Source organism: Pleuronectes platessa, chromosome 12 (assembly GCF_947347685.1).
Source record: "Pleuronectes platessa chromosome 12, fPlePla1.1, whole genome shotgun sequence".
NCBI lineage: Eukaryota > Metazoa > Chordata > Actinopteri > Pleuronectiformes > Pleuronectidae > Pleuronectes > Pleuronectes platessa.
Genome location: NC_070637.1, coordinates 8383404 through 8627196, shown reverse-complemented (window position 1 = coordinate 8627196; position 243793 = coordinate 8383404). Strand labels below are relative to the sequence as shown.

Here is a 243793-nt window from a genome sequence, read left to right as displayed (position 1 = left end):
AACCTGCCGCGGCGGATCCCATCTGTGGTGAAAGGCAGCTGCCTTTAATCGCCTTACGCGCTGCCGCTGCCACGATATGCACCTTACTGGCTTTTGTAATGTCGTGAAATGTTGTTTTCCTTTTAGAAAGGAAAATAGCGCCTCAGAGCGGCTGAGCAGCGGCACTGCAAGTGTGACTACAATAACAAATATGACTCTTATTATTTATACCTGAGAAAAATTTCCTTTTATTCTGGAAAATTTGTTTTTATTCTTCAAGTTATTGCAGCAGTTTAACCATAAAAGGCAGAAATAATTTCTTTTACTAATTAATTGATAGACTCCACTATTCAAAAACCATGTTACGCAAAAATAATTCCAGAAGTTTCACCACTGTGTGATAAACCTGTCACACAAGATACGTCTCGCTTCCTAATCTCATCTAGCCTGAAAACTGAGGCTGGCGTCTTCCTAAGAACATGAACCCTTCCTGAACTCATTAACCTCTGTCTGCTCAGGGTCCTGAACCAGGTAGAAAACATATGTATAATTATCATATTTGTCTTCTGGGTTTTTCTCCTCTCCTTTTCCTTTATTGTGTCTGGTGCTTGTCTCTGTGTAAAGGAAAGTTCTAAATTATTAAAGAAATTAAACAATTAAAAAGACCCATCAATTTATTCTAAGCTGTTGTGGGTTGTTTATGTGGACTTCATGACATCACAATAATAATGAAATACGATAACGCTTAACGGTAACTGTTTTTCTCCAGATTTGTAACAGTTGTGTCCAGATCTGCTGGATGTCAACCTCTCAAATGGAAAGTCTCCTCACAAATAGGTTTTTATAAAACATATAATTTTATAGCTGAACATGAGCCTAATGTTAGATTTCTTTGGATATCGTCATCCATTCATAGAAAAGGTACATGGGTTATTTTTTATCCACTAAAAGCTACTAATGAAAGCAAAGTTCATCATTGTAAACAAGCGATCAGAAGAAAGAAAAACATTGTGTCTTAGTTGAGGGGGGTGAAAGGGGGCGACTTGCAGCCACATCCCCATTCGTGCTTTAAATCTTCAATCTTTACAAAAAGACAAACTGTCTCCAGAGGACAGCTATTCCACTGTAATTGGTGTACACTGTGTTCAAAAGCTGAGGTGAGAGCTACAATGCGATGCCCGTGAAAGGAAACTCCAAAGCACATTAAAAGTGAATTACTTCTTGTTATAAGTGTGCTCGGGGTCATTCTGGTCACGACGCGCGCACCTCTCCAAAAGCGCACACGTCTCCAAAGGCGCACTCCATACTTTCTAAAAGCCAGTCACATTGTTGAGGGGTTTCACAAGAGGTGTACATATGGCATCCGGGTTGCAATTAAATGTTTTAAGATGTTTTTCCTTTCTTGAAGAAGTTTCCTTTTTCTTTTTTCTCTCCTCCCCCGGCAGCTCTTTGCCAGAAGGAACAAGAGGAGGGGGGCGCATTGAAAGGCTGCGCTGCGAGTTGGGGATGACAACAATCTGGTCAGCGAGTTGTTGGACTTTGATTGCCCCCTCAAAACGTCCTTCAAACAAAAAGCTGAAGGCGAAAATAAAGCCCCACCTGGTACTTGTGTTTGCTAAAATAATAATAAATAGATTTCGTTTAATAAATAAGCAAAGGGGACTGTAAAGTGAAGTAGTAGAGGAAGCATTAATCAGGAGAGGCGGGCAGGTATCACCTGCTCTCTGGAGCTTACTCAGTTTATTGTTAAATATTGTTAAATCACTTTTCATAGCAAGTGTGCTCCGATATCTGCGATTTCCACAGCAACTGGGAGGCGTGTGTTTGCCTACACTTTGCATAACAAGCAGGACACTACAGCACACTGATAAAAAATCAAGGAGAGACACTGGCAACTTCAAACCCACACCTGTCCACGATATCCCAGTATGGATTTGGCATCAATGGTTATTTGTGAAGTGGTCATATTTAGTTTACTTTAGAATTTTCCTGCCTTTTATAACAGCAAGGCACCGTCTCCTATCTCACTGGTGTATTTGTCCAGTTTATTGAAAGCATATGGTTATCAGATTGTTCCCAAAACACATATTTAGACAGAAAGTTAAGGAGAGCTTTTTGTGATCCTTTGTTGGCAAATGTAAACCATGTTCGAGCTCTGTGTCACTCCCCCACCTTCCCCTCACCACAGCTCACACGTGTCTCCATGTTGCGGAAACATTTTATTCTTCTTTAACCTCCTAACTAAAGTTATATGATTAAATTGTTGTGCGTAATTCAGTTGTGCCAATTATGGACATGTTTTTGGACATGTCGTGACGCACAGATGTAGGCTCACATTTCGAGAGAAATCGAGCTTTAATTGTTGTCACACACAACGAGACCCTTTGTACTATCAGTCCACACAACCCGTTTCACGCTGTCAAGTCCCCTTTGTTGTGTGGCTCCATGCGTAATAGTCTAGGTCCAAATAGCGCAGCTTTGCGCCCTAACGCAGTGAGCAAACCTTTGTCCAAACACACGTAGCATTAAAAACGAACTTTTTCTTTGATATAAATTGGATTTCATTCCCTAAAACAGAGACGAGATGTTCTTTCTGCAACCCTCAAATATGAAACTTTTACAAAAGTTGAAATTTATTTAATTCCAAACTCTACGCACGCCATATACGCACAATAAAAATACGCCACAGCAAACGTAAATATGAAAATATTTGATTATAATCGTAGAAATACAGTTTTCTACGCATTTCCTCAGAGTTTGTTTTGAACTTGAATGTGATTTAAGGACTCAGTCCTCCAAATTGTCGTAAACCCTGTGTGCCATGCACGTCATGTGCCAATATTCTGAGTGCGTAAAAGGTGCCAATTACCCATCAGGGAGTGAGATTTAATAACATCTGGTAAGCAGTAAAAGCCCCTTTTACTTCCAAATATTTTGATATGATCCAATTTTTTTATTTTGCATTAAAATGATACAGACTCAGGCTATTCAGCTTCCAGTAGAACTGGAGACGCATCATCTGCAATCTGTCTGGTTTGGATGGATCATTTTTATATTTAAAAATAACTTTTTGTGTTTGTCTACAGGATTAACGTCCGTTTAGTATTTGCTCGTGAGCTTTTCATAAAGTGAGTGGGATAAGTCATGATTACATTACATTACATTACATTTCATTTAGCTGACGCTTTTATCCAAAGCGACTTACAATAAGTGCATTCAACTCCGAGGCTACAGACCCAGAACAACAAGAATCAAGAAAGTACAATTTCTTCAAAATAAAACAAAACTACAATGATAATAACTGAATAATATTCTCATCCTGCCTGATTTAAAAATATTGGATCAAGTATCTCACATCACCTTAAGATTTCTCCAGATTTGGGTTTGATATTAAATTCCAACAGGAAAAACAAATCAAAAATATAAATATAAGATATAATCATATTAATCATCTTTTGAGCTAAATGTATTTAAATGAAAATGAAGGAACACACAAAGACATTAGAGTGAGGAGAGAGGGAGAGAGAGGAGGAGAGGAGGTGGAGAGGAGGAGGAGAGGGTGCAGGACGCGCACCCTGGAAGCTGATTGGCCACTTGACAGGCGCTGTTGATTCAGGAGTCCGCCACAGAGAGATAAGATAAAGGCCATATAAAGTGACAGGGATGCGCATCCATCCCTCACCGTCAGCTGCCTCCAGCGACAGGAGAGGATTAACGAGGACGACTGTCTGCCCCTGTATCCAGGCTTCACCTGCCTGAGCACACAAGTAAGTGTAAACACTAGATCCAGCTCAAGTTGGATGTTTTTAGTCTATTTGAACCTTTCCAGTTGGATTTTCTAGATAAAAGTGCAGTTATAGGTTTAATCTGCCCTCCCTCCGTCTCTCATCACTTACAGAGATTGAAACTTGACCTGGAAACAATCATCTCTGCACACGTGGCTGATTTGTTAATACGTTGGAAGTTTGAGGAGAAAATGTGGCGATGTTGCTTTAGACAGTGTGAAGTTTAAAAATGAAAAAGACACGGAACATTTTACATTAGAATATTTGTCTTTTTTAAATTTAGAATTGTCAAATTAATATTTCAGTTTTAATGTAGCCTGGTTTGAAATTAAATTTAATAATAATGCCGCTCATCTTGACAAGGACAGATATTCTAGCTCACTGGGACCTTCATAAATATAAAATTAATTATATGTGTTTTTGTTTTGTTCAGGATGTCTCCTACAGTCCACTGCGTCCCCGGTGATTTATGCACACCAAGAGACTCGGCCGCGCGCAGCAGGTTGTCTCCGACGCTCCGCAGCCCCGCAGATGAAGCTGGTGACGCTGCAGAAAACTCTGTTCTCCACAAACTGCCCTCAGTCTTCGGAGCAGCAGCGACCTCCAAACCCCCGCAGCACAGAACCAGACAGCGGGGCAGGCGCAGGGTGAAGGCCAACGACAGGGAGCGTCACCGCATGCACAACCTGAACTCGGCCCTGGACGCGCTGCGGAGCATCTTACCGGCGCTGCCCGAAGACGCCAAGATGACCAAGATCGAGACTCTGCGGTTTGCGCACAACTACATCTGGGCCCTGACTGAGACCCTGCGCATGGCGGACCAGCACGGGCACACGGCGGGCTACCTTCCGGTGGTGTCGGAGCTCCGGAGCCCGTCCAGCGTCCTCTCCGCAGACTCTGGTTACACGGGCTTGGATGAGCTTGACACAAGAGGCTCTTACACATCAGTCAATGAGAGGAACTGTAGAATCTTTGCAAGAGGAGAAAACTTTTATTTCACTTCTGTATGTGGTGAAAGTTATCTGAGAAACACTTTGCACTTGCTTTGATACTTTATCAGGTCCATTTTCCTGTAGGGAACAGTAACTGGATAAAACACACGAGTGACATACATCCCCATTTACAGGTGTAGGTTATTCTTTGAAGGCAGAGTCAACTTCACAATCAGTTTCTAAACAAAGTCTGTTCAGTTATTGTTAAAACGTATTTTCCACACTGAGCTCTAACTGTCCCCTGAGCCAGCTCCTGTGCTGGAAAGTGTTTTAATGATCCGGTTGCTCTCTTCATTCTTAAACTTATTATCACCCAACGACCATGAAGCACAATCAGTGATGGAGGAAGACAAGAGAAGTGGTTTAAGCTAAAAATATTTATTTGGCAATGATAATCTTAATGTATGTATGAGATATTTTTCTGCATAAAAGTGGGTTTATTTATTTAATAAAAGTGTAGAAAAAGTCTCTTGTGTGAAAAATTATTTGATTTTTCATTGTTTCTACGGTTTAAAAGAACATGAAGTATGTGTACAAGACAAACATGTCCACAAGACAGTAACTGTCATTACAGATGGAGTTTTTCTGGGAGAAAAAAAAAAGGAGATAATTTCATAGTATTCATTAATGTTTCTTTTGTAGAAGTCAAAGTTAATGTGCAAATCAACATGTTCAAACATGTACTTTCTGACTGTCCTGCCCACCAGTGACTGTTCTGAAGCAGAATGCGAGAGAAGACACTTTTACGTCTCAGAGGAGTAGCATGAGCTAAATACCGGAATGTCTTGGATTATTTTGTGTGTCCTACAGTGGTGTGTAGTCGGAGGCCGAGCTCAGCGAGCGCTCTACTTGGGGAAGACTGTAACCACGTCGTAGCCCTCGGGTGGAGTCACCCGCTCTCGTGCGTGCGTCTCACAATAAATCTGCTCCTCCACAAAGAAATGTCCCTTCTGTTTTAGGTTGATGTTGCAGTCTGTGCAGGTGTAGCACTCGGGGTGACGGAACTTGTCTCTCAGCTTCACCACAAGCCCCCTGAAATGTAGATGTAGACATCATGTTAAGCTTGGTAAACAAACAATTTCCTGTTGCTCATAGGTGCAGTGTTAAAAGGTTTGGAGCTATACTCCATGGCTAAATCTACTTGACACCTCAGCATTACACCGATGAGGCATTGTTGAACATCGTCTCTCTAAAAGCTTGGACATGAACCTGTTGCAACAACAGTGTCCACTCCTCTGAACCTGACTGCAGAGATTTGATCTTGTTCAACCACAACTTCTTTACAAGACGATATTTGTCAGCTCAATATCTTCTTCACTCCTCTAAGCTTCTTAAAAATGTCAGATTCATGAAGCGAATAGAATAGAATAGAAAGTTGTGCACACCATACAGTCTATGGTGCGCACAGAGAAATCACAGAAACTTAAAGGACATTAAAGTATCCAGGAATGATTAACAGAACATCTAAAGACAGTGCTGCACTGGACTCAACCTGTTAAAAACGTGTTATATTGTGTAGTGTCAGCAGTGGAAAAAAAAATACCAGAAAAGTCTGTTGTAAAAAACATCTATGTCAAATAAAAGCGTATTGAATCTAAAGAGGAAGAGTCCACTCAAATAAAAAAAATTGAGTTTCTGAAAATATTTCTGGTGAAAATGAACTAATTCAGAAAAACTTCTGGATTGAAGTTCATCTAGTGGTTGTTACAATATTCCGCCACAGGGAGGAGACAAACTCCACAAACGCAACTACTCTTGGGCTCTTTGTGTTGCATCACTGCCTTTTAGTGACAATGTCTTCCAAATGTCAAAAACACAAAGTAAGATAAACAACATAATCAAAAATAACTCAATCTTATGAAGGAGGAGGTGAACACAGATCTGAGCCAATGAAATGGAAGATCTGGATCCTGATGGAGCTATAAATGATTCATCTCGTTCCTTTGTGTACTGCAATTAAAACACACCCCCAGTAACCACAGTACTGAGGAATCATAAAATACTTACACAATCCCAGATCCACATTTGTCACAGGAGGGCAACTTCTCTGCATTCCCCAGGGACGAGCCGATCTTTGTCCTCGGTGCTTTCACACTCCTGAACCCTGATGGTTTATCAGGGTCACCTACAAACATCACAGAGGTTGAAAATTGGTTTTGTGTTACCGATAATGTTTTTCTTTTCACTCGAACTTTGTCATTTTAAACAAGAAATCTATTCTTTGATTTAAAGTGACAGTTTATGGAGGCTGTGAATATTAAGCAGGGTCGGTACCTGTCTCGAGAATCTCCTGAAGCACCATGAACGAAGCTGACTGCCGAGGAGGTTCATCAGACTCTTGGTTCTCCTGGAGCATCTTGTAGACCTCTGAATCGGCGTCCACAGGCGGCCTAATGCTGGTCTTTGATGGTTCTGAAGAAGCTCTGCAAAACAAGTGTGCTCATATCAGTATGAAGGTAGGCGTCCCATGACTCGCATGTCAAAAAATTCTGGAGAGGCAACGATTTACCTTTTCTCCCCCCCCTTGCCATGATGATGAAAACATCTGAGCAAAGCTGTGCCAAACACTGTTTAGAACATCTTCTTACAGGCTGCATTCATTTAATTTGACTACAGTTGAGTGATCTCTTCATCCTCAGCCATCATATACACTTGATCTGTAAAGCCATGTTATGAATCACCTAGCCTTTCTTAGAAACTCACAATTTGCTGAGAAATCTTAAAGATAAATCCACTACAATGAATTTATTCCAGCAGTCAGGAGCCAACCTTTTTCAAAAATGAAATTTGTTGGTGGGCCTTCACAGGAAACCCCACTCTTAATATTTTGGCCAATAAGGTTATGTTCGTTTAGTTTGCCTGTCTGAAAGTCAGCAGGTATACGCAAAAAATACTGGATATGAGTCAGGGAAGAATTTCCCTCTACTCGAACAATAAAGTAATAAACTGAGATAAATAACTAGGCACCAATACATTTGATTTAAATTGCAAACTCAATATAAATCATGGACATACAAACTGGAGATCGACAGGAATAATTCAGACATTTTGTACCACTGTGAATTTAAATATACCAGGAGATTCCCTGAGACAATGCAAAGACATACAATCTAGACTAAGTCAAGATGACCCTCGACCCAATCAAAGAACTTTACAACAAATATTTGCTTTGGGGTCTTAATCTCCAGCATGTCTTCACTTGGACTGGACTTGCGTGATGTCATTTCAGGTTTTTCTTACTTGTCGTTGGGCTCGTTGGGCTCAGTGGCTGTAGCCATGGCCTTCACTTCATCCACTGCGGAGTTGAAGTTCTCGATGTTCTCTGAAGAGTAAAGACCAGAGGGGCTGTTGTACTGGTTGGTCACAACTTTTGGGCCAAAACCAGCGAACGGCAGCGCACTCCTGTTGTGGGTGGAGCCTATGAGCTTCACCTCCTGTCAAAATGAAAATAAAAAAATGTTCTGTTGATCATTTTGTGAGTAGCAATGTAAAAAAAAGTGTAGAGTATCAGTGCGGTATTTGATATTCATTAAAATATCTGAAACATGCAACACACACTGGGTGCAAACTTGAAGTGAGGGTTGTTTTAACCCCTTCAGATGAACTCTGGATGTCACACATGTACCAACGTGCAGTCTATGAATATTGCTTCACATTTGTGAACACACAACCATCAGTTATTTCAGCAGAACACTCAACAATGTTTAAACTTTGGAAATAGTCAACAGAAGATGTTTTATTTTCTTCTCAAACTGCTGCTTCCAACTTAACACAAAGTCCTGCATCATTAATCTGGATAATAAACGACAACAGGCTTTAATTGTAGCTAACCAGTTAATGTTCTTTTAAAGACAAACATGTCATGACACTGGTATGCTACCAAAGTGGGCACATAAATACCAACAAATGTAGCTCATGCTTCACAGTGGAAACACGGAAAAACCTCCCAATATAGCTCATGCTTCAAGTGTCTGACATCTAAATTACAGAATGCCCCAGAGTCTCTTCAAGCAAGTGAACGCAGACGAAGAAACAATGCAGTGGTTTAAAAATGTTAAAAAAAAAACGTGGCATCAAAGTGACAGAATCCATACAAGCACTTGAGACACATGTGTTATTGCGTGTGTGTGAGAAAATATGCAACATCTGTGACTTGTGAAACACAAATACACACACACACACACACACTGGGAGACGTCACACCGTTTCCTACATGAATTCATGCTTTGACCTCAACTTTCCACTCAGCGGGCAGGAACTGAGGCTTGCGTCAGACCTTGGCTGATAAACTATCATCTCCTAGGAAACCGCCTGTTGGGAAGTAAACAATGACTTCATCATTGGCAATGTATTAAAAAAAAAAAAAAAAAAAAAAAAAAAAAGAAGCCCCACAAGGCATTGTGGGCGTGGTGGGAAAGGAGTGTGCAGGCTTCCAGAAACTATATGACTACCTGTAGCTGGGAATGATTCCAGTTGAATCTAAATTACAGAGTTGGGGGAGACATTTTAAAAGCTCTACATCCAGGTTTAATGTTGACACACACCCGCGGCTCTGATGCAAGATTCATCTTGTATGGATGTGCCTTCCCCTCCTCCGATGAAAGTGGCGACCACAGTTTGGTTTCTGACCTGAGGAGCACAGGAAGAAGAACAAGACTTGAAAGATCCTATAATCCCATCATAATTCTAAATTAGGGGGTTTGTACATAACTTGCCTGAATTATTTTTGATTTCACTGTGATTTCCTGTGATTTCCTGTGTACCTGAACATGATGCATTTGTGTCTTTGAATGCAACACCTCTTGTACTTTTGCTAAGCAGGTAACACCACCTTACACCCAAAAGATTCCTTCTTAATTTCAACATCTTCTTTAACCTGCCGGTCAAAACCGCTTTTAACTTCCATGTTGCTTGATCTGCCGTCACAAAGATATGATGTAATGCGCTGACCTGACACAGCATTTCGGCAGAGCTTACCGCACACAGGCTTCTCAAACTAACCATTTAAGTTAAACAAAAGGCCGACTCGCCCTTTCAAGAGCATGAATAACCATCACGTCACTCTCTCTGAACACCACGATTGTGGCTGAGTGTCTCGTATTACTCAGGTTTTTCAGGCCCGCGGCTATGCTCATCAGAATGGTGCATGTTGCTACATCTTACCTGTCTACGGAGAGCACCATTTCCTCTATGCACCCCTTGATCTTGTTCTGAGCCTCCAAGTGAGTCATGTTCTCCGTGTGCTCTCCATCGATAGCCAAGATGATGTCTCCAATCGAGAGGTTGGCCTGCGCTGCTTTACTCCCAGGGGTGACCTAAAAGACAGGAGTTGACACTAAATCAACACATTTAGGTGCTGTGTGTGTGTGTGTGTGACCTTTGTCTTCTTAGATTAAACTTCTGAGACACATTATGTTTTCATCAGCATTTCTATGTTATCAGGGTTAAGCAAGAATGACCAAAGTAATCCATTACATTTTGTGTGGGGTGGAGCATGAACTGAGGAAGCCAATTCAACTGAGCCATTACATTTTTAGAGCAGAACTGGATAAATTTGCAGATCCAGGAATTTTCTTTCTCACTTTCTTTAACATTGAGAGGTTGGAGCTATATTTTCACACATTTCCCATAGAATAATTCATGGATCATGAAGATTAGGCATATAAGTGTATTTGAATTTGCTGCAGCTTGACTGAATTTTAGGCTATTTGTCCTTAGCAGGGGAATGCACCATTCTAGTTATATGTGTTTTCATGCTCTTTTGAAATAGAATAGAATTACAATAGAGCCTTATTGTGCCCTTAAGTGGAAACTTGTTTTCGGGTCACCAATAAACAAGCGACTACATGAGAACAAAAAAAACAACAAACAAACAAGAAAGACAAACAGTCATAAAACAAGTGATCCCATAAAACAACATAAAATCAACGACAGGCATTAGTAAAACAGACATGTATACACAGGGTTGTATTAGAAAGAGGTTTTGTCATAGCCTTCCTGTGGACTGGGGGTCACTTTGTGGAGTTAGGAATACTTATGGCACTTGGAATAAAGGACGTTTTGAACACACTCTTAGTTGCCCGAGGGACTGGAAGCTGAAACTGGATGGATGGGAGCTATCTGCCAGGATACAGATGGCGTTCTTATTATTTCATTCATCGACCAAAGAAAACTATTTAGATGCAAACACAAAATCTCATAGCCTGAAAAGGAGCAGTAAGTAGAAGAATATTAACAGAGCAAATAATAAACTGTCTTCCTTGTCCTTACAGCAAAGAGTTGGCACAAAGGCTTTTAGGGTTTGCTTACCATTTAGTCCTGACAAATAAACATCATGTGAGCATAACAACTCGCAATGTTAACTTTTTGAAGACAAGAGACACAATTTTGATTTTAAGTCATATTCCGCCCACTTCCACACATTCTTTGTCGAAGCTTCTCACCCAACCAGAACCCAGTGCTACCACAACCTGACTCCACTTCGTTTACAGTCAACACAGTGGCAGAGAGGTGTGTTCAGTCAGTGTCTCGTAGGGCGGCCTCTCTGTCCTAAACAAGCAGAGATAAGACCCTGGAAAAATGTAAAGCAGGTCCACACGGCACGTTACACTGGACAGGTCATTAACACCAGTAATTAGATGCTGACGGTACAGCAGCTAACGTTAGCTCCATCAAAATGACACCAGGTTAGCTTCACTGCGAAGTAACGGTAGCTCTTTTAACCTGAGCTAACTTCAACCAGGCCAACTGCTGTTCTCAGTGACACCGACAGAGGAGAAAGTTGGCCCGGGACAAGGAGCCTCAGGTGTGGTCCCACTTCAACAAAGCAGCGGCAGCAGCTAACGAGCCGCGGCACCAACTTACCCGGGAAATAGCCAGCGGCTGCTCGAAGTCCTTTCCCCCGACCAGCCGGAACCCCCAGGGCCCGGGACCCTTCATCACCACCCGGACAGGCATCACTCTCCCTCTGGCGTGTATCTGTGGTTAAAGCGGAGCTGAGTGCGGTTAGCCGGAGGTTCTACGAGCTGTCTGACTCCAGTGGTCTTCTCCGAGCAGTGAACGACATGTGCAGCGGTGTGTGAGGAGGGAGGACCCACAGGTTCGAGTCCGACACACTTTAAAACTTCCTCACTGATAACATACAGGGGGCACAGATCGTGTTCTGTGAGGATGCATCACTCCGCAGTGTTTATGTTCACGAGGAAGTGAGAGCACAGGTGAGAACACGAGTCACGTGACCACATGGTTGGTCTCAGGAGAAACCTAGCTCCATGTTATTTTTTATTGTTAACAAATCCAATGAAAAGACAAAGAGCCACACTGAACAGATCTTATTTTCCAATGAACCTTATTCACCTACACAAAACAACTCAAAAACATTTTTAAATAGTTCATGTCTTGTTTTTTTTTACTCTTTTCTCATCTGTACCATTTGTAAACATGTATTTGTTTTCTGTTGCTGTGTTTTCGATTTTTAGCCTTCAATTCTTCATTTTCAATCTGTAAAGCACCTTGAAAAATAGGTATTATACAAAATTTATTATTACCATTATCAAAGAGCTACATCATTACACAGTCACATGTTACACAAAAAAACACCCGCGCCCAAAAAATACACAATATATATTCTTTCTCCTGTATGAGTAATGTATAATACAGATAACAATTATCTACTGTTTACCATTTATATCTTGCCCGTGTGCTGATTGTAAAGATTGGGAAGTAGGGCTGAAGGCCGCAGACCGGGTCGCCGTAAGGAATTCAGACACAGATTTATTACTTTGTTAGTTTGGAGTCAGACTTTACTTTTAAATTGAGATAAACAATTCTTAAAAGTTATATTCACAAACATCTTTACCCTATAGGTTATCTACCACTAGTTTCATATTAGGACACATGCGTGTCATTACTTATTTAAAAATACAACTCCAATCTAATTATAGTAAAATTGTTGACATTCAAGATCTGGTTAAAATCAAGGTACAGAAAGTCATGTGGCACAAGTTGAATGAGAAAGAAAACATATATGCATAGTTTGTTTTTGTGTAAATCACAAATTGATTTACTTTGACAGATTATGTCATGTAAAATAGATGTAACACCCCTTTTAAAAACAAATTTTTACTTTGTATGAGGTTAAACATTGAATAAAGTTTTACTTTTAATAGTTAGAATACTAATGGGACGGGGGACGGGGGGTGGGGGGCAAGTGGTGCAGCTGACTTGTAACAATCTTCCCACGTGATGAGAATCGTCTGAAAACCGAGCAGAGTGATTCCTCTCCGTTTTTCTGCTGCTCTCAGATGAGCTCCACTGTTTGTTTTAGGGATGTCGGCCTGGCTACGTCACCGTGTTACATGCGAGCTTACCATTTATGGTAGAGCTAAATCCCAGGATGTGGAATGTGCCGCTCCCAGACCTTGAATTCCTGCCAGAGGATCTTTGCTCAAAGTACAGAGCGAGAGAGAGAGAGAAAGCTCCTGGCAGCCAGACTCAATGAGACACGTCCTTTCTTGTGTGGATGCACATGCAACAGGCCCTCCCACAGAGACACAGTGAAGGAGTCCTTGGAGTAGTTTGTTTAACACTGAGGCCCTTATGATGTGTTTCAAAGTGTCTGCTACAGACATTGAAAACATTTCTGTCAACATCAGCTCCCTAATGGGATTCTACCTTTATCCTGCTGACACGTTTGGGAAGCTCAGAGCAGCCAGAATACAGGAAGTGAACCCCTGCTATCAGTCAGAAATGTACACACACACACACACATCCACTGGTTTAAATGGTTTATTAAATATTGCATAATACCGAAGTCACAGCAGTGTAATAGGATCTTAATTTTAATATTGTCAATGTAACAGCACTGCAAATAGAAGCAAACAAACCAAACCTGTTGCAGGTTGTGCGTCTCATTAAACTATAATCCATCCTTATGACTATTAACCATTAGGTTGAAGCATGGTGTCACACCTCTCGGTACTTGCACAGTAACCGACGAGTTCTTAGTACATGTGCTCCTGTCGCAGAGAGCAGGACCAATGGGAAACGCCATGGTTACATTAAATATGTCATGGATACATTTCAGTGATTCTCCCAAGAAAAACAAAAACAAACCTTAAATGAAAATGAGGCACAATTTTGCATCTAGACATATAAGGCATTATGATGCTCACAAATGGCAGCGCAATGTTTGTTTGAGTCAAAGCTCCTGTGCTCAGTGATGCTCCACTCTGTGCTTTGCCAGAAACCCTTCAGGTAAGTAAACCACCGCGAGTGACCCGAGAGATCGCTCCCGTCGCTCGCAGTCTATTTTCTTTATCTTACATATTTACAGTCCTACTTGTGCCGTGCTGCTCAACAGTCTGTTGTGTTCATTCAAGATGAAAAGTCCGACATTTTAGATTTTTTTTTACAGATGAACGGCACATTCATATAATTATACATTCATACATCCTGCGATGTGTTTTGTGTATCACAGAGACAACCTATGGTGAGTTGTGTTGTGGTTGGACGAGTGGAAAAAAAAAAAAGTTTAGCCAGCAGATGCTTTTGTGGTGTAACAAAATACCTGAACATTATATCAGTGCTATACAAGCAAACCCACAATGCAGTGTGTCACACTATGTGTGTTATCTTGTTGAGACAATATCCCCTCTGCTACTGTTGGCAATGTTGTCAGTGGTGATCTGCACAGGAAGACACGCCCGGTTTTGTCTCAACATGGAGGACGAAACATTGACCGCTACTGAATTTAGTTAAATTAATCTACTTCATCAGTTATTAGAGCTTCACTTAACACGTACGCCTCAGCCACATACAGCTACAGACCATGTTCCAGTCAGGTCACTGGAGAACTGTTTGCACATTCAGATGCAAACAAACAAGGATATAGTAAATGGGATCTAGTGAGCGTTTCTATACTTCACATTGTGTGCACACAGGCAGTCACACAGAGCTTTACTGAAACTGATCGTCTGGCACCATTCGATTAGAAATGTGTGGACTAAGAAAAGGATCCGATTGCAGCTACTTGTCTCTACTGGTCTCCACTAATCTGAATAAAAAGTTTTTTTTTGGAGCAGTTGCTCTACAAGCTGCACCCATCTGCAGCTCAGAGCAGGCCCCGACAAGCACCGAGAACTACTGGGGAGAGCTGTCCTGCGCAGGATTGATGAGCACGTCGCAGCAGCTGATGACAACGAGGAATTCAGTGAAAACACGAGCCGCGAAAAAAACATGACCCGTGCATGCAGAGGGCGTATCATTCTCACTGTGTGTGTTAGGGGATGTGATGGTGTGGCAGCTCTGTTCTCTGCAGGAGGATGTCTCTGATACTCTGATAGCAGAATTGAAACCAGTCTCTTCCTTCAGGGAGCTACTGAAGCTCAAAGACTCCTCACCCTGTCTGTTTTCTTTAAGCTGAATGCAAATACAGAGGCCTTAGCTGATAATGTTTCATGCTCCGACTTGATTTGTCAGTCTCTTATTGATTTTACAGTGCATGCTGTCCTAATGCTGACCTTATTATTTGAATCATTCCATTAACTGTAATACCCAACCTGTAGTCACGACATATGAAAATATCTAGCCACATTAGGAAGGCCTCTTAAACTTCTCTGTACACATTTACATGGCTAAAACATACTAACTTGTCAGTAAGGGCAAGGTTAGGATCTCAAAACGCATTCAAAAATCAATACGATTATTTTTTCTAAGACACCTCGCTGGTTTGCTCAGCTTTGTTGTCTATTATCTTGTTATAGTTGGGCTCTGCCTAAACATCTAAACAGGAAATTAAGTGCTACCACGCCTGTGCTGTGGTCGAGCTGGAACCGGGTGTCACCCAGCAGCTACCTTACAGGTGTCAGGCATCAGCTTATACTTCAAGAGGTCTACTTTAAAATAAAACGACAAATAAATAGTTTATAGGATGCGCATAGAGGCAGCTTCTCTTCACTGCTACGTGACATGCAGCACAACACCGGGATTCTGTGTTTGATGTGGGAACAGAGAAAAAGAGAAGCACGCTCCGTTGTCGTCATGCACTTGAAGCCAATACTGAACCGGTATCTAACATTTCTCAGGTTGAACTGAGTTGTGAATGCTGCATTGTTCTTGAAAGAGAACCAACACTGACTTTATGGTGATATGCAGAACACGTGAAAGAAAGCAGAACAGATATGTCAGACCAGTTTCTGAAAGGATTTGAGTATTTAAACTCAAGAGGATACGACACTTTCTTTCCTACAGGAATGAGTCCAAGAGTGAAGCATCACATTAAAACTCCACACACGTGTACGATAAGTTGATCCAAACACTGACGGTTTTCTCTCTGGAAGTTGAATCAATTTTTTTCTTAACTAATCACACCTGTCCTGAAAGGTAGCTCATGAAAATCAGCTCTGACCCCACGAAAACACACAAAAATACATTTTGACTCCTCCAAAGACCAGTTCAGGTAATACGATCCTCTCCTTGATCCATAAACTCTGCTCCGCTGCCTGCCTCCACACTGAGGTGCTACGTAAACATGTATACTGTTGGGTTACAAGGACAAAATGGAAGCAGTTATCTGTCCAATGAAAGCTAGTTTGCAGGGGGGTTTTCTTCCACATGTGGTGATGGACGTATCCTGTTGGGAGGTGTGTGAAGTGGAGGGCAGGGTGTACAACAAGCTGAGGTCTGGGCAGAGAGCCGTCCCCGTCCTCGCCTCGTGCAGTTTTGACATACCTCAGGCCGAACCGATCACTTCCTCGCAGACAAACCGGATTTGGCTGGCTAAATGACTATTCTATCCAACAGCCATGCGTGATAGTAATGACTTCCCAAGCTCGACAGGCAACCGTGTGTTACAGCCTGATTAGATATCTTTACACTTTCGCCTCCTTCACGTAATTCCCAGGGAAAGTCCCAAACTGTTTTGTCCTCTTTGAGGTACCTGTGGAGAAAGAGGAGGAAAAATACATTTAAAGGACTCTCGTAATAGCTACGGTTTGAGCAGCAGTATATTTGAAATGTATTGCAAGCCCTGAGCATGTCCCTTGCACTCAATCACCCACTGTCATGCTTTAGAAACTCTATATGGAACTATGTGACTCAGTGAAGATGACTCTACGTCTCCAGGAGACCTGAGCGTGCACATTGCATGCATGCATGTAGCCCTCTAGCTGTCATGCTGTAGAAAGCCTATTTGGATTGATGTGAGAAGGTGAGTGTGACTGCATGTCTGAGGAATCTATCCCGAGGCACATACCAACAAACCAGCCGTCGTCGCACTTTTCCATGACGCTGACGAGATCTCCTTCTCGCAGCTCCAGCTCGTCCTCGTTCTGCGGCAGGTAAGTGTACAAAGCCTGGAAACTGGAGCGGGACACAAAGAGGAAATGGTCAACTTGCAATGCACAGTAGACACATTCAAATTTGGCAGCAAAACCGAAGAACAGATCCTACTCACACTCCACAATTAAGACGACCGGGCTCCGGACTGCTGCTGTGTGACTGGGGTTGCTGGGAAATGATGAGAAATTGTTTACTGGGGTGGGGGTACAGTCTATGGACAGAGTCATGAGGGCGGTGGGCTAGGTTGCTGCAGTACCTCACCGAGGTCTCAGCTATATTTAAGATCTCATTACACACTGCATCCTAGTAGTAGTGGTAGTAGGAGTGGGTGAAGTCGTCAGTGAAAGACAGACAGCGGGCCCCACCGAGAGTCCCGGAGGAGGCCGAGGTGAAGTTGAGGAGGGAGATGAGGAGTTAGAGAGGGAGCAGGGGGCGAAGGGCGAGACAGGAAGTGAGGTCCAGTAAGTAGTAAGGGAGAAAAGGAAGTGATCCGTTAAAAGCCGGGAGAGAAAGCGGAGGAGATGTTGGTGGAGCCCGGTAGGAGAACCATGAAAAGGCGAGACACCAGAGTGAGAGCATGTAGACAGGAAACATGAAATATTAGTTCACCTCTTACAAGATATTTTTCAGAATGAACATGCAGTGTTAAAGGAAGCTGACAGGTTCAGCTTAAAGGAATACTTTGACATTGTGGGTCAAAACTCTTCTATTTCCTGTTGAGTGCTCACAAGAAAAGGAATTCCTCTCTTATCACACAGGAGATTACGTTTTCACCACATTCCGTTTGTTTGTTTCGTTTGTCAGCAGGATTAAACAAAAACTACTGAACAGTTTTCCAGGAAACATAGAGGAAGGATACAACTCAATCCCTTTAGGCCCATATCTGGACAAAGTGGTGGATTCCGGGATAATTTGTTTCACTTTCTTTAACATTGCAAGGTTTTTTATTCCAAGTAAGTGTGAAAATGGAGAGACAGAATGAGGGAGCATAGGGCTGGGTCGGAATCGAATCCACGACCACTGGAAGGGGACTTAAGCCTCTGGATCCAGGACACCCCCGGGTTTTGACATTTTCACAAATTTCCCAGTGAACAATTCATGGATCTTGATGAAAAAAATCATATCCAGGGAACTGATATCTGTAAATTCGTTTAGTATTGTAGTTTAACATGAAGGTGAAACCAGCAGCTGGTTGGCTCAGCTTAGCATGAATACCAGGGAAAACAATGTTAAAGCCAAGATGACCAGTTTAAACAACTTAGTGACGTATCGCTATATTTGGCGATTTTTAAGATAGAGTCTCCAATTAACCTAACTCCAATTTGCATGTCTTTGGACTGTGGAGGGGAGCCGCAGAACCTGGAGAAAACATGCAAACTCCACACAGAGAGACCGGGGTTCTAGCTGGGGATCTTCTTGCTGTGAGGCAACAGTGCTCAGCACCCCCCCAGCCTGACTACCTATTTTAAACCTTGTATATATATAAACGGTTAATCTATGATGTCACACATATGCAAATTAGCACCTGACATAATTATATTTCCCGAAAATGTCAAAGTATTCCTTTAATGAAAAGATTGTCCTAATATTTCACATGAGACACAAATGCAGAAGACATAATGAGGGTTAAAGATGATGTGAGTCACATGGACCTTTGAAGGAGAGGATGTTATGAAGTTAAACATAAAATGAGGCCACTAAACAACCTTCACATTGTTTTTGTGAATCTTCAGTGGAGCTCCAAAGGAAACTCTCTACCGTCTTACCGTGAATGAGTTCACGTTGTTGTTGTCCTGGACGTCAAACAGCATCACAGGGCTTCTGGAGCTCCGCCCGTGATGGTCGGCCTCGTTCTTCATGAACTGCAACACAACAATGTCCCGTCAGCGCGGATATTTCAAAATAAAAGCCCCAGGCGATCGCACCTCGTATCCACCTGCTGTAAATGATTGTCATACTTCAGAGGCAGTCAGGTTTCACTTCCTTATAGGAATTTAGGAAATTTCAACCTTGCAGCAGGTTTTGAAACAGAGGCCAACACGTGAAAGTTATATATATTCACTAGTAAATACTGCATGTCACTGTCACCTCTGAATAGAACAACAACATGCAACCATATGCTGAACTTTGTGCGGACAAGGTAACTCAGGCTCTCAAATCAATCCTCATATTGTTCTCAACAGTTAGGAAATCTGAAACTGAACTCCATTCCCACTGACACACTGTGAGCGGTTTGCGTGTTAGTAGAGCACAACAACATGCAGACTTGCAGCTGTAGGTTTAATGAGGTCAGTGTGATGAGGTTTAACTTACTCTGCCTTAACTAAACCAGCAGATTAACCTATTAAACGGCTAAAATCAACTTCAGGTCAAATCAACAAGTTAGTCACGTCTTCAGTGCTTCATCACACTTTGTTTTAGGGAATCAAACGGAGGCCAAAAGCCTGTTTTCAGGAGTGAGCCTGAGATGCAACACTGCACACCATGCTGAAGATACCTCTGCAGGGCTATTTTGCCTGCTGCCCGGGGCTGCGAGGCCCCTGTCCCCCTCTGTGCCTTCCCCCTCTGTCAAATCCTTATCCCCCCTCAGCCAGCCCTCCAGCACTGGCCCGCCGCCGCAGGGACTCATGCTTCGTGACAGATTTGGGGAAGGAGGGAAGAGCAGGAAGTCCTCCCCGGTAGGTGGGGTGAACATGAGGAAGGGCGTAGTGGAGTTGGGTCTGGGCGGGTACGGTGGGGGCAGGGGTGAGGCAGATGGGGAGGCTGTGGGGGAGACGTAGTATGGACTGCCGGTTATGAGGGGCACGGGACTGACGGAGAAGGGCGGGGGCAGGTACTCGCCACAGCGGTAGGACACGGAAGGCAGTGGCGGCAGGGGAGGGGTAGGGGCGGTGGGAGGACTCCCTCCTCCCACCGTCAGGGAGATCCACTCGGAGGAGATAGCGTGGACCTCGGGGGACACGGAGCGGCAGGGGGGGCGAGGGAGGGGCAGGGGGGAGGTGGTCAGGCGGTTACGATACAGCTTTTTTTTTTACAATAGGATGAAGAAAGGGGGATGAGAGAAAGAAAAGGAAATGAGAAATAAAACAAGTTCATGTGACAAATAAATTAAAGGTGGGTGGTTTTTTTCCTGGATTCAGAGACAAAGCATTGATGGAAAACAAATCTGGGTCAGCACCATGGATGAATCCCAGGATGGACCCAGAGGTTTGGCTCAGAGTCCTCACCTGTGGAGAGGCGTTGGTGCTGCGCTGTGGCGACTGGCTGATGGGAGGGTCTTGATACTCCAACCCATTTTTGACACGGGGTCTTCTGTGCACTTCCACGTAGGTGACGGGGAAGATGCCTTGGCGGTTGGTCCCTGCGATCTTGCCTTCATACCAGTTCTCGTCAACTCTGCGAATAAGTGTGATCCTCTCTGCCTGCACACGAACAGAACACAAGAATACATATTGTTAAAAGTGTCTTCTTTTGGAAAAACAATTGAAGTGAAGTATCACTATCTAGAAATACAAGTGGTACAAAATGTTCTTCACACCTTCCTGAAGGACATTTCCACCACTGTGTCCCCGTTGAAGTTGAAGCGGGCGATGGCCTCTCCGTATTCCAGCACCTGTACTGGGGCACTTTTCTTTGGCTGGGCTTTCTCTGTGGGGGGAAGGAGCTGCACAACAAAGACAAATAAAAAAACAGAATTATGAAAAAAAACTAAAAACAAGAATAGGACTCAAATTGAATTGACTGTTTAAAAATAACAATATACTGAAAATGGTTTAAACTGTTTCTACTGCAAGAATCTTTATTTTGGGTTAAAGAAAGGCAGAGAGCACCCATTTACCTCGACGTAGCTTCGGGGGAAAATGCCAACTCTTCCGTGGTGCTCTCCTTCGAACCAGTTTTGATCCACCTGTCGAATGATGTACACGATGTCTCCCTTTTGAAACGGCAGTTCCCTGGAAAGGTTTCAAACAGACAGATGCTCACAATAAATGGAGGAAAAAACTGTTTTACAATATGACAATTAAGCAGACCATGGACCAGTGGCACAGTTTTATCTGCTTCATGTGGTCACACTCTGGTAGCAGTTAAGTTGTAAATGTTTTACGGTTATTCAACTGTACTGTTTCCTCATCAACCCCACCTATCAGATACTCATAGGTCAGAGTTAGTCAAATCAATGTCTACCCTGCTTAAGTAAAAAAAACGCAGGGTCGAAGCAGTTACACATTATCACTGTTGTATTGAATTGATTAAAATTGTCAAGTCAAAGTTAATATATAGCCATATTATATGTAATATGTGACAAAAGTACTAAAAAACTAATGAAAATAGCTGACATACTTTTGCTAAGATCTTGGGATAAAGAGTTTTTCTTCTTCAAACATCTTGACATACAGATTCTGTTCCTTTACTTACTTTAGAGTTTCTGCTCTGAAGTCAAAGCGAGCCATGGCTGGAGTCCTCTGTGGAGATAAACAAAGAAACTTGGGTGACTCTCATCTATGTAAATATAATTCTTCATATTATTGTTAATGAAAGTTTTCATAAAGAATAAATACTCCTATGCATGTACTTTCATCCATGTCATTGTTTGGCTACGGCCATTCTCTCTGTCCGCTTTGTCATTCATGTATATAAAGAAAGGACCTCTGTGATTTCTGTGAACTGTAAATCTCCCTGAGTTGTCTTCCTCTGCACGTAAATATTCTAGCAATGACATGAATGATGTGCTTGGGACTGACTGGGTTACTTGTCCTCTGGAGCATGCTCAGTTAGAAACAACTGTGGGTTGTTTGCAGTCACACGGGCCTGCCAGAGGAGCAGGGACAACTAATACCCGTGTCATTACAGCTAGATATACATTACAGTGTATGTTGTGGGAGTGAATGCTTAATGGAAATATTCTGTCATAAACTCCACGACTCATTCTCTCCACTCTACTGCTGCTCTCCCCCTCTCTCCTCGGGGGAGAGAGCCATCTGTGTGTACAGAAATCCTGCTGACAGGCCCCTCACCTCCCCGACAGCCTGAGTCAAACACAAACTGACGAAGCATCTGTCGTCTCTTTTCCTGCTTACATAAGGATAAGACGCAGCCCTGCATTGTACCTCTACGCCCGATTTCCTCTTCTCTGTGTTATCTGTGATGTTGAGCAAGTCTCCGAAGCGCTCGTTGGTGATGAACTGGTGGCGCGTCGGGACAATGCCCGTGTGTCGCCTCGACGCCGTGTCAGCCTCTTCCTGTTCCCGCTTCAGCCGTCGCTGCTCCTCCAAGATTTTCTGCCAGGAAACCAGATGGATATGTTTGTCCCCTCCAGATATGGGTCTCTTGTACTCCTTTATTCATGCGACACATTTTTTTTTTTTGCAATGCATAATATATGGTTTCCTCATTCATAACACAGCTCTCTTTACTTAAGCACTATCACGACTCACGGAGATTTAAAATATGAAGGTTTGGTGTAACTGAGGAGTAAATTCACCTCTTTGTCCCCGTGGCGCCTTCGCAACACTTCATCCTGGTTCTCCTCGTGAGCTGGGGACGAGTCTGGAACAGAGACAGAAGGAGCGTTACGCCATGAAGCAATTTTATCGCCAACCTCAAACCTATGTTATAGAAACCAAACTTTTAAATAATAAGATGATGACATTACAGTGAACTCCTCCTTCTCCTTCAAGTAAACGGAATCGTCAAAATATACAATAACTACAGTACAAACATGCATGCTTTGTATCTCTCCAACACTTAAGACACACAAACACTCATCAAAAAAAGCCAAATGTAATCCTGCATGCACAGAGGAATGAACACAGAATGACCGTATGTGTGTTCATGAAGAATCAAATAAACACAGGAGGGAAAATATGAAACCTGCTGGATCTTTGCCAAAGGAAAATAAACATGAAGTCATGTTTTTTACTAATCAACCAACCAGCATCCATTAGTTTAGTAAAGTTTCTTATTAGCTAATTAACTATTACTTTATGTACTTCTCACAGCACCATAGATGTTTAATTGTGTCCCAGTGAGGGACACGGGAAACAACTATCTAGTTTGAGTACCGGGTTATGTCAAAGAAATCAAAAGAGTAAACTTCCTGTCTGGATAAAACAAACTTGTCATGATGGGGGAATGAAAGACGGCTGATGTGTGATGTGAACACTTCCCAAAAAGCAGAAACAAATAAATAGATATATAAAATAAAATAAAATAGATATACAGACATGGTGAGGCATCAATTTGAGAGAGTGTATGCAATGTTATACCACAATATCCTGCATAAACATTACAGATGAATGCTGGGATTGTAGTTTAAGTGACGTCATCGCCAATGTAAGAGTTTATATCTCATTGTGAATATAACAAAAGTTAAAATGATCTTTACGAATTTATCCTGGGCTGTATTTAACACAGAGCACAATCTGATTCAATGTCATGCTTATGCAGACTCCAGCACTATTGCATACACATCAAATATGATGTCACAGGGAGTTATATACATTACCAAAAGCTGCTTGAACCTCCTACAGTGAAGTGTTTTGGATGCATTTGTGAAGACGATACATATTCACAGGAAAAATGGAGGAGCACCAAACAGCACACTCAGAATGAAATGGAAGGCGTCCCTGTCACTTTGTAAACACAGCACACAGACTAGAGATGGAGGGTGGCGGCGTCGCTTTGGGGTGAGAGAGGGACACGGGGTGAAGAAAGAGTCGAGATAAATGAGTGACCACAGAGGGAGGGGAGAGGAGGAGGTGACAGTGGTGAGGGGGATGGAGATAGCCACCTCTGAGGTGAGCTGCCAGCGGCTGCAGGAGGTTCCCGTTGGCGTCCAGGCCCTGCCCGTTACTCAGGTGGTCAGTGTCGCCCCCGTCTCCGTTACTCAGCCTCTCCAAGACCTCCAGGGAGGAGAGGCGCTGAGGGATCAGAGGTCTGGGCTCAGGGGACAGGCTGCAGGGCCTCTGGGTAACCTTGGTGGCTAACAGGGTTCTCCGAGTCTGGTTGGACGGCAGGTTCCTCCGGGGTCTGAAGGGAGCAGGGCCCATGAGGAAGAGATTCCCAGGCAGCGTGGTCTTCTTCTCTGCAGGTGGCTGCCTCTCCTGTTGGGTGGTGGCCTGCTGCCTCTCATGTCGGAGGATGGTGGTAAAGCGTGTGTAGGAAGCTGGGCAGGAGCCTTTGCATTTGCTGGGCTTGAGGTGGAGCTGGTGGTTCAGGTGGTGCAGGAGGTGGTGGTGGTGGTGCAGATGGTTGTGTTGCGGAGGGGATGCTGGAAGCAGCTGTAAGGGACTCTTTGAGGCACTGACCGTTTGGTGGTTCAGATCTGGTGAACTCTTACTGAAGATCTGCTCGACCTCCGCCTCAGTGCTACAAGGGGACTCAGTCCTGTTGTTGTGTCCATTATCTGAGAAGGAATCAGCCTCCTCTACCGTAACACCGTTGGGCGGCAAGGCCTCCTGCTCAGAACTCTTGCCCTCTGGCTCCACAGGGGAGCAGGCGTCCGTCTGGGTGGCGTCAGCCACCAAAAGGGACTCCGCTGACACCGCAGACGTCATGTAGAGGTGGGAGGGGATGTGGTCGGGGCTTTGGCTATGGCTAGAGTGCAGGGTGGGCATGGAGGAGGAGCGGCTGGGCGCTGGGGTGGACCGCTGGATGATCATTTCAAACTCGCTGACCCGTGACAACACCGCATCCCGAGGAATGTTACCCCCGTCATCCGCCTCTGACCTCTCACCCCCATCGGCCTTAGCCTTCTCAAAGAGGGAGGCCAGGCTCCGGACGCTGCCATGGGGGCTGCAGCCGGCTGAGCTGGGCCGCTGGATGTGATGCATGGTCCTGTACAGGCTGGAAAACTCATATGCGCTCCTCCTAATTGCAGGGGAACCATTTCCGAGGCCATCCGCGCACTCGCTGCCACAGCTGTACTTAGAGTCTGAATATTGCCCACTCTTTCTTTCCCCTGCTCCAGCAAAGTCTGTGTCACATGGCCCTGTGTACAGATCCTCACAGCTGTGGGCCTTCGGGTGCCTGAAAGTTTTAGTCCTGCTCTCCTGACTGTCACCACTGGGCGGCAGCAGCTTGGGCTTGAACTTAGAAGGCAGGATTTGAGGTATGCAGGCTTTGGCAGCAGAAAGAGGCATCTTACTCTTACACTGGTTCCCTATTGAATTACTGGCAAGAACTGATCGACTATTTACAGAGGAGCAGGGTGAAATTATATAGCCATTCCCACCTTTATAATCCACTGGTAAGCATGCAGGACAACAGAATAAACAACATATTAGATTACAATGGTTCACAGGTTCACACACATACACACTAAAACAGAGTCAGGCACATTTCTACAGTAAAGAATCCAAATTCCATCAAAAGGAGATGAATTTGTAAAATGGAAAAAGGGGGAATTTACTGTCTAACAGATGCCTGCATTAGTATCACTGTAAACAGCAACATAACAAGTGAAACATAAAGTATTAACACAGTAATATGCCATGAAATGTTATGTGATGTTGGACATATTATTGGAATTCTGAGCACTGACTAAAGTAGCTACTCAAATTTAGAGGAGAGGAAAAATATAAATGTATTTTTTCTGTGTCTCCCACATAACTGCTGCACAGCTTGAACCTCCTCCTCTACTTTTAGCAGTTTGACAGGCAGCTGCAGTGATGAATGGCCCTTAGCACTGCTGTTAATCCACACACTGCTCCCCTACAGAGTTGTAAAAATCAAAATGCATCCTGACCCCACCTGACCAGTAAAACCTCTGAGAGATACTCGTGGTCCGTTCCTGGCTGTATAGTGTGTTTGTGATAGCACTACAGATGGGAGGGCGGGAAATGACTTTCACATGCTGCGAAACACTGTAGCATCTGTCACATTCGTGTCTGCCAGAAAAACAGACACTGAAGAAATCAACTCGATAATCTAGCCATGTGGCGAGTAAGGAGTTATCAATCTGGCCACTAAACAGCCCCCACGGAGGCTTGTTTCTTTTTAAAGGCACAAAGATTAATACAATTATTGTTTCATTGCATGAGCACAAGACAGAAACACATGATGAAGTGTTTGGTTTCAGCACTTGGTTGTTTCTCTGCGCTTTTCCACACTTCATCTTGTGTGTGGTGAACAGTGAGCGACTCTAATGATCACGATGGTGCCTCTGGCAGGAGGCTAATGAAAGAGCGTGCTAGTCAGTTGACTGGAGACTGGAGAGTAACGGCCCTTTGCTGCATCCATCCACAGTGCGACTGGGTCAAATTCTACACATTTGTCTTGATATACTGTCTTTCCAGGTGTAATGTAAGGGGTCACACTGTCCCTTCCTTTCTCTTCCTTCGATCCCTTCCTCTCCTCCTCCAGTGTTTCTCTCCAGGGCCATGTGCTCAGACATTCCATCCCCTGACCTCACACTGACAGCTGACTTCCTCATGCCAGCCCACCCCCTGTGTCCCCTCTTGTTTATCTCACCCGTGTGTGGCCGCGTTGTGAAGAGCCGAGCACACTTTATCTCGCCCGGCCCCTCTCATCCCTCCCTGTTCTGGCCCTCTCCGCTCCCTGGCACTGGAGAGCTCTGGAGACCTGCCCTAAGCCTGCCTAGTGACTGGTGGCTCACAACTGGAGCAAGAGGGGGAAAATCCCCAAGGTTAGCTTCCATAGACTTAGCAAGACAACCTCACTCCCTCCATGAGTTTTCCGAAGCAGATGGCCAGTACACGTTCGGTGAATAACACCAATGGCATCAATAAATCAAAAGCTGTTGAAGGAATGAATGCTGCGAGGTGATTGGCCAATACTGTGAAGTCTGGGATAAAATAAAATGTGTGGATTCCAACAGAAATGTAAACGGAAACACATGTAGCCCAGGCTGACACCTTGAGCGGTCCAATACCAGTGTCTGTAACGTATTGGTTCTGTCTCAGCAGGAGAGGCCTTTAATGGCCTCCTGTCTATCCCCACATACACAAACATACACACACCTTCCTTTTTACAGGGCCACATACGTACAGTGGCTGCTACCTACCTTTAGAGGAGGAAGTGCTGCCCTGGCGCTTGTTTAGGGCCCGTAGACCCTGTAAGGGAATATCGCCGCCCTCCAGGACACTCTTGTAAACATGGCGGTCGCATTCTGGAGCCCCAGGCTCGCTTGTGGATGATCCACCGTCCGTCTCCACCTCGCTGTGTCCAGACTTGCTCGAGCAGCTAGACAGGGGTGAGAGGAACACAGACACTTAATTAAACACAGTTGGATTCAGTTAGTGGAGTTGCGTTACAAGTTTTTTTTATGTTAAACAGAGGCTCCCAAAATTGGGTAATGAGCTGTCATATGGTTCTTATTTAGTATATCTCGAGGTAATTCCTGTCTTCTCAGACTTGTGGGAGACAAAATAATGAGAGACAGAAAAAAGCCAAACAGCAGAATTTGGGGGATGATGTTGGGAGAAGGCTTTGACTTCCACACATATCTTCACCTCATAGAGAGGACAACAGGACTTATCTCTATAAATATTCTCTGAACAATCCCACATGGTGCATCAGCCCCTGCCATGCACCTGTACAACTCTCAGGTTCACTCTCTTTCCCCCTGCTCATGTGCTACTCACGCTGCTCCTTCTGTTTCCACAGGCAAACATGGTCATTAAACTGACAGAGGCTCCTATATCATATAGGGGGACATGTAACCCTACACAAACCTGTTTCACTATGATAGGAGGAAGAGGAATGTATTTTCCAAAATGTGTTTTACATCTGCAGCGTGTTTTACAAGCTGGCACAAATCTATGTATACATTAGTCGTCTTGTTCCCCTTCCTCAACAAGAAGCTCTTTCATTGCTGTAACAAAAACAACATGGGCACTCCTGATTGCAGCGAACCATTAAAATCATGTTGATTCAGGGTTTCTTAGGAGAATTCACATAAAATCTACCAGGAAATGTACAGTACAGGAGTGATTCAAGATCTAAGACAGTCTCTTATGGAAGTTCGGGCTGAAATTAGGGGTCAGGATGCTGCATGATTAGGGGTCAGTGACAGTAACGTGCTTATAGCAGGTTAACTATAAGGGTGATTATCATGGAAGATGATCCGTCCTTTAAACAGCTTCTATTGAGAGGCTAAATATCAATTTTCCTCCATATACTTTAGCTTTTCTGGTATTTTTCTATGAGAATCACTTTCATGCACAAGCAGTGGATGTATACTCCACATGTACTTCATTCATTCATCTACTGACACGACACAAGCACATATGGTTTTGCATTTAAAAAATATTGTACGTCCTTCAAAATGTCTCCAATTTCCAACAGACCCCAGAGGAGAACAACATCCTGCCCTCACCATATGGGCTTCTGAAGGAAGTCAGTGAAAGACTGACTATGGGAGTGAACTTCCACCAGGAACCTTTCTCCTTTAAAAATTAACAGCAAATCAAGTGGGGGAAAAAAACTGGATTAGAAGCCTCTTTTCAAATCCTTGGCCATGGTGACATAACGATTGCAGCAGATGGAAAAGTCGGAGCAGAAGTGGAGGGAGAACTTTATTTCCTCTGGACCGTGGCGCGAAACAGTTTTGGCTCGGTCCTAAATTCCTTAAATTTTACTGCGCAAACAAAAATAGAAGATGTGAATCTCAACAGACAAACACAAAAGTGATCAAGAGCTTGGTAAGCTTGGTCTTTGTCTTAAGCATGATCCGTCATAATCCAGCTGCTGGTCATAGATCTTTACACACACATACACACCCATTCAGAAGGAGATAACGGTTTTTGAGTTATGCAGCAGCTGGGCGAGTTCCCTCTATCCCAGTGACATCCAGGTTGCTGTCTTTAAATACATCCCCACATAGCAGCCATGTGTCCACACTACAACCACCCGAGCCCCTAAAAAGCACCATCAACCACACAGAGGACACACAGCTCTGGTAGCTTTTCGCCTTATTAACAGGATCTCCTCAAGAAGCAGGAGTCCCCAAGCTGTAGGCGGGCAAGCTCCACGGGGTGGAGAAATCTCTCACTGACATTTCTCCTCATAACCAGCCTTAAATAATCATCCACATTGTAGAAGAAGGAGGCAAAGGTTTAAAGCACAAGTATCAAAATAAGAGGAAGGACAGACTTACTATTGCTGCAGGTCGGAGGCTGTTTCCAGGGGGCTGAAAGAGGGGGCACTCTGCAACAAACCAAACAAAGAAGTCATTGATAGATCCACAGGGAGGTCTCCTCCAGCTAGAACAGAGGCATTAGCTACGGCCAGATTCTCTCCTCTCTTCCTCTCTATCTTTCACCCGCCGCTCTGGGTTTCTGTCTCGAGCACCCGGGGTTCTTAGAGTCTCTGGACTGGGCTTGGCATGGAGGAGTAAAGCGTGTGTTTTGGCCTGCATGCAAGTTGGAGAAAACAAGCGGCAGTGAGGAGAGTGGCGGGGGTGGGTGGGGGAGTGGGCGTGCATCGGTCAGGGGGCGCCCATGCGGGGAGGGGGCTGTCACAGAGGCAGCCAATGGGCTGCGGTCTCCCACTGAAGCCGTCTCTTTTGTCTGGTATTGAGTCACTCTCATTACCACTGGACCAGACCGGGGGACAATTAACCAGCTGGTGGTGCAGGCAGGCCAAATTACACACACATGTACACACACATACACACACACATGTACACACACACACACACACACACACACACACACACACACACACACACACACACACACAAACACACATACTCTCTCTCTCTCTCTATCTCACACACTCAAGAGAGTCAAAAAGAGACACAAATGGTAAAAGTAAAGAGAAACATTTATAACAATGTTATAAAGAAACAGATAGAAATAAATGAACTGTGAGCACCAAGTGAGTGAACAGACATTTAAAGGTATAGGAGAAAAGGTAGTTATTCAGTTATTAAGGTGCAGATATTATCGTCAAAACACAGGGGTGGTCCTTCGGTGTGGCAGCACACACTAGCATTTTGAATGGTTTCGAGCCGACTAAATTTAGCACACTGTTTCTGTTGCTTCCCTGTGTTCGGACGTCACAGCAGGTAAAAATAACAGACGTGACACCGGCACTATGAATAAGAGAGCAAGTGTTGTTTGCAAATACGATTGCACAATCCTCGCCCGAGCCAGGCCGGCCCTGCAGTTAATACCACATCCACTTCCCCCCCCCAAGCCTCCGCTTCCCACACCAGTGACCAGACAAGGAGCATTCTCAACAGTCCATCGGCCACAACATGCTTTTCCACTTAGTTGCTGGGGCAGGACTATCATTAATAACCTTTCAGAATAAATGCCAATCTTTATAAGAGCAGAACATCAGGCTCGCAAGTCTGAGCTATTTATAAAGGTGAATGTTCCATGTCAACTCAGAGAACACGCCAGTGTCAGTGAATAATCTGCAGCTCTTCCTTGGGCTCTATAGGTCCTGTATCCTGATGTCAGGGGGTAGAGGATATTGTCCTCTGGCAACCCTGGGGGAACTGGGCTTACACACAGACACAAACAGAGCAGAGTGCAAAGTAAACAGGAAACAGCCATGGGAGGCTTATCTGAAGAAAAGAAAAGGAATCTAAATCTGGTTATTTACAAGATGCCTAATTAGTGTCAGTATATGTGACGGAGTCTTTATGTAAAAGGTTAAGCTTGTCACTTTCACACGCTGACATCACTTAACATCACAGTGCTCTGAGATGGTCGCATAACTTTCTTTTATCCAGCTAATGAATTTGAGGGGTCAAACTGAAGATAGAGGCAGAGAGATGCTGTAACAGATTTGACTGATAAGGACACACTTGGAGCATGAAACTGCTTCCTCGAGGCAGTGACAGTGAGAAATGTCTGAATATGGACATGAGCGAAGGCCTCGGTGAGTCAGTGGAACACCGATGACAACGTTTCTGCAGAATTTCATGTGCGTGTTTCCTAACAGGTGTCCCCGGGCCAGTCAGAGCTCCGGCTCCTGTGCGCCGCTTTCATATTCAAAATAGCGATCATGAGTAGGTCATGGTAACACGATTACCATTCTTTCCAGCACCTTATTTGTGTTGATATGTTCTCATGAAAACAAACAGCTAGACTGGTGTGAAGGGCCGGTTATAGCCGCGGGCGCCCCTCATCTCAGCCCTGCTAAATGCTTAAAGGTAAAGGTTAAGTGTATAACAGAGGTTAAATATGAAAGCACAATGAGCTGGTGGGCTTACAGAGTTTCCTCCTTTAGAATATGTCAGGTGGTAGGGGGCCGGCTCTATGTAACTCAGCGCTGAGACAGTGTGGCAGCAGCCCTCTTGTCAGCATATGCTCGACAGATGGAGTCACTCTGTCGGTCGCAGGGGGCTGAAGCGCTCTTCCTGACCATAGCTATGTGAGGAATTCCAGCTCGTGTATATCGATGAGCCGGCGTTCTGACCGTAACTGTCACTGGATGTGTTTTCAGACTCCCCCTAAAGGGAGAACTTGTTAATATTAATCAAGAGGAGCATTATTGTGATTACATAGAGGTGTCACTCTTACTCAGGGGCTATTAGGTGACTATCCGGGGATGAGTCATGATGATTTGACAGGAAACCGTAAAGAAGAAGAAGAAGAAAAACTGCCGTGCAGGATTAACAAATGGATTATTTACAGTAAGCCTGCTCTTTAGAGGTATTTGCTTGACAACTGGCTAATTTGCAGTGGGAAACCACAAGATGACTGTGGTTCAAATACACTTTCTATACTGTCAAGACGTTCCCTCTCATTACAACACTAGTTCATTAGAAGAGGTGGATCTCCTCAGCACTGCTCCGGTTATAAATAAGAGCAAGAGCGAACTGGACGAGAGCCACAGAGGCCAAGCTCCTCACTTAACGTCCAGCCATATCTCACCTTCCGGTAACACAGAGTGAGTAGCTGATATGTCAATCAAACCCCAATGAGCCAGTGTGTCTGGCCGAGCCTTGAGGTCAAATACTGCACATACCAGGTGCAGCTTTAGAAGTGACTTTGACATTAAACAGGAGCCAGTCATCGGTTCCAGCTCATCTGGCAAAACTCCAGGCTTCTGTGAGACAGAGTCGGGCCGCCTTCACAGCTAAACCTCCTCCACATATACACTAACCTGCAACGGGAGACTCGACCCCTGTGTCTGGCCGCTGCTGCTAAGACATGATCTCATGATGTAGTCAGCGTTGCCACCTCGAATGATCCTGGGTGTGGTTCTGACCTGACAGGGTGCGCGCTGGGGGAAACCAACATCTGTTTGCGGGCAGCCGGTGCCACAGTTTGTCTGGTGCCACCTAAGACCCGAGGCACGGATTTGTCATGACACCGTATACTGCTTCGACATGCCAGCACCACTTTGGATATTTCGGTAAATCTACTAGATAGCAGACGGGCAGCAATTATTATTTCAAGGGCCTGGGATTATCCTGGAGCCCAGGACTCGCCCATGACTGCAGGCTCTCCAAGTGAGGAGTGACTTCTGGATGAATCACCCGGTCTAGGCCTCCAGCTTATGGTATGAATTCTCGTCGGCAGGGTGCATATCAAAAAGAACAAAACAAAGTGTTGCTCTTGAGTGTTGAGTTGATGGCATGGAAGAACAGGGTTGATGCCAGGGCTGGTAAGGGTTTCTGTTTTCCAAGCTGATTGTGCTCAGGCTCACAGATACAAATACATGCTTGATACTTTTAAAATATGAATATTTAAGTAACTACCCAGGGACAAAATCGTTTCAAATGTATAAAGCAGTGATGCGGAGGGACAGCAGCTTTATCAAGTGCTTTGAAAAACTTTTTCTGTTGATGGGATCTGATGAACATCCGAGAAAAATGGTAAAAATTATAAAAGATGATGAAAAAATAGGGAATGTAAAGATTGATCAGCAGTTGGCCTCATCAAGCCGAGTGGAATGAGACACATGGTAGTAAATTAAGTTCAAGAAGAAACAAAGTTTCTTCTTACACATGCTGTCACATACATTTTATGTGCAGAATCAATTAAAAAGAAAATTATTCAGGGTAATATTGCAAGTGATAGTGTAGGAAACTGGAGTAGACCTTATAGACAGGCACGGTTTGTTTAGGGCATTATTTGAACATGGATGTTATCACATGCAATGAAATACAATATACTGTCACTTTAAAGACAGTGACCACTTACCGCTTTGTCAAACTCCATCTCTGAAAAGAATTTATACCAAGGTTCATTCTCTAAATCTACATCTTCTGGACTTACATCCTGAGTCTATGGGGGCATGGCAACGAGAAGAGGAGGAGAAAGACAAAGAGAAGACAGTTCAGACAGCACAGAAAATACACAGCCCAGCAAATGAGCCGAGCAGACATTGTTGAATGAGCCAATGTGTCTGTCCAACACCACAAACTAACTGTGAGAACACAGTGGGCGTCCTTGTAAAAGACGATACCTGCTGATTTCTTTAAAACGAGTAAATTAAAGGGTAGGTCTCAATACCTCTGCCAAGGAGGTTATGTTTCACCCCTGTTTCTTTGTTTGATTGAAATCAAGATTAAACCAAAACTAAAGGACAGAACACAGCCAAAGTGGATGGAAGGATGTGGTATGGGTCGGGGAAGAACGCATCAAATTGTGGTGCAGATTTGCATTTTCCTCAAACATGGTGAGATCGGGCGTTTTTACGATATTATAGAGAATAATTAATGAATCATCTTCAAGGGGTTGATATTTCTGAGCATGAGCAAGTCAGTGCAGAAGCAAATAAAGATCGGGATGTAGTGAAATTAAAGAAGGGTACGGATGGGCCTTGGCAGAGGTATGCACTCAATTCTAGTGCCATTCTAGTTTTTAAAGGTGTGGTTTGACTTGTTTTCTTGCAGAGAGTAAGATGAGAAGTTTGATTCTACTGTTGTATCAATAATCCATATAGACAGCAGCTAGTTAGCTTAGCACAAAGACTGGGAACAAGGGGAAACAGTTAGCCTGGCTCTGTCAAACCAAATCCACCAACAAGCACATCGAAAGCTAACATGGATCATCTTGTAGGTTTAATCTACAGGAAAAACCTCCAGGGCTCATCCCTGCACCTACATAATAGCCTATGTACACATAACTCAAACTGCTCTTTTTACACTTCTGTTTATGTTTGAAACAAAACAAAACGTGTCAGTTATTGAGTTTTAGAGGCTCTGGCACTCGGATGTTGTTTCCCCCTGTTCCCAATCAAGTGCCAAGCTATGCCAAGTGGCTGCTGGCTCTCGCTCCTGTGTATGAGGGTGGTTTCAATCACCTCATCCAACTTTCCACAAGAAAAAAACATACTCCCCTGAATGCTATTCTTTTTATACTTTACTACTTTTACACAATACTCACAGACATGAATGTACATACAAAACCTATAAAGTGCTGTAATTGTTTCTCCTCCTCATACCGTTAATATCCCAGCAATGTGCGACGAAATACAAACTGGGGTTTTTAAGGCTATGAAGATTTTAACTTTGAAAGATACACAATTGATTTGACCGCTAAAGCTTTAATATTAACTTAACTAATATTAAATATTAGCTTTAAGTGGAAAAGCTAATTTGTCTCTATGGTCAGCATGAAGAGGAGGAGCAATTACAGGCACCGGAAACTCCTTTAGTGTACACATGGGCAGGAGCGATGCAAAATACACTTGAGAATCCTTTAACCAACTCCTTTAAATGGGAAGAGCTGTTACTTCATTTAAGATATATATTATATTATATTTTATTCTGTCTAATCAACAGATAAACTATGACAATGACCGAAAATATATGCCAATTCATTTTGTAGGACAGATATTTTTGATGATCTAAAGTAGGTGAGGGACGACACAACTTCATTCACCAAGAGAGAAAACATAAAGGACCTGACATGACCAGCGACAGCCACAAGGGCACTGACCCATAATAACTGAGCTTGTAATTGAAAAACAACAGTTCATTATATGTCAGTGGTCCCAGGATGAACTGGAACCAACTAGAATGAATGCGTTTGCTCTCACTGGGATCAGGCCAGATGGCTAACAACATCTACGAGCCGAATGGAACTGAGTATCTGAGAAGCATTGATTACACCATGAACAAACTACTAAATCACAATACTGATTATCCCCATGTCCTCCAATTTGTAAGAGAGAATAAAAAACAGCAACTATGAAATCTCAATGCAAAGTATATGTGCTCCGGTTTTTTAGGTAAATGTTAAGCTGTACATCTAAGCAGCAGCTTCCAGTTCACCAGTATATCCTCAAAAGACAGCCCTCAAGGACATTGAATAATGCTGCAGCATGTGATTCACAAAGTGTGAAGGCTGAAGACAAAAGTAAGAATACACACATGATCCCTGTTTTGTGTCTGCGGCGGGATCCCCTCACACCCAGCCGATTCAGCCCAATAACCTTAAATTGAAAATGGGAAGACAATGGCTATCCTTGCAAGCGATACTCCCCCACTGCCAAACAGGATCATCTGTCGCCGCAACAGGACACCCTTCAGTAATGTGGTGCACATGGCGAAGCAGGATACACATACATACATACGTCGCCCCTGTTGGTGAAACTGCCACCCGGGAGCTTGGATACAGAGGTGGGTGGGTGGGAGGGTGGGAGGGTGTGTGGAGTCAGGGGGGACAGCTCACACGACATGCACGCAGAAAGAGGGGGGGAGAGAGAGAGAGAGAGAGAGAGAGAGAGAGCGAGAGGAACAGGCGGGTAGCATACCGTTCTCTCCAGCTTCAGCACCGACGATTTCCCCGGCTCGTACTCAAAGATGCTCTTCGGCTCTGCGCGGTACTTCCTGGTGTCTACCTTCTTATCCGGGGGCTCCCACTCGTTCCTGTGGCGAGGCGGGTGACGGGGAGGGGTGGGGTGTGGGATGGGAGAGAGCCAATCCTTATCATGTAGTCTCCATGGCAACCAGTATAGGCTAAGATGTTTTATTTTATTTTGTTATGCAAACATGACGTCTGTCCTCATTATCCCTGTTTACGCTCTGCTGGTGCCTTTCCTCCTCTAATGATGATATGACAGAAAATCCGATTCACTGCTGAGCCAAATCAGTAATTAGATCAGGTAAACTAGATTGAAGCCAGTGACAAAAGACAGAGCACGTCATCATTTCCTGAGAGGATTTATCAGCGTACACAGACAACACTAAAATCACTGTTCCTGAAAGGAGGGAAATTAGACTCTTGGATAAGAAGAATATAACCTTTCACTTATTCCCACTATATAAAAAAAACCTTTAAATAAATGAAATTCTTTGTGGCTGTCGAGAACATTCAGCAGCATCACACCACGACACACATAGCCACTGAGGAAAGAGAAAGGTCAGTCCTCGACATGTCATTTACCGCTCTAATGGGAAACAGCTTATCCTCCATCACCTGTCCTCCTTCATCACGCTATCACTCAGAGCAGAGCACGCTGTCTCAGTGCTGAGATACTGTATGTCTGTGTCTGTGTTTGTGTGTGTGTTTGTGTTTGTGTGTGTATGTCTGTGTCTGTGTTTGTGTAGGACAGCAGCCACTGGGGATAAAATAAGCTCAGATCGGCAGAGTCAGGAACAAGGAATATGCTTTTATGCTTTCCTGGCAGTGTCGTTGAAGTCGAACTGAGGGAACACATTATGAACACTGATCTACCATTACAGTAATGATATAATGGGAACTCTGCCTGTAAAATAAACAGGATTTTTCTGGTCACAATATCATTAAATAAGAAATTTCTTTCGATCCTGCCGTTAGATGTATTCTGAATTGTAAACAGCTCCTCATCCGAGTGAGCATCATAGGTAGGGTTGAAGCAGATGGACGTCACTGACCTTTTGGCTGAGGGTTTGAGTGAAGAGGAGCGTGTTGGCACCGGCATCGACCGGCCTCTGGAATCGAACTCTGCATCGCTTTTTGAGCGCGGGACCCCTCTCACTGAAAACAGGCAGATAAATATTGACAGGATGAATCCTCGGATGCATTAATGAACCCGCAGAAATGTTACCTGTGGTGAAGTGTGAGAAAAGGCTGCTAATGGGTGAACGTTGTCTTAGAAATACTGACAATGGATTTTCCGGCTTTAAAATCCATTTCCACAACTCACCATCTTCCAAGTAACCAAGTGGGCTGGGGCCATCTTCTGTAGGAGGGGCCGGAAACAATACAAAGTAATTTATTATCATTTTCACTATGCCTACTTCTGTTGTTTGAAAAGAAATGAATATAGCACAATACTAAATTATTCAAAACCCTCTTTTCCTGCTTCACACCTTCCATTATGCCACGGAAATCAAAGTCTGTCGAATCAAAGCATTCTACAGGAAGCATTACTGAGCTAAAAAGGGACGTGAGCATCGACCAGCATCAAGGCTCTGAATAAGTAATGCACTGTGAAGCAAGAACACTGTTGTCACAACATGCACAGTGATCTCAGTATAATGTATGTGTTATAACCTGTGATAATAATAACAGAGTTGTTTACAGACATGTGGAAGTTGTGTGGAGCTAGGACTGAGAAATAAGATTTATAAAAGTCTCAGTCTGATATTAAAGTACAAATCACGCCTCCTCTCACTGAAATTAGAAGATCCAAAACCATAAACCAAAACCACACCCCAACCAAAACCATACCCAAAGCCATCCAGAAATTCAAACACTAATTGGTGAAGCTGATTATGAACAACAAACCCAGGGAAGGTTATGTTCAGTCTGCACCGGCCACAGCCTCAATGCAGGACTGCAGCAGCACCTAGTGGCGTTAACCCTACACTACATCCCAGGTTCACAAGTATACAGAGCTCTCTCATGAAATTGACTCAACACAGTCTGAAATATTTGAGAATAACTAAACTGGCAGACGGTATTAATATTAGATGGTTAACAGGAGAAATGGAAAGGCCATTAATAAGCTGTTATAGAGGAGGGGGTGGGGCTGATTGGTTGCTTTATTTCAGCCTGCTCTTGCTAGCTCTTCCTAAATTACCAACCCCTGTTTTAAGAGGGACTGCTGTGTAATGCTATGTCTTAATATAACTAACTACACTATAACTACCTTAAACTGTATTTGTGCCACCAGAAAATATGAAATCCATACAACAGCTGCATCTTTAAAAATGTGCCCGACATGTTAAAGACCAACTAGGTTAGATTCAAAGTTTGAGGTTACAAGAGGATGAGCACACGACTTGTAATGTACTTGAAACTGATGGGAGTGGTTGCTCCCTGCGATGAGTGAAAAGGAAAAAAAGATTAGTTAATACTTTCAAATACTTTGGACATCCTCAAGGTGTGTGTTTTTTTTTTACTTTACGTGTAAGCTTTGTGAAAGATTAGACACAGCTGAAGTATTTGAAAGGGCCCAGGATGGCTGCAGATTAGTAAATCTGACAAGAGCGGAGTTACTGCCTTCGGATACCTTTTGATCTCATGTGAATGTCAAAGTTCTCGGGGAAAATATAGGTGGGGCGGTAAGGGTTTTCCTCGATAGGCTCTGAGCACGGTGGTGGAGAGACAGAACACAGTGTGACTTCACACACAAAACAAGCTGTGCACAGCAACAGAGAAACACGACAGAACTGATCAAACACACAAGGAGTGGAGACGATGGTGATGACAAACTCTCTTACCTGGTATTCTGTGTATCTGTTTGAACATTGTCTTATACCAGTCTTTGGATTTTTCAGTGTTCTGAAATAAAGATGTGGACATTTTGAATCAATAAAAAAATCAGAAAAAATATTTTGATTTCAAGCAGCAGTAAAGCCACACACATGTTCAGGGTCATGGTTTGATCAAAACATTTTGAATGATAGTAAAGTATTTACTTTAACATTGGCTGCAGTCCATTAAGAATAAGTCCTAATTAATGTTATCAGTTACACACATGCTTTTCATATTATGATTTATAAAATACAATTACAAAATTACTCTCAAATCTACTAGTCATAATATTAATATCAATTTTTTTTTTTTAATAACAGCAAGGATAGCCTGTGCTGGTTGGAGTTCCATTTCTTCTGGAACCAACATTTTGAACAATTGTGAAATTATGAAACCTCCTCCAATATCAAACATTAACTAACTAGTCGATCAATACCAAACATTTCCTCCACCACAAAAGAGACAATTCTTCAGCATGGCATAAATGCATAAATGAACGTCATAATACAATAATAATGCTAATATTATATGTACTAGCTTGTTTACTGTGACATCAGAGACCTTTGTATTGTATGAACACCCATTAAACTTGAACAGTCACATGATGAAGTCTTTATTCGACAGTAGACTGTGTCTCTCACCCGTACAGGCACAGTGGGATTGTTGAGAGGACTGAAGAGCGGGGAGTTCAGTGACAGTCGCAGCCTCTTCCCGTCCATATCAGGGAGCGGACTGACTGACTCTCTGCCAGGGTCGGGACTTTTGTCCCTCTCTGGGGTTGGGTCTGCAAAAAAACAATAAGTTAATGTGTGAGCACTAAACACATTTTAGTCAAATCTTTTTCTCTTGGTACTGTCGACAATACTGCTCATGTTGGATATAAATAATAATAATATTAACAATAATTATACTGTTTTATTGTATAAATATAGCACTTTTAACAATGCTCAGAGACATACTTTACATAGATTCAATAAAAGAAAATTTAAATATAAAATACACATTGTAATCACACAACTCACTACTCTTTGGTGCTACATGAAGACAACTGACTTGACCCTTTTTTAGCTACTCTCCATTAAAAGTAGTTTAAACATATCCTGTTTCACACATTGACCATCGTCAAGACGCACACTACAGGTTTAAACACATCTTTGTTTCAGTTTTTGTTATAAAGGAAGCTTGTTTACTTTGGTGGTGGGTTTCAAAAAAAGGGAGAGGAAAAGTAGAGTAGGAGGATGAGTCATGTACTACTAATAAACTGATACAAACAAAAACTCCTCTAGGGTTAGAACCCTAATTAGAAATATCTGTTAGTCGTCACCATGACCCCAGTGCAGAGTGCATACCTTCCAAATGAGAAAGATGCTTTTGCTGCTCTGTTGTGAGAGAAACAAAGACAAGGACAGGACAGTGTAATGTGACTAAGCAGTGAAGCAAACTTGTGACAGCACTGATTACGTGATACAAAGAGCAAGACCAGGCTAATGGATCACAGACAAGACACAGTAGCAGTCGGACGTACGGCACACTCAAGCATATCACACACGCAGTATAACATTTTGTTCATGACACACTTGCAAGCTTTAGAAAACTCTTGGTTACACCATCATCCCCAGCTTACAGACTGTTGTGCTCACCTCTGTTGTGTTGCAGCAGGACGATGGTGGGGTTAACTATGCTAGTGCAGGGATAAACAGAGCTGGAGGACGGCGTGATATAGTTGTGAATGTCAGTGGAGGATGGAGTCTGATTTATGCTTTCTGTTGAATTGGCCTGAAAGTAAAAAAAAAAAAAAAAACAGTGTAAAGAAATGTTCAAATTTCCCCCGGAATGTTCTTAAAATCCCAATACAGAGATGGCATAGTTCTCATAATTGCAAAAAGCACAAAGAGCCAAACAAAGATCGTGTGTTAAATGGAGTGGAAGTGAACGTACCTGGCACCGAGTGTTGTTTACAGGAGGTAAATCAGCTGTGATGTTGCTGCCTCCCTCGGCCAGTCCCGCTTTAGAGCTGTCTCCATTAATCTGGTTTGTCCAGCCACCTAAAAACAGTCCAGAACTCTCTCAGTTAGGCAGTGAAGGCAGCCAGAATGAAAACACTGAACACATAAGTACAGTATTTCAATGAAATTATAACGGTAAACCAGAACACCATAAGAGATAATTGCTGATCAAATAAATCTCCATTACAAATTCTGCAGCGTGTGAATGCTTTCTGTGGTTTTCAAGCACAGAGTTGTTAATATCCCCCAGGAAAGGAAAAAAAAAAAAGATTCTCCCACAATCTCTGAACTTTGTCATCAGAACAAAGCGTCTATTCAGTCGACTGCAATGGCCGTTTGTTCCACTGGCCTTTATATCCAGGCTCTACAACAATTAAAGCATCTCCCAACAAGCCTTGGCCAGCCTCCAGTCTGTTTCCAATGTGCTCTATGCGCAACAAACAAGCCCACAGTCCAGGCCCCCTGCTCCAAAGTGCGGTGTGGGCAGGACGCAACAAAAGACCTCTTTGACGCCATAGCGAAAATCAGAGCAATCGCCCTTTAATCACGACGGGGACGTGTGTGCGCCCTGTGACTGAGCAGAGATTTCAAAACGTGATGAGTTACATAATCCTCACTTGAAAACAGATCTGTGAAAGGCATGCGAGGAATTTTTCATAACAAAAAAGGAGATGATGAAATGTTCTTTAAGTCCTGCAACATTCACATGCACTGTATACATTCTCCAGTGATGAGTCCTTTTTTCACACAGCTACGCAGCTATTGCCGTCCTCTACGCATGTTTTCATCAGCTGTGGCATTCGCTCGGACTTACTTGGCGCCGTGATGACATTCGGCTCCTCATCGCCTTCATCATCGATGTGGACGAGGGTGGCCCTGAGAGTCACGACCCCTTTCCCTTTGCACACTCTGCTCGGGTCCAGGTCTGAAAACGTTTAAATAATTAGAGTCTCACTTCCACAGCTCCTCATTGTTCAAGACATAGGAGTCTTATGCGGTGTATAACACTCTTGTGCACTCCTGCTTCAGGGGAGCAGCTGGGAATCCAAGTCATCACCACCTCGTGGCCCAAATTACTAAAATAGAACAGTAACATAAAAATCAGGACATCAAATTAATATCCGGTAGGGCCGTAAAACTAATTATCTATGATCGCACTGTCGGGGCTGGAAGTAGAGCAGCTGAAGCTGGTCCTGTATATCATTTTTCATCAACCTGCAAGTTGTTAACCTGACACCACATTGTGGACAAATGAGTTTTAAAAGCATCCTTCTAAGTTTTCTTAGAGAGTATGAGGTGTCCCACGGCTGTAGGTGCTGAAAGATTCATGAGGCGGAGGGACACGTCACCTGCGGCAGGAATCAGGTCAGGAGAGCCTTTCATGGTTGTTAGAGGCGTGATCCTAACAGCGCAGACTGTACGAGGACCTGAGGGGGCTATACGCACACACACACACACAAACACACACACACACACACACACACACACACACACACGAACACACACACACACACACACACACACACACACACACACACACACACACACACACACACAGACACACACACACACACACATTTCATAATTAGAAAGGTAATATTGTATGCATATATCTTTTTTCTGCTTCTTTTCAAATGGTGTACATGTATAGGGTACATTATAGTTACTTGCAAATGAGGAATTTCCTATTTTAGTCTAGTTTTTAGTTTATTCTTTTATATGTTTACATTGTATTTCTATTTTTACTTGGGAACTGCTCATCTCTTACTCCTCCTTACTGTCTTGACATTTGTACTTTACACTTTTATAATATTTATTTGTCCATGTAAGTTTGGAGCAAGATCTGGCACAAGAGTTTTCTTTTGGGATTAATAAAATTCTGTCTTGTGTTATCTAATCGTACTTACTGAGAGATGCTCTCGGTCTTACTCTGCCCTCTGCTGGACAGCTCTGGGGAAGAAACACAAGGAAGACGTGACACTTTAAAACATTGAAGGAGGAAAGGAAAGAACTGGATATCCACAAGATGAATGTAGATTGGTGTGAGTCATCAGCCTGCAGACATACACAAAATATGCACTTCAGTGAAATGCAGCAAAGATAATCCCAAATTAAAATTATGTATTTTTTCTTACACTTGAGGGATTAACCGAATGGAAAAAAAAGATGGGATTGAACTATTAAAACCTGAAATTTAATAAAAAAGCAATAACCTATATAGTGTCTCATATAACAAAATCTGATATCTATTATGATGTTTTCTTGGTTCCGTGTTACAAAATAAATATAGTTTGACTAATATTAAAAGTCGCAGCTGGTTGGATCAGATGCCTGGTTCAGAATGATCAGCTGTCCTGAAAATCCAATATCACTGTTATTCATGTGGAATATGAAAGTGATAAATATGAAGCCAAAGAAAACAAATATCTCATCTGGTTTGTCAAAAGCTGCAACATGTAAAATGACTCAAAACACATAAAGAGGGTGATACTAGCTAGTTAAAGTTAAGCTAATACTCAGTTAACGCTGCAGGTTAAGTGGCCATCCCACTCATTAAGATATTACTCTGATGATGTCACGTTGGTCTTAGCAGGAAGTTTGGTCTGCACTGGACCATTGAAATGAATTGAACCTGTATTCTGTGTTCTCCCTTAAGGACGAGAGGGGAGAACCAACATACTGCATGTTAATCTGAGCTGCATCAGCGGAGCATGCAGAGGCGACACCAGGACCACCAGAAGAGTAGCTGTAAAACACTTCCCACTGCTCCGCTGGGCCTCCCATTGTGCCCGGCCTGCACCACTAATTTAGGAGACATCCCCATTTAAAATGCCAAGAGAGGGGCTGATTGAGTCAGGACACAAACACACATACACACACACACACACACACACACACACACACACACACACACACACACACACACACACACACGCACACACACACAAAAGCTCTCCAACAATCACTCATGCCTGCACACAAACACATTTCGTAGTTTCCTTCGTAGGCTTTGGGGGATTGTAATAGAAATCCATTTATAATTTAGGTTCAGTCAGTCTAAAGCCATAGCAGAGTTTGTGTGGAACTTTGTGCGCACTGTGTTTACGCATAGCAGTAAATAAGCCAACCTGCGGAACACGCAAGGGAATGATGTTCCAGCTGGAAACCTCCACAAACAGGCCTAAATGGATGAGGGAAAATGGGAGCTATTCCAAACAGGTCCCGTGGGGACACGCAGCAAAAAAACCTTTAAAACCTCTACTGGGCTCGGTGCAGAGCTGTCCCACAGCTTCAGAAACTGGGTATTTATTTGCCTTCTCTCATCAGCAACATCCGCTCGCCTCCTGACCCCCGAGACGATGAATCCATGATCTAATTTCCAAAACCATTAAAGGACATGCCTGTGAGGAGTTCACTTGCCTCTGTATCCTCAGATGAACCCCAACATGGTGAGTTACAGTAGAAAGGGTGACGTGGGCGTATTTGAGCCTCTCACATATAATGGATAATGTGAAGATGACAACTTGCAGTGTTCAGTTCGCTGTATAAACACAGAAGAGCTGAGATCTCCCACTGGCCTTTTTAGGAAGAGATGCCACGGAGCAGAGCCGGGCAAAGAACACCATCCATCCAGTGTGTGACAAAGCAGTGAGGGGCTCTGTGGCAGCCCGCAGTTTTCATGCCAAGAAAATAGGGGACATTAGAAGAAACATTATCAGCCAAACTCCTGTAATACTGCAATTTACATAAATGCACCATTACTCCTTATAATCTGGGGACATTTCAGATGTCTATGTCTCTAAAATTACATTTCATTTAGCTGACACTTTTATCCAAAGCGACTTACAATAAGTACATTCAACCATGAGGGTACAACAAGAATCAAGTAAGTACAATTTTCTTCAAGGAAGCCAAACTACAAAGTGCTATATGTAAGTGCCATCTAAGTGCTACTAAATATAAACATTTTTTTTTTTTTATCCAAGGTATAGTCTGAAGAGATGTGTCTTGAGTTTGCGACGGAAGAGGTTTTGACTTTCTGCTGTCCTTTTGTCACTGGGGAGCTTGTTCCACCATTTAGGAGCCAGGACAACAAGAGTCGTGATTTTGTTAGTTGAGTGGTTAGCTCGCAGTGAGGGAGCAGCAAGCCGATTGGCAGAGTCAGAGCGGAGTGGACGGGCCGTGGTGTAACGTTTGACCATGTCCTGGAGTACTACTGTTTTAAAAGGGATGGGAGCAGCCACTGGTAACCAGTGAAGGGAGCGGAGGAGCGGAGTGGTGTGAGCGCACTTAGGTAGGTTAAAGACCAGTCGAGGTGCTGCAGAGGTCGGATGGCACTAGCAGGTAGACCAGCCAGGAGGGAGTTACATTAGTCCTGAGATGACCAGAGCCTGGACCAGAACCTGCGATACGATCTACAGGAGCGGCTTGTTGCAGTAATGAGAGTTGACTGTCGAGTGTCACTTATATACAAACTCATCCGCAGAAAGCAAATGCACATGAAGCTGAAGGGGGGGGGTTCAAAGTTCAGGTGGTAGTGAGATAAAGTCAGAGGCTTTCAGCTCACATTCTCCACCAGCGTCCCTCAACAGAGATCAGGCTGTGCTAGTTTCGAGCAGCAGTTTCTTATCAGTAAGAATGTTTGGATGTTTCTTTAAAAGTGAAGAAGAGCAGTCCTGACTGTCCTCCTGAGCGCGGACGTCTTCTGATCATCTGCAGAGGCAGCGAATCCTCAGAGCTGACAGACCTTGGAACAGCGCAGGTGTTATTTATGCATTAAAATCATCAGTCAAGGCAACGGCCATAAAACACGCTGTCAGCTCAGACCTGTGTGATGAGCTAAAAGCAGGAACACGCAGCAAAGGCCAGACGATTCATCTCATTTTTATGACACACATAAATCTTCAAATAAATAATCTTGCGGGGCTTGTAGCAAAAATATCTTTCCAAAACAATCAACTCCCAAAAGACTATGAACGTCTGCGAGCATCACAGTGGATCTAGAGAGATGCATTACCTACTCGATGATGTGTGCACCGTCGGTCCTAAAGTCCTGGTCCCTCTGAAGCCCCCTGAGACGTCTGGCTGAGCTTTCAGGGTCTCATCTGGGAGGGACGGCCCTAGCTGTGACCTTGACCCTCACTATGTAGGGGGTCTGTTTGTTTTTGACAACAGGCGTGCCCCGATGGACCTGTCACCACATGCCACCTGGGAATGTGGCACCCACTCAACAACTGTACAGGCTACCATATAAAATCCTCCCCCCCCCTTCCAAATGTCCCCGGCGGAGCCAGGAGACGAGGACCAGACGGACCAGTGGAGGACGGCTGGAATTCGCTACTGGATGACTCAGCTGCCCAAAAGGTTTTAATACCTCAGTCAACACGATGGCTGCATGCTAATGTGTGGTAACATATATGGGGCTGTCACTTAAGGTTCCATACATGATGAATTAATATTATCAGCTGATTAATAAATGTTGCCCTTTGTGGAAAAATAAAACTTTAAACTAGCTTTTTGCGGAACATCAGTTTATAAGCCAGATGATACAATGATTACAATGACATATCAAGTTAAGTGTAAGTTAAGTTTTGTAAAATATGTTTATTGGCTTTTTTGGAGGATCAGTTTTGTTTCCAAACTTATTGCAAATATATCTCGCAATGTTGTCAAGTCATAAACATTTTATGGATCTGCCCTGTTATCTGGATCCACACCAAAAATGCCATTGCTTCTTCCCTGACCTATACCGCATTACATAAGCTTTCTTGGAATTCTGTTCAGTTGCTTTTGTGTAATCTTGCTTGAAACAAACAAACCAACAAAAAAACAGGTGAAAACCTCCATATTAACACATGCGTGGACAATTAACTGGATGGTATCCATCAAATTCCTCTAACCGTACTAGATAGAGTATTTTTGTGGGAATAGAATTTTCCCTGACTCGATTTATGAGTTCAATATCTTACCCGGTGAACCACAGTATTCTCTGCTGGCAGCAACAGTCACTTTATCTGAATCAGGCCCCAGATTCTCTCTGTCTGTCCCATCTGAACTCTAAACAAAGCCGGGGAGGGTGGCACCAAGTTGAACTATGACGTGCTTCACGCAGGGGGGTCTCTGCCATGTTAACACAAAAGAGCTCTCACCACACGCTCAGCTGTACTGTGGCTGCAGAGAAAGGGCCGTTACATAACAGCCTTTGACTTCTGCTTTGTCAACAAATGGCCGAGAGGGGAGAAGCCTGTCCAGCGCCGCGCGTGAATCCCACCAAACAGCTCCAAACATGGCTCGAAAGGGCCGCTCCGGAGCAGCGGCTTATCCCCCTAATTGAGAGGAGACCCCCACCTACCCCTGCACCCTCCCGACTCTCTTCCATAAACAGCTTCCACACCGGACTGCGGCCTGGGATTCTACACATTCCTCGGCCCAGCTATTTGAAGTTCATTTCAAACAACTGCAGCATAAAAGGAAATGTATGTAACTTACACACCGCGGCCATTATGGGCCTTGGAGCAGGATTATGCATTCATGTTGATAATGGATGGAGCTTAAGCCGAGACTATACACTGCTTCTATGCCTTTGAATTCTTTAAGCCTTGCCTAATGACAAGACTGAGACCTAACAAGTTTGTAGTTATCTTACAGTGTCGCTGTCATTGTGAGGGCTTGTTTCGACCGTAGGAATAGAACTCGAATAAGAAATAAAACGATTTTAAGGTTGAAACAAAAAGCCGGATTAACACCAAGCCACCGAAAGATGTGTCCCTGCTTGGAGAGGCCTGCAGCCTGCCAGCGTGTCCTTGAGAAGCCCTGACAGTTGCTGGACGTGAACATGGCCAGATCCCTGCGCCGCGACAGGGAACACTTGGCCGGCACATGTGAGGGTCCTGAGGAAGGCAGCGGCGCCTGTTACCGACAGACCGGGTTGGAGAGCCAGGCTGCTCACAACGTGCCTGCTAGGCTTCTAGAGCCAATGTAATAAGAATGTCAGTGAGCCGACAGTTTACCCAGGGTGCTACATCTTCACAGCGAGGGCTTCGGGCTTCACTCCAGGAGTGAGTGCGCTTGGCTCACAGGGCCCGGGTAAGGATAAACATTAAACTGAATATTCGAGCAGCTCTGCAGCATCTCTCACTGAGGTTATTTTAGTTAGCTGTGTGAAAAGTTAAAAGTGAGAAAAGCTTATGGGCAAACAAGGACATAATAACAACTAACAGGAATAACAGAAATATCCCCAACAACCACATTGTTGAGATGATATAGGGCCATTTAATTTGGGAATATGAATATGACACACGCATGACCTGCATTTAATGTCACTAGATAATGAGCTCAGCTGTGCACCCGAGATTCCTCCTGGCTTAGATAACAGGGCGCTCCACACACGAGGTGAGCTGCAGGGAGGAATCAGATCATTGTCTGAGAGGGTGCTGAAAGTGATTCCACATCTCTACTGGACATTTTGACCCCCAACGTGGATTGGAGGCTCTGAGTGTGTTCCCTAATATAACTCAGCGAGCGCCTGGGTGACACGACTACTTGATAATTGAGTCATAGGATATGGCGGCTAAACGTGAATATAAACGGCGATGTGATAATCCAGCAATTTTAAGTGCTATGAAGGTATCCTCGTGTGAAATGAGCGTGCAGCGGGTCTCCAGCGACTCCCCCCATCATGTGTCTATTTCAGGAATGCCGAGCCCAGTCTGACTCGCCCCGTCACACCCAGACACAAACACAACAGGCATCGGTAACAGCCTGACTGCACAGGCGACAAAACGCATTTCATATTTTCGTGGCTGTTTTCTTACATATTGCAGTAGTTATATAAACATGCAAAGCGCGAGTGTGACTTGGTAAATCCTGTTTTGGTTTGATGTATACGAACATCCTGATTCTTATTAAATCATCTGCCCACGACGGCCATTATGCTGTTGTTTTCCATCATCTGTCTCTGACATGCAACGCCGGGGAGAGAGGTGGAGCTGTGCTGCTGGTGGTGGAGGGTGGGGGGGGGGAGTGCGGCTTAAATCCATCACCAAAGCATAAATTGTCTTTTCACTGCCTTGTTTACATGCGTCCATGATCAGGGGACTTCTTTGTGTCACGGACCCTGAAAAGCCAAAGCATAACACTTCACTTCACCAGCCACTTCAGCCAATGGCGGCAGATGGAGAAAGTCGACCGAGGGGAGAGTGGAGGGGGTTGCTAGGCAACCTGTTGTAACATTAACATAGAGTGAAAACAGAAACCTGGTGTCTGGCGGAAGCATCCGGCCCGATCCCAAGCTATGTGTTATTCAGTAAAGACAAGGTTGCGTGTCACTACAAAGGTTTTTGTCATTGCGAATATCCAGCTTCACGACCCAGCTGTCACACGTGAACTCAGACCAATGAATGCAGTAGATTTGAATAAATAAGTTATATGTCTCAGGAAAGAGAGGAATTAATTTAAATGACATGCGGCTAATGTCAAGGCTAATTCTGTATTAAATCTAATGACACTGATAATGCAGTATTTGTATTTCCCCAGAAAAAAACACATATCTCCACAGTCCATTATTTTGGTTTTATGAGTCATATTTCCAACCTTCTGTTTCAGACTTGAAACTTCATTTTCTGTTTTCAAATCATATCTCAAAACCTACATTTACTAAGTAGCTTTTACTGAATGATTTTAGCTATTAATTGCTTCCTTTATCATATTATTTGCCACTACTTTTAAAAGATGTATTATTTTTTATGTATTTATTGTCTTATATAATTTGCTGCCTTTGATTTTAAATGTTATTGTATTGTTTCGCTTGTTGCCTCTGATGTCTTGTATTCTTGATTTAATTTATCACTCTTTTTTTGAAAAGGGCAATATAAATAAAAATTATGAAACAGAACTGAGATCATCTTCTAAAAAACGACGACTAGGTGATCTGGAGAACATCTGTCTTTCGCAAATCTTTGAAATGTCTTTGTGAGATTTATGTTTCTGAGGTTCACTCCTCTCAAATCTGGGGGACCTGTGTAACGTGACTCTGAACAGTCCTTATAAAATATTAACCATGCTGGGTCCGTACCAACAGGTCACATCTTTACTCTGCAGGTTATCAGTCTTAAAATGCAACACTTTGACCACGATCTATTCTGTCTATGAAAAATAAAGCTCTCGATGTTACAGGCTTATAAAAGCAAGAGACATGTAGTGTTGTTGTCACTGTTATGGAAAAGTGTTATAGTTCAGAGAAGAAACCGCCCTTGAAAACGTCATATTCTTTCCAGATGATTTCATCTCAAATAAAGAAGTTCTCTAAAAAACTCAACTGTGCTACTGGAACCAGGGTGGTACATACATGTTACGTATAATTACTTCTTACTTAAGTTCGTATGCTCATATTTTACTTTAATCAACAATATGAGGGAAAAGGTCACAAGAGTTTGACTGCTCTGTGAGTGACTGAGTGAGGAAATGGCTCACGGCTGAGCTGCTGGGTTGACTGATGTATCCTTTCCATTTACACATCATGCACACCTATCACTATCTCTGTGTAAACACGTACAACTCCTCTGCTCACAAGCTGTAAACCAGGAGGCTGCTCCACGTAATGCTCCACTGCAGCTGAGTCAATACTCCTGTGAGCCTGAAAAACTTGTCTTCCACAGGCAGCAGTGAGCACAAGCTCTGCCTTCGGGGAGATGGAAATATCTCGGTGACAAAACTCTTCAAGGAAACACAACAGAAACTCTTTGAGGCTTGTTCAAACATACACAAAGTCCTTTGACATGTAGTGAGCCAATGGATGTCCTCTGTTCTTTCTGAGCAAACACCAGATACAGTATCTCGAAAACAACTGCGTCCAGAAAGAAAACATGATTAGAGTACGACACTCTGTGTTGTCCCTGTGACAAAACACTTAGAAACAAGTAGTTCTTAAAATCAGTCCGACTGCTTCGTCTCTGTCCTCGAAGCCGTTTGATTAATTATTTGTGTTGGGGTTAATATTTTATCGAGCTGGATTAGCGTCATGTTACACAGATCCTTTGGAGTAGGGAAAAAAAAGAAATGATCATTGAAGTGAAATTGGGAATGAAAACACAGGCAGAGATGAATGCATCTGCAGAGGTTTAGAGGATGATGACATAGCTACCTGATTGGGGAGCAACTCATTTTTGTAAGGAGAGTGTTGATTTAAATGTATAATATGTAACTTTGGCTGCAGGGGGTCTCTCAGTCAACACAGCAAAAGACCTCACCTGTGTCTCAATTCACGGGCTGCATCCTTCGGGGGCTGCAATGGAACATAGATTGCGTCACAACTGCACAACTAGGTTGTCTCATTTCGAACGCTACTTCAACTGTAGGAGACAAATGCCATGAGAAACAAAGGCTCCAGCAGGTGGAACCTTCCCGGCCCAACCGGTCCCAGGCTTCACTGATGGACCGTTTATTAAAAGAGGTAATGACGCCAGGAAGTGACCAGAGATCCGACGCTTGAGTATCACACTTCAACTCAATCAAACAGCAAACGTTATGGGGCATTAAAACTTTCTACTCATGTAAACTTCAGCTCGCCAACAGCCATCAGTACGGAACAAGCTGGGGATGCCAATCACAAAACGTTTCAGTAGACCAGACTCATTTTGCTTTGGCCTTCGTGGTCTATGCTGCCCTCTCAGGAGGCGGTCTTCACGAGCCGGGTAGACCACGTCCTCCAAATGAGACAGTCTCAAGCTCCGGCTTGATGACATCGCGACGTACCGTGAAATTCATGGATGAGGTAATGCAAAATGTTATTCATGTGACACACCAAACGGCAATGAATAACTGTGATCCACTACCAGTGACCAATATAAAATATGGAAGGGGAAAACTGTTCACTGACTAACAGGTTAGCAAAGTAATTTTCCATCATGTTGTTTGCCCCAAGCAGATATGATGCAATTAAATGGGAATCAAACTGGGGTTTTCTCTGGTTTTGAACATTGTTGGAAACTTTTTGGATCATGTAAATACACAATATATAACATAGGTCTAGTAGTTTTTTAAACCTTTAAATGAAGAACTGTTACATATTATATATTGAATTCCCTTTCTTTTTTACGGGGAATTAATAGCGATAATAAACTGACAGAGTTAAAGTTAAAGGAGAGATTCTGACAAAGGGATATGTTAGGATATGAAAACATGGAACTTCAGAACAGCTCTCACTTCGAGTGCTTTATCTTGGTGGGAATTTATCTGGTTTGGTTTCAGTATATATATGTTACTCATATCTCATATAAATTACGTCACTTGTTACATATAACTTTGGACATTGTTAAACAATCTATACTGACCTCTTAGAAGAACCAAAATATATGAACCAGAGGCAAGTATGTATATATTGTGTGTGTCTGTATGACTCCACACTCGTGCTGTGAGCCAGTTGTTCATGTCACATGCTGTTCATTATTTGGACTCAGCCAGTCCTGTTTGTCAGACTCGAACACGAAGTTTAACATTCACGTCCACGACTTCTACTGCAGTTACACAACAGCTCCATCAGTCACGCACACACACACAATACGCCACTGGGATGAATAGGAAATCAGATAAATCCCTCGGAATAAAACATCACAACTTGTTTTATTACTTCATAACAATGAATCCCTGTTTTGTTTTTTCTTGAACTGCAGCTTTAATTACTTCTACATTAACTGCATTTTCACTGTCTGGATGAATCTGTCAAATAAATGCTACAGTGTAACGTGACAACACAGTGATACAATGACAGTGAAACACTATTCAATCAACTCTTCCCAGCACCTCCATGCCGCATAACATGCATTCCATTAAGAGCATGGTGTTGATGTCACAGGCTTATTGTATGCATGTGGAGTAGCTCTGCTCTCTGTGACTCACAACGACAACCGCTCACAGTGACACAGCCACCGATGCCTGACAAGTTAAAACGGACAAGCCCACCAGAAATTATCCGTTTTTTGAAATGATAGCAGGCAGTGGGTAAAGTGAGGCAGCTTTTAATTCCCTGACTTGAGTGTGTGGGGGGGTTTCTCCTGGGTATTCAGGACCTCAGAGTGCGGCGCCCATGGCGGGTCGCATTCCCACTGTATCTATGGATCTGTGTTTGCTGCAGTAAGTGTCCCAAAGCCAGAGCCAGGGAGCCTGACCCCAACTGCTCAGATGCCAAATCACAAAAATACAAAAATCGACCGATTCATAAAGAGGCACTTTCTATTGGATGGAAGCTGCTGACTTGACATCAACAGGACTGGGTGATTGATGAGAAATGTATTAAGTGCTGCGAAAATAAAATAAAAGTCAGCTGGAAAGGGGAAATAAAGAAATGGGAATGGGATAACATGACTAATGAAGATACAATAAGAAACTCCTTGAAAAGGCAGTGCAGGAGCCGCATGCTGCAGTGATGGGGCGCGTGCTTACCTCGGTGTGATGGTAATCCAGTGTCGCTGCTGCAGAGCTGCACACCTCACTGAGCCGTGTGCGCGCTCAGCTCCTCTCCAGCAGCAGCAGCGTCCCGTCACAGCTCCACGCGCACCAGCCTCCACGGCCCCGGCTGCGTCAACCCCGCCGAGCACCTTCACAATAAAAGCACAAGACCATGGACCCGTTGACTCCAGCTGCAGTTGTCGTGGCCACATTCACATATTCTGACTTAAAGCAAGAGACTGTTAATATATAACTGGGTACTTGGGGCAACTAAGCAGGTCGTGAACACAACTCAGGCATATCATTACCTTGTGAAGTTAATGGGTAATGTTTTAGTTCACTTTGGACAAACAGGGGTCAGGGGTATCGTAAACATTTAGACTCTAAGACTAAGAAGTCATGGTCCGGTCAACTTGGTGCTATAAAAAAGGGATAGTTCACCCCAAAATGAAAATCCCCTCATTATCTACTCACCACTATGCAGGTGGTGGGGCTGGGTGAAGTGTTTGAGTGTTTCGTGGACTGAAACATTTCACCCATTCCCTCCATCGGCATTTTGGTAAATAGATAGATTAAAATATAGAGTAAATTTTCATTTTTTGGTGAACTATCCCTTTAAGTCCAATGTTCACTCTCCTTTTAGCTCCATTTCAGTCTCCACCAACTGCTGAGAATAGCCTGAATTCTGGCTTTTAAGCAGATCAATGTTCTGTGTTCACTTGTTTGTTAATAACGTTGACTTTAGTTTGGACCTAAGGAGTTGGCGTGGCCAACAGTGGGTTTTAATTTATGTTTATTTTTGTTTAAATCTGACAGGAATAGTGAGAATGACCAAAGTCAGTAAAGTTGTGTCCTTATAATTAATATAATGAGCTGAAACATGTTAAAATGCTCCATAAGTGAAACTGCTGTAACAGCTGTACTGAAATGTCTACCATGACAAATCTGACATTTTGGAGGATCCATAACTAAAGCATTGCAATTTAGTCTAACTAATAAATCTAAATGTAATTTAATTCAGTGCATGTCTAAAACATATTTTTCCCCTCATGATTATAATATCTTCACCTATCTTCACCCTCACTGACTCACAGACAACAATAAAGGTATTAAAATATTTATATTATTTAATAACTTTGACGTGTAGGGCCTAACAGTAATGATTTTACTTTGAAGGTTTTGACCAGAAGTTCTAGCTGGCAACACTCTCTCACACTCTGTACACGACTTTCCTCAGAGGACTTATAAACAGTGGACAGTTTTACACTCATTCATTTTTATCAATAAAATAACAAGTAATTTGCTATTTAATAAGAAAACTGCTGCAAACCTAATGAGATAAAACCACTGGGAAAACATACATGGAAGAATATGTCAGTCCATCTTTACAGGACAGACAATAGCGAGCACCACCAAGTGGCCAAACTTCATATTGCACGACAAAGAAATCAATACTGGTAACAAACGAGCCACTTAAAATAGTGATGAATTCAAGACTACATGAGGAATATACAATATCATATTTCATTGTTAAATTCAGTACTTACACGAAGACACAACTAAACAGACCTCCTACAAGAACTTCTAAAAGGTGGCCATTTAAAATGTATAATGGTGACGGCATTTAATGAAAAATAGATGGAATATAATTGAATGTAAGTGCTACCATACAAAATATACATTTATTTTTCAAAGCGAACTACATTAATATCCCTGGCCATGATTAAATACAAATAATACTTCAAATACAACAAGTGATTTGTATTTCATTACAATCCACATCCCCATAAACGTCCATCAGTTTTATTATAGCACACCGATGAAGAAAAAAACAAAACACAAGATTTACATGCTAAGTATCATTCACTTCTCCATAGTAATTACGGGAATTGAATTATTTTATAAGGTAAACTGATACATCAAATGAATACAAGAAAAAGCAATCAAACAACTGGGTCTGTGTGGATTCTTCTCATTAAATTGTGGTTATCTACAGAAGAAATATCTATTCAAGACATATTTCCTTCTTGCGAGAAAACAACCTGCAGCTATAAAGACAAAACCCATTGCAAATCAGTATTAGTCGACTAATCACCGCAGGCGACGAGGTACAGGAGGTGCTATCATTTCTCTGGGAGGCGGTCTTTGAGGAAGCGCTCGAGTAGGGCAGCTTATGTAGCGCTCATGCAACATGTTCTCTGGAACCCTGCGACAAAGAAAACACGGTGAGGCCGCTGCAATGATGACATATAAACCCCCACTGCAAGTTGGGTTTAAAATGATACACCTAATAGCCTACGATCTGTTTCTCATAGATGTTAAAACTTACCAGTTGGGTAACCTACACTTAATACTATGTAACAATAATAATAGTAATATAAAGAATTATATTTGTGGAAGACCTTTTTTATAGAGAGATTGCTGTTCTTACTGAGAACAGCAGGGAGAAGTTACTACAGAAGAGGTGATGTTAAGATCAGACGTTTTTGGGGCAGGAAAGCAAACTGTGCAGCGGATAAAAGCTTGTGATGTTTTTTCAAACTTTTCTCTTCTGATAATCTTATGCACAGAAATCACTTTTCTGAAACACGGAACCTTCAAACACATATAGCCCTTTGGGTGTGGACATTCATGGTATGAACGAGAGAACAAACAGTTTCTATAAACAAAATGTGATCTCTCTGCTCTCCTTCAGATAAGAATGCTGTATCAGCTTTCTTATCCCACACAACTGTTTAAATAACACTTGTACTGACATAAATGCAACAAATTAAATTACATTTGAATGTCCGATTAGGTAAGAAAAGGTCATTTAACTATAACAATATAAACACTTTGCATTAGAGTTAAAAGCTATAGTTATAGATATAGTGGTCCCTGCTGCTCTGCTCAACCAGTTAGATATAGATTCATATATTAAACCTAAAGTTCTGATCTTCACTGCAAGCTGCTTTTCTGAAACATATTTGTTGTTTCTGTTATATCTTAATTATAATTTAACATGGTTTACTTTTAAAACATAAAGAAATAATTATGTCTGTAGTTCTGACGGTTTAGAACACTATCATGAATGATGATCAAACTGCAGAGCGTCTCAAAGTTACAGGAATTGGTCAAGGCTGTTGTTCACATTGAGACCATTTCCAGAGTCACTTTAATTTGGACTTTTATTGTAAAGTATATTTAATATGTACATTGTCAGATCTGTGTAAGGGAGGTGTTTATTGTTTACACACTGCATAAACATTAATGCCTTCACGACTTCGGCTTCCTTCCTATAGCACAGCTGTGAACCACTGGTGTGTGAACATTTCCTCTTTCTCATCTGGTCACACTCATGACAACCTGCAGAATGTCTATTAGTCTCAACATCTTATGATCGCTATATGATATACACTAAATTGTCAGTTAGGCTGGTACATCTCACTAAAACGAAGGCAACCTAATACAAAAGCCCTGCAGTAAATCCCCCCCCTCATGAAGATCATCATTATTGGTCTTGACTGAAACCCTGTAAGCTGTGTTGATTCAACTGTATCATAGTTCTTTGGAAGATATCTTGTATCTTGAACTGCATTGCATTATGTTCTTTCATATGTTGTCCATCTGAATCCATAACGTTATTATCAGTTTGTGATGGGATCTCTCCTGCGTGACGCGTGTCAACAGGGTGAAGTTCTGACCAATACGACCGTGTGTTTGAATCTCAAGTGCACACCTAGACAAGTTCTGTGACTGTTTCTTGTACAGTTGCGATTCTATTGCAGTGACAGACACCTGCCGAAGTAGTAGTAGAACCTCCTACTGTAGTTGTTCTGATTGGTGGCCAGTGGCCGGTGGCTTCAGACTGACCTTTCTGGGATCCGCGGAGGAATCCTGGGTGGAGGCATGACGGGTGCAGCATCAGATGGCCTCAGAGGTCGGAGATTTTCTAATGTGTCCTTTAACAAAAAAGATTAAACATCTACTGTGATTGCTTGTAAAACTTGCAAATAAAACATTATGACAAATCCAACAATAATCTGTTGTGACTTTACAGCTCAAATTGATTAGTGGATCAAAACAAATTAAACTACAACATTATGATGATTAATTAATGGTTTAAGGCAATTTTAAAACAGAAAATACACAAACGCTTGACTCCCTAATCCTCTTGTCTTGAAAATGTAGGACAGTAGATTTGAAATTCTTTGGGTATGACACTGCTTTAAATCCAAAACAAGTAATCTGAAGACATTACCATAATCAATTAAAAAAGACAGATTTATCAATATGGAAAGTAATTGGTTAAAGATCCATCTGCCTTTGCCTTTTATAGACATGCAGTAACACCCTTATAATAGTCACTTCGGATTATAGTCTGACAAGTAAATTCTGCGAAAGTATTGAGCAGTGTATGCCCAGATTCAAATATTTCGCAAGAGCAAAATGTGAGTCTTGTCGCAGGATATAGGTTCTTCTGTACTATCAGTATATAAAGTGTTTCAGGATCTGAAGAACTGATGAATCCAGTGACATCTTCTCAGCTGCACATTTAGTTACGTTCAGAACAAAAGGCCAGATGTGGCCCCACCAGAAAAAAAGTAAAGGTGCAGTTTGGTTTGGCTGTAGCACTTTCTATTTTAAAATGATGTAAGTTTGAACTGACGACTCAAAGGCTTCTTATGTTTATTGTGGACTCACCTCAACCTCAGGCTCTGTGCTACCACTGCTGCAACTTTGAATGCTGAGTCTGTTGCTTTCATTACCTGAGGTAAAGAGCAAACAGGTTAATGTGGCGAGAAAACACGTGATTTCAAGAGCGTGAGTTTAGAGCATGTGGTGAGCTCAGTTGTGAGACGTTATAGTCTACACGTCTGCAGGAGGGATTAGACCGAGATTAACCAAAAAACAACAGAGAGACAATATATGAGAAACACGAAGCTGTCAATATTAACCTGAATGCTGAGAGTTTGACTTTTTTATTATTTGTGTGCACATTTTGGATATATCTACACAACATTTATAAAATATAGTTATTTTTCACATAAATAAATCCTAGGTCATACCAATGCTCCTTGTATTCTAAGCCAGCTAGCTTAAAAACAACATAAATATAAAATATGTAGAGAAATGAACCCTGACGGAACAAATAATATAACTTAAACAAACAGCGTTTAAGTCTCTGACAAAACCCTTTTAGTTCTTATCAAAAGTCTTGAACAAAGAACCTGTAATTTGTGGGAAATTCACGTTCTGCTGGAAATTCGATTATTTTTCTTTTAGCTTAACGGTAATCAAAGTTATTCACACACATTTTAATATCTCAGACCAGTTTTCGAAGGCCAAAGAACTGAATCAGTTTTACTTACTGAAGAGTTCTAAGGTAATCTGTTGTGTCATTGAATCAACAGAACAAGTATGAATCTCCTCAAACCCCCAAAGAACAGCAGGGATCTTTGGGGGTTTGAGGAGATTCATACTTGTTCTGAAAATTCAGAGGGAGTGCTAAAGTAGTGTTAAAATCAGAAGGGGAAGTCTGTTTTCGAAATGACTTGTGTGGGTGAAGTTGTGTGCTTAACAGGAAATTCAAAACATTTCGGTTGATCAAAATTATCAACACTGGGAGAAATCACAAGCAAATCAGTTTGGTTGTCATAAGGCATTTTCAAGCAATTTATGGAAGAAATGACAGAGTTCCGTAGCCTGCTGTAAAATTTAAGTTTGTTTCTATCTACCTGATGTATTCAGCATCTTACAGTAATTAAACAGAATGAAGAAGCTATGGTAACCGGAGGGGCTAAAAGTTATATTTGAATAAATCAGAAGAAATGTATCTATTAAGGCAGATTGAAGAAGAAGCTGGAAGTTGAATATGCACCCCTCCTCTCACATTGGCAAATACTGGTGCTTCTTAGGTCACCACTGCCACTATAACATGTGAGTATCTACCCCCTGTTCAAGATCTGCACCTAAATGTAATGGTCTTTTGCTTGACCCATGCCACACTCTTTCAAGTTCTGTTGAAATCCATCCAGTAGTTTTCATGCAATCTTGTTTACAAAGAAACAAACAGGGGTGAAAACAGTTCCAGTTGTAACCTCACAGAATCATGAAGAAGGAAAAGGATTAAGACTTACTTGATGTGCTAGACGTGCTACCTGTCTTCCAGCTTCCTCTCTGGATAGTATTAGGAGCAGGAGGGGGCGGGGCCTCCATTCTGGGCACAGGCTCATACACTGCACACTCTAATGCCGCACTGGAGCCCCAGCATAAGTTCCTCTGCAGTGGAGCGCTTATTTCGTATTCTAAGAGAAGAGAGACCTCGTCAAACATGAGCTTCTCTTAAAAATGATATAACAGTTACACCCCATTGTTAAGATATATGTATCCCAAATAATAACATTGAGATCCAAAATATAAATTACCAAGGTCTTTTCCTGTCTTCTCTCTCTCTTTGTGACGCCTGGTGATGCTGTCGCGCAATTTCTTCAGATTTTCCTTAAAAAACAGCACACACACACAACACACATTAGATCTTTTTCGTTGACGACACCAAACAGACCATAAAGTCAGTATAGTCAACACACCTGCTGATAGCGTATGGAATTCGCCCTCCGCTCATGGTCAAACTGCCAGGACTTGAACTCCTGGACGGCCTCATCCACAGTAATTTGTCCCACTTTCACCCTCTCCTGCAGAGATATGAGCTGCCTCTGTCCAGGGGTCTTCATCCCAGCGTAGGGGTCATACACTGGTAATGGGGCCTCCGACACAGGCCGAACTGCATGGATGGAAAAATCAAACTTACATTTTACAACTGTTATTTTCCACAATGCATTATTTCCTGCCCAAGGAGAACATAGGATGGCAATGCTTGGTTTTTCTAGTATGTTGGTAAGGAGGCTGTCTCTTGTTTTGTTTGTTTTTTGCAGAGAGGGGCAAGTTATCTCTGTATTTAGTAGTAGTTACAGGAACAGCTGATCCGCCTATAGGGACTTTTCATCCACCTCCTTGAAAAGTCTAAATGAAAATGTACAACTGCTTTGTACTCAGAAACTGAAACAACTGAGGGTTACCACAGGTTCTCTTTCATGTCTCGAAGGGAGGGGCGAGGTGACAACATATAAATTCACCACTAGATGTCACTAAATTCTACACACTGAACCTTTAAAGCCTGTGTCTCTGTCATCACTGAGGTTGTTTATCTAATTGGTCTTATAAACTGTAAATACATACGATGCAATACGTTTTCAGCTGTGTTTTACCTGCAGAATATCCCATGTCCAGTGTTTTACTCTGGGATGTCCCTTTATCTGAAAACACTGTCAAAAAATATCAATGTCATCATTTTTGCCAGGCGAGCAGTTTTAAGAATTCTGATGTGTAAAAAGAACATTGTGGGTGACATGAAAACAAAAAATACCTCTAGTGATGTAGTTCATGGTTTCTTCAGGCTCAGGCTCGGCCTCCGATCTGGGGACGGGTGCTGGTGGACGGTTCTGGATTAATGGGATAAGGATGCTATTTGAATCCACAATATCGTAGATGTCCTCTGGGAAAAGGTCGTAGGGATCCTCCTCTTCTTCTTCAGTTAGGTCTAAGTCATACGGATTGTCTTTGGGCTCAAGTTCACATTGAGGCTGCTCTTTGTCGTCCTGGCTTACAATGTCGTGAGGTTTTGCTGGAGGATAAAGTGTCATCACATGAGTCAAACTATATTCTATATTCACAATATATTTCTATTTAATATCATTACTTTGAAAGTTGTTTAAACGTCTACCTTGGAAAAACTTCCTAAGCATAGCTTCTTCAGGGCTCTCATTGGCTACCGTCATGTCCTCATCTGATGAAAACAGCACAGTGATCATCAGTAACATTTTAACCCACAACATTTACAATTTCAATAAAAAAAAAAAAGATAAATAAAATCATGTTCATCTTACATAGGTCGTCTGCACATTCAGGGTCGATCCCCAGCATTGACTCATAAATGTCTTCTGAACAACCTGAAAACTTCATCATGATTTCCCGAGATGTAGTGTTCATGGGTTCATACACCTCTGCAGCCTCCTCCTGGTCCTCAAAGTGCGACTTGACCATATCGGCTGTCACCTACATTTGTTTGAACAGAGGAAACAGGCAGACAATGACTAAATAGATATGAAAACCTGAGGATGAATCCAAATTTCTCTGCAGTCACAGACTTAAGAGGATGCAAATATTGTATTTGTATGAACATTTTATACCTTTATTTGACAGGGACATTGGAGATAGACAGGAAATGGCGGGTGTGAAAAAAGAGGATTTAAATGCAGCAAACAGTCCGGCCAGACTCGCTGCTCAAATGATATATTATTAGAATAAAAATACATTGAACTGAGTTGAAGTGTAACAAATGTCAGTTCATGTCCACAAAAGAGAATTAGGCCCTATATTCCCGTATCATAGAGCATTTCTTGCCTTGGCCGTGCAGCATCCTTGCACTTTACAAGTCGGTAAGATGCACATTTGGATTCATCGTGACTGTCAGAGGAAAATATCCAAAACATTGTTCGATACTACATAGAAAAGACGAAAAGGTTTCCATCGTCTGACTTACAACAAATTCGTCCATGAACTGTCTGAGATCCAGGAAGCCACTCTTCTCTGCCAGGTTGTTCGGGTAGTCTCCGTGCTTGTTCATCACGCTGTAAGCCTGCAGCGCCCCGGGACACTGAAGGAGAAGGGTGGTCAGCTTCTTCAGGCCGTACTTAGCAGCAAAGTGGAGCAGCGTGGGAAGCTCCTCATTACGCTGATCTGTGGAAACAGCAACAAAAAGTAATGAGATATAATGTATGACTTTATGTTGACTCCTAAAATATGCTTTTACTTTCTGTGGTTTCATTTTTAAAGATCAAACTGCAGCAATGCAACATCTTATAGTTGTTGTGCAGCAACAGCAGATCTTTCGCTAACTAACAGAACTAATTGAGAGTGCTGTGCTCACATGCCGCCATATTGTCTACTTCAATCTGTCGGATTCCAAAGAGCTGAAAACCAGTTGCAGGCATTCTGGATTTGAATGAGTCAGTCAGCATGTCGTCCAGTGACTGTGTTGCATTCGACGTCAAGTTGAAGGCCTGAAAGGGATACAAAAAAAAAGAAAAAGTGACACAACTACATGAGATACTAAACTAACAAAATAATCCTGTCAAATACGATGCTCCATGTCTCACCTGGCAGATGAAGCCAACAGGATCAACGGCCTTTTCCAGAAACCGACTGACTTCTCCCATACTGGTGTAATAAGTAACAGGCTTCAAGCTGACGCGAGCACCGTCGATGAGCATGGCGAGTGAGACCACTCCAGCAGCCATAGCTGATGAAAAGAAGACAACACAGAGATTCACATTTTGCTTTTCGTAAACATGAATTGAATGTGTGATCACAGTTTACGGTCACATGACTTCCTGTAAATACTTGCCAGGTGCAGCAACACTTATGGTGTATTCATTCTCCACTAAACCCGTGAGGCTTTTTGCAGCTTCACTTTCAGATGAGAACTCCACCACTGGGGTCAACTGGGGATCTAGTTTCTGCGAGAAAATGATGAACAGCATCTCCTGTTGCTTAAACGAGAAGGGAAATCAGAATGAACAAAACTCTCATGTCATTATTTTACAAAGGACTTTATAAGTTCTCATTTGGAAAATAAGTATTAGTATAGGTACTGTCTTTCTCACAGTATTAAACTAAGAAAAACTGGAAATTAATGTATGTTACAAAAAGTATCACCTGGTTTTAATAGTCTTACCCCACAGAGAACTCTGCTTGGTTGAACGGTGACACAGGTGAGCTGCGACGGTGCACTAACTTCCTCACCGGGTGAATTCCTCGTGCTCGCAGGTTCTTCTTCATCCTTCAGGACAGTTTCTTTTCGCTCCTCTGACACCACTTCCTCCTTTTCGGTGGGAATTTCAGACGACGAAGCTGCTGCGACTTGTAACTCTGGTGCAGCTGCAGTTTCGCTCTCATGCGCAGCCTCCACATGTCTGCCTAAGAATCAGAAGATTGTTATGAAACATCTATAGCTTTTATAGCTATTTAAATAATGAAAATAAAATAAAGCTGTTTTTTATTTAGCCTTTAATTATCCAGCAAGGGCTTAAGGCCACATTGTCACACATCCCTGAAGATAGTTTTGGTTTCACCAAGTAGGTTATGTTTTCACGCCTGTGCATTTGTTTTGTTGGTTGGTTGGTTGGTTTGTTAGTTAGCAGGATTAAATCTACTGGAGATATTACCATGAAACTTGTTGGAATGATGTGTATGTGTCAGGGAAGATCCCATTCAATTTGACGAGTTTATGTCTTTTTCAATTTGGCTGAAATTCCCCTTTAAGAGATTAATATATATATATTAATACCATTAATATTAAATGGGTTAGGGTTAACCCTAACCCTAACCCTAACCCTAACCCAGATATATAATTATACTGATAAAATAAAAAAGAATGAAGTGTAATTATATGTTGCCTACTCTCAGTGACGGCCTCCAAAATGGTGGACACGTAGACATCAGAGTCATCTTCAGAACAGATTTTTCTCCAGCTGTGCCAGGCGTCAAATCTCTCTGTCTCTATGTGTTCCTCTGCGATGCCGCACAGCAGCACGACCACTCTGTGTGGCGGGTGAAGGAGTCTGTGAAGGGCAACCTGCAGGTCGGCTTCACAGAGCATGTCCAGGAACTCCACCGTGAGGACCAGCACGACCGACTTGCAACTGTGGAAGTGTTCAAAGTCATATCCGTGGAGCTGATCTGTCGGGCCGACCGTGTACAGCAAAATAGACCTTTTGCTGAGTTTTCCAGAAGATTTCAAGATCTGCCGCAAATACGCCGCCCATTCCTGAGCTTCAGCTGTGTGCAGGATCACCACCTCGTATGCTGAGGGGGATTTGGAATTTGCTGAAAAAGCAAACAAACCAAGAAAAATCTGTTTGTGTCCAGTAAATACATTCAAACAGCCTCATTTCCAAAACATTAAATTGAAAAATATTGGGCATTAACTACTCTAAATGACTCACTGATCACCAACATGAAGCATGAATCACAATCCTGTAATCAGCTCCAACATTACACTAATGACTCTGGTGAAATTATGTGTTGGTTTCCACGTCGCAGCAGGTAAGTGTTTGCCGTGGAAAGGCTCCACAACCCGGCAGCTGTCCGGCTGTGGAATGTCAAGGTGACTGTGGTTGGAGAATGAATGTCCGATTTGTTTGATATTCCAGCGCAGAGTCAACAAGTAGCTGTGCAAACATGGCGCTGTGTCAACACCGGTCAGAGTAATTTAGTTTGACTCATTACAGTGTTTAATCAGGTCAAGTTCACCTCTGTACTGGCTAACTGGGGGAGAAACCCAACGCCAGTATTCACCTTCATCACAGTTCCCACTGACAGCGTGGCACAGGGACTTGCCATCTGTTTATTAAATGATCGATAGCATGACTGACTTAAATTCAGACATAGAGGAAAACACAAAATAATCTATGAATGTAACAGAACAGCAAAGCTAAGCTGCTAGCTTCCTCTTTTTTTTTTAAGCTGGAGGAATAATGTTTAATTCAAGTTTTGGTTAAAAACGTTTTTTAACCTGTCATATTTCAAAAGAGATTATATAAATGACTTAATAAAAGTAATAACGTTAAAGTGCTGTCTTTAGGTAGTTACAGCATGTTTGTTTGTTATATACACCAACTGAAACTAACTTGACAGAAAGTTATATATTTCATATTTACCTAATTCAATACATGAGACGGTTTCTTCCATGGCCGTGAAGGAGTCGTTAAGTGCCCAGAGTCACCGAACCAGAAGCATCATTTGCCCAAATATGTCCTCTCAGCTTGTCAAGTTTACTGGAACTCCTTTCCTCTTCAACCGAGACTACAACAGCTTTCACCAGCAGTACGCTTTTTTTCTCAGCTGTATTAATAGCAACAACTCAGTTTCCTGATTTTGGTGACACTGGCCCACTTCCTGAAACAGATGAAGAAGTGAGACAAATGCACCACTGTCGTGTCAGAATGTGCAACATCTCTGCGTTTACACTGGCGGCAGTTGTTGATTAGTGAGGGCTACAGGAGCGCTCAGTTCAGAGGGACTGTTGAGTTTAGAGACATGCGTGTATGGACAAATAATTCATAATAATAATAATTGACAATAAGTATTTATATATTTTTTTAGATAAGAAATACAATTGATGCCCTTTTGCTATGTTCTCAAAATAACTGCAAACACACACACACACACACACACACGCATGATCAATTCACCTGTTGCTTGAGTGACTTGCCTCTTCTTGTTTTCACTTCCGTAACAAAGTGTTTCCCAGTAAGGATACTGATACTGTGAGACTAACTATACCTCAAATCAATCAAATACAAACGTTTATGTCTAAACAGTCCAACAATGATAACTTTAACCCAAATGTAACACTCTAGTAGGTGCTGATGTCAGAGTTATTTCTAAACTAGACTATCTGGTGCACTATTAATGGAAATACAAGACCCCACAAACACTTGTTTTATATGTCCTTACGGATCCAGCCTGGATTAAAAAAACACTATTATGTTGGGTTGGAAGATTATTGTTAGAGAGCGGAAATCTGTTGATTTACCTTCAAGACGTTCTGGGTTCTCTCAGCTTGGAGCCGTCACAGCCTATGAGAAACTGTCTTTTAGAATTATTTATCATGTGGATAGATATAGTTTGAAATGGAACAAGTACCTAAGTCACCATAGAAAAGCCTTTGAAACGTGTCACAATCTGGTAACAGACCTTTTGTAAGTAAATAACCTGTAATTGTAATGTATCAAATATGCTCTATACTGCTGTGACTCTGAACCCCTTTGCTGACATTGTAATTTAGATTAATTATAATGCTTTTATTCTTTTTAATCGTGATGTATTTCAATTGGTGTATACATGAATATGTGTGTATAACATATATATATATATATATATATACTCACATTGTGGGTGTTATTGTATGAAAACCGATAAAGCGTTCACAATAGGCATCAACATAAAAGAATGAAACTTCTAATTTGATTATGTCTGTTCATTATTATGATTATATTTAGAATCAAGTGAAGTTAATTGTGTGGTCAAATACTGATGGATGATCACATGTACACAACGTACGCCCACAGGGACACACAATGAATTTTCTGACGAACTGCATGAATGAGCATGTGAGCTGAATGAATCATCTGAGTGTGGAAATTATTTCTCAGTATGTGAACTTCCAGAATCCGTAAAACTCACAACAGCTGATTGCAACAACGCTAGGCACCACACTCCAATGTCCACTAGAGGGCAGCAGACAATCACTTACATTGAAGAGCACAAAGTCCCCATCACTGGGGACAGAGCAGACAACAAACAGAAGAAGTTGGTGGTCAGTACAGCAGAGGGACTCACTAACCGTTATACAGTTGTGGTAAGACATTTAAACATAACTTTTCCACGTTACATTGGGTTTTATTGGACTTTTTTGGGCCACAGCGGCTGAACAACACACCGCAGTTTATATAACCACAGGGATCTGGCTTGTTTGTCTGTACGTGGAAGTAACACAACTGGGAAAAAAAGCTATTTCTAACACCACCTCTCTCTCATTTGTGTAAGATAATATTAGTGTGGAAGACTCAACCAAAGAAAACAGGACCATGCCACATCAGAGGAGGGGAACTGTTTGTGCTACGGCAGGCCGGCAGGATGACTGCACCCTTCTGGAAGGACACACAGGTCTTCTGTGGTAATGTGGACGCACACTGCTTCACTTTGAAAAGATTGACTTACATTGACGTGGAAAGATGGCAACTTCACGACATTTATGGAGTTTTGACCTTTGGATTCAGGGGGGGGGGGGTTGGATTTCTATGCTTGTGTAATGTGTAATGCACTGTACTATATTTACCAACTGACAATTTATCTAATTCAATCATGCTACATTTCGAAAAGTATTGAAGGCAACACTTGAGGTGCATTTCCCTGACACAGCTCAAAATAATAACAATTAATAATAATCACAATAAATGTCAGATTATTATTTCTCAAGTTTAACGACAGATGTTCAATTTTTAGCGAAGTTTGAGGTTTAAAAACTTTTTTGGGGCGGCACAACATTATACAAATCTGAGGTTAATGAATTAAGTGTTAATCCTCCTCACTGTGCTTACACGTTGCATAAGCATTAAATCTGAATTTATTAGAATTTTGTTATATTGCTATTGATGAAAATTATATGGCTATAAGTATTGATTTAGTTTTATTCCACAGCCCTAGCTGAGACCCATTGAGCCAATTATAGGTAGTGTGATAAATACTAATAAACACTCAAGCAATCATGAGTGATCATTTTATCATCATCATCATTATTGTATGAGAACTGATGAACCTGATCTCAGCATCTGCAACCGATTTTTCACACTGCCGTCAACAGAGCACCAGAGCATCACATGTCTTACATTCCAAACTCTTGTTGAATCAGTCGAGAAGCCGTTCTTGGTGGTTTCGTTTTTGTTGGGTTTTGTTTTATTTTGGCAACAACAGTGTGTAGGTTCGTCCTGCCCTCAGTCCTCAGGCTCTGTAAACACAGTTAGAAAATCACCAAGCGTATAGTTGCTTGTCCAACCACTAATTTCTGCCCCAAAATCAATTTGTACAGCTTTGCTTTTCTCCAATAATACAATTTGTTTTGTTTCAGCTTTGACCTCTTTCAACAATGTGGACCTTTTTAATGGCAGCAGCAAAAGTTCACCCTCTGACTTCTGAAGCTGCCTGTGAAGAGCAGGGTGATCCATGACCCGTCTTTAAGTACAATTTCCTGTAGAAAGAGAATCCCCTAATTTCTCCTAACTCTGCCATTAGCTACCATAAGCATGACCGGCCCGTTACCTTTTGTTTGGGATCCCTTGAAACCACTATCTTTTAGGTGGCTCAGATCAAATCCCTGCAGCCTGAGTTTAATAAGAGAATATTTTTGCCCCTATATTTTAACCTTGTTATCCAATATCCTGTCTTTTTAGTCCGCAGTGTGTTTTCAGCACACAGAGCATCGGTGCCAGAGAGTGTGCGTCAGTTCACAACAGAGGCCTGACATCCTGTCTGCTGGAGCACAAGAGTTCACGTGTGGACTAACAGATTTGTGAGAATCTGCTCTACTGGCATCGGATTAGTCGAATTAAAAGTTTACGACCGACTGAGCCTTTATTTTTAGTTTGACTCTACCTGAGCCATGGATAGATGTTTGTTGCTTTGGTCGATGGATAGACTCGATATGAGACTATTCAATTATGTTTGATAGATTTTACGAGGAAATGCACTTTTAATGCTTTAAGATAAACAATTAAACCTGAGTAGAAAGGATTGTGCGACTTCTCTGAACTAACTCATTGTTCCTCAGAGTCCTGAAATCTCTTTTGTAGCTGTCAGACACATGATTGCTGTAACACAGGGATTGCATTTGTCCACATAATGGGCCTCCCAGGTGAAAACAGAAGAAACACAGGCATGTTTGAAATGGATGGCAGTGGGTTTTTGCACGCTGAAACACTTTCATGAGCTCATGAAATTCACTGAGTTCACAGTGAAGCGTGTAATTCCACAATGACAGAGGAAGATTGAAAATATCAAAACTGAAGTTGCTAAGCACCAAGCACTCCAAGGCAGGAGGCTGCGACAGGGGGGGGGGGGGGGGGGGGGCAGAGTTCTGTACATCTAATATTGCCGACATAATGGTCATGTTACCGTCTCATTTACTGTACTTCCCCATTAAGGAGAAAGCTCTACCTTATATCTGCACCGCCTCTGAGGCTGTTTTTGGAGACTTAAAGTGGAGGAAACCAGAAACAAAGGCACAGTCCGAGGACATGGAGTGCAATCTTGAAATGGAAAACTGAAATGGGGAAACGGTCTCTCGCTGAAATGTTATTTGGACGGCAGCCTGCATAAGAAAAGAACTGTGTTTGGTTTCTCATTGAGAGTCACCAGCAGGGCTCATTGTGATAAGAAAATAAGTCTAATGTTACCTGATCTGGTATAATGTGGACCAATTACCACTCCATTGCACTTCATTACAGGACTGTAATAGGGCCGGGGGTCAGTGCTCGAGATGGAGTAGCAGAGTGAGTCGCCATTGATAATATGATAAAAACTGACAGTGAGAGGCCCCTCCGACAAATTATTGAAATTTACAGTTGATAGGGAAACACTATAACCTCATTTGGTAAGCAGCCGGCAAGCAGTTGTACAAAGCAGGTCCTCTAACACAATGAGAGGCTTATGGAGAGAGGGAAATCCAAAACCATCACAGAATAGTTTTAGACTCCCGCTCATTGGCTTCTGGCACTCAGTGTATGTATTCGCTTTTTAGAAATATCTAAAGTCACACAGATCACTCCAGTGGACGGTTTGTTTCCATCCTGCAGGTGGATTGTGGATTCATTCTGTGGAACGGCAAAACCCATCATTATACGTCGCAACAAAAATACGCTGACAATTTTTTTTTTTGCTGGAACAGACAAATCAAATCCGAATACCGTTATTTTTATTCCTAGTGTGTCTCCAGAGTGCGACAGAGAGAGGCGAATAAAATATAAACTAACCACTGCGCTGCTGGAAAATGGTATAGCAACCATTTGTTTGCCTCGGTTAAAGTGCCTCCATTTGAGGCGCCTTGAATAAATACATCAAATAAACTGCCATCAGACATACATTTTCAATCCATCAAGGTAATCAGATTCTGTTTACCTGAATGGGAACTATTGTAAAATGTTATTAAAAAACTTAAATGGAGTTTAGGTGTAGAATAGCTAGGCAGAGGAAATGAAGAGCAAACAGCGGGATAAGATTCCAATTACTATTAAACAAGCATTGCATTGACTAGTAAAGAGGAAAATAGCTTTGACATTTTCCACAGCTGGAACTCCCACCTGACGGGCTTTGTCATACGAGAGCACGGCAAATTCAATTCAGAGGCTTTTAGACATAAGGTTGTCAAAGCATTGGTCTGAAATACACTGCTGCATTTTCAATTATTCAACCTGCGGTAAACCTCTCTATGGGTGGTTCAAAAATATGTTATTGTGTAATTTTATTTATAAACAATGAATCCTATGTAGTTTGATTAAATAACTGGAATAAATATATTAATCAAATATGTTATCATGTTTGAAAAACTGAATCCAACAGAAAAGACATAAGGCACTACATGTTCAAAATGTGTGTCTTCCAGCTCTTACCAATGTAACTGAAGCACATCCCAGTATTAAGAATTCAACAAGGCCATGAAGTCATTACCTTGTACTGAGGGAAATATAATTTATGAATCATTTGGAAGCCCAGTTAAGTTTATCTCATATATCTAAATAGGCAATATATTGAATGCATGCTTCGTTGATCAAAACTGTTGTGGAACAACTTATCAAGCAGCCATCTTTAACTACTATTTAAAGATCATTTTTTTCCTTTCATCTACCGTCTTCACTCGGCTGGAATCACTTCGACTTGATAAGACAGTCAATTTGGATGTCAGCTCTGGCTACAGTAATCACACTGGCCACTAGATAAGTGCAACTTTATTTATTTATATTGAGCCCCGTGCGTGTCTAGTTGAAGATAATAGTTTCATTTTCCAGAGAAAGTTTGCCAGCTGCCCTCATTGTGGAGTAAATGTGACAGATTCCTGCTTCATTAGGATTCATTGGGCTGACAGAGATGGATTCACGCGATGAATGAACAATAGGAAACGCAATACGCAGGATTCCATAAATCTCCCTATTTACGTAGCACTGGCTTGAATACGTGCTTTACTGCGTCTAGATTTACAGATCGCATGTGACAGCAAGAGGCTGAAGATGAATGTTCACACTCTAAAAAGTATTTGTTGAAGAGAAGCACCGCCAATGTATCAAATGGGCCAACGACTTCAAGTTTTTTTAAGGAATTTTCTCTTCAAATTCAGGAAATGTTCTTTAATTTTCTTTCTGTAATTTTATGATAATGGAAAAGTCTTCCTAGTTTGAAAAAAACACTGCATTTAAATGCCTTAAGAAAAAGTGTCTGTGGAATTCTTTTGTTTCAATTTGATAGTATTAATTACTAGTATGATAATAATGTTCATAACATCACAAGCTTCTTTAATGTCAACAAAAATAGGCTTTTATATCCATTTACAAAGGTTTGAGTGAATTATTTTAAGGTCCAGTGTGAAGGATTTAAAGGCATGTACTGGTGAGGTTGCAGATTGCAACCAACTTAACATCCCCCCCACAGCCCTCTCTTTCCAAATGTGTAGGAGGAACTTTGGCGGCCTTCAGAAAGTAAAAAAGCAGAAGGCCCTCTCTAGAGGTGAAACATGCCGGGTTCTATGAAAGAGGGGCTGGCTACTCCCTCGGTATAGATTCATTGAAAGGTGAAAGTTTAAAGTGACGACACACTTACACAAATGTAGTTATGAATACTATAGGCCTATTCCACTTCTGCTAATCTAAACCCCTGAATCCTACATCCAGTCCTTTGACATTATATAGCAATGATTGCTAAAGACTCACACTCATTAGACTGTGTTGCTGCTATTATATAGAACTAACTTCAAGTCTTATATTATATTTATGTATTTTCTTCATTCTTTATGGATACTTTGTATTAAATGGCAATAGTTTTCAAACTTTAGCAAGCTATGTTTTTTTCATAAACACATAAAGGACCCACAGTGCTGTGGCTGTTTTGTAGCTAGACATTGACAGTAAAGTATCAATAACACTGGTCAGCTGATTGTGGTCAATGTCATGCAAAGTAAACCAGCTCCATTTTCCACATGAGCTTGAAATTAAATAAAGCTCCATTAAACAGATTTCTTGAGTTTCATCAGTTATCAACAGATGGTAAGGTCAGCTGACAGTCTCCTTGTGGTCTGAGGGTAACACCCCTGTGCATTAGTGCCTCAGCTTATCTTCTACTACATTTGTAATCTTGAAGCATGCCGGAGTGGATTTTCGATGAAGTGGTTTGTTTCCAAAAGTTATCTATATGGCCTCTGAGAGACTATCAGTGACAGACTCCCATTGTTTTGCAAGTCGGCACGATGCCAGGAGGTACTGCTTGTCGGAGTCAGCGACACTGAGGAGTGGAACGTAGCAAATGGTCACTTATCCTGCTGCTTCACTACTTATGACATGAGTTTAAGCAATGATGCTGAAGGATTATGAAATAGATAATGGCATTTTTGTTTTAACTTTGAGAAATGACAAGACAAAGACGAGGAGGTTAAACAGCAAAGAGCCATGGGGAAAAATAGGCAACATTAGACGTACGTTAATCAAAAGCCCTGATGATGTCATTGACTCATTGACGGAATTTGTTCTATTACAATAGAAGTCTGAATCAACCAGCTCTGGTGTCTCCTTTCAGAAACCATTAAGGGTTCCTTCACATATCCAGTTTGTAGGATCGATAAATGGATCCTTGTAGAACATTTCTTGATATGGAAAATCACCCTAGGGGTTTAATAAGTATTACATAAGGTGGATCAATAAAAGAGGCCTGTAAGAAGGTTTACTATTTAAAATGAAAGGGCATACTTACACTGATAGATATTACAGAGCTTATTACCACCAGTGTAGCAGGAGGATTTTGCACTTCCACAATAAGGCACAAGAGGTCAGAGCTTCACTACAAATAGTCTGAAATCCCTTGGTGTCTGGTCCTGAGAGTGTGCGCCATGCAAGCCATATTCATCGTTATCATTAAGGGCAATGCCTGAAAGATGTCTATTAAAATAAGTTTGCTTAAAACATCATTACAAATCCAATTAATAGTGTCATTAAACCAGATAGAAAGGAACGACAACATTGTGTGATTTGAAATTCTTTTAAATAATAGAAAGCCCAGCGCTGCATAGCAGGTAGAAATATTATCAGTGATGTTTAAATGTAAATGTTATTATGGAAGGAAACCTTATAACCTCTCATGACTGGCTGCACTGTTATGTTACATTTACTGTTGAAAAAAAATTATCATTAATTTATCAAACTGGGTTCTGTTGCCAAAATTAGTTTGTTACAATTTATCAATTCTATAAACTATAAATATTGCATTTTACAAGTAAGCTGTTTTTTTTTTAAGGCTGTTTGATACAATTTCCCCACAATCCATGTCATGCACTGTATGTATATATATTAGTAACCTATTCTATTTCTAGTCTCCTTCTACTAACAATCCATTTCTTGCACATAAAGATAACAAACCATCATTCTTGCCATGAGAGGATGAACTGTGCCAAACTAACTGGCGAAATGGAATTTACCAGCTGATCAGTAAAATGTTGTTTGTAAAAGGCTCCTGTTAAAGTTCCTTCAGTATTGTTCAAGTTAATGATGAAAATGGATTAAAGACCTTATCTAATACACAGGTTTAGAAACTAATTGTAGCAAGTAGCGACAATTTTTTTTTTTTATATGTAGCATTTTGCTGTATTTACTTGTAATTATTTAGTTTATTTATTTCATGTAAAATGTCTTTAAATTTCCATGAAATGTCATATTCTGTTTAGTGTATAACATAATACTTATTTGTTGCAACCTTTTAATTTATGTTTCCTGTGACATGATATGAACAATTTACCACAACGTGTTAAGGTTAAATAAAACAGACCTAGAGACTATTGTGTGAAAGTACTTCTGCATATGTCGGGGGGGGTGGGAGGGGGTAGCTACGTAGGAAGACAAAGCAGATGTGAAATCCTCTCTGAGACAAAGTCGTGTAAAATCATAAAATTGCAGTTTCCGTCTCGTGAAACGTTTAAAACCCAAGATAGAAAACCTCATGCACGGACAGCGGAGCAAAGTTAAGATTTCTTGAATTAGCAAAGAGAGCTAATTCTCTTTGTTAGCTAAAACACCTCAAAGGTCAGCTGAACAAATCCTGTTCATTCCATTGAAAAAAAATGAGGTTACATTGTCATGTTGTAACAATTCAACTGGTTTTACTGGAGGCGTGATGTGCATGACAGAATTCTGTGTACCAACACTTTAAAACAGCTTCTCCATCAGCTGATCCATCGACATTTTAAAAAGCGCTTTCAAGGAAATGATTCGGGTCTACTTGTAGATTGAATGCCACATGCTCGAACCCCAAAGGAGCGCATGAATATCCCATTAAAGCTAATCTGTTGTCTCGCTTTGCCGTCAGAAAACGTCCTCCACCCGGCACACCGATCCCATTTTCTCCTCCACCGTTGACGACATTGACACTGAGAGGATTACAAGAAAAATCAATAAACATCGCCAACTTCATGAATTAGCACCAGTCTCTGTGAGCTGATACCCTCACACCAGGTTAGGTCTATTTACCTGCGATACCAATCCACAGTGGGATTCTCTGTAGTTAAGATGATAAGATGTCGGATCATGTCCCCATGCTTAACAATGAGAAGACACCTCACTGCTCTACAGCGCAAATCCACATGGTGTTGGTCCATCATGACGTGAACACCAGCCCAGTGCTGAAGCAGGGGGGAAATATGGAACTACCCAGACATCAATGTTAACGTTAAATAACACCAAAGACCCTCGGTTATCCTCTTCATCCTTTCTCTCTTTAATACGCTCAGTATCGTCACATGTATCTTAGTTAGGAGACACAAAGTGCTCATAGACTATAAATAAATGTCTTCAGCAAGATAGTCTCCACTTCCTGCAACTTTAGCAACTTCGTATTTCCATTTGCAGTTGGAAAGTAGATCTGTAACTTTCAGCAAATGGCATGGGACAAGAAGAGGCAAGACTGCCGACCAGACAGACGAGCGTTCCACTCTCCAGCTCTTAACAAGCATAGTAATACATCAGTCAAAAGCAATAATTTTACCATTAATGAAATTCCAATTTGCCTTCAGTGCATTTCACGTTGACATTTTCCACATTGCAACAGTGCTTTGATAAAGTTTTTAAAATGCAAAAACGCATCTAAGAGGCTAAAGACCAGCCCGGGTGTCAGCGTGCCTGGCAGAGGACTATGGTACTTAATTTTTATCGCCGCGCGCCCGGGGCATTGGAAGCCTGAATGTTAACATTGGCTCCATTTTCATTATCATCGTATGATTATGGATTTTACTGCATTTAGCTGATAATACAACTAGGAGCTCACCTTAAAAGAAGTTGCTCGAAGGTTTCATTTCTGCCCAAATGAAATTTTCATTTGACAAACAAGTATAATTAGGCTGCACTTCTTGTTCAGTGTCAGTCTGTTTTCTGATTGAACTTAGACCAATTTACTGCCACTAAATGAGTTTGAATAATTTCCATTCTGAATGTCTTGGGGACATTAGCTTTAGGAGTGCTAAGTGGCAGCATGCTTTTTGAAGTTGCTGATTATTCGATGCCACCCCTGTCTACCTATACATTTTCCAGCTTACTTCAAAGTTAACAAGGGGGGGGGGGAAACTGCACATCACCTACCTCGCAGAACAATGAGAATTTGAAAGTGTTTTTTTGGCCAGGTCTGGGAGGCAAAGTGAAAATTACTTTAATAAGTGTGTAATAAACTTCGTCAGCTTCAATGCTCTTTGCTTCCCCACCTTATTTCTTTCATGTGGCCACTTTTATTGTACTGAATGAGTGGATTTGTTTCTCTTGAAACTGTACACCTAATAACTAATATTGCAGTATCAGTTTCATTAAAACCGCTAATTACAAATTAATACATTATGGATTATGAGAACGGCTGTTATTAAAGTAATATAACACAGTTATGTTTAGTATCTATCAGGGAACAAGCAGAGAAGCTGGCCACTGACTTGTAGGCAGTTATAGCCTTATCCACATGAAGTGTTATTTTCCATAACACAATAACTATAAATATATAAGCAAATAAAATTGTTGCAGATTACCTACTATTAATAGCACGGTAAGCCTCTGCAGCCACAAGCTGAGCCACAGCAGACCACTGTGAATGGCAGAGGAAAGTGGGGTTATTTGTATATTCTCCCCTAATGGATTTGGTAGATAACCTAAAATCGGAGTAACAGCTATTTCAGTAGGGGTAATCCAGTCATCCTTAAAAAAAAATAATAAATGAAATAAATAAATAAAAAATAAACACCAATGTGGAGCGAAACAGAACTAGAGAAATGGAGTGAATAAAATTGGTGAGGGCAGAAGAAAGAGAGGATCACAAATAAAGCTCAATGTGTGGGATTGATGAGAGGAAATGGGGATTTTGACAATGTGATTAAGTAATGGTCTGAAAATATGGAGGCAATGGCAAAAAAGAGAATAATTTACTCAAATGTAAGAGAACTGCATGTCAATGAAGGGCGGAATTACATTTCATTAACATAAATAAGGAGAACCAAACTGTGGCTTAGTTATGAGGAGTTTAGAAGCTGGTGAGCAAAAGACTCAACCTCAGATCCTCTAACACAGCTCTGAATGTCTCCTCCAGATTTTCTTTTCTTGGTAGATTTTGGTTATTAACACTAAACTGTTTAACAATAACAAACATTTAAAATCATTTTGGGCTACTTGAATATGTAATCATATATCTAGATTGAACATGGTATTTTCAAAACAAAACAAAATGTATCTGAACCTGAATTTCCAATGCTCTGTGCACAAAAATCCAAGCTCAAGCCCTGTCCCGTTTCCAGAAGTGGCACTAAAGCTACACACAGAGCACTGGTGGTCTGCAGTGCAGAGGTCTATTGAGCTGACATGACAAAGGGCTCAGAGACCACTACAAAGTGGAGATAATGCTGTGGGATCGACTCAAAAGACAGAATTACTATGGATGCAAAAGGATTGCAGCACATCTGCAAACCGTTTGCATTGTGCTCATTTTTCCAAGGAATGAAACGACTCCAAACGAGCACAACAAGCTGACTCACAAATAGATGCACAGTGGCTTTGTCAGTCCTCAAATCAATTGCTCAATGAATGCATGAGAGTAAAAACATCTTAAATGAAATGTCAACAACAAGTAATAGTTTATCTGGATTGGACTTTGAATAACATCAGAGTTTTTCTAATGTTGAGTTTAAACACAGTTTGAACACTGAAAGACATTGGAAATCTACTTGCACAATTCCTTTTAGGGGTATTTCGTACTCTACTTTCTGTTCTAACTAGATGTAAAATAATTGTGTGGAACTGTATAAGATAAGTACTTGTGGGTATTTGGTTTCTTTCAAACTTCTTCATTTGCATTTACATCTTTATAACATATATCTTACTGAGTCATTGATAATGTAAAAGCACAAAATATTTGTTAGGTAAGAATGTTCCATAAAACAGTGACATATTACTAAAGGGACATTTCTTTGCTGTTAATGAGGCGTCAAACTAGTATTCAGGTATATAGTTTACAATATTGTTGCTCTGTTTTTTGTATGTCCATTCATTAGCTTAATTCCTACAAACTGAGACAGGATGGGATGATAATTATAAATTCTAAGTCAAAAGCTGGGGAAAACACCTGACAGCACAGATTATTAAGTGACATGTTGATATTGCATGCATGATTCTCTGTCTCATATAGTACTTTGTCAGAAAGTGTTGACTTTTGCTGCTTTTACATCTGCCATAATAATTACCAAGAGCCTCAGTGCATTGTGGAGACAGGCAGATTGCTGCCGTGTGTTCACTACCTGGTCTTGAGATGATGATGTGTGCCATGAGGATAAATTAAAAAAAAAGGGTAAAATATACTTGAATGCCATCTCTGACAAATCACAGAAGTGAAATTATACATTCAGTAAATATTAAACCTCTTTAAATAATGACAGATGGGTGGGCGGTCATCATTATAAAGCTTCCACTACATTGTACTGTGTAAATAATGTGTGCTTTGGAAGAAAAGCATTCGAACATTTGATAAGTTACTTGTTACTTAACTAACATCAAACAAATGCTCTGGTTTTACTCTTACGGGGTCATGTTATTTAAAGGGCACCTATCACGCTCATTTACAGCTCTATGCTTTTATTTTTGGACTCCACTGGAGAAGCTTTGCAGTTAAAAAAAAGAAGGAATTATTTACCTCAAACTGCCTGTTATGCATCCACTCAGAAGAGTCTCCTAGAAACAGGCCTCCTCAAAAGCCCCTTCAGAAGAAAGTCTGGAGCAACATCTGACAACATCTGTCAGTCGAAGGGCATCACAACAAGTGTGGTTAACAAAGCAAACACAAAAAAGCATCTTTTCAAATCGTGCCTGATTTTAATTCGGGCGTATGAGAGTGAACGGCACAACCCTCCGCAGAAACGAAGTTCACAGAAGGACGTCTCATTTGGTAAATATTAGATCCATTAGCAGCATGTGTGACATAAAGGTGGATTTAGTCTTTCGTTCTCAATCCACATATAAACATGTTTCTGTTAATAGTAACATACGTGTAGAATACACATCGGAAATGGGCTCAACATACAAAAGCTAACACCGCTAGTAAAATGTTATTCTGCTTTTGCCAAACAACTATATGCTAAATGTGCACCATCAGTAATTTGTGTGCTAGAATAAAAAGCCACTATATAATACCAGTCAACTAGACTTGTCTGAGAAGAGCAGACTCCACTTCACAACGTTGGAAACTGGTGTTCAGAGCAGTTTGACATGAGATCTCATCTCATAAGGAATTACTTTTACAATTTGGCCACCTTTAATATGGATATCCAACAATATAACATTATCTATGTGATAGGATCAGCAGAAAAATGTATTTGTGAATATGCAGCACATATTTCACATTTGCGACATTCATATATTGACATACAGATGACTCGACAGGGACTGTTGGGCATGTGTCTGGCAATTAAACTGTCCATGGCACGCCCAGGTATAAGGACTACATTACACATCATCTCACCTCAGTTTGCTGATTGTAGCGCATACAAAAAGTTTTAGAATTAATTAGAACAAGTCTGGTTTGTCGTCTCCCCTGGTAAGGATTTCCGAATATTAAATCTCTCTTAACCCAGTCCACAAACAGCGATAAAGCCTAAATCTGATTTCAGTATCTCCGGCCCACAGTTTGCATCCCCATCCATAAGAAAGCTGCTTAGCCTTGGCAGCTAGCACATATGTGAATTGATCCAGTGGTAACAGAGAGTGCAAGAAATCTCTGACCCGAGCCGTTAAGAGCCCAACGATTAAATGGAAACAAACAATGCAAATAATTGACTGAGCGCCTCAGGATCCAATAGTTTAAGTGGCCTTCTTATCATTAAACGCAGAGTCGATGACGTTGATCACATGCTGCTGCTGGTGGGAGTTTACCCAGCTTCAATAACCACCAGCACTCTCCCTCTATTCAGATCTATGGCCTAATCCCAGGTGAGTGGCAGGTGCCAGCTACAGGGCTGTTAGGAGAGAGCGTTTGTTGATATAACCATGTTTTCCTCTCTTTGAGCGACTGATCTGCAAAGGTACACATAAAGGCCCTCCTTCAACAATGTACACAGAGAGCACTTCGAAAGGAGTACATAAAAATGCATCTCCCCTCTCCCAGCGACATTAAACAGCGTGTGAGGGTTGGGGGTGGCGGCTGGGGGGGATGCGGGGGGAGGCATTTGTTGGGGTGCAGGGACTGGGGTGGGGGGTGTGGGGGATTGGCTGAGGGACTCAAACAAACGCCGGAGAGTGGCAAGTTTGCATTTGCCCATACCAACAAGCTCCTATCTCATTAACAAACCGCTGAAATAAAAGAGTGCTTTTTTGGCTCACAGCTATAAAAAAAATTATCATAGTGATGATGTTCCTCAGCCGTCAACAGAGCTGTGATAACGTTGTTTGATGATGACTTTCCCATGAATGTTAAGCAGCCGCCGCGGCAGAGGAAAGGAGCTTATCAGCGCCTAATGCCCATCTCTAATTCCTGCCCTTCTTGAACTAGCCATTTTCTAACAGCGTTAACTGTCAAATTTACATCCCGTCTTAATGCCACTAAAGAGTACGGGGGATGAAGAGTAAATGACAGCAGTGTAATGAGGAAGGCAAGGCATTCCTTCTCCCACTTTCTCTCCCCCTCTCTTTCTCTCAGGAGAAGGAGATTTCCGTTATATGGGGGCTTTTTTTCCTCCTCCGGTGCCATGATGCCGTGATGGAGAGCTTACCTGTGAACCTACTGTGCTGAAGGTGCACATGAGCTTAATTAGCAGCAGGTTCTATTGTGAAGTAGGTAAAATAGATTTTTTTTTTTCTTGAAGCACTGCAAATAAATACAGATTATAAAAAAAAAAATCCCCACAATGAAGCACACAGGGAGACATTTAAGAAAGGACCATTGTGATCTATCTACAGGTAACAAGCGTTTGCTGCAGAAAATGATGGCAATGGGATCAACCTGAGCTGCTGACATAGCCATCATTTTATAATAATAAATAGAGGTCAGGGTGGTGCATTTATAGTACAGCATGGCGAGCAATCACTATACATGTTTATGCTTCTGCATGTTTACGTTTAACCAAGTAAAAATGGATGGCTTTCCATTATTTTTAGCATACTCCATTTTAATCATGAAAAGATAAAACTGTATAAAACACTGTAATCTTTTCACATGTCATCTAGCATACCTCTTTCACGTGTATTCATAATCACTGTAGTCTGGTGCTCATTATAAAAGCAATGATTCGGTACAACTAAACGTTTGTCATCTGGGAACTAACCATTGAAATCTTTTAATTTGGCATTTTGTGCATTAAAACAATTAAAAATGAACAACTGAACTACTGCATCACAAAGTGAAAATTACCAGAGGTTCACAGGTTTACCGGGAAAACCAATTCAGTTGATAGGATATTGATATTATTTTATTTATATACAACAATATCAATGATTATTTAATAATCTATAGCAATATACCAAAGATTCAACACATTGAATCATACAGTGGAGGTATAACATAAACATGATCTTACTCGCATATGTAAAATGTTTTGATGTTTATCAAGTGTTTGCCTTTCTTTGCTCACAATGAAGAATTTAAAATCACAACGTGTACTCAGGAGCAAAAATGTGTCTTAACACTTAATTAAAAAAAACATTATAGGAAAATACTTTGCACAAAAGGCCTTTGTATTCATGCAGACTTCTGCTCCTTTTATGCAAATGAAACAAGCTGAAAGTTTCTGCATGTAATTTAAGATGGCATTTAAGCCTCCTAACCTAGATACTATCATCATAATTAATTCATCAGGTAATATTTCTCATTATTCTAAGGCATTTTATGTCATGCTAGGTAATGAATAGCTACGAGGGCACAAGCGCTAGTTAGCCAGAAAAAATACACCACAGTCTTCAGTGTTAATTATATTTTGTAGTAATAAAAGTAGACTGCGTAAAATTATAGAAAAGGGAATATTTCGAATTAAGAAATCACCTGATGGATAAAATATGGAATAAGTTGTGTAAAAGCATATTTGATTTCCTAATAGTTTCACTTGGCCTGGTGAAAGATGAGCACCACATCGTTTGTGGATATCTAGATTTTGACTCAATCATTGGTGGGGGGTTCATTTTCAATATTCATTTTCTTACAGAGAAATTAGAATGAAGATAAACAGAAGAAAGGTTTTACCTTCCATCTATGCTGGCATAATCAAGCATGCAAGTGAACCTATGAATATGTAGTCCATTTCATCTTAGGGGTCGGACTCTGGTAGGGCAGGCCAGCCAAGATTATATCTCAGCTCATCTGATTGGACCATATAAAGATTCAAACAGAGCTAATTTCATGGTGATCTGGTTGCCTCCAGTGAAACTATCCAAAAGGCAAGAGACTGTAATGATTTGGAAAGGAAGGAGACAACAGATAAATGGAGAAATGAAGTTGAAGGGCCTTCTTACCTTTGAGAAGAAATATTTCAATTTAAATGTATTACTTTATCAGGATAAGGTCCTCGAGCTCGGGAGCTCTAAGATTACACCAATTAAACATCAAATATGATGAACTAACTGCAAATGAACAAATGCCATGTGTGCCCCTGTTTGAAGGCTGGTATTCCACTATTGTTCAGAGATACCAAGTTACAACTACACTCAGTTAAATGTGCTGCATATAGATTTAACACCAGCAATAAACACATATATAGCCCCTGAAATAATTAGTTTATTGAATGGATAAACCAGCGAGGATAAAAGTATTTGATTCGCTCTCTGTGAAGTAACATTTTCAATAATAACAATTGTCACCGTCAAATCCAAGAATGAAGTATATATATATTTATATTCATGAAAAGCCATTTCTTTATTGTATGCAGACTTACATGTAAAACATTAACTTCAGTGTTCACTGTAACAACACTGTAACAGCCGCATATGGACAGTTTTTTGTCCAGCTCTTACCAGTACTATGTGTATAAAATCCATACCTTTGTTTATATATTTCTTTTATATATTTTTTGCTGTATGACTCTATGTTATCTGTGCCCTGTCCGCTGTCTTTCCTTTGTGTGTTGTGTGTTTTATATCCATGTCTTTGTATAGCATGTCCAGGTACACAGGGTCAGGGGGAGAACGGGTAAGAATGTGAGGGCTGCTATTCCTACTGTGGTTTGTGATAACATAAGGTCACAGCTGTGACCCAACTCTCCTGTACCTTAATAGAAAAACAATAAATCCATTGTTCATAAAAAGGAAATTGATAACTAATTTAGCAATTCTTCATATTATTCACACATTATATAGTCCGTCTTTTATTTAATTTTTTGAGTATTCAAAAATTAAGTGATGAACCAATAATGAAAATGTTATTAAGGCCAGTTTGACATGCTCTTCCAAAGGAAAAAGGCTAAATCGACATAAACCTATAATGTTCAGCTACAAGATTACCTGACTCTATCTGCGTAAACCAGGAAACATCCAGAAGACATGGTGTGTCTCCAACCCTTCCCTCGCTCTGCACTTCGCTGCTGCTGAGCTCTGCCTGTGGGCACAACAGATTTGACACAAGAGTGCTGATGAATCTCATCAGTTTAATGTGTTTATGCTTGCTAAGCCCTAAAAGCTTATTGCTGTTCAATGGAGTGCTACAAAGTTACCTAATTTCCCCCCTGGTCGTCTCTCCACACGCAGCCTCTCTCCCCGGGTCTACACTGGCAACGCAGAATCCCAACAACACGCCGTACTGCGCAACCTGTGGAAGCCAGAATCCACGCTGTGTCTCAATGATTTGTGTTATCAAACGGAAGAAAAGACCTTGACAAAAATACAGTGAGAAAAGATATTATGGTTTTTTTCCACCTTAAATGAAACCCATGACTGTCTCTCTCCCCCCACATTGATCCCTTTTACCGCCTTTTCACACAGTAAGTGCTTTAGTCTTATCGCCGCTGCCCCCACCTCGCCTGTCTCCTATTCCAACCAATGAGGCAGGCTGCCTATATGACAGCTAACACCCAGTATTAATTAAAATGTCATGCCTCCAAATCAATATTGTAAAACAGTTCAAACACAACCCCATCGCCACTGCTGTGATAAGTGCTTTTGGGTGACAGGTGAGTCCAGGGAAAGTGATGCAGGAGAATGGTATGACGGAATTATCCGGTGAGAACATGCAACATTAAAATTTATGACCCCCCTATGTGTTACTTCATCGCTCACAATTGCAAATTATCCACACTGTCACGAAGTGTGCTGCGCTAAACTGACAGATCCATAAGTCAGCAGCAACAGGCCAGGAGGCGAGAACTCTTTAGCTTCAGACGTCTGACTGCATCGGTTAAAAGTGACTAATGTGGGAACGAGGCTCTGAGAGGGGGATTTATCAGTGCGACTAAAATAGCTGCAATCCATCTGATCGCGTTTATGTTGACTCCGACAAGAAATAATGTAGATTAGTACTCAACTACTTTAAATGGACTGCTGTTAGCCAAGGTATAAGTAAAGTTTCCATGAATAAAGTCAATAAAACTGAGAACTCCTGAAATTTTTTCACAATTTTCCAACTATTGTGAGGGACAAATGGGTTTGATTCAAAACTTTGGCTGAGGCCGTGCGCGTTCACACACACTCAGGGAAAGATACCGTTCAAAAGGGATACGGATAGAATGTGACAAATTCTGTCAGAGTAAATATAGTTTAATAAATGAATTAGCTTCATAAATAATGGCTGTAATGACATTTTAGGGGACAATAAGCCTAAGCGTTGTCAGGAAATAGTTGATGTATGAGTTTCATGCCTCAGCGGTTCCTCAAAATGAATAGGCTTGGGAAGATAGCAGGGGCCTGCAACCAGCCTATTTCCTCGAATTATCTACTTGTTGTCAATTTGCACAGTGGAATTACACATGCAAATTGAACTGCCTGCACAAACACCACTTGGAGATGATAAAAACAAATTAACAAAGGCTATAGAAGGAGGATTTATTTCACTGGCTAACCCAGGTCAAGCAATACATGTATTTTACGATTGTGTGTACCCAATTTTGGTGTAATTATATCTGCAAATTATTCTTTGTAATCTTATTATTTTTTCCTCAACCTTCTCCTTACACACATAATTAACTTCTTTCACGTCCTCACACACAGGGAAGAGCCCAGCTTGCCTCTGTATCAGAGTAGCACAGTTCAATCTGATGTGGGCGTTCGCTCTTGTCACCTTCCTGCAGCTTAAATCCCAAGGAAGGTGAGAGGTCGACAGTTTAGTGACACAGTTTAATGTAAGTGTTTGGTAACGCGGTAGACAAATCTACGTAGCCGAAGTCACAATGTTAAAATATATATAATCACCTCTTAACATCATCCCTCATATTGGGAAGGAAATTAAGTGTCCCCGGACCTCCACGTTTGCTATTAGATATCTCATTTACTTTGTACACACAGTGCTAATCTGCACTAATGAATTCTGCCACACCAAGCCAGATCGAGATGACTTAAAATTATTACCACTTGCAAGATATGCCTTTCCTCATTTGAGGCTCAATTTGGCTGGCTCGCAAAAACAGTCTGTCACAGTAAGATACTAATAATTAGGGTTTTAAGATGATTAGTTTATCTCTGTGCTCCTACAGTCCTGCCTCTTATCCACCATGGCCAAAACTTAATAAGAGGCTCTAAGTTTTAAACAGCCAACTCCAAATTACCAAGAAATGACAGAAATAATGAACTGGAGCGCATGCCAGGGAGAGAGAGAGAGAGAGAGAGAGAGAGAGAGAGAGAGAGAGAGAGAGAGAGAGAGAGAGAGAGAGAGAGAGAGAGAGAGAAGAGAAAGAGAGAGAGAGAGAGAGAGAGAAAGAGAAAGAGAAAGAGATGGATGGTGGGAAAGCTGAGAGACATTAATTCAAGTGTGAAATAGAACACAAAGTCTGGTAATCAATAAGGAAATGATTCAGACCTGTAATGCCAAAATTGTTTAGTATTAACAGGACTTTGTGACTCTCATTTACCTTCAGACGCCGCCGTGCTCAACTTGTCACACATGTAATTAAAGTCACGATAATGCTGAGTGAGTGATACCAGTTAATGGTTGCATATTTTTGAGGATGAGATCGAGATTTTACATGTTCCAGATGACATTCAATATAGCATAAGCCTTATCAGCCCAGTTTAATATGCAGAGCATTTAGCAAAGCTGGACAGAGTAAATCCCTCATCCTAGGGTACAGGAAGTTCAAGGGGAGTGCAAGGTCTCCAGGTTTCATTTGTTTTACATTTGTGTCACGAGACAGGGCAGGCTATGGAATCTCAATACTTTGTTATAAACGAGGAAAAAATGTGTGTATCCCAAGCTGGCACCACTTGTCTGATGGACATTCTGGGCGGCTATTTGTGAAACCTATTTATATACAGTATCTCTAAGAAAGAAATACAAGCATTACCAAAGATTGCAATATTTGGGTAAGGACCTAGGGAAGCTTCACTCTCTCTTGCTCAAGCTGATGCAATGGCCTTTTCCTCACTAACAGCAAGCAGGCTTATATTGTTTAATCTAATAAAACTCCACCACGTTCCCATGGGGTAGAGAGTGTTATGGCATAACTTAAGCAGGAAAAATAGAAATAGGCTACAAGAGGAAGGAAGTATGACTCTCTGAGTACGCCCCTTCTAGTTTTTTTTAAAATATATATATATGCATCTGTTTCTTTTAGAATTTTTGTTTTAACATTTTCTTTCATTGTTATTATTATTATGACTGTCATTCTTCCTACATTATTATCTACATATTTGTATGAGGTGTTGTATATATTATGTTGTGTGCGTTGTCTGTGTGTTCAGAATGTCTTTTGGTATGCCACCACCATGTCTGTAGTTTTTTAAACATTTCAGACAAAAGATTTTAATAATAAAAAGAGTATATGGAATATTTACATCGATTAACATACTTCATTAAAATATCTAATTGGCTCAAGCAACAGTCTGAAACTCAAAATAAATTGGATTTAAAATGAATTACGGTTAAAAAAAAATATTTACATTAAGAGCAGAGGAGTAAAGGTTCAAACTGAAGAATATGTTATTCAATAAATTGAAACCTTAAGTGATTACTCAATTATCAAAATTGGGTCAATAACTTATGAGTGATTATCAATCCATGGATCAATTAATTGGACAGTCATTCCAGGATTGTCCAATTAATTTAGCCTAGTTTAGACTGTAGTTTTATTATGGTAGACTTAAATAAGTAAGCTACCGAAAATATAAAGGAACTGGATTGTTCTGTGATTATCAAGGACTTGCAGACAGCTGCCAGCCCTGTACAGCACAACACCGCTGGTTTCCCTAAAACACTGTCCCTCTCTCACATAGTGTTCAGCCAATCTAAACCTATTGACCTTTAATATGTACATTGGTGTTACAGGTCTCAGTCGACATTCACATGGCAGACAAAATACAGGCCATAATTTATGTAGATTGTTGGGCTTTGCAATAAGATGCAACCGAATGAAAGCCTGATGTGAATGAGTGTGAAAGAGCAATTTAAGGGTAGATGTTCCTGTGCCAGTGCCAGCGGCTATACAAGATTTGCATGCTAATCATTCTGATAATAATGTAATGCCCACAGCACTTTGAGCAAATTGCGAATCATTGGTCACAGAGGGAAGCTTATCTCGCCTCAAATTCAGGCTAACATTTGAATGAATCCTGGTCATTCTGGGACCTGTCAGTTGCCTGGCTCACCTCAATTAGAAATGCTCTTCACTGGACTTCACGGCAAAACGAGCTACCACTGCTGCGGCTCTTTAAATAGTTGATATCATCAGGTGTGACTCTAAACATGAGCGGAGGGTTGACACGAGAGAGGCGCAGTGTTAGCTTAAGAAAAGTCAAACTACACTTACCCGTTAGAAGTTCCTCTTACCATTAAACAGCCAATCAGAGCTCTGGTTTTGTACTGTACTTGGAACCCCAGTTCTGATTGGATGGTGTGTTCAACGTGCTCGTGCTCAGCCTATCGGTGCCTTCGTTGTGAGAAGCGTCACTGTGTTTACCCGGAAATGAGAGCGAGCAACAACAGCTGACAAATAACCGATTTCTATCCGCCTATTTAGTTTATTAAAATGATAAATTAACCTTTAATTTGAGTGAAATCTGCTGAGTCAGAATGTACAGCGGACTTCTGCCAAAAGGTTTGACGGAGGACGACCTCAGTGACGACGAGCAGGAGGAAGCTGTTGAAGAGAAGAGGACGATGGAGGAGAAGTGTGAGAGCTCAGTGATTCGGGACGCACCACTGACTCACACTGTCAGTGGGTCCCCGACAAGCAGTTTGCCCGGTGTGTCCCAGGAAATGTGGCAAGTATGTCGTCGTGTTGTGTAGCGAGCTACTGGGAGCTTAGCATCCAGAGATACACGCTAGCTGTGGTGTTGTGGCAAATGAGGGCTAACACATTATTCACTTTAGTATAGTTATTGCATATCTAGTTGTGTTGAATCCCCAGCCCTGCATACCAGAATGTTAAATATGTTTATGAGTGTGTTGTGTGTGTGTTGTGTGTGTTGTGTGTGTGCGTGTGCGTGTGCGTGCGTGTGCGTGTGTGTGTGTGTGTGTGTGTGTATCATGACAATACATATCCCTCAGAAGTAGATAATCTGGGGTTGTGGTGCATTGTGAATTCAGGTTGTACGTCTCTGTTAAAGAAATTTCAGGACCTGCGGAAGAAGAGTGATGAAATTAAGACAATGAAGGTTCAGAGAAAACGAAAAAGACGACGACACAAGAAAGGTGTCAGTCAACACACAATTCATTTTCTGTGTCAATGGCTGCCACTGTTATTATGTATTCTGTTCTTATGTATGACAAGAGACATACCCATATTAGAGCTTTAGGCCACCATTACAGCATATAATATAAAGACCTTTTAGCTGATGTTGATTTATATGAAACTATCCTAACAACCTTGAACTGTGTTTCTTGGATCATTCAGCGGGAACAGAGAGTGCAGAGCCGACAGATACAAGGTACAAAAAATGATACAGTGTCAACTCTGGGAAGTGAATACAACAAAATAACTGTCTATAAATAAGCAAGAAATGTTTAAGTCAAAAGATTGAAAACACTAAACACTGTTTGGCAAGTGTTGGACCGTCACAACTCATTGAGAACACAACAAGCATCACATTCTTCAAATGTGTTGACATATCCTACTACACTATTTCACATCATTAAAATAATTCAAATAAAGCATACAGCTGATTACAGTAATATACCAGTCTGCAAGTCTTTGTGTCCAGTGGCTGCCTGATCCAGTCTAGTCTCGCCTAGTGTAGCATAGTATTGCATTGTACTAGACTAAACTAGTCTGGTCTATAACATAGTATAGTAAAGTACTGATATGCTTTTTTAAATGGTTGTTTATAATGTGTTTCATCGTAAAGATGCAAAAGCTATTTATCTTTAGTGATTATTTGTGAAATCATCATCATCATCAGTATCAACTTGTGTAAAATCGCATTGTATACACACTGAAGACATGGCTTAAGCAAACCAAACATGCGACCATGTGTAGTTATTCCACTTAATCCACTGTGGCTTTGTATTGTATTTGCATTGTATTGTTTGAGTTTTAAAATGTATTTTAATCATGGGTTATTCGCTTGTTTTTATTGGTTGTATTGTATAAGCACATCCAGATCTCATTTCAGCGTAGAAGATAGATAGTATATAGATAGATAGAAGTAGTGATGGTCTTATCTCAACACTGGTTTACATGTAATGAACATAAACGCACGTTCTCCCTGTCAGCAGAGTGTGTCAGGAGGAACGGGAGCAGCACTGGGATGGGCTTAAGCAGTATTTTGGTGTAAATGATCGATTTGATCCCCCTGCATGTTCCAACCCCCATCCGAAGGTAATAAAGACTCCTGCCTTCCAACTTATCTGCAAAAGGTTTTAATACTGCGTCTGTCGTAGCTGTTCGCATCAACTTCACATCTTTTATGTTTCTGTGCCACAGTACGCTCTCATTGTTTTACTTGACATGACATATGGATTAGAAGAATCCTTATGGTAACTCAGCCTGACACTGAGACGAATAATAAGGATTATGTTTGGCTACATTTAGTGATAAGATTAGGATAAATCTCCTTTCTTGTAGAGTTGTGATTAACATGAGATGTAGGTTATTCTCTGCAAGAAAAAAATGAAACTCTAAAATAGCGTTCTGGCACCTGACACAGCTTCTGTGACTGCAGCTGGAGCATTTAAATTAATGTTTGGATGATAGATGGTCAGGGCCTAGAAGTTCTTTAGCATTCATAATTAAAAATAAAATGAAGCATAAGGATTCTTCCCTCCACATGCATTTCTGCATTTGAAGATGATTGAACATTCAATTCAAAGGCATCTAAATTGCTAACGAGACAAAATATTTGCAAGCTTGATAAACATTATAGCTGACCCAGTGAATGGGAGCTGTTCTCATTTCAATTTGAAATCCTTTAAATGATTATTTTGGAGTATTTTGTGCTTAATTTATCAGAGCAGCATAAAATTGAGTTTTTGCTGATTTGTGAGCCTCATTCTGAATAGGGCAACTATGAAAGGATAAAAAGAAACGATGAACAAGCTGAATGAAACAGAACTTGTCACATCAACATAATGACGGATCCCTTCATCCCGCAAATGCAGTTCCTTGTAATTAATATGTCTTTCTTTATTATTTCTGCCAAGTCTTTCACAAAGTCATATTAGGAGAAAAAAAAAACTGTTAAAGCAGTCAGATGTAATTAATTCATCTGCTTACAGTGCTTCTTCAGTGACCTTCAAACACATTTAATGATACACTGAATGACGGTCTGTCAATTAGAGTTTTGTTTATGATTTACAGTGAGTGATAATTGGGATCACTAGAGGCATCAGTGTCAATATGAATGAAAATACTATATTAAGCTAAATGAAGATTAAACAACCAATTTTTGTTTGACTAATTCAGAGTTTTTAAGCCTGATGGTACTCTCCTTGTACTTTTACTGTGGAGTTAAGGTCCTCAAACAATACATGAGAGCAGACACATTAATAATTATACCCTCTTACCAGGGTATTTTTTAGCATGATGAAGTTTTGGGGGGCTGTAGAAATCTGGTGCCCGGCTCCCTCAGATAGGCTCAGAACTGCCTTACCATCAGTAACCGGGGGCTTCTCTGCACACCCCCTCCTCAGCAGCGGCCTGTAATGGAAATGTGTAATTAAAGAGTCACATTTATGTTTGGTAATCTCCTGTAGCATTTCTAAGATTTCCCCACTAATATCCAATCAAAAAGGTTTTCATTTGTGAAGGGAAATCTACATATTTGTAGTAATGGCAATCATATTAAAAATAAGGCCCTGGGGACTTTTAAAGTTACTCTTTGATTTTTTTTTTTTCTCTCTCTGCCTCTCTCTACCCTTATTTCAAAAAAAGAGCCTGATTTTTTTTTTTCTCTCCCCCCTCTTCTGCAGTCCGGCCTAGAAACGAGCATAGAAAAGGCCATAGCTGAAGGGGACATTGCAAAAGCAGAGGAGATGAGCGACAGACTCGCCACTCGAGAGGTACGTTGTGCTGATAAGAGATCTTTGGGGTGCTCCCGCTGTGACAAATCAGACTAATGGATCCATGGCCATTTCTGCGGCAAAGACATAGAGGAACAAAAACACACGCAGACACCCACCATTCAGTCCTGCAGCCTTTTTCCATTGAGTTAATGGAAAGCCCTCCCCTTAGTTTTGAAGTGCTGCAGCGTCTAAAAGACTTTTGGCTCTGCTTTTTAATGAAGGGTACATTGCTTTCAAGCCGACTGTTAAATCATTCTCCAGGTAAGAGTTTCATACCTTTGAAGTGTACATGTCCCTAAATGCGGTGCCTGAAGTTTTGTAACTAACCGCCTTGGCAGTGGTTGGAAACTAATTTAGCATAAAATGTAGCCCACACACACATATAATTGTGGTTAAAAAGACATACAACTGCAGTGTTACTTCTCCACTGGGGGTTTTGCCGTACTTGGAGCATCAAAGTTTAACTTCTTTGTTTCATGATGCATGTTGCTTACAGCATTCAATAAGCTTTTTCATTTAATGATAGTCATAACACATACATGGAACATATTGTGGGCTCAGATTTCTTTGTTGGTCGGTTGTGGATTGCAACAGAGTTGCAAAGAAGACTCAAGAAACATTATTCCTTATATGAATTGGAATTTCAATATTTTTAATGATATTCTCTGTGTTCCACAATATAGAAACATCGTAGTCTTCAATAAATGTATCATGTTTGTTAATGAAATATAAAATTTGTCAAACTACTGCCTGTAGCCAGTTAACTTAGCTTTGCACAAAGACTGCAAATATGGGATTCAGCTACCATAGAACTGAAGGAACGTAACACAATCTGCATACCAGCTACTCTACAAGTAACATCTTTTATTTATTTAGCTGTACAGAAAGTGTGCATAGGTGTAAAAGCAAAATGGTGTTTTACATAGGGTTATTTGGTAGACAATATTTTGGTGGGGACTAGTAACGTTTTGTCATTTCTGCTGGTTAGATATTTCCAACACAGCTTTTGCCTTTTTGCAAAATGCTCAAAAAATGTCACATAACATTTTCTGTCTAAAACAACAGGAAACTAATAATACAGGAAGATAATATGAATTTCAGATTACATTCATCAACTAAAAAGATGGTCCACCCATTATGCATCCATTTTCATCAAACATCTTTCTTGAGGACCTTACCTGCTTGAAATAAATAAATCGGCTCTAAAAACCTGGTTCTGTGTTTAACACTGAAAGAAATCAGTTGTAATGTTCATTGAATTGGCATTACATGTGTGGCTCTGTTGTCTCCAGTGTGTAATAGACATGACTGTGCAGCATCCCTTCGTATTCCCGTCGTACCTGCGAGCAGAGTGGTCAAATTTGGGAGAGTTAAATGAAAGCTCTTGTGAGTGGCACCTGCACCGTACTCGGAGAAAGCCTCTTAGAGCGGTGGTGGATTGGTTTTAGCCTGAGCCGAGGTTCCCCCCTCTGTGGCACCCGCCTCTCGTCTTGCCAGAGCCTTGATGGGACGTGACAGCAGTCTGGCAACCACAAGTCATTGTTTAGCTGTGATAACTTCATTTCACAAAGAGTAGTGAATTGACCATTTTGAAATCCCTGAAACCTAGGTGACGTTAAGTTGTACACCGTTAACTTTCAGATACAAAGAATAGCAGCTCTGAATATTTGGAGGATATAAAGGGGCGGATAAAAGCCAAAAAGTTTGAAGGATTCTGATTCACAGAGGATTATGGTATGGTCTTTTTTGATGCCGCCTGTAATGCAGATAGCAGGAGGCATTTAGCATTAAGACCAACGTGTTTGTTTACAACACTCCAGTTCACTTTTGACAGGAGCTCTGTGACAAACATTTAGAGGATCAATAATCCCCGCTGTGGCCAGAATCAATTTCAAGGTTATAATTGAGTGGCTCATTTGGTACGGAATGGCTTAGATGTTTAATTTGTTTACGGTCATAACACTTAGACATGATTGTGGCAGGCTTTTCACTGGAAGAATGGGAACAGGTTTTCTCTGCAAAAAAATGCAAAAGCATTCCGACAGCTGTGAAGAACTAAAGAGGCCTGTTTGTCCCTCTAGGCATTGTTTTGTAAAGAAAACGCTCGTATATGTTGGATGACAATGTTTTCATCCACAATCTAGCGGTTTCCCACTTATCTCCTCAAAGCAAAGAGAAATGGAAGGAAGAGTGCTTGCTGTCAGAATTTTCCTTTCTATAAAACCAAACTGTTTGTTTCTGCTGTTTGGAGCTCCCTCAAATCAATTAATGATTTCCATTTGCTCTACTTTCTTCTTTTTAATCACAACATTAAAGCAATTTGGTAAAAACCTGTCTTGAAGGCTTCTTATACAGAGATAAATGCTCTTTCATCTGTCAAACTTCTGAGACGCGCTGCTTGGATATTGCAGGTTGAGGTTTTTTATTCTCATTACAGTTTTTAAACACTTCCTAGGGCTATAAGTCTTTTGTTTTAGATGAATTCATGAAGACAGCCACTGTTGTTTTTGAGTGAAAGTACTGAACCAGATAGAAAGAAGAAGAAATCACATCCCCTTTTAGGACACAAAATATTATTTATGTCTACATGCTTAGACAAAGCTCCCTAATGTGTTCTTTTAAAATATGCCGATAGGGTTTCTTTTCTCATAAAGATGTCTGTTGATCTTCTAGAGCACGTCTAGATTTCTAAGTCTAAGAAGACTCAAAATCATGTAAAAAGCTTCTTGCATCATCGTCGGCCTATAGTTTAGCAGATAAACTGTGCTCCAGTTAAGAAGACTGGGTCTCCATACTTTGATTAGCGCGCCTTATTTTTACAGTCCTGCAAGTTACACAACTATAAGTTGAGTGACACACACTGTTTAAAGGTTTCTATCACCTGTAAATGTTCAGGCGTTGGCCTTTGACACATTTATTGAGCTGGAATAAACTAATTTGGTTCATCAAGTTTGTTATTTGAGGCTTATATAGTAGTTAAAGTTCCACCCAGGTAGTAAAATCTGCTTTGAACTGACAAAGATACATTCTCAACACATATACTTATACTTACATATAGTAGGAAAAGCAAGGGCCCTAGGATTGAGCCCAGTGGAACTCCAACTCTTACACTTCTGAATCTGATATGGAACTATTAATAGCTATACACTGAATTCAGTCACTTAGGTATCTTTTAAACCAGCCACTAGATTATCATACCCATTTGCCCCAAATTCAATGCAATAGATAAAATATAAAAATGAATTTGAAGGTCGATTACAAACACAGGAATCTATGAAACAGATTGGTATTGCTTCAAAAATCTTCCTACCCATATAGTGATCACTTGCATGACCTTTTGATAAAGAAGTTTTATTTTATTTAATTCTTCATTCAGTATTAGAGCATAACGCAGAATGATCAAAATCAACTCAGCAAGGCAAAAGCTGCTTTGTGTACTCTACTATATAGTGCTTCCTTTGTCACACTAATCCACCATCCACAATAAATAATTACTCTTGTACTCATTTTCTCTTTATAAAACCGAGCCACTGAGGTCTTTTGACAATAGGCAGGAGCTGTACTTCATATAGTGTAAGTGGCTATATTTCACCACAAAAGACCGTCACACCATGTTAGAGCTTACAGTTTCCCCATAGCACTCATCACAGCTATTAGAGCGGCATTACCACTTCAAAACAGAAACTCTTTATAGTCTGTCACAATAGTGTGTGTCAAGTCCATCTCATGACTTCCAGGAGCTTAAGAATTTGAAACATTAGAAGTAGTTGTACGACTGCTGGCCTCACCTGAACCACATGGTAATGGCACAACGCACAAAGAAGCATGGCTATATGATGTAGAAAGCAATTTTTGACAGGGCAAAAGAGCTAGGTACTGTAGAGGATGAGTGTATTTAAGATATACCTTAGGTTGAGCTATCATTGTCATATCTAGTAAAGCAATGTTTGCCAGACTGTCATCACTGCAAAGTGCCAACCATGCTAAAGCAGACTGAAGACAGCTGACACCAGTTATTCACTATTACTATTTGATAAAATGTTTAAAGGTGAAGTGGCTACATTTACATCCTTAAAAGGAGTATATATTATCCAGTTAATACATTATTATTATTATTATTATCATTATTAATAATTGATTACACTGGAACAGTTTTTTCCAGCTTGTCATTGCCATCCAATAATGCAGTGCCGATGAGAGTTTGAATACACAGCAAAAACAAATATAGTAATATTTCTGCATGAATATAAGCTTATGCTGACCCAGTTAATTTGTTTACATGCAATAAGGTTATTTTAGTAATTGACTTAAGGACACTATTGATTGTGTGTATATATAGTGGTGCATTTAAGGGCAGTAAAATTATGCTTCGATTCTTGGACCTAAAACCGTGTGAAAATGCAAAATTGCTGCAAACACATGCTCTTGTGTATGTTAGATATGTTAGACAATTTTGAATGAACATATTTTGTACAAATATCATTACTTATAATTATGTTTCACTGAATGAAATCATGAATATGTTAATAGAATAGTATGTTACAGTATATATATATATATATATATATATATTTTTTTATTTTCATGTCCTGCATACTACTATTTGATACTCTTTGACCCATCAAAGTTGATGTTACCCTGATCTTGTGTCGTGGATTCCTGTTCTCTGGATGGCCTTTGGGTGGTGCACCTCTCTTTAGACTCCGTCATGGACATGATTAACCTCATCATTATAAATAGTTTAAATTGTGGGGCCTTCTAATAGTTCGATCACTTAATATGCAATAATTAACCATATGAATATGTATTAACTGGAGCCATTTATGGTTCAGCGTTTGAACATACGGACGGTTATAATTTCCCTCATTATATTCCGGCTCGTATTTCAATAGAGGCAGCAGCTGAAAGGAAAAGCCCCACTGTCCTTGAAATCTACCCTTTGGAAAGCCTCGCTAAAACGCTGTGAAACAAAGGTGGCGCAGCATTTTGTCAGAGGAGACATGGTGGCTTAGTTAAAACAAAGAGCTGAACTAAGAGTGTTTCATGATATTTATGTTATTTAACACCTTTTTTCTTCTCATCACCTTCTCCCCGCCGTGCCCCGTGTTTGTAATCAGCAATTTCATGAGGCGCGCCTTTGTGAAACGTGGGCGTTATCAGATTTTGACTTTCTCCCGCCCCACATCAGAGGAGGCTCACTCTCTCTCTCTTCCAGCAAGCCCCCCCCAGGCCACCTCGCAGAGTTTAGGGAAACTCTCCTCTTTGTTCATTTTTCCTTCAGCGTAAGCAATTTATCACTGAATGAACTTTTATTGTATCTCCGGATGACTCACATTAAATTTTCGCCCATTAATTTTGAAATGGATTTTGAAATGGGTACTAAGCTTTTATCAAATGCCTGGGAATCTCATTTGGATTATTGTATTTCATTAATTACTTGATAGACAAAGCATACTTTTCAATGTAGATTTGTGTGCTGTTTAATTAATTAGCATGTTTTCTCTTTTAATTAAAGCCATTTTTTTAAATTAGAGCCCACAGCAAAACACATATATAATTTGTTTGTAATTAGGCCTTAATTGGTGGTAGTGGAAGCTTAGCACCATCAGTTTCTTTTTTTCGTGATTGCCATTTTATTGCAGTCAGTCATTAATTAAACTGTTTTTTCTAATTAGCTTATAAAACTGTTGATGGCATATTATTGTAAGTGTGAGTTCAAAGCTTGCTAATAAGCCTACCCTACTCAGAAGAGGCGAGATAATGGAATGTGCACAAAGCAGGCCAACTTTTAGAGATTTTTTTTTTGTCCTCTCCCTGAAGATGACATGTCATGTGTATCTAGCATCAGATTACTGGAAGAGAAAATTGTGACATGGCTGTTCAGCTGTGGCTTCCCCAGAGTGACTTTCTTTTTAGCGTGCCATGTAATTCTGTTTGTCAAAGTGCAGGCAAGATTACAAAAAGCTCTTATGAGGCTGCCCCATGAAGGACTGATAAACTTTGGTTTGGAACAGTGTGAGAATATACCACTGTACTAACCCATACAATAAGAATCTATTAGATGTTGCGTCTGTTTGTTCCTTTAGAATACAAGTTGAACATTGATTTTCATGTTTTTAATAGTGAAGCAGTCATCATTGAACTAATTCAGAGAGATATATTATATATTTAAGTCCTAAACAGCAATTACTCTAGCTTGAAGCTTTTTTTAAAGCTCATGTACTGTGCATAAGTAAAACTTTCAGGCACTTTACTAAACTTTAACTATATTCATTAGCAACTTATACATCATCAATTACAATATTATATATATTTTTTTAACTTTTTATTTATTCCACACAGACAAAATACATAATGATATGTATATGTATACATCACAATAGTAGGAGAGCCTGCCCAGATCATAAAACAATACTCACACATAAGATTCATCATAATTTATAAGCAATCCCATTACAGATTCTATAACAGAATATTAACATTACTGTATTTCTAAAGTACAATTTATCTAAATTAAATATAGGATGAGTCAATAAAATGTGATACATTGGTACAACACTATTAAACCAATCGCCACTATGAAATACAAAAAATGATATGATCACTCAAAACAAACAGAAACTAACATGAAGATTGATAATCAATTTACTGTTAATTGGAAAATTATTAAACAGTTTACGGTTCAATCTTAAATGTTGTAATTTCCTGCTTTTTATTGTCTCAGATTTCCATAGAGCGAATAATGTGTGGGTGTAGGGACGATAGGTTGCACAAAACAAGCTTTTAAAAGACTCAACTTTGGCTTTTTTCTTCAAGAAAAAGATCCCCTAATCTATTTACAAGTCCCTACTTCTCAATAGTTGGTCTGCTTTCCTTTGTCTCCTTTGATACTAACTTAAATATTTGAACTGTTGTACTCTTTGTCTCTACTCTATTACTTTTACTTCAGAGGTTTCAAAATAGACCAACTGAATGAAACTTTGTATTTCTTCCTTTTTAATGCGATCCGGGTGGTATTGATTGACCTCTTGATCTTTTGGCCCTCCCTGTGTTGCTGAAACTCATTTTCCTTCCCCCCCCTCTGCCTCAGTTCTAAGAAATTATGCTGAAATAACACACGAGCTGCCTAATCTGATATTCATTCCTTTCTTATATAGCCCTGCTTTCCAAAGTTGACTAAGGCCACATTATTTAGGCATTAAGGTAGTGTGATAAGAGAATTAGGCTGGTCATTAATCGTTTACACGTCAAATGCAGCAGAGCAGCTTGGGGAGGTGATTTAGCGAGGCAAAGCCATATAGCCCTTGTTAATCCACCTCTCACACGTTTTAATTGGAAGAGGCTTCCTGGATTGGAAATTTATGAATGGGTTTAAGGCCATTTCTTCCTTGAAGCCATCATTTATTTCATATTGTTAATAAGAGCTTGAACACTTTATTATGGAAACGCATTTTTCTCATCTTTCATTCAGCTATTGTCTTTTTCCACTTGCTGTTTAATTGCCACAGTCTTTTTTTTCGAACCCTGGGCTGCTCAGACTTCTTAATTCTGGCTTCAGTCTTCTTCCATTCATCAATCACCTCCAAAATGATGCAAGAGAGCAGACACAGGCATGACACTGTTATTAAGATAGACTAGGTTTATCTTGTATATGTCTTACACAGCAGCAATGCTCTTATTATGTATTTTTGTATTGAGGCCCCGTGTTTGGGTCCCCATTTGAATCTCCATGACGACCCAAACATGAATGAACAGCAAACGGTACTATTGACTTAACCCTCCTAGTGGCCTTAAGCTGCTGCTGCTGCTGCTGCTGCTGCTGCTGCTGCTGCAGTGCCAACATTGTGCAAGATGAATGTATTTTGCCTTCAAATCTTCCAAAGGTCAGAGTATTAATCCTCTGAATAAACCCAGTTTTTAACAGAGCTGTGCACAGGCCACATAAGAGAGAGGCATGGAAACATGCCCGTGATGGACACTTAATTGTACATTAGTATGTGGTGGAGTGGGAAGAATTGCCTTTTAGCATCCAGATAAACAAAGAACGCAGGAGGTTTCCTGTCTCCTGCCTTTATTTCAGCTTTGTAGTCTCATTCTTATTTTTCGCCAGCCTCTGATGTGAAAGGATTTGGCACTATGATGCACGCAAGGGGAGGGGGAAAAACCCTGAAAAGTGGATCAAAAAAGTAAATGAAAAATAATGTCATATTACTGAAAATATGAGAGGCTAATTTGTGCCGACTTTTTGCTAATTTTGTTCTCGCCACAGAAAGAGGAGCCGTCACCTGCTCAGCGCCATAGCGCTGACAGTGCCAGTGATCCATGAAATAAGCTGCCGCTGGCTTTGTTCAGATAAGAATGAACAAATCTGCACAATGTACTGCTCTCGGAATCTCATTTTCATACTTGCATGCAGGCTAAAAGAAATAAGCTGTTTGCAGGCTTGATTAATCAGACATTTGAGGTTTTTTTTGTCTCTTTGATCTGTTCTGTCTCCTAGGTAACTTGGTTGACATTAATGTTGAGCCCCACCAGAGACCATCAGGGATTGAAGACTACACTGATTTAAAAAAAGGAAAAAAATTAAAGACCATTAATGTTTTTAAATATAGTAAATACTATAGAAAAAAATGATAGATCTCTGTGTGTAAATCTCTAAATGAAACCACTAAGGATCAGACAGTTTCATGTGATTTCCTTCCAGAATAAGCTAATGTGGGTTTTTTTCCACAAACACAGAAACCAGGAGCTGTTCTCGGATTCATCAACAATTGAATGAACGCCTCATTTATAATCTCAGCGAGCATCGGAGCCACTCTAAAGAATTTAGCACCTACACCTCTCCAACACGGAGCAGGGAACACCCTGGTGTGGTTTTATCTGCTCGCAAATCTCCTGCAAATGTAAGAGCAGTCTGCTATAACTCTCTTCAAGAGGAGAAAATGTGATTTGAGGAATTTAAAACCTATAAAATGGCAAAGAACTGGAGAACTGTCATAGTATGAACGCTCCAGGTTATGCAGACGCTTTCACAAATCTTCCAGTGACTGTATAGATGAATGCCTTGAGGGCCCTGCCGGAGCCCAGTACTTGCAGCCAGCCGGAGCCCTTATCTTAAATCCAAGCAAAGTACCATTAATCTTTTTGAAAGACCTTTATGGCTTTTAATGTATCCCAAATTAGAACATTTTACACCCTTGGTTCCTGAAATATGGTGATAAAAAGCCTTTAGAGTTTAATTTTTCCTGCCTGCTCGCTCTGACCTGCTTAATCCCAGCATGCATTAGGAGATATTTTAGTTTCAGTCTTTCTAATAAAGTTTATCCCACTTAATTATAATTGAAACATTTTTTTCCAGCAGGTCTTTTTTTTTTTTTTTTTTTTCAAGTGGCGCAGTGGTGGCACATTTCTTCATTACCTTAAGACTCCCTCTCCCCCCTGATTGTGCTCTGAATATTACAGAGAATTACCCAAAGGTTTGGTGAAATTGTTCCAAGTTGTTTATCAAAGTTTGCCTTTGCTTGAATAATAAACCTATCTCAGGAGTGACAGAGGAGGCAGGATTTTTCCCTTTGTTTCCCGTGCTTCTGTGTGACTGGGGTTATTGGGATTATTCTGCTTCACAATACGCACATGTCTTCCCTGGGATTTGAATGTTTGCCTCTTGCAGTCACGGTCATTCTCTTCACTTCTGATTTCAGGGACTGCCTGCAGTACTCCCTCGAACACTTACACACTGGTGATGGGTGAAAAATGCCTTTGCTACGTTTTTTTGAGATGGAGGAGGTGGGAGGGGAAAAATAAGAGACAAAATGCTGAACATTGTTTATTTATTCGGCTATTTCATTTGCACATTAAACAAGAAAAAAAAGAAGCAATCAAAGAGAAACAATGTGCAGGAGACACTATGAGCCAGGAGCTGAAAAATATGAGTTCCTCTGAAAGACCTCAAACAAAAGGCAAAAGAAGATTACAGCGATATTAACAAAACAATGCTGTTGTAATTTATAGAGCTATGGGGAAATTCAACCCCACATTAAACACACATATATTCACTTACATTATTGAGCACTGCTGTGTATGTAGCTACTGTAATGTGTTTATAATTATTGGCTATAATACTATAAAGATATTTCCTATATTTTTGCTCTAGCATATTTTAGGGTTGGATTTTAAAAAAATAAAACACAAAGCGCCGGAGCAAAGTCTTTTTCAGCAATAAATCTGCCAATGACGTCATTGTTTGATTGCTAAATGTTAGGAATCAGTGACAATACCCAACATGTTCTTTTCCAGAGCCCAAATAACAACAATTCAAAACCCAACGACAAAAACATTAAATAATTGAATTATGTTTCCACTTTACCCTGGTCAGGGTTTAATTGGACGAATCGGTTAATTGATGAATTGTTCAGGTTTAATGTCTGTTTCAGAAAAACCAAACTTAATATTGACAATCGATTATTTTAATGTTTTTATCACCTGTATATTATAAGAAATATACTAAACATAAAATAAAACCCTTAATGCATTGAAGGTATTAGCTCATATGTTCCTTACACATGTACAAATGCCCCCTTTCAAACCCTTGTTCTTTGATTTGTGTGCAGCTGCTTCATCTTGTTGTCTCATGCAAGTTGTAACTTGTTACTTTTGGTTGATATGATGCATATTTCTCTGCTGTGGGAGAGTTCATCTCTGCAGCACACTGTGTGTCACTGGATCACCCCTCCTAATGCCTGATGTAAAACAGTATTAGAATCGTAGGGCAACATTTCTGTGTGGTTCAGCTCAGTAACAGCTGCACTGTGGTTTGGAGGAGGCAGCACCGGCTGCAGAGACACTGACGAGACGCCCCCCCGATACATCAGTTTGAACGCTTGAGCTTTGCCACAGACTGATTTCCATTCCCTAATGGCTCTCTCCTCTGTCTGCCTCCATCTAGCTGGCTGTGAAAATCGCTCAAGCCGCTGATTGCCGTGACTTTGTGGAGCACAAACAGGAAGAGGAAGCTTTGAAAGCAGCGCAGAAGAGAAAGAAGGATATAGTCTGGGGGTACGACATGTCTCTGTGTGCTGATGTTTACGTTTGCCATCATATCCACCTCTCTTGGTTCAAGTACTGCCTGCATTAGCTGCTCGTTGATTTTGTCATGCACAGATTGAAACTGACAGTTGAAACCTATTCATTCAGTAATTTCCATGTTTCTATTTTTCTGTGTTGCAGGTTTGAGGCGAAACAACGATGGGAAAGCAAAAGCAACATGGGCTTCATGTGACAAACAGCAGAAACACTCTACAGTCCTTTTCTTTTAGATCATTTGATAAAAATGGTGTTTTTTAATGAGAGGCCGATCAAGTTTCCTTGTATATTTCGAGGACTTCACAGTAGCACAGTGTGAGGGGGCAGAAGTCACACATTGGCTGAGAAAAAAAACCAATCCACATAGAACGAGAGAGAGAGAGTGAGAGAAAATTATAGAGCATTCAAATTAATTCCTAAGGCGCCCATTGGTGTCTGCATTGTGTTATTTTTCATTACATTTCAGTGATTTGAGCGTTCTGGCCTTTTTTTTTCTTTTTTTCTCCCCCCTTCAAATTAAATCTGGTGTACATTACTGGATGATGCGTTTATTTATTGCTGTAAAGTGGGTTAATCATGAAGGCGCTCCTTTCTTCTTCTGAGGAAAAGAAAAGGAAGATTAAGGCCCTAATGCAATGTACAGGATAATGTGCGATAGGATTTGGGAGTAGAAAATGAAATTTGGCTGCTGTAAACTGCTGTGAGCGGTCGTAAACTAGAAGTTGAGCTAGCAATCGAGGGAGGAGGAGGAGGGGGGGGGGGGCTTTTCTGTTGGCCCTCACCCATGCTGGGAGACGCTGCTATTGTTTCTCTGCCCGAAACAAGAGGCGGGTGCTGTTTTCTCGAAGCCGACACTGCGCGTTGAGCTCTCCAGCATCTGTAAACTCCTCTAAACCCGCCGTTCGTCTCGCTCTCACTTTGATCTTCTTCTGATCTGCGTGCGTTTGCCTCCGCAGCTACTCCAGACTTCAGAAAATGCTCGTTCAGATTCCTGCGAGTGTTAATTGCAAACAGCGCGCGAAGGAAAGCGCACAAAAAAACGATAATTACTTTTATTCATAATGCTTGCTTATATTTTTTTCAATCATAGAAAATGATTGCTTCGCTTCAAGGTAATGAGAATTAAAATAAATCCACCTTGTTTGCATTGCACATATTTGGTTCACTTGGCCCCCCTGGTGAGGTGCAGTGTTTCCACGGCTCTGCTGTGTCGGCCGAATCGGCGCGAAAATTAGCAAAACATCAGCAATAAAAGTTTGTCTGCAATTATGACACAAAACACCTGAGCTAAAGAAACCGAGATATGACGCCAGCATGGAGACAGAATTTAGAAAAACACCGCTTTTTGTATCATTTGACATTAAAGTGAGTCTGAGATGCTGTCACATGGGCAGAATAGCTGCTAATTAAACTATTAATTATCTCTGTAATGAGATGCGAGTTAAAACTGTGTTAAGTACATCAAAGTCCAACATGGGATTTCTTCACTTTGATGACTGCTATGAAAACTATATCTTGACGGAGGAGTGAGGAAACATCACAGATGATTTTCATTAATGGGACAAAAGAAGGCAGAATTGTGGGGTCTTTGAAAGTTTTGGATAAGAGCAACGTTAATAGTTTCATAGTCTCTTTTATTTACAGAGAAATGCTGGATGCAGGTATAATGATCCCGACTTCACAGAGACAAGTTTTAAAAATTTTTTTCAATAAAGTTGTATTATGTTTGAGCTGTTCTCGGATCCCATTCATCATCAGTGGAGCAGCCCGCAAGAATCAAAAGCCAAAAGGCACGTGTGAGTATGTGTTTCCACATGTAGAAGCCATGTAGTCCTTTTTCAAAGCTAGTAGTTGTCGGTGAACATGACCAGCGCTGATCCGAGAGCGGCGCGGTGCTGTATCAATTGCATCTCACATAATTAATCTCTTTGAACGCAGGGTAAGGCCTTGAGCAGAGATGATTCTGCTTTTAAACTGGAAAATCCACTTTCCCCCCCCTCGTCATGTCGAGGAGCTGTTTTCAATAGTCTATCACTGCAGGCCAATCTTAGCCCCTGACCTAGGCTGGTTTGTTGTGAGAGGCGGAGGCAAATTCCTTGGGCACATGTCGAACCACTTCTAGGAAAAGTGTTTGTTGTGTTGGGGGGGAGAAAAAAAACAACAACAATCCCATTAAATGGTTGGAAAGCTGCTGCTATTGTATGAAAGGGAACATGTGTTGCTGGTAACAAGACATCAGTGCTATCACTTGCTGCTATCAGCCGCGAGAAGAGGATTAACTCCGAGCGAAGATCTCCGAGATGCAGCTGATAAACGCGAGCGATGTTCAAAACACCTCACACACCTCAGAGAAACACAGCTTCATATAGTGCTCATTTTTTATTTTAGCTGCACTGTTGTTTTGTTGTCTAAATACAAGTTATTGAAAATATATATTTTATAAAATCCTTCTTAAAAGAGCTTTGTGTCATGACGTCTCCCCTGTATAAGTTTCCATTATCTACAGAACAGAAAGGGGTTGTATATTTTAAAGCAGATACCTTGTTGCACATGAGAAATTTCACTTCTCACATTTGGAAAACTGGTGTACGTACGGTGGCCCTGAGGGGCGAAACTGAAATCATTTTAGGAAAACAGTTTAGAAAAGCTTTCAGAAAAAAAATGACAAAATAATTGAATGTTTCATGTCGGTCGATCATTAACATTTCTTAACTAATATAATCATCACATTATACTTCTTTTACACCAATATTAGCGGGTTTGAGCAGGTTTTCTTGTTCTTTCTGTTTTATTTCCCCCCATGAGTCATGTTCAATGTGACGAAATCAGAGTTTGAGATGTTTGATGAACTGTGATGACACTTCTCAATGCCAGACGAAAACATGAAAAAAAGAAAACATATCTGGTATCTAAACATATCTATTGTCATGCACATAAAAGTCGCCGACAGAGATCTCAAGGGAGTTTTTGGTGAAAAGAGCCGACGACTGTCGATTTGTTGTAAATAAAATGTCGTGATCTCTGCAGCAGAATTAATACGTTACTTCTTGCCTGCTGCACCTGCGTTGAGCATGTGTGAAGGAAAACTGTGGATAGAGTCTGGACCCAATTCTTCTGACTTTATCCGTAGGTCGTGTCTGAAAACGGATTTTTCTGTGCAGAGAAGGTGCAGCTTCAGCAGCTGGACTTCCAAAATAAAGAAGAAGAAATTAGTGCTTTCACCAGGGTGTCATGTTTTCATCAATGCCGATCGGAGCTGATAAGATTAAGATGCATTTATTTGTCCCAAACACATGCACAGACATGCATAGGCACACTCATGCAGGTAGGGAAATTTAACCTCTGCTTTTGACCCATCTGGTGAAGGACACACAGAGCAGTGAGCGACCATGTACGGCGCCCGGGGAGCAGATGTTGGGGGAGTAAGGTGCCTTGCTCAGGGGCACTAGACAGGGTAGGTAGAATCCTCTTGGATTTTTGGGCAGATCAATTCAGGTTCGTCTTTTTGTTGTTTCTCCGTGGAGTCGAACCAGAGACCTTTTCTGCCCATAGTCCAAGTTTCTGCCACTAGTCCACCGCCTCTCTCCAATCTGTGTCAACTGCACATGTTTAGTGTAATTTAACCCGGCAGTGAATGCCAGTTCTATCAATTCCGATTGCAGACAAGAGTCAGATGTTAGTGGGTTTTTTGCCAGTGGGAGATGATATTCAGGGATATTGTCATGTTTTCAATTTGGTTTGTGTTTGGCCTGTGTTGTGTTTGGCACTTCCAGGCCACTGTATGAAAAAACATGTACTTTATCACATCATGTAAATGATGAGCACATGCACACACAAGCTATATTTGTTCCCTTCTCCTCGAAGTAACAGGAGCGACAGTCACTGTGGATGTTGACATATTCCTCCACTGATTTAATGACCTGTTTAATTCTGGCACGTCGGCGGCCCTCTCAGATGGTTTGCAGTTTTAATTAGTATAATCACCGCTCTTGAAAAAAGGCCACAGGGTTGTTTAATGGGTCATGTTTGTCAAGATGCACAGAATTATAACACAAAAGAGCGGCCATTTATTCAGTGCAACAGTCGTCGGGCGATTATGGGCGTCGCAATTGATAATTAGAGGAGGAATTGATTCATCTGAAAGCCAAAATGAACCTCTGTGGTGTGAGGAAATTAGTTTGACAGTGTTTGGATGAGCGGTGTTTACACTGCTGTGTGGCGGTGTGGGAACACTTTACCACTCCAGTGTTAACTGAAGCAACGTGCGTACACTTACTGCTGCTGCTGGATGGAGGCGTCAGGGGACTTTTGATGTGACATCTGGAGCAGCAACTGGATATTTTCCGTAATGACAAAACTTCGTATGAAATTATGAATACACTGCTTCACTCTGCGGGCTTCTGCCGCACGATAAGTGGAGGTTATGGTTCAAATTTTCAGACAGCACAGTACAAAGTGCTGTACGCAGTTTCCTCAAACTGTGGGAATTAGGTCAAGCTAACATTTACAATTTGATAAAGTCTGTTAAAATGCACTTCTTCCATAATTAAAAACCCACAGTGAATGTGAGCTACATATACATCCTGTTAATTGTTTCACAGTCAGAAACTGCTTGGAAAGCATCTATTTTATCATTGAGCATAACTTATAGAACAAAAAAATGAAAATTAACTTTCAATTAATTTTCTTCTTTTGCTATCGTGAAATAAAAACCTTCCCACATGCACAAATATGCTGAGCGTGCACTCATTATGTATTCATCTTCACTCTGCAAACCACACACTGCATTTTATCTGAATGAATTATTAACCAAGTTAATGAATATTTCATTTTTCTTTATGGAACCATTTAACAGTCCCAACAGAGGTAATGACATCTTGAGAAGCACCAAGTACCTGGAAAAAAAGAGGATCATTCCCAACCTGGTTAATGTGTGCGACACATAAGGATGTATAGAGATGTTCCAGCCTTTATTGTTGTCGGTTAATTTAAAGCTCCCCTTTCATCGTGGTGTATAAAAAGTCCTTTCACTGACCACGTTTTCTTTCCACACGCACTCACACTGACCTGAAATCCCTTTGTATCTGAGGAAAGGACACAGCATGATCTGGAGCAGCCGGGGGGGATTTACACAGAGCAAATGAATTTAAAGGTGTAATTAACATTACCTTGATTTGCACCAGGAAAAGACCGCAGTGTAAGTCCAGCCTGTGTGGTAATTTATGGCTGAGTTCCTATATGAAGAACACTCACCGACTGTAGAGCAGGTAATTACAAACACTGGCTTGATTAAGGGGTGGTGGTGCTGGTGGAGGGGGGGGGGGGGGAGAGACTGCTGTAGACTTGTCATTGATCAATTAATACTGGTAATACTGAAGTTATACTGCAACAAGACGGTGACAGGGAAAAGAGCATTAACACTCAGATGTTAAGGTAATTTAAACCAATGTTAATGTGAACCTATAAGTTTCCATAAGTGGGTAAATGTGGCCTATGTTATAATTATTTGTAATCCACATTTTTGTTGTAATGTCTGGGTTTAACCCAAAGACCATATTTAAAGATGCACTACATGACTGCTTCCAAAAAGTGAAGCCAACGCATCTCTATCACCTCCTGGTGGCTGGCTGCAGAATGCCTTTATGTTATTGGATGGGAGATGGAACAAACTAAAAGTCAAAGTACACGTCAAATATCTTTACTCAAAGGTGGTCCCTTTCATTTTAATTCCAGTGGGTTTGGTTTTAATTGGTATTTGATGACTTAAAATGTCATAATTGATAGCTAAGCTAATGGTGGAGCTTCGATATCACGGCTCCATCCCTCAGGTGCTCCTGCACTGACTCTGGCTCCTAATGATGCCATCAGCCGAAGGTGGCAGTTTACTATCTATGGTTTAATCCCATCACAGATCCAACAGCATCCAGCTAAGAGAATGTTTTAATACATTAATATACAGTGTAGACCTCACTGTACACAACTGTAAAATAACATGTTATACAATACAATTGTCAAAAAATCTCCAATACCCTATAATTAGCTGATAACAGCTATGCTACAGTAACATTAGTTATATGTTAATAGAAGATATATAGAAGATACTCCTTAATATAAATGTGATCAATATGTAAGACAGCCAAACATTGTTTCAAATATAAAAATTGTCTTCCTGTGTAAAATAATGTAGCTGAGTAGTGATGAAGGACAGATGAGGAGTAGTTCCCAGTAAATACTGTTTGTAACAGACAGAAATGACTGATATGGGTGAAAAGTCAATATCCAAATGAAATGTCATTTTTGAGTGAATGATTATTTTCTGAAAATATACAATAGGCAAATAAAAGAAAATCACTTCAGTAGATATGCATCTATACAGAGTATTTATATTGGTATTGTGAATTACAGCTTCATCCAAACATCACTTCCCATCATCCTCTAGGTTACACACTGTCACACACATGTTGACTCTCCGTCCTGCTGTCAGAGCAGTGCTGTCCTTTGTAAGCAGCAGTGTTGCCTTGTGGCAGGCTCGTCTCCCAGTCAGACCAGCCCCAATGAGCAGGGAACCAATTTGTGTCCAAACCCCAAGGAACTCCGAACTCTCCCAAGTAATTCCCTCCATCTCCTCAGAAACCTGGTCTCCACACAAACAATAGCAACGCTTTGTAAAAGTGACTCTAAAACCTCTGCCAAGCATAATTTGTCATTTGAATGACAATGGACCACTTAGCACTGCTTAAATTATTTCTGTGCTCTATCTGCTACTTGACTGTCTTTGTGTTGTAACAGCGGGCGATCATTAACGCCACGGGGTGATGTGGCGCTCTCTTATCTCGGGCCCGGTCCTCAGAGTTTACTTTAGATGGAAACTGTTGGGCCACGACAGCGACAACTTGTTTCTTTGACTCCGAGGCCGCGCTGCGTCTGGACTTATTGGATTTCAGTGTGAGTGAACAATGGAGGAAGTAAAGTTATGGACTAATGGAGGATTTGTCATGGGAGAGGCTTCACATGATTCATTTATCTCAAACACTTTTAAATGGGCAGGCGGTAAATACCAGTGTTAATCATAACAGTGGTCAGGAAAATGACTTACAGAGGTTAAACATTAGTTGGAGAAGAAAATGTCTTAAACACTATTGATATACGTTTAAATCTGAGAGGGTTCAGTGTTGTGGCCAATGAGCTGCTGGACAGGAGCAAGTGGAGTTTACATAATGGTTCAAATGTTGCTCAGTTAATGACAATGTGCTGGGCGAACTATAATCTTCAAGACTTACATGGAAGCAGGAAGTGACTGTACCTAGTTCTTTAGCCGCCCAACAGGAAGCAAATCAAGAGTCATGTGACAAGTGTCTGTGAAATCACATATTTCTGATAAAGTTTATGTTTGGAAAAGACATTAGAAGCTTCTGATGGAGGTTCATTAAGAAAATGTGAAAACAAGATGAACACAATACCTTATTTTGCCATATGTGGAAGGAATTTAGCAATTAAACATATTGCATTGTTAAATAGTTAAATCTGAAAAAAAAAAAATCTCATTTGTATACATTTTTCTAATATCTTATGTTTTCCATAATGACATTTAAGATTATGGGAGTAAGCATCAGGAGCAAGAGTCAGTAGAAGCTGTTAGGAGTTCCTCCACAGCTCCTCTTCAACTGCTTGTCCTTTAAATGTCAGCCCTTATTATTTCTATGACAATATCTCCTCTACAGTAAACTGTGTAATGTATGTGTGTCTGTGATGTTGAGGACAAGATACAAAACAAGAAGTCTTTGTATTGATTAGTTAATTTAAAGAAAATCCATCTGCAGTATAACTGATTAATTTAGTTTCTCAGTCAGACAAAGCACGACACTTGGAAACTGTTAAAAACTGTTAATCGATGCTGAAAAATCGATGTAGGCTGTAGACTTAATTTAAACCAAGATGTAATGTGGCAGTCTTTGGGAAATCTGTTTCTTTCCTTTCTTCCTGAGGGTTAGATGAGAAGATCGATACCTCTCTAGCATCTGTACATTAAATACGAGGCTGGAGTCTTTACCCTTAGCTTAGCACAAAGACTGGAAACAGGGGGAACAGCTAGCCTGGCTCTGTGAGATGCTAACAAAATCCTTGACCTCTTTAACTAGCTTCTTACATCGTGTCCATAAAGCAAAGTGTAAAAATGATAAGTTACTATTTTAAGAGAGCTGCAGGTGAGAACAGTATCAATCTGCTCATCTAGCATGTTTAAAACTGTCCAACTTTCACCTTAAGAGGACAATTTCACCTGAAGAGATAATATTGCAAGTATAAAGCTGTAAAACTACAAGAATAAAGTCCTAATATCACAGGAATAAAGTCGTAATTTTATGCTACATGTAATTTTAGAGGAGAAATATCTGACCATCAGCCTGTTGACTATGTTTAAATGAGGAATGTGGAATATACTGTAGAATTATGCTTTAGTATAAGTTTCACAACTTTTGAAATACTGAAATTGAGATTTAATGTTTTTCAATTAAATGGCCCAATTACTTTACCCCTCACTCAATAACATGTTTTATAGAGAAAAGTGAGACTTTAAAGATAGAATGGATTGTACTGTAACACTAAATGATTTTGGGGCGATCATCTGAAGGAAACGTCACCACATTCTCATCCCGTTGTGACCTGACAGTGAGTATCATGTTCCCGAGCAGACAGGTACCAAATTCCTGCACCGTGCGGCTTTGTGGCCCATCACTCCCGTCTTGTTCTCCATACACTGATAACTGCCATAATGAGATTTGCCATTAAGAAAGAAAAGAATGAAAAAGGACCCCGACCATCTGTATAGCTCGCCATGGTTAAAGGCTGAATGCTATCAAGCCATGAATTCAATCGCTGAATTAAACCCTCTTTGTGTGTGCGTGGGGCTAGTGAGCACCTCGCGCTATATTCATTTCAAAAAGGCCTCAATTTAATTAGTTCTCATATGTTGAAAAATTCATGAATTTGTCTGCAATTCCCGCTGCCATTGTTGGGCGGTGACTTAAGCGGTGGTGTTAAGGCTTTCAGGCGGTTTGGAGGAGAAAGTAGCCCCCCACAAAAAAGAAACAACTGTTTATGTAAATAGACACTGCGTGTTTACTTGGTGGAAGAAAGCGAGGGCCCTGAACAGAGTGCTAAGCTTAGCGTGGCTCTGCCAAAGGGGACCTCTCACCATCAACTTCAGTCTTATTAAACTGATTACCAACTCCAGCTAATTAATCAGAGACAGTGCCCTTTCTTGTCATGCAGGGAGGGAGCTCTGTGTGTCTCGCAGAGTTCCTCGCTCGCCGCCTCCCCCTCCCATCTGCTCGCCTCTGTTCCCCCCGTTCTCCCTTTTCTTTTTCCCGCTTTGATTGAAGTAGGGGCATGGTAATTTTCATGCATCATCTGGGCCGGCAGGATGGGAGGACAAGTAGTAATTACCTTAAACAAACAAGGCCGAGATTGCTTGAGAAGCTACCTCTTTATTCAAGCTCGCTAAAATAAGAAAACAGACTGAGAGCATGAAGGTTTCAAAACACATTCTACGGGCATTTTGTCCACTGTGTTTTCATCGTAGATAAGGAGACGAGCAAAAAATGTTAAGGAACGACGTGGAAGGTGTTTAGCAGGAGTTCAGGTGTTGCTGCGTTTAAGGTTCGGCTCTTTTTAAATGTGGAATATTTCACTGTCCATGGTAGAGGGCATGTGGATGTGCAGAGAAGCGGCCACTGTTCACACACACAATCCAGCTGCTACTTTTTTGGGAGACATAATATATAAATGGGACATATAAATAAGTAAATAACACATGTGTGTTATAATTACCAGGTCAAGATAGGACTCTTTAGGTCTAGATGCTGGTTGAATTTGTAAAAACAGATAGTTCTGTGTGTGTTTGTGTGTGTGTGTGTGTGTGTGTGTGTGTGTGTGTGTGTGTGTGTGTGTGTGTGTGTGTGTGTGTCTTTGTCTGTCTGTGTGTTTTGTTTTGACACTGTTCTTCTAAATATGCCATGGTTACCAATATGTAAACATCATTAAATAGCAGAGTTTAAGGGACAACGACATGATTTGGGTATTTTCTGTTGCTGTTGTCTTTGCTAACAACTGTTGTGCAGTTAAACTGAGTATTTTTACAATCATACAACTGCTGACATGCATATGAGACGGGCTATGTAGCACGAGCCTGCCCAGTGTATGTTAGTGAATGAGGATTAAAACTGATGCAGAGCCAAAATGCTCATGTGGACAGAGATGTTTTTCTCCAATGCAAACATAGTTGTATGAGCATTAAACAAAGGCCTTGTGAAGGTGAATAGGAACGTGACGTATAACATCAGTGTGGATTGTGAAAAGATGTCAAAATAAAACAGCTGTGAAGTATAATTCAGACCAGGGGGCAGTGAGCATGAATATCCATTCTGGTTTGTCGGTGAAAACATGTGCATTGTGGGTAGGGGGCTTGAGAAGCTCAGATCCCCCCTCTCCCAACTCACACTTCCTGCTGTTCTGTCTGCTTGTGTTGTCTTTTGTCTGAGCCTGATGTGCCCGCCTCCTCCTCTGGAGAGACTAATGCAGGCCCCCTTCTTTTTTTTTCCTCCTGCAATCTCACCAAATGCCAAGTGTAACTGGTGCCCCTATTGCTCCTAATTAATGTGTGATTAAAGAGTGAAATAAGGGATTCTACCAGTGATTTGTTTTTTTTCCAAGGAGTGAGAAATTAATCCCCTTTGGATCTCGCAGAATCATTTAAGGATTCTCCTTGTTCTGTTTATCAAATAAACCAAGTAATTAGAGACTTTAGATAAGTAGGCTAAATTGATGCCCGCCCTATGTCTTCCCGAGCTAGTGTTCGCTGATAGAAACAGCTGTGTTGCTCTGGTAATGTGTGGCATTATACTTGTCCAATAACAATGCCCTTTGTGTTTGGTAGTCGGTAATTACGCCGGGGAGCCTCTTTGACCTTGGTAAGCACATCTATCTCACTTGTGGATCAGTGTATTTCATTTCTCAAACCACAAAGATACATCACAGGGGAGTTTACTGACATCGCCCATGAATGTAATTCAGAGTGCGGACTGCGTTACTGGGAATGTGCGATTGTACAATATGCAATAGTGCAGTTATCCAGGCTGATGATACACGCACAGCCTCGAGCTGTTTAACAGCGTAATCCTCTGCTAACTTACAGTAGCTCTACTGTATCTGCCGTGAGTTTTTATTACAGGGGCTGCAGCTTATCTCCCCACTTGGTTTTATGCAGCTCGGTTTCGAAAGAGGTCTTCAAATGTTGGAAATTTGAATTTAGGCTGCGCGTCTCACCAGGGAGACACATGAGGTGAGTCCACAGTGCCCTTCATCCCTGTAATGGAAGGTGTGGACCATTTCTGCTGTTGCATCAGTGTTTCCAATACGGCACCTGCAGCAAGCGTCCAGCCCCAGACCTCAGACAGACACTTTGAAGCCGAGCAGCAGGGTCGGGCCGTTTAAATGACATCCTCTTGACCGGATGAAAGAGAAAATGTGGAGTTTCTTCATCACAAACACAGATTGAGGATGGGTCGGCCATTTCCTCTCCTGTGCCGCAGCTTGGCTCTTATTGTGAGCTACTGCTGTTTGAGTAATAGTCTGCAGAGCATTTGGAGCCGAGACAGAAATTATAAATTATTACTTTTGAATTTCTCTTCTATGGGCATGATTAGGAATTTGTGCTTTTAATGTCATGTTAGTATTAAAGTAGTTACTGGGGTTACAGATTGTTGCAGTAGCAGCAGGCTAGCACTTTGCCCAAGATGACCTGCATACAAATACTAAGTTAAGGAAGTTCCTTCATATTAATATTACTAGGCTTTTATTGCATTTGTTACATTTGTCCTCGTTTCTATTGTGTTTTAGGAACAAAGTTCAGGTTTTGTGTATTCAGTTGTTCAAACTTCAAAGTATTTTGAAATGCAAACTCTCTTGTTTTACATTGTTTTGTAAGTTTGAATAAACTATTGATTTATAAACACCAGTCAAATGTGCCCTTCAGTTTGCTGCATAACTTAAGGTTTGCATTTTGTGTCACTCTTTTCTTCTCTGTGTGAATGTTTCGGAAAAAAAAGACTGGGAGCTACTTTTGAAGACATGGATGCATCGAGTGTTTTAAATGCATAAATATCGAATTCATGTACCCAAATTACGAGAGTGTATGATATATTCCTGACTACACACCTTTTTAAACATTCAAAGAAAATGTTAACGTCTTGTAAGTCCAGAGGATAGATGGATGATGTGTCTCCACTTCCTACCACCATCCAGAAAAGGTTAAAACCCTTCCACAGCCAGTCTGTGCAGTAGTGATCAGGGGATGGAGCCGTGGTAGTGATGTCCTGCTGATACATACACACAACCAATCGTCTCACCTGTTATTGTTTCATTCCATTTTGATAGCATGGGCAGAGTGTTTAGCACCACTGTAAATGACAGAAACCATCTATGACACAAATGGATATGATGTGTACCTTTAGCTTGGTCCATGTCCCAGCCACTAACATGGAGTAGGCAGGATTTATCACCTATACTGCAGCCAGCCACCAGGTGGCGATCAAGACATTATCGCTTCACTTTGGGGAGCGGTCATGTCGTCCATCTTTATATACAGTCTGTGTATTAGTCTTTACTGAAATGTTTTGCTGATTATTTTTGAAATACTTTACTCGATTACTTGAATTGGACAGATTGTTTAATGCAAAATTAGTTAAATCTTTTAGCTCTTATAAATGTATAAACTGTATTTATTTATATATCTGTTATACATGATATATGGTTTTTACGTAAATTAGCTCTACAATCCATTCACCTGGTGGGCTTATGCATTTTTAGTTGGCTTTGAAATGACTGTTTTGAAACATATATAAAACGCAATAAATGTTTTTGTTTTTTTATGTGTTTCAATACAGTTATTGTTTTATAAGTAGATAAATGTGTCCATGATGCCCTAAATCAACGTGTTTACCTTTTTATTTCACTTTACTCTTGTTTTTCCTCCCTCCTCTTCTTGTCTATCCCTCCTCTTGCCTTCCTTTCTTTTTCTATTTTCACTGACTTCTTATTCCCGCCGTCCGTTCTCTGGGCACATACTCCGCCCGCCTGTTATTCTTTTATGGCAGGCCCGGCGCTGAGCCTTCCTCTAATTAGATCAGGAATTATGGTATGGATTAGGTGATGGAGGGGCATGCCAGCTCCTCTGACCATGGTAGCTATTTCAAGTCACCGTTTTAAAGTCATGTGCTTAATGCCTCCCCCCCCCCCCCCCCCCCACCCCTCCCCCTCTCGCTGGCTTTGCATTATAACACAGCTGCAGGAAGAGTGACAAACACTGTTAATCTCTTGTTTACTGGCAGTCCATTACAAAGGGGTAAAGCAGGATTTTTTCTCCAGCGCTGTAAACACTCAAAATTCAGCATTGTCCATTACCTCTTAAACACAGCCGATAACAAGCATCATTAATTAAACTGCAGGAGTAAGTGGAGTTACATAAATTGAAATTAATAATCGGGCGTAAACAGAAATAGAACGCACGTCTCCGAATTGTTTCTCCGGAAACTTCCAAATGTAGCCACGTAGATTAAAGGAGGTTGGGCTCCAGCTTCGCCCGTGATGTTTCCACCAATCCCAGGGATAGGTTTAGTCATGGAGTGCTCTTTTAATTTGTTTGCCACATTCTCACATTTTCCCCCAGTAAAAATGATCAAGTAGGCATTTAATTACTTTAAGAAAATAAATCACTTCCCACAGCCATTGTGTCGCTGCCAAGTCTATTGCACATAAGCTGCAAAGAACATGAAATATTTTGCCACTTGTGCTTGAAATACGCACCAGTGAGTCAATTTGGGGCAACACAAAGACAGGAAACGTTTGTGGTTAGTGAGACGGTGGACACGCCGCTGCCTGTAATGACAAACTGAAGCTGGTTTCAAAAGCTGTTTTCAGACATGAGCTCCGGAGAATGTCCTTAGGATCGGGTCCGGACTTTCTCCAGAGTTTGTTCTCATTAATTGCATTTATCAGCAAAAGCTCTCTCGACATCGTTATTGGTGTCTTCTACGTGCATGGCCCCACTTTTTCATTAGTATCCTTATTGTTTTATTCAGTTTTGCATCTGTCTTTGTTAGAAACATCATCAACACAGCCAATCGCCTGCGGTGAGGATCTCGTGCTGTTTTGTCACATTGGCTTATTCAGAGTTTTCAGTGGGCTGGCCGGAGAAACTCTCAAGAAAGTCCTGAGCCTCTCAGTCGCACATTTGCCTTCTCACAACCATCCTGATGGAGAATGTCCGGAGATTACCCAGAGCTCAGTGCATTTCTGAGAGCATGCTTCATACTCACTGGAACAAGCCTCACAGGAAGCTCACACGCAATCTATACACCTAAGGCCCTCGTTGTCGGCCATTATGTCATATCCAATTGCGTCATAACAGCTGGATTCCTGCATGTGTGCAATCACCAGGCATCAGTGAGAGGTGTAAATATGTGAGCCGTGATACAAATCAGGACGAGCATGTTGTGTTTCCAGTGTTGACATTACATGAAACACCAGAGAGCCCTCCGAGGACCTCGGCTCGTCTGCCTGGAGACACAGCGGCCTGTAGCTGTGTTGTCAGGGAGAATCAAGTCAAGACATGCCCATCGACATGTGACAGCAGGCAGACAGGAACTGTGCCCCCCCCCCCCTCCAACATCTTTTTATAATTCAATTACCTTTAGACATTTGAGGAGAGAATTTCATCACCGGAAAACAATATAACTCACAGTGTTCATTCCGTTTGATTTTTACAGGTGAACACTGCGTGAGGACCCATGAGGGACGGCTGGCACTGCGGGCGGCTGAGATCACTTTCATGTATTAATAACAGCCGCACTGGGACATAATTCCACCGTTGGGAAAACACCTATCAACCTGATGAAGACTGATAATCAAAATCTGACGGAAATCTATAAAAAAAAAAAAAACTCCCAAAAGGTGACACCGGAGTCCCCCCTGAGCCAAATTGAGCGATGGGTTGGACAAACATCTGCCACAGTTGAAATCCATATGGCTGCGAGCTAATTGGCATGCACAGGCCCGGGCTTGACGTGAGCATGGATACATAACAGCCTGTGTGGGTGGGCAGGGGTGGCTGGGGGTTTGGGGTCGAGCCTCGGTCCCACTCGCTGCTTGACACGGGCGCCCCCGAGCTTATCTGAGAGAGAGAGAGAGAGAGAGAGAGAGAGAGAGAGAGAGAGAGAGAGAGAGAGAGAGAGAGAGAGAGAGGAAATCTTGCGGCACTTCCTGCGAATGGCATGTTAAATGTCTCATTAACGGCGGTGACCTCAGCTTAATCTATCGCTCATTTCCTCACGGGGAGAAGTTTTGAGGCCATTAGACAGTGACTAATCAGACTGACATGAGGTGATTTTGGAGATTTAAAGGTCTCTCCATGTTGGTTTTTGATGTGTAATTTGGTGATTTCAGTGCATGATCTGAAGCAACAGGAGTGACGAGGGATCTCTGGTGAAGGTTTTGTGAAGCTGCTGTAATAAATATTCAGGCTTGATTCATTAGGACAGCAGGTCTCTGGAGGGAAATCTCAAAGGCTTTCTAACCACACAAGTGACGGGGATAATGCACGGAAACACTCAGGGAGATGGAGCTCAAACCTCCCTGTACTTCGCCGGGGCACAACACTACGCTGACATCACTTTTTTTTTTAAAACATCTTTTCTCATTCATTCATGGCAAAACAAATGAGGTCTCCTTCGTCAACAAATTGCCCTGAGCGCTCCACCCCCGCCAGCCGCGGGAATTCCCATTAAAGGGCGGTTTGAGTCAGAAATCGGCGCGCAAATAAATGACGTGCTCCTGGGAAATCACAGCAACAAGCAGATACATGTTAAAACTCGGGAGAGGCGTCTCATTGGAGGCTGGAGAGGGCTTCCCAAAATCCAGATGTGGTGAAGCCGCAGACGGGGCTCAGGCCGCCGCGCCAGTAATGAAGCAATTAGACAGACAATTATGAACACCTGTGCCGCTGATTGGCACCATGCGGCTCCGGCTCTTTCCGCGGCGCTAAAGACGCCTGAATGTTGCTCAAGCTAACGTCTAACGAGGCCTGTAATGACGACCAGGGCCAAAACACACCACGTCGATGCACACACACTCTCTCACACACACACACACACACACACACACACACACATTCACACTCTCACACACACACACACACACACACACGCTCTCACACATACACTCACAGGCGGTTCGCATTAGGAAGACGGGCTCATCCCACACGACCGCTTGCGTCATGTATTATTGAGAGCAGCCCTTGTATAAACACAACTCCAATAAATTGGGGTCTCAATTTTTCGGATTCATTAAGGGTAATGCAGTTTTAATTAGTGCTTGATTTGAAGCCTATTAGACGCAATTTACCCAAGTCCTTTTCGGGGACCTGCGAAATGACGCTGCGTGGGATTAATGAGATAAAAGGGACAAGTTGGAACTGTGGTCCCTCCTGGGTTCGTCCGCAGACTCAGGGATTCCTCTCTTTTCGCTGTAACTGCTTGTTTATTTGCTCAACTGCTTTCAGGCACATTAAAACAATCTAATGAATAGAGAGCTTTGGCTTCGGGGATTGCATCACCCATTGGATGAACAAATGAAATGGTGGTTATGGCCTGATTAAAAGGATGCTCAGGAAATAGGTTTAAACAGCTGAGGGCTCTATAATTATAAACCATATAATAGGGTTTGCGACAGTTTTTTACCTACCAGAGCAACTTCACTGCTCACTCCTGATGGTGCTCCTGTTGGTTTGTTTCAGATCTCGGATATATGACCATATATACATACATATGCTTGCTTGTGTGTGTGTGTGTGTGTGTGTGTGTGTGTGTGTTTGTATGTGTGTCAAAACATTGTAATGCACCACCCAGAAAGTTGCAATTTGGGCCGAACTCACTCATCCAATGGCTGTAATAGGCCAAACCATTTACCGGCTATTTTGAGTCCAAAGAAAATATTAATACTGCTGAAGGCTTGCTGTTTTATAAATGAAACATTTTGACCCTTTCTTTAGCCAAATAATTTCCATAAAGTCCCTTAGTATTGAAAAGAAGATTAAAAGTACATAATAAATTAGTTATAACAAGGTGTGATTTAATAACAACAATGACAGTGTGTATTTGTTATGATAACTTCTTTAACAATTACAATTCCTATGAGGCTTCTATAGCTGGTATGCTGAGCTTATGAACCCTAACACTTATGACAGTTTTATAATATTTGTAAAACTATTTAATTATATAAAACAGAGTATCGCAACTTTATATTTATATGTTCATTATGTATATGGAGTTTCCAAAATGTCACCAATATGCAATACATAAAGTTTATTTTGATGGAGGATGAACCCAAGTATGATAACATGTTTTATCATAAGCAAAATCATTATAAGACAAGTGTGGTCAATGTAAAACAAACATGCTTGATTTACAAGTATCCTCATTAAAATACTCACCATACTGATAGTATTTATTATTAAAGATTTGAAATCTGTATGTGATAAAATCATGTTGGTATCATCAGCAAACCAAATGCAGATGATATGGTGATGTTTTAAATAATGAAAAATCATACATTGGTGGATAAAAATACTAATGGTCCTAAAATAGATCCTTGTGGTACACCGTATGCAACATGAACATTGTTATTATTACAAGTTGTACAATTCTTTTTTATCACATTTGCTTTGACATTATATGTTAATCTTCGTCAATCATTATCTATTTAACACAGGTTACAGATGCTTCACATGAGTTATAGTGAGTTATTTGTTGACAAATAGATACATACATTTGATCAAAAACTACATAACAGAGTGTTATCAGCCATTTACACTTAAAAAACAAATACAGCTTAAAATAAATGGATCATTTATGTTTAATCATCTTTATTTACATCGACACTGCCATTCCATTACTGCTTATCTATTTGGAGTTTGGAGTTTGAACATTTCTATCATATTTACTCACTTAACTAATATCAAGAAGAATCCATTTTTGTCAATGAGGGGTGACAACATGCATGATACAGAAAAGACGCTCAGTGGTGTGATTCCTTAAATGAAACCTGGGGTATCCACTGTCACCTGCTTTAATTCTTTATATTACCTGGTTATCTCTCCAAATACCGAGAATGGAAGCTTAAACATACAAAGACATTCAGGCACGGCACAAAGCAGCTTGATCATGCTTTCAACAGGAACATCTTTCATTCAGCTGGGCCACACGGCTGTTTTGAAGGCATCTCTCTTTGCTCTTGTGCAATGTAAAACATTAAAACCACAGCAAACAGTTAATAGTCCCCACTGCTTCAGCATGAGTGATAGTGAGCAGGCTTTTGAAGCGGTATCAGTACTGTGGAGATGGCTGGAAATTACAGGAAGAGCGTGTAGAGCTGAACTGCTGACAGCAGGAGTCACAATGCATTAGCAGATCCTCCAACTGGCGGCTCTTTCTGCATGACATTCCTGCCGTACGGAGTGGAATTGTTAACACACATTGTTTGACATTGTCACAGCAAGGTTTTTTCCTCCCCCCTCTGTGGGCAGGAAAATTGTGCTCCGGCGAGGTTATGAGACAGGTGGAACTCCTGCATTTGGCGCGCAGGTTGTGGTGGAGGGCTCTCAGTTTTGCATGTTTGTAAATTGCCACCAGAAGTGAAATAAAATGGTCCCATCTGTAAACTGCAGCTCCACGGGCCCACTTCAGAGGCTCGAGATCAATTTTGGTGCGTTTATTCTCTGGGAGAGGCACACAATGGGAGTTTGCTGAAGATCAGTTTTCAATTGGATAATAGGGTTGTGAAAAGAGGGGATCTAGAGGGCATTGCTTTCGCACATTCTTATTGCTCCATATCTGTGTAACATGAACCGTGTACGCTCCGGCCTCAACACTGCCACATGCCTTTTCCCCCCTAAATCAAATTCAATTCACACCTACAGGACTGTTACAGCTCACACTGTAGTGTATTGTCAGAACATATTGAAGCGCTTCGTAATGAGACATTCAATCATTTAATCAAATTATAACTGTTTTCTTTTAATTTTACAGTCATTTACATTGAGTCACTATTCGTTTTTTATCAAAGCAAGATTTTTCTATCACTCTCTCTTTTTCTATCTATCTATCTATCTATCTATCTATCTATCTATCTATCTATCTATCTATCTATCTATCTATCTGTTATTTGACGGTACTAACAGCAGTGTAGATGGCAGCTATTCGAGGTGTCTGAGGTGCAGCTGACACCATCCTCCTCCCGCTCCTCCTCCCGCTCCTCCTCCTCCTCCTCCTCCTCCTCCTCCTCCTCCACTGTCCTTTAACCCACTGCAGCCACTAGATGGGGTATGATAACCACAGAGAGGGTCTCCCAGTGGGACGCCTCCAGCCTCGGTGGGTGCTGCTGCTGCTGCTCCAGAGTGTGAGGTGAGGAGAGGAAATTGTCTGCCAAGTTCACCGCAGATCCCTATCAGCCTCTCATTTGCTTTCCATTGTGTTTTTTTCCCATTCAAATAATTCTCAAACTAATTTAATGGTTAACCCACACGATTATAAAGTGTTTACCGGATGTGGGCGCTCCACTGGTATTGCTGCTGATGCAGTTTTCTTGCATGTTAACAGTTTTTAGTATAGCTACAGTTTTTTTTATAACTATACTAATGCTCTTTAATTGAATTAATACTATATTGCAACTAACAGCTCCAATTATTACTAATAAATTATTTAATTTGTTATTAAATATACTTCACCTCCGGCCAGAACAAGTGATTTTACAAATTTATGGACTTTTTTGTTGATTTGTGAGAAGTAGTGTATTAAAACAATCAAATCTAAAAAAAAAACTAGCTTTAGTTGGATTCAACAGTTTATTTTACATGAACAGATAAGCATTAGTTTGGTATTTTTCTATTTCAATTTAATAGCTTAAAGGATAGAAAGATTTTAGTTTTGTTCTTGCTGCGAATGAAAAAGAAACAGAAAAAAGTTGTCTGATCTAACTTGAATTTAGATCATACAACTAATAAGTAAAATATGTACTAATTCAAATTAACGTAGATCCTTTGCTGGTATTCAGTCAGTTATGATACATTGATTAAAAACGAGCAGATGGTCTTAAAACCAGTGCTGTTTGGCTGTGACATGACCCTCTCCTCTCTCCGCCTGGATCATGACCCGGCTCGTGTGTTGTGAACTGTGGAGCAGGGAAACAAACACTTTTGTTTTTCTCTTTGAAAACGTCACCTCAGAGTATCTGGAGTCTAATGTACAGAATAATGTCTTTGAAAGATTTGAAAAACTGATTTAAACCAAATTTGGGGGAAATTTGAACCTTTAAAACTTTTTTAAAAACAAAAATTTGAAAAAACTTTGTGCTTTGACTCGATGACGAGGCATGAAACGGCCGTACTGAGATCATACTAGTGTCTGCTGTTTTAGTGGTGCCCTCACTGCGGCTCGGGGGCCCCCGGGGGTCTCAGAGGGGCCATATGCTGACTAATAAAACAATAACACATCGGTACAAAAAAAGCTAAAGATGGAGAGTGAAATGTTCATTGAATTCATGTATAAATCACAGCTGGATTACTTGTCATGATGAACTGAATCCATGTTTTTATAAAGCGCGTCTCTCTCTCTCACTCTCTCTCCCTCTCCCTCTTAGCTTTTGCATGAGTTCATATGATTGGTCAAAATCAGTCGAAATTCACAACACGCATTGTACTTGTGCCTGCAGTCCTAGAAATGGTTAAACAAATGATTTAGGGTAAAAACTGACCTCTTATAATTGCATTTAGCTGCTGCTTCTGAGGACTATTTTCAAAGGCTACTGTATTGTACCAGCGTGTGTGTGTGTGTGTGTGACAGACAGAGAGAGAGCGAGGCAGATCTTTGAAAAACATAAACAGCAACATGATTTTCCTGAGCTCAGTAAATTATTTCAGACAAATTGAAAGTGTAATTTGTGTTGCCAGTCACTGAGTTTTTTTGGACGCACAACTCCTGTAATACTTCTCATATTCTGCAAGAATGTCTCTGAATCACCTTTTATATCCTCTCGGAGACACAGCTTTGAACTGTGGGGGTATTCGTGGGCAGATAATTGTTTTGCATTCCCTCAGTTTTATTGAGATGTTATTGAAATTGAAAAGTATTCGCAGCGGAGCCTACAGTAATAACTGTGAGGTAGTCATATTCTAATGATCGGGGTACAGGGAACGTATTCTCCTTTATCTGCATTAATGGTTCACAGAGAGTTCATGCACATCAATAGCCAAAATAGATTTATTTTACTTGGGGCACCTATGTCAACAGTAGTTACAGGAATTACTCTGCATGCGATCCCATTATAGGATGTCAAATATTTTGATGCCATTGGTAAATGGCAGAACGGCGCGGAGGACAACAACTGGACGGCAATTCTGCAATTTCTGGATCAGAATAAAAAATATACAGCCTGTCTGCTCACCTCTGCAATCTCAGGGCTCACCCCAGCCGGCAATGTAATACTGAACAATGAATTTTAAATAAAGTCAAACATTTGCTTCATGCTCCTCCACAGTTTAAACAAGACATTTCTGATGGAGACGTGTGGATTTATTGTAAGTAAGAGATATAAGAGATAACTTAATCCCCAATTGGATTGTAAACCCCACCTCCACTTCAGATGGCTCCACCCTGTCACACCACGTTCTTGACCTTTTGTCTCATTTCTCGGCGGGTAATGAATGCTTTCGGACAATTTCAGACGAAAAGATCTTGCACATAGTCTGCAGCATTGGAATGTCATATCAGAAAATCACCCAATCAGCATGCTGGTGTTGAGAGCAAACAGAGAGCGAGGCCGCATCACGCACCGAACAGTGGTGGACTGGGTCGTCTGGATGTCAATATAATAGACTGGCTTATGATGTGTAAATAACACAGCACTTAATGGTCCTCTCCCACTCTGTCAAAGCATTTTGAATCACATGGAGGGCAGCGTCTTCCTCTTCACAGGCTCTCGTCATCCACTATTCATCCAGCTCGCCTCTTTCATCCAGAGAATATTAGATCCACAGCTAACACACACGCACACACACACACGCACACACACACACACACACACACACACACACACACACACACACACACACATAAATATATAGTTATACATATAAAGAGACCGTGAATTTATAGTAATATTGTAAAATGTTATGATAATATGATGAAGCATATATTTATTTATTTTGGTAGTGGGATAGAAGTGTATTAATATACAAACAATATACAAAAATTATGATTTCCTCTATGCAGTTGTACCTTCTACACCTTATTGTCTTTGCTTTTTAGATTTTTTTTTATCCTAACATATCTTTCTCCATATATATGTGTGTGTGTGTGTGTGTTTGTGTGTGTGTGTGTGTATAAATATACTATTTTGAAGCAATATATATATATATTAGAATTAACAAAAACACATAGTAAAACACAGCACATCGGAGAAATTGAGCATAAAAGACTAATTTTGAACATTAGGTGGTGTTATTAGTATTTTGCATGTAACAAGATGCAAGAAAGTTTTTATAACTTTCATGCATCTCTGCATCTTTCAAATGTTTTGTTTGTGATATTATTTTACTAAATAAACTAAATACTCATTGATGTTAAGTATTACTTTATGTCACAATTTATTTTTTTAAACATTTGTGTCAGTGTATAACATGTGCTTACACTTCTGCTCTTGTCTATATTTAACATTATTCAATTAAATATAAACATGCAAAACAGGGGTTTGAATAAAGCTGAATAAAGTACTGTTATGCTGTCAAAGCATTTCGAATCACCTCTTGTTTGCCTCTTTACTTTTCTATTTGTTGTTTAACCAGAAAAAATATACCTAAATTATTTCCGACTCCCTGAATGTAAACATTAAAATCCAGCATTTACTAAACATAATAATTCATTCTGTCAGATGAATGAATACATGCAGGGCGGCGACACATTAAAAAAAATATTTACAAAACAAATATACCCCAGAGTCATGACACCGGGTAATATTTTTTGCGAATTAATAATTACAATGCACACTTTTTTAAGTGTTTGATGTTGGGTGAACTTACAATGGTGGAAAAAAACCATGACATTTATTACAATAGCCTTGAAATTACAAGACTAAGTCAATGACACACTCTCACTGTGTATTTGCTTTATTTGTTTACAAATTTGAACAATTTTGACATTAATACAATGCAATGCCTCCTGTGCTAATTTCACACTCTGTGAAATGCAAATGAGCCGAAGCTCTGTGTAGTTAAAAGTTAGTGAAGAGCATCGTCTTCCTCTGTCCTATTTACTAATACCCAAATAAAAGAAGACAGTTTGAATCATCCACACACACACAAACACACACAGTGATGTGAGGGGGCTGCAGAATCAATACACACAGGTCGAAGTCGGTTGTTTGAGCTGTAGTCACTTGGATGACAACGTCCACGATGACAAGTCATTCACATCTGCTGATGACATGCATCAAGCGTCATTACTGTCCCCTCCATTATAGACCTGCTGTATATGTGATACTCTCCCTCACGCAGTAATAAATAGATGTGACCTCACTGGACGTGTCACTCAAGAGCGCTCTTTGATTCGGTCACTATATCCGTCAGACCCAGGAGACGGCAGAGGTTCCCACATCCACTGACCTTGGAGCCTCCTTAGAGTCCCTTTCCAAACCCGCTGTTCAAGGTTGCATCCAATCTGCTTGTTGTTTTTCTACATTAACAAACCTCAACCCTGCTTCACCCCTGAAGAAAACTAACACCTGAGTGTGAGGGGTGTAGCGGTGAGAGGTGGCGTGGGAGTGCAGGTAGAGGTGGGTCAGATAAGGTGATCAAAAACAAAGCAGAAGGATAGAAAATATAATTTTACCTCCCCCATAATCCCGGGCTTCCAAGAATGACCTTTGATCTTGCAGCATGTGTGGTATGCTGAGCCGCCTGCTCGTGGTGCATGCCGCTCTGATCCTGGGAAGCAATCACCGAGCGCACCGCTATCAGAAAGGCTGCTTGGGGAAACACTCTAAGCCCGAGTCTGGAGGTGAGCGCCGAGCAAAAAAGCAAATGTGCAGGGATGGAAAAAATAACCAAGTGCAGCCAACCACACAGAAAGCCTGATGGGCCAGAGTGCTGCATGATAAAGGTAAAGAGGATACTGTATCTACAACACAGCCTGAAGCCGGCAGTGATTCTACACCACACAAACATGGAACAATCTTAACTGGTGAAATATTGGCTAAAAGAAGAGAATTATTTCAATTACAAACTATATTACTACACTAGTTTGTTCGACTTTAAAAATTTACTTAATTTAACTTTTTGACGTGAGGAAAATTCCTTCATGAAAAGTTTGACGTGGTTGAAATAACTTAAAATACGCTTTTTAAAACTGTATCTTTCATAAATAATTGACACAGATGATATCCTTTAATGTTTTATATGTTTTTAAAGGTGTCAACTCCGAGCCGCGACTCTGTAATCACCGCCTCAGCATCTCAGTGCCTTGGGCATAGAAAATTCCCCCGCATGTGCGTTTATTTGATTGTTTAAGAGCGATTTCCGGAAACCAAGTTTTGGACGGGCAGGAGCTGCCTTGTAACAATTATGGGGTTAAATGGCAGTTGGCCACACAGGAGGGCATTTGCCTGCTGGCAGCGCTTTCCTGCTCGGAGGGGTCAGAGGTCACAGACTTTTCAGGAAAAGTCCATTTCTCAGGCACTCTGAAACAGGTGGAGTCCAGGACGAAGCTGTTTACTCAAACAGCACAGGAGAAACGGGAGAGATAAAAGTAACCTTTACGCTCGGTGAGAACAACTGTATCGGCAACTTTTTGTGGGCTTTTTTCGGCAATGTAAATACACTTTCCTATTTGATACTGATACCGATTCTCTTTAGGGTTCCTTACACATCCCCTCTTCACAATCTAAAAATCTTCAGGTCTATCTCAAACTCCGTAAAAGATGCAGTTTCATCTGATTCATATTTAAATAAGTGGGATACGTTTTGGAAAATAAAGATGCAACTGTGAAGATATCCTAACATTAGCCTCCGTTAGCAGAGTATAGGGGGTGTGACGTAGTCAATTAAAACTAAATGAAATCTATGTTTTCACAACTGTGTGTATACATCTTCAATCAATAGGAAAGGGTTCATACGCTGAATTAAAAGAAAAAAAGGGGCAAAAGCCAACTCCGTCGGATTCGACCCCTCAGTGCTCTCACTATTTGGATTGGTTAAATCGCTGGGACCTGGAGCTGAACCCATCAGGAAGGGCTTAAGCGTTTAGGATTAGGGATCTAAAAGGCATTTGGAGGCCCTGAATCAAACCCGCAGGACCGGGGTGGAGGCGAGCCCTGGTGTTTGGCCTGCGCTGTAATCAAACAGGGGGAGCTAGGACCTCAGCACACCTGCAGGAAGGGCCCACAGCAAAGAAAAAGGTCCCGGCGAGAGGGTTAGGCGAGGCGGCGTGGGCTCTCACTCTCCCCGGCTGCAGAGTGACAACAGCTGGGGCGGTGTACACGGTGGTGTGGCCCAAGGGCAAGGTCAGCGCCGCGGACCGGGGGGAACAGCAGCCGGATTGTTTTCACTCCACTAGTGAAAACAGCAACCGTGGAGATGCTGAATGTGCCAGCTGTGGTTGTGGATTTCTAGTCCACAGCCTGACCCCATATTAACACTATGAAGGGAAGCTGGATCGCTAATGACCAGTGGCCTCTGGCCTCACCGGGGCTCCTCCTATACGGCGACTAGACCTGCGGACATACTGTGAGTGCATACAGAGAAAAATCTCACCATGTATTTACAGCATTGGATGCAGAAGCCTTGTATTTATGATTTAAATATAGGTCACTTTAAATGCAGAATTATTCTAATGCATATTACTTTGATGATAAGGTACAAAATGTTACTCATTTGAATACCGCCACTGCTACTAATTCTACTACTAAAAAATAACTTCATGTTTTAAAATCCCAGTGAAAATATGTGGTTTAATTTCGACCAAATTTCGGGGCTAGGTTGGTGTGGGGTTGCAGCACACACACAGAGTCAACCTGAATCCATCCATGACAGCGTCAGGATTCACACATGTCCTCGGGCCTAATTGGTCTGGACAGTTAACATCAAAGAAGCCGGGCTTTATATGCAATCTGTTCGCTCCTCTGCCACATTCTCATGCCAGCGCCTTTTTTATATGTTCAAACGTTGTAATGAAGGTCATTCTCCATCAATTCACTTTGATCTAAAACGACAGAATTTTTGCATTTTAATAAAAAAATAAATTCTCCATCGCTTTCACCACTGGGGTTTGCCGTCTACTTCCACACTTCCTCTCACCTTTTACTTTTTTTTTCCATTCTCCTCTTTATTTTTCCTCTCTCACAGTGTGTGAAAACAACTCCCACAGCTTATATAGGGTAAATGAGACCATTTTGAAAAAAACCATCACAATATAAATATGCTGCAAGTCTCATAACGCAGCCCCTGACATGCCCTAACACCTGCACCAGATATATAATTAAAGTGTGAGAAAGTGCCATGCTTCATAAAGATTAACTGCTTTTATAAGTAGTACAGAGTCAATTATGTGTAAAGTATGAAACTCATAAAACTCCCCTCTGTGGAAATCCCCTCATAGCAAACTAAAGATTATCATTTAGCCTCTTAAATTTGGGGGAGGGCTGCTGACTTTGTTTATTGCCGTGCCAGTCTAAATCAGTGAAAAACGACTGTTGTAGTCTGTTTGGAATTCCCTCATAAATAACACAGTTGCCCTGAGATGAAAGTTGCACATGGTGGCGTGCTCGGGCACCGGCTGCTGTGTGTTTCTATCAGTCTCTTATAATGAGAAATCAACTGTCTGCAGATCAGCTGCTGAAAACGCTGTAACGAGCCATGAGCGCTAATACTTGAGGATCAGTTGCACTGGATGAGGCGGCTTTATCCAGTTATTAGGGTAATGTAATGGAGTCTCCTAATCCAAACCCACCAAACCCTTCCACCGTAGGGGGCACAATAGCGAGGCAACACGTTATTCCCGGCACAAAGCCGCATTCCCCGCTAATGTAGCAGGACACTGCGGTTCGCGGCCTGTTCAAACAAGTCCTTCACAGTATCTCCCATAAAATGATTTTCTCCCTTCTTTTCTCTCTCCCCCTCTTTTTCTCCCCGCTAACAGTCTCCCTCCAACAGACGCTCTGCTGGCAAGGCACATTCTACGCTCCTTAATGCCAAATTAAACCCCAACTCTTTTATTTTAAATGAGAAAAGGCAAAAGAGAGTGCTGACAATCTTGATTAGGTCAAAGAGAAGGAGGGGAGAGAAGAGGAGCAAAAATTAAACGGTATTAAAAAATATGGAACATTACATTAATGCCGTCCGGCACAATTGGTGCTAATTGGCAGATAATCCAGGAGCTCTGGGCTGCCTAATGCCGGGGCTGAGCATAGGAACAAGCTGGGCCTCTTGTCCTCTCCCACCACAGAGTCCTACAAGCCACGGGATGGGGTCAGAGCGCGGTGGTGGGGGAGGGATTAGCGCTGGCATTGTTGGCTCTTTCCAATGGAACATGACCTTGAAAAGAGTTTGGTTCACCCCCCCCCACCCCCCCCCCCCCCTCCTTCTTCTTCCCAATATTCCAGCAACATGAACTTTAATAGGAGCATAATGGGGCAGCTTCAGCATGCCAAGACAAACACACGAAACACATAGACACCCCAAATAAAACCTGACATTCCAACACCTCTGAATCTGAACCCACTCGGGAGAGACCTCTTGAAACAGAGTCCCCGGTATATTTACGCAACCCCTCGCTGCACAGAGCACTTCTCAAATTAGGATTATGTATGGATTTGAGCAGAGCAAAATATATAATTTATGCACGCACACAAGCTGACAAAAAAAACAAAATTTTGTCAAAATGGAATGAAAACAGTTTATCCTGGAAGCTGCCAGGATTAGAGCAACAATTTTAATAACGCTTTGTGCTCAGAAACAGCTGCTCCATCTGCAACAATAAGGTTAAAGTGTGCCAAAACGAGGAGGGATCCAAAGTGCTGTGGGAAAGCCGGTAAACGCTATGTGTTTTGAAAATGGTTCTGATCATTTTTATCCTAATCCCTTAATTGGGAGTCAATGTGGTCTCCAGTGAACACACAAAGCCGCCGGCTGGAAGGAACTCGGGACAGAAAGGAGTCCTTAGAGGGGACCGTCTACACCTGGGCGCTGAGCGTTGCTTTTCACTACTCTGAGGAGAATTTCCAGCAAGTCCTCGGCTGTGAAAGTTCCCATGTTAAGAGCACTACCTATTAAGGTACATCCGAGAGAGATGTATTTCCACACAGTGTTTGAAGATTTGCCATTTGCATGAGAAAAAGGGCCTCGGCAAAACTGTAACTTGTGAACTGATCAAAAGCCGGGGGCCATTCTCAAGTTGAATGGCTTTCCCCCTTTGACACGAAAGAGGCTCTCTTGAGGCGCCTTCGCGGCGGTGGCCTTGGAGGTTAGGAAAATGTAGCCTCTCAGACCATACGGGACTATTCTCTGGAGTCTGGACAACACTTGAGTCTGCAGCAATAGAAGAGAGCCGCTTTGCTGCGATGGATCAGTACTTCAATGGGGCTTGCTAACATTCCATAAGAGGGCTTTTACTATTCCTATGGACGGCCTTTCATGTCAAGAGGAGTGTGTGTGTGTGTGTGTGTGTGTGTTTGCATGTGTTTACATATGCGTATCTTTGCATGCTTACAGCTGCGCTGTTTTTAACATGCTAATATTATTTCAAAATTAGAATGAATGACGGACAATGCAGAGTATCAAATTTAATCAACATTAAACACATTGTTCCCAATTTAAAAGTAGAATTTTTGCATTGCTTGTGTTGGAGAAGTAGTTAAATCTCTTGTTAACGGTTTTGAAACACAAGAAAGTAAAGCCCTGCAAAGGAAAATAAATGTCTTAATCAGGGTCTAGCAGGTCACACACACACACACACACACACACACACACACACACACACACACACACACACACATTGATATTGTATATCAGCGCAATCCTCTCTTGCAAACATCTTCAAAGTGGAAAATAGAGCGATAAGAAGTAGGGGCATTTGTTATTCTTTCCAGGTCTATTCGATGTGTTTTGACTGGACGCTTTGCTTGGGAGAGGAGCTGCAAAGCTGTGCAGCTCTGACACCCGGCTGAGAGATGGATTCACACCAGCAGCAGATGCGTCCACTGAGCGGCGGACGTGCCACTTGAGACTGACGGGTGAGTGAAGCTCAGCGACTGTCAGGCCAATCAAGCCCCAACGCGGACGCCCTCTCCTCTCCGCTCCCCTCCATCCCTCTCCCGCTCTGTGACTCAGCTGGTTTCACTTAGAGAACATGGGGAGAGGGGGGTCACGGGGTCATACCATGACCTCATCAAATTAGCCCCAACCGAGTGAGGTGTTTAGCACGAGTTAAAACAAGTAATCTGAAGGACATTAAATGCAAATGCGACGACCATATGCCCACTTCAAACACGGACAGCTCCCATCCAGCCGTGCTCCCCCTCCTGCCCTCTCACATACGCACAGCGGAACCATTCACATGTCTCACAGAGTGGGGGGCTGTTAAGATGACAATGGGTTTCTGTCATGACGACCAGGTGCAAAACATTTCAACCGGCGGCCGACTCCTAAGCTGTTTGATATCTGTTAGAAGAACATTTGCAACAAAAAAAAGTCTGCAACAGGATTGCTCTTTGCCTTTGAGAATAGATATCTCTTACAAATATGAACCTAGATATCGGGTTTCATCCTGACCTTAAACTTGGAATATGGAAATAAAGGGGGAGATGCTCACAAAGGTTATCCAGCAGTTCAGGGAGGAGAGAAGCAGAAAAAAAAGAGAGAGAGAGAAAACGCCGGGGTAATGCCTCTGCTGTGCTTCATAAACGCTATGCCATGTGCCCCTGTTAGTGGGAGCCAGGGCCTGGTCAGGCTGTGAAGATTATGGGTGAAGGCTGATTTTGCCCCCTCAGGCGGTGGCTGTGCTGGGAACATGTGGCAGCTCATATGTGCTAATAAGCACCTGTGGAGAAGGGGGGGTGGCGGGGAGAAAACCCCCGCCGGGCTCCACAGCCGTGCCACCTGCACAGACCTCCACTGTGCCTCTGACTCACGAGGGCCGGGGAAACCTGACAAACACACAACGAGCGCTCAGACGCACAGCGCTGGAAAACTGGGAGAAGTTAGCAAATAATCTCCACTGACCATAATCAAAACATTAATCTGGGTTTTTGTTGTAAGATAACTTGTGCTTGTACTGTGGGATTTTGTGCCGGGGACAATTTGTCGAACAAACAGCGACACGTCTACAGGTGCCATTATTTTATTTAAGGGCACAGTCACACACGCGCTAAGGCATCACAGGCAGAAGTTCACCAAAGTTGAACTACACACGAAGCCACGCTGCCGATTTGCTGCTCCACAGGAAGCAACTGTTTTATTCTCCTCCTCGGACACACATTCGCATTTTGTGCGTCTGTGCCGTTTGCTGTCACTGTCCGTGCTAACAAGTTCGTCGTTTGTGTAATGCATGCAAACATGCTGCAGCTGCAGGAAATGTAAAATGCATCACTTCCTGTGCCAGCGTCAACTCAGCCCACATGAATTTAAACGAACCTGCCACTGATTGATTTAAATATTTGCAGCAGTTTTGACTCAGAAAAATGTAAATAAAAAACCTAGAATGACAACTGCACTAATATGACTGCAGCGTGTACTGTACACCGGTCGAGTTTACGAAACTCTCAATGACACAAAAACAACGCTTCAGAAAGTTGTCATGAGTAGCACATTCAGGGCCCGCGGAGACTCGCATAAAAGTCCCACTTGTTCCGAGTCGATAGTGTGTGTGAGTGTGTGTGTGTGTGTGTCCGTGAGAGTGTGTGTGCAGTGCAGGTTAGCAGCCTTCGTCTCATTCAAAATCGGCGCACAGCTGCTGACGAGGAATGTGAGAGCAAAAAGAAGACATTGTGGGAGAGCGCTCTCCTGTCAATCACAAGAAGTCGTATTAAATTTGTTTAAGCTGTGAAAGCATTTTGGAGAAAAGAAACAATGTTCCTCACGACCACCACTTTTCCTCCGACAAGGTTTCCAATCAGACAATTTTTTTTCTTCATGCTTAAGATGGAAGGAGTATTGAATTTACATTTTCCAGTTAGAAAAAGGAGAAAATAGTGCGTTACTGAGTGAACTCCTGAATCCACATGAATAGATTCTTTCTCTTTCCAACCTGAAGTGATAAATAGATATCACCGTGCAGGGAAGCTTTGTACAGCATCATCCACCCTGTAGGTAAAGCATCTCAGCAGCAAGTGTTTGTATGTGCGAGGAACAGAGAAACACCGAACACGTGGACACGTGGACTTTAAGATCTCGGTGTCTTCAGGGGATGAATCTTGCTCGCCCGCTCTCCCCGTCCATAAACCACATTAAACCTGTCACTGTTTAGAAAATATGCAACTCTGTAATCTTCGGAAATCTGCTTTGAGAAAGGAGTGAAGTTCTTAAACATTTTTCAGTGACTAGAAGCAGAGAGAGCTCATCAGGCTCTGCTGATTTATGGGACTTCATATGTTTCACATCTGGATCCTATATATTAGAAAAACATATTTAAGACACCTCTTTGCTACGCTCTGCATACTTTATTGACAATTGGGCCGCATCGCCACAAATTTCCTCCTCTTTACGATTCAGGAGGGAGTGAGTGAGCGAGGCTGCTCGCTCCGTCCATGTGGAGATTGCGTGTCAGGGCGCTACTGAGAGGCAACTATCACCAACATGAAGTAATAACTCCCCTCTAATTCAGCCCAGACACTTTGGAAACGGCTCTCAGGCTCTTCGGGGCAATTTCAGACCATCTATATAAGCAAATGAAAAATATTTATATTCAATATTAGAAAGACACTTTTATCCAGAAGCTATATAACCCTCCCCGCTCCAAATGATACTTCAAATAAACTTTTGCTGATTTCTTGTTATTCCTAAAGTTAGTGAAGACATTATTAATCAAAAGAAAATTTCAATTTTAATTTTAATTGAGCAACAGCGCACTCGAGAGCCAGTTGATGTTAATTTCGTCTCCAGTTAGGGATGTTTGAGGAAATTAGCCTGTGTCAGCACAAGAGTTATCAACTGCAGCAACAGCAGGCTGTGAGATACTGTGGGTCCATGTTCCTCAGCTCCCAACTTCCACAGCTCAAGTTCGGAAACATCACAAACAGAAACACTTCATAACTGGAGTGAATTCACAGCATCGGCAAATTACGGAGTGTAAATTAATAATTAGTTCCTCTGTGTGAATTCTCTTTTTAAAGAACCGTAAACTTGAAATTGTATCAAACACTTTGCAGTGTGTCACTCTGGCCTAGTTCTCCTGCTGACTTTGTCAAACTTGAATTATTCTCGCCGCTTGTCGAGCGTCTGCATTTTGCACCTGACAGATTCTGATGCAATGAACTGCAATTAACACATTTGTACCTTCTAATGGACAAAATAAGGAAAGATAATACTAATTTGGAATAAGTGTGAAACTGAAGACAGAGATTCACAAAGCGTAAGAAACTTTTTCCCACAAGATCTTTTTTTTAACTGAAACAAGAAAGAAATAACAAGAGCATGTATAATCAGAAATATTGTGTGTCGTTAAAGGTGGTGCTGTAGCTAAGAATAAAAGCCATCTTTGATATTTGCATCATTATATTCTGCTATTAAACTGATTTTAACACATTTTCCTACAGTGTCCGACATTGATCTTGCTCTAATTGAGGAGTTTACGTTGTAAGCAACCACTAATAAGAGCCCCTTGCTTCCAAAACAATCCCTCCTGAGCCACCATTTAATAACATTTCCCCAAGTCTTTCATTAACCAAACAAAGGACGGACTTCCGCAGTTTACATGATGATGCTGATACATTTCTGTGAGAACCACTCACTTTACGACTGTGGACTGTATTTGCAGTCGGCTCTAAAAGGAGAATAAGCCCCACACATCTCAAATCCCCTCCGCCGGGTCTCGGTGGGCTTTTTGCTCCTTGAAGGAGCAGAAGTCTTTGATAGCGACTACATGGTTTAGACTGGTACCCCCCCCCGCCCCCCCTCCCCTTCTCCTCCAGCTTCTAATAAATAGCTTCAAACGTAAAGGATGCTGATCAGTGCTTTGAGCAGAGGAAGCATTGCAAGAGCATGAGATCAACCCCTGGATTATTCTGCCCTGCGCTGAAAGGCAGCCCTCTCCAGCTCTTGGCCCTGGTATAATACCCATTGGTTGCCACAAGGAACACTATTCGGATTAAGTGGTGCTCCTTTCACATAAGCAACAAGTGACAAAGGAGGAGATTGGGCAACTAACCTGCTGTTTAGATAAATAAAGGTACTCTATCAGCTCTAATAATTGCTCGCCCCCTCTCCTCTCGCCCCTTTGTCCACTGACAAGTGCTTCTTGGCCTCCGTCTAATTGCTGACAGATTTGATTTTTCAGCGACAGCAGGAGCTCTGTTTGTGGCCTTTGCACGGAGTAATTACTCTCTCCCTCTCTCCCCCGCTGCCACCTATTTTGTCCTCTGCTTTCCCTAAATCCTCCTCTCGCTTCAACTCTCTTTGAAGCTTTAGTTTGCTGCTCTCACAAAGACCTTTAATAGTTAAATTTTCCTCAATAGCAATATAACAAAAGTCCAATATAATGCGTATGCATTGTGTAAGCACAGTGAAGAATCTTTTAACACTTGATTGATCTATACCTCAGATTGGTAAAAGTGATTTGTCATTCTTTGCTCATAAATCTACAACTTTCACTAAGTAGCAAAATGGCATAATAACATCAGATTAAATGTGATAAATGATAATACTAATAATGATACTACTACTACTACTACTACTACTAGTACTACTACTACTAATAATAATAATAATAATAATAATCTATATTAATGGGGGGAAAAGTGAATACAAATTTTATCTTGATAACATTTTTAGCTATATCGATCAGTCCTAGTTTTTGAATGTATTGACAGAAATTACCTTCAGACTTAATGGAAGAGTACTTCTGCTTAATGAGTAAAAGGTAAAACAATGAAGATGAGTTTTCAATGACGATTTAGTTTCTGTAATGTGTGCTAATTCTTGCGATTTGTTTTCTGCATTTTCTAAACCCCTACCATTTTAAAATGAACATCCTCTCTTTCAGGACAGTTGTTGAACAGCAGCTCCTCAATTCATAAATAAAATGTATCCCTTTAAAAAATGTATAAAAAATGTATAAGAAGTATGAAGTATAAGAAATGTAAAAAAAAAAGTTGAAAGTACCTGCATAGCAGTGTATAAAAAGGAGGAACAACTTTGACTGGTTCTGTAATGTATCTTCAGCCAAAACAACACCCTGGTCTGCAGCAGAGCTGTTATAGAGCACATGCCGCTCTCTTTAACAAGCCTCTCCTCTGGACCGCGGGCTGCACGTAACAGGCGCTGCTACCCCATAGGAGAGCCTCCACATTCACCCTGGCAACATTAAAAAGCTAATTATCCCAGGAACAAAAGTGCACTTTATTTTCACTTAACACAATTAGTCATAAACTGCGTTTCCGAGTTGGAGATCTGCACGAGCCTCCCATTCTCCTGCCAATTATTCGTAGTTTCATGTTCGTATCACATTCAGAGTTTCAAAGCAAACATATTTTCAGTGCTGGTGTCTGTTTTAATCATCCCGCCCACACATTTCATGGATTAGTCGTTCACATTGCATGAAATATGAACTGGGGTGCTGCTCTGCCAACTGTATACATATGTATTATGCAGGATATTTCTATTGGGGAGTTTGAAAGGGTTAGGTTAACACTATATATACACTGAGAGACAGAGAAAATCAATGATTCCTAATCCACTCAACGAACGGCTGAGATAATTATGTATTCCGTAAATGATTAGCAAAATACAGGAATATTTAATCCCTCTTTGCATTGATGTTCTTTAAACAGCTAGGTTCACCAGGGCACATGATGAGCATCAAATTGGCCTTTCTGCCGGAAAATAGCATATTTGTGGCAAAAGCCATGTTTGAATGTGACTCTCTTCTCTTTTGCAGGCATTAGAATGAGAGCTTTTTAACATATTCATAATTGGAAATGGATAACTATTTACAAACGGATGGAAAGGCTTAGAGAGCACAGTTTTGTTTTCGGAATCAATTCAAATGGAAGGGATTAGCTGTCAGGTGCGACACCACCATGTGTGGATTCTCATGTTATTGATGGTCCCACTGGAGGCAAGCTGCAACTTTTGATGACGACTCTGGCACTGTTCAACATATCGATTGTCTATCTTGACAGGTTTGTGTGTGTGAGAAGAGCAGCAGCGATTTGTCACGAGGGATGTAGAGGCGGATCTGGAATTTTTTCTAAATCGTGGGCCACAGAGGGGCCAGAATTTACACAGATGGGCCAATTATATGTCCAACATCTGTGCACAATTCCTAATTCCGTAAGATGCATTTTTATCCAATCATTTACTGTCAGCTCTATAGCTCTGAGAAAAGCCTAACATTGTTGAATATATTTGGAAAATTCGAAAAAATTGCTAATTGTCATATTCATTCTTCGTATTTGTAGTAGGTGTAGGTAAATTATTAGAACAGGGGCAGTTCAGGGTCCAATCACATTTGAGCTGGTGCCGGAGTTCTTCTGGATTACACCCCTGGATCTGCCCGGAGCTTTTGTGAATCACTCACCTCAGCTGACTTGAATAGAACTGTTGTCCACACCTTAATGATCTAATGATTCAAGAAATATCTGTCTGTGTGAGTCACATTTGTGGAGAACCAGTCACCTTACTGTCCACACACTTGGAGCCACAGGAAGTGCAGCATGCAATTTTTTCAATATTAATAATCTTGGAATAAAGAGGAGATGAGCAACGGCAACGACAACTGATTCTCCAGTTCAGGGCTGTGGATACTGGGTGGAGCTCCATCGAACTTTGAAAAACCAGATGAGCAGCTCCTTGTGCAGCAGCGGGGGTGCAGCTCCAGGGTTCTGTGGACCGTGGCCGTCTTCACTCGAGTTTCACAGCAGTTTCAGAAAGAAAGCTGCAACCAGCATCACCACAGGCCAAAGACAGGTTTAGAACGAGCACTGAACTAGTACTTAAAAAACTCATAATACACACTATAACCAGTCATTGCAATATCAATGACTCAAAGTACAGTACGGGCTGTGTACACCACAAAAGGTCATGAGCCTCAAATGCCAATCAGCAGTGTCAGCTCAGCTTAATGTCATCTGTGTAACCTTTTGTTACTAAAAGAAATTAGACAATACTTCAGCGTTTCTCCATCATAGACCTTGACCTTTGTTGTCACAGCGACAACGTAAAAATAATTTCCTCTTTATCAATAGGCCATCACCTCGCAGAAGTATGAGGGCTAATATCAATTATAATACGCTTTGCTTCTGACTGTCAAAGAAAAACATATGAATTTAAGCCTAAAAACAAGCAGCAGATGAATTACGCAGGTGAACGCGCGGCCATCTGGAGGACACGTTGACCCGCGTGAGGATGTGTGAGTGGAGATTAGAAAGTGTCAGTGATGTGTCCTGGAGAAGAGGAAGAGGAGAAGAAGAGGGATGATGACAGAACAGCAGCGTGTCTGACCCGAGCAAGGAAGGACTCCGGGGAGCGATGACCAGATACTTTCAGCAGACAGAGTTACCGTTTACTGGGGTCACGGTTCCGCTGCAAAAAAGAAAAAGGGTTAGGAGAAATCTTGAGTCTGTTCCTGTAGAGAGACTGAGCACTCACTCAAATGTGTTTTATTCTCTGCACCACCACTGCTTTGGGGGTTACTGACATCCATGATGGCAGATCAGCTGTGATCAGCTATTATCTGACCTGACAAGTCATCCATAGAGTAATCTGTCAGACGTTGTCATTCCGGGTTGTGGGAGCTCACACTTTCTTGGCCTTTAGCGGAGAGAACACGAAAGGTCATCTGTTTGGGCGTTTGTTACCCGAAGATGGAGCGACATTATCTTTCCACTCATGACCTTCCTGACATTATACTGCCAAGGAAAAAAAAATTAAGGGCAACGCTGGTGCTTCTTGATGCTATTTGTTATTCTCCATCTCCATCTGACTGCGTACACGCCACACATACATGCAAGGTTCAGCAAGACCGGCTCTGGTTAAAAAGATACACACCAAAATAATCTATTACCTCCGCCAAAGGAGGTTCTGTTTTCATCGGCGTTTGTTTGTTAACAGGATTACGCAAAAAAACTAATGACGTTACTAGACATGATTTATGATTGCATGGTGATGTCTTGCCAGAGGGTAACACATCGCCTCATTGCTGTTTGTTTATTGGCTGGATTTAATAAAGCATCAAGGCCTCATTTGCTGAAAATAGACTCTGCTAGGGTGCTGCTGTGTATGTTGCTGGTCAGGCTCAGGACACAGAGAAAGTTTACTAATGAGGTTTTACAAGTAAAGATATTTCTGTTGCCAGATTCAACACCACTACAGGAGATGCTACTAAGTAGGAGGAATGTATTCGATGTACTATGAGACAGATGTGGCACAGAAAGTAAACATTTACATCTGTAGCTTTACAATCTCAGTCTGACACATTTAGTTCGTTTTGTATTGGATTTCATATAAATTAGTTTTATACAGTTTCTTTTTGCTGTTAAGTCTTAATATTCACCCGCTCTGTGCTGTACACATCTTTAAAGGTGGTAGGTGGTTTTACATTGCAGCTTTTAATAAAAACATGTAACACACGTTCAGTCCTGTCACCTTCCAAAATGTCCAACATTTAAAACATGTATTTGTTACATAGAATTTTTGAATGAGCACCCTTGTATATTTTTCCCATGCTTCTCATTTGTCATACTATAATATTCTCATTGTGCATGTGTAATAAAGGATTATTTTTATTTTATCTTAATCTGTGGCAACACATTTTGCCAATTTAATATAAACTACTGCATCTGTGATTAAAATATGGTGAGTTAGTAACCATGAGCCTTTGTCCTTATAATATTTAATATAATTGAACACCTCAAAACCTTGTAGTTCCTGGAATTACAGCAAAAATCAACACGATTCTTGACCGTTTTGAGGTGCAAACAGATTTTCCAGGATTAATATAACATACCTTCTCTAAATACACTTATATATCAGTTTGTTTATATTTCTCAGCTATTGATTAAAAAGATAAATTATTTTCTCCTATCACCTCAACCCAATTTCATTGATTCTGTATTTTCTTTCAGCTGCTCTGGCCCAGTGTCTTTACAGGAATCACTGAAGTTTCATCTTATCTCCACGCAGGCCTGACTTTGCAGCTTTGTGTTGAACGCGTTCGAGTGTGCAGGAGAAAATGTTAATTTGATAGGTAATATAAGCAAATTGCTATAAAACTGTGCAGACTGAGTAGCTGTGTGGGATGTTCATCCTTGTAGAAACTGGTAATAAGCTGATTCCTTTCTGCTGCTCGCTTTGAAGACTGGTAAACATAATGATACAGCCCACTCATTTTCTCTGTGGGGCTAAGGTAATACTACTTTCGATTTTTGTGTTCCTAATGCGCGTTCTATCCAAATGCAATATTGGTTTTACATTTAAATGTTTAAATGTTTCACTGCATGTTACAGTTAAGACTTGTATTCATACTGTATATCCTATTGGCAATGCAAATGCCTGTGCAGTATACATTCCACCTTCCCAGGAAAATGATAATCTGGAGAGACTCATTTAGAGCGTGTTTTGCATTCATTACTTTAAATGACTTAAAAAATTCCAGTTGCATTTTTATTTTGGCTGTGAAGAATTCTGTCTTCAGCAGCAGGGTTTTATAAAGTCGTCCATATGTACAATTTTCAGTTGACGGAATAGCAATTGACAGGGGTTTGAAATGGGCAACATACTTTCTGCAGTGTTATATCCAACGGGCTGTACTGTAGCAGAGGTGGACTGAGGAAATCCACACACAAGCCAAGAGAGCACAACATAATGCATGCACCATGTGCTACAAAACCACCAATTTCTTTTGGACATTTGCAAACCCTCTGCATGCGTTACACACACACATCAACACAAAAAAAAAAAACAGTATAAGGAGTTTGAAATGGCCTAACCTCTGTTCTGCCGTTCCCAATTCATTCAGGGTTGACAGTTTTCCCTTTTCTCTGCATACATGCTCTTGTCATTAGCATGCCTCTGAACTTTGCCTCGCAATGTCTCTCCCGAACAGTTCAGATGAATTATTTCATCCTGTACAGGGCTGACTGCGGGGCATACACATGTGGGTGCTTCCTCTGGCCTGGGTAGAGTCTTTTCATACTGATACAGGACAAACACCTGTTCCCCTGCCCCTCCAAACATGACCTCGGAGTGTGCTGCTGACATTAAACTGTGCATGTAAGAATGCACTCATTTGAAGGCCTGCAGGGACACGGTGAGGCTGATATCTGTGTTGCTTTCTTATTTTTTTGCATTTACAGAACATTCTCCACTAAACATTGATCTCTGAAGTCATCTAAACCAGTCTAAAATGTTTGTTACTGCACTTTATTACCAGAAGTTAAACAAGTGCAAATATAAAGGAAATACAATCTAATTTGTATAGTAACCAAGATAAAATCAAATAAATTAGGTGTGAAAGGATTATTAATCATTTAAAACCTGCATTTTAATCATAATCACCATCTTTTCTGTCCAAAAATGATGTTGGAGAGATGGACATACTGTGTGCAAGTGACATTAAAAACTACTGCGGTTGTAAAATTATGTCAATTGGTTTAAATGCGATGACATCAGCAACTCCACACATCATGTACCAAAATGTCCTTGAGTCGGTGGTCATGTCAGATTTTCTAGTTGAGAAAAAAATTATAATTATTCCGACACCACAGGAACGAACAATGTGAACAAAAATCTACTAAAACTTCTCAATGTCTTATTTAGAAGCTCACTGTTAAAAAAGAAACACCTTGATGGGATAGTCTATTTCACTTGGGGTATACATTTTTTGTGACTAGAAGCAAGTTTTCAGTTAATCCATTGTCTTAGACCACTGCTCCAATCTTTTCGCAGCGGCGGGCAGCCCAGGTTCTACCACACGTCCTGCTTTGAAAAAGGCCAAAAACGAATGTAGCGCGTTTTACCTGAGTGGCTAAGTCCAATATAGTAAACCAAGCAAAGGGCATCTTGAGTGATTACTGGTTACAGAGTAGAGAGCTGTGCACATAACATGATTGACATGCAAGGAGAAACACCTCCTGGACAAACAAAGCTGTGCTAATTGGATGGTTGGACTCAGAATAATGATTTTTCAATGAGATTTACTTATGCTATTATTCCTCATGTTACCGAAATGCTGGTTGAAGCCATACATTTATATCTCCCCATTGATTTTCTAATCCAATTTTTACCTTTTTATAAAAAAATGTACCTGAGTCAGTGGACAACAAGCAGCCATATACCTCTTTATACTAAAATTAGAGGGTAAATGCAGGATTTTTAAACATGGGTAAGCCCACAAAAACAAAAAAGGCCTTTCTGGGGGGTTTTCCCGATGTGTTTTTCGACAAATGCAAAAAGAATCTGAGGCATTCTCTCACCTCGCTGCTGATCGGAGCCGGAGCTGATAAAAACCCATGTCAACTGCTGAGTCACTTGACCTGGGAGTGAATTCCGACGTATCCATTCGCATTGCAGACAAAAAGCCTGATGTTAGTGGGTGTTAGTGAGTTGTTTCACAGGTGGAAAAGGGGCTACACAGTGGAACTCACGGTGAGTTGTGGATGTTGTAGTTCTTCTGTTGTTACTTTCACTCACTCGTTTTGAGGTTACGAGGGAGAAATCAGCGCCTGTAGGGAGTCACCGGCCTGACATGTTGCCCCAGCTTAGCAGCCCCTCTTAGCTGCGCTCGTCACGCTGCAGTCGCACATCTGCACCTATATATCAGAGCCGTGCACGCAAAACATTCCTGAGAGCAAAGCAGTGGTGATTTGTGTTCCTTTCTCCGTCTTTTTTTATTAAAATTCATCTGTGATCTAACTGTTCGCTCGGCTAAGAGCTATACCTTTTAAATCAGTCATCTGTACTGAGGTTCGACCTGCACCACATTAAGAGCAGCACTGACATCACAACGGTTTCCCCCTCTCCCCGCCGAGCCTCTTTCATATATTTTCTCTTGTCCCCAACAGATGGACATTCTTGAAGAGATTTTTTAAAGTGTTTAATAAATGTAATACAACCTTTATAGTGTTGAAGAAAGGGGACTAAACCAGAACCATGTGCACGGAGTGGATGGCGGCCGTTAGGGGCCACAGCTAATATGGTCCAACATGTGGACCAGGGCCATGCAGGCAGGTTCACTTACATGTTGGACAGTTTATGACCTTCAGCAGGGTTCCCTCAGAAAGCAGAGCGGCTGCTTACATTACTACTACTCTAATTTATAATGTAATGCTTTGTTTTTAAATCCTTCTAAGTAATAAAAAGATACAGCTGATATTGGAATGCGGCGTCTTTCATGTTTTATCTCACAGAGGAGTAGTTCAGTGGTATTAGGTTCCGAGAGGGGCAAATTATGAACGTGTTTGACTTATTGTCAAATTAAGGAAGAGTTTCGTGACCCTGGCGGAGAAAATGCATGCCTCTGGTCATTATTTCATTCAGCTCAACCTGCCACTGCTAACCACAACAGATAATAAAATACTACTGAAGAGGAATGCAAGCGGTAATGGGACCGGATAAATCACATAAAACACTTTAAAGTCAAGCAGGAGCTGTGTAGTGTGGATTCTTGTATTTTATATACTAATATGCAGTTTGGGCATATTCCATTGCTTGGAAACCTAATCACATCTTGTGATTAACTGGAATCAAAACTCACTGGACTTATTACAGTGTTTGCCTATCTTCAAACTTTGTCCCTGGTTACTGTACGCTCAAGAGCACAAGATAATCAAATCATCAAGATGCCTGCTTTTAACTTTATTTTAAAACTTTAGGGCTGGGCAATAATGTGACACCAATAACTTTCACAATATAATTTACATTTGGTAAAATGTTTTGCTGTTTGGGATTCTCTGTTCATAAAGACGTTTAAAACCACAATATTCATTCAAGAGCAAAATTTGTCTTTAAAGTTCACACATATACGAACTTGACATTGATCGTGATAATTATCGATATTGACCGATATGAAAATGTTTATCTTGGTAAAGTTTTCGGGATAAAATTATGTCAGTTTCGGTTAAACCAGGTGATTTTAATATTTTGTTTAAATCCCGTTCAATTACTTGATCACATTGAAGTCATAACATGGTCATAAAACTTATTATATTTTATGGCCTACACCCAGAGGGAAAGGGAAAGTTAACATTGTCTTTATGTTATTGATTGTATGGTTGACAAATTGGTATCACATACACATATATACTCATGTTGCAGAACTTTAAATTATAGTGAAGATCCCAACACTTCAAAAAATATATTGGGCTGAAATTTGGGTAAATGTGTGTTCAATGAGGCAGAAGTCATATAGAATATTTACGGTTAGTTTTATGGATCAGCTGTTAAAACATAAAGTGTAGGATCGGACATAAATGCAAACATTCAATTGCTAAAATTATGGATTTTATTTAGTATCTTAAAATGTATTGATGCATGTTAGTACATGAGCATTTGAGCCATTTTCAAACCCTTATTGTGAAATAAATAAGCTACACTTTGCCACATCTACATCCTTTTTTACAGTTTCGTGTGACATTACACCGTGATATTCGCCCCGTGTTTACACTCTACTGTAAATACAAAACATGAGGGTGAGATCCAAAAATGCATTAAATGCTATCTGACTCGCATTTTTGTACAGCCTAATATTTCACTAAGCCTTAGCATTTCATTCAGAGATGTGTTCTAGATAAGTGCAATAATCTCAGTTTGATGGATGGCCCAGCCGGAGCCTCGGGCCACTGGTGTGTACATACTGCAATGGTTGCTGCAGAACGATAAAAACCAGCATGGGCAGGTGTGTTTGGTTAAGATGCACTTGTCAAGTGGGGTGACAAGCATGTCTGTGTTCATTCAAGTGAACCCCTTATCTGCACCTCCATGTCCCACTCATGAGACAAAAGCACTTCCCATGTTTGTATGATTTACCTCTCAAGTAAAGTGCACCCCCGAGCACCCAAACACACACACACACACACACGTGTACAAAAACACACGCACACATATATGACCGTCTCTCACAGAGGAGAATGTGTTGGCTAAAATTTATATCGTCTCTCATTACCGCTCAGTCCACAACTCAAACCTTTCTTTATAATGTTCTAAACCAACAGCTGAATTTCTATTTTTTCGAATGTTACTTATTTTTGTTTAAACTTGACCTTCCCATTTTGTGTTGGTACTTTATCAGGACGTGGGGTTTGAATTCACGTTCAGTTTTTTAATATTATTTACTAATCTTGCCGACACTTTGAATCATTTTTTATGGTTTTACTTAATACGTTTTTTACTCATATGTAACATTCTTATTGTTACATTTGTGCTCTGATGTTGCAATTGCTTTTAATTGCCTCCATTTTTCAGTTTTAACTTGCAAAGCACCATATAACTCTGTTTTGAAATATATCACATTTAATATTATGACTTTATTAATGTTGTTATATTTTTACAGACCTTTAGACCCGCGCTGTCTGTGGCGGAGGAGCTTTTGAGACCACCTTTAGATTTTTTTCGCTGACGCTTGAACTTTCACCTCCGTGCGGAGGAAGTGACGTCGCACCAGGAAGTAAAGCTCGCCGCTGGCCGACAGCAGTGACCACACAACAGAAACAGAAAGAACCTTAGCAACAGCACTGGCCGGCGTTTTGTGTGGAGGCCACCGCATGGACGTGTGAGGAGCGGGACGTCCTACAGCCGCTGAACATGACACCGAGGTGAGCAGCTGTGTGAGAGAGTGTGTGTGTTTAGCTGTTAGCTCACCAGCTAGCCGCACAGGGCTAACGTCAACCTGCTGTGTGATGTACTGTAACAACAGCAGCAGCGAAGCTAAATGTAAACCTCTCGAATATGAGTCGATTTACTGCATCAAAAAGACCGTGGCAGTCTGCTGACATGAAATAGCACGTTGGAGGATGCACAGTTAGAGAAGAACTACACATGTATATTAGTCAAGTAGCTGGATCACTTGTTAATATACAGTCTTCTGTTAAATAAGTGAAGTGAATCCAGTTATCTTCAAGGTGAAAATCAGAGATGGACTGAAAACATGGGGCATTAAGAGGTTAAACCAGGGGCAGTGAAGAGAGACACTGACAGCACTCATGATCATCTGACTGCAACACCAGAATATAATCTTAATCTCAGTCAGAAGGATCAAAGGTAAAATCAAAAAATCTGGTTTTAGTTGAATATTTAGAATCTTAAACGATCATCAAATCACACCACTGAGTCCGTCACTTCATTGGACCAGCCCCGAAACTAGATGTGTCACTGGAGGAGACCCGCCCTCTCTGACTTGACACTCCAGCTCAGAGAGACAAAGACCTTTGTTTTGAAACTGTCACCTAGCAATATCTTTGTTTGTATTTAAATTATAAAATATTTTAATTCCGAATATTTACTTACTGTTAATCCACATGTTTTTGCAGCAGTGTTTCTGCAGGGTCTTAGAAGGTCTAACATTCAATGATCGGAATTTTAGGCATTACAAAGTCTAAAATATTAATTCCTAGGTTTTAAATTAAATACTTAGGTAGATCGTAATCGTGCCAATGGTTATACGGCATTATATTACGTTTTTCTTAAATGTATTGGCAGCTTGCATCATTTGTAATGTTTCTATGTGTTGTATTTCTTTCTAGACGGCTATAAGCACATTGTAATAAAAACTACATCGGCAAACTCTGAACTGATAATACCTGACAAACACCCAGGTCAGAGTAATAGTTTGCAAGAAAACGTGGCATGTCAACTTATTAAGGGGAAGTTTGAGTAATTCTGGGACTAAAATATTCTTCTATACCTGTAATTTAAGTTTCATTCATTATCGTGTTAAATTGTCTTAAATTAAACCGGTTGAAACCTGCAGAATCCCTGTTCAAGTGACTGCCGTCTATTGTCTGATCTCATTAGCTGAGTCCATGTGTCATGTCGTGGTTCTCAGAAAGATTCTGATGCGTTTCTGTTTCTCTCTCTCTCTCTTTTAGATGACTCACCGGTGGCTTGGACATCTGTGACTCCATAAAAGATGAGGCTTGCTCAGATTGTCAGATTTGTCATCGCTTGTAATGATTGTTACTGTAGAAACAAGCCACACTGACATGGACAACAAACTATAGCGAATCATGGCTATTGCTTTTTGCATCACACTCACTAAATAACTGAACGGCATAAAATAATTTAGTTAGTTTTGAATGGCTCTCAGTTAACAACCAGTGCGGACAATGTCACTGGGTGAGCAGTCTCAGAAGTGGTTTCCAACCCATGTCCAAGCCACTGTTCTTCAAGCAAACGGTTTACAGCCTAAGGGCAAACATGGCACCAACGATGGCTACACTATCATTCAGCTGGGAAAAGAAAAGTACTCGACGTCAGTGGCAGAGAAGACACTCAGTCCAGTCTGGAAAGAAGAAGCCTCCTTTGAGTTACCTGGTCTGCTTATGGAGGGCAACCCCGAAGTGTATGAACTCTGCTTCATAGTGATGCATCGCTCCCTGGTCGGGATGGACAAGTTTCTGGGTCAGAGGTCCATCAACCTTAATGAAATCTTTGATAACAAGGAGAGGAAGAAAACTGAGTAAGTATCATATACTGTAGCAGCTGAGTCCAAGATTTCTGCTTAGCTTTCACGTATGAAGAACGCAGCAAGATATTGTTCACGTCAGACGTGTTCACAACAACAGGAAGATGTCCAGACTGAGGAGTGGCGTCTTGGTAGAGCATATATGAGGCAGGACATGATGTATAAATCACAAAATATAAGCTCTGTAAGCAGTTTTTGTTTCTACACTGACGTTTCCATTAATTATAAAAAACTCAAATTGTGTTGTCTTTCGAAGTTGATAGCTTCATCAACGTCTTTTACATGTATGGCTCCTCTTTTTCATCCTGAGATATTTGTATTCTTCCAGTTTTGCATCTGAGACGTGTTATAAACATCGCCAACAAAGCCTCTCACTCTGGGTGAATTTTCCGAATATTTTCCTGCTGTGTTCTCCGATGGGCTCAATGGGACATTCTCTGTCCATTATGCCAAGGATCTGACAGAAACCTTTCTGGAGAATATCAGAAACAACTGAACAAACGTTTTTTCGCTCTCACATACAGCTCCTCCGTATAATTTCAGGAAAAAGTTCAGTTTGTGTCAGAATGTAGCATATAAGGCACATGATTGCACAACAAACCATACATCTGAACCATAAAAACGAGAAGACAAACAAATGTATTCCCACCATAACAGTCTGTGACTAAACAAAAAGTGAATTGCCATTAATGATCTGTTATCAGTACAGTCATTGTAATGCTATTATTCTAACTATATATCCACAGCTACTGATCTGAGTAGTGGTGGTTTTTATCTCGAATTTTGATAGAGCACATATCATACTGGGCCCACAGTATTTAGTATTTTAGATATTTTCTATTTGACTTTTACAGCATAAATGTGCAGTTCCAGCTCATGCTTAAGTTTCAGTGGACTTTTGAGAGGAAGTGGAAAATATTTTCAGAACTATTCCAGTCATAAGTGGATTACAGCTTGGGATATATTAGTTGTTACACACTGTCACATTCACACATGGTGCATGTGTTATAATCTATATTAGGCGACATATGAGCTCCTAATGACAGTGTGCTGAGCTGTGCGTGTTATATTCTGTACTCTTGTTGTCAATTGGGTGGATGACCTAGCTTTTTTATTACTGTGTGGTTTAAATGCCATTGCATTGTCTTTTTATTCTCTTTTTTTTACTATGTTTTAGAAATATATTTAATTGGAAGGATCTGGAAAGCCTAGGAGGTGAACTGGTCCAACAGAAACTCCAGATTTCTTTCTTCTTTAACTGTTTGACAGAAATGTCCAACACGATGACGTACATTATTACACATTTATCAACCACACACTGGTCGAGCATTATTTTTCTTCTATAGTTGGAGGCTGTGTAATGCATTTCCCTACATTGTTGGGAAATTCTTTTCAACTTAATCACCGTCTTGGTCTGTACCAGTTGGCCTAATTGAAACTAGTGGAGCTGGCTAAACATGTCTTGTAAGTCACTCCTGTGCTGTTGACTTGAAAGGTGCAATTGGAACACAGCCTTTTCCTAAGAGCCAAACGGACCTGTGTGATTTGTTCTTGTCATGCTTTACTTTTGTCTGAATGCTCCGAGCTCCTTCCTGAGTCAATAAAGAACAAAAGTCTGATGAAGTAGAAACACTTTATGTTTCCCATTGGAGGGATTTTGGTGGCGAGTGGTTGGTGTCTTTCTAACTGAGGCTTCAGCCATACTGCTACGATTTTCTCTGAAAAGGCATCAACTCAGCTACTGATACGCGCGGCATCCACACTACTACAGAGATTTAGAGACACTTAAAAAATGCTGCTCGCGCTCCAGGACTTCATTTTAATATCTTGATGGGCAGAAACTGAGATTTTGGGACACAATGACGTAAACACTCACAACAGCTTACTGATCGCGTCTTTTCAGCTACGACGCAGCCTTCAGGGTCCTATCAAATGTCTCCTTCTGGAAGTAACTGGCATTAGCCTCGGCTACCAGTGTAGAAGGAAACATGGATAACCAGTTGTAAGCATTGCTGACCCTATTGTTTATATGTGTAGGGTTATTAATCAAGCAATCTGCCACAATTCTGCACCCAAATGCGTCCTTTCGACACATGAAAACACACATGCCTTTTCTGTTTTCATTAGACATTTTCAAATGAAGTAGAATGGATGTAGCCTGAGTCAGACTCACCCTAACCCATAAACAGGTGCCTTATCTGTGCTCTCTACTTGCCGTATGTCCAGGGTTGTTGCAATAAGGTTTGCCCACTGTGAAATTACTGTATAAAATGAATAAATGTAGAGTAAATCAATACAACACACTGTACATACCATCACATCCTGAAGAGGCAGTATTACACTTGGCCAAAGGTGAGGGTGTTGACCCTTACATGTCCAGCACACACATGTTTCTTAACCCTACATTAAGCAAACAGGAACAGAATAACCAAACTGGATCTGGTGCTAATTAGGTCCCTGCAAATTTCAACATGGAAAGACGTTACCACACTTCCTCTCTGCCCATCAGGTGGGAGAATCACAATATTTTATAATCAGTGTGGATGGGTTTTATTTGTTTTAGGTGCCTGAGCCCATGCAGCTTGAGGCCGTGCACTTTTGCAGCAGAGCTTCTGTAATGGATACGCTCACATTGCTTGTTGGCCTAATCCCACATGCAGGCATACTTGACAATGATGCCGGGACCCTCGATACTATATCCACACTCCACAGTGGGTCTGTGTTCGCCGTGGACCCGTCCGCAGTGTTTTTGAACTGACATATTGGGGAGGAAAGCCTGTCTTGATATCTGAGTAGGCAGGCCATAATTATCGCACACCTGTGTTTGTTGATTGTGAGGAGTTTCCCAGCGGTCCGGGGCCGAGTGGGAGGATTGTGGTTCCAAGCACACGGAGGTTTATCTTGGCCTTGAGACACACGTGAGGTGCAGCCCCGGCCCCACGGCAGCGGCATGCTGTGGCCGCTGATCTTACTGAGCGTGGCGCGCAGCCTGGGAATTAGAGCCAGCAAGGCCTTTCATGAGTGGCCTCCTGCGCCACGAGACAGTTTAGAATAGCCCTCAACAGCTGCGGTTTAAAAAAAAGCCAATACCAACACTTTTTTTTGGATCAGACCGATAACTGATATTTCATGGGATACTGAAAATCTGCAGAAAGTAATATTAGCAGTCGTATTAAAACAAATACAATTATAAAAATATGTTTTCAGATCAAGGGTTGTCTATTATATTGAACATTTAATTATATTAATTAAACTGTACCACAATGGAGCTCCCCCCCCCCCCCCAACACACACTTATAGATTTACTTTGACTGTTTCCTATAGGACATTGTCACGGGCCCTAGAACATAGAGGCTGCATCTCATTAGCACGTGTGGACTCCTTGGTTGCCCTGCAACATGGCTTTGCAATTTCCCAATTGCTTGTTGTTGCATTTCTGAACAAAGGCCAGATTTGTGCAAATGCCACTTCATTTTGCTCAGAGTGAAGGCATAAATCCCATTACTTCCAGTTGAAGAAGCAGAGAGGTTAAACAAATAGAAGCTTCGCAGCAGCCTGAAATGCTCTATATTATTCAGCAGCAGCCCGTCTCTTGCGTTCGGTTTGCACAGAATAATGTTTATCCTCTGAATGATAAATTGCATTCTCACTTGTGTCAGGAAAAAGTTCAAATGATTTAAGCCCCAGCATTTGTGTGTAGCCTTTGGATTAGTCTGCTCAAATTAGCCTTTTCACTGGTGTCCACAAAGAAGTAGGTAGAGCACATTAGAGAGGATGTGGCCAATTTTTTTCCATTTGTCGTATTGTTTGATAGTGTAAGGACTTTTACTGCTTCCTGACTTTGTACTCCCATCTTTCTGAATTATGTGTAATCAATTCACAATTTTTCACACTTGTTATATAAATTGTCTCGTCAAAATTGGCTCAGCCTAAGCTCTCCCCCACTCTCACTACAGCTGGTATTCCCTGCAGTCCAAGCCGGGAAAGAAGAGGAAAGAACGAGGCCGCATCCAAGTCAGCATCCAGTTCATGAGGAACAACATGACGGCCAGCATGTTTGACCTCTCCATGAAGGAAAAGCCACGCTCGCCTTTCTCTAAGCTTAAAGGCAAAATGAAAGGTCGTAAACATGACAGTGGCTTCGGTGACACGTCTTCGGCCATCCTGCCTCGCTCTGCCGCATGTGACCTGGAGCCCAGCCATCAGTCGAGTGGTCCAGACCCACAAACCAAGCCTGAAGCAAAGGTCAAGAGGCCGCTACTCGCTGGGGGCCATAAACTCTCTGCGGCCCATTCCATGTCAGATCTCATTGGGACACCATCCCGATCCAAACAGGACTCGATGGAAGAAAGTGGTGAGGACCAAAGCTTTAATATTTGTTATCTTGTTACACCAGTTTGTTTCACTATAGCCGTTTTCAGACATGACCTGCAGGTAAGATCCAAAGAATTGACTACAGAGTTTACCCAGAGTTTGCCTTTCACACATGCACAACACAGCGGGAGATTTTCTGCACAGACACATTCACAACAGCAACAAATCCTCCACTTTATTCAGGAGAGAAGTGGAGCAGCCAGGTGCAGCAGGCAGAGGCAGGAAGTGACCTATTAACTCTGCTATGACTTTCACACAGACACCGTTGTTCAGGTCTTATCACCTAAAACTCAACTGACATGTTCATCGGTGTCTTCTACATGTTTGTCACCGCAAGATCATTTTTTTTTTGCATCCGTCCCGTGTTAAAAGCGTCATCAACCCCCCTACTCGCTAGCGGTAAATCCAGTGGGGATCCCCTGCTGTGTTGACACATCCACTTCTCCTGGATTTCTACGGACAATATACCAGGACGCAAGGCGTATAAATTTGCGGAACGTCTCACTCAGACATTTGCATTCACACATGCTCCTCCCCCGGAGAAGAATACAGAGTAACCGCAGATTTCAGTGCATGTCTGAAAGCAGATAATACGTTATGTTTTCCACACATACCTAATGGGTAGAATTTCATCAATGTTTTTTAAATAAAACGTGATTAGTGATACGAGCAAATAAATTGTGTCTAAACATTTGTAGATATAAAAGTCCTAATTCTCCTAAAACGAAACAACGTTGTTATATTGGTAGTAGTTTTTTTTTGTAATATACCTTCTCTAAATGAATTATCTTCAGTCTTCTTAACTTGTGAGTGCATCCACTTAACGTAAGATACCGTGCAGTTTTTATTGGCCATCAGTAGGGGCCGTGGAGCTAAAGATACGTTGATTAACAGAAAGGGATATAAACATATTTATAAATATGTAGTAGTGTGTGTCTTGAAAAAGATACCTCTGCCAAGGAGTTCATGTTTTCACCCCTGTCCATTTGTCTGTTGGTTTGTATATATGCTTGTAAGCAAGATTACGCACAACCTGGAAGGATGCCATATGGGTTAGGGGAAATGATGTAGGGTTCAAGCTCGGCACTGATCTGTAACAAGAGGTGGATCCACGTTTTATCACTTTCTTTAACATTGTGAGAATAGGGTTGGTTGTTTTTACATTTTCACTGATTTCCCAGGGAATCATTTGTTGACCGTGATGACAAAAATGTTTAGGGGAGTGATATCTACGAGTGTGTGAAATTTGGTGCAGCTTAATTGAATTCAAGAGAACTGTTTGGCCTCGGCAAATGTATGCACTCTACTGATCTTTGTTGCTAAACATTAGAAAACTGAACTTTCAAACTCCACCAGCTCCCATGTGCAACCTCTGTCTCTGTGTCAGTGTCCCTGACACTAATGTGAACAATCAAGAGTTTCACAATTACAACACGATAGAGATCCAGTAAATTTGGCCAGTTAAAAAATAACACATCATGCAAATCACAATGACAATAATACAAAATGCTATTCTGCTCTAATATAGAAGCTTAATCTGTTTTGCTACCGTCCTGCATTGAAATCAAATTAAAAATCCAAAAGAAATCTTTATCTGGTGATATCCGGTGGTTTGTGTTGTTGTCAAGCGTTTTTTTGCATCCTGCCAGACCCTACAGGTACATTGTGCTCATTTTAAAGTATTACAAATTCAATTTATAGTTTCACCAATAAATTTCATAAGAAATCAGGCAACAATTAGAATTGTCTGATATTCATTGCCATCAACATAATTTTTGCTGACTAAATGTGCACATAATCACAAAGGCAAAAGGATAAGCATGACTCCACTCACTGTTTTTGCCTTAAACGAGCACGATCAGACCTTCAGGCTCTGTCACAAAGATCCCATGAATTAGACACAATAGTAGAATTTGTTAAGCATTTTAAGAGTGTGATTAGTTTTTTTATCGCAACTTCCTCCTAAGTTGATGTCATGCTTTTGATTTCTAATCACGGAGTACAGGTGGACCTCACAGGCGTTCCCAGAGCGAGGTGCCAGGCTATCAGGACGGTGAGGCACACAGTGACCCTTTTACTGATATCAGTGACACCCTGCCACAGAAGTATGCCACGCTCCCACGCAACCGCAACCCATTTGAGGGGGAGCAAGGGCAGCTGTGGGACCGTGCAGAGCGGAAGGAGAAAAAAGAGAAGGTCAGCTTACTGGAACGCGTGACGGGAAAGAAGGAAGGCCGCAAGACCAACAACGATGGCCGATCAGGCAGCTCTGGAGACCTGCGTTCCCCCAACCCCTTTAGCGGTGAACCACAAGCAGAAATGAACCCCTTCACCTCCAACTACAAAGCTCGGTAGTTACCTTCTTTTTGTCAACTCTGTTCCAATACTGATACCAAGAAATGACTCCGATATTAATGAAACTTCTAGGTCGGGTATAGACGGGTATGTATATCAATGTACCGATCTGGTACTACAAAAATGTATATTAGTTTCACCCAGATAATACTGCAATTTTCCTTCCCCATCAGTTGCGTTGTACTTCTATAGACACATACTTTTTTTAGAAGAAGGGATTTCCAGTAGTGTATCGTTAGCACAAGGTAGTACAAATGTCAGCAGTTTGTTGATATTTCACACTGGATAGTCCCACAAATATAACTAGAACTTGCAAGACCTACATTTCAGGTTTCCCTTCAACAGGGTTAGTATCAAACAGCTATTGAAATAAATTAAATAAGTTGTTATTTAAAAAATATGCATTGTTATCGGAGCTGTATGGGGAAGGGAAAATTGATTTGTGGCATCTTTAATAGATGCTCCTACAAAACAACTGATATTAAAGCAACCTTTTATGAATACACTATCATTTCTAACAATACAACTTTAACCCATCAATGTGTTGAATATCTGTTTGTCAACACAAGTTGTGCTCTTTCTGATTTAATTTTCAAATCACAGCATATCCAAATCTCTTAATTTTCAATTATCAAATATGTCTGCTCAATGAGAAAAAATATTACCCAGAGACACAAAAAATGGATTCAAGTCCAGTTCGTCATATGAAGCAAACTTCCCCTTGAAGGAGTGACTGAAGTGTTCCTCCGTCTGGTTAAAAATAATGAGGCTCATATAATAATGAGGCTAAAAAGGCTCATGTGTATTTAAAGTTTCCTTTTTCTACATCTCCCGTTCATTAACATTTACAAACCCTTGAAACTGGTTCATAGTAGCTTTAACATGAAGATGACTAAGAAACTAACTTCCTCATATGTTCCACTAAAATATCCTATTTTTCCATGTCTTCATTCTTTGCCTCTATCTGCATGGTTAACATCTGTACTGCGGTGGATCTTAAACATCTGCAGCCTCTCACTACTGTTTGTTCTTTATCCTTTTTCCATATACATGTCAAACTCCAAAAAAGGGATCCTGCTGCCACATGATCCAACCACTGCACTGCAGGATATTGATTACTGCATTCTCGTAAAGTTTGAAATACCTTGTTGATTGAAATCTATCTGGTACCCCCCCAAGTATATAAATAACAAGTATTGTTAAACATCTCCACAGAGCCGGCTCCATCGATTTCCTACGTTACATAAAGAGTTGGCGAGCGCTGTGGCTAAGTTCTGGTTTATCAGAGTGGAAGGTGTCATTAGTGGCTCTTTAGAGAGCCTGGGCTTGATAACAGAGCCCTCTGAGCTATAGTAATGAGATCCTCTGCAGAGATAGACCACCCAATTAACCACTTATCTCTAGAGGCTCTAGTCCATCATCTTTACTGCTGCCTTTGTCATGCAGTAGCTCAGTGGTCATTTATGATGTGGTGCCGGGACATAAAAAGGTGGTTCAAAGCACAGTTTGTATTGATGAGCTTATTTACAGCTGCTGCAGTGAAAATAAACCATAATACAGATTAGGGCTGACAATGATTGTGCTATACCTTCATCACTGTAATTAATCAATAGCCTAATTATATTAAAAAGTTAAACATAATTACGATATCAACCAATCCCGACCTAAATATTAGGCTTTTCCACTTTTTTCCGAACCTGACTCGAGGCCAGTGCAGTTAATATAGAGAGGTTGTGTTTCTCTGTCCCTGACACGCGTGGCTATTGCTTGTTTTCACTGATTAAAGATATGTGCAGTATAAAAGTAGATAGCACAATGTGACAGAACCTGATGGGAATATGAAGGGGCAATCCACACCCAATACCAGTGTGCAACAACCAGCACCAGTGGGGCACATTCCAAAACCAAACGGGTTGTCACTCCAAGCATTGTTTACTGCTTCATCGTGTTCTCTTAAATATCCTTATTTCCCTCAGAGCTGCTGTATTTGAATAGTATTTATCAATCCCCCCCAAATATAAACTGTATGTCTTCATTTGAAAACTGACTTTCTGTTTGATTGCTTTGCAGCTATGGAAAGTCCCCAGGAAAGGAAGACTTCACATTTGGCCAGAAGAAGAAGAAGGACATGCACGGCAAGAAAAAAGTAAGTTAGGCATCACAACCTTGTCTGCGTTTGTCAGGTGATGTTGTCACACGTTGTCAGTGACAGCGACTGAGATGATGGAAAAAACAACCGGATGAATGACCTCGACAGTTGCAACTCTGTCATTACTCCTCGTGCGGTGTCGAGCATATTTTTAGTTTGAGAACACAAAGTTTTATTTGTCAAAGCAGCTGGTGACACTGACCTCTGCGACCTCTGAAAATTCAGATGTGCCACTCAACTAATTAGCAGCTGCACACATCGGTCATCATGTCTGATCCGATCATAATTTGAAGTGGTGTGAAATTTCAGTCTGTAAGGTCAGGCACAGTGGTGTGTTGCACCGGTTCTGTAATTGGAGCATTTTTTGTTGTTGTTGAGAAGAGGTAAAAAAGTGTAGTTAGTTTTTAATGAGTATTACATCATTTGTTCATGACATTTTACCACTAGCTGTATTTTCTTTAAATTCTTTTTGCATTTCCAATTTACAAAGAACTAAAAAACTTTGCAGGCTATTACGCGGCACAATTGGTATATTACGAGGGAGCGGCGGGAGCAGTAGCCTAAGTGACGCCTAAATGAGAAGGAGAATGCTGATAATGGCTTTCCTCACCTTTCACTGTGGGTGTTGAGGGCTGTCGGTACCACACGTGCCCCTGTGCATGCCGCGGTGCCTCGCCGAAATGGCAGCTCCCGTTTCCTCCGCTTCAAGGCCCTAATTAACCACATGCAGCGGAGGGGGAGGGAGGGCAGTGAGAGATTTCAAAGCACCGAGCATTTAGATTCTCAAAGCTGAGCTCATTAGAAACTGTAATGACACAACTGGAGAATGCCAAGTGGGCGCCTTATCTTCTCCTCAGTACTGATGCTGGAAAAATGGTCATCATTACTTTGCCAGTTCATGGTCATTTCCAGGCCTTTGTCACCAGCCACTAAAGCTCCTGATTTATTATGCTGTATGTGTGTATGTGAGAGAGGGAGAAAGGGAGCGAGCGTGTGGCCGTACACATGCTTGTACGTGAGACCAACATTCACTTCCATGTGGCCGTCAGCTCTCTTACTGCCGCTATGATTTAAGTGCAGTATCTTTGAGGGCGATGCCTTATTGTGTGTGTGAGGAATAGTTTACCAAGCCCTGGTCTTGAAACCCTCCTAACATCGGACATTTAATCTCTATAGCAAATATTCCATTTGGGTTTGTGTCGCCCCACAGTAGCCTCTGTGCTGTTAGGAGCGATAAGACTCCTGGTAAGCAGTCCCACTCCAGGTCTCTCCCTGCATTGTCTTTAGCCAGCAGTAGAAGCTTGAATGGCGCATGGGAGTGGAGCCTGATAAGTGTGGTATTTTAAACAGGGTGAAGGCTTTGCTGCTCTAGCCGTTCGGGGGAGGATGACCAGCACTGAAGCGATAAAGTGGTCCCTCATTAAAAACGATTACAGCTCCACTCGTACCCGCCGCAATGTGATCTGCACATACTGTACCATGCTGCTCCGTCCAAATAGATTGTCCTCAAAGAGCGAAGCTGGGCTTGGGTTGCATCCTTGTTTTGGTATTTATTAGACTGACCTTTAATTTGCAGAAATATGCCGTCTGGTATTTCCCCCACCTCAAAACAAAGATTACCTTTTTTTAGGGACACCTTTTATAATAACTACCACAAGGGTTGTAGTAGTTTTTTCCTGAACACTCTCGGCTTGGAAAGGTCATGGTTTGGGATACATAAAACTAAAGCTGAGTTCACACTTCAGCTGATCCCTTCGCAGTTCACAACTACACAGCTTCCTGACGTGTGATCTTGCAGTCATTGAGAGTTCATACTACATGACTGACTGGTGACGGAGGGTCGCACGCAACATGATCTTTCACCAGTGGAAACACCCAACCGGCCTTCAAACTACGTTAAATCCCCAAAACAAAAGAACAGACAGTGAATCAGGTGATCTTCTGGCTGGTCAGTGACATCCTGCTCAGAATGACACATCAACCTGAAGCAGTTGAAACACTTCAGTGGGCATCACAGTTGTAGAGAATAGCGAGGTGCTCGGGACAGAATTTGTGTCCAAACCGAGCCCGACCCAAACCCAACAAGCATTCTGTTTTTATACTGTCCCAACCGACACGTGTACACTGCAGTTAATATAAGCCACAATGAGTTTGTGCTCCGGTCCCTGACACAACTATTTCTTGATTTCTTGATTTACAGACATGTAGAAAATCAGGGGGCACATTGCTACATGTACATTCACCTCCATCAACCCGTCCTGCGCTCTGTCGCTGACAACATTTCCAGCAGGTTGGAAATCAGATGGTCGTCTGCGACATGCCGGCAAGCCTCTCTGATCGCTTCTTTGAAGAGTTCTCACATAAATATAGGTGCAGCCGTGTGAACTAGGCCCTAAGAAACAACCTTCTCAAGATGTTAGCTGCGCGCTGCAGAGTCAGAGTCAAGTCCCATTAGAGAAACTAAAGTGCTGATTTGTTACAAACACTGTTCGACAGTTTTAGATCATAACATCTGCCACATAAATCAGTGAGATGACAGTGTGATGTCCCTGGAGAACAGTCTCATCATAACGACTCTCATTTAGCCTTTATTAGCAACAGAGAACAAGAGATAAACACATGACAGTTTGTCACATTAGGTTTTTCACGGCTAATTTGTTTATTTTCTCCGTCGTATTGTGAGTGCACTCAAACTGTAGCTTTACTTCTGCCTCTGTTATCAGATGCTGACATTTCAGAGAAGATCCTATAACTATTTTGGTCTACTTTTACAAAACATTTTACACATAATATGGTGATTATGGAGTTTGTAACCTCAAAATCTTGGGGGTTAAACTGAGCCTTTACTTTTTTCATTATTCTTTTTTCAGGAGGTGACAAAGGAAAGCGTGGCGGCCTATAGCAACTTGTCTTTTGAGGAAGTTGTGCAGGAGCTAATCAAGCAGAAAGAAGTGGTGAAAAAGAAAGACGCCCACATCAGAGAGCTGGAAGACTACATCGACAACCTCCTAGTACGCGTCATGGAAGAGACGCCAATGATACTGCGGACACCCTATGAGCCAAACAAGAAGGCGGGTAAACTTAATAAAAAGTAGTAAGAAGCAAAGGAACATGAGGATAAAAAGCTACAAATGAAGTTGAGGTGGTAGCTCATGTATCAGAATCATATGTTAAAATAAGTGGGAATTAATAGTATTGATCAAGGCCAACATTTATGATTGAGCCATGTTGTAACATGTTTACTGGATGGAGGTGGTTCTTAGAGACTTTTTCAAGGTTCTGGTTATTTTAGTTCTTTTGCTCCCTCCCCTCCCTCTTTTTTGTACATTCCTATACATCAATGTTTAAAATAACTGGATCCTTGCAGTTTATTTTTAGGTACTTAAACAGGATATCTGGTATTCATCATCTAATTCAAATCAACTCAAACCCATATTTTGTGACAAAGATGAAGTTCAGCTGTATTGAATGCACTTGTGAACCTACAGAGGTCTGTTGAGCACACAGCTGCCGTCATCTGTCCAGAGGCTCTTAAGGTGCAGCCAAATTCATGTTTACCAGATGTAGTTGTGTGCTGTTTGCTGACAGACGGTGGAGTGGTTAAGATGAAGCTCGGGGTGCTGTGTTTACACCCGAGCACAAGTCCTAAACACGAAGCCTAAATTGCTACGCACATTTAGCAGAGGCAGCATTGATTGTGTTGCGAGTCTCTTATTCTGAGGCCGTTCGCTGCAGATGTGCATGAACTCTGCTCTCCTGAGTGATTTATAGGGATTCTTAGAGAGTGAGTTATGATAAGAAGTTGCTGGACAGTATCTGGTTTCTCTCTAGCTTTCTGACGCATGTATCTTTTTATCTAATGAACAAATGTACATCCCTTTTATTGTTTTCTGACTTTACATTCTTTATTTTATCTGTGACGACTATCAAATTACTTTCTTGGACAGACGATCTCGTATTCACTCGTTGAGCGTAATCGTTTTACTTAAGCTTTAAGTGCAATAATCCTGACCTAAGCATTTTGTGTTATATATGTGTTTATTCTGTTGGTAATGCTCTTGTTTACATTTTAATCACATCTCTTAATATTGATTTGATTCTTTAGAAATGCTTGGGAGTTCTTTGTTACAGCCTACATTGATTTACATGCCTTGATTTCTTCCAAATACAGTTTTAGCTGAAAATTGTACTTAAGTTACTGAGCTGCACATGTGCATATTTTCTGAACAAGCTTTATTTATTTAAGTAGCTCATAGCACATTTACATATGAATCTTTTTTTTATGTATTTGTAATGTACGCTACAGTATCCCAATCCCACCTCTCTCACGACCTGTTCTACTGTAACAACACTTTATAGTTAGTATAAATCTAAAAAGAAACACTTTCATATGTTATGGACTTACAGATACACTTTTTGATATGTAATTCACATTAGCATTAATATGTTTAGGGTTAATGAAAATCGTATAACCGCTTCATAGTGTTCACCTATTTGTTTTTCCATTACCAAAACAGTCCAAATTCATATACAATACAACGGTCTTTAAGTTTACAGAGTAATTCATTTAGAATCGTTTTTTAAGGTAAACTGCCAATAGACATCACCCATGGCACCGGCACTGACAGTCTATATAATGTTGTCCTCATTTCACACATTGGTGTCATCTCATACATCGCCTCAGTCTATGATGCTAATGCCATAACAACACATGTTGTTGCCATGTTCAACAGCGCTCTGTATGTTTGTTAATTTTTTCTCAGTTCCTACTGAACTAATGTTATGTTGACTATGGAGCAGCTTTGGAATCACACTACTGGTACTAAAATGAACTACATGACTACCTTTTTAGGTTTCAGTCTCACAAAGAGACCGTTTCCTTGTCGATGTTCAACAATAGAATAGTCATTTAATGATGTTTTGGGTTTACATTTTTAATTTGTTTATTTTTCCTTCCTGGAAAGCAGCTTCATGAACAGTGTTAAATTTGCTTTGTATTATTGCAGTTACTGGACTTTACTGAAAGTTGCACACCATTTGTAATGATTTATTTACAATCTCTATTAGATGATGGTCTTCCTTGTCCTGTTGCTGGTGTTAATTCTGCTTTTTATATCTGTTTGGTAATTACTTTCCAATCTAAAGTCTTCTGACCTTTACACTGTACGATACCAAATCACAGGTGAGATGAAGTGTTACACTTTCTCTACGAAATGTCAGAAACAACTTGATTTTTAATTTTTTATGAATGTTGCACCAATGAGAAACACATATTGTCTTGTGCTGATTATTATAATTTCCTGCTGCTTTGATAGAAGTTATTTCCTCTGAAGGTACGTCATCTCTTTTCTGGACTTGAAGCCTAAATCTCGTCACTGAATGTATTCTGGTAGGGTTTGAAACGCATCATCCTGAAATGTGTAATGTACAGTACAATAATCAGGCCACTTGAACCTTGCTTGCCTTTGAAGTATTTGGTGTATCCAAAGAGATCATTTCATGGGTGATTTTCTTTTTCTTTCTTAGTTCTTCACAAAACTTTATTCTGGACATGAAGTTACTGTACATACATTTTGTGTGATGATGTGACATAAATGTTGGGGAAATTCCTTTGTACTGGAAAAAGATAATTAGATCTACACTCATTTTTTGTAAAGCCTTAAAAAGTTTGAATCAATTTGTAAAACCCTGAGTATTATGATACTAATTAAGAAGATATGTGGACAAGAATCTGTTTTCCATCTTGGAAAGACTTCTCACTGAATGCCTTCCTCCATGTGTTGAAGTGTAAAGTGTCTACTCATGTTACAGGCTTTAACAACTGCTTTAACTAGTCTGTTTTTTTATTGTTCATGGACCTTGCTGAGCTCTTCATACTTTTGAGCGTAGTTACCTCACCCACCTTGACTTCTTGCACATTGTTAAATGTTTGAAAATGTGCTTCCTGAAAATATTCTGATTATTCAAACATCATTTAAGTGAAATCTTAAAAGTTATAATTAAAGTATTTGCTTAGTTAAATTGGTATTTACAAACTTTGATTTAATTGCCGTACTCAGGCCTTTGTAGAAGATTTTATTTCTCTTGTCACTATGGGTAATTTCACTTGCTAAAAGAACATTTAGTTGTGGTGATATTGTGCATCATAAGAGAAAATGGAACAGGTGATTTACACCCATGTCTACAATGTTCTCGCTTTGCTTGAATGAAGAAATTACAAAAGATAAGGCTTGAGAATATTTGACGTTGAACACATTTGGACCCTGAGGTTATTCAGTTCAAATGAAAAATGAGGGGTGAGTACTTCGAATTAATTAATTTTCCCTGCCATTTTTATTCTGTTAGCTTGATTGCTACATTTGCTTTATGCTTCAATATAATTTGGTTCTTTAGTAGATGTCAGTCTGACACACAAATCTAAATGAAAAGCATTTTCAAATCATTTTGAGCACAACAGTGCAATGTAAAGCGGTACACAAAAAGCCTGCATCATTATTATACTTCTTCCTTGCCTCTTTGCATAACATTTGTCATACAATTAATGGCAGTGTCTAAATATGCAAAGCACTGAACATGCTTGGAGGCAAATTTCCGAAAAAGATTGGGGTCATATAATAATTTAAGTTATAGGCACTGTATTGCACACGCATTAAGTAAGTGTTGTAGGTGAGTGTCCGAAACAAAAACAAAAAAACGGTACATACCTATGGTGAAATGTATTTTCCCCCCTTGTTGACGAAGCATGCATTGAACCTTTTGATGAAGACGACATAAAGCTGAAGTCGGATCTCACATCCTCCTCTGGCAGTCTTTTTAAGTCCTCTGCTGATAATATGATGCTTCTTGCCATAGGCCACATACAGCTGCCAGACACTAAGACTTAAGTCCCAGCTAAATCCCCTGACGGTGCTTGTAATGTGGCACACAGTTTTGAAGGAAATGATGACTGTGTTTATAAAAGATCTTGCCAGTTAGCAAAGCTTCATTGAGTTTACAGAATTGTATGGAGGCTGGCGCTCGGAGGCCAACACAATTGAACATGTGTGCTGAGTTTAGTGCCGCAACATGGCGAAGACCTAAAATTAAACATGTTGGTCTACTCGTGAAGGCAGTGGAGTCGCAGTGGAGTCGCAGTGGTAACGATTCCTGCAGCTCATTCAGGTTCATGCCTTTTAATGTGACAACTTAAAGTGAATCTGTGTATTTGGAATGTTCATATCTCTGCATGTCGATCAATGGTTTTTATTATGCAACACTTTGTATAATTGCAAAATGATATGACATTCTCCCGATCTAGAAAACATCAATTCCACTAAATTTGGTTTGTTTTAAACCAGCCCCCATCACGCAACCTTCTATGTATTTAACTCTGAACTGTTCTTTGTGTACAGATGTAACTTTTTCAATTAAGGAATTAATGAAGAGTTTATTTTAATTTGATGTTTTTCATATTTTCCCATGATAGCGAATATGCAAGCCTTTCATACCTGGATGTTTGGGGACAAGAATGTATGGCTTTTATATGATGTAGTTCTGGAAACACAATGGGGTCTAAATGCTGTATTATGACAACAGTGTAATGCTGTTAATGGCGATTGTATGTAAAGTGCCAACAAACGCACTAATTCATAAGAAATTGGAGATTCATTCACTCTCAATGTGCAAAATTTTGAAACATTTACTTTTACATAATGTCATCACTACGATTATTATTATTAAATTCCAATGTTTCACTGAATGTAGTCTGAATGGTGTGTATTGTCCTTTTCCACACACTTCACTTGTTTGTTTATTTACAGGATTACGCAAAAACTACTCAACTGAATTCCACGAAATTGTGTGGAGGGGCCCGGCATGACCCACATAGGAACCCACTAAATTATAGGGAAGATACAGGAATGTTTTTACACTTTCTTTCATATAGATATAGCATTTTTCCACATTGTCAGACAATAATTCATGGATCTTGATGGAAAAATCTGGCATGTGTAGGGGACTGATATTTATGAGTATGTGCAGATCCAAATAAAAATCTGGACCTAGTGAATTCAAATGCGGTCTCACAAAGTGGCTGTCGGGCCTTGGCAGAAGTTTGCAAATACTGAGAGCCCTTCTGTTAGCTATTCCTATCTTTTTCTTTTAAAGCAGAACGATAAATACAATTTTAAAACAAACATGGAATGAACGCATTTTATAACAGGTCCTTACTTTTTGAAGCAGATCTGGTTGATCAAAAACTTTGTGAAAATATTATGCAAAGTAGATTTTAAGGATAAATTACAAGCCAATGAGATCATTACCTATGATCTCATTTATAGAATGATGAGTGTATTTTTTCATCGTGCTGATTCATGTCCCGCTTTTGTTTCCCTCCTGCTCCGAGCAGCTCCTCCTTTTGTCCCGAAGAAATTCCCATGCCTTGCTGGCAAAAGGGAGAAGTGTCATCGTTTGACAACTGAGTAGCAAGATTGCTTGTTAAAACTCCACTCTAATTTCCCTTTGTGTGCCACAAGACTGTGTGAAATCTGTTGGGACGATAAACACTTGTCTTGTTTACCAGCTGATGCTTTTGTGGCTTGGTTTTGCCTCTCTGTCACGCTGCCACACGGCAGGTTAAAACATGACCTCTCTCCTGTCACCTCGAATGAGTAGTCCCTGAAGACGTGCGCCTCCGCGGCGCAGCAGCTGCCACCGCTCGCCACGTCAGATCTCCTGATAGAAGAAGCATAGCTGTGGTTACCGTGGTTACTGGGAATATACAAAATTACTCAAAGCATCGTTCCTGTTATGAAACCCACTTTGAAAGGTAAACGTGATTGAGACAGAGCAAAACCACCTTTGCTGAATTGAATTACTGGATTAAAATTTTCCATGAGGATAATCCAAGTGTCAGTTACATTTTGAGCAATACTCAAAGTTAATTTAAAGATATTTCTGCCTAGCAACAGAATTGGCTTCATCCATCATGATTCATTTTTTATCTTAGTGTGTTAACCTATCTGTCTTGGGAGACACTAACCACAATTAAGTCTGTAATTGGGCTTTATGTACGTGTCACCTGTTGTATTCATAAACTAATTGGCATACTCCTTACACATTCATCAGCATATTGAATTTCACAGGTCCCAGCTTTTGTATGGCAGTGGCGCGTGCCATTTGAGGGCCTCCTAGCTGAAAGCCCATTAGGTCCTGGTGCATTATATCATATTGCGGTAATTTGAGGAAATATCCAACAAACGTGTTATGTAAGATTCTGTGGGTGCAGAAGGGCCCACGCGTGCCAGAGAGGGCCACCCACAGGTCACCTGTACTCCCCTTTAAATATGGATGGGCGTCGCATCAGGGATCAATGTCACCCTGCACGCGTCTGTGAATGGAAGCGCCTCAGGCAATCATGGAGAAACCTATATGAAGAGAAGTTCAGCAGATGGATGAGGTGTTTTTCGGGGAAAAAGCAGACCTATCAGGGCAGCTGGGCTGAACTTGTAGAATGATCGGGGGCCAGATGTCAAGGTTAACCCCTCGAATTCCCCAGAGAACGAGACCCCACCCATTCATCCGACGCAGGACTCTTTGTTGGATAGTTGACTAATCTGAATAGGTGCTTGGGATAAATCAGGTGTCGAACGTGCCGCAGATCCTGGCGTCGTGCATTGTATTGATGGCATTGTCTTCCTCTGATAGCCGCCACGCGTCTGGTATCAGGTGAACAAAGCCAGATGACAACCAGAGGAAAGAGGGAATCTGTCAACACTGAGCAGCCGACCAGGGCGAAAGGATACAGACTTCACATTTAACATAGATGTACAGTCACAGTTCATACTGCACTGAAAAAGAATAAGCATAAATGATTTTAAAAGCTGTTGTTGCTAACATTGAAATTACAACTTTTTTATTTGCTTAAACACACTATACAAGGACACATTTTAGGCCAGGGAATCCTTAATACAATAAGCAGTGTGGTGTTGGTAAATTAAATTGATTTAACTGGTTAATTAAACTACAAAGGAGTGTTAGGAAAGGGCATTTTTATTTTGAGAATTATCTTAAATTTTATTTGTTGCATTGCTACAAACTGAAATCGCTTGTGATGTCAATTCAAATATTTTTAGTAGATGGTTAAACCATATGACTGACAGGATGTAACACTGGCCGCTCACACAGCTGTCAGTCTCTGCTCCGACTGGATTTATTGACCAGAGGAGCGGACTCTGTTCTTGATATCTCCACTTCATTCTTGTAATAGTGTTTTGAGTTTATTATCAACATTTCAACTTTATTGTCTACATTTTAAAAAGTCTCCCTGTTTAAAAAAAAAGGAGGATTAAGGAAAAGTTATGACAAAAGTTTGATTTGATTCCAATCCAAACATGTTTTCACAAATAATTCTTTGTACCCTTTTCTCTGAAATTATGTTATTGCTATTTCTTTTGCTATTTCTTCAGCAGCTCAGCAGTGCAAAGGCAGTTTAGAAGGTGGCCACACCACAGTCTCTGGACCACAGTGTGTGACACTTCAGACTGAACTGGGTCTGCTCATGATTTATAACATGAACATGTTATAGAGAAGATTGTGGAAGAAAGGTTATCAACTATTCTATTCGTATGTATCCTATTCGGTGATGTAGCTAGCTTAGAGCTAGTTCAGCATATTTTAGTGTTAGCCACCAGCTGTAAGTAAAGAGCTAAATATCAGTTAGCTTTGTTCCTGTATTTTCACTATAAATACTTAACTTAATGTTGTTCTGTTGAGTGTTCAGGCACAGACGCACATTCTGCGTCAAACATTTAAATATCTACCACTGATACAAAGGTAATGTATCTGTAGCTAATCGTTTAGCTGTTAGCTAACCTTGCTGCTGTTTGGGCTGGGTTAGCAAACATCGTTGTTGCTAGCTAAACTGTAGCTTGTTAGCATATTTAGCTATCAAGCTGAATGGGATAAACAAACTAGAATAAATAAAGTGTAGTTAGTGTTTTAAATTCTATTTTAATAGATAGTAAAGCCTATTTTTTTTTTATGTGAATAACATTGTGAAATGTAAATTGTTCTTTACATGTTATACAATATAAAATAAGATAAGATAAGGTACCTTAAATAAAATAAGATAAGATAAGATTAGAAAACCTTTATTAGTCCCGCAATGGGGAAATTTGTTGTTGCAGCAGCAAAGATTACAAACACAACAGACAGTACATCCAATAAACACAAGGAATAATACAAATAAAATTTAAATAATATATACAGCGTGAATATGTACAATTCTTCACATAACATTAACCTATGAATTGAACAGACCATGGTCGTAGGATAACTGATAAAAAGACGAGATTATCAAACGAAGAAAACTTAAATGTGAAGTTTTAGTTCAGTGGATAATTTAAACAAACAGTAATTATTTAAACAAAAATGACAAAGACATTATCTAAATTTGTTTACTTGGTCCATCTTTTATACATGCATAGAAACCCGGCTGTTTCTGGGATCAGGTGGAGTTCGTGTCCGACCTGGCTTATTTATCGAGCAAGGTGGTGAGCGACTCATCTCATCGTCATTACCTGAAACAGCACGTGCCTCGGACTTATCACCTACCAGCGTGGAAACGTGAGCTGTCAGCAGACCATAGGTTTGCATTCAGACATGTTTGGCGTGTAATTGGCACCACAAAGAACCTGTCAAAGGATCATGGTTGTGTTAGAGCAGTGAGAAACTCGAACTGATGATCTCTGTTGGATATTATCAAGAGTGAAGAATTACATATAATCACGATCCAGCAGAGGATTGCCATTACACAGTAAAAGCCTTGTTATTTTCAGACATTATGATCATGGCTCAGACTTCATATGTACTCTTGGTATGTTCTTTCTGTGTGACAGGAGGTTAACATTCCCCTTATCTCTAAAAAATCTCTGTCAGTCTTGTTATTGCTGTGGGTTATTTTCCTAAGTTCACTATTTAACTATGATTTGTGATCTTCAACCAAGCAGCAGACAGGCCGCTCAGTGCTTTCGTCGAAGCACAGTTGTAGTTTGCAGTGGATAGATCACATTAGAACTTTACTGCAATAGCTCAGTAAAGCCATGCTAAAACTAGAGTAATACAATCAATCAATCAGTCATCTCCTGACTTCTTAGCACAGGAGAGCTCTGCTGGAATGCTGCTAAGCTGCAGATGTACCAGCCAAATTATTCCGGGGGGGAATTACCAGGCCATAAATCCAGACGTCAGGAGGATGCCTGCAGCCTATTTCACGGTAAAAAACCATGCAACTTGTTTCCATTACCTTCATAAAGAATGTCTCGCTGTGCACTGCTCAAACTTATCGCTGCCGACAGATCTGAACATGTTTGCATCCAAACACGGCCTCAGATCACTGGGGCTTTAAACAAAACATCATGAGAATCTGCTGCAGTCATTCACCATGTCCTGACAGGTCCTTTAAAATGAATGACCTGTGACTCGACAAACTGTGAGAGCAACAAATAATCATCTCCTGCTCATTCATAATATTCTGGAAATCTGAAGCATGCTGCAGCCTGCAGGTTTCAACGTTGATAACCTTAGTTATCATTAAGTGGTGTCACAGGACCGACATTTAAACATCTATCAGCATTACATGTTTGATATTAGATCTAGTGAAGCACAGGCTCCTTCTACCGGTTTTATTCATGCAATTCTCATGTAAGTACCTGGCAAACAACAGATGTACACTCTAGTCAACACAGTAACGACTGGCATCAGATAATTGGCAGGTACCGCCTTTCATTATCACTAATTAAGGTGTATAAATATGGTGTCTGGCACTTGACATGTCGTTTGCAGTGGGACATTTTTCCATCAAACTCAAAAAGTGCCAAGGTAGACAAGGTGAGGGCACGAGTGCTGGTAGTGATGATGCAATGTGTACTCTGTGGGCACACTTCAGCTCAGCTGGCATACATCTGACTGATGCCTCTGGGTGCCAGCCGCCAAACAAGCCCAGGTTTGAGGGGTGAGTGGTGTATATTTGGGCTGATCTCAGCATAGTCTGCCAATGTCTTTGAGTGTCTGGCTTCATGGTGTCTCATACAGAGCTCCTTGTTGAGCTGCACTCGCTGGTCATCTCTCACATTGACAGCAGCGTACGGCCAGGAGGATATGACATCACTGCACGCTCCACTGATAGAAAGTATTGACCTGATACTTAAGTCTACTTGGTGTTTTTGTGCTAAGTTAAACATTTCAGAGAATTACCATTAGTTTTGCCTGCCACCATCTTCACTTTGGTTGGATGTCACTGCTAACATGTCATCTCAATGCAAGCAACTAATTTAAAATGATAACATTGGAAATGGAATCCAAGATACACATATAAAAAGGGCTTTGTTTGATAGGGCCAAAAATGTGTGCCAAGTACAATAACTGAGAGGTATCAGTACCAGTACCCACAGATGAAGTAAATCTTACTCGAAATCTTACTGAAGTCCAATCATCTGAACAATTCTACGAAACGCAAATGGCAAATATTTGGCAAATATATTGATTTTAGCAGTAAATGTGCTTTTTTATTTTTATTTTCAGGTTGTCATTTTGTGTGATAAGAAATATCTGTTGTCATTGTTTGAATACATTCCAGTTCAAGGCAAAATTAACTGGAGGTTGTGGTATTGCTGTCCTCTAGCACGTTGCTTTAATTGCCTGAAATACATTATTTTTTATTTCATTAGCTTTTTCATGTTGGGTTGTAGACCCTTCTTTTTTTCAACAAGATATCCTGTTGACAAACAGCTTGCAGGGGCAACTATAGATTAAGGTTGTTTTTCGATTCTTATAAAACAGCATTCACTTATTTTATTTTCATTTTTATTTGAAAAACCTCCTCCTATGGTAAAAGACTTCATGATAGATCTTTTGGAAACATCAGAGTTGTTGTTAATACAGCTGCTCACCACTTGAAGTCTAACCCTAACCCTAACTGCCTGAGATTTGATTTGCTTTTATTGAAGGGATTTTTCCAGTATGAATGATGCCAGGAACCACCAGTGCAGACTAACAGACCAGAGAGGGAATTCAACGTGTCCTTTGTTTATTTTGATTATCACAGACAATGTTGGGGGAAGCAATGTCAGGCTGTGAATATCTGATTCTGCCAATGAGGTTATGGCTCTAGTCCTTTTGTCTGTCTATTGCTTAGTACAGGTGTTCAGTATGTAATCTAGCAGCACTCTTAACTAAACAGTGTTCTCTCTAGCTTTGCTTTCCCGTAGTTTACCCAGCACTTGCACACTGAGTGGGCTCTCTGGTTTCTACCCTTTATTTAGCAGTGTGAGTGTAAACATGTGCATATTTTTCTCATCATGCAGAAACCAATTTAAGTATTTCTCTGCAAATACAAAGTGCTCCTCGATAACATAAAAAAAAATCCTGTCAGATATGCATAGGTTTAATGTAATTTCTAAACTGTAGTGTTCTGTTTGCATTAGCAAAAGGGTTAGTTTATTTTTTTTCCGGACCTGAGGCCAGATTTTTATTGTTATTTAGTCTTGATTTCCCCAAAATAAAAAATATAAAATTCTGTAGGACAATTTTCTGTAGATTTTGGTTTGCATGCTTGGGAATCCTTTAATACAACTTGTGTGATGAGCCAGTACTATAAATGAGGGTCATTGAACAAAGCCTGTTATTCCTCTGTGGTGACTAATTAAAAAATAGAATAATTAGCCAATTGACCAATTAGTAACAATCCTCTAATCTACAAACGTGATCGGCAGGAGAGATGTACTAGTGTTTCACTGCTGTGAAAAGAGAAGCTCCATGGGCGTTCTGTACCATACGAGAATTAAAAGGTCTTTAACCGAATTAATCTGAGATAAATAATGGTTTATGCTATTGCAAATTTGCTCACAGAGAGGATTACAATACCTCAAAATACAAAGTAATATGTTTTAATGAAAGAAATTGAAATATTTCTTTTCCACTTTATGCCCCTAGCTTTTTGTCTTTCTCTATTTTTATGATAAGCAGTATAACCATTTTCTATGTGAACTTAACAGTTTTCGTTGTATATATTAGCAATTTCATTTACATGATTCCCAATTAATATCAGCCTGTAGTCACATATGAGGGGACTGAATGGCAAGATGATACTGTATATCCATCATACACTCTAAAGCCGTTTTTAACATTTTAAAATTGTCAGGGTCAGACACGTTCACAACAAGAAAATATCCAAAAGATTCTGGCAAGGTGTGGCACCTGGAAAGAGCATTATGGAGGCAGGACACAAATCATAAAGAAATAGATGAATAAAGTATGAATTCATCTGCGTAAAGTGTTTTTGTTTTACGGCTCATAGACACCAGCATCAGCCCTTATCGACTCTCGGATCTCATTGTCTTACCAAAATGAAAAATCTTCAAAGTCAACAAGTTTGACCCCTCTTTTTCATCCTGAAATGTTTGTAGTCTTTTAAGCTTCTGTGTTGTGTTAGAAACATCATCAATCATCATCATGCCCACTCGCTCGCTTTGGATTTGTAGTATTCTCACGTCGGCTCACTCTGACATTTTCTACACTTTTTACCTTGGGGGTTGGCAGAAAAAGTTCAGCAAAATGTCAAGAGAAACATTTATGTTCTCACCTATAGTCCCTTTGGAACATATCAGGAAAATGTCTGGACTTAGTGCATGTCTTAAAGCAGCTTAAGATGTAAAGCAAAAGTAATTGCTATACATATCATTGGAAAATGTTCCAAGATATATCAGTAATCTATAAACTGGTTTATCTGTACTCCAAATATCCTTCTGAATGCAACTTTTTCAGCTGGTTCCTCAGGCTGTGCATGCATGCGACTGTAACAAATTTACATAGCTTTAGTTTAAAAAGTCCAATATTAACCATAAGTTATTAGAAAAAAGCCTTCAAATGCACCGGTCACAGTTATTATAAGTTCTCTGCAAATAATTGTGAAATAATTCTCCAAACAGCTCAGAGTGTGTGACAAATACTGAGCTCTCAGCCATATGTGCGATCGTCATCAGGACTTTGCATGTTCTTTTTCCAGCCTCTAGTGTTATGGCATGCCTCCACAGTGGAGCCGGCACTGTTTTCAATGTGTAATGTGGCTGCATGAAGGCCTATCAAGCCTTGGCTGGTGAGAAGCTCACTAGTCTCTACGGACCTCTATGTAGGGGGGTAACATGCTTACAATTTGCAAGTGAGATGAGATGTCAAGGTTTTGGAGACGTGCAGGTGGCTCAATTTGTCTTCCCTATGACACAGCTGAGGCCCCGAGTACTGGCAAAGAGTTGGTAAAAGCTCTAAAAGTCTTTGTGAGTTCAGCGAGTGCTTCAATTAATTATGTGGCCCAAGAGAGATGAAGTTGATGTCTTTATCCCTTGAATGTAATTGCTGGCTGTCTGTTACTTTTCACACCAACAGAGAGGAAGAAGGTGAGACACATTTGATAAAACTTGGATCAGGCATTTAGTCAACAGAGAGGCGAGTTTATGTGTGTAGCTCACTTCAACAGGAAGGCAGCTCTCAGGGCTTTACAGAAAATATAAAAGCATAAAGAAGAAGTGTAAAAGCAACAGAAAACAATATAGACACTTTGATTGAAATTGAAAATTAGAAAAGGAGATCTAAGAGGAATATTTACAGTTGCTCTGTGTAACAAATAATTCATTTAATAAAAAGCTAACTGAAAATAAATTGGGAGCATAAAACCTGAACGCTGCTTCTGCATGTTTGGCTGTGACCCTGGGGACAGAAAGCAGACGTGTCCAGGATCTTTCATAACATAGCATCAGCAATGTATTTTGGCCCTAAATCATTCAGCGCTGTGTAAACCAACGGCAGTGTTTTGAAATAAATTATTTGACGGACAGGAGGCCAGAGTAAATATATGATCCACTTTCTTGGTGTAAGGGACGACTGAATCAGCTGCAACTGTCTTGTCAACTTTTTTGGGGGGAGAAACCTGTAAACACAACATTACATTATTTAAGTCAAGGGAAGATAAACACATAATATTTTTTCAAACCCCTCTAATTCTCTTAATTTGCATGCAAAACTACACGAAAGATTTCTGGCTTGGCATTGTGGTTTTAAATTTACAGATTGAAGCTGACTACTTCTAATAATTAAAAACACAAGGGGAATGATTTCTGCTGCTAAACGTGATGCATCCACTTGAGTCTGTGGGAAGATGAGGAAATTAGACACTGAAGCAATAATCCATGACAGTTTTGTATAAATAAATGTCTTGTGTTGACGCTCTCGGACGGTACTACAAAAAGAAAATCATGAATCCGCCTTGAGCCACAGATCGGGACTCTGCAGGGCACATAGGGAGAGATGTATTTTTACTTTAGAGAAGAAGTTTCACCAGCAGTTAGAAATAACTGCACTATAATGAATTAGTGTTGACACTATTACTCAGCTAATTACCAGGCACGAAAGCAGTATTGTTTTCACCTTGTGAGTCTGTGAAAAATGTGTTCAGAGAGAGGCCTTCTGTAGTGGGACCTACCACAGAGGCAGTATTTTCGGCAGGTGTTTATGTGTCTGTCAATACGAGTTTGACACAGCCATAAAGTCACAGTTTCTAAACTTAACAGGTGAATTGAGATCAGAACAAAGGCCAAGTTCAAGCAGAGACATTGGAAGAGGGAGGGTAAGAAGTACTTGAGGTGCTATTTCAAGTCACGGATGACTGTATCCCAGTTTAATTCCTCCTTTCCGCTTTTAAACATGAGGTTAAACTACAGACCTTGTTGCAGTGAGATCACACCAACAACTACTACAATATGTTGACGGGTTGACAGTTTGTGTGATCCCATCGCAAGGTGGTCTCTCGTTGAATCATCAATCCGCGTAAGAATAATCAGTTCCTACTCTGATAATTGAATAATCAGCATTCAAGCCTTGAATGCTGATTATTCAATTAATTGAATTTCAAGGTAATGTTTAACTAGAAATAGTCCACGGTTACAGCTTTATTTGAGGGTTTTTGTAAATATCTTTGGGTTCTAACTTTTGTTTGGACAACAAATTATTATTTTATTATGATACAAATATTGTCCACAATTTTCTCACATGTAATCAGCAAAAAAAATTAAGGTAGCATTAGGCTAATTAATGTGTAATGAAACTAATCATTAGTCTCACCTTAGCATGACCCCCATGTACAATGTCAGATGCCGCAGCAGACATCTGAGATTTATTTTTTAAGTGAAAACGGCCATGGTTGTTTAAAAGATGCTTTGTTTGCAATATTTTAACAACTTGAATCCTGAAAATGTCTTCTTTTGTTTGGACTGCATTTGACACCAGTGGTCTGAGGACCTGGAGATGGGTGTTTTAAGGAGACAGCCAGTCACAGAGAAGTTGTTAGGCTAGGTGCTGGTTCGTCTGGGGGTACGAGTTTGGAACATGCAGCCCCCTCTCCTCGGGCGGTGAACCAGAACCAAGTGGAGTGAGGCTGGCGGGCCACAAGAGCGCCATTGTTCTTCACATTAATCAAACTGAGGAAGGGCAGGTAGCATTTCCCTGGCCCACCCCGCACGCACACCCTGCCAACCTCCATGAATGGACTGCTTTTTTAGCTGGCAGCGATTGGCCATCGGAGCTCTGAGAGGATGTGTGTCTGTTTAATTAGTGTGATGAGCTCAGCGGAGTTTATGTGCAGTGTCGGACACCAGGTATTAACCCCTCGAGTTTGACCCTGCGAGGGGGGCGGCCGACCTCAATCTTGACATCTCTTTCTTTCCACTGTTCTCCCTTTCCTTCTTTTCATTAGAAAAAGACAGATTAGACAGGGGAAAGCCGACTGGAAGAGGGGGAGACTGATCTCAGCCTCAGCTATAGTTTTTCACCAGTCCCCTCTTTGTAGGGTTGTCCTCAGACGAGAGAATAATTACTGCTATGATACCTCTAATGATTCTGTCATTAGGATGCTGAGTTATGGTCGGCTGCAATGCTTCTAGCCTTCCAGAATTTTTAAAGCTTTTCACTTTAATGCTTTTAAATGCATAGAAACAGACACATGTTTGGCGGATTTCTTTGATGGGTGGAAGTGAGCAGCATAAACTTTTGACAGTGTGACTTAAATCATCTCAGAGATATCAAAATGAACCCTCAAGACAAAAGGAGTTATCTAGACACATTGAAGACCATAATTAGAGCTGTGGTCTCCTTCCCTCTGTACCATAAACAGCCATATAAATGACACGTAGATCATTCACCGGCAGCTGCCTTCCATACGCGCTGGATGAAAGTGTGCAAAGTGTTAACATCACCCAGGGGCACTGTTTTCTAATTCATTTAACCACAGCAGTGTTTTCCTAACAGCTTCAGCTGGCAATTAAAAACCATGAAAAGATACAAAAACATTCTTACCATGCCAGACGCACTTTCCACAAAGGTAAAACAACCACTTCAGGCGCAATCAAAGCTTAGGATATCCTTTATCGGATTATGCACTTTACTAGTTCAGTGGAACAAACACTAGCACTTGAGGGGCATCTACTTTCGGATTATAATGCCTCCCTTGCTCACAGATGTTTAGTTTATGCAAGGACAATTAATTAAGTTTTCTGTCTTTCTAATAATCTGGTTAATGGTCCAGAGAAAGTGTCATGGTTCACGCAGGAGAACACATCCCAAAGTTAAAGGGCACTCGGAGGGCACTTCCACTGATGAGTTATGGTAATGATTCAGGAAACTAGTTTGGATTAATTCCATAAATGGCTTCTTCGTTAACTTTGTTAAACCATCTGGCAATCATTTAAAAGTTTTGAGCTCTTGTGGCTCAATCCAGCCAGGGGTTTTTATAGGATTACAGCATAAGGACATCCTGCAGAACACATTGTGGAAGCAAGTGCCATACATACCAGAGAGAGAAGTGAGGGAAGACTGGAGGGAAATTCTTTACATTTTGAGTCAAATTCAGTTAAACTTAAAATGATTTAAATGTTTTCTGTTGATAAACACTGACAAGAACAAGAAAAAACGGAAATCCCAGTTTTCTATCAAAGAGTGATTCAGGCTCGGGGTTGTGTTTATTAATATCACTCTTGCTACGATGGGAGTGAGGAACAAAGAAGTGGAGTCACAGCATGTCAGCTCTCTAAAAGGCAGTGTTTGCTGCACCCCCTCTGAAAACACTATTAATTGGATTTAGATATTTGCAAAATGATCTATTTAATGGGATTACCACTCGTATAATGATCTTATTTATGAGGGAAGCAATCCAAGCTTTGGGGCGGGCTGATAATGCATTTCCAGCTCTTTGGCAGTTAATGTTGTGTTACAAGGAAAGATAAAGTTGGAGTCCCGTTGTAAATGAATAGGTAAGTTAGCCCGCTGAAATGGAGCTGGTTATGGTGGCAGGTCAGACGGGCTTGAGTGGACGCGCTCGCATTCCAGAGGCCTGTCTGGACGGTCGGCTCAGACCCGCTGAACTCCTCACAAGTTCAAGGCAGACGTAAAGAGGGAAGGAGAAGGGAATGTAGAGAGAGATAGAGTCCCCCCACCACCACCACCTCGGCAGCATAATGGTCCTTTCTTACATCTTTATCCACCTCAATATCTCGCTGAAGCTTTTACAGACCCTGTTTCCACTTAAATGCCTGGAGGTAATGTCCTCTCCTCTTCTCTCCTCTCCTCAATCTCGTCAACAACACTCTTGATATCAGAAAACTAAAAGAAATGCTGTATATGCATACATTTCTGGTAAAATGACACAAAGAGAATATTTATTGGAGCTCTTTAAATTGCTTATTCGTGTTTGCCAAGGCATTTAAGCTGTTTGGATGTTTTCCCTCATGGAGGTTTTAGCTTCTTTTTGTATCTTTGGTGTGTTGAGCCACTAATGCATAAAAAAAAGTATATATGTAAATGCACTTCTTTCGTGCCGAGCGTGCAGACTTTAAAACATTACCATTTCAATAAAACATTTGATTTATATGTGTTTAAAAAAAATAGGTTATAATCTCTTACTTTAAAAGGATGTATTCTCAAATGAGATTATGCTAATAGACTGTAATTTGCATAAAACGGGTGGAAATATTAAACCAGATTAAAAATTCTGAAAATTTAAGAGTTTTATTCATGCTGTTAGTCAACAAATATATTCATTCTCCCGGAGAATATTAGAGCCTAAATGTGACATTGTGGAGAGAAAAAAAGCACAAAATGTGTTCCAATGTGATCATTTACTTACTTGTTTATGACTAAATAAACAGAATATTCTGTATACTGCACTTTATATTAACATCCCCTGTGAAGTATTTTTTATATTTGTCCCGTGTGTGCTGCTCAGCCCTCTGCGGTTTTGGGCTCTTTTCAGAATTAGTCTCAGGTGAGGGCACAATGAGGCACAATGTGAAGCCTGTGACAAAGAGTGCCCTCACAAGCCTCTATTCAGGACATTAATCTGCAAACAAGTGTTTTTTTGTGTCTCTGGGTCTAATTTTCATCGCCATCGTTTTAGTACATAGATTGAAAGCGATTCAGGTTGTGCTCTCAAGTTCCACACACGCATGGCCCCCAGCTTCTAGCCCGTGCTCTCCTCAACCATACGCTCCTTCACTGGCTCAGCTGACTGTGGGTGTAGATGAAAACATTACCCAACATCCTCTGCTCTAACATTGTAAATACATAAATTACCAAACAATGCATGAGTCATATTGTACAAAATATATGCTTTAATAAAATTATTGACAAAACATATTACTCTATTAAAATTAAATCATCAAGCTAGTAAAGGAAATACTGAACTCAATAGAGTGCATACGCCTCCTCCAAGGCCAAACAGTTCCCTTAGGAAACCAGATTTAAATTCATTAGATCCAGATTTTCATTTGGATCTGCACCAAATTACACACACTCATAAATATCAGTCGCCTAAAGATGTCTGTTTTTTTCATCAACATCATAAATTCTCTGAGAAATCAAAGAAAACGCACTATTTTCCAATCTTAAAGAAAGTGAAAAACTGCACCAAAATTCACTTACCCATACTGTCCCTCTGTATGAGTGATGAGTGATGAAGTGGCTGCATGTATTGTATTTTGCGTTCTTGACTTATCAAAATAGAAAAACAATTTAAGTTTGTTTCCTTTCAGTACATTTTTCATGATACAAACCAATCTGTCTCTCACATATGCTTAAAAAATATGAACCTATCCTCTAATTTCTTTAAAATAATTTGTCTTTAATGATTTTTTTTTTTTTTTGTATAAGTAGGCTAATAGGTACACACAGTGCCCTTGTTAGTAGTGTACCTGGGAAAACGGATTTCCTTCCCTTGAAACAATCCAATCTGGAAATTTAAAAAGGAGAGCGAGACGGTCCGTTAATTCACATAGAATCCTTCCACTAAGAAGCTATTAATTGGTCATATGAAATATTCAGCATTCCTCTGAGCCCATTTTAATGGCATATTGAAAATAAATAGTTTGTCAGTGTGGAATGAAAGGACTATAGCTTGGGTTTCTTGTTAATATGAGTATATCATATGAGTACAGTGTATTGTGATCGGAACATTATATTTACATTGAAGAGGAGATCAACAGCAACATAAGATCTTTTTAATTTTTAAAAAGAAACCATTAATTATCACAAGAAGAATCCAATGTAATACATGCAACAGTGGTTAATAATACATACACATTTTAAGTTGAGCTGTTTCATTGTTCCTCTCCTTCCTGTGTGTTCTGTGTGCGTTAAAATGGAGCCATAAACACTTGCTAACCTTAACTGACTCCTGTGAGCCCACCCCTGCAGTGAATCCAACATGGAGCGGCACTGCAGCCCTTATTTGTCATGTACCACACACTGCCCCTTGTGGTGTGCTACAGACTGAGATTGAGATTGTGACTTGGCAGCAAGATCCTCTCTTTGCCCTGAGGCTTACACATTTGTACACTCATTTATTTATTGGTTTATTTGAATAGCTTTGCTATTGTGAACTTTGGAAAGGTTTTTATTTTCATTTTGTCTCGCTCAGTTCCGTCCAGAGTGATATTTCTTACATCTGGCAACGGCACTTTCTGTGACAGCTCCCCTGCTTCATGGTTTTGAGTTAAAATTATCGTCATGTTATGCAAAAGTATCCTTCTCTTAATAGCTGGGTCAGAAGACCATGTATTAAATTAGTGTGAACACCTGACATCCCTCTTATACCTCATTGTAAAATTGTGAGACTTTAATTGACTGCAGATGTCTGTGTGTCCTTTCTTCTTTATGAAGAGGTTATTACTTTGTAAATAATTGCTCAACGGGTTACTATTAATGTATATGTGAACCTTGCCCATTTGACCTGTACCCAATTTCTTTAATTGAAGCAAATATATTAGACATATTTGCTATATAATGTGCGTTTTGAAGCTCCAATTTAGTTGATATAGATTTATGAAGTGTTGGCAACTGAGGTCACTGGCCTATTAGAGATTTATGAAATGCCCATGAGGCACCGTTTTTTAAGCTCAATAACTCATCCCAGCCACTTTATTATGGTAAAAAGTGCCATAAGCCTGATTAAATACATGTTGTGGTTCAGAGTCAGAGTTGATGCAGTTTTTCTATTTAAGATGATTCCAGGTCATCTGTTCGGAGGCTATCACTACATTCGTTGGAGTAGAATCCTCATGGAATTCATTTTTAGTTTGACTCATCTAATCACACAGCTTAACGTTATGCAAAATCTGTTGTGTCTACTGGTAGCCGTCTGAGAAGTCCCTAATGATACAGTTGCTATAAACCTCATAGCCCCTAAAGTCTTTTTTATTTCGAATGTGGCTGCATAAGAACTGAATCATTGTAAAGTGGAGCTTTGTCCAAACATCGCGTTGGCAGTTTTCCTGAAGCCCTCTGAATGGTGACATCAAAATGCAGAGAAACTGCAAAGTGGCGTTGTTTAAGTGTAAATTCGAGTAAAGCACGAGTCTCAACAAGGCTGAGGTTATAATCTCAGGGTGACGGGGGTTGTAGATGTAAGGTGTAAAGGATGTGGATCAGTTTTTATCACTCACACAGGCTTATAATGTAGGTTTCTTTCAAATGAGAGGGGTGGGCGTAAGTGCTGTGTTCTGGCGGGCAGAGACAGTTAATGTCCCAGATCTACAGTATGAATAAAGTCATATTGTGAAGTGTGTGGGCTGATATGCTTGGCAGTCAACCCTGACAAGTAGATTAGCTCTTACTGGGCCACCTCTGAATGGCGTGCACACGACTCAAGCGTTTCCAGTCACAACGCTACATATCAAACATCTAACGCCCAGCAACACAGATGAAAGCACATCAAAATATGAAAAAAAACCTCCTGTATGTTATGTGGCTTCTCCACAGCTGCAATGGTTAACAGGAGTCAAAAATTGGCATGTCTAAAAAGTGGGATAATGATTATAAATGTGACAGGCTGAAAACTAATTACAATTGTCTCACTGTGTTTTCCAATAATGCCTCTAACATTTCTATAAAACTCATTTAAATCTTCCACAAGTCCAAAATTCAGTCTTGCTCTAAAGCCATTTGGCACATTTTTCTTCAGTTTACATTTAGAGAGGATTAGTTGAAGAGCCGAAAATAATCATGCCAGATGTCTGCTACAGCGAGAAAAACCGCCTCCCCGGTGGGCATTTGATTTTATTGAGTTTTTTTTATCAATCTTAAGTGAATACACTCCAGGATCTTCATAATACAAGACCTCACGTTGCGAAGTCGTGTACACAAACTGAATATCATGTCACATTTTACAATAACAGTCGGAAAACAAACACACCCTTTGCTCCCGTGGATGTATGAGGAGGAGTTCAAACAGTCACAATAGTCTGTTTATAGCCAAGTTAAACAGAACACATAGCTTTACTGGGCAGACTGGTGGAACAAACAGTGTTATAAATACGCCAAACTCAATGACAGGTTCAAACACTAAACCACATCTGAACACTTTATAAAAGCCATCGAGAATGTCACTGTCTTTAAAACGTGTCTGAAAATCAGCTGTCAGTCACATTGGCTCATTTAAGTGTCTGAGATGATGAGCCAATAGTTTTTCCAATATTTTGCTGTCATGTGGAAGTAATTATAGAAATGATCAATATATTAATAAAAAATAAAAAAATAGATGCAACTGTAGTCATGATTTGCCGCGGCCTGTCCCACATATTTCACGGTCTTCCTGCGAGAATAGAGCAGTGTTTGTTGGATTTGTCTCTTAGCTTTAATGAGCTCCACTGGAATGCAGTGTCTCCCACATGTCTTGCAGAGGACTGGGCCATCTTATTGCTGCCACATGTTGGGCTCCTAGTGACTCTTCCAGGCCTGTGTGGTCAGCCAGTTCAAAGAGCCCAGGCTCATTTGTTATACAACTTTATGTAACAGCGAGCCGATGCTGCAGCGTGTCTGAAGAGGCAAACAAAGGAATGCCGCCATTCTTTCTTTGTCCTAACTGGCTCTGCCCGGAGAGACTTTCAGATCGTCTGTTTCTCTAATTAGCATGTTTGCTGGACAATATGGGTTATTGTGTTTCATCAAGGCGCAGAAATCCTTTATTTGAGTCCGTTCAGCGTTTGAACTCTTGACAGTAATATTTGTTGGATGGTTATGGTGAGCGGCAGTAGTTGATCACTGTCATTGGCAGAGTGGTGCGCCGTGCCACATATGGCAACAATCTGACATGGTAATCCAGTCCTGAGGTTATGAGTGACTAGGTGTGGTTTCCCTGAATCAGGCCGACTCCGTCAGTCCCTCTGTTGGTCGTTTCTCTGCAGGAGTCAGCCCCTGCTGGTGGTTGACAGGACATCTCAGCACCAGTACAAAGTCAGGCCTCACTAAACTCCCCTCATGGAGGTTTTATATACCTGAAAGTAACATTTTAACTCACGATGAGGAAGAGAAGAAAGATGGAGGAAGGCTCAGAAAACATTTCAATTCAGCTTCCTGCTGTTCTACTGCGCCAATCTGGCTACCCACTACTTTGTTTTAAACTGCCTGTACTTACATGATTATCAAACTCATGTTCATTTGTTAAAGTGGACCAAATTACAAAGGGTCTTGACCAGCCTTTACCACACACTAACTGCAAATAACCTGTTTTTCCTTTTTCACACATCAATTCCCCCAGGATGTTTTCAGCTTCACTAGACTGACAAGTCTTCAGGGACCAGGTCCACTGCATGTGCTGGCTAGTAGGCCATTTGCAATAATCTCCTTTTTACCGTTTAGAGGCTAATTATGTAACATTACACCTGCCTCCCTGAGCCTTGGCTCTGGCATAGTGCAGAATGAGTTGCTTTCCCCCACTACTCATAGGGGTGGTTAGAGTTTCTTAATGAGATTAGCCCAAAGCTCAAATCTGCTTTGTGTCCCTTTGCTATATGGCGAGATACTGGATCAGCGGAATCAAAGCTAAGAGGGGGAGTCATTGGAAGATGCAGGCAGCCGACCTCGTTTCTGTTTCCCCACCAACCCCCCTGCGTGTGACTTGGACAGGATTCGTCGCTATCACACATGACATTGTGTGTGAGCTTTGCATAAGAAATATCTTTGTCTCACTGCGATGTTTGCTTGCTTCACTGTTTTCGTGCTCTTCCTTTATCTTGCGGGCCACTTTATATTTGCTGTTGGATCAAACTTCTCAATAGTCATTTTCAGAATTTTGGACAGATGGGTTAAATATTGAACAAAATAAAAGAGGAGCTTTACCACCAGTCTGGCATATAAAGTTGTCTAGCTGTGGTTTCTGTACTGTCTTTTCTTCTTAATTAACTCAAAATATCTTGTATTTTACCACAACTTCTAAGGCCAGGCCTAAACTGTTATATGTCAGTAACACCATAATGTGCAAGACAGAGCTATATAAAGACACAACTAAACCACCCACTACAGCTCATCTACAATGGGAGCCTTTCTTCCTCTAATTTATTGGGACCCTAATGTACTTGTGACTTTCAACCCAGACAAAAGATGAAAAGCCAACAAAGGAATCCTGACAGAATAGCACGTGCGCACACTCACTGTATACACACACACTTTTACAGCGATGTAAACAACTTCAGCTGAGAATTCCCAGAGTGAAAGCAAATTCTCAGTGAACGCCGCGAGATAAAACGTACAAAATGTAAATATTTTGCCCACTTGCTGAGAATATGATGTTGATTAAGAGAGTAAAGGTTAAGGTTAGGGAAGGGGCAGGGATTAGTAGTATGGACAGCGTCTAGGGTTACCATAACAGCCTGGCTGCTGGGACTAGTAATAACAACAGAAGTAATAATAATCACAGACTAATTGATTGAACCCTGAGGCTTCTTTTCCAGAGTCATATTTGAAAAGCTTAATGCCTCCACCATAGCAGCTGCAGTAATGCATCAGTTGCTAGTATAGACTATTTTACAATAATTCTTGACTTTGTAAAATTTCCCTTCTTTACCCTTTTTATTTACTTATCCATCATTTTGATACTGAGCATTGTGGCCCCTCTGTATAAGATCCTATCATCGCATTGTAGTTTGTTGAATTTACAAAGAAGCCTAGAAGCCCTGAAGCTATATCCTGCTACGGAGAGCTATTTGCTCTGCGTCAGCGGAGTATCCTGTCATGGAGAGAAAATCCCGTTTGAAGTATGGCCCCCGTCTTTCACACTGACGATAATGCTCCTGGCTTTATCATGTCCTCCGTGCAAAGCCCATGTCTTCTCTTTTGTCCGGCTCCCTCTCCCCCACTCCTGCACACCCCCTGGCTTTCCTCTTTTGTGTCACTCTCTGTCACATTGCAACCCGTTTACTGTGAGGAGAAGCGGTCCAAACCTTATCCCCCCGGGGCATGCTGGGAAGTGTAGTCAGAGTCGGGGGCATTTGATTCCGTTTATAAGGACTTTGCTGATATCATACGTGAAACTGATTGATGGTCCAACGCAGTTTATCTCAACTGCAAGGGACAAAAAGGGAAAGACTTCTATTATTTTTTATTGAAAATAAATGGTCCGTTAAGGGCTGTAAAAACACTACTACAGATGGTGAATAAAAATGCGTCTTTTGAATTTATTTGTAAGGTTTTAAGGTTGAATGTATTCTAAAGTAAATACTTAGCATTTTAAATTAGATACATTATTAGTATTCATTCTGCTCTTGCTGTTCCTAAATCCACAGCTCAAATGCAAATGCACTGCAGTCTTTTCCATCCATGGCTTTGTTGGCCTCTCAGAAACCTTAAGCCGCTATCTTAAATAGGGGCCTCTCATGGCATATGCATGTGCAGTATCTTATCTGGTGATCACAATCATTCCCTAGGACATCAAATATTTAAACAGGCCATACAAATAAGAGACAGAAGAGGGGCCATAGAAACAAGCCTTTTTGTGGGCGCTGTGCGAAAACAATAAATGTGTTACCAGCCCTAAATATTTTCATATTCAATGACTATGATCCATATGATCCCAACATAAAGAGGGTCTGTGAACCCTCTCTCTTAAACTGTAGCAGGCATATATTACCAGGCTTAGAGCTTGGCAAGCTCCGTATCCCAAAATAGATTTCAACAATACTCTATGAGGATGCATTAAATAAATCTCTGCTCGGCTAATCCGTGGAACAGTTCACATTTTCGAGAGAGACACTCCGGTAGGACAAAAGCGTTGCTCTGCTCGCCGCGCCTTCATCTGGGGACAGACACACATAAAGAGAGATATTTAGACAGAGGGGAGGGGACTGGGGGGGGACGGGGATCCTCCACTAATGTGACAGAGAACACCCCCCCCCCCCCAAAAAAAAAAAAACCTCATTGTGCTCTTGCACTGCGAAGCAGATTCTGTATCACTGTGTATTTTTTTCACTTTTTTCTTGAGCAAGTGCAATAACTTAATCTTAAAGGCAAAATGTGGACACGAGGGCCATTTTGAAACATGTTCTAGATAAATGTTAATCACATTAGCATTTCCCAGACTTCCGTAAATCTCCATAAATAGCATGCTGAGGTTGATCCCTCTTTTTTGCCCATTGAGGCAAAATTACAGTTGATGAATTGCTTTTGCCATGCATGTAGGCTAATGAAAGCTTTGCTCCTGGGCCTTCCTTAACAAAGGCTCATAATTTTTCCACTTTCCACTAAAATAAGAACCTGTTCCACTTTTAATTAATAGTTTTACCCTCTCCTATTCAGAAACGTATGCATAGTTTCAAATTAATTCTTTTTTAGGTGAGGCCTGATTATGAATGCTGAAGTAACAAGCCCCTTTGTGTTAAAGTAACAGGGAGGTAGTTAGCCTGCAGGTTTATATGTTTAAGAATTTCTTCCCATGTCACCTAACTACTTAACACAACTCAAGATACTGCTCCTCTGAGAATGAAACATTTCATGACAGGTGGCTATTTCATTCACTGGAGATCATCACTTGCAGATTTGTTCAGAGCTGCGGTGAAACTGAATATACAGCTACGTGCTTGCATAAGCACTTGGGATTAACCTGTGCTGATTTTGTTTTCATATAAACTAGAGCCACAGGCAACATTTAAATCATATACTGCATATTAGTATGGCACATTCATGAAATGCTGATTGACTGTAGAGAGATTCACATTAGTGCAACCTTGCTTAAATTGTTTTCAACAGTTGTTCCATATTGTTTTGATGTTGCTTCAAAATAAACTGTGTTAATGGAAGTATAGGCAGCAATTAGCATGCAATAGGGTGCATGCAACACATAATGAGTTATGAATACTCACACAGCTTGATGTTTGAGAGAGCAAATAGCCTCATCCAGCCCTGAGTGGTTATGGGATATCACTATCCCATGACAGATCTAAGTGAGGTGTTTCAGACATTAAACTCTGACAGTATCCTCTCACAGCGATAGTTACTTACGGTCATAATCACTCGTCTCCTACTGACAGGTAAAATCTTTCTTTGTGTTAATGTATTACATATCTGGAAATAATGTGACATTCTGTCACCCCTTCACTTCATAACTGCACGTGCAAGTAGCAAAACAGCAATCCTGCCATTGTGTTTAAATCTTTTTATGTCATAATGTTTAGAATGGCTTCTATATTCCTTATGGCCGATAAGAACGCAAAGAGCAATAAAGATTTGTGGTGACAATCCATTTCCTCTCTGTACCTGTGACTTAAGCTCAAAGGTGGGAGATTTCTATAGTAATCTTGTATTTCTGTTTCCAGGCTGTCAGAAAGAATCGGCCCTGACATAGAGCAGACGCAGCTAACCGAAGCGGTAGCCACACTTAAGCACTGTGGGTGATTCCATACCAATTAGTGCAAATCATGGAGTACTTAAGATTATTGCCAAGTGAGTTTAACAACACTTTGACACCTCCTCTGAAACTGACCCCTCTTGAGTTTATTTTTCCCCATAGATTTCTGACTTCTGTGTGGGTCGTAAAAATAATTTATCCAGGCTGGGACTTTTCATTTCAACAGCTCCAGGTTTAGTTTTTTTTCTTTTTTAAATATGGCCTCCAGTGACAAATCTGGCTTCCATCTAAGGTCGGACCGGTCCCCCTCATTTGTTGTAAGGGAAGGGGTGGCTGGGCTGGGGACAAACCAGCAGCCCCTTCCTGCTGCCCCCTCATCTCGGAGCTTTAGCAGAACTGCTCTGGCATGAAGTAGAAGCTGCCGTCTCCATGGTGACAAGTCACTTCAGCTCCACCAGCTTTACCCAGCACGATCAGCCTGAGAATTGACTGGCTTTAAAAAAAACACACAAATCATTGAGAGAAAATATACCATTTCATTCGTCTTTCCTTTATGTCGGCTGGTGAAAAACAACCCTAATATGGTGCATTGGCTGTTAACACGAATAACGGCTGGAGAATATGGAGTGAATAGCTGTTATGATGGTGAAAAGCTAATGGAGGCAGTCTTGGCAGTGTGCGTCTCATTGAGTAGAGACAGAGAGAGAGGCTGTCCCAGAGGTATGGATGGGGCTGCTGTGATAGTTGTGAACTATCCCTGTGTTTATGTGTCAGCCAACAGCCTCCGGAAGGAGACTGGAGACATTCTCCACACTGTCTTGCAGACAAGAACTGGTCCCCTCAATTAAATGAGTTAATTTGAAACCATAAGCTTGTCCTTAATTAAGAAGAGCTTAGACATCTCCTGAAATGAAATATCTGAAATGAGCTATATTGACGACATACTGTTCCCCATTGTTCAGATGTTGGCTTCCCCATCCTCCTCGGTTAGGGAAGATCGTTCCTATGCAGAGCTCAGTTCATGAAAGACGCAGATAAATGCCAAAGAGACACATAACCTCCGAAAAATGTGTATCATTTTGAAGGAAGTTTCAGTTTCAAAGTGGATCCATTGTGGACTCCCGCCATGTCTCCTCTCACACAGTATTCCCTGCCCGCCTGACTCTGTGCATCCCTGGTGCCAGAGAGAGGAGGATGAGAGAGGAGTGGGAGAGAGGGAGAGAGATTGTGGCATTAAGTAAATAATTTGTATGATAATTCATTACAGCGCAGTCTTTTTCAACTTTAATTGGTCTAAATGAAGAGACATTTCACACCATTTAGATAAAAAAGAAAAAGGAGGCCAGCATAATGAAAAGGGGCCTGCCTATCGGACTTCAGAGGTTTGCTCTAAATGAAAATGTAATTGCAGGCGGAATGGTACAAGAGGAGAGACCCGCGCTGCAGATCCGGGGGTATCTTCAGACAGCCGAGCAAAAGCTAATGACTGAGCAATTTGGAACATTTACTCACCCCAAAGACTCTCATTAAGTCAATCACAGGCTTAGCCGAGACCCACTCGCAGCGTCGGAGCCGGCCCCGCATTTATTCCAACATCAATCAGGAGGGGCCGGCTTCTTCTTCTTTCAGAAGCCATGAAAAACGCCCAAGTAATTTATTCGGGATCTTTGAGAGGATAATGGCCAATTATTTGTTTATAACACTGGTTAAATTTTCATTAGGCAGATTAATGGAATATCATGTACTGTCAACACTGGATTGAGGGGTGGTGTGTCAGAGATAAACGGCCAAACAGATGATGTCGCTCTGTTAGTAAATTGGTTTTTCTGCAGCTCTTTTCCTCCGTCTGAAAATTTAAAGGTGGACAAGGCACGGGGGGTTGAAGCGGTCTCCAACAGGAGTGGCGGCTGAGAGACGCAGAGGGGAGGACATTACAATGAACGTCATCCAGCTGCAGGCTTTTTGTTCTTAATGTTTGGCTGCAATGTAAAACTTCAGCACTATATTTAGACCAGTTAAATGTTAAATATACTACAAAGTTGGACTGTGTGCAGGCTCTGCTCACATTTATTCACATTCACTTCATCCCCACCCTTAAATTGCCTATTCTATCAATCATGCACAATCCATAGCCAATCCCTGGGAAACATATTTCATAGAGCCACTATTTGAAATGATACTTTTTTTAGAAGCTAACTTTTTTAATGAACAGTAAAAAGGTACTTTGGCAGTGACTGTGGGTGATAGCTTAATCTGACATTATGCAGGCGACACAAGATACCTGTAAGTGACAGTTAAGAGTGAAATGACAACTACAAGGCAGGCGGGCTAGTGATTTGCTGACCTCATACGATGCTTAAAGTTGATAGAAAGCAGTTTGAACCTGGAGTTGTGCCTTCACAGACCTCCACCTGAAAGTGATCTGGGAATTGTCGTTTTGAGCGTTGCATATTTGGGCTTCAAATAACCTCCCTTTTTCCCCACACGCTGGGTTTTTAGAATTGAGATAAAATATGGCATATCAAATCTTAATATGCACGCTTCACCCACTAGTGTGCAAATGATGTATTGCAGCTTCACAGGCCCAGCTTTATGAAAGCTGAATTTTAATGACAGATTTTTTTTCACCTGACTTGTAGTTTAGGAACTGATTTTTTGCAAAGGCTTATGGTTCAGGTCTAAAAAAATGCATGTTGTATTATAAAGCTTTAACAGCTTGGATCTCATTTCACCATGAATCTGTTATACTCACATTACATTATGATTACTTACATTTCAAAGAATTTACCCATCATTTTTCCTTTACACCTTTGCATTCAGCGTATGAGTTAATTTAGACTCCTGGATCGCAATCTGTCAACCTTCAGGCACCTAAAGTGCCTACTAGCCGCCCTATCAAAACAATCATCAGCTGAAGGAAGTTATCGTTGGGCTTGGCTATCTGTCACCCGGACACCAGCAGCTAGCGGGACACAAGGGCCATTTAATTAGGCCTACTGCTCCTCTCTGGTGTGAACGACTCTCAGGCCCCTTTGATTCCCCGCTGCTCTCCCAGCAGGAAGTGGTTGGTGATAATTGACACAGGATTTCCTTGTTAACCAGCGGCAGACTCTGTGGATTAAAGTGACAGAGATCTCCAGAAGAAAGTGGGGAGGAGATAAGGGGGAGGCGAGGAGGTGCAGTGAGGGGAGTGGTGGGGGCAGCCGCTATTTACCGCTCTTGAGAAACCAGGGAGGAAATAGCAATATCAGACTGGTGCGCGGTCCTGCCGCGAGATGTAGCTCCCACTTATCTTAGCCATTTCAGCTTGACTGATCAAAGATTGGCTTTCCTTAAAATAACCTGGGCCCAAGGTTGAGTACATGCTTCCACGCCACGGGTTTTTTGGCAAATTATCAGTCTTTTCCAATCCCTCCTATAAAGCTGCATGGCCGTTTGTGGAGGACTACAGACATAATCTCATTTCATTTGTACAATTATACACTATCATGGAATAAAAGCATATTTGCAAATGACGTAATTTCCCGCTTTGTACCAACTGGGTCACAAGCCTTGACAGAGGCATTATCATGCAGACAGGAGAGGTACCCAGTCGGCTGTAGGACAAAGATGCAGCTTTCAGAAGACATAATCCACTTTATTTATTTCTAGATTTCCACTCTGCTTATCCAACCGCTGCACATCTTACCAGCAGACATTTTACAAGTGCTCATTGGAAGGTTTTAACATCGTTCTTCCAGATAAAAAAAAAAAGAAAAAGAATGAGCTACTGCACTCCATCAACTTGACTTCCCCTTGTATAAAAGATATACAACACACATAGTAGGGATGGTTTTTACTTTCACTTTTTTGAATCATACAGTTTGTAAACTTGTTATCAAAACAATTTCACCGGGAGCAGCCTTTCATAAATCTAAATCTCTCGTCGTCCTGTCTTAATAAACAAAGCTGCAAGCACATCCACTCCTGACATATTTACTGGCACACCTGACAAGACACTCCACTTCTTAAATGCCCAGTCTGCACAGAATGACCCAAGTGTGGTGTGAAATGTTGCCTGGTCACTTTCAAGAGCTTGCTGATAACTGAATTGGGGTAATGGCAAGCTTCCAGCTGTAGGACTGGGTCAAAAGCAGGTCCCTCATATAAATCAAAGCAGGAATTCCATTCTCTCTGGTTCCCCAGCCAATAAGTTGTATGTACATGCAGCTGTGGATATGTGAGAGCAAGAAAAAAGGAAGTTGTTTCTTTATTATGGCGTACCTTAGAGAATGATCTTGTGAACATGGATCAAATGACGAAAATTATGTTTGAAGTCCTTTTATAATCACCAAACATAAATAAAATAAATGGTAAATGGTTTGTAGAAAAATAGCATGTTAAATAATGTTCATATTATTATGTTAATATCAGACAAGTTTTCTTTCCTGAACAACTGTATAAAACAATAGCAACAGTCTAAGAGTTAGACTGGTGCAGCGTAACTGCCTGCAATCAAATAGTGGAATGGCATTTACAACCTGTGCTACATCATGCCAGTGTGGTTGGGATTTTCTGAGTCCCTTAGCTGAGATCTGCTTTGATATATTGACTATATTCAGTCATAGGTTGAAACACAATTTTTAGCTATGCTATATGTGGTTTAAAAAAAGTTCCAATTCTGATTTAAATGTGTTATTTAAAAATCACAAAACAGCTTTATTTTGTGATTGTATTGTTTATATTATAGTTCAGAAAATACTAAAACAAGTAATTGTAGGGCATCACATTTGATCATGGAAAAGTTTACACCAGTAAAAACAATGTACACAACAGAGAAATTGCTAAGCTGCTTTGTAAATTGTAGCTGCATTTCTACCTCTAAACTTTCAAAACCTGATGCATACATCTTCTCTGGAGTGCAGTCTAGAAAAGCTCCTAATCGAGCGTTGATTCTGAGATAAGTATTTACTTTTTTTCGAGGTAAAGCACAAGTCAGGAGCAAAGTCTGGAGCTGAGTCACACCTGCTCCAAAGTGTTAATGCAATATTACACAAACATGCTGCAGAAACTTCACATCACTGTCCACACCTTCTTATCTGTGCTTCCTTGTAGGGACTGTATCTTAACCATGTTGTACGACTTATATAAATGAGCATTAACACGCTTCAAGGTCCTTGATTTCTCTTCAGGAATTACTTTGTGGCAACCAGGGGGACAGGCTGGAGATGTGTTCACTTCAGTCTAAAGTAAATAGGATAGACAGGAGGGAAGCAATCGCGTAGCCAGCACAGGCTCTGCTATCAAGAAAACACAGCAGTCTCGGTTAAGATTTTGTCATAACCAGAATCACTGCAGTTTAATTTAATCTGCAGGCAGATAAACTCTTTAACATTTCCCATCTGCTGATAGTTTTGGAATGATGGGTTTCAGTTCAAGTTCAATCAAGGCATATTGAGCATTCGCCGCTTTTGAAAAGTGGCCCTCGGAAACAATAACATCTGTCCCAGTTAGTAAATGAGCCATGAGCATTGAAGTGGCGCAGAGAGGCAGCAGTGTGGCCTGAGTAAAGGCAGCGTGACACCATTCAGACCGAAGATTTACTGAGTGAAAAGAGAGCAGACCCAATGCAGATTCACTGACCCAGGAGCAGGTGGTTTAGTATTTGATACTGACCCTAAGTAATTTGTTTTATTCATCTCAGTGTTCAGCTCTAACCACTCATCACTAATTAATGTAGGCAGTTACTTTTAGTTACTTAGAGTGACATTCATGATAACCACAGTACTTTAATTCCAAGACCATTGACTATTGTATATAAACATAACACGCCTTCACTTCCTCTCACTATCCAGAACTAAAGCCAAATCATCCTGCATTTGAATGCTGCTCTCTCGCCTCCAATGACGTGATTTGAAGCTCAGGTCTGCACAGTAGTATTTAAACACTATGATAATAGGACATACTTAAATATGCACTTGACATGCACTACGACTCTTTAGTTTGTCCCATCAATTAACATTGAGGAGGGGGGATTTACGATTTATTCTGCAGCCAGCCAACAGATTAACGCGATGGCTCCACTTTTCAGGAGCATGTCATCCATCTCAATATACAGAGATCAGTTTTCGATTAAGCCGTTTGGTCCAAATACATGTATTATTATTTTACAACGCATGATCAACATGATTAATTTACTTGACTATTTAGAACTGTCCATCTATATACAAGTATGTGGTTCTGATTTTGCAGTAGTTGAAACATTGACTGTAGTAAAAAACAAACAGTTACGATAAATTTTTTCTTCAGTGATCACAGTCAGTGAAGCCCTATCATTACAACTGCTTTCTCTGTTTCTTATTTTATAACTTTAATCAAAAACCGTTATATTTGGCAATGAAAGAGTTGCATCAATGGTCAAATGTTCCAAAGAAAGCATTTATTTTAGCAGCAGCCACAACTGTATGATCTGTAACTTTCCTTTTCCCTCTCCACCACTTCACAGTCAGGAGGGAGAGGGGGTCATCTTCTCATGTGTGCAGCCGTACAGCCAGACGTCATGGCCTAATCTATGAGCTTCAGTGTTAAACTCATTATTGATATAAAAAGCGGGCTACTTTCCATAGTCTTTGTTGCAGTGGAGTATGTTCTACAGAGATACAGGGGGGGAGAAGCCCCAATTTCCTGCAGGGGTCGAGTATTAATGTATGAACTGCTCCTCTGGGATGCAGGGGCTCGCAGTGGAGGTTGTCAACTTTTCCTCAGGCTGATTTTGATGTGCTTCCACATTAATTCCCTGTAAATAACATTAATCCATGATATGCACATTGATAATATATGCTGTAGGTTAACAATATTTGTCTTTAATTGTTTGTTTATATATTAATGTATGTCGGTTTGCCCTGTCTATGGGTATAACTATTTACAGATACCATTACTGACATAGAAATAGAACAATGGTGTTTTAGTTGTAACCTACATTGGGTTCTGGGGACAGATTTAATGTTTGTGTTAAACTACAATGTGTCGAGCAAATAACCATATATTGCTATAAATCAAACCCTAATATGTTATTGAAGTTAGCTGGGAGGACTTTTGAATTTAGAATCTAGATTTTAGATTATCCACATTTAACTGACTTTCCAGGACATTGAAATCTATAGTCAGTAATGAAAAAAAGAAAATGTTGCCAAATATTGTATTTTCTTTGTCATTCAAGTTAGTCAGAAAACTAGTGTAATGTGAACTGTGCAGGGTTACCACATGTTCAGCATAAAGGACCAGGATTGTGTAGTGTAGTATTTCTTTCAGAGTATCACACATTTGAAATCAGCCCGTCACTGTGTGTATAGAATGCCATTGAATATGAATATGTGTCTGCATTGGCTGAGTTAGTTGTTTGGGCTCAAATTACAAACACTAATTATTGATGCTTGGGGTGCAATATGTAGCAATGATTCTTCTGTGTTAACTCCTCATGGCTTTACCTTCTACCCCAGTAGTAATAAGCGACAGGGAAAGATTCAGTTTTTTCCACATCTGCATGCTGAAGAATGCTTCGGCAAGATGCTGAACCCCGAATTGCCCCTGCTGAAAATAAAAGTGATGCCCATATGCAATGTGACTTTTTGTGTGAATGGGTGAATGGCAAAAAGCTACTGTTAAGCGCATTGAGTGGTAATCAAAACTAGAAAAAGTGCTAGATAAATTTAGAATTAAATAGACCATTTGCCATTTAAATTTAGGACAAATCATGGATGATCAGCTGTTGTTGAACAATGCCCTATATTTCACAATTTTAAAGAGAGAGATAAAAAAAATCCGTGGCCGGCTCTTTATTGAATCAGCTCCATAAGTTAATGTGTTCTTCTTTGGCCCCTAATGCACCCTTCTACCAAGTTTCAATAAAGTCGGTTTAGTCATTTTTGCACAACGCTGCTAACAGAGAGACAAACCGCATACAGAATAACCTCCTTAATAGCAGAGGTAACAAAGTTTCTGTAGCTAGCAGACTCCTAATTAATGTTAATAAAATATAGATAGCATAGATAGATCATTACTTCTGCAATTCATTAAAAGTAATTCCATCAAAGATTCTAATTAATTCCTTAAAATTCCTCTTAGTTCATAGCTCTTATTCATAAATAAAAAGATTAAAAAATTCGTTTAATATCCTTGCTGAATATCTCTTTATTCTGGGCAGATCTTGCAGTGACAAATACTTTTATTCACAAAACTATATTATTTACTCAACCAAATTGTGTTTAAGTTGTTTTTTTCCTTCCATTAAATGAAAAAAAATGGGTTGCATGGTAAGTGTTCCTAATTGTCAGAATCTTGAACATAATTGGATCTTATAGACGACTGTGGAGAAAGCAAACAAGAGGGACTTAAGGAAGCTAATAGTTAACAGTGTGCCACAGAGCTACAGAGATCCTTCAGAGGACAGGGAGGAAACGAGTTCAAGGGAGGAGAAAGGCATGACCTCTCTTGGCCACACCACCTTAGCCAAAGGATTAACCAAACAGCGGCCACTGACAAACATTCAGGAAATCAGAACCACATGCTTGAAGGGAGGTGTACTGAAATGCTTATTTGTTTTTGCTAAATTAATGGGGGCTAATTGATAATGTCATTACATCATGGGAGGGGCATGGGGAAGGGCAGGGGTAAAAAATCAAGGAATGCTGCACATCAATCCTCTTTGAATACCACAGATGCTGCACTCGGTCTACCCAGAAGATTAAGATCTATTCCGTTAACCAGGAGCAGACCTGAGCGTAACCCAGCGGTGCACCCTGTGCAGGATACAACACATCACATCTTTCACAGGCCTCACTGAGGTGTTCAGAAGCCTGAGTGGTAATCACATATCATTTACTACAATGCAAACTTCAAAATGGGCAGACTAACGCCAAGTGATCTTAGCAACTGAGTTCAAGCTATTGTGTGGTTGATAAAAGTAACCCTTTCTGAACATCTGAGATTATACATTTTTATTGTCAATGTGCTCATTTTTATATGAGGCTGTTTTATATGTTTTACAAATATTGACTTTTAATGATAGAGAGAAAGCACGAAAGCAGCCAGTAGAGACGAAATATGAACAAGACTTCCTTGCAGGATAAGCTTATTGGAGGAATACTACAAGTGTTAAGTAGGTGAATTTGACTATCAAGAGGTGATGTCAATAAATGTTTTTCACAATAAAAAAGTTTAATAAAAAGGAGACAACAGAAATCTGCACACTAATCACATTGGTATTGATCCTTAGTCTAGGAGAGAGTCCCAAAGTTTAGAAGTTGCAGCCTCAAGAGCACAGTGTCCTTTTGTCTAGATCCCGGAGCAAGTAACCCCCAATGAACACTGATCAGACGACCTTTGATTTTTACTGGTGTTAGAAGACAAGTGGGAAATAAGAAGTACTTCGAACGGGGGTTTGTTTGGAAGAAGCCGGGGCATGAACGAATTTCAATGAATTATTGATTATAGAGAGCACACATGGACCAATGGGGTCAATTACATTTTTTCCTGCAATGAAGTAGGTAAAATGCCACGGAGACCAGAGGAGGTTTTTAAAGTATTGAGCACTGTGGAGCCAGTTGGAACTTTATCCTGGACTGAAAGGCTATGCCCATTAACGATTGTACTTTGAATCAGCATCAGTCTATAACATGATAACAAGTCTCTTATGAAAGGTAGCAAACAACAGTAATAACCCATGTGTAGGGCCTGTGACATGTCGTGTGAGAGGATAAAAGGCAAAGTGATTTTAATAAAACTAAAAGAAAAACCGCCAAGAAGTTAAAATCTAGTTTGAGAATAAACAATAGAAAATAACTAAATTCATTTAAAAAGGAGCTATTTGGAAGAGGTGGATGAGGTACAAAAAAAACAAAAACTGAAGGATAAGTTTGATCAACTTTAAGAATTTGTTATTTATAAGAAGAGAAGGACCCAGTGCTCACCACCTGAAAAAATTTAACGAGGTATCATTTCCTTGACTTTGCCCTGAAGTTCTGCATAAACTGATAAAAGTGTTAGCCCTCAGGTACAGTTCAATGAGGGGGACATTTCATATTAATCTGATGATGTTGTTTAGCACAAACGTTTAGTTAGTTAATGATTTAAGGAAGTCCATTATTGGTGTTTCTGTAATCATTCTGAATATTTAATGTAGGAAGTGGTTTGTTAGATCCGTGAGTGATTCTGACATGAATCAGTAGTCAAGATAAGGACACAGAATTTGTAAGAGGACTGTAAACTCCTGGCCAGTAGGGGGAGTGAGTGAATATGTGGCTTTGTTTGGAAATGGAAATAAGAGATAGAGGCAGCCAATGACTGGAAGTAACCATCTATCGATAGTCAGTTTGAGACGGTGTTAAATCTGTATATATTTAAAAAAGCTGTCTGTTAAAATTCTAGCACCTAAGCTACTTGAATGCTGGATGGATGTTGATGCCGTCATTCCTAAAGAAGGATGCACAAATCCACAACAGCTCGGCTCTAGAGAGATTTAAGATCGAAGCCAGGTGTGGAGGTGAAGGGTCCTGCTAAAGACAGGCCTGCAGCACAATGACTGGTGTTTTGAGTTTTAATCACCCAGTGCACGGAAATTTAAAAAAGGAAACAAAAACAATTTATAAAGGTTGTGACCAGCCTGGCATTTAATTTACTGAGGTCAGAACTTATTATCTGCTTTACTAACAAAGTTAAATTGGATGTTATGTAAAGTTACTGTCCATTTCTAGAAACTTTTGACATATTAAAAGAACCACACCAAAAACATTTACTTTAATATTATGTGTTTCCATATGTAAACATTATGTATAAATGGAAATATACAGAAACTTCCAGATTTATTCCAGATCCATCTACTGCCAGTGGGGAATGTCAAACATCATCAAGCTTTCCAGTAATTTATATAAGTTTTAGTGGAAAAACAGCGATACACCTGTTATTTGTATAGAGCAGCCCTGATAAAGAGATTCTGTCATCATTAACTCAGATAATCTCAAAGCTGCAGTGCTCACAATTAAAGGAAAGGAACATGGTCAATAAATCAGCAGCGGACTGGACAGAAGGTCTGTATCTGCTTACAATCAACACCACTTTGTGTAGTTCAGGGCTTCAGAGCAAGTGCAGCTGTGGGAGAGAGGAAGGTGGCTCATGTGCTGCGCAGGTGATTTAGGAGACAGCGGGGAGGTTTATAGAAGGAAAACAAGTTCATTACAATTGAATACTTGCATATAACTCCCCAAAGACCTGTCAATGAAGACAGTGGAGAAAGGAGCAGGCCTCATCCTCTCCTCAGAAAAAAGTTATTAGAAGGAGCCCCGGGGTGAACATGTCATTTACAATTCTTACCCCGAGACCCTTGACCTCGAACTCTCCGGGGTCACTACTTCATTTCAAACAGTTTGTGTTGCTCTGCTTCTCACCAAGCACCAAGTTTCATGCTTTCTCCCAAACAGCATAAGCCGGTTTTGTGTGTGTATCTGTGTAGGTTGCAGGGGTGGTGTGATGGCAAATGATTACAAATGTCTCCGTTCTAGCATAATTGGATCAAGCTGACTCAGAGCTTATTGAACACGATCTTGGTTGTTTCGGAGCAGATGGATTAACAATTAAATTTGCTTGATAATTCCGTGGAATACACCTTGAACGGAAAATAAGACGCATTAACTTGAATAAATTACATTCTTCCCACAGGGAATATCATTAGCAGAGAATTCCTTCTTACATCCTCCCAAAAGACTTTGTCTTACTCTTCATCTTTTAAATGGAGAGGAAACATCGGCAGTATGTGTCATCTCTTTCATGCACTGTCTCATAGTTTGTGTTTTGTGGCACGCTAATCTGTTTTACAGTTTACTGGAGCCGTTACCTTTTGTTTGCATGAGCTACTAATAAAATATTTGAAAATATCACTGAAATATCTTTCACAGCCATAATTAAATCTATTTATCTATATATCTATAAATATATAGTTTTTTTTTTATCAAAGGGTGCTTATTAGCGGCTAACCTCTTTTTAAATTATAACTATAATGTGTAGAGCGCAGTCCTCCCCCATGGCCCAACAGTCCCTTTACAAACCACATTTAAATTAAGTAGATCCAGGTTTTTATTTGGATCTGCGCCACATTGCAAACACTCATAAATATCAGTCCTCCAAACATGCGTGGTTGATTTCATCAAAATCCATGAATTAATTCTTGAGAAAAAAACTATGTTGAAAAATACAATATTTCGCAATATGAAAGAAAGTGAAAATAAATGTCTCGATCTGCCCTTATTTGGGGATCCACTCCAAAATGCCCCACTACTCCAGAAAACGTTATGGAAATGGTTAGAGTAGTTTTGTGTAATCCTGCTTAATAGTCAAACTAACGCCAAAAACATTCGCAAAGTTAAGAGTTAAATTGTTTTAAGTAACATACTCCAACGATAAACAGCATATTTGTGACTGAGGAGCTCTTCTTAATCATATCGATGTCCAAAAAAAAATCCTAAAACAGAACATAGTTCATAAATTCAATGTTAGCATAAGAAGGCAATAAAATAAGCATTAGTTTGCATATTATTCATGTAAGTTGATTCTTTCCATCCTGTCAAAAGTCTTTGTTCAGAGATGATTTTAAGTTAAAATCTGACAGTGTCCATGTCCAAGATTCATTCATCAGCTGAGAAAATGGTTCCTCTTGAAAGAGAAGTCAACTACTGAGAGCAACGTCATTGGTATAGGTTTGATGTGCTTATGAGGAGAGAGCTGATGAGAAATGTTTGCTGCGCCTGAAGCTGCTGTACCTGTGTACGAGCAATACTTTTCACATTAAAATCAGCTGGCAAGCCATTAAACTGGTGCAGAGCCTCCCAACTTTAACTTGGCTTGTGACTCACCAACTACAGAGAGATAAGCCCTCACTCAATAGAGCCAAGCCCGCAGTTAGCATATTAGCTTGACAGAGGAAAATAATTTGTCAAAACCTTATTTTAAAGCACTATGAATGTCATACTGTGTTGCTGCTCTTAATTGAAATGTAGTTGGCCAAGCGAGGAAATATATGGGCACAGAGGGATGGTGTCGGCAGGATGTTTTATGGTGATGCTAACCACACCTGGTTAATATTAGCATCCTCCTTACTGTATACTTTACATTCCTCACGTCAGTTTTAGTTTGATTCATCTGAGAGAGGTTAGAGGAAGATAAAAATGCAGTTTTCTGTTCTAGCAAATCAAGAGATTTGGAAGTGATAAATACCTAAAACATTTTTTTTTGTACAAATTATTTAGGTGCGAGGTCATTCCTGCGATAACTGTAGGCATTGCAATAATACTGTGATCATGACTTATGGCTAGCCTCTTGAGGTTTGTCATCTGCAAATGATTCAGACCACGGGACTAAGCCATTTCATGTGGCTATAGGATCTTCAGAGAACTTTATTTAGAGAGGTTGGTTGGAAGTCTAACAGCTGCAGCAGCGGAAGTAATATATACATTGCGTGTGCTCATCTTTTGGGGCCTTCTCTATCATTCCACGAGCTCGTGTTGATCACCACCTGAACAATAAAGCTTGACATTGAAAGGCCTCAAAGAACAGACGGGGTTGTAACAGTCATAAGAAACTGTGCAGATTCACCACGACTTATCATAATCTATGTTCTGTACTAAAAACCGAGGGGTTGATATTAGTTTGCCCCCAACCCCCCCACCCCCTTTGTGAACCTTGCCACAACCCCGGGCTCCTGAACCCACTTGTACATTTTAGGCCTTGATAATAAACCAACATCTGCAGAACTTACAAGTTCTTCAGCAGAGTTAATTGAGTAAATTGAAGCAAGCTGCAGAGCAGTGCTGATCTATGATCCCCTGTTGAGGGCCCAGAAGGGAGACAACAGATTTACTGCGCGGACAGTGGGCGGCCTTTTGTTCAGACTCTGGTTCATGGGAAGTTTGAGGTCAGTTGGGATTAAAATATCTTAGGGAACAAATGGAGTAATTTGAGTGCAATATAAGGAGCACTCTGCCAGTTTTTCACCAAGGATCCAGGTGTGATTTATTTGATTTTAAGCCACGTGTCCCTTTTTCATCTTTTTTTTTCTTCTAACTACTCAGTATTATTTGGGATTTCTAGATAACATAAGATTTGCCCCTTTTAACAAGCCCTTTAGTTCTGGTTGACATAACCGAGAGAGTAACAGTCGTGCATGTAAACACAAACAAATACCAACGGGGAAATATTTGTCCATTCTCTTGGGGGCAATAATGTTTGGCCTCATTAAAGTGGGTTTTCAGGGACTATGACATACTTTTCTGATTATTGAATTTCAGATGCAGACTCGAGATGGTGTGTTCAGTTACAGTTATCCAAACAGTTATTTCTCTTTTGTCACGTCTCCTCTCTCATGTTATTTTCCTGTTAGAAACTGCACAAACAGATCAACTCAGGACAGAAGGAGCACAAGCTTTAGCAGCAAGGGAACAACACCCATGCTAAAATACAGAAACGAACAGGGAAAGGTGATATGTTAAGTAAGCATGAACATCAGATTATTTTGGAAGGGGCCATAAAAAATGTGAGTTTGCAGGGTCAAGAGTTTGATCCTGGTTTTCTCCCAGAGGAAGGTGGCTGAGGTAGTTCTTTTATACAGTGATTGTGCTAAATTGAGCATTAAGGAGAAGCACTCAAGGGTCTTAGTTAAAATGCAAGTGAGGAGATGTGACTGACGTTAACAGCAGCATGAGGATTGAGTGCTCTGATATGTTCAGTGATGTGTACAGAAACTCAGCAACAACCCCTTTAATGTTTATTTTGTCTCATAAGTTTTTATACGCATGATGTGTTGGTTTTAATTAACCACTCGCTATAGTTCTATTTTCAGTTCTGACGGTCACTGGTCAGAGCTGGATGTTAAGGATGAAACACATTTTCTAAATTTAGGATGATTTAACTTTTGAGCTTTAAACTTTACACCAGTTATTATGTTTTACATTTTAGATGAATGTTGTTGCTTGTAGTCTGTTCCGTTAGTTTACAGAGTGGGAGGCAGCCATGTGACTTAGAAGAAGACAAAGGCTAGAGGATTTAAATGTGGATTTGAGTCTTGAACAATGGAGTGATGGAGCAAATATGCCTCAATGGCCCAGAAGGCCTCTTACCGTGTAACAAAGAGCTGCTACTGATTTCAGTGCAGCCTGCGTTTTCTTTGACGTTGAAACCACCAAAGACAATTGACTCACCAACTCTCTAGTTGGGTTGTTTTTCTCATGTATTTTTCCATGTATTCAAATATATTTTCCTTGGTCACTTTTAATGATCATTAATAAATCTGCGACAAAGTGTGTTTTGCAAGCTTTTGAGTCTTGGCCATGCTTTAAACCTTCATTTTTCTTTTATTAAAACAGAGTGATGACAACTGTCCACACATCCAAAATCAGCACCATTTATACCACTCAAACCAAATACAACATGTTGTTTGAATTTGTCTTAAGGTTAAGCTCTTGAGAATTCATTTTTACTTGGTTGCACAAAGCAGTGTTTGGTTTTGAGGGGAAAAATATTATCTATCAATCTATAGCTATTTTGGGAAGAGTATGCAGCCAGTTTGGCAACAGTCTATTGCTTTAGTTTGGACAGGCTTCATGCTTGCTTGGAACAAGTTGACTGTACATGAAAAGTGCACCTGTGCATTCATCACTGTGATTCATGAAAAACTGCACTTGGAACACTAGATGACCTGCAGACTTTGAGTAAGTCCAGATGAAAAAGATGATCATCTGCTTTTGGCCGCTCATTGAGGCTTCTGTATCTTCACACTTGCAACTCTGCATGTCCTAGACACTTTTATTTCAAAGAGATGTTCCTCTGTACTCTCTGCTCCATTAACAGACATGTCATTGAGTAATAGACACATCAACAGATCAAATGTGATAATGGATTATTTTTAATCCCCCAGTTTTCATGTGCGTACTTCACATCTACAGCATGGTGCACATTACTGCAAAAAATGTGTTTCCATAATGTTTAGGTGAAATAAAGAATGTTTGCATTTACACTGAATCAATGGTATTAGAGCAGCACTCCTCTCCTGATAGACAATGATGCTTGTAAAGTTCACATTTGTGTCTGCTTTAACATATAAAGTTTAACTATAAAGTATTCCTTCAAAAAAATTGCTATCAACAATATCAAGCCGTCCTTCGAGAGCGCTGGACAATATTTTTAGTTTATTACTGCGAGCAGGATGCAGACCTGCAGCTGTTACCCCAGCTGTCTGTAGCTGGAACGTCCTCTCCCAGTCGGCTGTTGTTATTGCACACAGCCACATGGATTGCAATGTACAAATAACCTTAGCTAGTGGGGAAAATTGCCCTTTGGCATTTCCTTAGCACATTCTCCAGCGAGGCATCTTCCGATTCTTGGCTTCGTCTTTAATGCATTTGATAATGTCTGTTAAAAGTTCCCAGGTCCAGGTGAGCATTCACAGGTGAGGGCAGTTATAGTGTGTGTGACTCCCAGGGGGTCATCCATTGAAACCATTACTGCCTAACACCTCCATCACATCACTGTTTATTCAGTGTGTATGTGGCTGTTACTTTCTGAGCTGCCATATGATTTGCCCAGACCATCTGTACCAGACATTCACTTCTGATTTAAGGATAACGTAAAACACAAACAGCTGTTTCATTCATCAGAAGTATTTCTTATTTCACCCGATAACTTCACAGACCTCAGATAAGACATATTACGCCAACGGATGTATTTGTTACGTAATATTTTAATCACAGTTGTGAGTTAATCACACACACAGAGACAGACACCATCTGTCTAATAAGGACATTCACAAGTAAAAATTAAAGCATATGTTATTATCACTGGAGATGATTAAACATTTAGACCAAATTTGGCTCCGTTCCAAGCTCAAATTTACAACCAGATCTTTTTCATGATCCTTGTTGAAGCAAACACGTCTCATTATCTTGCCCAAAATATAACGGCTTTTTCCCAATGCCAAATAAATTTCCTCACGATTGACGCAAATAATAATTAGCCATGTTATATCAATGGGCTGCCAGCCACACCATCTCTTGAAGCCTTGTTCACGCCCAGTTGTGGCCAACAATTGGCTCTGTGCCTCCCTCATTCACATACAGTGGAATCAGTGAGCGACTGCATGAGGGTTTCACAATGGGAAGGGGAGTGGGAGTGACTCACATGCAGCAAAACAGGCCGAGAGAGAAAGAGCAGGGGAGGAAAGGTGGGAGGGGGGGGTGAGGGAGGGTGAGAGAAATAGCGGGCCAAACTCGTTTTCCGCTTGATGGGTTAGCTGCAGAGAATGTGCCTTTACTAGGTAAATGATTAAGGGGGGTGGGAGGGGGACCTATGCTGCTCTGCTATTATGTGCTTCAAAGGTCTCCAAAGGCAGGTTAAATGAAAAGCAAATGTGTTGCCCTGCTGCTCAAATACCTCAAATGTTTTAGCAGGTGCAGGCAATGAAGAGGTGGGCAGTGACAGCCATGTGCTGCACCTTGCTTGGGAATCGTGGATCCTCCTGTTTTGGGAAGACGAATAGCGTCTGACCAGTGAAGGGTGCAGACACTGGTTGGAGGACGGGACAGGGTGATACAGGTCCAGGGTCTGCCAGCACGAGGGAGGTCGAGCTCTGCTCAACGTTCTCACCACTCTGACTTTCATCTCTCGCGCAGGTGAAAAGGCAATTGGGTGAAGGTGATGTAGCTGAGGTGCTGGAGATTGAGACCTCTTGGTTTGCTTGGCTCATCTGTCATTCAGGGTAATAATAGCGGAAGGCCTGTTCTCATTTTGTCCATAGCACATATTTCAAGAACCTTATGGACTATTACTTACTCAAGCACATAGGAAACAAATGACTTAAGCACTGATCGATGATACAATTTAAATCCTTTCTAAGACTATATATATATATATATATATTTATATATATGTAAATATTAACTCACACACACACGTATATAAATATACATATATTTATATGTCTCTTTTTTATAGGCTCATTGATTTCCTAAAATAGCTGGGAACTAGTATTTATTATTATAAGTGTATTATGTAGGGAACTTTATTCAACTTCCTGGAAAACAATGGAGCTCAATGTAAAAGAGGAATATGTGATATTAGACTTTTACTTAATCCATAAGATCAATGTTGGTTCTTTCATTGAACAAAAAGTTAAAAGACATAGAATATCACATTATCACTGATCCTTTAAGCTAGCCTTACACTGGTTTTGTTGACATACAAGCAATACTGTATTGATTACCAATATCCTGACTAGGACAATATGCTGATAAGCTTAACAAGGCTCAATAAAGAGAGCCCTTTAGTAGCCACCTGTAATTAAGTGAATTACCCCCAACTAAACATATTTAACACAACTTGAGTAGACCTTTGATAAGGTTAAATGCAAATCTAATGATCTGTAATGATTGTAATAAACACCACTGTTCTCTCAATAAATTACACATGAAGGGTGTAATTGTACAGACATCATCAGTATGGTGTTTACATGCTTAGGCTCCTGTTTCCCTGCACTCATTGTTTTATTAACAATCTGATCTATATTTCTATGCGCATGCAAATTAAGCCTCAGTTGTAATTGGTCAGAATCAGTAAACCCTCTCTGGGTTTACCTGTTCCATATCAGACACCTCCGTTACATAAACACATGCAGTGAATACAGGTCTCCTACCAGCAGAGCAATTACCCCGGCTTGGTCATTATCACCTCATAACATCATGAGCTCTCTACATATCAGCACAGACAACAGGGCTGTATATTACTCAGTGTTAGGTCATAAAATGCATCTGGCACACTAATGCAACGTAATTTGTTCATTACAGTGAGTGTGAATATAATAGATGTAAACCTTCTTTTCCTTCACATCTCATTTGCAAAGAGATTTCAATTAGTATTTGCTTTTAATAAATGATTTAAAACATTGAATAATTATCAAATTGACTCAATATCATTATTTAATAGGACAGTTCAATGAGGAAATGACTGAACACTGGTCATAATGACTGGTCATTTTGTTAATGTGGTGGAAAGTAACAGAGGACATTTATTCCACTACTGTGCTCAAGTTAAGAGCGCATTGTAGGAGTATTTTGTTATTTTTACTTCACTACATGTGAGTACCTCTACTTTTGATACTTGTTAAGACTTGTTAACTTGGAATTAGCTATTTTTACACTGGTATTGTTTCATCAAATGTAAGATCTGAATACTGTACATTTGCATCAGGCACATGTCAACATAGATATTATTTTATTTTTTTAAATGCAAACAAATTCTTCTGAATAACTGACATAACAATCATAAACTAATATTCACATACTTTCCATCAGATTCACACTCACTCTGACATGTGTATCATTGAAAAAAGTTAAAAGATAAATGAAAAATTACATCCTTTTGTTTTCATTATAAATCTTTGCCTGGTAGAAGAGACTTCACAATTCTGCTCAAAATGTGATGAATACAAAGAAGGATGAATGCTTATTATTTGCTTTGCTCGCTGTCTCTTAGTGTAGGACTATTTGTAAATCCAAATCCAAGGAGTACAGGTGTTGATTAATCCTCTCGACATTTTCCCGAGACATTCTTTCATTTGTATTGACATTCTTGCAGCTGCCTGGCGAGTGGTGGGGAAATGAAAGCGCTGCCATGGTATTTTGGAAGCCCCTCAGAAGTCAGACTTACACGGGCTAGCTGCTGTGATGGCCTACATTATGGAGTTTATGGCCTGTGGGGGTCTGCTCCCACTTGCCCAACCGTAGGACCTCAGGAAAAGGACGGTCACTGACAGGATCAGCGCATTGCCATTCTGCAGACAGCTGCTGGAGTTGACTGCTCTCGTAGGTGCAACCATGAATTTAATGATCTTTGTAAAAAAGAAGCAGTGGGGAATCACCATGTTATGAGCCTGATCAGCCCTCCACAACATCAGAGTGCACTCCACAAAAGTCAACTTTGACTGGAATACCACTACAGCCCTCCCACTCCTTTTACTCTTGAAGTCGGACACATAAACAGTGGCTGCTCTCGCTGCCTGCCCTGGTGGAAAGGAGTGTTTTTATTGTGGTTATGTTCTCTAGCAAAGCAGTAATTAATCGCATCGCTCTCTGCTACAGCGCTGGCTGACATGGTGTAAACTGTGTAAAGCTGTGGTCAACTCCACACACAGCCCCCCAAAACAAAAAAGAAGAATTTCATGGTGGTGGTTCAGTCACTGATAAAGGCTTTCTCTTCATGTAATAAATAAACAAACAAGGGAAGAAAATTATATGTCAACACATTATTGACATACGACTTTTTTTTTCTCCGCTCATCTCATTACGATTCCTTAGCAAAGTTGTCGCCCCAGTGTCAAATGGAGAACTGCTCACAAACTAATTTAAAAGTTCAATCACGTACAGTAGTGGCAGGTTGTACTTGTAACAAACTCCTAGAGCACAGCTCAACACACACACATACATACAGCAGTACAGTTAGTCATACAAACAGACACACACATACACACACAGTAGTACAGTTGGTAATTCAAGCAGACACACACACACACTGACAGTAGTACAGTCAATGTACAGAACCAGCACATGACAAAAAGTTAAATTAGCTCACTGCTGTTTAAGTGTTGAATAAACGCACCTCACTGTGCAGCTGGATTATTCTTGAAAAATCTGAGTGTGATTGATGCTTTTTCTTCCCTGAGAGAATTGTGTGCACTTTAGAGAGTTTAGCTGGGGGTGGAATATTATGCAAAGAGGCATCTCTACCACAAGGGTTTTTTTTTAGGGTCAGGTTGAACACTCTCTGATGGAGCAGCAAGAGGAATCTTGGCTTGTGCACTTATCTGGTGTGTAGAGTTTGTGGTACTTTCCTCCCTCTTTCCTCCATTTCTCCTCTATCTCTGGCACCAAACTTATCAAAATAATATGTGCAGTAAGATCATTTTTGGCTTGCGCCTGACGAACTGATATAAATTTCAATCTGACTCTGACAGAAGTTTTCGTTTTGCCAAGAGTGCAAAAAGAAGCGTGTGTGCAAGTGTTGTCTGTGTGTGTGTGTGGGTGGGTGTGTGTGTGTGCGTTGGGAGGTGCACTGTACACGTCTTGTGAACACAATTTAAAAATGAGACCATAGAAAAAGAATAGTTGGCCCAAAGAATTTGGTGCATTTTCAAACAACACCCAGCACGAACAAACATTTTCAGTAAACCAGAAATTCTTTCACGTTTTACGCAACGGTTGAGCCAAAGCCCTCCCTCTGGTCCCCACTTGAGAATCACTTTAATGCCTCTATTATTATTCCTCAGGATCATTATTATTATTAACACTACCACCTGTTGGGAACCCCTCCAGATGAGCTGAGGAACTATAGTATTCCGCGGCTTCAATCCAACCCCCTGTTGATGTGACGCAGCCTTTTCTCAGGTGTCCACTGTGCCGCTCCATATCACAGGTGGAGACGTGGAAACCCTGCCCTGGCTGGGACTCCACTCGACGTTGTGCCATCAGTGCCCCGGTCCAGTTTGGCACGGGCTGCATGAGCAGGAATCTTGCACCCTCATTACACCTCAGCCACTCTAATTACAACCTGCTCAAGAGCTGTTATCCTACACCTCACAGTGACAATGACAGTGCCTCCTCTTAGAGGCCTGACCGGTTTTATGTACTGAGGCGCAACACAACCCCCGTGTAAATAAATGACGGTGCTGCTGGTATAAAAACTAACAAAAGAACACGCAACATGCACCAATTAAAACCTAGCTAAAACCTGTGATCTGTTGCAGGCAAACATTTTTCCTGAATCTAACATATTTTTAAAGCACAAATGTTATTTCCTCTTGACTTTTGACGATGATGATGGTGAGGAGGGTTTAATATATTCAAGGAGACGATGATGAAACCAAACAGAATTCTTTCTGGCCCTTCGCTCGGTTTCATGGGGGAGAAATCCATTTACACAACAGGCACTGAATTTCGGCTGTGAATGTGTTCCATGGTGTCCTATCACACACATTATTGTTTGAGATCCTGTATTATGCTGACAAATCCTCTCGTGGCAGCAATCACCTAAGCGTCTTCCATGAAAGGGATGTACATATTCCTCCACTTATTTCAGAATTTATTGTGTTCATCACTAATCCAGAGATGGGTTCCTCGTGTAATACCCGCCATCTAATCATTCTTAGTACTCCAAGGGCTTGTTAGACAAGATCCTTTAGACTGTAATTGTTTTGTCAATTGATCCCATTGAGAAGTAGAAATAGATTAGCGAGCGGGAGACAGCCAAACATTATTCTGAGACGTAAAATATATGCTCTTATATACACATATATATATATATAAGAGCAATGATGTTAATATTTTACATCACAGAATAATGTTTGACTGTCTCCCGCATATATATAAATACATATATAAATTAGTCCAAATTAAAATCTGCTTTTACATGAAAAATGGCACATTCAGAGGATAGAGGATACATCTATGTGAACACCTTGCTGGTCCTTTCTGAATACAGCACACACTGTATTGTGCTTGGTGTCTGAGCTCTGTGACAGTGAGCTGTGGCTGCCTACTGTATATCCTCACTGAACCTAAACATATTACACAGCATAATGTTTTTATAAAAGTCCACATTAGGCCGCACAGATCTTAAAAGGTTTATGACGACCATTTAGCATCACGAGAGGGAAGCTTAACATGGCCATGTCAAGATAACATGCAAGCATCTGTGTTGTTTTCATTGGCTGTCAGCACGGATTTTACAGTGGCTGCAGGGAAAAGGGGCATATGTGCTTAAGATGCTCCTGCAAGGGCTGTCACTGCAGGGGAGCAGGGACGAGGACGGGGAGGCGCAAAAAATAGAACAAGAGAGACAGAGAGCTCTCCTGTCCAAAAAGATGATAAGGAAGAATAGAGCGCAGTGGATAATTTGACTGGAGTAGGGGGGATAATATGGGCGCCCTCTTTCATTTGAAACGGCAGATCTCCTCTCATCCGAGCCCCATTCAGTAGTCGTCTCTGCTGCTCTGAAAAAAAGGAGTGCACCGGAGAGAGCAGCAACACAGAAACTAGGTGGAGCTATTGCTTACATCTGCGGCCACTGGTGAGGAATCAGGGCCAGGAGCGGGGAGGGGAGAAGACAATGTTTAGGAAATGAACGCAGGGCTGGGTCACAGCCTAGAATAAGACCTCGGGGGTAAAAGAAAAGGAGAAGCCCTGTGAACTGTGCACCTGTCACACAGGATCTAGAGGGTCTCAGACTTAAAGTACAGCTTTAGGCCTGCTTGTTACTCCAGAGGAGGGCAAAATATGAGAAAATGTCTGCTTCTTTTATCGAACCGGGGTTGCACTACGCCCCTAAAGATGACACCCGACAGAAATTAATCTATAGGGAGATTGTGTTGCAGTAATGCTGAGTTGAAATTTGCAGCCTAAATTACTCTTAGGCTCTATCTCCCCCATCACCCATGCATCATAAAAGCAGGGGTTTAGCATGAGATGAATAATCTCGCTCCAGCATGCCTCTCTTCTCCTGCTCCCCCTCACGCCATAATCGTCAGAAGGCAAGCCAGCTTAGTCAACCCTGTGCTACGGGCCAGGATAATAATTGCTGTATTAATTGGTGTTGTCCAGGCTAGACAGAATATAAGAGATCCCACTGGGGCTAATAATTAATGTGTTTTTTTTACCCTCTCTTTCTCTCCTCCTGTTATTCCTCTAACACCACAAGCACCCGCGTACACGCACACACACACACACACACACACACACGCCGTCTCTCGCTGCTTTCATCTGCTGTATCATTAAGAAAGCGCTTCAATACCTCCACCAATGTGAGGGGCAGGATGATGACGTCTCACAAGAGTATTTTTAGATAAGGCAGTGGACAACAGCACTATCGCCTGTGCTGATTATGTTTATTCTTTAATCTCACGCTTCAGAGAGATATGCATATCATGGTACCCTGGTTGTTCACAGTTGTCTGTGGGGATGAAGAGTCATGTAAAGGCCTGAAATAGAAGCCTGGGCTAAACTCAATTACACTGGCTGGATGAGAGCATGAAGCCAGTTCAGGCCATTGCAAAAATATTCCTGCTCCGAAGCTGGTGATGATGCAATCTGATGCCTCTCCCAAATGAATAAGTCAAGGACTACTCTGTGTGGAAAGTATGTGCACAGGTGTGCACTATGTTTTAGCAGTCTTTGTTCTCCTGACCCGGTGGCTGCTGTGCTTCTGCCCCTCCTGGGGTGAACCCGCTTAAGTTCCTTGTCGAAGCCCAGTGAGTCAGCCTGAGAGTGACTGCCAAAGAGGAGAAAAGCGTTTTATGAAAGGCACACAGGAGCTCATGGCAGTTTTACTCAGCCCTCCACCTTCAGGAAGCAGATAATTACAGGCTGCATTATGTGCTGTAGTATCATGTCAGAAAGTATAGTGACTGCACAGGACTGCTGAATGCGCTATTACAGCATGTGTTCCAATCTTAAAATGATGATTATACTCTATGAGCCTTTTAATGACAGATATGGGGATTTTTTTTTGCTCAGCTGGTATTTAGCACGTATCTCAGTGTGGTGCTTTTAAACACGTCTCAACATTTTATCAGAGAAGTAACATAAATTTGGAACGAGCTCAGAGAAAATGGCCTAATAGGCATCTCTCTGTTATTTTATTTTAAATAGAAGCCCGACCGCACACTAACTTACAGATCTCTTACAGCTTTCATTTACTGACCTCCCATGGTGTACTTGTTCTTTTTCCTTTCTTTCTTTCTCTCTTTCTTTCTGTCTTTCTGTCTTTCTGTCTTTCTATCTTTCTGTCTTTCTTTCTATCTTTGTGTATTTCTTTCTTTCTTTCTTTCTCTCTTTCTTTCTTTCTTTCTTTCTTTCTTTCCCTCTTTTCTTTCTTTCCTTCTTTCTTTTTTCCTTTCTTCCATTCTTTTTCCTTTCCTTTTGGTGGCGGATTGAAGGTCATTCAAACATGAGTACCTGTGCTATGGAGATTAGGCGGCTTCGTATTAACTGGTTTCATTTCAAGTCATTTGGGGTCATATCTGCCATGTCACAGACACCCTCGCCTAAACGTCTGCTCTGTTGTCCTCAACCCAGTCTATTTACTGTATGCCTTAATTGTGACCACAGCTTTAATAAGGCCCAAACCAAGTGAAAAAACCACTTCTCTGTAACAACGTGCAGGGGGAACTGGCGGAGGCACAGTGTGGCTCTGCAGCCGGGCAGGGATTAGGACCTTGTAGAGGCCCTACTTTGTTAACAGTCCTGACAGTGTTATTTGACCATCTGCTTTAATTACAGGTACTGACACACTCACAAGTTAATGCCTGAGTGTCGCCCGTGTGAAGGTGCAAATTAGTTTCCACTTGAGGAACCAGGGTGTGCCACAAATCAAACTAACGACATCAATTGGCCTCTGACATCAAGTTAAATCAGGGAAATTGTCTGTGCTAATCAATTTAATTAGTGCTCCAGTTGTTTTCATTTTATAAGCTGATTCAATGATTAATTATGTAAATAAGACAGAAAGATATGTGTTTTACAATTGTATCCTATTGTTCTTTTTGTGAAATTTTATGTTCTTGGATAAACACTTGGCTGTGTTACATGTGTACACATGTAGACAGCAGCTCAGAATGTTGCCACCATGGTTGGTATTTCAAAGGCAAAGGTTTATGAAGCCTGCAGGGCAAATTAAACAGCTGCATTCCCAACATGCCTTGTTTTGCACCACACTGGCAGTTAACTTAATGGCAGCCTCGCATTAGATTGAGTTCCCAGGTTTAGTTGGACCTGATCAGGTTCCTGATTTCATTTGAACTTGGTCGGACTGTAAAGTCAAACTGAAACTGCATCCAGTTAAACTGACAATTTTGGCCCCATAATGTACCTCTCTGCTCCAGAGGCTTTCCCTCTTCAACATCTGCAGCAGGCCAGCACCTCTGGTGAGGGCACGACACAGGGGAAACCTACAGTATTACTTTTCACTTTTCACCCGTGCTCACCTCTGACTCATGGGTGTTACCACTGTGAACTATCAACTAATCAGCTTTCCACACATATCTGCTCAACGTCGACAGATTGTCTGTTATTCGCTCCTCTGGTGAGTCAGTGCAGAAATAAGTGAACTCTGTGGCACTTAAATCAAGCCGTCATTAGTAGAAGAACAGATTGTCTTCTCTTCCTGTGCCTCTGTCCTTCAGATAAACAGGTCTGAGTGCTGACATATGATCCCTTCAACTAACACAGCCCATCCTGACCAATTGATGGGAGGAATAGTAATCAGGCAGCCAGTCACATGGACGACACTCTATACCGCCCATAGGATGCTCACTTAAAAATACTCACTAGGATGGAATAAAAAATTTAGCATGTGTTACATACATTTTAAGAATATTTAATCTCTATGAACTGGGAGTCTGAAACCCTTATACTAAAATTACACTCAAGAATGCACGTGTCCTGTGTTCACACTTTGAAATCAGTTGTTAAGAATGAGAAATTACAAAAAAAGGAGGTGGCTCTTGTTCTTGGCAAATGCTGCCTAATGGTGTGTTTTCATCCAAGCTAAATGTCTGTCTTTGTGATCTCTTCCTGCAGGAGCCTGGTGTTCTGTCAGCCACCCAACTCAGGCAATAACTGTCATTAATTAGTCTGATAAATTACGTTCAAAACAATGACATGTTTAAATGGTCCAATTTAGCTCCAATCCTAAATGAGATATTACATCAAAAGCCAGCCGTTTCTTTAGCCCATTTAAAGACGCACACTGCCTTCCTGAAAGCGTTTTAAAGGTTACGATTTCCTCAGATGATAAAGCAGTACCTTTCATTGAAATTCTAATTAGTAATTTCATGGACTTTGTTACCAACCATATCTGATTAGTGCACATTTTCACAGCCCACTTTAATTAGGCACACTTACATTACAGTTTCAAACATTCCCCACTTGAAGATGGAGCTCAGTGCGTCAAAAGAAACTTACTTTGTAAACACAAATGTTGCAGTTTCCCTTTTTAATAAGATTAATTTGAATAATTTTTTTGTGTGTGTTCCTGGAAATAGTTTTTTTTTTTTTCTAATTCTGTAGCACATTTCTTTGAACATGTAATACGTGGCAATAATAAGGTTCTTATTACCTTCCATGATATTTGGTTATTATTTTATAAGATAAAACACAATTAATCTTTTTTAACATCTGTTTGAACTGAGCCGCTCGTTTAATGATTTAGACATATTTCCATATTGGGTGAATTTGTTGACAACGAAAAACTAGTATGTGTGGGAGAGGCCGTTACAGGTCGATGCTTCAACATGTCTATGTTTTTATGCACACATTGTAATCTCATCACAATTTTTTCCAAGTAGGTTGCATGGATCCCGTCCCATTTTGTCAAAGCCAATTACACACTGTTGGTGTGCTGCTGAGGCTCGGGACTGTGGACCAAAGAGCCCCAAGACATAATCTGATTTCACTTTCATTCAAATCGCTTTCCACTTTGAGATCTAATCCTGGTTTACAGAATGAACTCTGACCTGGAATATCAACCGGACTGGAGGTGGTATTTAATGTTCATCAGTGCTCGATGTGGGAGACTTCCCCTCATAGTGGAGTGCTTTTGACACAGCCTTCACCCAGCTGCCCCACAGTGGGCCCCAGTGGACTCTCTCAGGTCCCTAACCACACAAGTGTTTCCACGGTGGCGAAACTGTTTCAGTCTGACTGACATCCCAGTGTTGGGGTCTAGAGTTATAAAAGTGCACAAAGCGTGACAGACCACCTTGGCCCTACCTCCCCGCCCCATCTCCTCTTTTAAACATTGGAGTCCGCCCTGTCAAGTCACATGCTGGAGCCGTAATTTAGGCTAATAATTACCAGACATCACCACAATGAAACATCAGTGTCTGAACTTCTTTGGACCAAACTGAATTTTAATACATTTGGAAAAGGTTGGCCGGAGGCAGGAACCCCGCGCACAGGGAAAGGCATCGCACATGTGGAAGCACTTTGGGCAGTGATAAATGATTTGAAATCCACAGCGTCCCTGAAAATGGAAATTAGAGCGAACAGGTGTTAAATGGGAACCACTGGTGCATTTTGAACAGGAGAAAGAAAACCAGGGTCTTTGAGGCCAGATGTGACAGGACTAGGGCTGGGATGGGGAGGGCGTTGCTGAGTGGTCATGGCCTGAGGTGTGTGATGTGTGGAGGCCCCATGTGCTGGACCTCCCCTCCAAGAAATAACGGATCACTTGTGTCAGCTGTTCATAGGGGGGAAGGCCGGCTCTTACCCTCCTTGTTGCCACAAATAAACTGCTTCTCTGGAGCGCATCCGTAGATATATTAGCAATTTTGTTTTAGCACAACTTGCAACATAAAGATAACATGTGAAATCATTTTAGCTGTGATCTGCTGCACATGTGAGGTGTTCCAGCTAAAGAATATGATAATAGCTGCTTCAGCATGCACATTCTCATCACCTCTGGCATTATTGCTAATTTGTCTGGGTGCCGTCTTTAACATGGATAATTGGCATAAATTGCTGCTTTATTCACAGAGGGTCAGGAAATGGCCAAGTATAACAGCCATCAAGCGAGGACGACTAATTTTCCCTCTGCTCTGCCTTGTACTCTTAACTGGAATCCTTAGGCCGAGGGAACTGAGCCGTAACCTAAATGCCCATGATTTCATTCACATCATGCCTGGGGTCTGTTCACCTTAGGGACCCATTTTAAATGTGATGACTCATTTACATTGTCAGAGATAATGAATGAATAACAAAACGGCGAATGTTGCTGGCGTTACAGAAAATAACTCAAGTAGGTTGGAAGAACATGGGATTGAGTTTCATTGTTGGCGGGACAATGAATAATCTCTAATTCTGGACAATATATGCTCTGACGCAGTTGACAGTAAGCCATCCTCTGTACCCACGTAAACGCTGTATACCTCCACTTTCCTAATGCACACACCCACATTTTTCCTCACTGTTTTCTTTTTCCATGTTACCCTGTCAATCTTACTTCCTCTGCTGATTTCATGGAAACTTTCTCAGACTCAACTGAATTGTCCTCTCACTTTAGCTAGAAACTCTCAGATTGTTTTGTCCCAGCTGTCAAAACAAGAGGCATCAGAATTAGACACGTCCGTCGTCTCGGGGAATGTCAGTGCCGCCGCCATATATCGCCTTGACCTGGGAAGATCCCAGCATAGATCGCTGGGCTAAGGATTGTTATACAGGTCTATAAAATGGCCAGCTGTTGAGACCTTGCGCTGTATGATAGACTTCATGCTAATAGAGTGGTACACTGCACCCAGATGGAGGCTAATCCTATCTATACATCAACATAAGTTAACCATTTCATTAACCCTGCTGGGCTAACCACTGCTGTGGGAAGGCTCAGTGGCTGCATTGTTTTGCCATGACACCACTGTATGGGAGTTTAATTGGCTATTCCATTAATAACATGGGCAAACTAATTTAGTAGAACCTGTCCTCTTTAAACCACGGGAACAAAGAGTAGGAGGGTGGAAATCAATCTCAGCTTTGTGCCTGAGCCACTGACCCGTTCATGCTTTGAAGATTGCTGCTGTAAAAAAAATGCATCTGAGAAGTTATTTAACTACAAACAGAGCCTACCTTCCCCATTCCAGCTGCATAATCAGGCATAATAAGTGACTGCAAAGGTCCACTTAATGTATTTCTAACACTGGAGACCTGCTAATCCTGTCAGGGGGAATGAAATGGAAGGGGTGGGGGGGACCGTGCAGAAGCCCAGCCATGGAGCTGAGCATTTAACTCCATAACCATGCAAGCAAATGCCTGGGCGCCTTTCACACAAAAAGAGAAAGAGAGGGAGAATAAGCCTAGCTTCATATTTCAACCCCAAGTGGGGATCCATTTTTCCGCTTTAGTGGCCATCGAGGAACAGTGGGAATAACAACAACAGCAGCCGCGGCTGTAACAGCCTGTCTCACTAGGTTGAGTCCTCATAAACCTATGCCATTATCACTCTCTTTATGGGCCTTTAAATAGAGAGCCCCTCAGATCAGCCATGTGTGCTCGCCGAGGTGAACATCAGCCCCCTCACTCTTCTGACATTTGTAACAAGATGTTTAAAGCTTTTTGGATCGGCCCCTTTGTCAGGAATAATTTTTCTAGCAGGCATTCTGCAGGAATGTTATTTGTGTGTATGCGTATGTGTTTGCACACTGATTTTTTAACAGGCTTTTTTTTCATCTTTATAAGAAGTTGTGTTTGCTTGTGTTTATTGTTTACGAGCAGTCCACTTAATTAGGCCGTGTTAACCGCTCCAGTTAACTAAGGTTTCATCCACACTACGTTTTCATTTTAAAACTCGTCAACTCTGCTACAGAAACACACTCACAGCCGCTTGCTGATTGGGTCTATTCGGGCATGACGTAGCTTTCCATGTTCGCTTATCAGGCTCCTATCATACGACCCCCTCCTGCAAGAAAACAAATGACTTTAGTCCTGGCTATCAGTCTAGAATGCAACATGGATATTAATAAGTGTCGCTGAATGTGTTTTGTCTTTGCTTGCAGTCAAATTATGCATTGTACAATTATACAGCTACATGCGTAGACTATTACTCGAGCAATCTGCGAATGCCTGTGTACACCGGCAGGCGTATGCCCAGTATAAGTAAGTACTCATGTGATATGCGTTTTCAGGTGTGTTAGTATGGACGTGAATTAAAATGTATAAAAAGCCAAAATTGTGTGAAAATAGTTCTTTTTTGTTTGAAAATGCTGTTTCCTTAAGAAAAGAAAAAGTATGGATGTAGACTGACATTTCCAGCCTGGAAAACAAAACAGGACGCAACCAGAAGAAATTGGTGAGCTTTCGGAGCACGGATGCATAATGAGAGACTAAAAAGGGAAGAAAACAAACAGAGTCCCAAATCAACAAACACACTGAGACTCATCAGATATCGCATTTTCCCCAGCTCTATTTGTCAAAACACCTTTTATGGTGCGTCTTTGAAATTCAGGGGCCCCATTAACAGTTCAAGCATATAATCACATTTCCGTAATGAGGTATTAATTAAGCGAGGGGCATCTATTGGCCCGCTAAACAGCCTCATAAACAATTGACAGGAGATTTGCGATTTTTGACTCCCTGACACCATTAAACAAATCAATATTGGGTTTTGCAGATGCTCTCCGGCTGGCTCTCTCTGGTCTTTGCCAATCAGCTCTGTGGAATACTAATGAGGGAATTAACTGCCTCATATTCTGCATGTGTCCCATCAAACAGATCCTTATCAAGTGAGTCTCATTTGCATGGGAGAAGACTGCTTTGTAGGTAAAGATTTCACAATATGTCACTCATTATGCCTGCCCACCCCACCCCAACTCAATCTCCTATCCCTCCACTTGGCTCTTATTTTCCGTCAGACTCTTGAATACCCTCATGACCACCATATATCCACAAACACTCACACACACCCACACACTAGACATCCACAGGCTCTGTTTGCTCCCCTAGTCCTGCAAAGACATGATGGTGTAACATAATAAACAGAATAATGGTTTTCAAGTGGCATGTTTATCCACAGTATTTCTGCTGAGATTGTATCCTGCCACGCCAGCAGCGGGTTCTTCTTTGACGTGACTGCCCGTTTGTTGTCGCCTGGCACTGCGCTCCTTTCGAGTGCTTGAGTAATCTTGTTTGATGAATATTGTGCTTAGAGTACCTAATGGTGTTTGCTGTCTAAATTACAATGCTGTCGTCCAAACCGGCTTTTTTCCACTGAGAGCTCTGAAAATAGTGTCATACAGTGCATGTGCTGTGGCTCACTTTTTATGATGTGAGACACCTTTGTTTGAGCTACGAGAAGCCTGCAGGGAGTTTCTACCAATGGAAATACTATGTTTTCTTTGACGACTTTTACCAGATAATTATGGGTACCAAGGGGGGGGGTTTGGCCAATAGTAGTGTGAGGGAGCAATGCTTTATGTGTGTGGGTCCCTGTTTTGTTTGTGTCCTGCATGTCCATTTTACCACTAATGATGTGGACACACATACAATTCACATCTCACCTTCATGCTATTCCAATGCATTTTGGTTAGATAAATGCAAACAGATATTTTGTTGACATTAAAACTCTACAGGGTGCCTTTAAGCTCAATAGGACTACATGCTACCTTATACACTTTATGATACATTTAAACATAATCTGACTAGAATTTGTCTTCTTGTATCGCTCTGTACAATTTTCTTTGAATTGGACCTGTATTTAGTTTGTTGTTGTGCTCGCACACAAACCCACACCCATGCAAAATAGAAGAGTGTTCTGAGAGTGCATTCCTTCGCCAAAGCTAATGCCCTATCTTGCCATGTTAAAGCTCTGTTTCCCATTAATTATCTAGACTGTGGCTGCCCGCCATTTTCTACTTTGTCCCACCACAGCTTCATAATGAATCCAAAAAGTGTTTTTTACACTTCTTCTCATAGTATTATAAGGGCTCTCAAACTGTTGTGCTCCATTGCTGTATTGTATAGCTCTATTTGGCGCTCTTTGCAGTCTGCACGCTCAAGTTTTTACGTTCCACGCAGACATTAAGACCTCAGCTGCAGTTGTGAGTGTAACTGCAAGTAGCTTGCACTACAGTTATCTCTCTCACTTGAGAACTTGGCTTTCGCTCTTTAGTCTGTTTATCTCTCACTCGGAACTCTGTTGCGTGTGACAGTGATGTTGGTGCACATGCATGTGTACCCCTGCTACTGCCATAGATTGAATGAATTCTGTGGGAATCGCAGCAGGGAAAGTGAAACAAAAGTGAAGAAAATGAAACCAAACTCCTTTTCAACGTTAATAAGCATTCAACATAAACATATCTTTTAAATTTGGAAAATACCTTTGACTTATATATATTTTATCACAGCAGGAAAAGTAGTTATCGAAAATAAACTTAATGATGGATATATTACATTGGCTGCTTCAGTATCAGAATCCTGGTGTTCTATATGTTGTTTCACTTTCACACTGTCAGGACTGACTGAGACACTTGAAGAGAAGAGAGCTATTTCTTATATAATAAGTCCAAATATCTTATGATAAACAGTATGATCTTTTGAAGTTGTAGATTGTGAAGCATCTACTGGTGCATTACACCATCATCATGATTGTGACATGAATCAGAGCTGCATTAATTGCGTTTCCTCACAACATTATCTTCTCCAAGTTTAGGTTTCAGCAGGTGAGCTCAGAACGACAGAGCATCTCATTTAATCTATCCTGGGAGTGCTCCCCGCACTGCTCACCCCAGGAAAATGAGTGACAGGGGATGGCCTGTTGTCTTTGTGCTATGTGTGTGGCCGCGGGGCGGTGAGTTAATGCAGGAGCTTGACTCTTAATTGCAGTGGGGAGCGCTCATCTTTTCTCATTAATGAGACGGAGCCAGAGCCAGGAGATTTTCTCATCACACAAATACACTCCTCCATCGACCAGGTTAAGTGCTGTTTAGATTATTAGCTTCCCTGCATATGATTTTTATTTCCCAAGCACTATGTCTCAGATTGTGAACACAAACAAAATATGAGAAGGGCGTAAAGGGAAGAGGGTAGGGGAAGCCAGTGTGTGTGTGTGTGTGTGTGTGTGTGTGTGTGTGTGTCTCCAGGTATAACTCATATTGTGGGGACTTAAATCTGTGTACACATTGGGGACTTGTCTTCCTTGTGGGAACCGAAAACATGTCTCCATGACAGGAATGATTAAACTTAAAGGTTAAGACATGTTTTGATGTTAGGCTAGCGTTAAAGTTTAAGGTTAGGGTAAGGGTTATTGTTAGGCAAGTACTAACTGTTATAAAGGTTAGGAAATCAATGTAATGTCCTCTGAAGTCATGGTGACACAACTATGTTTGTGTGTGTGTGTGTGTGTGTGTGTTTTTTTTTGTGTGTGTGTTTTTGTGTGTGTGTGTGTGTGTGTGTGTGTGTGTGTGTGTGTGTGTGTGTGTGTGTGTGTCTCTGAAGTGAAGCAGTCACATGTGTTATACGAGTCCAGAGGAGGCACAACTCAAACCTCTCCATGCACCCTAACAAGGCAGATGAGAAGGCCATTTATGGGATCACATTTCATTTGCATTTTGTCCTGCCTCCAGATCAAAAGACAATCTTAATTTGAGGGCTGCACCAATAGAAAGTGAGTGTTTCCTGATGGATACAGATGTTGCGGGCGAGCCAGAGGAGAGGCGGTAGAGGAGAGGGGAGAGAGCCGAGCTGCTGGGGTCTCCGTCTGTCTGCTTGTCTGTGAGTCTGGAGCTGGGGGGTTAACCTCTGCCTAAAGAACGACCACTGGCTCCCCATGATGCATAACCGTGAGGGATTAGAGAGCACAAAGCAGCAGACTGTTTGGTGGAGCACTAAAATGTGCTCCTCTGGGGCTCATTGAAAAATGATTGCCGATTAAGTGTTTGAAGTCTGCCAAAGACGAGTGTTCGTTTTTAGTGGGATGACGATGAAACTCTATCTTTCCTGCTTATGCAGGCAATTTTTCCTCTCTTTTTTCCACTAACTGTACCATGATGTGTGTTCTCTTGTCGAGCCTGGAGTTTAGGTTGCCAAACTCATTTCACCTCTTGGACCCCAGCTTGACTGGGAGCCAGACAACCAAAAGTGATAAGAGTGAATTAAGCTGTTACTCTCCAGCGGGAATGTTATTATACCACCAGAGAGAGGCATTGATTTCCTTCTGAGAACAACAGGTGAGCTTGCAGAAAATAACTTGGGAGTCTACCTAAATAGCAGGTAATACCTTGTCTATGAAGATAAAATTATGTTTATGGAAATAAGGGATATGGTTCCATAACTTAAATCACACATGATAAATTGGGTCATGTCCTTATACCATATTTAGAGCGCCATAATAGTAATAATTCCAAGGAAGGTCCTATTTAAGCTACATTTTTGATTGCTAAATAGCTTTATTTTTCAGGTGCTATTTTTCAACATGAGTTGCAGTTTTCTTTGTTGTTTACACAAGCATTACTCGTAGCATGAAAAAGTCCAGGAAGAGTATAATGAAGTATGGCTTTGAGTCTGCAGTGATGGCGGGGTCAGTGGAAGTCGCCCAGTAGAGACATGTGGAACCGGGCTTCATTTGATTAATTGAGGCCTTAAGAAGACTAATACTCTGAAGTGAACTGGAGGAAATCATTTGTGCGAGAGACTATGTTGGGAGTGATGACAAACATAGCTTAGTCTTACCCTGGTTGCACCTCAATTCCCCACGATGTCAGCTTTGAAACTGCAGTGCTCCTAGATATATTATCATGTTACACTCATTTGTTTTCATTATTGCATCAAAGAGGATTCTGGTCATGCAGCGGCCATTTTCTTGCTGTATGGAGGCCTAGAGAACAAATGCGACTCAGGAGTCAAATTGGGGTTATACAAACAGTGAGGAATCTGCAGTTTAATAAAGAGTTGGAGTCACATTCTTATGTTACTACCTAAAGAGAAGAATAGCCACTGGACTTCAGAAGAATACTTATTGTTACTTTGTTCTAGGCTCACATCTGATTAAAAAATATATAGTTCATTCAAAGCAACTTCCTTTTACAAAATATGTAGCTACTACATGTTAAAAGGACATGAAAGCAGTGTTTTCCCTTAACCAGTGTCGGTAAACAATGACAGCGTTTTGTTTAAGAGCTGTAAATGGAGCTGAGCGGGGTATGTTAAGTAGTCTCACAGAGAGGCTGGAGGGCGAGGGGTGAAGGGAGAAGCTGGCCCCAGCGGACAGGTGGAGGTAAGCTGAGAGCCATACCACCCAAGGGGAGGATGAACTTGAGATGTGTCCTTCACCGTCCTGTGAAGGTGGAGGTCAGCAGACAGCCACGCTGATCGGGCTGAGATGCCCCAATCAGCAGGAAGGACCCTTCTTCCCTCGGAGGAAAATGAAGCCACCGTCAGGCCCAGGTCAGTCACAATTAGGACTCATAAAATATAATCAAAACCTCAAAAGCTGGGCAGCAGTACTCGGGTGGTCAGGAGAGAACAGAGCCCATCTTTGTGCTGCCAAAGCTTTTACTCATGCGTAAAACAGACACACCTTGTTCCAATGACTGAGATGTACCTCAGTCATATAAGTATCAACTCGGAAAACGACTACCCTTAAAGTTAGTGCCCTTGCCAGCATCTGACCTGAAGAACAAGAATTCATTATGTTTAGGAAATTATGATTCACACAATTTTAAGTGTCACAACAGGCCCTTTTCCACAGTATATTAAGCTTTTATGCAAATCTCCCTAAGACATCAGAATACGGTGATAACCATCTATAAGCCCAGAGGTTGTTTGTTTTCTACCAGCATCTCTATCTAAGTCAGATTTATTGTTTGTTTTTGAAATCCAGTAATTAAGACAGCTGAAAATTTGTATTTCTCTTGTCTGAAGCCTGCAGCTAGGATTACCAGTATTTAGCATTGTGGAGTGAACCCGCCCTCTTTAAATAGGGTACATTAAAAAAAGGAAAGATGAGTTTGTGTCATGGCTATAAACAAAGAAAAAAAGATTCTATTCATGTAATTGTTTAATTACGTTGACATGTCTTATCGTTTTTGACAAGAAAAGTATTGTACATGTAATTAATCATAACAATTTAATTGTGGATTAATTAATTATTGTTAGTTGTAACAACCTGAATAGATTCTATGTAAAAGTTTATCAAGTTCTTTTGCCAGACAGATATTAATTGAAATCCTTTGATCTTGACCTTAAATATCTTGACGTGAAAATGACTAATGACTCTTATTTATGAAGCCTGCATTTCAAAGCTCATTGCTGAAATAAATCACATATTCTTAAGTGAAACAATTACAACTACACCTCCATCTAGATTGTGACTTTGACAGCCAAGTGTTGCATGATGCCAAAAGGTATTTGGAATGGCCATTGGTTTCTGACACTCATTACCCCGGCATTACAAGAACATGTCAAGCATGAACATATTTTCCATCTCTGCAGTTCAGTTTAAACAAAGGGTTACATTATAGCTGTGGAATTTTCAGACACTCCCAAGGCCTTATTTGCCCCTGGGCTGCACCCATGGGTGTCATCTCAACTCTCCGGCTTATTACACGTGCCTGTCAAAGTCTTGGCTCTCAACCACTTGCTCAATGACAAACATGATTTGAGCTGCGTATGATCCACTGCACAGACTTGCTCACTTAGAGGAAGTTTTTGTTTTTTTTTAACAACGGTGTGTTTGAAAGCAGATCAAGGTGATGGGTCAGATTAAGCAGGTAATAAGTCGTCTTATCTGATTCATGATTTAACTCACGTTGACATGCTGATATACATACTGATTATATCTGCAACAAGTCATAGGCTATGCAAAGGTGAACTCTACAGGTTCGCTGATGTGTCAGTAAAATAGTTTTTTTAATTGTAATAATAGTGACAGTGGAAACAGACAGGAGAGGCATGAGAGAGTAGATTATATGTAGCAGTTGCCCAGGCTGGATCACAGCCAATTGTTGCCTGCCTGACTTGCACAGAAAATAATATATTTTATATTTCCTACAGCAGCTGCGCTTTTGTGTGGGGGCTGAAAAGAAGAACTTGGTATTTAGTATAAACAGTAAGGTTTTAGTTCTCGTTTTGAGAAATGTCAGAAAACAAGTTTGTTGCTGAGTGGGTTTTGTTTCAAGACTTCCTGTTTTTAGTTTCTAGTAAAGATGTTCCTATACCAATTTCCCGCTCCCTCCCATTCAGAAATCGACTCCAATGCCTAAACTTTGCGTTTCAGCTGATTCCAATTCCGATCCAATCTCAGTGTATTTCTCCGCTCTAAAAAACATTAGTAGGGAAACAGCGCAACTGCTGTTTTTGAGCGGCAAAGGAGAAGGGATTTTCTGTGAATTATTTTTTTAAGTTTCATATGAGTGAATCTAATATATGGAACCAGATTGTTACATAGAGTTGCGTTCTCCCAATCTGGCATTATCTAAGGCATTTCCGATGCTGGAATCTGTATTTAAACATCTTTAGTTTCTATCCTGAAAGATGGTGGACAGTTAGTAGTCAGACCTAAGCATGCTCTAATGGTCACCCCTAATCCTGGTAGTTAAGCAAAGGCTAGTAGAGTGATCACATGTGCCTAGAAATGAGCCAGTAGCTCAGCAGAAACAGTGAAAGATCCAAAAGACAGTCTGATCTAACAGGCTGTGTAAGTTAATGTTGTGTTACACTGATGTAATCCAACTTCTTCACAATGTCATTTTTCTCATGGTTCTTCACTTGCCCGCGAAGGGTTATTAATTGCATCGGTGGTGTCTTTCCTGGTATAAAAAAATCCAGAAATGTAGGCATCTCTACAACTGTCAATCCAGTGCAATTATTATTTACAGGAAGATTCATACATGATTGTGTCATGTTTTCCATAGTAAGCACATTAAACCATGTAGCCTGGCTGTATTGTGTGAATAGTGAATCTGCCATGGAGTGTGTGTCAGAGGAAAAGTTTATTTTCCTCATACATTCCTGCACCTTAGCTCTGTCATAAGCTATTTTCTGCTCCGCTGCAAATCCTAATTGATCGAGCTCAATCTTAGCTTTACATTACATGGGCAGATGACATCATTTGATACTGATATTTTGTACCGCTTTCGCAGGCTAATGTTGTTTTGCCGGCTTTATGGCAGCGCACCGTCTAGACAAAGGCGTATATGTACATAGAAATTGAGTGTATAAATGTTTAGACAATCATTATTTTAATTTAACATTTTTAAGGTTGACTTACCTTTGGTGCAAGGTGCCAGTCATTGTTGGATGGTGGCAGCGGCGGTGTTATGTTAAGGCCTCCAGCGCTTTGGTCTATTTCCAGTTCGCATGCTTCAGGAGGCTAAGTCAAGAGTGAAGAGACAATAGTGTAATTTATTAGATAGCTGAAGATCAGTCCTGCTGTCAGTCCTGGCTTCTCTCAGAGGTTATACGACGTAGTCCTTTATTGTCTCAGGTATGAAGCAATGATGGAAGTAATTTTTCACATTCTCGTCTGTGTCTGTCATTTTTGACAGTCGGTGCGCTCACCAAATAATCCCTTTATAATCCTCCAGCATTTTAACACAGGACATGAATAAATGAAGTGGAATAGTTTGTTCTATAAAATGTTTGTATAAAGACCAGGTATCTCTTAACTGTCAGTTTGCAGTTTTTTCAAAACTGCAGTTGTACACCATTTCTCAACCTTAAGAATGCTCTCCATATCTTTAACGCTCACCGCACCAAGAGAATATTTTCTTCCTACATACCAGCGTCTTTCTTTTTAACAAGACAATTAAGACTCTCTCAAACATCAGTCACTGCAGGCTTTATTGGCATTCATTTCTTCAGGGTAGTACAGCAGCCTCCCAGAGGGCCTGCTAAATCAACCTTAAGACCTAAGACTAGTGCTTTAACCCCTACTACCTCTTCGACTCCTCCCCCTCTCAAAGCTTGTCCTTTAGACATTTACTAATAAACAACAGGTCAGCACCTGCGATGGCAGGTGATTTATTTGACCCTGAACAGCACTGAGAGGAGGGCTCTGGGTTGAAGAGGGGAAGATCTTCAGGAGAAAACCAGCTCCACAGCCCCGAAGGCCTGGAAGTCAATGCCCCCACTGTAAAGCACTTACCCGCTTGCTTCGTTCTGCCTCTCATCTGACTGTTTTCTTTATTTCCCCACTAAAAGACAGCAGAATCGTTCCTGTTTATCACCATGAGCTCATAAAAAGCCTGAAGGATAAAATAATAACTTGTACACCGCGCGAGGGGGTGTCGTAGTATGTCCCCAGTGTGTGACATCACTGAGCCTGACCACATAGTCCAAGCGCCTCCCAAATCACTACACCCAGTCTCCTACCTGCCAGGCCACTCACACAGGGCCACCATGTCATGGACCAATGATAAAGGATTAAAGCATGTTTCCCGTGCATCTGTCCAATGGATTGAACTGATCAGACAAGGTACAGTGCAGGATGTTGTCCAAGGAACTAACAAGAGCAGAATTATTGAGTAACAGGAAATTAAAAAATTCCTGCAATGCCGATCCACCACTCAAAGCAATTCTTCTGCAATCTGGGCTGCCCCTTCTCTGAACTCCAGCCATTGGGGGTTCATTTCTTTAGTTGTCGCCGCCAGAATATCTCCAAATGAAAGAAAGGCAGAGGGAAAACAAAGTCATTGTACTTTGCTTTTCTCGCAGTGTTGTTATTGTTTTTTGCAACATTACATCCCTGAGTCCGGTTCTGTTGGAGGTTTCTTGCTGTCGAAAGGGAATTCTTCCTCTCCACTCTCACCAAGTGCAGCTCATTGTGCTGTTGGAGTTTTCTCTACAATGTTGTCGGGTCTCTCCCTCACTCTCTACCTTGTGATAATGTGCAATACCAATAAATTTGAATTGAATTAAGCGTCAGTATAATCTGTAATGAATCCCAGTTCCACACACAAATGAACCTGGGCAACAAAATGCAGGGCAGTTCAATGACTGCATCTAGTGTGATTCTAGGTTGTCTGGTTCATCCATCTGGGGTATTTACTTAGTTGCTCTTGCCAAACGCAGATAGCTCTCGAGCTGCTAATTCCCTGCATAATACATGGGATAAAGGCCTAAATGTTCCACTGTTCCAATCTCCCCTGAATAATTAATCTGAAATTTTATTCCAAATGTATGCCTCTTAGAGTCTGATCCTTCTCCATGAATTACAAGAAAAGGAATATCTTACAAGTCAGGCCTTCACTAGACCTTCATCTTTCTATGTGGGTGTTTCCTTTAGGAGTCTGGAAAGTAACCACGTTACCAAAACCACATTGTTTCATATTACAGTAATCATTTGCAAACATGCAACTATTTCATAGCTGGATGAGAGTGGAATTCCTTGACTGTAAAAGACAGTCAAGTTAGTCAGTCATATAGTTTACGTGAAAAGAGGGAAAATGATTACACCCTGAAGTGACCTCTGAGTTAGACAGTTTGCTTTTATGTGGGCATTATTATGAATTATGTGTGCACATTACACAACCACCAATATGTTAGAGCAGTCAGAGTCTGTAAAACTGTAAGCAGGTGTGAATGGAAACCGAACAGAAGTATCAAACTGTGACCGCAGGCCCACCCAGACCCTTTAGACTCAGTAACAGCGACCTTAAACCCACCGTGTAAAATATTAACGAACAGAGGGAAAATTACAGGTGCATTACCTCAGAATTCAGGAAACATGTGGGAACAGTTAATGCAGCACCACTAATGTGGCCTAGCTGGCTGCTCTCATTAGCAGGATGGCTGGGGCAGGAGGGCCGGGGCACAGGGTGATGGAGAACATCCAAGCCTATTTGTTCAAAACTTCAGCATGCCGAAACGCTACATGAGGATCTCGTGAATTCACTTCCTCCTCCGAGAGAGTCAGCATTGCAGCTGGGATCACGTACGTGCTCCATCAGTCCTCTGTTACCTCATTTTAACCCTAAACAGATCAGGGTCATAAAGTGTGAGCAAGTAGTTCATTTGTTTTAACCTTCTTGGGGCACCAGATGGGTGGGGTTTACTCAACTGGAACAATCCCGACAGCGTCACAAAGTGTTTGATTCACAGTTCTTTCCGGCGGCAGTCAAAACATTTTGGTATTACCACGTTAATGTTTCATCTCCCTGAACTCAGGACAAGACAGAGCAGCAAAAAGGTCAGAGGATGAAATGCCGACACTGAGGAATAGTCTGCAGCTGTATTATTTTTTAACATTTTTACTTCTATCCCCACAACTGAGAAAACCCTTTTTTTTCTTGTGTGGACAAATTTGGAAACCTTACAAATTCCACTCTTAATGAAATTTCGTTTTTAATTTCTTTAAAAAGTTCTCTCTGCTTTCCCTGTAAATAAGTAAATAAAATGAGGAAATTATTTATTTTGAAACTATCAAACTTTAGAAAACAGCAGTGGAGCATGCCCGCCCGTTCGCTTAGAATCTTCAAGACATTTTCCTGCTGTGTTCATTTGGACATTTCATGGACATTTGACCAAGGGGCCAGCCGGCAAGGTTCCAGAACATTTCTGGAGAAACTGACTCAGAGAATTGCGTTCTCACTAACAGACCCTCTTGAAATTTCAGGAAAATGTCGAAACTTCAGCGCAAGTTTAAAAGCAGCATTTGCCAAAAAGTTAAATTAGCTTGTTAGCGAGTCAAACGGTTAACAACCTGGTAGCATTACATCAGAAAGCATTTCATTTACTGATGTGTACTTAACTCCTCATTCAAAGTAAGGCTGTTTTTGGTGCTGTCACGTACATTAGTACAGCAGTCTCAACTTAATTCTCTTCCATCCAAACAATAATTTGGATTAATTGCCCAAAAAATCTCCCATACAGATGCATGACAGTGAACTCCTGCCCTGAGAGTGTGTATGTATGTGTATTACCACGGTAATGCAGTTATTTTTCTCTCTGTCACAAATGTGAGGACTCGAGTGGAGTGTGAGTTGTGTTTGAAAGGTGGTAAACCTGCTGAGGCTCTTTAATTTCCCCCCTCTTCGCCGGCATGAGGGATGGTTCAAAGGGTGACTCTCTGACAGGGCATGTGATCGCTCCTCCATCCTTTATCTGCCTCCCCACATTAGCACGTAAATGAGGCTGCACTTTGGGTTTTGGGAGCTGAAGCGTGCTCAGTGTAAACAGGACTTGTACTGTTATCGTTATTGGACAGATTTCTGACATCCTAACACCTCGGTTTCATTAACATTCAAAAGGGCTGGGATTTTGACACTGCCTCTGTTTATACAGATTTCTGAATACTTTGCAGTGGGGGATTGTGTACAAAATGCTGTGTACATGGTATCTCCAGTGAGTTGAGTTGCTCACTATTGGCAACCTAAACATTGCATTGTAAACAGATGTATGTATGCAAGTTGTTGAAGGGCTGAAGTGTTTCTTAGCTATATCACAACTTAAGAGGATACGCACTGGGTCCAAAGACAAATGATGACAATGAAATGATCACAGGGAAAAGGAACTTTTAGTATAAAATGGATCCAATATTGTAGGTCTAATTAGCTACAGTGCTATATTTCAATGCAGTTTGCATATCGGTGTTGATATGTGTGCTGGAGTGTGTTCTCAGGCCTACCGTGGGGTGACTGCAGGGTCCTGAAACTCCATTGTGATTCGAGCAGAGCTTATCGCATGGGAGAGAACTGGCAGCCTCTTAAAAGGTATTATATGTGCTCTCCTTCTCCTTCCCTCTGTCTGACAGCAGCCCTTGGGATGAAAGGGAAAAGCAGTGGAAAAAGAGACATCGGTTCCCGACATGGGGAAGTCTTTGTTTCTATTCTCTCCATCCCAAGTCTCTCCAGGAATCCTAATTTCCACCATTCACCTACCTATCGGCAGATAAAAGCTGGGTGAAGGGGGGGTGGGGGCTCCTCAATTGAGACAGCTTGTAACCAGTCTGCATAAGGGGGGAGCTGCACAAAGCTCCGGAGTGAGAGGAGGTTGGAGCACAGATTTCAAATAGCTTTGAATTTGAACACACTGGCTAGCGAGTTGTTCTAAAGGACATTTTCACAGAGGCTGATCTCAAACCTGGCTGGGAATCTCTGAGCCGGGAGTTTGGATAAGAACAGTGACACACGACATGAGAATCCTCACGAATCCTGAATATTCCCAGAAAAAAACGAAAGAGAAGATGTTGACACTGCTTGTGAGAGGCTGGGTGCGCCATACCCTTGTTCCTCATTATGTTGGTTTCTTTAAACCTCTCTTGTTAGAGCTGTTTTCTTTTTGGGGTCGGGGTAGGGTGATGCTAAGATGGTGATGTCCAAGTTCAGGGAATGCCAGGCCTGGCAGCTGACATCCTTAATACGGCTGTTTGGCATTAGAATGAGGGAGGGTGAAGTCCATGCCAGTCTCAGGGGAGTGGGAGGTGTTAACTTCTAATGGCTTTCTCTGTCACAGCCCTGACATCTGCAGGGCTCCCAGCTAAAGAGAGTGAGGCCTTTTTGAAAAATTAATGGAGCTGAATGCATCTCACAGCAAGGAGAGGCCTGGATTAATCAGCACATTAAGGGCTAGCTCCGGATTGGAAATAATTATTGGAGCTGACAAGGTGCAGAGGTGCCAGTGCCAGCTCCTTTCAGGAATGCATTTTAAAAAGCAGTTTAAAAAGCCTTCAGATGTTGGCATTATCTTGCGTGACCAAATTAGGAGCAAATGAGAAAAGTTTATCTGGCATTTTGGAGTATTGAAAGAGCTTAGGCTTTATAAATTATACAGTGTGTGTTTGTGTGTGGCGTCAGTCTGTGTGTGTGTTTTTGTGTTTGTGTGTGTCGGTGTGTGTGTGTGTGTGTGTGTGTGTGTGTGTTTGTGGTGTGGGTGTGTGTGTGTGGGTGGGTGTGTGTGTGTGGGTCTGCATGCGTTTGCTCGAAAAGAGTGCAAATGTGTTTCCTGCATGTGGGGGGAAGGGATGCAGGCAGTGAGAATTATGGGTAAATCCTTTTTCCTGAAAAAAAACAAAAACCCATAGGTTTCAGATTAAAGTGGGAGGTTTGTGTTTTTTTCTAGAGGGACAGCACAAAACTTTAAAGGGGATTAATATAAATGGGTGCTTGAAACTATCATACTGTTTGTGCAAATGAAAAGTGGATGTCTTAACACCCTGAAAGAGCCAGACGGTAAACTGATTACTGTTGACCACCCATGAAAAGCATGAAGAAGGGGGGAAGAGACATGATTTAATAAGCGTCATGTTTTTCTGCCTTTCAGAAATAATCCGCTATATATTTTTTTCTTCCGGGGGAATTGATTGGGCCTGCGTGACAGTCATCATTAATATTCTCCACTTTTCAGACATCATTTGCCAGATAATGGGTCCATCTGTACAGAATAAAGGTGATGCAAGCCAAAAGATATTTCTGTCAAAATGTAAATGATTGCCATTTTTTTCATTTAGCATTTGTGTAGAATTAATCTTATTTTAGGAGCGGTTAAGTCATAGTGTGACTATTGTGATAAGCAAACATCTATATAATAATTAGTAAAAATGTCTGCAGGATATCTCAGACTAAAAGGGAATTGAACTTTTTATTGGCAGACTGAACTGTAAGTATTACAAGTGAGGAAATGCAAAACTTTTAACTGAAGATGCTTCAAGTAAAAGCTCCAGTAAAGCAAATGAGCATGTGCTTTTGCGAATTCTACATATTTTACAAGTTTTCCTTTTTAAACAATGTTACGAATGGTTGGTCATCTGAGCCTTGCTGCATAGCACAAATATGGCTCTGCCCTGAAAGCAAACAAAATATGGCCGAATGGATTAACAGTAAAAATGTTCACATCTTCATGGTGATATGAAGACAACACCTTTGAAGAGAGGCGGTCCACAACATCAAAGCGGACTCTGCGAGGAATGCCAAATGTTTGGCCAACCGTTTGATCTTTAAAGCCCCTCGATCAGATATGTAACCTTGGATCGAGATCTCCATTATAGCTGTTATTCTCTTTTAACTGCAGCGGCTCTCCAGGTAATGGCAACACAATCAGTAACAAATTGGAGGGGCTGAGCGGCAGCAATCGTCTTTACAATCTCTCTTCCGCCTCAAAGAAAGAGTCGCAAACTTCAGGCAGCAGTGGAAACTCGGATGAGCATTAACCTCGGCCGTGTATCGATGTAATTCGGTTGTCTCGAGCGTCGTGGCCATCGTCTGCGATGTAATTACACAAAGCATGACTAAAGTCAAACCCTGGAAAACAGGTGGATTTGCAGATGCAATCAGGTTTGTGATATACTCAATTGAAGGGTTGCAAATTTGATTTAACTATTTCCAGGGTTGATGTATGGGAGACGATAGTCCTGAAAAGTCACGTAAATTGAAAAAATAAATAGGAAAGAGATCATCTTAATTACCTTGAAATTAGACTCATATTCCATGCTGCAGATATGAGAAAATGACATAGGTTAGAGATTTCAGTTGTTTATCCAGCGATTGAGTTGGTGATTGCCACAGATTGCATATTACAGTTTGTATTCTCATCCACCGTATCACTGAAATTGTGTTTGTGTCAAAATGTATTACTTGACTTATCAAAGCAAAGGTGTGAAAAAAACATATACATCAGAATTGCTTAACATTGAATACTAAATCATTTTCCACATAAATGTGTGCATGTGTGTGCCTGCGTCTGCTCCGTAGCCTGTGGGCGTCATGCTTAAGCTTTTACATTTGTGAAATCCAACAGGATATTTACCACCTGTAAATGCTTACATTTACGTGAAACTCTAATTTCCCCAAATCCATGTGTGTATGATTGTATTTCTGGGACCTCACCTCGGCTCCATTGCCTAAGGGGCCGAGGCTGGTTCAGGACTGCTGTGCTCTGTAACACTGAAACTACTGAAACTAAACTGCCTTGGACTCGCTCCTTGTCTCTTTATTACGGTACTTATCAAGAATTAGAGTGGAACTGTTGAAGTGCTTTTGTGTTTCTAAGTGCCGTTCGAAGGAAACTGGACTCACTGAAGACATTTCACTTCTCCTTGGAAAAGAAGCAGACGTGAAATACCATGACCTCGAAACTGAGAATCTTCACAGATTTCTTCTTTGGAAAGAAGATCCTCCATTAACAGATTGCATTTGTACCAAGATGTTTTATTTTGTCTTAAGTCTAAAAAACTTTGAATCAGTAAACACTGTCTTTAAATAGAGGGCCTGATGATTCCGAAAATCAATTATGCCTTCAGGAAATGACAAACTTCACAAAAGTGGGCGTTTTCGGAAAGACATGGCAGGCTTGTCATTATTGCCTCTCCCACCTATTATTTCCCCCTCTGTCCCAAACCTATGCCCCCCGGCCAAGGCTTCAGGCACAGCATTCGGGGAAGTGTTTGAACACACCTCTTCCGTTGAAAAGCTGTTTAGATCCAAGGAATATTTATGGATGTCTTTTGATATTGTTGGATGCATTGTGGCGTGGAAGACACAAACACACACGCACACACACACACACACACACACTAACACATGCAGGAGTGTAGAATGTTTTTTTTCTCCATCATTCACACTTAAAAACACAAGTCGATGGATTCATTTTTGTAATGGATTAAAGCGCCATGAGAGAGCTGTGTCTATAAGAGAAAAGGATGTTCTTGGAAAAGCTTAATGCTGTGATGATCACTGTCATGTCTTTTGCGTGAACAGAACAAATCAATCCCTGTCTCCATGTCCTCACACCCACTGATTTGTTGGTCACCATCCTCACCACTAGTTCACATCCGAGGCTAGGGCTGGACGATTTTACCAAAATGTTGTCAAGATAATTATATTTCAGTTGATATCAATATTTATCACCATAATTTTCACATTATATAAATGTTTTTTTGTTTTGCTGCTGAGTGACGGCTGTTTTAAACACTTAATGGGCAGAGAAAGTCAAATAATTAAACAGTAAATAAACAGTCGTAGCATTTTACAAATCTGAGGTAGAACAATAACACCAATTAAGTGTTTTAGCTCCTCATCGTGCTGGCACAATGTATAAGTATATTGAACAGATATTAAACTTATGTTACATAGCCATTGATACAAAATTATATTGTTATTATCATAGCTAAATTGCCCAGCTCTCTCCCATGCAGACAAAATCATAAAATATATATCTGTGAGCATACTGTGTGTAGAAAAAAGTTGTAATTTTTTTCTCTAAACTTTGCAGATTTCTCAGTTATTATAATCCCTGCACTTCTTCTCCTATGATCAAAACATGCAGGAACAATTTTCAGAACAACTTCAACTTAGAAATATACAACAAAAAGCTGTATGACTGTGTGTTCGTCATACTAGCCGGCAATTAAACTTTCTTCATGCTGTCAAAAGAGAGTTCATGATGGTCAAGGGTCCTAAACTGGCACCATGGTTGCTGCGCGGGTGCTGATGCTACAGTAGAGGAGCTGTGAGAAAGGGCAGCTGCCAGCAATTTAATGAGGGAGCAGGGGATGCGGCCCCCCACCGCAACTCATCGCCACTTAATGGCACCGCTAATCCCTGCAGAGACGGCACTGTACACACAATTACACTGCCCTCCATGTGGCGAAACAACACTTTCTCACACCCAGCATCCCCAGTTAGCTGCTCACACTCTAGGTATGACTTCAAGAACACTGACAAAAGAAAAGACAAGCTGCCTGTTACAGGTGAGTGTCTCTGTAACATAAGTTTTTGGATTGTTAGTTCAAGCGAACACTGCCACTCCATCCACTTTGTAAGATGTGGTTTGATGGTGCAAAGATCTACCCATTGTCAACAGACTGGTTCAGGAAGTACAAATCCATTCATTTTGTGAATAGAAATTTTGATTGTAAAAATCAAAGGTACCACAAGCACGAGATTGTGAAACGATGTTATATGCTCCTGTCAAGGAGAATTACTACACTACTCAGGACCCTCAGGTGTGTTACACTCTATGAAAAATGAAATATTCCACTGTAGTAGCGTTAAGGGTTAAGACAGACCAATCACTAACCTATGGTCATGTTCAGATGCTCTTAAGGCTCTTTAAAGCAATTGGCCATGAGCGTGAAATGTGATCTGTGAGCTGCTGGTTCACTTGTTTTTCACAACACTGAACCATTATAAAGTGAAAAGTTCCTGACCTGTCAACTTCGCCTGGAATTCTGGCCCACATTTTCCCTCACATCTATTCAACAAGGGCCTCGAGCCGCAGCTAACACCAGCGATGTGCGTATACAGGCCTCCGTTAGCTCACTCGTCAAACACAATGATTTCGCTTTGTTTATATATGACGCCAGCAATTCCCCTGTCTATATTTGAACAGATTCTCATTAGAATAGCTCAGAGAGAGAACATGAATTTATGGCAGTGCTCACCACACGCACAAATCTCACTCTCAGTCCTCGTCGTTGCGAAGCGCAGGCCAACATGTGGAAATTGATTTGCAAGTGAAACTCAAAAGCATGAAAATCCAAACCACAATCCACAAAAACATTCCACGTATGAGTCTGGAGGTCTCGACGAAAGGCAGCGCAGATCCTGAGAGGTAACGTGTCTTGCACCAATCACTGGTAAAACATTTCAATATGTTAACACGAGTTCACAATTAACATGACTCATTTAAAATATACACATGTAGAACACAATCAAATTCATTCCCAGCTGCGAGCTTGTCTTGTTTCTCTAGGAGAGATGCTTATGCGCCCTGTCTGGATAATAATTTACAGCTTTGCTGTCTCACAGTGTACACTCATTCTTTGACTTTAAGTTGATACTTTGGTCTCAGAGGGACTCCAGGGCAACGGAAACAAAATCTTTATGATTCTCTACCCCTCCATATGTTTTTGTTTATGAGCAGCTACCTCTGCCTGGGAATTCACCACATCATGTCGGGACAAAGTGGGCATATTCTTCATAGTTGAGAGGATATGCCCATACATGTCGTGTTGCCCACCTGCCCAATACATACACACACGCACACACAAACACACACACACAAGCGCTCGTCATCTATACACACATAACATACACAGTCACACAATCCTTCTTTCAGCCCTCTGATCCAGATGTGCTGTGCTCCCGGCGTGGTCTGAGCTGCCAGCTGAGCAGAAGAGCATTACCTTGGCAAAGAGCAAAAAGGCCAGATGAAACAGACAGAGGAGGGGGATTAATGCTCTCTCACCATTTTTTTGGGGGACCTGCATCCGTGACTACTGGCCGCAAACAGTGGAACTGACCCATTAACAAATGCACTGACAAACTGGCTTTAATAATGAGCGTTGGAACACACGGAAGATTAATCTCCCAGCAGCTTTAATGAGTTGCATTTGACACAATTACTGAGTTTAGCATGTTCACCGTTATTTTAAAGCCAATGAAATTCGGTGTTAAAGCCTGACAGCAGTGAATAATTGTTTATGAGTAATTGTTAACGATAGCGTGATTTGCTGAGACAGACTGAAAGGCAACAAGCAGCTGAAATCATTTTGCAGTTATAAGTTAAAGGAAAGCTCTTGACGAATCTTTGGGTGCATGAAAGGGAGACGAAGGGCCAAAGAGGGCTAACCTCGAGGGGCGGTGCTTCATATTTCTCTCCAAGAGGATTATGGGGGATTTCGTACACAGACACTTCTCAAAACCAAAAGGAGGCCATGGTGAATCCTATAAAGAGTAGTAATTATTATTATTTGTATTTGTTTTATCTGGTGTCCGTCCTGTTGAGTACCAGTGTTTTCTCTGCTTGAAAATATGCCATTAATTTGCATTTAGGAAACATCTACTGGTGTGAGAGACAAATCAATATGATCTTTATCCTGCAGCGCACGGTGAGCCACCAGTGGAAACAGAAATGGAGTGAAGTGCTCTCGCTGCAGTTGCCCCCATCATCTTTGACAAATGGAGCAGCGATAGAAAGGCCTCTTTGAGTGAGTTGTAACTTTCAGCAGCCCCTCGCAGGTGTGGGTGATCTTTCATCCTTCCAGCCCTCCTCCTCCTCCTCCTCCTCCTCCTCCTCCTCCTCCTCCTCCTCCTCCTCCTCCTCGCCGTCCTATCTCTGGCCTCCATCAAAAGTGAACGTGATGCCTCAGGTTCAGATTAACTCCACTTCGACAGACCAAAGGCCTCCCCTCCTCCTGCCCCTTTCCACCTCAACTCACACATCTCCTCCAACAGGGGAAATTAGGGCTAGTTTAGCAGATCTTACAGCACCACTAAACACCGCCCCAGATCGTTCACTGATTGCTTGGCTCAATCCATTGTGTCCCCCCCCCCACCACTCCTCTTCGCTTATCTTTGCCTTTGGCCAAAAGCAGCTTCACTACTCTGAACCCACCTCCCCTTTCTATCACACACACTCACACACACAAATACACACACATGCACACACACAATCCTCCCTCCAGAGAAAATATGTAACTAACTTATTGTGAACAGTCTCAGCCGGGTCAATAGATAATATCAGCTCACACTGTTGCCATGTCACAATGTTTGCTTTGTGGTTTTACTAGAAAAACTCACACAAAGTTAATGTTTCTTTTAATTGTGGATTAAAACAGACAGCTTGCTGTGGTTATGACAAACTGTAGGAGCTCCTTTATAGGTGATTATCCTTGCTTCTCCCCAGACAGGCTGTGGTAACAGATTTACCAGGAATGGAATCACTCCGATCACACTGTGGTTGCCCATCTCCAAACAGACAGGGCCTTCGTTGATTGCTCGTGGAAAGCTGTTAATTTTTTCAACTGAATCTCACAAGATGTGTATTATTTAAAAAACCTCTCTAAGTATGACTCTTGCAGTAATTATGGATGATCAACCTTTGTGGCAAAGTGCTTAAACGCCTGTGGTTGGGTGAGCCCTATCATTTGTCTCTCTTGTCAGTTTCCTGTTTTCTTGAGCAACTCCCCTGACCTGGCTGGCAGGCCCGCCTGCCCCGAAAAGCACTTTCCTTTTCCTCATTCTGCGTCAGGCCATGAGGGAGGGAGGGAGGGTGGGTGGGAGGCAGGGGTGAAGGAGGGGTCTGACTTAATCTGACCCACTGCTCAGGTCAGTGAGCTGCTTACTGGGTCTATCCAAACATAGGGGCTTGTTTTGCTAAAGCTGTGGAAAGAAGAAGTACCCTCTTAAATCAATGCTTTACTGAGAGCTGTGCACATGCAAGGTTGTTATGCGTGAAACCACAGGAGGCAGAGCTGGCACACAACCAGCGGTGTGCTCCTCTCCTCCGTACTCCCCTCGCCATGGAAGCAAAGAAAAAAGGAAACTCGCTTCTGTGCAAGGCCAAAAACTTTTTGAACGTCACAAGCTGTATTGCTGCATTTTTTAAAGCGCAAGACTGTGCAATGATTCCCCTTACAATTGGTGTGGTGCACTAAAATGCATTCACATTTGGGCCCTAACACAGCATGTGCTCGTCCTATGACAAAAGAGAATTGCTCTCTAAAACGCATCCAGCTGGCTGTACTTATCCTTTTCTCTTGACATATTTTCACCATCAAATCCGGCCCTGATCTAATCGTGACGCTGCAGCGAGACCAGGCCGAGCAGCTCACATATATGTTTGTTGTGCACTGCAGGCTGCGAGCAGTTTGAGTTTTTACTCTGCTGTTCAGGTATCAGATGATCTAAAAAGGAATGTCAAAATCAGCCAGATTTATTGTTCCTGTTTGACTGAGCATTTGCAAAGGAAAAGAGAGAAATGTTTTCTCTAGCTTGAGGAGGCATTTAAGGCATCTTTGAAGTCGCTGTAAGCAGGGCAGGGCCCTAAACTGCCTTGTTATGGAGAGGGCCGCTTGCATTGCACACTTCAGAGGTGAATTGTCATTTAGATAGAATTTTTATGAGCACCCAAAGGCACTTCTCTCAAGAAGACCCGAGGTTCTTTGCTTTCAGCAAGGTAAGGCATCGTGAAGTCATCACGCCTGAATTCTCATTACCTTGTCCTTCTCTTGCATTTGTAACTCAAACCCCTGGTATGTTCCCAATCGTGTCGTGCAGTAAACTTCGATCCAGTCTGCGTGGGGCTTCTGACAAACAAGGCCCTCGGTAAAAGGCTCTTGTTGTGACTGTAAACAAAGGCTCTAATTCACCATAATGGCTCTATGGGTCCAGTGCACTGGGAGATGCACTGGCCAGTCTCAGTAGCTTAATTATCTTTCTAATTTGTATTAGCACTGGCTATCCTCTCAGGGACAATTATGTATCTAGTGTATGAGCGAACTTAATGAGGTTAACTTAAGTCTTTACACGGAATAAGGGTTCAGTCACCTTATAGTGGAAAATAAAAAAAGGCCCACTGCTGCTGTGTTTTCCTCCTATACACACATAAAGTCTGGTAAATCCCAGTGGAGAGCAGAGGTAGACTGAACTTGTTCACATGGTAACACTAAAGCACAAGAGACTTTGTCCATGCTGATCTGTTGCAGATAAAAATCAAAGACTATTCCTATCACATCAATACAACCTCTGCCCCCCTCCCCCCCCCCCCTCCCCCCCCCCCCCCCCACCGGTGACATTTTCAAGAGGCCTCAGCACCTCCACCAGCTGAAAGTCGCTGTGCACTGAAGTGAATCCTGTTTAGCAGGTATTGATAAGGCCGATAAGAGCTCTACCTTGCTCCTCGATATCATCTGAATTCCCAAAGTCTTGTGATCGTGTCGTTTCCTTCTCAGTTCATACATGATATACAGTGCACACCGGCACAACAAACACATATTTTCTCTTATGACTAAGAGTAATCCACAGCTAAAGAGCACTCATTTATTTGCTGCACCCCTCCTATTTTTGCTTGCTCAGTACTTAGCTGTTTTTACTGCAGCTTAGGAAGGGAAACCATCTTATCTGTGACTGGGGGGATTTATTAGTGTGAAAAAGATAATTGCTATTCATAGGCCACTGGGGGCTGATTTACAACCACTAATATTTAGGATTCCTAGAGCCGTTTTTCCGCTTTTTTTTATCTGCAGCCCTGCCTGGAGCGCGGAGGGGAGAGAGGTCACGATGGACGGGGAGGGATGGGCGGGGCGAAGCCTCCACTCAGAGCAATTTGGCTGAAGACTAATGTGTGAGGAAGTAGCCGACATGAAAAGGTCTCATCCACGTAGGTCTGCCTGGAGCTGACAAACACCTGTTCTACTTAACCTGTAATGAGTCTGCAACTCCAATCGCTCTTCTTGTCTGTGACAGCCGTCCTAAGAAAACAAAAGTGTTGACGGGACAAATCTAGAAGAATGCTACTTTAAAATCTTTTCTTTTTTTGTTGATTATATACATATAAAGAAAATAATTTACCACATCAAAAATGTAACATTACTTAAAAGCCCCTCATTTACTATCATTCCTCTGGCTTCTCTGGTTTGTGACTTTGCAGCGAAAACATGTCTTGTCCTCATAAAGGTCATACCTTGGTTATGTTGATTATATTATCTGAAACACAGGTAGCATTTTTTTTTTAGTTTGGGAAAGGTTGGTTGCAGGCGAAACAGGAAATGAAGAGTTTTGGGCCTGTCTGTCCACGCTGATCCTCCAGCTAACCGGGAGGCAGCAGGGGCTTCAGCGAGAGCACTCAGATGTGAGGTCACGGGTTCAAAGCCCAGGTGTTGTGCCTTGCAGCAGGACACTTCCCAGTCTAAACAGTGTAAATGATTTTAGAGAATGTAGAGGTTAACCCGAGATCAAACAGAGCCACCTCTGAAGAAAATCGTTCTACTGTATCTGTCAAGGACATCGGTTTGTAAACACACTGATCTGTTCCAATCTGGTGTGTGTGTGTGTGTGTGTCTGCATTGGTGTGTGGTTATTTGGTGTCGTCACTTATTTTTGTCTCACACTAGCTGTATGTTTTCCCATTTGCCAGATCAGAGCAAATATCAAATTAAAACCAATCTCACCACTGTCTACCATGTGTTGATGAACGAGCTGGATTCATGCAACATGTAACTTTGGCCACAGCGGGTCTTTCAATCAAGACAATAACAAAACACCTAGTTTGATGGCGTTGTGAAGCAGCATGGGATCTTGGGAGGGAGTTGTTGTCCTCACCACCGCTATTGATGGAAATCTACCTGACGTAACTCAGACTTGGGTGAGGTAATGCGTCAGCTTTATTCACGTTACGCAGAAAACATCAATGAATAATCATGATCCGTTATGAGTGACAAAAACACTGGAAGGCAAAAACAGCCATCCGGCTAAGTGGCTAGCGGTTTTTCCCTCCTCATATGTTATTTGCCCCCAAAGTTACAGCAGAGACGGACTACGATGAAATCCAAACGCTACAAAAACGAAATCCCCCAGTAGCTTGAATATAATTGAGGATGTCTCTGGGTTTGAACATCGTTAGAAACATTTAGAATAATGTAAGCACAGCATTTCCCACAGAATTAATTTGATGTGTAGAGGTAGTGGGGGTGCAAGTGTACAAATAATACGCTACAAATTCTGAGTGACAGGCACACAGACTACAAATTGAAAGGGAAGTTCCATCAAGTGAGGGAGAGATCTGCATTTCATGCCACTTGCTGGTTCGTGCAAAACTGCAGCTGAAACTGTCGGCAAATGGCGCCGCACAAAGCAAGTTTGAGATCTCTTATGAGGAGTAAAAAAAAAATCCTTCACTATTAAATTGCAGTGGGACAAATAAGAATAATGCAGGCCGCCACAGTCTAGATAATAAAAAGGGGAAAGTACACAAGTTGATCAAATTCATAACACTGAGGGTTTACACTGTAAACACTTAGCAAATGTAATTTTAAATGATATTTATCCAAATGAAAGAGGATGTCAGTTGATCAAAACTGTGATTTTATAGCACTCGGGGGGAAAAGACGCGCTCTGCCTGAGAGAAACCCAAGAACATGCAGCTGCTTCCTTTTGATTCTTCATTTCATTGATTTAATTTCTCATCCTTAAGAGATGTCACTTTGTCTGAAAATGTATTCATCCTGCATATGCGACTCTTAATAATGCTAATCTTTTTGCCAGAGCAGAAATCTCATGGAGGGATAATCTGAGATAAATATAGTTAATTGAGGCCAGGTGAACTTTCTTTATCAGCAGCACAGTCAACCAATCTGGAGTAAATGCGATAATTAGAACGGAGATGTCTTCACCGAGAACAGAGCGCGGTCCTGTCCCGAAGCCATTTCCCTCAAATTATATCTGATTTCACAACACATCAGAAATCCATAGGAAATTAGTGGGCCAACGTATGCAGTAATGTTTCCCATAGACAAATGTAAACATTATCATCTGGAAGAAATAAGCGAGAAGGACATATTCAGATTATGTGTTTCTAAAATGAAACTGCAACCCTTTTACTTAAACATTCTATAATAGAAAGTGCAGCAAACAAGAAGAAGCTTCTTCCCTGATAATGAGTGAAAAGCAAGCGCTCCTCTCTCTCTCTTTCATTTACTGCTGAGCTAATAAAGGGTGCTCTCTTTAGCCATACATGCAGCCCGTGCTCCGCTGAGCCTGACCACCATTAACACCCCTGAGGAACCACGTCCTAATTACTCATTCAGCCTGACAGAATCTCCTTAATTACAAACTTCATTAGCCTGCAGGACTTTGTTTTTCTCCAGAAAAGGAGGGAGCAGGGGACCGCTCAGGCCAAGGTGCAGGAGGAGGCAAAGCGTAGGTGCTTTAGCACCTTATTCCTCCATGTGGTTCTTCTTCTTTTTTTCCAAAGGAGATGTTAAGACCTCAGTCAGAGATCTAATTAGATTCATGGTGAGAATCAGACACCTTTTAACTAGCCTCTGGAGTCCCCCCTAAAAGGACAGTGAGATCCAGGGTAAGAGAGGCACAGAAAATTAAATGGACCCACTGCTGCCTTTCATGTGTGAAGTGGTCTTATTCGCCATGTCTTCACCTCCAAATACAAAATAACCTGCAGCACTTACACACCCTCCTGCCATTATACCTCGCTTATAAACACATAGGACAGCCCGTGGAAGGGGGGGGGGGGGG

General features: G+C 41.0%; 6 protein-coding genes across 8 annotated transcripts; 3 read left to right on the top strand and 3 right to left on the bottom strand.

Moving 5' to 3' along the window:
* Positions 1-4198: 4198 nt before the first annotated feature.
* Positions 4199-5407, top strand: neurog3 (neurogenin 3). The gene has a single exon (XM_053436622.1). The coding sequence runs from the start codon at positions 4199-4201 to the stop codon at positions 4811-4813; it is 615 nt and encodes a 204-aa protein (XP_053292597.1). The 3' UTR covers positions 4814-5407.
* Positions 4736-11917, bottom strand: pdlim1 (PDZ and LIM domain 1 (elfin)). Its single transcript, XM_053436621.1, has 7 exons — positions 11621-11917; positions 9920-10071; positions 9301-9385; positions 7997-8190; positions 7031-7179; positions 6764-6881; positions 4736-5788 (listed from the first exon to the last, which is right to left on the bottom strand). Exons 1-7 carry the CDS (start codon positions 11711-11713, stop codon positions 5602-5604), a joined length of 978 nt encoding a protein of 325 aa, XP_053292596.1. The 5' UTR covers positions 11714-11917; the 3' UTR covers positions 4736-5601.
* A 1612-nt stretch (positions 11918-13529) lies between these two features.
* Positions 13530-53237, bottom strand: LOC128453369 (sorbin and SH3 domain-containing protein 1). The gene is made up of 28 exons (XM_053436226.1): positions 53157-53237; positions 42626-42668; positions 42068-42154; positions 41533-41643; positions 40651-40757; positions 40353-40488; positions 40062-40091; positions 39354-39496; positions 38679-38739; positions 38468-38542; positions 37157-37192; positions 36885-36987; positions 35783-35897; positions 33223-33306; positions 29214-29263; positions 27120-27298; positions 23886-25340; positions 22578-22642; positions 22204-22374; positions 21512-21558; positions 20934-21048; positions 20634-20759; positions 20323-20517; positions 19593-20117; positions 18862-18957; positions 17211-17398; positions 17010-17116; positions 13530-16694 (listed from the first exon to the last, which is right to left on the bottom strand). Exons 3-28 carry the CDS (start codon positions 42099-42101, stop codon positions 16627-16629), a joined length of 4422 nt encoding a protein of 1473 aa, XP_053292201.1. The 5' UTR covers positions 42102-42154; positions 42626-42668; positions 53157-53237; the 3' UTR covers positions 13530-16626.
* Positions 53238-54271: 1034 nt separating this feature from the next.
* pik3ap1 (phosphoinositide-3-kinase adaptor protein 1) lies at positions 54272-87416 on the bottom strand. 2 transcript variants are annotated; one of them, XM_053435998.1, is made up of 20 exons: positions 87296-87416; positions 83218-83312; positions 83009-83102; positions 64922-65159; positions 63663-64088; positions 62938-63179; positions 62608-62746; positions 62360-62502; positions 62131-62263; positions 61744-61940; positions 61088-61256; positions 60925-60987; positions 60568-60825; positions 60410-60466; positions 59732-59925; positions 59570-59642; positions 59282-59449; positions 57846-57910; positions 57015-57103; positions 54272-55368 (listed from the first exon to the last, which is right to left on the bottom strand). In XM_053435998.1, the coding sequence occupies exons 4-20, from the start codon at positions 64950-64952 to the stop codon at positions 55254-55256; spliced, it is 2562 nt and encodes an 853-aa protein (XP_053291973.1). In that variant the 5' UTR covers positions 64953-65159; positions 83009-83102; positions 83218-83312; positions 87296-87416; the 3' UTR covers positions 54272-55253. The 2 variants fall into 2 exon arrangements, with proteins under 2 accessions (XP_053291973.1, XP_053291972.1); XM_053435997.1 differs by having other exon boundaries at positions 62608-62752; positions 87296-87414.
* A 165-nt stretch (positions 87417-87581) lies between these two features.
* Positions 87582-102496, top strand: fam204a (family with sequence similarity 204 member A). 2 transcript variants are annotated; one of them, XM_053435999.1, is made up of 7 exons: positions 87582-87914; positions 88256-88340; positions 88543-88576; positions 89361-89466; positions 91056-91145; positions 102094-102203; positions 102375-102496. In XM_053435999.1, exons 1-7 carry the CDS (start codon positions 87720-87722, stop codon positions 102424-102426), a joined length of 672 nt encoding a protein of 223 aa, XP_053291974.1. In that variant the 5' UTR covers positions 87582-87719; the 3' UTR covers positions 102427-102496. The 2 variants fall into 2 exon arrangements, with proteins under 2 accessions (XP_053291974.1, XP_053291975.1); XM_053436000.1 differs by having other exon boundaries at positions 87583-87914; positions 89364-89466.
* Positions 102497-146187: 43691 nt separating this feature from the next.
* On the top strand, positions 146188-164829 carry LOC128453450 (rab11 family-interacting protein 2). The gene is made up of 6 exons (XM_053436356.1): positions 146188-146345; positions 147618-148207; positions 152170-152567; positions 154593-154938; positions 157013-157088; positions 159962-164829. The coding sequence occupies exons 2-6, from the start codon at positions 147855-147857 to the stop codon at positions 160184-160186; spliced, it is 1398 nt and encodes a 465-aa protein (XP_053292331.1). The 5' UTR covers positions 146188-146345; positions 147618-147854; the 3' UTR covers positions 160187-164829.
* The last annotated feature ends 78964 nt before the right edge of the window (positions 164830-243793 follow it).

Excerpts from the sequence above, each read along its gene's own strand:
- neurog3 (XM_053436622.1), top strand. The coding sequence starts at position 4,199 with ATGTCTCCTACAGTCCACTGCGTCCCCGGTGATTTATGCACACCAAGA.
- pdlim1 (XM_053436621.1), bottom strand. The coding sequence starts at position 11,713 with ATGCCTGTCCGGGTGGTGATGAAGGGTCCCGGGCCCTGGGGGTTCCGG. Across the intron at positions 6,882-7,030 it reads TCAGGAGATTCTCGAGACAG|GTGACCCTGATAAACCATCA; the intron begins GTACCGACCCTG and ends TGATGTTTGTAG. Across the intron at positions 5,789-6,763 it reads AAATGTGGATCTGGGATTGT|GGGGCTTGTGGTGAAGCTGA; the intron begins GTAAGTATTTTA and ends TCTACATTTCAG.
- LOC128453369 (XM_053436226.1), bottom strand. The coding sequence starts at position 42,101 with ATGAAAGGCTCTCCTGACCTGATTCCTGCCGCAG. Across the intron at positions 39,497-40,061 it reads GCATCTTTCTCATTTGGAAG|ACCCAACCCCAGAGAGGGAC; the intron begins GTATGCACTCTG and ends GTTTTTTTGCAG. Across the intron at positions 20,760-20,933 it reads TCCCCCGAAGCTACGTCGAG|CTCCTTCCCCCCACAGAGAA; the intron begins GTAAATGGGTGC and ends TTTGTTGTGCAG.
- pik3ap1 (XM_053435997.1), bottom strand. The coding sequence starts at position 64,952 with ATGGAAGAAACCGTCTCATGTATTGAATTAG. Across the intron at positions 61,941-62,130 it reads AGTAGACAATATGGCGGCAT|ATCAGCGTAATGAGGAGCTT; the intron begins GTGAGCACAGCA and ends CTGTTTCCACAG. Across the intron at positions 55,369-57,014 it reads CCTCCGCGGATCCCAGAAAG|GGTTCCAGAGAACATGTTGC; the intron begins GTCAGTCTGAAG and ends TCTTTGTCGCAG.
- fam204a (XM_053435999.1), top strand. The coding sequence starts at position 87,720 with ATGTACAGCGGACTTCTGCCAAAAGGTTTGACGGAGGACGACCTCAGT. Across the intron at positions 88,341-88,542 it reads AAGACGACGACACAAGAAAG|CGGGAACAGAGAGTGCAGAG; the intron begins GTGTCAGTCAAC and ends TGGATCATTCAG. Across the intron at positions 91,146-102,093 it reads ACAGACTCGCCACTCGAGAG|CTGGCTGTGAAAATCGCTCA; the intron begins GTACGTTGTGCT and ends GCCTCCATCTAG.
- LOC128453450 (XM_053436356.1), top strand. The coding sequence starts at position 147,855 with ATGTCACTGGGTGAGCAGTCTCAGAAGTGGTTTCCAACCCATGTCCAA. Across the intron at positions 152,568-154,592 it reads GGACTCGATGGAAGAAAGTG|GTGGACCTCACAGGCGTTCC; the intron begins GTGAGGACCAAA and ends CACGGAGTACAG. Across the intron at positions 154,939-157,012 it reads ACCTCCAACTACAAAGCTCG|CTATGGAAAGTCCCCAGGAA; the intron begins GTAGTTACCTTC and ends ATTGCTTTGCAG.